The following is a 288358-nucleotide window of genomic DNA, read 5'->3' as shown; positions in this document are numbered from 1 at the left end:
TTTATGAAAAAAGAAAAGGAAAGAAGAATTGAAGGGAGAAAGACCGATCTAAAGCTCTTTAGTACGATGCCATGCAAATGATATACTTGTTATATGAACAATGCACAATATTGATATCATCAAATTGTAAACTCTAAGTGACAAAGGTAGGATAGGAAAAAAACATGTACCTGTTCACACGAATGATTTGCTTAGAAACGGTCACTTAATTGAATAAAGTTTGATCTGTTTTAGAAATTCAACATAATAATAAAACATTAATAAGTTTAGGCGTACAGACTGAAGGTGTAACAGCTTATCAAACATTTCACGTCTAATATTCATGTAATTGGACATTGGAAAAATAATGAAAAGATTTTTCGCATGGGTAACTACATGCACATGAAGATGATTTGACTAAATTCACTCGATACAGGTCATAATTAAAGCCACATACTCCCAAACAACTTAAAATTCTAGTTGCACACATGTATTAATGGCAATCCAAGATGCTCATTCATGCTCTCCTAACATTAAAATGACCACTGGCCTGGACGCTTGAACAGGGAAGTCCTTGAGACATCAGTGTATAACAAGAAATATTTCTTTAAAAAAGATAAACGACATACTTTTAATGCTGGTGGTTATAATTACACTGTATATAAACTGCTGGTGAAATAAATTAACGAACTACTGCGTTTTAGAACGAATAACAAAATTATATCAGTTTGAATCATTTTTGGTGATAATAAGTCTGCATTTGAATCAGGAATGTAATTGTATGAATTTGTCATTTGAAAAGATACATCCACTTATTAAGCTTGCATTCAATCTTAACTTTGTTTCGTTTTTAACTGCATATCTGATTGTGCATTTACCGCTACATTAACCAATCACATACTTCATCTTGACCAGTAACGCCACCTGTCGCGTCTTATCCAGGGCCAAAAGAATATTATACAGCTATGCCGAAAAATAACTCGCCGCATTTATATTTATCGCGAGATTTGTTACGGAGCCGAGAACGAGGCTATAACAACGTGCGCTGCACATAAACTACACACATGGCCGTTGCATACGTGAACTGTGCATAATAATGCTTTTATTTAAACATCTTAACAGAATATTCGCGTAATAACTGAACAAAATAAACAAAGTTTACATTAAGATACTTAATTTTGAAATGTAGCAATATGCATACATCAAAACATCGATAACATTTTAGATTGGTGAAGTTGACAATGTTCAAAAGCTAACCTGCAATCCAATAGGTGTCCGGTAAAATCGGAATTCGAGTCTGTTCCCTTTTCTTTTCTCGCTAACTTCCAACGAACCATTTCCTTTCCTAAGGAAATACTCGAGTTTAGCCGATGCCAATCATTTTTGCGTCTTTTTTGTTTTTTTGGCAGAATCTGTCTGCGTTTTCGCCATTTTGTATGGACTGTAAAACCTGCCGTTGCATTGTGAGACTAATTTTCAGATAAACTTGGTCCGGCAGCCACAGTTATTATTTTTGGGAATTACCGTATACTTTCATAAATACACATTTTCTTTCAGTTTCTGATTCACGATAATCTGTTAGGTATGTTTCAAGTCCGAAAACTGTAAAAAGCTCAAAATGTAAACATTGATATATGTTTCTTAGGACGTATGTGGCTTTAACTTGGCTTCAATTGTGTACAGGTTTTGTTTATAAAATATTCAGCCGACGAGGACCGTAACTAAGGAAACTCGGATGATTTCCCTCGCTTCTCAAATACAACAATGTTTAGATACACAAGGTTGGTAACAATAATCATTGTTCTGGATTTATAAAAAGAAAGGCATTTAAAAAAAAGAGATGTTCGCATTGACATTAATAGATTATTTTTAAATACGAAATTCAATAAGTTAAAACAATATTTATTTGAATCAATATTTAAATGAGATTTAACATTACAAATGAGATTTAACATTTTTAAATGATATTTAACATAACTAAATAAGACTTAATATTATTAAATGATATTTGATATTATCAAGTGATATTTAACATTATTAAGTGAGATTTCATATTATTAAGTCAGATTTAATATAATTAAGTGATATTTAACCTTATTAATATGATTTAATATTATTAAGTGAGATTTAGTATTATTAAGTTATATCAAATATTATTAACTGAGATTTAACATTATTAAATGTGATTTAGTATTATTCAGTTATATTAAATATTATTAAGTAAGATTTAACATTATTAAATGTTATTTAATATCATTAAGTGAGATCTAATATCATTAAGTTAGATATGATATTATTAAGTGAGGTTTAATATTATTAAGTGAGATTTAACATTTTTAATAACGCACCAAAAACAATTTTATAGCAATTCAGTTCTTTTATTTGGACGTTTGTAAGTACAAAGTAGTTCGAAGTAACATAACAAACAACACACATAAAGTGTTACAATGTTATATAAAGTTTGAAAATATATGATGGCATGATTTTATTAGACTACAATAATAACTAATATCACAATATTGTTTTACATTGAAATACAATGATATGGTTTATGCCATTGATATCAATTACGATTGGTTATTGACTACAAAATAACTAATATAAATACCCTTATAGTTAGCGGGAAAATTGTGGTCGTGTTACAGAACTTGTGTACTTTTATCTGATGTGATAAATGCTTTTAATTGATGTGTTTACATCATTAGATCTCTATCAACACCGTGGCATACAATTAAAGCGAGAAAATGAATTAGAATGATTTAATCTATTATAAAATTGAAATTAAAAAAAGTCTTCCGCTGATAACACTCCATATTTATCAATATTGCCTGGTAATTAACGCTAATCACCCTTATTAGATTACAAACCCCCATTTCCTTCGGAATAGTGAAAGTTTGATTACATCGCAACGTAATGGAAATGTACATTTATTAATCTTTTCCTTATTTTGTTTTATTTTTCCTTTCCGCACATCTTGATTAATTCTATATTTCAACCATGCAGGATTCGAACACACTTGGTTATCGACCGCTGTTGGTTCCGGCGTGGCCCCATACCCGACCACTGGACCGAATCTATACCCTAAATCTAGTAATAAATATGTCAAATATCGACCAGATCAAACAGACCGCCCTCAACGACAGGTCGCGCATATGACAGATTATAGGAATTGGGAAAAGTACACCCCACAGGTACCCGGAAGTGTCTGTAGAATTAGTCTAAGCCGCAAGCTGGTGACCGTAGTCAAAAGTGCATAGGGCATGGCAGGAATATGTGTGTTCAGTTGACGCGTCGACCGTCAATATTATACATGTTTGAATTATATTGATATCTCCTTTAACTATTTGTTACTTAAACGAAATTCTCTAGATATAAAACGAACCAAAGCTCTGTAAAAACCCAGAATCTGGAGAGTTTGTATAAAACATCGAACACGAGTGGTCCGGCAAAGCTGAATTGATGAATGTATTAAACAAGTTTAGTACATTATGATGATACAAACATTAGAAGTGATCGTTAGGGAGGAAGAGAACATTTTGATGCATAACTTAATCGCAATGATTGACAGGATGTCCTTTGAAGCCAATAACGAAGTGTCGCAATGAGGTCATCACGATGACGACATTTTGAGGGTTAATCAACAGGATGCTTAGCTAACGTACAAGGACCTGAAACTTCAATATGTCCAAAGATGTCACTTTTTTAATCAAGCCCCCAACAACCTCTAAAAATGTGCTTTACACACAAGGAAAGGTCCAAATACAAGTTGACTGTAACAAATTAGCTAAAGTGTACCCTGAATGTTTTTGTTATGGTTACTAATTGTTAGTTAAAGTTGTAAAAATAAAGTTCTATGAAGAACGCCACATTGTAAATAAACAAATGAGCCAGATGAAGCATAAGGTCAAATATCACCGTGTAATAGGGTGCTGTCTAATATCACAGTGTAATAGGGTGCTGTCTACTATCACCGTGTAATAGGGTGCTGTCTAACATCACAGTGTAATAGGGTGCTGTCTAACATCACAGTGTAATAGGGTGCTGTCTAATATCACAGTGTAATAGGGTGCTGTCTAACATCACAGTGTAATAGGGTGCTGTCTAATATCACAGTGTAATAGGGTGCTGTCTACTATCACAGTGTAATAGGGTGCTGTCTAATATCACCGTGTAATAGGGTGGTGTCTAATATCATAGTGTAATAGGGTGCTGTCTAATATCACAGTGTAATAGGGTGGTGTCTAATATCACCGTGTAATAGGGTGTTGTCTGATATCACCGTGTAATAGGGTGCTGTCTAATATCACAGTGTAATAGGGTGCTGTCTAATATCACAGTGTAATAGGGTGCTGTCTAATATCACAGTGTAATAGGGTGCTGTCTAATATCACAGTGTAATAGGGTGCTGTCTAATATCACAGTGTAATAGGGTGCTGTCTAATATCACAGTGTAATAGGGTGCTGTCTAATATCACAGTGTAATAGGGTGCTGTCTAATATCACAGTGTAATAGGGTGCTGTCTAATATCACCGTGTAATAGGGTGCTGTCTAATATCACAGTGTAATAGGGTGCTGTCTAATATCACAGTGTAATAGGGTGCTGTCTACTATCACCGTGTAATAGGGTGCTGTCTAATATCACCGTGTAATAGGGTGCTGTCTACTATCACAGTGTAATAGGGTGCTGTCTAATATCACAGTGTAATAGGGTGCTGTCTAATATCACCGTGTAATAGGGTGCTGTCTACTATCACAGTGTAATAGGGTGCTGTCTACTATCACAGTGTAATAGGGTGCTGTCTAATATCACCGTGTAATAGGGTGCTGTCTACTATCACAGTGTAATAGGGTGCTGTCTAATATCACAGTGTAATAGGGTGCTGTCTACTATCACAGTGTAATAGGGTGCTGTCTAATATCACAGTGTAATAGGGTGCTGTCTACTATCACCGTGTAATAGGGTGCTGTCTAACATCACAGTGTAATAGGGTGCTGTCTAATATCACAGTGTAATAGGGTGCTGTCTAATATCACAGTGTAATAGGGTGCTGTCTAATATCACAGTGTAATAGGGTGCTGTCTAATATCACCGTGTAATAGGGTGGTGTCTAATACCACAGTGTAATAGGGTGTTGTCTACTATCACAGTGTAATAGGGTGCTGTCTAATATCACAGTGTAATAGGGTGCTGTCTAATATCACAGTGTAATAGGGTGCTGTCTAATATCACCGTGTAATAGGGTGCTGTCTAATACCACAGTGTAATAGGGTGCTGTCTAATATCACAGTGTAATAGGGTGGTGTCTAATATCACAGTGTAATAGGATGCTGTCTAATATCACAGTGTAATAGGGTGGTGTCTAATATCACAGTGTAATAGGGTGGTGTCTAATATCACAGTGTAATAGGATGCTGTCTAATATCACAGTGTAATAGGGTGGTGTCTAATATCACAGTGTAATAGGGTGCTGTCTAATATCACAGTGTAATAGGGTGCTGTCTAATATCACCGTGTAATAGGGTGCTGTCTAATATCACAGTGTAATAGGGTGCTGTCTAATATCACCGTGTAATAGGGTGCTGTCTGATATCACCGTGTAATAGGATGCTGTCTAATATCACAGTGTAATAGGGTGCTGTCTAATATCACCGTGTAATAGGGTGCTGTCTAATATCACAGTGTAATAGGGTGCTGTCTAATATCACAGTGTAATAGGGTGTTGTCTAATATCACAGTGTAATAGGGTGCTGTCTAATACCACAGTGTAATAGGGTGCTGTCTAATACCACCGTGTAATAGGGTGCTGTCTAATATCACCGTGTAATAGGGTGCTGTCTAATATCACAGTGTAATAGGGTGGTGTCTAATATCACAGTGTAATAGGGTGCTGTCTAATATCACAGTGTAATAGGGTGGTGTCTAATATCACAGTGTAATAGGGTGCTGTCTAATATCACAGTGTAATAGGATGCTGTCTAATATCACAGTGTAATAGGGTGGTGTCTAATATCACAGTGTAATAGGGTGCTGTCTAATATCACCGTGTAATAGGGTGCTGACTAATATCACCGTGTAATAGGGTGGTGTCTAATATCACCGTGTAATAGGGTGTTGTCTAATATCACAGTGTAATAGGGTGTTGTCTACTATCACAGTGTAATAGGGTGTTGTCTAATATCATAGTGTAATAGGATGCTGTCTAATATCACAGTGTAATAGGGTGGTGTCTAATATCACAGTGTAATAGGGTGGTGTCTAATATCACAGTGTAATAGGGTGTTGTCTACTATCACAGTGTAATAGGGTGTTGTCTAATATCATAGTGTAATAGGATGCTGTCTACTATCACAGTGTAATAGGGTGCTGTCTAATATCACCGTGTAATAGGGTGGTGTCTAATATCACAGTGTAATAGGGTGCTGACTAATATCACCGTGTAATAGGGTGCTGTCTAATATCACAGTGTAATAGGGTGATGTCTAATATCACAGTGTAATAGGGTGGTGTCTAATATCACCGTGTAATAGGGTGCTGTCTAATATCACCGTGTAATAGGGTGCTGTCTAATATCACAGTGTAATAGGGTGATGTCTAATATCACAGTGTAATAGGGTGCTGACTAATATCACCGTGTAATAGGGTGCTGTCTAATATCATAGTGTAATAGGGTGCTGTCTAATATCACAGTGTAATAGGGTGTTGTCTACTATCACCGTGTAATAGGGTCATGTCTAATATCACAGTGTAATAGGGTGCTGTCTAATATCACAGTGTAATAGGATGCTGTCTACTATCACCGTGTAATAGGGTGGTGTCTAATATCACCGTGTAATAGGGTGCTGTCTAATATCACAGTGTAATAGGGTGCTGTCTAATATCACAGTGTAATAGGGTGCTGTCTAATATCACAGTGTAATAGGGTGCTGTCTAATATCACAGTGTAATAGGGTGCTGTCTAATATCACAGTGTAATAGGATGCTGTCTAATATCACAGTGTAATAGGGTGGTGTCTAATATCACAGTGTAATAGGATGCTGTCTAATATCACAGTGTAATAGGGTGCTGTCTAATATCACAGTGTAATAGGATGCTGTCTGATATCACAGTGTAATAGGGTGCTGTCTAATATCACAGTGTAATAGGATGCTGTCTAATATCACAGTGTAATAGGATGCTGTCTAATATCACAGTGTAATAGGGTGCTGTCTAATATCACAGTGTAATAGGGTGCTGTCTAATATCACAGTGTAATAGGGTGCTGTCTAATATCACAGTGTAATAGGGTGCTGTCTAATATCACAGTGTAATAGGGTGCTGTCTAATATCACCGTGTAATAGGGTGCTGTCTAATATCACAGTGTAATAGGATGCTGTCTAATATCACAGTGTAATAGGGTGCTGTCTAATATCACCGTGTAATAGGGTGCTGTCTAATATCACAGTGTAATAGGATGCTGTCTGATATCACAGTGTAATAGGGTGCTGTCTAATATCACAGTGTAATAGGGTGCTGTCTAATATCACAGTGTAATAGGGTGTTGTCTAATATCACCGTGTAATAGGGTGCTGTCTAATATCACAGTGTAATAGGGTGTTGTCTAATATCACAGTGTAATAGGGTGCTGTCTAATATCACAGTGTAATAGGGTGCTGTCTAATATCACAGTGTAATAGGATGGTGTCTAATATCATAGTGTAATAGGGTGCTGTCTAATATCACAGTGTAATAGGGTGCTGTCTAATATCACCGTGTAATAGGGTGCTGTCTGATATCATAGTGTAATAGGGTGCTGTCTAATATCACAGTGTAATAGGGTGCTGTCTAATATCACAGTGTAATAGGGTGCTGTCTAATATCACAGTGTAATAGGGTGGTGTCTAATATCACAGTGTAATAGGGTGTTGTCTACTATCACAGTGTAATAGGATGTTGTCTAATATCACAGTGTAATAGGGTGCTGACTAATATCACCGTGTAATAGGGTGCTGTCTAATATCACAGTGTAATAGGGTGCTGTCTAATATCACCGTGTAATAGGGTGCTGTCTAATATCACAGTGTAATAGGGTGCTGTCTACTATCACCGTGTAATAGGGTGCTGTCTAATATCACAGTGTAATAGGGTGCTGTCTAATATCACAGTGTAATAGGGTGCTGTCTAATATCACAGTGTAATAGGATGCTGTCTAATATCACCGTGTAATAGGATGCTGTCTAATATCATAGTGTAATAGGGTGCTGTCTAATATCACAGTGTAATAGGGTGCTGTCTAATATCACCGTGTAATAGGATGCTGTCTAATATCACAGTGTAATAGGGTGCTGTCTAATATCACAGTGTAATAGGGTGCTGTCTAATATCACCGTGTAATAGGGTGCTGTCTAATATCACAGTGTAATAGGGTGTTGTCTAATATCACAGTGTAATAGGGTGCTGTCTAATATCACAGTGTAATAGGGTGCTGTCTAATATCACCGTGTAATAGGGTGCTGTCTAATATCACCGTGTAATAGGGTGCTGTCTGATATCATAGTGTAATAGGGTGCCGTCTAATATCACAGTGTAATAGGGTGGTGTCTAATATCACAGTGTAATAGGGTGCTGTCTAATATCACCGTGTAATAGGGTGCTGTCTAATATCACCGCGTAATAGGGTGCTGTCTGATATCATAGTGTAATAGGGTGCCGTCTAATATCACAGTGTAATAGGGTGCTGTCTAATATCACAGTGTAATAGGGTGCTGTCTAATATCACAGTGTAATAGGGTGCTGTCTAATATCACAGTGTAATAGGGTGCTGTCTAATATCACAGTGTAATAGGGTGGTGTCTAATATCACCGTGTAATAGGGTGCTGACTAATATCACCGTGTAATAGGGTGCTGTCTAATATCACCGTGTAATAGGGTGCTGTCTAATATCACAGTGTAATAGGGTGCTGTCTAATATCACCTTGTAATAGGGTGCTGTCTAATATCACAGTGTAATAGGGTGCTGTCTAATATCACAGTGTAATAGGGTGCTGTCTAATATCACCGTGTAATAGGGTGCTGTCTAATATCACAGTGTAATAGGGTGCTGTCTAATATCACAGTGTAATAGGGTGCTGTCTAATATCACAGTGTAATAGGGTGCTGTCTACTATCACCGTGTATTAGGATGCTGTCTAATATCACAGTGTAATAGGGTGTTGTCTAACATCACAGTGTAATAGGGTGCTGTCTAATATCACAGTGTAATAGGGTGCTGTCTAATATCACCGTGTAATAGGATGTTGTCTAATATCACCGTGTAATAGGGTGCTGTCTAATATCACCGTGTAATAGGGTGATGTCTAATACCACCGTGTAATAGGGTGTTGTCTAATATCACCGTGTAATAGGGTGCTGTCTAATATCACAGTGTAATAGGGTGCTGTCTAATATCACAGTGTAATAGGGTGCTGTCTAATATCACCGTGTAATAGGGTGCTGTCTAATATCACCGTGTAATAGGGTGCTGTCTAATATCACCGTGTAATAGGATGCTGTCTAATATCACAGTGTAATAGGGTGTTGTCTAATATCACAGTGTAATAGGGTGCTGTCTAATATCACAGTGTAATAGGGTGCTGTCTAATATCACCGTGTAATAGGATGCTGTCTAATATCACAGTGTAATAGGGTGTTGTCTAATATCACAGTGTAATAGGGTGCTGTCTAATATCATAGTGTATTAGGGTGCTGTCTAATATCACAGTGTAATAGGGTGCTGTCTAATATCACCGTGTAATAGGGTGCTGTCTAATATCACCGTGTAATAGGGTGCTGTCTAATATCACCGTGTAATAGGGTGCTGTCTAATATCACCGTGTAATAGGGTGCTGTCTGATATCATAGTGTAATAGGGTGCCGTCTAATATCACAGTGTAATAGGGTGCTGTCTAATATCACAGTGTAATAGGGTGCTGTCTAATATCACAGTGTAATAGGGTGCTGTCTAATATCACAGTGTAATAGGGTGCTGTCTAATATCACAGTGTAATAGGGTGGTGTCTAATATCACCGTGTAATAGGGTGCTGACTAATATCACCGTGTAATAGGGTGCTGTCTACTATCACCGTGTAATAGGGTGCTGTCTAATATCACCGTGTAATAGGGTGCTGTCTAATATCACCGTGTAATAGGGTGCTGTCTAATATCACAGTGTAATAGGGTGCTGTCTAATATCACCGTGTAATAGGGTGCTGTCTAATATCACAGTGTAATAGGGTGCTGTCTAATATCACAGTGTAATAGGGTGCTGTCTAATATCACCGTGTAATAGGGTGCTGTCTAATATCACAGTGTAATAGGGTGCTGTCTAATATCACAGTGTAATAGGGTGCTGTCTAATATCACAGTGTAATAGGGTGCTGTCTACTATCACCGTGTATTAGGATGCTGTCTAATATCACAGTGTAATAGGGTGTTGTCTAACATCACAGTGTAATAGGGTGCTGTCTAATATCACAGTGTAATAGGGTGCTGTCTAATATCACAGTGTAATAGGGTGCTGTCTAATATCACCGTGTAATAGGGTGCTGTCTAATATCACAGTGTAATAGGGTGCTGTCTAATATCACAGTGTAATAGGGTGCTGTCTAATATCACCGTGTAATAGGGTGCTGTCTAATATCACCGTGTAATAGGGATGCTGTCTAATATCACAGTGTAATAGGGTGCTGTCTAATATCACCGTGTAATAGGGTGCTGTCTAATATCACAGTGTAATAGGGTGCTGTCTAATATCACAGTGTAATAGGGTGCTGTCTAATATCACAGTGTAATAGGATGCTGTCTAATATCACAGTGTAATAGGGTGCTGTCTAATATCACCGTGTAATAGGATGCTGTCTAATATCACAGTGTAATAGGGTGCTGTCTAATATCACCGTGTAATAGGGTGCTGTCTAATATCACAGTGTAATAGGATGCTGTCTAATATCACCGTGTAATAGGGTGCTGTCTAATATCACAGTGTAATAGGGTGCTGTCTAATATCACCGTGTAATAGGATGTTGTCTAATATCACCGTGTAATAGGGTGCTGTCTAATATCACCGTGTAATAGGGTGATGTCTAATACCACCGTGTAATAGGGTGTTGTCTAATATCACCGTGTAATAGGGTGCTGTCTAATATCACAGTGTAATAGGGTGCTGTCTAATATCACAGTGTAATAGGGTGCTGTCTAATATCACCGTGTAATAGGGTGCTGTCTAATATCACCGTGTAATAGGGTGCTGTCTAATATCACCGTGTAATAGGATGCTGTCTAATATCACAGTGTAATAGGGTGTTGTCTAATATCACAGTGTAATAGGGTGCTGTCTAATATCACAGTGTAATAGGGTGCTGTCTAATATCACCGTGTAATAGGATGCTGTCTAATATCACAGTGTAATAGGGTGTTGTCTAATATCACAGTGTAATAGGGTGCTGTCTAATATCATAGTGTATTAGGGTGCTGTCTAATATCACAGTGTAATAGGGTGCTGTCTAATATCACCGTGTAATAGGGTGCTGTCTAATATCACCGTGTAATAGGGTGCTGTCTAATATCACCGTGTAATAGGGTGCTGTCTAATATCACAGTGTAATAGGGTGCTGTCTAATATCATAGTGTATTAGGGTGCTGTCTAATATCACAGTGTAATATGGTGCTGTCTAATATCACCGTGTAATAGGGTGCTGTCTAATATCACCGTGTAATAGGGTGCTGTCTAATATCACCGTGTAATAGGGTGCTGTCTAATATCACAGTGTAATAGGGTGCTGTCTAATATCACAGTGTAATAGGGTGCTGTCTAATATCACAGTGTAATAGGGTGCTGTCTAATATCACCGTGTAATAGGGTGCTGTCTAATATCACAGTGTAATAGGGTGCTGTCTAATATCACCGTGTATTAGGATGCTGTCTAATATCACAGTGTAATAGGGTGCTGTCTAATATCACAGTGTAATAGGGTGTTGTCTACTATCACAGTGTAATAGGGTGCTGTCTAATACCACCGTGTAATAGGGTGCTGTCTAATATAACCGTGTAATAGGGTGCTGTCTAATATCACAGTGTAATAGGGTGCTGTCTAATATCACAGTGTAATAGGGTGCTGTCTAATACCACCGTGTAATAGGGTGCTGTCTAATATCACCGTGTAATAGGGTGCTGTCTAATATCACCGTGTAATAGGGTGCTGTCTAATATCACAGTGTAATAGGGTGCTGTCTACTATCACCGTGTAATAGGGTGCTGTCTAATATCACAGTGTAATAGGGTGCTGTCTAATATCACAGTGTAATAGGGTGCTGTCTAATATCACAGTGTAAAAGGATGCTGTCTAATATCACCGTGTATTAGGATGCTGTCTAATATCATAGTGTAATAGGGTGCTGTCTAATATCACAGTGTAATAGGGTGCTGTCTAATATCACCGTGTAATAGGATGCTGTCTAATATCACAGTGTAATAGGGTGCTGTCTAATATCACAGTGTAATAGGGTGCTGTCTAATATCACCGTGTAATAGGGTGCTGTCTAATATCACAGTGTAATAGGGTGTTGTCTAATATCACAGTGTAATAGGGTGCTGTCTAATATCACAGTGTAATAGGGTGCTGTCTAATATCACCGTGTAATAGGGTGCTGTCTAATATCACCGTGTAATAGGGTGCTGTCTGATATCATAGTGTAATAGGGTGCCGTCTAATATCACAGTGTAATAGGGTGGTGTCTAATATCACAGTGTAATAGGGTGCTGTCTAATATCACCGTGTAATAGGGTGCTGTCTAATATCACCGTGTAATAGGGTGCTGTCTGATATCATAGTGTAATAGGGTGCCGTCTAATATCACAGTGTAATAGGGTGCTGTCTAATATCACAGTGTAATAGGGTGCTGTCTAATATCACAGTGTAATAGGGTGGTGTCTAATATCACAGTGTAATAGGGTGGTGTCTAATATCACAGTGTAATAGGGTGGTGTCTAATATCACCGTGTAATAGGGTGCTGTCTAATATCACCGTGTAATAGGGTGCTGTCTACTATCACCGTGTAATAGGGTGCTGTCTAATATCACCGTGTAATAGGGTGCTGTCTAATATCACCGTGTAATAGGGTGCTGTCTAATATCACAGTGTAATAGGGTGCTGTCTAATATCACCGTGTAATAGGGTGCTGTCTAATATCACAGTGTAATAGGGTGCTGTCTAATATCACAGTGTAATAGGGTGCTGTCTAATATCACCGTGTAATAGGGTGCTGTCTAATATCACAGTGTAATAGGGTGCTGTCTAATATCACAGTGTAATAGGGTGCTGTCTAATATCACAGTGTAATAGGGTGCTGTCTACTATCACCGTGTAATAGGATGCTGTCTAATATCACAGTGTAATAGGGTGCTGTCTAATATCACAGTGTAATAGGGTGCTGTCTAATATCACAGTGTAATAGGGTGCTGTCTACTATCACCGTGTATTAGGATGCTGTCTAATATCACAGTGTAATAGGGTGTTGTCTAACATCACAGTGTAATAGGGTGCTGTCTAATATCACAGTGTAATAGGGTGCTGTCTAATATCACAGTGTAATAGGGTGCTGTCTAATATCACCGTGTAATAGGGTGCTGTCTAATATCACAGTGTAATAGGGTGCTGTCTAATATCACAGTGTAATAGGGTGCTGTCTAATATCACCGTGTAATAGGGTGCTGTCTAATATCACCGTGTAATAGGATGCTGTCTAATATCACAGTGTAATAGGGTGCTGTCTAATATCACCGTGTAATAGGGTGCTGTCTAATATCACAGTGTAATAGGGTGCTGTCTAATATCACAGTGTAATAGGGTGCTGTCTAATATCACAGTGTAATAGGATGCTGTCTAATATCACAGTGTAATAGGGTGCTGTCTGATATCACCGTGTAATAGGATGCTGTCTAATATCACAGTGTAATAGGGTGCTGTCTAATATCACCGTGTAATAGGGTGCTGTCTAATATCACAGTGTAATAGGATGCTGTCTAATATCACCGTGTAATAGGGTGCTGTCTAATATCACAGTGTAATAGGGTGCTGTCTAATATCACCGTGTAATAGGATGTTGTCTAATATCACCGTGTAATAGGGTGCTGTCTAATATCACAGTGTAATAGGGTGTTGTCTAATATCAACGTGTAATAGGGTGCTGTCTAATATCACAGTGTAATAGGATGCTGTCTAATATCACCGTGTAATAGGATGTTGTCTAATATCACAGTGTAATAGGATGCTGTCTAATATCACAGTGTAATAGGGTGCTGTCTAATATCACCGTGTAATAGGGTGCTGTCTAATATCACAGTGTAATAGGGTGTTGTCTAATATCACAGTGTAATAGGGTGCTGTCTAATATCACAGTGTAATAGGATGCTGTCTAATATCACAGTGTAATAGGGTGTTGTCTAATATCACCGTGTAATAGGGTGATGTCTAATACCACCGTGTAATAGGGTGTTGTCTAATATCACCGTGTAATAGGGTGCTGTCTAATATCACAGTGTAATAGGGTGCTGTCTAATATCACAGTGTAATAGGGTGCTGTCTAATATCACCGTGTAATAGGGTGCTGTCTAATATCACCGTGTAATAGGGTGCTGTCTAATATCACCGTGTAATAGGATGCTGTCTAATATCACAGTGTAATAGGGTGTTGTCTAATATCACAGTGTAATAGGGTGCTGTCTAATATCACAGTGTAATAGGGTGCTGTCTAATATCACCGTGTAATAGGATGCTGTCTAATATCACAGTGTAATAGGGTGTTGTCTAATATCACAGTGTAATAGGGTGCTGTCTAATATCATAGTGTATTAGGGTGCTGTCTAATATCACAGTGTAATAGGGTGCTGTCTAATATCACCGTGTAATAGGGTGCTGTCTAATATCACCGTGTAATAGGGTGCTGTCTAATATCACCGTGTAATAGGGTGCTGTCTAATATCACAGTGTAATAGGGTGCTGTCTAATATCATAGTGTATTAGGGTGCTGTCTAATATCACAGTGTAATATGGTGCTGTCTAATATCACCGTGTAATAGGGTGCTGTCTAATATCACCGTGTAATAGGGTGCTGTCTAATATCACCGTGTAATAGGGTGCTGTCTAATATCACAGTGTAATAGGGTGCTGTCTAATATCACAGTGTAATAGGGTGCTGTCTAATATCACCGTGTAATAGGATGCTGTCTAATATCACAGTGTAATAGGGTGTTGTCTAATATCACAGTGTAATAGGGTGCTGTCTAATATCATAGTGTATTAGGGTGCTGTCTAATATCACAGTGTAATAGGGTGCTGTCTAATATCACCGTGTAATAGGGTGCTGTCTAATATCACCGTGTAATAGGGTGCTGTCTAATATCACCGTGTAATAGGGTGCTGTCTAATATCACAGTGTAATAGGGTGCTGTCTAATATCATAGTGTATTAGGGTGCTGTCTAATATCACAGTGTAATATGGTGCTGTCTAATATCACCGTGTAATAGGGTGCTGTCTAATATCACCGTGTAATAGGGTGCTGTCTAATATCACCGTGTAATAGGGTGCTGTCTAATATCACAGTGTAATAGGGTGCTGTCTAATATCACAGTGTAATAGGGTGCTGTCTAATATCACAGTGTAATAGGGTGCTGTCTAATATCACCGTGTAATAGGGTGCTGTCTAATATCACAGTGTAATAGGGTGTTGTCTAATATCACAGTGTAATAGGGTGCTGTCTAATATCACCGTGTATTAGGATGCTGTCTAATATCACAGTGTAATAGGGTGCTGTCTAATATCACAGTGTAATAGGGTGTTGTCTACTATCACAGTGTAATAGGGTGCTGTCTAATACCACCGTGTAATAGGGTGCTGTCTAATATAACCGTGTAATAGGGTGCTGTCTAATATCACAGTGTAATAGGGTGCTGTCTAATATCACAGTGTAATAGGGTGCTGTCTAATACCACCGTGTAATAGGGTGCTGTCTAATATCACCGTGTAATAGGGTGCTGTCTAATATCACCGTGTAATAGGGTGCTGTCTAATATCACAGTGTAATAGGGTGCTGTCTACTATCACCGTGTAATAGGGTGCTGTCTAATATCACAGTGTAATAGGGTGCTGTCTAATATCACAGTGTAATAGGGTGCTGTCTAATATCACAGTGTAAAAGGATGCTGTCTAATATCACCGTGTATTAGGATGCTGTCTAATATCATAGTGTAATAGGGTGCTGTCTAATATCACAGTGTAATAGGGTGCTGTCTAATATCACCGTGTAATAGGATGCTGTCTAATATCACAGTGTAATAGGGTGCTGTCTAATATCACAGTGTAATAGGGTGCTGTCTAATATCACCGTGTAATAGGGTGCTGTCTAATATCACAGTGTAATAGGGTGTTGTCTAATATCACAGTGTAATAGGGTGCTGTCTAATATCACAGTGTAATAGGGTGCTGTCTAATATCACCGTGTAATAGGGTGCTGTCTAATATCACCGTGTAATAGGGTGCTGTCTGATATCATAGTGTAATAGGGTGCCGTCTAATATCACAGTGTAATAGGGTGGTGTCTAATATCACAGTGTAATAGGGTGCTGTCTAATATCACCGTGTAATAGGGTGCTGTCTAATATCACCGTGTAATAGGGTGCTGTCTGATATCATAGTGTAATAGGGTGCTGTCTAATATCACAGTGTAATAGGGTGCTGTCTAATATCACAGTGTAATAGGGTGCTGTCTAATATCACAGTGTAATAGGGTGGTGTCTAATATCACAGTGTAATAGGGTGGTGTCTAATATCACAGTGTAATAGGGTGGTGTCTAATATCACCGTGTAATAGGGTGCTGTCTAATATCACCGTGTAATAGGGTGCTGTCTACTATCACCGTGTAATAGGGTGCTGTCTAATATCACCGTGTAATAGGGTGCTGTCTAATATCACCGTGTAATAGGGTGCTGTCTAATATCACAGTGTAATAGGGTGCTGTCTAATATCACCGTGTAATAGGGTGCTGTCTAATATCACAGTGTAATAGGGTGCTGTCTAATATCACAGTGTAATAGGGTGCTGTCTAATATCACCGTGTAATAGGGTGCTGTCTAATATCACAGTGTAATAGGGTGCTGTCTAATATCACAGTGTAATAGGGTGCTGTCTAATATCACAGTGTAATAGGGTGCTGTCTACTATCACCGTGTAATAGGATGCTGTCTAATATCACAGTGTAATAGGGTGCTGTCTAATATCACAGTGTAATAGGGTGCTGTCTAATATCACAGTGTAATAGGGTGCTGTCTACTATCACCGTGTATTAGGATGCTGTCTAATATCACAGTGTAATAGGGTGTTGTCTAACATCACAGTGTAATAGGGTGCTGTCTAATATCACAGTGTAATAGGGTGCTGTCTAATATCACAGTGTAATAGGGTGCTGTCTAATATCACCGTGTAATAGGGTGCTGTCTAATATCACAGTGTAATAGGGTGCTGTCTAATATCACAGTGTAATAGGGTGCTGTCTAATATCACCGTGTAATAGGGTGCTGTCTAATATCACCGTGTAATAGGATGCTGTCTAATATCACAGTGTAATAGGGTGCTGTCTAATATCACCGTGTAATAGGGTGCTGTCTAATATCACAGTGTAATAGGGTGCTGTCTAATATCACAGTGTAATAGGGTGCTGTCTAATATCACAGTGTAATAGGATGCTGTCTAATATCACAGTGTAATAGGGTGCTGTCTAATATCACCGTGTAATAGGATGCTGTCTAATATCACAGTGTAATAGGGTGCTGTCTAATATCACCGTGTAATAGGGTGCTGTCTAATATCACAGTGTAATAGGATGCTGTCTAATATCACCGTGTAATAGGGTGCTGTCTAATATCACAGTGTAATAGGGTGCTGTCTAATATCACCGTGTAATAGGATGTTGTCTAATATCACCGTGTAATAGGGTGCTGTCTAATATCACAGTGTAATAGGGTGTTGTCTAATATCAACGTGTAATAGGGTGCTGTCTAATATCACAGTGTAATAGGATGCTGTCTAATATCACCGTGTAATAGGATGTTGTCTAATATCACAGTGTAATAGGATGCTGTCTAATATCACAGTGTAATAGGGTGCTGTCTAATATCACCGTGTAATAGGGTGCTGTCTAATATCACAGTGTAATAGGGTGTTGTCTAATATCACAGTGTAATAGGGTGCTGTCTAATATCACAGTGTAATAGGATGCTGTCTAATATCACAGTGTAATAGGGTGTTGTCTAATATCACCGTGTAATAGGGTGATGTCTAATACCACCGTGTAATAGGGTGTTGTCTAATATCACCGTGTAATAGGGTGCTGTCTAATATCACCGTGTAATAGGGTGCTGTCTAATATCACAGTGTAATAGGGTGCTGTCTAATATCACCGTGTATTAGGATGCTGTCTAATATCACAGTGTAATAGGGTGCTGTCTAATATCACAGTGTAATAGGGTGCTGTCTAATATCACAGTGTAATAGGGTGCTGTCTAATATCACAGTGTAATAGGGTGTTGTCTAATATCACAGTGTAATAGGGTGTTGTCTAATATCACAGTGTAATAGGGTGCTGTCTAATATCACCGTGTAATAGGGTGTTGTCTACTATCACAGTGTAATAGGGTGCTGTCTAATACCACCGTGTAATAGGGTGCTGTCTAATATCACCGTGTAATAGGGTGCTGTCTAATATCACCTTGTAATAGGGTGCTGTCTAATATCACAGTGTAATAGGGTGCTGTCTAATATCACCGTGTAATAGGGTGCTGTCTACTATCACAGTGTAATAGGGTGCTGTCTAATATCACCGTGTAATAGGGTGCTGTCTAATATCACAGTGTAATAGGGTGTTGTCTAATATCACAGTGTAATAGGGTGCTGTCTAATATCACCGTGTATTAGGATGCTGTCTAATATCACAGTGTAATAGGGTGCTGTCTAATATCACAGTGTAATAGGGTGTTGTCTAATATCACAGTGTAATAGGGTGCTGTCTAATATCACAGTGTAATAGGGTGCTGTCTAATATCACCGTGTAATAGGATGTTGTCTAATATCACAGTGTAATAGGGTGCTGTCTAATATCACAGTGTAATAGGGTGCTGTCTAATATCACAGTGTAATAGGGTGCTGTCTAATATCACCGTGTAATAGGGTGCTGTCTAATATCACCGTGTAATAGGGTGCTGTCTAATATCACAGTGTAATAGGGTGCTGTCTGATATCACAGTGTAATAGGGTGCTGTAGATTATGGACAAATTGGTGTAAACAAAGAGACGAATACATGTAGTAATTATTTATACAAATGGTATCACACATCGCAATTGTAATATAATAATATTGCTTTGTAATGTTTTCAGGGTTGATTGGCAGAACGACATCTTAAAGCTAAGCTAGATAGTTTAAGGGTTGTAGCTAAATGCTTTGCGGGTTGATCGGTAGGGTGGCATTGTGAAGCTGAGGTTGCGATATGCCACAATCAATGGTTAGTAATTTTACATGCAAGCTAGTGTGTAAAAAAGATTAAACGGTGTAGTGATGGCTGAAATAGAGCGTGTCATCAATGACAATACTAGCTCTATTAGTGTCACTGAATATACAGATAGTACTCTAAACTGTCGAGACAGTCTGACAACGCTATCGTGCATGTCCAGGACCCAATAAGCTGATGAAGATCTAACAGTAGAAATTGTACCAAAACTGAATCTTGCCTTCGTCCATTTCATAGGGTGATGAATAAACTGCGAACAAGTATGTTTTATAAGTCCGTTAGGCTATGTGTATATATACTCTGAAACGTATGCTAGTCTGTGTAAAATATAGTCCCTTGTGATATATATTGATTTCATTTTTATAGAACACGATACAAATATATTTCTTAATACAGCATATTGAAGGAACACCAAAGCATTCTAACTTCTGAGGCGGATTAATAATTGTTATTGGATGTGAAATTACTCAAATTAGGTATATATATACCTACGCGCAGTAAATGTGAATTTGGTCAAATTCACAGGAAAAAGAATAAGGAAGAGTTTTAAAATTTCACTAAAGTCCAGCTAGAGTATCAATTGAAAAATAATCGCTTAGAAATTGTGACGGAAAAATGTCGAAGTTTTCCAATAAAATAGGATTTCTTACCATTCTCCTCACAACATATATAATCTAGTAGTCCTATGGGATATAAGCTAGCAGTCCTGTAGGATGTAAGCTAGCAGTCCTGTAGGATGTAAGCTAGCAGTCCTGTGGGATGTAAGCTAGCAGTCCTGTAGGATGTAAGCTAGCAGTCCTGTAGGATGTAAGCTAGCAGTCCTGTAGGATGTAAGCTAACAGTCCTGTGGGATGTAAGCTATCAGTCCTGTTGGATGTAAGCTGGCAGTCCTGTGGGATGTAAGCTAGCAGTCCTGTATGATGTAAACTAGCAGTCCTGTAGGATGTAAGCTAGCAGTCCTGTGGGATGTGAGCTAGCAGTCCTGTGGGATGTAAGCTAGCAGTCCTGTGGGACGTAAGCTAGCAGTCCTGTGGGATGTAAGCTAGCAGTCCTGTAGGATGTGAGCTAGCAGTCCTGTAGGATGTAAGCCAGCACTCCTGTGGGATGTAAGCTGGCAGTCATGTGGGACGTAAGCTAGCAGTCCTGTAGGATGTAAGCTAGCAGTCCTGTAGGATGTAAGCTAGCAGTCCTGTAGGATGTAAGCCAGCACTCCTGTGGGATGTAAGCTAGCAGTCCTGGGGGATGTAAGCTAGCAGTCCCGTGGGATGTAAGCTAACAGTCCTGGGGGATGTAAGCTAGCAGTCCTGTGGGATGTAAGCTAGCAGTCCTGTAGGATGTAAGCTAACAGACCTGTTGGATGTAAGCTAACAGTCCTGGGGGATGTAAGCTAGCAGTCCTGTGGGATGTAAGCTAACAGTCCTGTAGGATGTAAGCTAGCAGTCCCGTGGGATGTAAGCTAGCAGTCCCGTGGGATGTAAGCTAGCAGTCCTGGGATGTAAGCTAGCAGTCCTGTGGGATGTAAGCTAGCAGTCCTGTGGGATGTAAGCTAGCAGTCCTGTAGGATGTAAGCTAGCAGTCCTGTTGGATGTAAGCTAGCAGTCCTGTGGGATGTAAGCTAGCAGTCCTGTGGGATGTAAGCTAGCAGTCCTGTAGGATGTAAGCTAGCAGTCCTGTGGGATGTAAGCTAGCAGTCCTGTGGGATGTAAGCTAGCAGTCCTGTAGGATGTAAGCTAGCAGTCCTGTGGGATGTAAGCTAGCAGTCCTGTGGGATGTAAGCTAGCAGTCCTGTGGGACGTAAGCTAGCAGTCCTGTAGGATGTAAGCTAACAGTCCTGTGGGATGTAAGCAAGCAGTCCTGGGGGATGTAAGCTAACAGTCCCGTGGTATGTAAGCTAACAGTCCCGTGGTATGTAAGCTAACAGTCCTGTAGGATGTAAGCTAGCAGTCCCGTGGGATGTAAGCTAGCAGTCCCCTGTAGGATGTAAGCTAGCAGTCCTGGGGGATGTAAGCTAGCAGTCATGTGGGATGTAAGCTAACAGTCCCGTGGTATGTAAGCTATAGCAGTCCTGTAGGATGTAAGCTATATCACTCCTGTAAGATGTGAGCTAGCAGTCATGTGGGATGTAAGCTAACAGTCCTGTAGGATGTAAGTAAGCAGTCCTGTAGGATGTAAGCTAGCAGTCCTGTAGGATGTAAGCTAGCACTCCTGTATGATGTAAGCTAGCACTCCTGTATGATGTAAGCTAGCACTCCTGTAGGACGTAAGCTAGCAGTCCTGTAAGATGTAAGCTAGCAGTCATGTTGGAACAAAAAGAAAAATTTTTAGATTATTTGAGATTACACTTGAGATAGATCTTGAAGATAAATCTTTAGACCAAAATTCAGTGTGTCGTAAACAAAGGCCAAAATGATCTAAACAGTGAATTGTAGAATTATGGCATAAACATGTTATTTAAATTTAAAAACAGGTTAATTAGTCTCTGACTAGATATCTTACATGTTAGCGCCAAAATCTAGAGGATGGTAAATGTGAGGATATAATAGGTATTTTATCCAAATCAGGAGCGGAATATCATTGATCGGCTGTTCATGGATTCTGAACACTCACTAACCATGTCAATCAGCGTCACCACGATTAATGATACACTTGTTACTTGCATGTCAAACATTTAAGCGATTATGAATATGTAAATTGATGTTTGAACTTTGACCCCAGCATTGATCTGATAAATGATGGGTAATTCGAGGGTAAACCGTTAATCCCTCCCCTGAACAATCTCCGTAATCATCTTTATATGTAAAAGTCAAGACGTCAAAATTTATATTAAAACAAGATTTGGTTTCGTGATCAATTCTTTAAACAAGCAGAAATGCAATGCATGCTTAATAGAGAAATTCTACATCACTGATGAAAATTTGGATAACATTGTCAATAGTTTGCCGACTTAATCGTTCATGTAAATTTCATTTTGCATTTGGATAAGTTAATGCGTAGGAAATTATGTTCTGCTTTCAAAATGATGCAGCAGTATTGGATGTGGGATGGGTTTTATACAGTTTGCTGGATTCGTGTCGGCTGTTGTCGTCCTCGGCAGTCGGATTGATGGAACAGAGAGAGCATCGACAGCGCTAGTGTTGACTATAACACATATTCCTCCTCGGACTTCCATGGAGCACTATCTAAATCTTACATGTTCATTATGTTGTCCATTGTACCGAATATATACTCTTTATTATTTCTACATGCTTGTTTAAGTATATACGGTAGATTAGAAAATAATGGGAAATGGGCGGTCAAAACAATAGAACATGACTTTTGTCTACTAAACAAACTGGATTTCGAATTACATTCAAAGCAGAGAAAATGATCTTATGAGATAAACTAAAAGCTTCCTTTTCATTCCATTTTTATTGTGCATAATTTACAGCCATAAAAAAAATAAAGATTTCAACCTGGATCCTTGTCTATTTCAGTCTTAAGAATTAATCAACACGAAAGTGTCGTTTATTATTTTGAATATATTTTTAAATGTGGAACTATATTTTGTAGCGTATTAATATTTTGAAATGCGCACTTATCCCGATCAGCTGACTCGATCGGTTGTCATTTCGACGGATTTGCCTAGCTACTTTCCAGTAGGCATGTAAAAAAGGCATTGAAAGTCCTCATGCGAAATGTTATCGAAAGAAAATTCAATGGTTTGCCGTTTAATATCAAATTCATTTCACGAGTATGGCAGACTGTTTTATATATTTTCGCGTGTGCTTATGGCAAACCGTTGAATATCCTCTAGATATTTATTCCACAGGAAAAAATAATAATCACAGTATCGATAAATTCCAAAAATATCATATAAATTTAATAATCCTAGCAAACATAAATTTGCATTCGGCATTGTTACAATGTGCAACACATCATCGCAGCTCCTGTAAAACAGTTACTGTACATGCATAATTGTCTCTGTTTTGCACATGTTGTTTTTCCTGTTGTTTTGGTATATCTCCTGTTCCCATTGCTTACTTTGTAATGCTGTTTATCCAGACTGTTATCTATATATTTTAACAGGGATTGTCTGTTTAAATTCAACAAACATTATGTGTGAGTTGCCCTGCAGGTAGGGCGTAAGAATTGTACCTGCTGCCCCTATTGCATGATCGTAAGAGGCGACTAAATTTGGGATCTTATCTTTTCTCTTCTTTCTGAACAACTCTCTTCTTCATAGTGTCTCCCTTAATTGGCGGTGCCTCACTTTTGGCCTTTAGTTGAGCGTTCGCCCCTGTGAGGAAGGCTCTGGGTTCTGTCCCCTGGCCGAGACATACCATAGTCTTTAAAAAGGGTAGTTTCTACTCCTGCTTAGCGCTCGGCATATTAGGAGTGGGACGACTGGTTCGCCCGTTGTCAGTATAATGTGACGGATGGGATGTCCTGCTGGGTGTCTTCGGCAGTATGCCTCAGTGAGGTAGCACTATAAATCGGCAAAAGTTCCGGCCTATCACAAAGAGACTTCATACAAACATACCGCAGCCTCCCAAAACACCATACGCAACCACCACACGCATGCATATTGCATATTGACGGTAGGTCGTCTTTGCATGACATTGGCTGTTGATAGGACATTAAACAAATAAAACCAAACCAAACCAAATTATTTGTTAGGAACACAAATATCCTTTTCAATGAAAGCCCTTATATACATGTACGGAACGTGAAACGAGTTGTCGAGTAAGTCGTAAATCAACCAGTGGTGACAAGTATATAGAGGACGTGTGCGGAAACGTGATGGTGACTAGTTTTGGTGTCAATGCCTATTGGTTTTAAAGCCTTTTTCCTGATACCGAGATCAACCTTTCCGTCATAAAAACGCAATGTAAAGTTATTCTGATAACGTAGCCGACAGTATAACACAATAAAAAGTTCTCAACAGTAAACAATCGGGAAATATGCTTTATCGCCATGTCAATATTTGCTCTGCCAATGAACCTAAATATCAAGTCGTGATCATATATAAAACTCACAAGGATCACCGAACATCGCTTCCGAGAACCCGTGTTCCATCCTTATCACATAATGCAAATATTATTTCATTTGATTTTTCCCCCTGTTTTAATAAACAGACTACTTATAACGATCAGAGGTTGGAAACCTCATTAGTATTTTTAAAAGAAAAAAAAACGTTGTCGATCTGTCTACCGAAAGAAACGACAAAAGAATCGTTTAAATTCTTTAAATGAAAAGGTAATGGCATTTAGTGCCAAGAAATACAGAAAAAAAACTAAAGTTTTACAGAAAGAATAATAAAGAAATGTTGAAACAACACAATTTGTCGGTGGTGTGTCCTTAATGTGGAGGTAATCAGTGCAGTGGCCTAGTTTTACACTTAGCAGATACAAGACGCACCTTATTGTCTTGCTTGATACCTTAACCAAACCGTTACATTGAGCTAAGGCGTAAATCTGTCGAGTTGTAAAGTCGGCTGGTGGATTGTGGGATTGCTCCAGAGGTCTACAGAAGCCCACGCCTGTGACGTTGAATTCATCATCTGAAATAGGGAACGATAACCTCACATTGATCATGAACCAACAGTACCGTCCCTTTAAGACAAAGATGATCTCGGAGATAGCAATTAAACAAAAATAAAAGGCCATCTGTAGGGTATTGGATATCTGCCCCTTCAGATTCAAATCCGTCGACAATGATACTTCACAAATTTATCAAATGTCTTTCCTTATTAAGTAAGACAAAAGAAAGTGTAACATTTTACAATATACATCCTATTTGCATTGTTTTAATTAGTTGATGGATAATATACGAGGACATTCCCCGTCAGATGCCCCAAAATTCATTTCTATTACGATATCTCATTCGTCGGCAGGCGTGAACGTTGCTTAAAATCGATATTGATTACGGCGATATATCATAGGCCGTCCCTTTCAAGACAGTTTAATTCAGCGACTAGAGTTATAGGGTGTTTTCTGTATGTTAAAGCTGACAATACAATTTATTATTATTGCCCAGCACCATCCTAATATCCACATTGTGTTTGTTGCAATTGCTCTTTTACGAGCTGGAAAATTGCAATACAATGAAATTGCCAAACAGAACATAATAATGTAAATGTTTTACGTTTAAATGCGTAATGACCAGAAATATCAATGTGTTTATAATAAAGAATTATGAAGAACACATGATCAACACTTTCTTTTCGCTGCCAAATTACGAGCATATAATGAAATTCAACAAACAAAATGTCCAACTGACATCAGAACGGAATATGGATAGCTAATGAAAAAGTGTCAAAATGTGTTTGTGATATAAAAAATGTATGTTTATGGAACATATTTGTGTTGAATGTTGGTAAATTGTAGTATATATAGATGAATTGACGCATTGTATCAAGGATGGATTTTTCTGGTTAAACAAGTATTGGTTTCATATGTAGAAACAAAATAAATATACGAAGGGCTTATTATCAAGTTATATCAATCACTCGTGTTGGCAAGCATGCGCAGAGGGTCTTATAGATGTTTCCATGCTCAACTAACATTGTTACTTTGTCGAATCGACTGACATTGTTACTTTGTACAGGTCGGCGGACATTGTCACTTTGTACAGGTTGGCGGACATTGTTACTTTGTACAGGTCGGCGGACATTGTCACTTTGTACAGGTCGATGGACATTGTCACTTTGTACAGGTCGATGGACATTGTTACTTTGTACAGGTCGGCGGACATTGTCACTTTGTACAGGTCGGCGGACATTGTTACTTTGTACAGGTCGGCGGACATTGTCACTTTGTACAGGTCGGCGGACATTGTCACTCTGTACAGGTCGGCGGACATTGTCACTTTGTACAGGTCGGCGGACATTGTCACTTTGTACAGGTCGGTCGACATTGTTACTTTGTACAGGTCGACTGATTGTTTTTTTTCTGTTATGCTATTCAAATCCGTTGATTTGTACTTTTCTCACTTTGCCGGGACCCGCTTTCAATTTCCCAAAGGTCACCAGAGGATTTCTATAACATTTTCTATCAGTCGATGTGCATTAAATTTGCATTTCTAGAGGTTAGCAAGCATTTTCGCCATATTTATTTCATTTCATTTGTCCAACCAGAACGCTGCCAAGACCACTGTTTACGTCTATCATCGTTCTTGTCGACATATTACAGTAACCATCTCCGTCACTCCACCGATTTGACGACGTAACTCGCTTGTGGTTCATCGGTGGCGCTGATAGGAGAGGTCGATTTGACTACGTTAGCGCGGAGTAATTTACCGACATTAATGGACGTGATTGGACGGCAGTGATCAGCTAACAGTAACATTTGGGTAATAATGTCGCTCTTATTGAAATCTGGGGAAATTATAAGACCATAAGCATACCAGTGCTAAAAGTGATTGTGCATTTTACGCGAAAATAATTATTAAATAATTATTTTCGCACGACAATTTTACAATTGCCGTAAAAGCTGCACGCGTCCTCACGTTGTGCACACGCCTGGCGCTTGTTAGAAGTATAAATGAAAAAAAGTAATCTCAATTACATTGTTCGTTAGAATGACACAAAATGTATCCAGCGTGAAGCGTAACGCGCTTTATGTGTGCTTAAGTGTATGAGCTTACAGGCAAACAGAGAGCAAAGATTAAACGAGACCCATTCAAATTCTCTACGGAAATTGCTCCTAAATTGCTGTCTTTTTCAGCTGATAGGAATTCCCTATGAGTCACGTGCAAAATGTCCGTTTCTAATAATCCGATAAAACATCAACGATAACCGAATTACACTTTTCCCATTAAAGTCAATCATCAAGTAATATATAACGACGTCATTGTCCAGGTTATATTTGCTGCAGAGTTAAGTCACGGTTGAATGGACTTCCGGCTTGTAAAACGAGGCCATTAACATTCATGGTACGTGAATTTGTGACATTCACCACCATTTACCCTATAATTTAAAACCTTCTGTGATACCAGGCGGACGATTTATGGATGAAAAAAATCAAGCAATCTATCGACAGACGATATGAGGATATTCATTGTTCGCCTGCTTCGATAGATTATGAATAAGATTTCATGGGCCATGAACGGTTTTTTTCTAATAAGGATGAAATATTGTGTTGGATATAAAACTATCTAGAGTCACTTCTAACTGAAAGAGATAAGAAAAAACCTAGTCGGCTTCTATTTGATCAAAAATATCGTTTAGACAACTCATTTGCCAATACGAATTTCTTCACTAAAACAAAATATTGCCAGTAAATATTTCCCAAATATTGTTAACAACCGTAAAATATCCCATTGTTTTCTTAACAAACATAGGACGTTATGTTAGGGTGTTAAGAATGTAGTGATTATCCAAGAACAATTATTTTCCTACGTTTTGTCTGACGAGTTGGTACAATAACCCTCCACATTCCTCTCGAGTCTTCTGTTCACTTTGGCTCGTTTAGTATCGGTAAACGACCAACTGCTCGTGTTGAGAAGGTGAAAGTGGGCCTCGTGCTTATCAAATAGCAGAACATTGTTAATATGAAAAGTCTGTATTAGAAAATTCTTAAACTTTGTAGAGCTGAATACCACTACAATTGTTTTATTAGCTTTGAAAAGATAGGTGCAGCATTTGGCTTTTTTTTTGACGTCCCATCGACACTTCACTCGTGAGAGGGACATCTGGTAGCATTTGTGTTATTAGCATCACACGATGTACTCACATTGCCCTCAAAAACATAGTTCGTTGGTATCAGAAATATATATAACAAATACATGTTTCTGTTGGTATTCACCTTCAGTAGCCAAACACCTATAACACCTTTCAGACACTTTTTTTCAGTGCAAGGGAGACAACTCGAGAAGTCGTATCCGTAATTATTATATTGACTTTACGGCCACGTGAGTGAGGTAAATACCTCTTTCGTTACAGGATGGAATATTTCAATACAAGTTACATTACAGTCATATAGAAGTTAGATAAATGATAGTGAATTTAGACACATGCATCACCATGTAATTTTAACTCGTAAAGTTGGACAAAGACGGGTCCTGCCCGGTGGTGATTTCAGCCAGGGACTATTTCAAATGTAAACCAGGTCCGGGACTCGGATGCGTCTCCTTGATCTATAACAAACTGTATAACACAGTCAGGTCTCAATATATACAGTCACAGGAACTTACACCGGGGTTGTCATTTTTACCGAATTTCAGTTAGTCCTCGAGTCCCAATGCTTAGGCCTATGTAGGCCTACGGTGTATTCGATCTAGAAGATTAGATCCTGAATGTAAGTCCCGGTTAAGGATTGTAGATTCTATCAACAGAACATTGTTTCCTGACCATTGATTACAAAGAATTTATATTATATATATATATATGGCACTAATATTTTCCTTTAAAATAAAAGCCCCGATCTAGAACTATTTCCCCTTGTTCTCGTCAGGACACGCGTGGCCATGTGTGATAAAGTCGTCGTCTCGTATCATTTCCTGTTGAAATGAGGTCAAATAACAATATTTTATTACGCTAAAATAGAGCAATTGATGCCGATATGATGGTTATAGTTTAATCTTATCTTACTTCGTCAATGTTAGCACCTAATATTATCCGGATATTGACGCTAAACGACACAAAAGCGACACAATTTTGAAATTTAAATTTGTTGACAATCGAGTTTAACGTTGGTATGAAGCCCGCGTAGCTCAGTCGGTAGAGCATCAGACTTTTAATCTGAGGGTCTAGGGTTCGAGTCCCTACGTGGGCGTGAAATTTTTTTTTTTTTTTTGGTCAAAATAGATAATATAAACATGGATACAATTTATTTACACTTGTTTAATAATTATACAATATTCGTTTTTCTAAATATATTTTCATTTTAACAGCATAAAATATGTAAAAAAAAATCGTTTCACTCTGGTGTATTTATTATGATAAAAGACATTAGTTGAAATATCAATCAATATCTTTAATTGATAGTTTGGTTAATTAGTATTTTGTATTTTTTTCCTAATCATCGTGGTGCCAATACTGTTTTAACATATTCTAGAACATATAGGTATTGTGTGTATAATATATACACAGTCACACAATAGATAACCCTAGTGTATATTTATGTACACCTATAGGGCGGTCTGTTACCGCTGATAAAACCACGTTCCTCAATACTCGGGTACAACAGGTTCTATGGTGTAATGGTTAGCACTCAGGACTCTGAATCCTGCGATCCGAGTTCAAATCTCGGTAGAACCTTAGACTGTATTTTTGAAAAAGAAACCATTTCCTACCTACTTTTTATAAATTATTGTCATTGGGAGTGTGCTTTCTTTACGTATTACATTTATTTTGTGTAACTTTTTGTTTGAAAGCAGTATACAATATTTCAAAATTACTGCAGTATGAATAATGCAAAGCATGCAAAGAGGAAAATATTTATTAATTAGTTATTGGTTTTATTTCTTTAATAAATTCTTCTTATTATTTTTATTTGTTTATTTTTTTAAGAAATGGCAGTAAATCCTCAGAGGAAACAGTTTGAAATTCAGTTAAATAACTATGTAATATGCATTGTACTTAACTATTCCACTGAATTACAACGTGCAACACATTAATCTTGTATAGTATGACGATTGTATCTTATAATATAGTTGTAATATATATGACATGATTTTGTTACATTTGTGAATTATTAATACCCAAAAATAGACCATCACGTCAGTGTATTATTAGGTGACAGGTTACCGTATGGAGTTGACATACAAAGCGTATACTATGGTTCTATGGTGTAATGGTTAGCACTCTGGACTTTGAATCCAGCGATCCGAGTTCAAATCTCGGTAGAACCTCATTTCTTTTAATCACGATCCTCATTTTTTTGTGATATGATATTTGATACAATTCTATAATATGCTTTAAATGAACTGTGAGGAGATTATTTTTAAGGATAAAAAAAACCCATCAGGACTCACATTGATATTTCATTATGTGATATTCAGCAAAACTGTGATATTGTTTGATTTAAATTGATTTAATATGTGATTTATATGCACTGTGAGGAGCCTTCTGGGCCCCAACCCCGGGGGTATTATTTGCTGGGAATATTAAAAGATTATTGTTAAAGATAAAAAAAAGCACTCTGGACTTTGAATCCAGCTATCCGAGTTCAAATCTCGATAGAACCCCATTTCTTTTAATCATGATCCTCATATTTTTTAGGTTAATTAATATGAAAAAACTTCAATTGTTTGATAAAGAATTTTCATACAGAAAGGCGAAAAAATATCCCTCACATTTCATAATTTTAATGGTATTCGGGCAAGCGGATTTCGGAGATCTACTTGCTCAGTTCTAAATCTAATTGGTTTTGATTTCTTTTATTCATTTTAATTTTGAATTTCATCGAATTTAAATAAATTGATATTGACAGGAAGGTACAGAATGGCAATTGAACATCGATATATTTAAGTACATACACGTACATGTAGCTTATAAATTAAATTCCAGCGCTTTGTTTGATTTCTTGAATGTCTGAAAATTATGGTGGCTCATTAGGGCCAAGTATCAAATCTCGCATTCTCGCACTCTCGACCTTGGCTTTGGTCGAAAACGCGAGAATGCGAAAACGCGACGGCGAGGGAGCGAAAACGCGAGAATGTGAAAGAGCGAAAACGCGAGAATGCGAAAACTCGTCTGAAAACAATATAAAATCACCAGGTCCGTCTTGATTTCATAAACGGACAACACCGGTCCAACTGGTCCGTAGAACGAAAACGGTCCACCACGTCACTATTAGGTGACTACTTCTCTCAGCGACCGGAAACTGGTACTACATTGTAAGTATATGTTTACGAAGTTTCAGTGGGTGTCGAAGGTTCCCTTTTGTGGAGAGTGGTAGCAATTACCGAATACAGGCGACATGTATTACCACTTAGCACTCAGGACTTATATATACAGCATATTGATGCATATTTAATATAGACGTGTAAAGTGAAATCTTAATAATGCGTTTCGTGAATAGGTAAATTAAATGAAATATTTATATGATAGTTAAATTTACAATTGATCACTTAACTGGTTTTATACTTCAAAATCCGTGAGATTTAGATGAGAGCGCACATTCGTCGAAACAATTACATGTAACACACTAGTACTACCAATACACCAGTAGTTCTTCTAGAGTAGATAAAGACCACATGCACAACCGGTTCTATGGTGTAATGGTTAGCACTCAGGACTCTGAATCCTGCGATCCGAGTTCAAATCTCGGTAGAACCTGATACCATACTTTTTACTGATCATTTTCTTTTTTTTTACTATTGAAATAATACACCATCTATTTACCAACATTATGATAAATAATGTATTTCTACACGTGTATCAACGTATAAAAATGATGTGATCAATTAAAGTGAACACGAGCGGTTTACGTGTATACTTACTATTAGATACATACTTTATATAAAAATGTATATACCCAGTGGACGAAGTGTTCATTTACGTCGTATAATACAACATAATACCAAGTAAAAACAGAGACATTTAACAAACATCAATCGTATCAATAAGGACCCTTCATTCTCATCAACGTTAGATGATAGAGTATTCCTTCAGGGCAAAGGACGCACGTAACATAAGTAAACGTTATCGATATACGTCACACAGGTAAATCGCATTAGATATATACAGTATACACGTAGATAAATCATACACTATCTCTCATATATAGGTTCTATGGTGTAATGGTTAGCACTCTGGACTTTGAATCCAGCGATCCGAGTTCAAATCTCGGTAGAACCTTCTTTTTCTGGAAAAATTGTCATTAGTTACAAAAATTTAACATTTGACAATTTGCTGTCGTTAGACCTACATTAGTGTCTCAGTATTAATGTTTATAACGATGTATATAGTATCTCAGTACTAATGTTTATAACGATATATATAGTATCTCAGTATTAATGTTTATAACGATATATATAGTATCTCAGTATTAATGTTTATAACGATATATATAGTATCTCAGTATTAATGTTTATAACGATATATATAGTATCTCAGTACTAATGTTTATAACGATATATATAGTATCTCAGTATTAATGTTTATAACGATATATATAGTATCTCAGTATTAATGTTTATAACGATATATATAGTATCTCAGTATTAATGTTTATAACGATATATATAGTATCTCAGTATTAATGTTTATAACGATATATATAGTATCTCAGTACTAATGTTTATAACGATATATATAGTATCTCAGTATTAATGTTTATAACGATATATATAGTATCTCAGTACTAATGTTTATAACGATATATATAGTATCTCAGTACTAATGTTTATAACGATATATATAGTATCTCAGTATTAATGTTTATAACGATATATATAGTATCTCAGTATTAATGTTTATAACGATATATATAGTATCTCAGTACTAATGTTTATAACGATATATATAGTATCTCAGTATTAATGTTTATAACGATATATATAGTATCTCAGTACTAATGTTTATAACGATATATATAGTATCTCAGTATTAATGTTTATAACGATATATATACGTTACTCTAAGTTTTCAGTAAAGTGGGGAAAAAAAGACGACGGTATATTATTTATTATCAATATTTTCATTTACTATAGATTACAAAAAGACTGATGGACTGTGGACTCCACACCATGGCATAAGTTACTAGTCATTCGGTCCAGGTAAACTAAATCGATTTATAGGGATCGGACCGCGTCTTTAGTATTCTAAATGTAGTGCTCTATGTCCATGTAGACGGTTATGTCTCTAGACAGAGTCCAGCGATCTGAGTTCGATTCTAAATAGGACTTGATAAATCAATTAAACAAAACAAGTCTAGTACTGAACTAGAATTGGGGCGAGGACATGCATACCTTTATATATACATTCGTATGGTTATGTAGGTACTAGCACGGACTTAGCCGCCAGTCGACGGTAGTAGAAACACAGGATAGACAAAGAATTTGTGTTCAACCGGTTCAATGGAGTAATGGTTAGCACTCGGGACTCTGAATAGGACCTGATACGTCGATACTGTTGACTGATCTTTTTTTCTTTTCTTTTTTTTTTGCCATTGAAATAATACACTTTTCCTTTTACCAACATTATAATAACACAATACCAAGCGAAAACAGAGACATTTAACAAACATCAATCGTATCAATAAGGACCCTTCATTCTCATCAACGTTAGATGATAGAGCATTTCTTCGGGGCAAAGGACGCACGTAACATAAGTAAACGATATCGATATACGTCACACAGGTAAATCGCATTAGATATATACAGTGTACACGTAGATAAATCATACACCACCTCTCATATATAGGTTCTATGGTGTAATGGTTAGCACTCTGGACTTTGAATCCAGCGATCCGAGTTCAAATCTCGGTAGAACCTTCTTTTTCTGGATGTTATTTACAAAAATTTAACATTAGGTAAATTGCTATCGTATAACCTATATGAAAAGTAATGTTTATAACGACACATTTTCTGTTTTTTTTTTTTTTTGTAAATTAGAAAAAAAGACGACGGTATTTTTTTTTTTTGTCATTTTTTTTGTCATTTGGTAGATAATAAAAGACTGACAGACAGTGGAAGCCACACCATAGAAACCTTTGCGTAAGATTACAAACCATTCGGACCAGATGAACTAAATCGATGTATTTAGGGACTGGACCGCGTTTTCTATTGTACTACATGTATATATATATGTATTTATTGTATTATACTGTAGTATCAATGTAGCTCTCCAAGTCTATGTAGATACAGGAGTCATTAATCTATCATAGACACAATATCTGCGTCCAACTGGTTCTATGGTGTAATGGTTAGCACTCAGGACTCTGAATCCTGCGATCCGAGTTCAAATCTCGGTAGAACCTGATATTATTTTTCTTTCTTAATATTAATACACATTTTTCTCTTTTTATTTTCTTTCATTATCTGCCCTTTGAAACAATTAATACGTACAAATTTTAAAATATATTATTAAATGTACCTTGACTTTAAAATGTAGTTGTCACTAACACTGCCCTACATTGCATGTATGAAGATGATGCAACTCATTGTAACGCCGTTAGCTGTATACGCATGCGCAAATATCTACTTCAGTATTCGACCTCGCCTAAATACTTGTTGTATACAATAATATAGCCAGAATTTCCTCTGCCTTGACACCATGTCTGGTGTAGGAGGTGTCAGGGCCAGAGGAATCTCGGGCTAACAATAATTGTACATAGGGTACTGTGATATGTATATTTTAAAAGGTATCAGTATAAGATATTTTACATAAGAACTACTTTTTCTATAGAAGAAACATACCCTTAATCACAGGGGCTTGATCCCCCCTCCAAAGACCCGGAATGAAAAAATATTACCCCAGTGTCCCGACCCTAGAGTAAAAAAGTAAGTGATCTAGAGGTCGGATCTTAGGTTTTTTTCATTATGGATCATAGGAACGTGTCAAGCCCCTGTGTCCTTAATATAAAACACAATGCCATGGTAAAATATCCGAGGGTAATAACTTATACAACATGTCAATCGTCATATCCAGATTACGGAGAATTCCTTCAGGGCAAAGGGCGCACGTGACATAAGTAAACGACTATCGGTATACGTCACACAGGTGAACAAATCGCATCAGCTAGTTGGATAAATTTTACAACCTACTTTACTTACATACAGGGTTCTATGGTGTAATGGTTAGCACTTTGGACTTTGAATCCAGCGATCCGAGTTCAAATCTCGGTAGAACCTTAGTTTTTCTGAAAAGTGTATGTAATTTATCAACTATTATCGTTTTAAACAACTCAACAGTAATTATAGAGAGTATGTCTAACAGTGTCTTCAGTAATACCAAATATATTTCACTCGTGGGGCTAATATTTTGATATTTTTCACGTCTGTGGGGCAACTGTAATTAAATAACAGAAATCAGGATTATTCTGTGCATTAAGTCCTGATTAACTATCAGATGCATTTATTTCTAGTATTTTGTTACATTATAACCAGTGACATATCGAAAACTATTATATTCAAGCTACAAAAAGTAATTTTCACGAGAACCACTTTTTCTGTTATTTTTCACTAGTGAAAAAAAAATCCTTTTTTCTTATTTGACCAATCAAGTGCTTACACACGACAATGGTGGAACTTTAAAGTTACCCAGGTAGATTTTGCTATAAAATGGCATAAACAGAATATCCAACAGTGTCTTCAGTAATACCAAATATATTTCGTGGGGCTAACATTTTGGTATTATTCACCCGTGCTACGCACTCATAGCAATATAGTTACGAATGCTGATTTTGTTTGTCGTTAGTTATTTAGTGAATACATAAATCGGTTGTACTAGGTGTAATTACGTATGTACGTATAGTTATGCCGTAATCAAGAGATAACTACAAAATGTAAGTCGTAACTGCGATCGAGATAGCTAAGTCGTTATTACGATCGAGATAGCTAAGTCGTAATTACGATCGAGATAGCTAAGTCGTAATTACGATCGAGATAGCTAATTCGTAATTACGATCGAGATAGCTAATTCGTAATTACGATCGAGATAGCTAAGTCGTAATTACGATCGAGATAGCTAAGTCGTAATTACGATCGAGATAGCTAAGTCGTAATTACGATCGAGATAGCTAAGTCGTAATTACGATCGAGATAGCTAAGTCGTAATTACGATCGAGATAGCTAAGTCGTAATTACGATCGAGATAGCTAAGTCGTAATTACGAAATAATTTATGTTTAGTTCGTAAGGCACTTATCCTCTTCAGACGATCAAGCGGGATGAAACAACGATGATTATCATGACGAAATATGTCAAAGACGTCTTTTATTAATGCGAAACACAGGGGCTTGGCACGATTTTTCAAATGATGGTCCATATATATATCACACTATAATACATATATATATATGGACCATCATTTGTAAAATCGTGCCAAGCCCCTGTGATGCGAAATAACTACATAACGACAAACAGGACTCATACCAACTGCCATGTGTACATAAATACATGAATTAAATCGAGGATGGAATATTCTGGAATATAATAATAAATGATATCACTAAAACAATAAACCTTAGTGAATTTATTTGATATAGTGGAAGCATCAACATTTTAATCGCTGCTCGGCCATTGCGGCGGAATTACTTATCTCTGAAAGAAAAGGGGTATTCAACTACGGACGTAGGCGTGATATTGGCAAAATATAACTACTAATTTTACAGTATTCAGATAATGAGTGATTCTCTAAAACATTTGTCTCGTTAAATACAATTCCACTGACAAATTGTTACAACAATACGCCGCTATAGACGGACCTATAAGCAGTATCTGTAACATTCTGATATATATATATTTGAACATTTTATTATCCATGCAAAGTAACGCAAACGAGATCAGATTCTGTTACTATGTTCACATATTGAAGCTTTGTCAATAAACCAAATTATTGTGGTTCAATAGCTACCTTCCCTACCGTTATCACTCCCATACACTAAACGGGTGTGCTGTTCAGCTTTCGGAGAAGCCTTAATAATCAGCTGCAATCCATGTCCTTGTAACTGGATTTTTAAAATGGGATGCATTATAATCATACATTGTGTTGAAACTACTTCCTTATCCAGGTGACAAGAATTACTTGTTTACGTAAAACAACATATTGTCTGAAGATTACTCTTTAGTATTGCTTTTTTTCTTTTCGTTTTTAATATATATTTATACATTCTTTCATCGTTTTTAATACAACACAATAAATATTTGGAATAATACTACAGTGTTCAGTGGAAACGCCTCCTACATTTGTACGTGCAGTTACCTGTATTTTTACGCTCAATATATTCCTGTGTAATCGGAAGTTTTCTGAAATGTCAAACAGTTAAAAGCTAAAAACCTAGCCATGGTACTGATTAATTACGTTACATTAAATTGGATACTTTAGACCAAACTTACTTCCGGTCATACAATACCAACTTCCGGTCGACAGAAACAGCTTATCTGAAATACTACACGAGTAACTGAAGATTTAAATCTACGTGTTAACAGCCTGAGATATAATATCTATCGCCAAGGTTTAGGTACGTAACCGTTTTCATATAGAGTGTTCACGTATCTCCATTTACCGTACAACTGATAACATAAAAAGTCTCGTACTGTATAACACCTCGTAGATCAGTCATGTTATATATACGGGGAATACGAGTTATTTTTGGCCCCGGATATGACGCGACAGGTGGCGTTACTGGTCAAGATGAAGTATGTGATTGGTCAATGTAGAGGTAGATGCAAAATGCAGATATGCAGTTAAAAACGAAACAAAGTTACGATTGAATGCAAGCTGAATAAGTGGATGTATCTTTTCAAATGACACATTAATAAAATTATATTCCTGATTCAAATGCAGTCTTATAATCACCAAAAATGATTCAAACTGATATAATTTTGTTATCCATGCTGAAACGCATTAGTTCGTTGATCTATTTCACCAGCAGTTTTACATTATAACTACCAGCATTAAATCTATGCCGTTTATCTTTTTTTAAAGATATTTCTTGTCTAAATATACTTTACTGAGTAAACTACTTTTGAAAAAAGGAAATGGCCATGCGCATGTTCTCGCCCTGTTATTGCGCCATTTTATTTATCAATTTACTAATATTTCTTTAAAAGAAAACTAAATTCAAATGGAATGCGTCTGTACTAGTAACCAGAATACACGCTGTATGTCCCTCTCTACTTTCAGGTGTCTGTGGATGGCGTGATTTAGGCAGTGTCCACACTAGACCAAATACGTGTTTGTAGTGCTACAAGGTATCGATCAGCTAGCGATAGATATCTAACAAAACTCCTCATTGCATCTCCTCAAAACGAGGCTGGAAGAATAAAATCAGAGTTTGTAATCTGATATAGGACGTGTGTTGTCAGTGTACATCGCGTGTGCTTTGATCCCGACCTCCCTATAACAGAAGATGTATGTGGAGAGGGGGAATTCTATCGATACTTTTATAGTCAAAACTCGAGCATTTCGTCTGGGCCAGGGTCATTAAGACAGTTTGCAGAGTTAAGTAAGACCCGTATGTTCTGATCTGTGACGTTGCCTTATGTTGTGTTTCATGATATATATGAGAGTTCCCATTACCTGCGCCGACACAGAGTGAGAATTCCCCGTAACAACTCCGGCGAGTTATCTCGTCCATCTATAGATATGAAATACATTTGTGCTTTAAAGCAGTGGTTTTTGACAAGCGTGCTGTTCAAACTCGGCAATAACGTATATAAATGGATAGGTTTGGCGTAAGCTTCGATACTTTATGTGCAACCACGTTAGAATATACGCCACATTAGTTCTTATCAAGTAATTTGTCCAAACGTCCCGAATACGGGGATCCGTCGGGATCGTCAGTGCGTTTGACGGTAATGAAAAATTATGTCATGCCAAACATCGAATTATTGTGATAAGAGTTGTAGGATCGATGAAGCTGATGAAATCATGGTTTCCAACGACCCCCGTAACAGTTTTGTGATTACTTCATCTCTTGAAGTAAATCATAAGTATTATGTAATCCATAGATACCCGTACTAAATCTTGTTTTAATCTACGAAGAATCACACAACCAGTATTTTCGTGGTTTGACCATGTGAAATTTTTTGTCAAGCACCAAATAGTAGAATTTCTGAAGAGCTTAAACAAACCAGATATACGATTACAGTAGGATCCTGTAGACCGGCCCTTGGGTAACAAGATCGGGGGAAATTACGGCGCGTGGGTAGGACTATAACATGCGAGGAAATCACGTTTGATATGAACGTCCGCTTGACAATAATTAGTATAAATAAATAAACCTGTTTTCCTTCAGTCTTAGTTGGATTTTAGATGCGCATACTCGCCTAGTATATATAGTTCGTGCGCAATGAAATTAATACAGATAACAAGCTGGGTACGCCACGATCTACAAGAGTGACGTCCCTTTGTTTCCCGGCCTCTGTTAAGGTATACACAGTATGCACTTTTAATGAACGGATTTGGTTATGAACTGGAGTAGAGAAAATGACAAACCAACGGTCAGTAATATCTTAATTGTTTAAGGTAGTTGTAAGGACAATGTGTAGTATGAGTAATTTGTGTACGTCATCATAAAAAAAAAAAAAAAAAAAAAACATTTTCTTTTCAGCCAACTAATAGAGCGTGTATGTTGGTTTGATTGATTATGATAGACATGCTGTCATTTCGACATTATTCGGGTTACCGTAACATTCGGACGAGGTCTCTCCCGAATCACATGATCATTCAATGCGAAAATGTTCTGATGTAAACAAAATGGTCGAACGAAAAACGTGCTCAAAAAAGTATCCTACTTGATACAGTCCCGGCTTTCTGTACCCCAGCAATATCCTATAGTGTTGTTTTTTTTTTATCTCAATCAGGGACGGCTTAATGAAAGAAATTTGCATTAGTCAAGGTACTGGAAACTAGCTCGGTATCGGGTGAGGCGTACATTTATTCACCCAAACTAATTGCAGATGTACAGCTCTGTGTCGATGTCGCCTCGCTTTCAATATACCTGTAGAAGGGGTTATTTTCCTGGTAGGGCACTAGACTGTCCACTGAAGTCATCGAGAGTCAATGACAATATGACAATATATATTTTATTCTCATAAACATATAAAGTGTAGAGAATTATATACATACAAAATTTGTACAGGACATATGATATAATACATCGATACATTTGTTAAGCAAGAGATTATCTTAAATATTGTTGAGTCGTATACTTATTTCTTTAATTAATTTCACAAGTGATTTCAATTCATCGTCTACTACACAATTAAAAAGTGTATTAAATTTGAATGTACTTGGTCTTTCATAATAGTATCTAGATATATATTTTTTTCTGTTTAATGCTATTTGATGATCGCTACAATTAAATAGATAATGGAATTCGTCTCCTATTTCATTCAGGTTACACAGACTACAGATTCTATTTTCTCTTGGGATGTTATTCCATCTTCCGTATTCGATTGGTAATTTAATGTTACAAGTTCGGAATTTACAATAGGAATTAGCTAGCTTAGGAGGGAGGTCAAGTAGATATTTTTCTAAACTTAAATCATGTTTATAAATTCTGTAATTGGTCCCTTTCGGAGAATTGAAAACGTCATTTTTCCAATTACATATGAACAAATTTCTTAGGGTATGAAAAACAGTATTTTTTAAGCAGCGTATACTAGTAAATTCATGGTTTTCAAAAACATCTAATAAATTACATTCTTCAAAAATATTTTTAATATAGTTAGACCATTGAGCATTATAATGTCTTAAAATTTGGAAAAATTTGTTGCTCAATTTATTATGAGTTGAGACCATCATTTTGGCCCAAAATCCAATCATACGAACTTTTATATTTATACTTAATGGAAACCTTCCCAATTCTCCATATATCATAAAGTTTGGTGTAGATGTTTTTAATCTAAGGATATGTTTACAGAATTTCAAATGTAGACGTTCTAAGAGTTTGGTGTCACAAAACCCCCAAACCTCACAGCCATATAGTATAATCGGTTTGATTGCTTTATCAAAAATATCCATTTTACAATCCATGGACAGATTATGATTTCTGCATTTTGAAATAGCGCCATACATGGCCCTAAGGCCTTTTTCATATAATTGTTTGATATTCAAATGTGTAAAACCATTTCTAGTGAAACAAACCCCGAGATATTTAAAATTTTTCACAATTTCTAAATTATTGCCATCATAGGTGAACTGTATATTTCGTGACACCGTTCCTCTCCCAAAAACCATTATCTTAGTCTTGTCAATGTTAACTTTAAGATGCCACAATTTTGAGTAGGTGTGAAATACGTTAAGTTGTGTTTGTAAATCTTCTACTGACTCTGCAAGTAGAATGGTATCATCGGCATACAACATTACATACAACTTGAGATAAACTTGTAGCTCTGTCTCTAGTTTTCCCGCCAAATTAGATAAACCTCTACAGTCATGTGATATTAAGAAATGTTCTAGATCATTTAAAAAGATTGAAAATAAAAATGGGGACAAATTTTCCCCTGGTCTTACACCGGAATTGCAATTAAAAATATTAGAGACAGAACCGCCTTTAATTACTTTGGCCTTAATTCCATTGTACATATTAATTATGACTTTAAAACATTTCCCTCCTATATTACTTGTAATTAATTTGTTCCACAGTCCTAATCTCCAGACACTGTCGAAGGCTTTCTCAAAATCTATAAATGCACAGTACATTTTACTTTTGAATTGTTTTGATAGTTCAATTAAAGAATAGAGTGAAAAAATATGATCAGTTGTGGAATGATGTTTTCTAAATCCCGCTTGGTTTTCTAGTATAAGTTCAATGCTATCTGCATAATTGGTGAGTAGAGATGGACATCTGGAGACAAAAACTATTCATGTGTGAAGTTTGATAGTTTTCTGATATCTTATTAGGTGATGACTACTTTAAACCGTGATTATATTAGGTGGGTGATGACTACTTTAAACCATGATTATATTAGGTGGGTGATGACTACTTTAAACCATGATTATATTAGGTGGGTGATGACTACTTTAATGATTATATTAGGTGGGTGATGACTACTTTAAACCGTGATTATATTAGGTGGGTGATGACTACTTTAAACCGTGATTATATTAGGTGGGTGATGACTACTTTAAACCATGATTATATTAGGTGGGTGATGACTACTTTAAACCATGATTATATTAGGTGGGTGATGACTACTTTAAACCATGATTATATTAGGTGGGTGATGACTACTTTAAACCATGATTATATTAGGTGGGTGATGACTACTTTAAACCATGATTATATTAGGTGGGTGATGACTACTTTAAACCATGATTATATTAGGTGGGTGATGACTACTTTAAACCATGATTATATTAGGTGGGTGATGACTACTTTAAACCGTGATTATATTAGGTGGGTGATGACTACTTTAAACCATGATTATATTAGGTGGGTGATGACTACTTTAAACCATGATTATATTAGGTGGGTGATGACTACTTTAAGGATTATATTAGGTGGGTGATGACTACTTTAAACCATGATTATATTAGGTGGGTGATGACTACTTTAATGATTATATTAGGTGGGTGATGACTACTTTAAACCGTGATTATATTAGGTGGGTGATGACTACTTTAAACCATGATTATATTAGGTGGGTGATGACTACTTTAAACCGTGATTATATTAGGTGGGTGATGACTACTTTAATGATTATATTAGGTGGGTGATGACTACTTTAAACCATGATTATATTAGGTGGGTGATGACTACTTTAAACCATGATTATATTAGGTGGGTGATGACTACTTTAAACCATGATTATATTAGGTGGGTGATGACTTCTTTAATGATTATATTAGGTGGGTGATGACTACTTTAATGATTATATTAGGTGGGTGATGACTTCTTTAATGATTATATTAGGTGGGTGATGACTTCTTTAATGATTATATTAGGTGGGTGATGACTACTTTAAACCATGATTATATTAGGTGGGTGATGACTACTTTAAACCATGATTATATTAGGTGGGTGATGACTACTTTAAACCATGATTATATTAGGTGGGTGATGACTACTTTAAACCATGATTATATTAGGTGGGTGATGACTACTTTAAACCATGATTATATTAGGTGGGTGATGACTACTTTAATGATTATATTAGGTGGGTGATGACTACTTTAAACCGTGATTATATTAGGTGGGTGATGACTACTTTAAACCGTGATTATATTAGGTGGGTGATGACTACTTTAAACCATGATTATATTAGGTGGGTGATGACTACTTTAAACCATGATTATATTAGGTGGGTGATGACTACTTTAAACCATGATTATATTAGGTGGGTGATGACTACTTTAAACCATGATTATATTAGGTGGGTGATGACTACTTTAAACCATGATTATATTAGGTGGGTGATGACTACTTTAAACCATGATTATATTAGGTGGGTGATGACTACTTTAAACCGTGATTATATTAGGTGGGTGATGACTACTTTAAACCATGATTATATTAGGTGGGTGATGACTACTTTAAACCATGATTATATTAGGTGGGTGATGACTACTTTAAGGATTATATTAGGTGGGTGATGACTACTTTAAACCATGATTATATTAGGTGGGTGATGACTACTTTAATGATTATATTAGGTGGGTGATGACTACTTTAAACCGTGATTATATTAGGTGGGTGATGACTACTTTAAACCATGATTATATTAGGTGGGTGATGACTACTTTAAACCATGATAATATTAGGTGGGTGATGACTACTTTAATGATTATATTAGGTGGGTGATGACTACTTTAAACCATGATTATATTAGGTGGGTGATGACTACTTTAAACCATGATTATATTAGGTGGGTGATGACTACTTTAAACCATGATTATATTAGGTGGGTGATGACTACTTTAATGATTATATTAGGTGGGTGATGACTACTTTAAACCATGATTATATTAGGTGGGTGATGACTACTTTAATGATTATATTAGGTGGGTGATGACTACTTTAAACCATGATTATATTAGGTGGGTGATGACTACTTTAATGATTATATTAGGTGGGTGATGACTACTTTAAACCATGATTATATTAGGTGAGTGATGACTACTTTAAGGATTATATTAGGTGGGTGATGACTACTTTAATGATTATATTAGGTGGGTGATGACTACTTTAAACCGTGATTATATTAGGTGGGTGATGACTACTTTAATGATTATATTAGGTGGGTGATGACTACTTTAAACCATGATTATATTAGGTGGGTGATGACTACTTTAAACCATGATTATATTAGGTGGGTGATGACTACTTTAATGATTATATTAGGTGGGTGATGACTACTTTAATGATTATATTAGGTGGGTGATGACTACTTTAAACCATGATTATATTAGGTGGGTGATGACTACTTTAAACCGTGATTATATTAGGTGGGTGATGACTACTTTAAGGATTATATTAGGTGGGTGATGACTACTTTAATGATTATATTAGGTGGGTGATGACTACTTTAAACCGTGATTATATTAGGTGGGTGATGACTACTTTAATGATTATATTAGGTGGGTGATGACTACTTTAATGATTATATTAGGTGGGTGATGACTACTTTAATGATTATATTAGGTGGGTGATGACTACTTTAAACCATGATTATATTAGGTGGGTGATGACTACTTTAAAACGTGATTATATTAGGTGGGTGATGACTACTTTAATGATTATATTAGGTGGGTGATGACTACTTTAAACCATGATTATATTAGGTGGGTGATGACTACTTTAAACCATGATTATATTAGGTGGGTGATGACTACTTTAATGATTATATTAGGTGGGTGATGACTACTTTAAACCATGATTATATTAGGTGGGTGATGACTACTTTAAACCATGATTATATTAGGTGGGTGATGACTACTTTAATGATTATATTAGGTGGGTGATGACTACTTTAAACCATGATTATATTAGGTGGGTGATGACTACTTTAAACCATGATTATATTAGGTGGGTGATGACTACTTTAAACCGTGATTATATTAGGTGGGTGATGACTACTTTAAGGATTATATTAGGTGGGTGATGACTACTTTAATGATTATATTAGGTGGGTGATGACTACTTTAAACCGTGATTATATTAGGTGGGTGATGACTACTTTAATGATTATATTAGGTGGGTGATGACTACTTTAATGATTATATTAGGTGGGTGATGACTACTTTAATGATTATATTAGGTGGGTGATGACTACTTTAAACCATGATTATATTAGGTGGGTGATGACTACTTTAAAACGTGATTATATTAGGTGGGTGATGACTACTTTAATGATTATATTAGGTGGGTGATGACTACTTTAAACCATGATTATATTAGGTGGGTGATGACTACTTTAAACCATGATTATATTAGGTGGGTGATGACTACTTTAATGATTATATTAGGTGGGTGATGACTACTTTAATGATTATATTAGGTGGGTGATGACTACTTTAAACCATGATTATATTAGGTGGGTGATGACTACTTTAATGATTATATTAGGTGGGTGATGACTACTTTAAACCATGATTATATTAGGTGGGTGATGACTACTTTAATGATTATATTAGGTGGGTGATGACTACTTTAAACCATGATTATATTAGGTGGGTGATGACTACTTTAAACCATGATTATATTAGGTGGGTGATGACTACTTTAAACCATGATTATATTAGGTGGGTGATGACTACTTTAAACCATGATTATATTAGGTGGGTGATGACTACTTTAAACCATGATTATATTAGGTGGGTGATGACTACTTTAAACCATGATTATATTAGGTGGGTGATGACTACTTTAAACCATGATTATATTAGGTGGGTGATGACTACTTTAAGGATTATATTAGGTGGGTGATGACTACTTTAAACCATGATTATATTAGGTGGGTGATGACTACTTTAAACCATGATTATATTAGGTGGGTGATGACTACTTTAAACCATGATTATATTAGGTGGGTGATGACCACTTTAAACCATGATTATATTAGGTGGGTGATGACTACTTTAATGCTTATATTAGGTGGGTGATGACTACTTTAATGATTATATTAGGTGGGTGATGACTACTTTAAGGATTATATTAGGTGGGTGATGACTACTTTAATGATTATATTAGGTGGGTGATGACTACTTTAAACCGTGATTATATTAGGTGGGTGATGACTACTTTAATGATTATATTAGGTGGGTGATGACTACTTTAAACCATGATTATATTAGGTGGGTGATGACTACTTTAAACCATGATTATATTAGGTGGGTGATGACTACTTTAAACCATGATTATATTAGGTGGGTGATGACTTCTTTAATGATTATATTAGGTGGGTGATGACTACTTTAATGATTATATTAGGTGGGTGATGACTTCTTTAATGATTATATTAGGTGGGTGATGACTTCTTTAATGATTATATTAGGTGGGTGATGACTACTTTAAACCATGATTATATTAGGTGGGTGATGACTACTTTAAACCATGATTATATTAGGTGGGTGATGACTACTTTAAACCATGATTATATTAGGTGGGTGATGACTACTTTAAACCGTGATTATATTAGGTGGGTGATGACTACTTTAATGATTATATTAGGTGGGTGATGACTACTTTAAACCGTGATTATATTAGGTGGGTGATGACTACTTTAATGATTATATTAGGTGGGTGATGACTACTTTAAACCATGATTATATTAGGTAGGTGATGACTACTTTAAACCATGATTATATTAGGTGGGTGATGACTGCTTTAAACCATGATTATATTAGGTGGGTGATGACTACTTTAAGGATTATGTTAGGTGGGTGATGACTACTTTAATGATTATATTAGGTGGGTGATGACTACTTTAAACCCTGATTATATTAGGTGGGTGATGACTACTTTAAACCCTGATTATATTAGGTGGGTGGTGACTACTTTAAACCATGATTATATTAGGTGGGTGATGACTACTTTAAACCGTGATTATATTAGGTGGGTGGTGACTACTTTAAACCATGATTATATTAGGTGGGTGATGACTACTTTAATGATTATATTAGGTGGGTGATGACTACTTTAAACCGTGATTATATTAGGTGGGTGATGACTACTTTAAGGATTATATTAGGTGGGTGATGACTACTTTAAGGATTATATTAGGTGGGTGATGACTACTTTAATGATTATATTAGGTGGGTGATGACTACTTTAAACCATGATTATATTAGGTGGGTGATGACTACTTTAAACCATGATTATATTAGGTGGGTGATGACTACTTTAATGATTATATTAGGTGGGTGATGACTACTTTAAACCGTGATTATATTAGGTGGGTGATGACTACTTTAAGGATTATATTAGGTGGGTGATGACTACTTTAAGGATTATATTAGGTGGGTGATGACTACTTTAATGATTATATTAGGTGGGTGATGACTGCTTTAAACCATGATTATATTAGGTGGGTGATGACTACTTTAAACCATGATTATATTAGGTGGGTGATGACTACTTTAATGATTATATTAGGTGGGTGATGACTACTTTAAACCATGATTATATTAGGTGGGTGATGACTACTTTAAACCATGATTATATTAGGTGGGTGATGACTACTTTAAACCATGATTATATTAGGTGGGCGATGACTACTTTAATGATTATATTAGGTGGGTGATGACTACTTTAAACCACGATTATATTAGGTGGGTGATGACTACTTTAAACCATGATTATATTAGGTGGGTGATGACTACTTTAAACCGTGATTATATTAGGTGGGTGATGACTACTTTAATGATTATATTAGGTGGGTGATGACTACTTTAAACCATGATTATATTAGGTGGGTGATGACTACTTTAAACCATGATTATATTAGGTGGGTGATGACTACTTTATTGATTATATTAGGTGGGTGATGACTACTTTAAACCATGATTATATTAGGTGGGTGATGACTACTTTAAACCGTGATTATATTAGGTGGGTGATGACTACTTTAAACCGTGATTATATTAGGTGGGTGATGACTACTTTAATGATTATATTAGGTGGGTGATGACTACTTTAAACCATGATTATATTAGGTGGGTGATGACTACTTTAAACCGTGATTATATTAGGTGGGTGATGCCTACTTTAAACCATGATTATATTAGGTGGGTGATGACTACTTTAAACCATGATTATATTAGGTGGGTGATGACTACTTTAAGGATTATATTAGGTGGGTGATGACTACTTTAAACCATGATTAAGAACAAAATCATAACAAAATAATGTCTTCACTAACTTTCTGATAAAAATTTCAAGATAATTGCTCTCTAAACTTTTCGATATAAAATCACAGCTTTTCTCTATACAATATACTATTGTACAGGATCACGTCTAATGTCTCAAAGTTAACTGATAAACTGTTCAGTTGACTTTTTCTGTAAGTGTGGGTCGGCGAGACAACACATTCATTTGTATGATCATCCCTACTCTCATGTGATACACCGGTAGATATTTACACGAGCTGGATTTTAAATTACCTCTCTTTACATTTACAAGCTATTTGTGTTACTCAGTAAATTGTTTTTGACACGAGTTTTGTAATTGTGACACCTTTTGTGCTACACAGGTGCGAACGTCGGCTATCATTTCGTACATCAATAACTGTATCTATCATTTATAAAACACCTGGGGATTGCATTGTTCGGCAAGATATGTACTCCTTACACTCTCAAATTGAAGTGAATTTTCACACCTGTTCCATTCTAAGCAGTATGCTGAAACACTGAAGTGTTTTGCCTAATATCGCCAAGGTTGGTGGACTATGTAAATCTTTGTGTACTTAGAACTCAGTAGATATATGAGATTTAATGGATCGAATCATAGATAGTTTTTTCTTTTTCTCTCTCTCTCTCTCTCTAGCAAAAAAAAACAACAACAACAACACACACTTCGAGACAAATTTGATATGAAATGAAAACAAATTTAAGATGCGTGTACTTTTGATCACATTACTGAGAAAACTTACATTTTGACAGATTTAAATGTCAAAATAAGGAGGACAAAATCAAACGGAGACAGCCATTTTGTTGCGCCATTTTCAATATTCCTTAAGTATCGCCATTGACCATTTCATGACGTCACAATCGATTTCTAGCTGGCGCAACCAATGCAAAATGCTCTGTAATTACACTAGTGACAAAAACTGGACAACAGACAAACCATGTATGTGATAAAGATAATATTAACATAAATTATACAAATCCAGTACTAAAATTCCAGGTGAGACATATGAACTGAATCAGACTGAACTCAATGCTCTGCCAATGTCATTGGAAAGAAAATGTCCTCTTTGTTGTGATGGTAAACCAAATCTCCGGCTTCACAACGAGTAATCTACAAGTATCGCACGCATATACAGAATGTATCTAAACAAGTTAGAGAGATCTCGCTTTAATAGGCATTATAGAATTGGAGATATCCCTAGTAATCGAATAGACATTTTAAAAAGCATACGAATCTTTGACTCCCTGCCTGATACTGAAGCATGACAGGCCTGATCAAGTTTTGTGATAGATGCATACCTTAAACATTTTAATGTTTATAACAATTTGAATTTAATAGAATTTGTATTATATAAAAATCCTCCATTAGTTAGATTTGTTTTTAGAAGTAGAAAGTCTAAGTAAACTGTGTCCTGCCACAGCCTTATCGGTGGCTGGTTGTATTTGGGATAACGCCCAGCATGGAGAGATACTTAAACTTAAATGCCTGCTGCAGTCTTTACTTATTATTCAAATATAGAAAATTTTCGCTGCACCAACTCTCGAAATGACACTCAAGGTGAAGATTCGCGACGTTTTCACAATATAAGGGCCATTTGAATACTGCTGCAAGTTTGAATGAGTTATCGTCGCTTTATTGTCGAAGTGGCTGAATTATGCAACAGCAAAACGCACTGCATTTAAATCGTTCCCATGGGTACGGTTAACTGTCTAGTGGAGGACAACACACATTATGCAAGCCGTAGATCCTCATTTCAGAATTTACCCCCAAACCTATCTGACTCAATCCTTTTAATCACTGGGCCGATGATTCCCGTTTACTTTTGTCCTGTTGATTATAAATTCCTTTAGAACAATCGATTTCACTCAGATGCTTGTAAACTACGAAAATGTCGTTTCTGAATATGCAGATATTCCTTCCAAACCGTTATTTACACAAAGATGGTCGACGTAAAATTTCTGAATAGAAAGTGACGGACATGAAATCGACAACTGAAATAGGGCAAGCTGGGTTCTCCGGATAAATCATGCCGGAATAAAATCACCATATCGCGTGCATCCGAAACATCTGATGAACGGTTTAAATTCTTTAAGATATTTGGTCACGTGAGATTTGTGTCATCATAATTCCTTTCTTTTCTTCCAAAATCGAACCAAGAAACAAATTTGTAATTATGCCAACATGATGACATTGCAAACCAAGTCTTTTAAAGCGCACGGCTGATTCAGAGTTTGGCAACCATGTACAATGACTGTCATTACATAAAACATTCTTATGTCCGAACCAGGCCTTTAATTAAGGGCCCGCTTAATACAGTTTACGTAAGATTTATGCCGAGTGTTTCCTTGTGAGTGTTTGAGAGCTAGCGATCCACCGCTGATTCATAGTGTACCATATCCGGGAGCTGTTCGCTGTGCCATCTGTCGGGCATACGCACGTGTTAAAGGGACGAATGATCAACGATTGCAAAGCTTACAGAGAGATATAATGTCAATGCAGTAATGATCAAATCGAAACTTCCCAATACATTCCACATCGGTATATGCTGTCTTCATTTCCTCTGTAAACAGATTAGGAGGCGGTAAATGTTCTAAAATATGAGTAGAGATCAAGTCGTAATATTATACAATACAGGGTCATGTATTTGACAACAGATATTCCTTTTGAGTAATACAGTGCATACTGATTTTGCTCTTCATCTGATAGATGTCAAAAAGACCTTGCCGGGCCCGTTTTTTTTCTTAGAAAGGTGATGCAATATAACTCCCTGTACTGTCGTGGTAGCGTCATTGGACAGGAATCGTCATATCAATTGCTCTTGATAGCATACAACCAGTCTCACGAATTTTTTTTGATGGGATAGTCACCAGCTACTACAAAGATGCCCTTTCCAAAACGACCGTAATTCTATTTTTAGCTTAGTTTGTTATGAACACTAGGATTTATGGATAATCACATACTTGTACATATAATTACACAAGAAGCCAATACTCAACTACATTTTGTACACAATTCTCACTTTTCACAAATTTCATGTTCTCGATGTTTACAGCAAACTCATAACTGAGACCGACGATTTTTTCATATGTAAAATATGCAGCAGGGAGGCAGTGTATTGGTGAACATTAAATGCCACAGACATAGTCTAAATCAATCTTATAGCACTACGTTGTAATATCTGATTGTCAACAAACAAACATCGATCCGATCTGGTTAAATCACGTTCCTGGAGAAGATATCATTTTCATTCCAAAAAAACAATCATCTTTGTTTGACAAACAATCCCAAATTGCAGCCAGATGCGATGACAGAAGTTTCCTCTGGCTTCATAAATTTTATCTCTTGTTCCGTAATATGATTATGACAAAATACAAATCGTCGGCCAAAATGGCCTTATCGTTCGGATTACCTCTTCTCGTATGACTCTCGGACTTAATCGTGTATTAGTTACATTCCCACTGGAGTTATTGCGTCAGAGCGATTGTCCCTTCAGAGAAAACGTTATAAAATAAATATGATTAGCTCTTCATCGTAACTTCAAAACAGTTTGATAAAGCAGAAACTATATTGAAACTTTTCGCTAAATTAATCGTTGCCTGTCAAGTTTCGATGACAAATGGGTACTATACCAGGGGTAATGGCTTCACCGAGGAGAATTAGAATTGAGTGTATCACCGAATACACGTCTTCAAACCCTAATCGGTGTCTACTTCAACTCCGGGTGATTTCACGATCACCCTAATTCGAAATTTAATTATTTTTCATTTTGTTGGTGCAGCGAAGCGTACAGGAGATGATATTTAGCGAGATTGTTATGTTATAGTAGTCAATTTTTATAATTGATGTGCAATTACTGCATGCACTGTTTGTAATGAATACTTAACTTGTGCTAATATATCTTCTGATTAAAACACAGGAGGATCTGAGGCAGAATACCATTATGTCTGGCAATGTCAGACGTGTACACGTACTACAATCTGTACAAATCAGACTTTTATATACCAGCATCATTAATACCTTTAGGAAACAAGCAGCGACCAACAATTCAATAATATACGTGTTTTTAAAACCGATGAACCCTTCTTTTCACTTACTGTCCGTACCGTAACAGAAATTTAGGATGGTGTACGATCGTGTCTGAACCCTATAGGATCATCATTTGTAGTTAAGGATGTAGGACTCTATGATCACCACACATATAGCATAAGTTCTAGGTCAGGACGCTAGGATCACCACATATACATCATAAGTTGAAAATGTAGGACTGTGAGATAATACATCGTAAGTTTAGGAATTCAAGATGTAGGACGCTAGGATTATCACCAATACATCATAAGGTTTAGGTCAGGACGCTAGAATCACAATTTCTAAGTTTAGATGTAGGACGCTAAGATCACCACCCATACATCATAAGGTTGAGGTCAGGACGCTAGAATCACCATTTCTAAGTTTAGATGTAGGACGTTAGGATCATCACCAATACATCATAAGTTTAGGTTGGGACGCTAGAATCACCATTTCTAAGTTTAGATGTAGGACGCTAGGATCACCACCAATACATCGTAAGGTTTAGGTCAGGACGCTAGAATCACCATTTCTAAGTTTAGATGAAGGACGCTAAGATCACCACCCATACATCGTAAGGTTTAGGTCAGGACGCTAGAATCACCATTTCTAAGTTGAGATGTAGGACGCTAGGATCACTTATACATCATAAGTTTTAGGTCAGGACGCTATAGAATCACCATTTCTAAGTTTAGATGTAGGGCGCTAGGATCACCAATACATCATAAGGTTTAGTTCAGGACGCTAGAATCACCATTTCTAAGTTTAGATGTAGGACGCTAGGATCATCACGAATACATCATAAGGTTTAGGTCAGGATGCTAGAATCACCATTTCTAAGTTTAGATGTAGGACGCTAGGATCATCACCAATACATCATAAGGTTTAGGTTGGGACGCTAGAATCACCATTTCTAAGTTAAGATGTAGGACGCTAAGATCATCACCAATACATCATAAGGTTTAGGCCAGGACGCTAGGATCACCACCCATACATCGTAAGGTTTAGGTCAGGACGCTAGAATCACCATTTCTAAGTTTAGAATAGGACGCTAGGATCATCACCAATACATCATAAGGTTAAGGTCAGGACGCTAGAAACACCATTTCTAAGTTTAGATGTAGGACGTTAGGATAATCACCAATACATCATAAGGTTTAGGTCAGGACGCTAGAATCACCATTTCTAAGTTTAGATGTAGGACGTTAGGATCATCACCCATACATCATAAGGTTTAGGTCAGGACGCTAGAATCACCATTTCTAAGTTTAGATGTAGGACGCTAAGATCATCACCAATACATCATAAGATTAAGGCCAGGACGCTAGGATCACCACCCATACATCGTAAGGTTTAGGTCAGGACGCTAGAATCACCATTTCTAAGTTTAGAATAGGACGCTAGGATCATCACCAATACATCATAAGGTTTAGGTCAGGACGCTAGAAACACCATTTCTAAGTTTAGATGTAGGACGTTAGGATAATCACCAATACATCATAAGGTTTAGGTCAGGACGCTAGAATCACCATTTCTAAGTTTAGAATAGGACGCTAGGATCATCACCAATACATCATAAGGTTTAGGTCAGGACGCTAGAAACACCATTTCTAAGTTTAGATGTAGGACGTTAGGATCATCACCAATACATCATAAGGTTTAGGTCAGGACGCTATAGAATCACCATTTCTAAGTTTAGATGTAGGACGCTAGGATCATCACCAATACATCATAAGGTTTAGGTCAGGACGCTATAGAATCACCATTTCTAAGTTTAGATGTAGGACGCTAGGATCATCACCAATACATCATAAGGTTTAGGTCAGGACGCTATAGAATCACCATTTCTAAGTTTAGATGTAGGACACTAGGATCATCACCCATACATCATAAGGTTTAGGTCAGGACGCTAGAATCACCATTTCAAAGTTTAGATGTAGGACGCTAGGATCACCACCCATACATCATAAGGTTTAGTTCAGGAAGCTAGAATCACCATTTCTAAGTTTAGATGTAGGACGCTAGGATCACCACCCATACATCATAAGGTTTAGGTTGGGACGCTAGAATCACCATTTCTAAGTTTAGATGTAGGACGCTAGGATCACCACCCATACATCATAAGGTTTAGGTCAGGACGCTAGAATCACCATTTCTAAGTTTAGATGTAGGACGCTAGGATCATCACCAATACATCATAAGTTTTAGGTCAGGACCCTAGGATCACCACCCATACATCGTAAGGTTTAGGTCAGGAAGCTAGAATCACCATTTCTAAGTTTAGATGTAGGACGCTAGGATCATCACCCATACATCATAAGGTTGAGGTCAGGACGCTAGAATCACCATTTCTAAGTTTAGATGTAGGACGCTAGGATCACCACCCATACATCATAAGGTTTAGGTCAGGACGCTATAGAATCACCATTTCTAAGTTTAGATGTAGGACGCTAGGATCATCACCAAAACATCATAAGGTTTAGGTCAGGACGCTATAGAATCACCATTTCTAAGTTTAGATGTAGGACGCTAGGATCATCACCAATACATCATAAGGTTTAGGTCAGGACGCTAGAATCACCATTTCTAAGTTTAGATGTAGGACGCTAAGATCATCACCAATACATCATAAGATTAAGGCCAGGACGCTAGGATCACCACCCATACATCGTAAGGTTTAGGTCAGGACGCTAGAATCACCATTTCTAAGTTTAGAATAGGACGCTAGGATCATCACCAATACATCATAAGGTTTAGGTCAGGACGCTAGAAACACCATTTCTAAGTTTAGATGTAGGACGTTAGGATAATCACCAATACATCATAAGGTTTAGGTCAGGACGCTAGAATCACCATTTCTAAGTTTAGAATAGGACGCTAGGATCATCACCAATACATCATAAGGTTTAGGTCAGGACGCTAGAAACACCATTTCTAAGTTTAGATGTAGGACGTTAGGATAATCACCAATACATCATAAGGTTTAGGTCAGGACGCTATAGAATCACCATTTCTAAGTTTAGATGTAGGACGCTAGGATCATCACCAATACATCATAAGGTTTAGGTCAGGACGCTATAGAATCACCATTTCTAAGTTTAGATGTAGGACGCTAAGATCATCACCAATACATCATAAGGTTTAGGTCAGGACGCTATAGAATCACCATTTCTAAGTTTAGATGTAGGACACTAGGATCATCACCCATACATCATAAGGTTTAGGTCAGGACGCTAGAATCACCATTTCAAAGTTTAGATGTAGGACGCTAGGATCACCACCCATACATCATAAGGTTTAGTTCAGGAAGCTAGAATCACCATTTCTAAGTTTAGATGTAGGACGCTAGGATCACCACCCATACATCATAAGGTTTAGGTTGGGACGCTAGAATCACCATTTCTAAGTTTAGATGTAGGACGATAGGATCACCACCCATACATCATAAGGTTTAGGTCAGGACGCTAGAATCACCATTCCTAAGTTTAGATGTAGGACGCTAGGATCATCACCAATACATCATAAGTTTTAGGTCAGGACCCTAGGATCACCACCCATACATCGTAAGGTTTAGGTCAGGAAGCTAGAATCACCATTTCTAAGTTTAGATGTAGGACGCTAGGATCATCACCCATACATCATAAGGTTGAGGTCAGGACGCTAGAATCACCATTTCTAAGTTTAGATGTAGGACGCTAGGATCACCACCCATACATCATAAGGTTTAGGTCAGGACGCTATAGAATCACCATTTCTAAGTTTAGATGTAGGACGCTAGGATCATCACCAAAACATCATAAGGTTTAGGTCAGGACGCTATAGAATCACCATTTCTAAGTTTAGATGTAGGACGCTAGGATCATCACCAATACATCATAAGGTTTAGGTCAGGACGCTAGAATCACCATTTCTAAGTTTAGATGTAGGACGCTAGGATCATCACCAATACATCATAATGTTTAGGTCAGGATGCTAGAATCATCATTTCTAAGTTTGGATGTAGGACGCTAGGATCACCACCCACTCATCATTAGTTTTAGTCAGGACGCTAGGATCATCACCAATACATCATAAGTTTTAGGTCAGGACGCTAGGATCACCACCCATACATCGTAAGGTTTAGGTCAGGAAGCTAGAATCACCATTTCTAAGTTTAGATGTAGGACGCTAAGATCACCACCCATACATCGTAAAGTTGAGGTCAGGACGCTAGAATCACCATTTCTAAGTTTAGATGTAGGACGCTAAGATCACCACCAATACATCATAAGTTTTAGGTCAGGACGCTAGGATCACCACCCATACATCATAAGGTTTAGGTCAGGACGCTAGAATCACCATTTCTAAGTTTAGATGTAGGACGCTAGGACCATCACCCACTCATCATTAGTTTTAGTCAGGACGCTAGAATTACCATTTCTAAGTTTAGATGTAGGACGCTAGGATCACCATCCATACATCATAAGGTTGAGGTCAGGACGCTAGAATCACCATTTCTAAGTTTAGATGTAGGACGCTAGGATCATCACCAATACATCATAAGGTTTAGGTCAGGACGCTAGAATCACCATTTCTAAGTTTAGATGTAGGACGCTAGGACCATCACCCACTCATCATTAGTTTTAGTCAGGACGCTAGAATCACCATTTCTAACTTTAGATGTAGGACGCTAGGTTCACCACCCATACATCATAAGTTTTAGGTCAGGACGCTAGAGTAAAGGGCGCTAGAATCACCACTCATATCACATAAATTAAGGATGTAGGACTCTAGGATCACATTTTCTAAACAAAAAATCTAAGACGTTAGGGTGACCATTTCTAAGGTAAGTATGTAAGACGTTAGGACCACCATTTATAAATAAAGGATGTAGGACGCTAGGATCGCCACCGATACACTGTTTCTTAGTCTTAAGATATTAGGACACTAGGGTCACAATTAATTATCTAAGTTAAGACTAATATAGGATCACCATCAATACACTATACGTTAAGAATGTATGACTAGGATGATCATCCGTACATCAACAGTTTATGACGTAGGGCGCCAGGTTAAGGATTCAAGACTCCAGGATCATCACCACTACATCATATAAATTAAGGATGTAAGCCTCTAGGATCATCACGAATATATCATATAAGTTAAGGATGTTTGACGCTAGGATCATCACCAATACATCATATAGGTTAAGGATGTAAGCCTCTAGGATCATCACCATACATCATATAAGATAAGGATGTTTGACTAGGATTATCACCCATACATCATACAAGTTAAGGATGTTTGACGCTAGGATCATCACCAATACATCATATAGGTTAAGGATGTAAGCCTCTAGGATCATCACCATACATCATATAAGTTAAGGATGTTTGACTCTAGGATCATCACCCATACATCATAAGTTAATGATGTAAGACTCTAGGATCCTCCCCAATACAGATAAATATCTAGGACGCTAGGATCACTATTTCTAAGTTAAAGATCTAGAACGCTAGGATCATTATTTCTAAGTTAAAGATCTATGACGCTAGGACCACCATTTCTCATTTAAAGATGTAGGACGCTAGGACCACCATTTCAAAGTTAATGATGTTCGACACGATGATGACACTTATACATTTTAACTTTGTGATGTAGGACGATAGGATCGACTCCCATACACCGTTCCTAAGTTTGAAACAGACATCGTTTCTAAATAGGCTGTATGGCGTTACGGTCTACGCCCATAAAGCATTCCTAAGTTAAAGGGACTAAATGATCAGATTTCATCAATTTTCTTCATGCATTTGATTTCCGGAAAGCGTTGTGATACTTGAAATGAGACTGTTTACACAATTAAGGCACTTTTTGTGAAATATTGGCATATATTTTTATCAACTTCAAAATATCGCTGAACAAAACTATAATGATATGAAAGAGTGACTAGGTCGTTTCTATTTTATTTCAATTTTTTATGATTTAAAAAAAATGTTACGGACACTTTAAAATTTCATAATTAAAACAAAGTGCATAACTGTTTACATACTTTTAATTATTATACAGTGTACGTTATTAAATAACGTTGGCCGAGTGGTTAAGGTGTCCCGACACTTCATCACTAGCCCTCCACCTCTGGGTTGCGAGTTCGAAACCTACGTGGGGCAGTTGCCAGGTACTGACCGTAGGCCGGTGGTTTTTCTCCGGGTACTCCGGCTTTCCTCCACCTCCAAACCTGGAACGTCCTTAAATGACCCTGGCTGTTAATAGGACGTTAAACTAAATAAACCAAATATTAAATAAAAGTCTAACCATTAAGTCCCTTTAAGAGACATGGCCGCTAAGAATAAGGATATATGGACTATATATGTCATAACAAATCAATCAAGAGTAGTTTATTCTCAAACCCAGTCCAAGTTAATGTTCCAAAGAGTTGAAAATTATTAGAGAAATGTTAAAATGCATATTCAAAATATACTACTACATCTTTATATCTCAAGTAGATTGAACAAAACATCTCAAGTTACATTTAAAGGTATCTTTACTTGTTAAAAATCATTTAAGATATCTTCAATTCTAACAGAGGTTCTCTATAAAGTGATCATTCCTTCTAAACATCCCCTACAGCATGAAAACCAGGCACATCCATCAGGTTTCATTTCGAACCATGTCGGACGTCGGTTAGGAAAGATCCGTCTTTCCTTTGACAATCAAAGATTGGAATGGCCTACTACCGAAATTATCTCCCCTGTCTCTTACTTTCCTTCAAATCAGTCATTTCTGTACATCAACATTAGTATATCATGTTCCACAGGGATTTGGCAGAAATTGGCATCCCACGGCTATATATGTATTATATTAGCAATTTGGACCTGACATTGTAGGGAATTCGTGCCAACTCCCTGGGTCATGTTCTCGTTCCTTCATAGTACACACTAATACCATACCGTCATATGCTGATCTTGGCCATTAACCAGTAGAAGTCTAACTATTTCTTAAGAGATATTTTTATTATATGTAAAATTAAGATTTCTTACTGTCAGCAATAGGTTACTGACTTTCCTATGAAACTGGTGAGTGACTTTCCACTTCCTTCCATTGATGACCTGCACCAACTCGCAGAAATGAACTACTCAGCGCTCCAATGGTACATGTACATATTCCAACAAAATGTTTAAGATGAAATTTCCATATATGGACATGCTAAATAAATGTTTTCATTGACATTAGGTTTTGCATGTCTTGGGACAATTTCCCGTCTCGAAATGCATTTTTAAAACAAGATTAACGGCATAAACGGGTCATTTGTTTGGAGTTGAGTGTTTCAACAATCTACAATTTTCCGGAACCGTCTGCTTGCTGTGGCGCCAATATCTCGATTCCGGCATTATACGGATGATTTCGTGCACATCCATTTGTTCGCCGACATTGACAACAGATTAAGTACCCATTCGTTCACATGGTAATGCTATTGTGCTCTTTTAAATCTAAACCCCAACAACCTTTTGTAGTTTCAGCAATTCATCTCATCCAATTCCCTGAAGCGCTTGAATCACTACAAATGACCAATCAGTCACGTTTAAATGTTTGTGACAAGCGTTTCGCTTCTATCTTGCCTTCGATTAAATAAAGAATAAGATGCAATTTCTTGTTCCATTGGATATTAATCAAATTGTACATTTTCTCGTAATCTCTCGCGTGATCAAGCGGGTTTCGTTCCCAATGGGCCCAGGTCTAGTTTCCAAAACGTAAAATGACACCCGCAGTTTTGCAAATTAGCTCGTCTTTGAAACAATGTACCATTGTTCTCCTCGATGCTTTCCTCACATGCCTCATCATCAGCCTGATGAGATATTGACCAATCAAGTACTAATAACTGTCCCCGAGTCGATCAGTCCATATGTTGACCCCTGTCCCCTAAGTTGATCAGTCCAAGTGTTGACCCTGTCCCCTTGGATCAATCAGTCCATGTGTTGACCCTGTCCCCTTGGATCAATCAGTCCATGTGTTGACCCCTGTCCCCTAAATTGATCAGTTCAGGTGTTAACCCTGTCCCCGGGGTCGATCAGTCCATGTGTTGACCCCTGTCCCCAAGGTCGATCAGTCCATGTGTTGACCCTGTCCCTGGGTCGATCAGTCTATGTGTTGACCCTCTCCCCTGGGTCGATCAGTGAATGGGTTAACCCTGTCCCCTAGGTCGATCAGTCCATGTGTTGACCCTGTCCCTGGGTCGATCAGTCTATGTGTTGACCCTCTCCCCTGGGTCGATCAGTGAATGGGTTAACCCTGTCCCCTAGGTCGATCAGTCCATGTGTTGACCCTGTCCCCTAGGTTGATCATTCCATGTGTTAACCCTGTCCCCTGGGTTGATCAGTCCATGTGTTGACCCTGTCCCCTAGGTTGATCATTCCATGTGTTAACCCTGTCCCCTAGGTCGATCAGTCCGTGTGTTGACCCTGTCCCTGGGTTGATCAGTCCATGTGTTAACCCTGTCCCTGGGTCGATCACTCTATGTGTTAACCCTGTCCCTGGGTCGATCACTCTATGTGTTAACCCTGTCCCCGGGTCGATCAGTCCGTGTGTTAACCCTGTCCCTGGGTCGATCACTCTATGTGTTAACCCTGTCCCATCGGTCGATCAGGAGGGGTGTGGTCCCTACCCCTCGGTCGATCAGGAGAGGTGTGGTCCCTACCCCTCGGTCGATCAGGAGGGGTGTGGTCCCTACCCCTCGGTCGATCAGGAGAGTTGTGGTCCCTACCCCTCGGTCGATCAGGATAGGTGTGGTCCCTACCCCTCGGTCGATCAGGAGAGGTGTGGTCCCTTACCCTCGGTCGATCAGGAGGGGTGTGGTCCCTACCCCTCGGACGATCAGGAGAGGTATGGTCCCTACCCCTCGGTCGATCAGGAGAGGTGTAGTCCCTACCCCTCGGTCGATCAGGAGAGGTGTGGTCCCTGCCACTCGGTCGACCAGAAGAGGTGTGGTCCCTGCCCCTCGGTCGATCAGGAGAGGTGTAGTCCCTACCCCTCTGTCGACCAGGAGAGGTGTGGTCCCTGCCCATCGGTCGTTCAGGAGAGGTGTAGTCCCTACCCCTTGGTCGATCAGGAGAGTTGTGGTCCCTACCCTCGGTCGATCAGAAGAGGTGTGGTCCATACCCCTCGGTCGATCAGGAGAGGTGTGGTCCCTGTCCCTCGGTCGATCAGGAGGGGTGTGGTCCCTACCCCTCGGTCGATCAGGAGAGGTGTGGTCCCTGTCCCCTTGGTGAATCAGTGAAGGGGTAATCCTGTACCCTTGGTCGACTGAACGTGGACACAATTTTTGGTGGAGACCCGAGTTGTGTGATAAGGGAGGTAATCCAAGCGATATATCACCCCGTACTGAAAGGGTGCATAGAAGTCTCTGTGTTTAAAAAACACATGGACGTTATAAAGAAGAAAAAACCCATATTTACAGTTTTCAATAATGCATATGAAGGACAAATTATGATACTTTTAATAAACTGTATCGGTTCAGTCCATTCTGATATCGTTACACACACAAAAAAAGGATCATACTATTTTAGTAAGTCACTCCCGCACTTCGTGATATTATGCAAATTGTGAAATCTAATATGATAAATGTGTAACACCATAACAAGCATAAAAACAGAAACTTTACTGATTTTACAACAATTGCGAAACAACATATATTGATTGTTTTACCCGAATAGAAGCGGGCGATAGGTCTAACTGTGTGAGGAAACCGGAACACCAGGGGAAAAAAACGTGATCGGGCAGGTGAACCTCGTACCTTGTCTCGTTCGATCGCGGAATATATTACCGTTTATCACTGGGCATGGCCTTAATTCCTTGTATTAACCAAAATCAGTCAATTGTATATATATGTACACATTGTAAGTGGGAGATTTCTCCAGAAGTACCGGGAACGTACATATAAATATAGATTAGACAGAAGTGCACTTATATAATAATTAACGCCCCAGTTTTACTCAGGAAGTAAAAAGAGTGAAAACCTATTGTTTCAGAAGGGTTTACCCGATACCACTCATGTCATCTCCTGTGAACCGAACGTTCGTGTGGGCGAATTCTCCGAATATATCTATGAAAAATTACTAATAGGGTTAACGTTACTGATATTTATATTCACAGGCATTTTTAGTTATAAATTGATCAATAATAAAATACTTTGTACCTAGTATGGCTTTTTATAGAATAAAAACAAGAGATCCTTGAGGGATCTTGGCGACCACGATTGAATAATCTTTATCAGTCCTATGAAAGACGTACTGATCTTTTCTCTGCGTTCCAAGATTCTCAAGATTCCTCTTAATCATTTGATAACAAAGTGAACTTACATATGAAGTATAAGAAAGATCTAAGAAGAACTTTCTAAAATGTATCAATAACAAATTTTCACCATAAAATTCTTGTTAGCGATTTTATTTTCTCAATCAGACCCAAAATTGAATGGGCTCAACTAGGGACCAATGGGAACCTACATGTGAAGGTTGGGAAATATCCCTCCTGTATTTAAGTAATATCGACCACAAACTTAACCTATTAAAATCCAAGATGGACACCTATCAGCCATTTTGTTTTCCCGATCATGCTCATAATTGATTGGGTACAAACACGGACCAACATCTGGAGTTTGAGGAATGTCCATATAACTAAGATTACCTTGCAACAGACAGGGCTTGACCTCAGCTTAGGACAATTAGATAATGATGATGTGGGCTAAAATTTGGTTTGTTTTTGTTTAACCTCATATTAACAGCCAGGATCATTTGAGGACGTTCCAGGTTTTGGAGGTGGATGAAAGCCAGAGTACTCCGAGAAAACCATCGGCCTACGGTCAATACCAGACAACTGCCCCACGTAGGTTTCCACTCGCCCACCGCGGCCCGCTAAAAGACTTATTCTATAAAGAGTCAAGACCCATACTAGGCATTTTATTATTGATATTCAATTTTTAACTACAAATGTCTGTGATCTATTTTTTCGTTTTAGCTGAATACCGGTACATTATCTTATTTAAAAAGATCCATCCATAAAATAATGGAGAAAATAACAACAGACTATGTATTTACATTCTTCATACCGACTTTTATTAATATTTATTTTTGTGAAAACAAAATGAAAATTGCCTTCTTTCCATTGTTGTATACACCAAAGTCTGTCAATAAAAGCAGTACATATCATCAAAGAAATGAGCCATGAATTTATAGTAGAAATGAACAATACATGTCATACACCTCCATAGTTCTTACAATGTACAAAATACTGTTGATGTACCACCAATAGCTGTGTATACTGACACAGGTCCATCAATTAAGGTCTCCCTACACTTTCCATACAACCTCGTACATTGAAGAGTTCTAATTTTCGAGGCTAGAGTTTCTTCCTTGTTTACCAAAGCAAAGAGTTATATGTTCACTAAATGTTTCCTTGTCCCCAAACAACAGAGCATCACAACCGGGATTCCATCACATGGTCTTCAGATGATAAAATGGAGCTCCTATCCATTAGGCTACAGATCATGATACTTTTTATTTCATTGTTGTTCCTTACTATTAGAATAATTTCAAGATGTCTAGCTCCCTAAAAGGACCCACAAACCTATGATAAGTCTTTTATGAACATAAAGAACCCAAAAAGGAGTTAAACACGAAAGTAACTTAGGAAAGAATTAAAGTTTAAATGGAAGGAAAGTGGTGGGACACCACTCTCAGAATTATAAGTTCAACATATACTCTTTACATTAATACAATACAGATCATGTTATAGAGATCCTCATAAACCACCAATCTTTCAATTAGCCACATAACACAGGCTTTTCATTGGAATGACTAAATAATTAATTGGACTAAGTTTGGGTTATCACCAAAATTTACAGACAATATGGAACTGGAAATAATCAAGTGACAATCAGATCTCCTAAGGACTTCCTTGTATCAAAGACTTAAATACTCACATCTTGAATTTACCTTCCTCATAGTTATAACATGATTTCAGATGAATATACTGGAACTAAACAACACGACTTAGCAGTATGTATATCTTCCAAGCAAGCACTAATGAATTCTAAAATATAAGGGATTGGATTATTGATTCAAATTATGTTGAAGGCTATTTAAGTAAAGAAAGTCAGGTTACAGAATAGAATACAGCTACATTCCAGGGTTGCATTAAAGAGACTTAAAATTTGAAGAAAAAAAACATTATTCAAAATGACCACTAGTTAGCTGTACATCCATCCATCTTTCAACTTAAAATTGCTGACCACCGGTCACTCCCCCACTTCATATTGCACTAGTTGCTGACTATACAGTTCAGATAATTAAATTAAATAGTCCAAGCCACTTTCGCGAATTAATGACTAAGTCAGTCACTTCCTTGAACTATTGGCCAGTCATTTCCTGGAAACAATGACTAGGTCAGTCACTTCCTGGGAACATTGACAAATCACTTCCTGGAAACATTGGCCAGTCACTTCCTGGAAACAATGGCCAGTCACTTTCTGGAAAGTTTTGCCATTTCTAATTTGGTCACAGTTTCATCCCATTGTACGAACTGCTTGGATACCATAGAAACCTGAAGGCTAGTTAAGGATAAACAGGTGTCCCATAGAGCCTGTTTCACTCTCATTTCAACCAACAGCTCTTCATGTTAAGATATATGTACTCTTACTTCAGACTTTATGGTCTGTTGCGTTTAGAAAAAAAAATCTTTAAGAATCTTTGATGATAAAGAAAATTAAAGTGTACATCAAAACACATCACCAATAGCATTGTTCTAGGAATTATGGTTTGGATTTAACATTCTAAACCTTTCAACAAGAGGGCCCATGGGCCTTAATGGTCATCTGACTCTAAAGACCCTTGTACTATTATAGTATACATACTCAGTAGCAAGTATAGTGGTACTGTGGGTCATGGCAGCCATCTTGGATTTTGCACTTACAAGAAAAATAACACTTCGTCAGGACCATCTCAAGATCATTGTAGCTAAGTTTGAGTTGAATGTCACTGGTGGAACTTAAGAAGAAGTTTAAAATATGTGTTGTTCTGGAAAACCATGATTGTGCAATCATGTTACAAAATGGTTGTAGTCACTGCCATGTTCTTACCAGGCTGAAAAATAACAACACTTTGTTGGCTCCCCTTCCTTAATATCCTCACCAATTTCCAGCTCTATGGCACAAGTGGAACTGGAGAAGAAGTTTAAAATATGTTTTGCCATGGTGGTCATCTTGGATTTCAGACTGACCCGAGAAATAACAACACTTGGTCAGGACCATCTCAGGATCATAACAGGCAAGATTCAGCTCATTCCCACCAGTGGAATTCGAGAAGTTTGAAAAGTGAAAAGTTTATGCAGGGTGCATGGCAACAGACGAAACTCGATCAGTATAGGTCATCCTGACCAAATTGTTTTTGATTGGGTCAAATTTTTTTTGATGACCTAACAAGAGATCCCAGGGGGATCTTGCTGCCCACTATTGAACAATCCACATCAGTCAAATGAAAGACTGATCTTTTTCTCTTCTTTTCCCATTCTTTCACTCTTCTTTCAAATCATTTAATAACTTTATATAACACGACATAGCAGGAACAACCAGCAATTTTCAAAATCCAAGATGGCAGCCTGTCAGCCATGTTGTTTTCTGATCAGTCCCAAAATGCAATAAGCACAACTAGGGACCAAGGGGAACCTACATATGAAATATGAGAAAGATCCCTTAAAAACATTCTGAGAAATAACGATAACAAACTTCAATTGTCAAAATCCAAGATGACCACCTGTCTGCCATGTTGTTGTCCAATCGGTCCCGAAATGCAATATGCATAACTAGGGACCAAGGGGAACTTGCATATAAATTTAAGAAAGATCCCTTCAGTTGTTTCTGAGAAATAGCGATAACAAACTTCAATTGTCAAAATCAAGAATGGCTGCCTGTCGGCCATGTTGTTTTTCGATTGGTCCCAAAATGCAATATGCATAGCTAAGGACCTAGGGGGAAACTTACACAAGTCCCCAAGGTAAATAATTTTTTTTTTTTTTGTGAAATTGTCGAAGCGACATTATTGCATTGTTGCCATGATGTCATTGAATTGTTGCCAACATCTGCTATCTGTCATACCCTTGGGAGAGACACAGAAATCCCACCCTAGGGGTTGACTGGTTAAAACGAGAGACAGATCTGTGAATGATGGGAGAAATACATGTCAAATTACATGTCTTCTCACTTAAGTAGCAGAAGCAGAATTGGTTAAGGATACAATATTGTTATATGCGGAGAGTATATTCCTCACATCATCCGTTATCTCGGCTGTCTTGTCCTGAGTTTAAAGAAATTGAGATGAAACATTAATAAGAAAATCTTAAAATTTTAATTGACATTGAAAACAGTTATCTTTAACATGTCTTAGTTATTTCTTAATCTATTAAAGATTGAATACTTAAATATTCATCAAAATACTGAAATATACATGTAGTTTGGTTTTAATAAACGGTAAGCTGACAGTAAAATATCAATCTAACACTATTCCTTTCACTAATTGCTTGAAGACCCAAATGTCTTTTTGTGTATCTTATGTTCTGCATTAAGACCAATGACTTGTTACCAAGCCACTCAGTCTAAGGTCAATAACTCTTACTCAACTATTGTCACAAGAGCACCCAAAAAACTAACATTGAATTTGACAATGTGTTACAAATCACATGGAATATACATAAATATCGCCAACCCCATTATAACACCTATATCTTCTGCTTAGTAAATAATAGCAGCATAAAATAGATTATGTTATTGTCAAAACTTCCTACCAGGCATTGCTAACATGGTCATTACCTGCTGGTTCAGCTGGGCCCGGCTAAGTTCCTGAAATTTACTTGTATTCTTTGGTAATGCTTCAAATAAAAGTAAAAGGAAGAACTTATAAAATGATGAAAATAGGAAAACAATTATACATGACAAATATTTTACTGTACTTTCTGAATCATTTCTTCGTGATGCATAATGAAAACAACTTTTTCCCTGAAATTCAATATGGACACCTGATTGCCATGTTTTTCTTTCTTTTCACTAAAAATTACCTTGCAAAATCAGGATATCAATAGAGAAAACTCTGTTGATGTATGACAAAACATTGTCAGAAATTTCTCAGAACTAGCGATTATGATAATTGTATATAGAACAAGAGATCCCAGAGGGATCTTGGCGCCCACCATTGAATGATCTTTATAGGTTCCATGTCAGATTGATCTTTTCTCTACTTTTCCCTTCCTCTAAGTCTTACTAATCTGTGTAAATTCAGAAACAGCCCTCTAGTGCTTTTCAAACAAGGGCAACCTATATATAAAATTTAAGATTTAGCAATAATGGCTGTCTGTCGGCCATGTTGTTTTCCGACTGGTCCCAAGATGCAATACCAGGGACCAAGGGGAACCTACATATGAAATTTGAGAAAAATCCCTCCAGTACCTTCTGTACAATAGCGATAACAAACTTCAATTTTCAAAATACAAGATGGCTGCCTGTCAGCCAGGTTGTTTTCTGACTGGTCTCAATATCCAATATGCATAACTAGACACAGAGGGCAACCTACAAATGAAATTCAGAAAGATCCTTTCAGCAATTTCTGATAAATAGCGATAACAATCTTCAATTGTCAAAATCCAAGATGGCTGCCTGTCGGCCATGTTGTTTTTCGATTGGTCTCAAAATGCAATATGCATAACTACGCACTGAGGGAAACCTACATATGAAATTTGAGAAAGATCCCTTCATAAGTTTCTGAGAAATAGCGATAACAAACTTCAATTGTCAAAATCCAAGATGACTGCCTGTCGGCCATGTTGTTGTTTTCCGAATAGTCTCAAAATGCAATATGCATAACTAGGCACCGAGGGAAACCTACAATTGAAATTTCAGAAAGATCCCTTCATAAGTTTCTGAGAAATAGCTATAACAAACTTCAATTGTCAAAATCCAAGATGGCTGCCTGTCGGCCATGTTGTTTTCAGATTAGTCTCAAAATGCAATATGCATAACTAGGTACCGAGGGAAACCTACATATGAAATTTCAGAAAGATCCTTTCATAAGTTTCTGAGAAATAGCTATAACAAACTTCAATTGTCAAAATCCAAGATGGCTGCCTGTCGGCCATGTTGTTTTCCAATTGGTCTCAAAATGCAATATGTATAACTAGGCACCAAGAGAAACCTTTATATGAAATTTCAGAAAGATCCCTTCATAAGTTTCTGAGAAATAGCGATAACAAACTTCAATTGTCAAAATCCAAGATGGCTGCCTGTCGGCCATGTTGTTTTCCGATTAGTCTCAAAATTCAAAGTGCATAACTAGTCACTGAGAGGAACCTACATATCAAATTTCAGAAAGATCCCTTCATTAGTTTCTGAGAAATAGCGATAACAAACTTCAATTGTCAAAATCCAAGATGGCTGCCTGTCGGCCATGTTGTTTTCCAATTGGTCTCAAAATGCAATATGCATAACTAGGCACCAAGAGGAACCTTTATATGAAATTTGAGAAAGATCCCTTCAGTGCTTTCTCAGAAATAGCGATAACAAACTTCAATTGTCAAAATCCAAGATGGCTGCCTGTCGGCCATGTTGTTTTCCGATTAGTCTCAAAATACAATATGCATAACTAGGCACTGAAGGGGACCTACATATGAAATTTCAGAAAGATCCCCTTATTAGTTTCTGAGAAATAGCGATAACAAACTTCAATTGTCAAAATCCAAGATGGCTGACTGTCGGCCATGTTGTTTTCAGATTGGTCTCAAAATGCAATATGCATAACTAGGCACCAAGGGGAACCTACATATGAAATTTCAGAAAGATCCCCTAATTAGTTTCTGAGAAATAGCGATAACAAACTTCAATTGTCAAAATCCAAGATGGCTGCCTGTCGGCCATGTTGTTTTCAGATTGGTCTCAAAATGCAATATGCATAACTAGGCACCAAGGGGAACCTAAATATGAAATTTGAGAAAGATCCCTTCAGTACTTTCTGAGAAATAGCGATAACAAGAATTGTTTACGGACGGAGGGACGGACGGACGGACGGACGGACGGACGGACGACGGACCACGGACGCAGGGCGATTTGAATAGCCCACCATCTGATGATGGTGGGCTAAAAATGGACAAAACAATTACAACTGAAAGGCAAAGATGATGGTGTAAATGTACAACAAAAATTGTTTTACATTGCAATTGTCATGTTTCATCAAAAAGAGGCCCAGAGGGCCCGAATCTTTCTCATGGCTTTAAGTAATTACAAGGAATAATGGCAATATATCTATTTCAACTTGACTGTGTTAGTGATGTTTCGGAAAAAATTATTGAAGTTTTTAACATATTTCACTACTGTGACCTTTATAATAGGTCAAGGTCACTGCATTGTATTCAGAAACTTTATAGCTAGCTCTCTAACCAAGGTACCTACTAGATAAATAACAGGCATCTTGGTCTTCTAGAACTTGTGAAAAAGATTCTCGGAGGACTATTCTCTACATGATTCTGGTGACCTTGAAAATAGGTCAAGGTAAATTAGACGAGGAAACTTTATAGCACTCCGTGTTTGAGACCCACTGACAATATACATGTATAGCTATAGGGCTCTCAATCTTCTGGAAAGCAAGATGATTCTTGATGACCACTCCTGGCCATATAGTTTCAGCTCAATGGCGCTCTAGATCTGTGCCATGTGAACTAAAAATGCTGGTTAATGGTGGAAGAAAATGGCCAACCATTATGTAGGCAAAAGGGAAATGGATACAGTCAATGTATATCCTCAGACATGGTAAAGAATTTGGTTTATAACCTCGGCAAGTCTAAAGAATAGTTGACTTGATTAACCTTCCAGTTTATATGTTTATACCTTTCAAATGTTCACTGTTTATACAATCCTTAAGTGTTTCCATTGTTTCCAGTCGAACAGTCTGCTGGCGGATAAAATCCTCATCTGAAAATGAAAACAAAATTAGCAAGTGGGGATTAATAGAATCTATCACCGGTCTGTTCCGTGGACAGGGATATCTCAACCCGAGTGTAAGAGTTTGGCCAGTCAGCACGAGGCTTGCCGAGTGCTGGCCAGCCAAACTCTTACATGATTTCCACTCCATCATCAATATATCTCTACTCCATCATCAATATATCTCTACTCCATCATCAATATATCTCTACTCCATCATCAATATATCCCTACTCCATCAATATATCTCTACTCCATCATCAATATATCTCTACTCCATCATCAATATATCTCTACTCCATCATCAATATATCTCTACTCCATCATCAATATATCTTTACTCCATCATCAATATACAAAATGTATCCCTATAGCTACTTCATCAGCAGCAGGTGGCCATGGTCTACTGGTATGTAATTATATAACTGCCTGAAATATTTCAAATGAGGGCAAGCGTGACCTTTAACCTTTCAACCATAAGTGATGACCATTAATATATCATCAGGTGTACAGAACTTGATGTCCTGTTACTTTGATTAGTATATAGTAGGAATATGAACTATATGTTTAAAGTTATACTAGGGCATGAATATTAACAACATGTGTTTAAGGTTTGATTAAGTTTGTACTTTTCAAATGCTTTTTATTTCAAAAGTTATAATACATAGCCTTCCACCCCATAACCTTACCTGAAAATTAATCAGGTGTAGGTTTCTGAAGTTGGTGTTATGGTACTGCATATGAATTACGAATACATTTTGTATGATGCTTTTCATTTCAAAAATTGTAATGGGTAACCTTTGACCTGGGCCCCTTAACCTTGACTGATAATCACCAAAATTTTATCTGGTGTTGAAGCTGATGCTTAATACTATGGTGTGTAAATTGGAGACTGAATCGAGATGCTGCTGAAGATAATAAATGCTATCCAAAGAGATAGGTCGAGACCTGAGCCAGAAGATTTTCAAGCAGTAAAGAACTTGACGACAACATGCATGTGTGATGAAGAGGTACTCTGATAAAATATTTTTGACAGGATACCGTGGTATACAGAAGTGGTTCTGTGGATACTAACCTGCAATAAGTGTATCGGCCTTGGCAGAGTCTGACACAGTCATCTCGTCGGTATAAGATGGGTCAAGGTACTGCTGAATGTCCATCACTGTACAACAACAAAAAACATGGAAACAAGGCCAAAGATTTCACACACAAGTCCATACTTCAAAAAATAAAAAAAATATCTATTATAAACATGGTAGATTTTGCCTGCTGTCCAGCAGATTTCTTCAACTCTACTAATAGGCGACAGGCTTAGTGGTATTCAGTCAAAATATCATTCAAAATATCCTTAACAACTGCACTTATATAGAACTCTAATGATAGTATGTCCTATGATTGTATAGGGTATATGCGAAATAGGACAGGTGTAGGTTACATATTTCTGGACTTACCTTTACCTACTAAGGTTACTGATATAACCAATAGGGCACCAGTTCATCTTTCAGCTGATCATGTGAAGTAAGTTAATGTGAATTCTTTTTTTATCTTTTTATATAATGATAGCGATTAATTACCTACCTCAATCAACACACTTTAAATTATATATATTTTAGTTGAACTATTACAGTAACTATATAGTCACACCCAAACTCATGTACATCTCCCTTTATGTACTCCATCACTACACTGTATAAGTCTTCAAAGTCAGCCTTCAATACATAAACATGTATACCATATCAGTTTAGGGATTGAACAGTGCTTTTGACATGGAAGAATTATGAAATTATGAAAGTCAAGATTTGTTTTTCTCTTTAACCTTAGTAAAAGCTATTTCGCAAATAAAAGATGGTCCTTCCCCATTTTTTGCCATGTCAGTGGAAACAGATTTCTTTTTTCAAATCCTCAGCAACCATCTTGTTGCTGCTGGAATGGAATTAAGAAGTACTAGTGGCTGTATTACAGAGCCAACACATTTTTTGTACTTACATTTACTGTAGGTCTGGGTTATCCGCTTTTTGCCCTGAACTGCACCATTGGTCTTTGCCTGGACATTTTGCAGGCTATCTATGCACTGGAAACCAATGTAAAATTGAAAATTAATGAAATAACTCAGGTAATCAAGGTGTGGAACTACACTAACTCAGGTAATCAAGGTGTGAAGTTACACTAACTCAGGTAATCAAGGTGTGGAACTACACTAACTCAGGTAATCAAGTTGTGGAACTACACTAACTCAGGTAATCAAGGTGTGAAACTACACTAGCTCAGGTAATCAAGGTGTGAAGCTACACTTACTCAGGTAATCAAGGTGTGAAGCTACACTAACTCAGGTAATCAAGGTGTGGAACTACACTAACTCAGTTAATTAAGGTGTGGAACTACATTAACTCAGGTAATCAAGGTGTGAAGCTACACTTACTCAGGTAATCAAGGTGTGAAGCTACACTAACTCAGGTAATCAAATAAACTGATCAAGTAATAATGAAATACACCTTCCCTTAAGACTAAGGATATAAAACAGGAGTTATAGAAATATAGTCCTGTTCATCATCATATGATAACTAATCTATAACTGATTTATATAAACCTGTATTACATGCAAAGTCATATGAAATCTGGCCAGGCATTTAACAAAACATCTGCTACGGTTTATAACTTTAATCATTTTCACAGAGTGAGTAGAGAATGAATATAACAATGTAGCAAAACATCTCACATATTGTCATTGTCATTAAGGCAAACTTTTAACTAGTCAAAAACATGTTTTTTTATTAGAGGGAGAACTTTAGAAGGTATTGTTATATTAACTGTACATATAATCGCATTGCCCTTCATAGAGGCACATTTTAATCATAACTCACATGCAGACTTGCAGATATAATTATCAGATATGTATGCAGTCCCTTGAGTTAGGCATGGTGAACAATACATCTATAAGCTATACATAGTGCTAATAAAAGTGTGTTAAGACTGATTTGATATCAGACATTCAACATCTGAAGAACAATTCACATTCTGACAAGAAAAACTTTTCGTATACCAGTATGTAAAGTGAAAGCAAATTCTGAGTAAACGAGAGGCACAGTCGACAAGGTGTCACATAAACTGACAGATTAAGTGCAAACTCTTTGGTAGTATATATATATATTGGTGAGGGAAAAATAAATAGCATCTGGCAGACAAAACTCTAATCAAGCATACAACTGAAAAAGCCAGTGTTAAATACACAGGATCCAACATTAACCAGCTAATGAAAATAACCAAGCTGTCTTATTAATTACTACAATATGCATCTCAGTTTCAATAGAATATGTATCATGCTAACAGAACAGGTATTCTGCTAAAATTTTATATAAGGTTTCATCACAATCCAAAGACTTCTCCGGATCCCCAAGGCTGTATATCGTACTCTACACAGAAGTGGAGTCCTCAGAATGGTACATTATAGCTTCAAGCTAAACACGTTGTCAGTCAACAGATTTGTGTGACTTGATATATCCTTCATATACATACACAAACCATCAGTACACTTTTACTTGCATCTTGATTAGGTCTGAATCACGGAATCAATTGACTGTATTAACACCAGTGACTTACAACACTGCACTATAGTAGCTGGGTCCAAACAGACAATACAACTTGTTAGCTAGCACAAACATATTAATGTACAATATATAATATATATATCAACATATACATACCAGTATTAATAACAAATACAATGTCATGTAAGAATATGAAATTTTAAATTATAAACACCAGATTTTATCAACACAATATTACAGTACTTACTTCTTAATTACTGGTACAAATTAACTTATACATAATTTGTTTATATATATATATAAAAAAAGTTTTTACATTATGTTAATTTCAGTTACTTCATACTTCTTTTCATTACAGACACATGTACAATTTTACTATCATCACGATCTGTGAAGAAAGGTTAAAACAATGTCCCAGTGTGGCCTAAACCAGTAAACAGCGACTGAGCAGAGGAATTTTATACATGTATATATATATATATTAGCAGCATTGTACATGTTGTTATACAGGTATTAGTATCTAAAAGCTAACTAAAGACCGGTCCCATGTTCTGTATAATTTGTTTTGGTTTAGTTTTATTTTGTTTAACGTCCATTGTATACAACCAAGGTCATTTAAGGACGTGCCAGGTTTTGGAGGTGGAGGAAAGCCAGAGTACCTGGAGAAAACCACCGGCCTATGGTCAGTATCTGGCATTCTAATCTGTATATATATATATACAAAGTTTGTTCTAAATGCTATCTATAAAATTAAAATATCAATTGAAAAAGAAAATAGTTGTAAAAGAGTATAATTTGTTCCTTCATTTCGTAAAGCTGTTCTACGATTTCATAAGCTTCAATTCAAAACGAAGACGTGTTTGAAGCTTAAGTTAATTACCAATCTTTATTTACATACACCACTTTATATACTTTACCAATAAAGTCCACAAGCTTTTGCACTGTGTGTAACTCCCCACCCCAACATCTATATAATTAAAGCTATATAACAACACATGTAATTCAATACCCACAATGACACATACTGATTGGGCATTTGTGCCAAGTTCCTGTACACCTTTCTTTATTGTCCAACTTAAAAAAATTATACAAAAATTTAAATTGTAATTCGAATTCCCAAATAACAGTTCAAATATTCAATTAAAGTAGGAAAAAGTTTTGAAATGAGTGATTCTTATTACTCAAGATTTCAATTAACACATATATGTATATAGATTGTATATCGAAACAGAATTTAAGACTATTTCTTGCTGAAAAATGTAGTAACTCATAATCAAATAGTGTTAATATAGATAAACAAACCAAATCACCATGAAATTACACCACCCTGATCTCTAAATCTAAAAGTTATCAAAAGTTATTTTTCAAAAGGAAGGGAAAAAGTCTAAACTAATATACAAAACTGATGTCCAGATGAGCAGTGAACTTTGATTTCACGCAAAGAAAGCATAGCAAAATCAACTCATATCTCTGAAGATGAAAAGACCTGTCAATTTGATACAATCAGTACTGAGCACTTGTCTGATGAAGTTGACAGAGTAAAATCATTGAAATATCACAATACAATTCAATACTGGCTGTGATGCATTAATGTCTATTCACAACTGATGTTTATTTTAACACATTTTAACACCATATTCTAACATAATCCACAAAGGACTTATACATTAATATAAGTACATTAAGTATTGTAGATGGAGTCTAGTTACATTGAGATACTTGTTACAGTTAATTGATTTAAATTGCTGTACTAGCATATCAGTACATCATATGCACAGTTAAGTGTAGCCTGTACCACGTCAAACAAAATTTCTTTTGTAACATGAACAGGAGAGGGAAAATGCAGCGACCAGGCTGGGATTCGAACCTTGGACCTCCAAACTCAAGACAGAGTCCCTCTAACCATTTCTGCTACCTGGCCACCAGCGTTAAACGTTCAGCCCAGTCCAGTTCTGCTGCACTTTTAAAGACCTATACCAAGGCAGGATTTCTATTGTTATCGACCTTTCAGATATGTTTGATTCAATATGTTAGACTTCAGCAGAGACACTAAGTTCATTTGTAAGATAAGAGCTAGATGTCAAATACCAATATTTGACTATAAACATGCAATAAAGTAAAATATCATCCATGCTTTCAAGATGACAAAAACACAGCATGAACAGAAATTTGTAGCGATATTTTTTTGTAATAAACCTGCAGGCTCAAAAACTAATTTTGAATAGTTATATGTAAACATTGAATATAAGAAAATACAAGAAAAAGGCAGAAATATGAGATTTCAAAAACATTGACTCGCTGACTTTGGACACTAAATAATATAAGAATCTCAGGACTCAGTGTCCGAGATCAGGGGTGCGGAGGGCGTACCTCGGTAGTTCAATTATATAGACTTTTGTGAGAAAATTTGAAACGCTTGAATTGGGACACTTTAGAATGGTCCAAATATTACATTGTTCTACAGGCTACACTACAGTAATAATGTATATATATAGCCTCTGTTTGGTTAGTTTGGTTAATGAATTAGTAAAGTAATTTAGCAGCTTCTATTAGATATAGGCCAAAACATCACGATAAAAAAAATCAATAAAATTCATTATCCAGATATAAAGTTCTCTGCAGTTTTCCAAAATAAAAGATTTGATGAATTTTAGACATATATCTCAATCATTAGCAGAGGTATCATCTGGATTATAAATTCAGTTTTGTACTAGTGTATAAGGTATTGCTGTTGTCACTATGTGTCTAAGTGCCCTCTGCACAGGATAAGTAGTAAGATTCAGTGTCCAGTATACATTAAAAATTGCAATTCATATTTTGTTTTTAAAATATCTGAAAGTGATTTGTAAAACTGCTAAAACAAGGCAATTACAGTCCCCTACCTGATGTAAGTCAAAGATCAAAAGTCAAAATGAAGGTCATGCATCATCAGTGACCTACTTTTTATACATGACACATCGCCTCATCACCTATAGGAGAGCATTATGTCCAGAGTATGAAGTTGCAGCGACAAGTGAGATATGTCACAAAGGAACATATATATGCCAAGAACAATCTGATCAACATACAGATCATCAAAAAGCGTCTCATATACACTGTATGTCTGTTTGTCAGTGGTATGTACAAATTGAGCAGACTACGTATATGGAAGCAGTTTAGCCTCTGATCTATCTGTTGTTTTGCTTTTTCTTTCAATGTATTGTTTCGTTACAACAATGGAAAATCCACAAACTATGCATAGTTTTTTCACCAAATACATTGTTTTGGATGACATTTGGTTGACATTCGGAACTCTCCGATATTATCTATTTAAAAAATATAAGGACCAACCATGAAGTTGCACAGGGGAAGCTTGTAGACTCTTGACAAAATTTTGCCATTTGAGTTATGATTGGTTGATTGAAAGATCATCTGTTAAGGACCCCTTAAGTACCAGCCAATGCCAACCAGATTTTCATAACATAGTGTTTAATATATTAATGATGATCTTTATTTTAATCAGATTGCCCAAGCACACCATGCCCGTGGGCATTAAATATGTATTGGTATTATATAATTACTCATGATCAAGTCTTTGATTTGTTGTGATTAATTTTGAATGTGAAGTACTGGACACTGAATTTGTTAGTGCTGTGCTGCTGTTTGTGTCTACACTTCGTGTAAGTGTCCTAAAATTATTGTTACCTCTTCTCTTTGCTTGCAACCCTGTTTTCAGAAACATCAAAAATACAAAACAACATATTAGTTTTTATGCAACAAAATCAACTTAAAGTATAATCAACACATGTAGATAAACAATGTACATGTACCTAGTAATTTGTAGGATATATTACACTTCAGGAAAACACACATATATATATCTAATGCTGTCAATCATATACATGCAATGCTCGATGCAGGGTCAAATAAATTCAAAATTTCACAAAATCAACACAATACCAAAAGCATTCGATACATTTTTTTTTTGTTTAAGCAATTAACAGCATTCAGATGGCAATTGTTGTAAGCATAAAATGTGAGGGAGAAATCCCTCTTAAACAGATCAAGCTATGTCTGCTCTACAGATAGATACAAAGCAGTTAACTGATGAAATTCAGCAGCTAAAATACCTGTTATCTACCTTTAATTTCTTCATTCATACCCATTTGTGATGAAGATTAAATAATCTCATTTTCATTGATAACAAATAATTCATCATGAATTGATACCAATTCAACAGCATAAATCTCATGAAAACAAACAGTCTATTTTATAACCATGCAGTTATTCCATAATTTATAATCACCATCTGAAAACAGTTTAATGCTTATACACATGTATTTATATTTTAAAAACAAAACTTGCAGTCATTAGGTGACCATAGTTTAACTTTTGTAGGGACAAATTTTAACTGAGTATGTCTACTTTAGTAAGTTGATGCATGCACATTGCCTTGTTGTCACTGGTTGGAAGAAAGGATATGTACTGCAATTTTCAAATATATAAAAATTAATTTCAGGAGGACTGATCATGAATGGTCAAAAATAATTTCAGAAGGATTGGATGGTCAAAAATTTCTGTCAAGCTAAATCTGTAGAGACCATATATGTCACTTGAATAAGTCTAATAAAAGTATGAGCATATATGGTACACATGTATACTGGTTCATGCTATATATGTTGGCCAAATCTTCAAGTTCAGTTAATATAAATGGTTAATTCCTAATGAGAATATAATTATGTTCCTGAAAAAGTAACCAATAAAACCATGTTTTTTTCAATTATTTTCTACAGGTTATAATCCTCCAAACCTAAACATTATCTACTTGTTTTGTGATGTTGAACCACATTAAAATTGAAGTTTGCATATATGCATTAATTCAGTCATATAATTAATGGTGACAAATATCCTAGGACTACATATATCCAGTCCAGTTTGAAGAGGGATGCATCAAAATTAAAAGGCATGTAAAAGCCACATTGGTTTTCCTGTATATATGTCTTAATTTTTTCCCTTGAATGATATATATATATATAGCATAAATATCCAACAGGAACTGCCTCCTTCTAAACATCTATAACTTGGCCAATATTTGCATGTTTCTACTCCGATTTTCCTATGGCCCTGCCACCATGCCTAGCTACATCAGACATTTAGCTGTCAGAATGTCCAAGTCTGGTGTCAGGGCCAAAGGAAACTCTAGCTACTTTTTGTCTAGATCTGCCTTCAAAAGAATACCACATTTAATAAATTTATAAAGATTTCGTGACTGCATGCAATATAAACTTCCGCTAGTTAAACTTTTTAATCAATAAGCAGTCATAGAAATTAATTTTAAGTATTATTTGGTTCCAGTCATGGACTATTTGGTGATTGAGGCAGGAAGGGGGTTTTCCCATATCAATAATCAGTAATATTTTTCAGTTATCCAATTATACCAACCAATGTCAACAAATGATCGTCATAATTTACACGAGTGCAAAAGGAAAAAAATATCTGTATGGAAACAATATTCTAGTGATGAATGTTATCTTTAAACACCTTCGGGTAAAGGGCATCTTTATCGGAACTCCCAAATACCAGACTTTCAAGTAAAGTTATGCGATTCTCAAGCTGGTCCAGTTGGTCGTCAGCCATATTGCTTACGTGATGTACTAGAGAAGAATTCCTATTTGTATCAGTTTAATACACTAGAATATATAGTAATTAAAAACAGTCTGAAATAGATATATTTTTTTCATAATAGCTGCAAGTAACAAAGAAATTTAGAAGATTACATAAATTATCAGAATAAATCCATAGCGTTTCATTTCTTAACATGGGAGGTAACTCCCTCGTTATTATATTAAATAAGGGAAGGTCTCAAAACCCCCCTTTTTTATGAAATCTCTATTCTACAGTGAAGTAACATACATAATTATGTGACATATTTTAACAAAATAATTTGAATATCTACGTTCGTGATCTCTGAATTAGTGACATTTGTATACTAAAACCACAGACTTACCTACAGCAGATGTTTTAACCGATTCCAACAATGCTAGTACATATTGTTTATAATCTGTATATAATTACAAATGTCAAAATACTAAACAATACCACATGTACATGCATATGAAAATAGGAAACATAACCAGATCATAGCTTCATGTGCAGTCTTATCATATACTTTCTCAAATAAGAACAGTTTATTTCAAAATCAATTTGAGGATTTTATAGAAGAACTCGTACAGATATGCCAACTTTTAACCTCTCGGGATAGTTATAGTTTTTTTTAGAAGTCATGTATATTGTTTTATAAGATTACATAGCCTATATAAAACTGTCTATCATGTCTTATATTTTTACCCGTGCTTTTATGGCAAATATAGGGAGCATCTTGTATAAAATAATAATGGATTTTACGAATTAACTATTATTTGAAAGTAATATACAAATTAGTACGAGAATGATTATCAAATGAAGTATTTCCAGTGATAGGTAAATGAAAAGCGAGAGTAAAGCATAATGAACATTTTTTTTAAAAACATAGTAATGAAAAAAAAATGAAATGAGAGAATGAGTGGTGACCGTGATTTCTGCAGATGTTACATTGATTCAGGATAATTTGGCTCCTCACATGGTGTGGAAATCGTTAATAAAATTTACCCAACACAGAGACTGCCATACAAAGTATATATGAAATTGAGCGTATCTCAAAGATACCCAGAAAAATGGAATTATGGCATAAGTGCGGGAAAATGTATGACGACGTATACCCATATAGTTTTACCATGTGGTTGTGCGAAGATATGCGGGAATAATTACGGTGTCAATACATGTGAAATTATGTTTAGTGTATATTGACACTCACAATTAAAATCATTCCACAGTTCAACTGATAGGTGACAAAAAATGAGCTGAATACATGACTAATTATTTTATTTTCAAACTTTAGCATGATAAACGTAAATGACAGATAAACATCTTTCAGACACTCACACATTCTCAATTAAATAGAAGGTACATTGATATTTGGTTGATATTAGCATCTTCAAAGATTTCATTAACATTATCAAGAATTTTCAATGCAGGAAAGAGATAAATAAAAAAAAAGGGGGGGGGGGGGGATATGCATGAGTAAGTAAAAAAGTAAGTAAGTACTAACAGTAAGTACATACATAAATAAATAAGTAGATAGATACACAAATATCTAAAGCAAAAAGAAAACAGATAAATGGTAATGAGCAAGTACCTATTAGCCAGACAAACATGCATACGAACACCGAGCTAACAAAATTTCGTCTGTTATCAGTCAATCGTATTTCAAAAATGCTAATGGTATACATGTACTTTGAATGGTTTAAATACGTGTACAACTGTGTATGATCTAGCGAGACACTCCCTTTCATTGTGAACATTATTAATCATGTTACCTTTGTGAACATTATTAATCATGTTACCTTTGTGAACATTATTAATCATGTTACCTGTATGAACATTATTAATCATGTTACCTTTGTGAACATTATTAATCATGTTACCTTTGTGAACATTATTAATCATGTTACTTTTGTGAACATTATTAATCATATTACCTGTATGAACATTATTAATCATATTACCTTTGTGAACATTATTAATCATATTACCATTGTAAACATTATTAATCATGTTACCTGTATGAACACTATCAATCATGTTACCTGTATGAACATTATTAATCATGTTACCTTTGTGAACATTATTAATCATATTACCTTTGTAAACATTACTAATCATGTTACCTTAGTGAACATTATTAATCATGTTACCTGTATGAACATTATTAATCATGTTACCTTTGTGAACATTATTAATCATGTTACCTTTGTGAACATTATTAATCATGTTACCTTTGTGAACATAATTAATCATATTACCCGTATGAACTGTTCCCACACTGATTACTTCCTACATGTCATTATCATATTGTTGTGCACCAGTTTGTTTTGCCATAACGCCTATTTCATTTTGAATTCATTATCATATTCATCATTGTAATGACTTTATTCGGTTGATAAAATCAAGACGTATATACAAGTCTCTGGTAAAATCTTAGAAAAGATATAAGTTAACAATAAATGATGGACGCGGAAAATACAGAGGTATGGCTATAAAATAGAGCATTACATATATATTAAAAGTGTCTTAACTTGTAATTGTGATTATAAGGTTATTCAATTATATTGTTTGTGAATTTTAAACAAAACAGATGAAATAATGTTAATTAAAGTTATTCGTTGGACGCATTAGAATGAAGTTATAATAACATTATTTACCATACGTATATCAAATATACAAACACAATTAACCATAGAATATCCCGGGGGGAGGAAAAAAACCCACCAAGAACAAACAATTAAACAATATGAAACAGCTGTTATCAACTGAACCTCTAGTACTGCTGGCTTTAGCTACATTTTCGCACATTAGTTTACAGAATATATTCTTTGTTACTTTCAATTTTGGTCCTATAAAAGCCAGATTCCGTATCTTAAATTTGAAAACCGGAATAATTCTTAAACGAAAAATTAAAAAAAAAAAAGGAATAAAAAATAAATTACCCATGCCCAGATTCTAATCTAGATTTACTGCTCTTAACCATTTTATCGAGTCTGTCCTAAATGTAACGCATGGAATTGCATGCAGTATTTGTACGCGCCAACTTGTTTTAATATAAATTATATGCATTTTAAACTTTGGCTACATCCCACTGTTTTTCAGTGATAACCGCACAGAATGAAGGGCGGTAACATCGAAGATTAAAGGTTGAGATGACCCCTTACAACATTCCGGAAACGGAAATTGAAATAAAACTTGACGTCATCACAAGGACGTACACACGGCAGCAAGTCAAGAAGGCACGCAGTTTTGTGGGGGATTCCTTACAATTTTACTGCCTTATAGACTGAAAGCTGTTTGTTTTGGACAAGTTACAGGTACAATAATTATACCTGGAGACAATGAGTGAGTCTGTTGTGAACGAAAACGTCCCTGTCATTCATGAAGTACCGGCTGACGACGGTAGTCCACCTGAACAGACGGTAGAAGAGGTAAACAACGTGGCCGCCTCTCCGTCCCTTGTGGCCCCGTTTCTTCGTGTAGAGCAAATCAAAGATGAAGACGGCACGAGCTCAGTGTACACGAGCGAAGAGGAGGGTGACGGTGACAGGGATAAGTCTCCCGAACCGGAGTTTCATCCTCCTACCGACGAATTGCGTGACAAGATAATCAAACAGGTTGAATTCTATTTCTCTGATGTCAACATATTGAAGGACGCGTTTTTGTTAAAACACGTTCGGAGAAATAGGCAGGGGTATGTAAGCATAAAACTTATTACTTCTTTTAAGAAAGTGAAGTCTTTAACAAAAGATTACAGAGCTGTAGCCTACAGTTTGAGAAATTCTGATCATCTTGAAGTGAATGAAGAAGGCAAGAAGGTGAGACGGACAGATCCACTGCCTGAATATGACGAAACAACACCATCACGTTCTGTTGTTGCGGTTAATCTCCCTATGGAGACACCGTCAATTGAAAATGTAGCTGAACTTTTTTCAAAGTGTGGTGAGGTTTCATTGATTCGTATCCTGCGTCCTGGCAAGAGTATACCACAGGATGTAAAAAAATATGCTGCTAAACACACTGAAATTGGTACCACTATCTGTTGTGTTGTAGAATTCGAAAAGCATGAGTCTGCTAAACTTGCCTGTGATACAATGACAGATACTGAGGATTGGAGAAAAGGTATGCGAGTCATGCTTCTTGCTCCTCAAAAAAGGAAAGAAAAAAAGAAGGATAAGGATGGAAATGAAGAAAACGATGGTGATGACGGAGAGGAAAATCATGAAAAGAAAAAGAAAAGGAGGGAAAGAAGGAAGAAAAACAGAGTTGATGAACTTGCACGTGAGAATGACTCGTCTTATGCCAGTAGTGGGTCTGAGGCTGATACTCCTACTCCTTCAAAGCATTCTATCGCTCACCATCAAAAATCGCTCAGTCCAAATCATTTGGACCCCAATAAACTAAGCCCATCAAACTCACCCCGTTCTAGTCCAAGATCTAGTCCATTGACCAGCCCTCGGTCCCGCCGCAGAAATCAGCATACTAAATCCCCACTGACACACGGAAGTCCTGGCAACAGTCCAAGGAATAGTCCAAGAAGCAGTCCAGAAATGAGTAGAAAGACTTATGATTACTCCTCTGGGGGAGATAGTACCCCTTCTAGTCCTTGGGTACAACGGAGGCTCAAGGCTGCTCAGGAAATCAGTCCACTAGCCAATCAAACAACTCCTGGACGCAGTCCAAATGGGAGACACCACATGCTGGATATGGAAGGTGTGATGCGACAACCCAAAGGTCCTGATGGGACCCTTGGATTTCATCTTGGGCGTGGAAAACCAAGGAGCAGTACATTTTCTTAAATATTGTGAAAATAGATTTAATTTGTATTTAATCTAAACTTAGGTACCTGTAAGGGAAGTAAAAACAGAAATCAATTTATCTCTTGCTTTTACTGTTGGAACTCTATATACATGTATATATATATTTGGCAATCTATAATTATATACCCTGGTATATCATTTTATCTTTAGTGTATCTGGTCTAATATAGCTGCCAAATTTTACACATATATTACCTCTTGGTTTAAGTAAATGTAGCATTTACCGAATTACTAATTACTACATTTTGGTCTGATACCCAACTCGATACAGAGTTAGCATTTGTCACTTTATCTGGACATCATTTTGTATCGTGTATATATAGCTGGTAATTGGAATAGTCCAATTTCAAGGATAGACCTAGGTCTTTATGTGTAATGATACTAAGAATTTACCCTATTTGGTCAAATAAACACATTGTTAACAGAAATAAACCCCAAAAGGCTTTGAGTAATTCCAACAATAAGACTTAAATACACTGATCACGGAAAATTTTCTTGTTCAATTAATGAGAGTGATGGTTATTAATATGATGGAGATTTGTAGTACAATGTATCTTGTCATGTTCATTTCATACAGAAAGATTTTATTGGCTGATTAGAGAGTTAAAGCATTTTATCTTTACGTTTAAATATTTTCATCTTTTTTTTACCAGAAGAAAAGGTATTGTGCCCTTGCAGGGCACAGAGCACTGATCATGATTTGGTAAAATATTGTATTGATTCTGAAATTGTTCCACTATACAGAGTTGTGGCCCTTTGTTGATATATGTTATACCAAAGTGTGGCTAGATGTCAACGGTTATGGACTGCTTACAATAGAAATAATCTGCCTTGTTGAATTAATATGCATTAATGGTTTATCTTTTTTGTCCTTTATATGTTACAATTACCAAATCATAATTGTTTAGTAGACCTTATTTTAAAAACAAAGTGGAATATATTAATACAATGTATTTTCATAAATATTAGAGAAATATTATTTGTGACTTTTTTCATATGGGAAAATAACACACTTAGTATGTGGCCATAGAGAAGATACAGACAGTCTATATCAGTTTCAACAATGACTGTATATATGTATGCAGATATTATATTATCTACATCATACATAGTTAGGTTTTACATTTTTTAGATGCTACCGACTGAATTTGAAATTTTATTTGGTCAAATAAGTCAAGTTAGATTAATTATGTTTAATGTAGCTATTTCTGTCATTGTTGTCAATTACCATTGAATTATATTCATTTGATTCATTACCTTTAATAAGCTATTTTTGGACTTGGCTTTTCACATGAAAAAAAAAATGTATTGTTAATCTAAATTTATATTTATGTAGATAAGGCACCTACTTGGTCAATCGTCATGCTTCATGAAGATTTGTAGCAAATTTAGATAGAGATTGATTGTTTCATATATATCTATCTATATACCACTGAATTGATTTGTCTCCATGAAGATTCACAACATTTTCAGTCATAGTAAGTGTTTACAGCTCGGTAGTGAATGACAAAATCTTGACCAACAATAATACATGCTTTCAAAATTTGTTAACAAAAACATGGTAATCATGTACCAAGCAAAAAACTCTGAAAAAATTTTATATGCCATAGCTATAGGCATAGATCAGATCACCTGTATTTTGACATGATTCTGATTCTAGAGCTCAAGTCTTGTGACCGATATAATAGATTTCTCTGTAAATTTGTAATGTTCTTTATATTTTGAAAAATGTTAACTGGTACCTTATAATAATGTTTATCCTGCAATAAGCCCTGGGGTCAGTCTTTTGAAATATTTGACTAAACACTTTCTAGTGGATTCCAGAGGCAAGCAATGAGAAAATCTTTCAACAATATACAACTGCAGTATATAGTTCATCAATCAATAAGCCTTACTTCAAACTGTGAACTAGTCAAGGAAGATTAAAAAGAAACCCTCTTTATAACATCAGCTATTTCGTACATTTGTGATTTTTAAAAATGATTTATATGTAGATGACAGATGCACAGAGCTTTTAGATAGGTGGTTTGTATTGCATCAGCCGACACCATCCAACTTGAACAAGAATTTTGATTTGAGACAAAATTCTGTTCTTTTTATTTATAGGATTTTTTTCTCCGCAGTTACAGGTCTGTACTACAGGATATTGTATCTAGGTTGATCAATGTAGAATATATATATGACCATTTCTAAATATTATCGGTGTATTTCACTTTGTTTTCTATTTATAGCTAGGCCAATTCCAGCAGGATACATGTACACTGTACAGTACTTGGGTATCAGTTGATTTATATTATACATTTTGTGATGCCCGTTACTATCAGTTAAGTATTATCACCCGAAAAGCAAGATCTGTACTTGGATATATTATATGGCATTGATGCCATTTGCTTTTTCCCGTTTTTGTTTATAGACATGTTGTTGAGTATCATATATTGATATCATAGTGATTGACACATTTATTGGCATCCTAACAGTTTTGAAAATATTGTTTTAGAAGTATTGCTCTCCTTCACATTGACATTTAATATAATCATTAACTAATTTAATCAAGTAGAGAAATAAAAAGTATTGATATGTTTATGAAATTTAAACACAATACAATGGTGTTTTCACCTCCTGTATATATAGCTATAGGATTCATACAGATTATAGCCTCAGACTTGGAGTTTACACAAATTAAAAAGTTAAGTAGAAAATCAGAATTGTATAACATTCCATTCAGAAATTTAAAGTAAATCTTTTCTAGTTTGTTGTATGTCAATTTATACAGATTTTGCCAGTGTAAAAAATAATGATTCACAACCCTATAACAAAACAATTAAGCTGTGTGCTAAGATATAAATTTAATACATGAATAGTATTTTGTTGGAATATAAGATTATTTTGACACTCCATTACATACAAAGTGTATAAATACTACCTCTCATGCCAATGATTACAAGATACAAAGTATGTGTGATTACTGATAGATATCACATGAAGATTAACCACATTGCTGTTTTGCATGTTACTTGCTCCCTCGACATCATACAAAATAACTGAAAATATCTATATCTGGACAATAAGTCTTTCATGTATATTCCGATCATATGTTTCTGATTTTTTTTTACTGAGTAAACTCTCACTTATCTCCCTTTATAGTTTAACTCTGTTTTACTGTCCACCAGCTCTCTATACCAATCACTTCTAAAGATAATTTTTCCAAAGTGTCATTATTTCTCCAAAGATATGGTAATTTCTCCAAAGTATGGTAATTTCTCCAAAGGTATGGTAATTTCTCCAAAGTATGGTAATTTCTCCAAAGGTTTAAATTATATGTTATCCAAACTAACTGTATATTTAGACACACTATGGGGATGTTATCCAAACTAACTGTATATTTAGACACACTATGGGGATGTTATCCAAACTAACTGTATATTTAGACACACTATGGGGATGCACATATTGTGCAGTCCATTACCCCATCATTGCTTATTTCTTGGAGTTCCGGCCCTTTTCAGCATTGACTGGGCCATTCTCAGTTTACTGTCTTAGGAACACTACTTTGGTATTTGTTACATGACGTGTATGTATGTTATGAATCAGGTTCCACACACAATATGAAGATGAACATATCGGTATACAATGTGCATGTAGCTATTAACATAATTTTATTTTCTTTGTTTACGCTTTTAAGTCACCAAATACCATATGTACATTCACATTTGGAACATTCAGCATTCATTCCTTTTCTCCTGCCTCAAGATTGAAAATCTCTTTGTAGCTATTTGTATTCATTCTTTCTTAAAAGTTCTCCATTACAAGAAATATTACACATTTGCTCTGAAGTTTTTGATTCTGTTATACAGGCTGCATGTTTCTGCTATCTCTAAAGTTTTGGATTCTTAGTGTCATACAGACTGAATGTTCCTGCTATCTCTGACGGTTGGATTTTATAATACAGGCAGCATGCATGTTCCTGCTAAGGCCTTGGTAGTTTCTTTCAAAGAGGATATTTATGGAAACTCATTTTGGTCCAGCATATCGGTGTTTATTCTTCTAAGAACATGTTTACACTGTATCATATCAGCATATACTACATAGTATCCAATTCATGTACATCTAAATTACATCAACTGATCCTTTACTAGCCAGGCTAACACAAATCATACCTTATTTGGCCTAATATAATTAAGTGTATTTGGTTTTGGTTTGGTTTTTTTTTCTCGAATTCATTTGCATATGTCATTAATTCTGTAACTCTTTTGATGTAGTAACATTTTTTCTTTTGTTGAAGCAAGTACATCATAATGTACATCATAATGGAATAAAAAGGAAACTTAATGGTTTGTCATTGAATTATCAATAAATATCTTTAACTTCTTTATATATCTCAGAATGAATATGTTGGTACTTTTCACAGTTGCCGAGATATTGATATTATGACATACTTTTGAATTGGTATTTATTTTTAATATTTGACGAGAAACCGTTAAATATTTTCTATAATGGTTGTACAATTTTGTTAAATGTTTTACGTACTTTAAAGTTTGTTATCGAAAATGCAGTTATCAGTGATAACTTATTGTTTCTTGTGCCTGTTCAATGCAGTGAATGATTGGTTGTAACTTACAATCTTTCTTTTTGTTCCCTACTTAAGGAAAAATTTTGAATGTTCCAAACATAATAATATATAAACCTTTTGACATGCAGTAGTGTAGAATTAGTGAATCAGTTTTAGTATTAGAAGTCATGTTAATATATACTTGTGTCAGTCGTGGATTTCTTCAATTTGGACTATTATACCCTAGTAGATAAAGTAGGGTTGATGCTGTTCATATTAACTAACAACTTAATTTATATCTTCTTTGAAAGTGAAAGCATAATATTGATAGTATTGATGCAGGATATTAAAGACCAAAGTTTCCCATATTTGCAATATTTTTTTTTTACTTCAGCATTTAGATTTTATACTATTTTTCTCAATACATGTAGATATACTAGAAAATCAACAAATGTCTGGCTTTTCATGCAAAAAGTTTAAAAGAATTGATACAGAAATCATTTGTCAATAGTTTACAATTTTACCATTTCAGTCTGTTATTGTTTTTATTTGTTTATAGATAAATTTTAGAGAAAATCACTGTTATTGTATGGCTTGTTTTTGTAAGATATATATTTTATAAACATTTTATATGCATATTTATAAACAAATGGTTATGATGATGTATTTGTTTGGAAAAACAACATTTTATCATATATTTAGGAGAAAAGGATTGCTAAGAGAAGAAAAAATTAAAGGGCCAAAATCTGTCACCTAAAAAATACATATAGTGTGATGGCACTATTAGAGGATCAGATAAGACCATAGGGACAATTCTTAACCCACACTCCATACATACTTGGTATGTACATGTAAGTGTATATAAAGATTAATGTATGGACTGTGGATTGGGAATTGTGGAAAGTCCCTGTGAATAAGTCGATTCTGTAGTATAGTGAATTTCTGGGTGTATTTAAATGGCACAGTTTTAATAAGATGTGTTGACTGTGTCAATATATTTGTGTACATATATGTATATTTTGTATATTTGATGGATGGACTGAGCTGTCTGCTATTACACTAGGTTCTTATATTTTAAAACTATTTTCTGATGGCGTTTCATAGTTCTTTAGTGCAAGTTCTGGCTCAGTTATTATAGATCTCTATATACTGGTTCATTGTGTTTGATAAATTTTAGATAGGGGCTGCGGTGGCTGTGTGGTTAAGGTGTCACGACACTTTATCACTAGCCCTCCACCTCTGGGTTGCGAGTTCGAAACCTACGTGGGGCAGTTGCCAGGTACTGACCATAGGCCGGTGGTTTTTCTCTGGGTACTCCGGCTCTCCTCCACCTTCAAAACCTGGCACGTCCTTAAATGACCCTGGCTGTTAATAGGACGTTAAAAACAAACCAAACCAAATGTTAAATTTTAGCAAACCTGGTATTATGTATCATTCAATAAACCCAGGGAGTAACACATTACATCTAAAGCATTATTTAGTTGATGCATTGGCTTATTATTGACCAATGAAAAAGCAGTTGGTTCAGTATTCTGTTTATTTAAAATTAGTATATTTATCTGCGAGCTTATTACCCATTAGGCATGGGTTTATTGTCGGATGAAAATTGCATTTATTGTAAAAACCAAAAGTACTGTTTACTGTGAGTTTTGACATGGAACAAAAAATGTCTTAGAAACATTTTGATTATGGATAGTATAAGCCTACAGAGCTATAGATTAAAACTTGCAGTTGCTGAATTGAGCAGAATATCATATTTTTTTATATGCCTGTCAGACATTGACGGAATTGACGATTGTATGATATTTATGGTATCAATATGTCATCAGGCTTGTAGTGATCATCATTCGGTGGCCGAGTGGTTAAGGTGTCCCGACACTTTACCACTAGCCCTCCACCTCTGGGTTGCGAGTTCGAAACCTACGTGGGGCAGTTGCCAGGTACTGACTGTAAGCCGGTGGTTTTTCTCCGGGTACTCCGGCTTTCCTCCACCTCCAAAACCTGGCACGTCCTTAAATGACCCTGGCTTTTAATAGGACGTTAAACAAAAACAAACCAAACCAAAGTGATCATCATTCATCAAGCTTGAATGTTTCATCACAAGTTTTTAAAGGCAAGGTTGGATAGGAATCCTTATTCAAGTCCTCTGTTCATTTGTGGTTTGATTTTCGTTGACCTTCATGCAGAGATGAAGTATACAACCAATGTGATTTGAACAATCTTGTGCTAAGTACATGTATTTGGTATCACGGGTCAAAGTTGCATATACTTTGACATTTCTAGTTATATTTTCATTAATTTTAAATGGCAGTGGGCTTGCTTCTTTGTCTTAGACATTCCCTTGTTATTTCTGCAGATTTGAAAATGTGTTTAAAAAAATCAAGTAGACAAATAAATTTCTATTGATGGAAGTTGTAATTTGATGTACATATAATAAACATTGATTTGATATGATCCTATTGGTTGTTGTGAAGACATGCAAAACTGCCATATACCTAGCTATATACATGTATATATATAGGCCTACAGGCGACAACCTAATGGTACAGCCAGTTCAGGTAAACATTCTGATTCAGTGATTGACTCAGATTTGCCAACTATTTGCTCACACCCTTCATACTTATAAAGTTCCATATTTATAAACCTATTTGGTCTGTACATAATCAGTAGAGAATCAAAAGTTTAGCAAAAAATCACCAGAAATTTTACAGGATAGTCCTGTTGTTACATTTTCTGGTGGATTACTGTATTTTGATATTCACCTATTTTTAAAACATTTGTTTTCATCAATGTATGAAATGGCATTAACTCATATTACCTGGTTGGTATGCATTTAGTTAATGATGTCATTGGTTTTGTATGGTTTTTATATTACATCCCATTGATAATTTGTCATTTAGAGTCACATTGTCAGTGATAAAGACTTAAGCTCATACAGCATGGAATGTTTGTGAGCAGATGTGATGACCTAGTGTCTGTTGTCATATTTTTTTTTAAGTTTTGTAAAAAGAAAAAAATCTGAGGTACATGTAGTTACACTGTACTTATTATAGGTATTGGTATTTTTATTTTTGGAGACCTTCAGTTGTATCTAGAGAGACAATATATATGATATACATTTGGCCTGTAGTTGGCTGGTGTGAAGATCTTAAGGTACATATATGACCTTGACCCATTTTGGAGGTCATACCGAGCAATATAGAAGAATATTTTCCAGCCAAGAAAATCGAAATGTCAACACAGTACTAATATTTGGTAGATGAACTTGATGGTAAAAACTTTGTTTAAATTATTTATCATTTGAAATAAGACAGAGCTCCAGGCGAGATATATTTCTGTTGTTTAATAATTGACGGTAGAAGTTGGTATTTTATGAAGCATTGCAACAATTAATATCAGACATAAGTGCTTAGCTATTAAATGGCTGTTATTTAATATATATAATTTTTCATTGATATACTAGATGTACATGTATGTTGATATCACTAGCCGTATGGGTATTTTGTGTTCATGTACAATAATTGTACCTATAATGAAATTCAATTTACATGCCTCAGATGATTAAGTAAAACATGTACAAGAGATATTTGACTGAAGAAAGTCTGTTTTACACTTAAGGATGTATACTACCTTTCTACAAAGTCATCTCCCCTCCAGAAGAGTTCTGCCCTGAAAAGAATATGTAAAGGACCTTGTTAATTCTAATACTGTTCAAGTGTTTGATTTATTTAGTACATATTTGATAGTGCCATACAAGAATGTACTTTGTGTAATTCAGAATTACAACTGAGAAGGCAGGAATGAAAGGGAGATTGTTTATTGGATAACTGGTATATATGTAGTATTACAACTTTATCTATAATGTTCGTTTAAATACACACACATTTAATTATATTTTGCAGTAAATATCTTGCAGTAATGTTACATTGTGAATATTTTGATAAATATTTCATTAATGATAAGTATTCTGATAAATATTTCATTGATTGTAAGCATTTTGGTAAATATTTCATGAATTCAACATGAATGGTAACAGGATTACTATGTAAGTACATGTTCTTTGTAATTTGTCTGCTTACAAACACTGTTATTATAGTAAAATTAAATAAAAACTACACAAAACTGTACAGTAGTATGCTAATGCGTTACTTCTTTGACTTTTTATTAGGTCACCTGAGCTTTGATGAAGTGACTATTCTAATCGCCTTTTGTCCGTCTGTCCATAAGCAATTACATTTTTGACTTCTCCAAAATCGCTGAAGCAAATTCAATGAAATTTGGCAGGAAGCTTCTATGCATGACTAAAGGTCAACCTAAATTGTGAATTATATGGTCCCCGACCCCAAAGGGCCTGAGGGGCAGGGCTAAAAAAGGGTCAAATTGACTAGAACTTCAAAATTCTCTCAGATATGGTGGAATCAAACACTTCATATATGGAAGGGTATTAAGGTGCTTTACCAAAATTGTGAATTTCATGACTAAAAATAAAAGTGACTGCAACAATTCCTGGTAGATTTATATAAAAAAAAAAAATTCAAATGTAAACAGAGCGGTCTTGATATAATTAATATATAACCGATCGTAACCAAATCGCTCAACCACTCTGGGCCTTTCCGTCATATCTGCGGGAAAAAACATGTTTTCTTTTCACTGAAAGAAATGATCATGACCTCGTTACTTGGACAATGTGACCGATTCGGCTTTCTTCGGCATGACCATGCTTACAAGTAACGGCCGAAGTGGAAGTTAACAATGTAGCAAAGTTCGTTTATCGCTTTATATATTATGGGCATATTTAATTATTTATATGCCGAACTCTCCGCTCGTTAACTGAAATTTAAGTCCGAGAGGCATGAGATTGGACCAATACCATGCCGAGATGAAAGGCTGTCAAATTTGTTCAAATGAATAAACTTGACCGTCTTAACGACACGGGTCAAATATGAAAAAAAAAGAAATGAAATGACTTGTCATTAACCCAAATGCCAAAAAGCCTGATATCGTGCATATAGCAAAATGGGAGTGGCATTGACCGTCTATAACCTACTGGGGTCAAATATGTTAAAATCTTTAAATGATTTATCACAGTTACCAAAAGACCCAGTGTTATTACAAAACACTACCAAATTTGTTAAAATAAACGACCTTGAACTACTGTCAAGGTCAAAGGTATCAAATGTGCAAACGACTTGTTATTGACTGATTGGTTATGGTTTAATGTCCTATCAACAGCTAAGGCCCAGATATTGTATCAGTAGCATACTGGGATGGAGTACTAGCAAGTTGGTTCAAGTGAATGACAATTACTTACTTTTAAGATCACAGTGGTCAAATATGTTAAAATCTGAAACGGCTCCTCACTAACCGAGAGGTCCAGAGGCATGATATGGGACTTATTGCATGATAAATTAAAGTAATACAAAGTGTGTTTAAATAAATGACATTGACATTCTTTCAATGTCACAGGAGTGAAATGTGTTGAATGCTTCAAACACAAAACAATTGCCATAACCTGAGAGGCCCTGTGTTATAAAATCTGGTCAGTTGTACCCGTATGCACGGATAAAGGACAACGGAGATTGTTCAAATGAATATTAGCCTACATTCTGGACAACAGACGATTATGTTACAATACCCAAAAGAGCCTGGGTCATGATATATATGGCCAGTAGAATGATAGAATGGACTACTACATATTTTGTCAAATAAGTAAACTTTGCTAATTCTTAACAAAAGCAGGTGATCAACACAGGCCCACTCCGTCTACTGTGTTTCTTTGTACGGCGCAACTTCCGAAAACCGATTACCTCTTGACACCGATCGAAATGGCGATCTACGGAATCGGCCCTTCTTTGTTATAGTGATAAAAAAACCTTTCCCATTACCGATTTTGTGTCCAGGGCACAGTTGTTTAATAGGTGATTAGCTTAATCATGCACTTAATTAGTGCAAATTTGATTTCTCATTTGTTGCAAAACCTGTGAGGATATCATCTTTAAATTATGCCAGTTGGAAGAGAATATAGAATTACAGAATTTCTTAAAGTTTTGTCAAGTTAGTTCTACCAGAAATTATTATATCATGATTTGAAAAATGTTGTTAAAATGTTATGAGCCTAATCACATTTTGAACAACTGGGCCCAGAACGGTTTATACCCAAAATTACTTCTGTAAATCGGCCTTACCTGTACATGTATAATTTAGTATAATGCCGTTACATCGTTGTAAATTACATATGTACTCCCCCACATGACGGGACATATAACGGTACAATATAAGACCGCACAGCTTGAGAGACCGTAATGTGGTACACGTGTTATATAATCCCCACATTGTATGTAATCCCCACATTGTATGTAAACCCCACATTGTATGTAAACCCCACATTCTATGTAATCCCCACATTGTATGTAAACACCACATTCTATAATCCCCACATTCTATGTAATCCCCACATTGTATATAATCCCCACATTGTGTGTAAACCCCACATTCTATATAAACCCCACATTGTATGTAAACCCCACATTGTATATAATCCCCACATTGTATGTAATCCCCACATTGTATGTAATCCTCACATTCTATATAATCCCCACATTGTATGTAATCCTCACATTCTATGTAATCCCCACATTCTATGTAATCCCCACATTCTATGTAATCCCCACATTGTATGTAATCCCCACATTCTATTTAATCCCCACATTCTATATAATCCCCACATTCTATGTAATCCCCACATTCTATTTAATCCCCACATTTTATGTAATCCTCACATTCTATGTAATCCCCACATTCTATGTAATTCCCACATTCTATATAATCCCCACATTGTATGTAATCCCCACATTCTATGTAATCCCCACATTCTATGTAATCCCCACATTGTATATAATCCCCACATTCTATGTATCCCCACATTGTATATAATCCCCACATTCTATGTATCCCCACATTGTATGTAATCCTCACATTGTATGTAATCCCCACATTCTATGTAATCCCCACATTCTATGTAATCCCCACATTCTATGTAATCCCCACATTCTATAATCCCCCCATTCTATGTAATCCCCACATTGTAGGTAATCCCCACATTGTATGTAATCCCCACATTGTATGTAATCCCCACATTGTATGTAAACCCCACATTCTATGTAATCCCCACATTGTAGGTAATCCCCACATTCTATGTAATCCCCACATTGTATGTAATCCCCACATTGTATGTAAACCCCACATTCTATAATCCCCACATTCTATGTAATCCCCACATTGTAGGTAATCCCCACATTCTATGTAATCCCCACATTGTATGTAATCCCCACATTGTATGTAAACCCCACATTCTATAATCCCCACATTCTATGTAATCCCCACATTCTATGTAATCCCCACATTGTATGTAATCCCCACATTGTATGTAAACCCCACATTCTATAATCCCCACATTCCATGTAATCCCCACATTGTATATAATCCCCACATTCTATGTAATCCCCACATTGTAGGTAATCCCCACATTCTATGTAATCCCCACATTCTATATAATCCCCACATTGTATATAATCCCCACATTCTATGTAATCCCCACATTGTATGTAATCCTCACATTCTATGTAATTCCCACATTCTATATAATCCCCACATTCTATGTAATCCCCTCATTCTATGTAATCCCCACATTGTATGTAATCCCCACATTGTATGTAAACCCCACATTCTATAATCCCCACATTCTATGTAATCCCCACATTGTAGGTAATCCCCACATTCTATGTAATCCCCACATTCTATAATCCCCACATTCTATGTAATTCCCACATTCTATGTAATTCCCACATTCTATGTAATCCTCACATTCTATGTAATCCCCACATTCTATATAATCCCCACATTGTATGTAAACCCCACATTCTATAATCCCCACATTCTATGTAATCCCCACATTGTATGTAATCCCCACATTCTATGTAATCCCCCCATTCTATGTAATCCTCACATTCTATGTAATCCCCACATTCTATGTAACCCCCACATTCTATGTAATCTCCACATTCTATGTAACCCCCACATTCTATGTAATCCCCACATTCTATGTAATCCTCACATTCTATTTAATCCCCACATTCTATGTAACCCCCACATTCTATGTAATCCCCACATTCTATGTAATCCCCACATTCTATGTAATCCCCACATTGTATGTAATCCCCACATTCTATGTAATCCCCACATTGTATGTAATCCCCACATTCTATGTAATCCCCACATTGTATGTAATCCCCACATTGTTTATAATCCCCACATTCTATGTAATCCCCACATTCTATATAATCCCCACATTCTATGTAATCCCCACATTCTATGTAATCCCCACATTCTATAATCCCCACATTCTATGTAATTCCCCACATTCTATGTAATCCCCACATTCTATGCAATCCCCACATTCTATAATCCCCACATTCTATTTAATCCCCACATTGTATGTAATCCCCACATTCTATGTAATCCCCACATTCTATGTAATCCCCACATTCTATGTAATCCCACATTCTATGTAATCCTCACATTCTATGTAATCCCACATTCTATGTAATCCCCACATTCTATGTAATCCCCACATTCTATGTAATCCCCACATTCTATGTAATCCCCACATTCTATGTAATCCCCACATTCTATGTAATCCCCACATTCTATGTAATCCCCACATTGTATGTAATCCCCACATTGTATGTAAACCCCACATTCTATGTAATCCCCACATTCTATGTAATCCCCACATTCTATGTAATCCCCACATTCTATGTAATCCCCACATTGTATGTAATCCCCACATTCTATGTAATTCCCACATTCTATGTAATCCCCACATTCTATGTAATCCCCACATTCTATGTAATCCCACATTCTATGTAATCCCCACATTCTATGTAATCCCCACATTCTATGTAATCCCCACATTCTATGTAATCCTCACATTCTATGTAATTCCCACATTCTATGTAATCCCACATCTATGTAATTCCACATTCTATGTACCAACCCCCACATTACTATGGTAATCCTCACATTCTATGTAATCCCCACATTCTATGTTAATCCCCACATTCTATTGTAACCCCCAGGCGATTCTGTATGTAACTCCCCACAAATTCTAGATAATTCCCCACATTCTATTGTAAGCCCACATTCGTATTAATCCCCACATTCTATGTAATCCCCCACATTCGAGGTAATCCCACATTCTATGTAATCCCCAACATGGTTAAATATTAATCCCGCACATTCACTATGTAATTGCCCCACATTCTATGTAATCCCCACCAGTCTATGTAATCCCCACAGTTCTATGTAATCCCCCATTGCTATATAATCCGCCACATTCTATGTAATCCAACATTGTAAGGTAATCCCCACATTCTATTTAATCCCACATTGTAAGGTAATTCCCACATTCTATGTAATGTCACAATTCTATTATCTATGTAATTCCCACATTCTATGTAACCCCCACATTCTATGTAATCCCCACTTTCTATGTAATCCCCACTTTCTATGTAATCCCCACATTCTATGTAATCCCCACATTGTAGGTAATCCCCACATTCTATTTAATCCCCACATTGTAGGTAATTCCCACATTCTATGTAATCTTCACATTCTATGTAATCCTCACATTCTATGTAATTCCCATATTCTATGTAACCCCACATTCTATGTAATCCCCACATTGTATGTAATCCCCACATTGTATATAATCCCCACATTGTATATAATCCCCACATTGTATATAATCCCCACATTCTATGTAATCCCCACATTCTATGTAATCCCCACATTGTATATAACCCCCACATTGTATATAATCCCCACATTCTATGTAATCCCCACATTGTATATAATCCCCACATTCTATGTAATCCCCACATTGTATGTAATCCCCACATTGTATATAATCCCCACATTCTATGTAATTCCCATATTCTATGTAATCCCCACATTCTATGTAATCCCCACATTGTATGTAATCCCCACATTGTATATAATCCCCACATTGTATATAATCCCCACATTGTATATAATCCCCACATTCTATGTAATCCCCACATTCTATGTAATCCCCACATTGTATATAACCCCCACATTGTATATAATCCCCACATTGTATATAATCCCCACATTCTATGTAATCCCCACATTCTATGTAATCCCCACATTCTATAATCCCAACATTCTATGTTATCGATCCAGATTGTACATTAATATTTTTATACAATACATAAAAACGTACATGAATCATTTTACCTTATTAGACGTGGTGATACATTTTATGTTTTGATTAATAACATCCGACATTGTGATACTGGCAACTGCTCATTTTGAATCAAAATCGACAAAATCCTTGATGATTGCATGTCTTCGTGCATTTTTGTCTGAGCTAGATCCAAATGAACAAGCTTAAATGGTGGAGTGTTCATGCAGACGGATTTGTACGACGTGAATTAGGTGGTGCGATATATGTTTATGCTATCGCAGATATGTCACCCATAAAACAATTATTCTGATTTCATAAAGTGAAGGTAGTGATCAAAGTGGACACAGAGATGGCAAAATAATGGGGAAACCGATATCACTTAATGTCTTTTAGCAAGTAGAAAATTCGAAAATATAATTATTTTTTTCTAGTATAGGTGTAAGACTCGTTTGTATACATTTAGTTTTATGCATTTTATTCAGACATAATGCGTCTCCTTCCAGGATTTGTACAATATAAATAGGGAAAATCATATGTAATGTAATTGTACATAATTAATATCGCTCGTGATTACGTCACGTGGGTGTCGGCGAGAGCCTCGTGTGACGTCAAGTGATGTCTCGGGCGTCGCATTGTGGTTTCACCTGTACCTGATTTTAAATTAAATTATTTGTCGATGTAAACACGATGGTAATATTTCTATACAACTGTTGATGAGTGTCGCCCTGGGCGATGTGAAATTTTCCGTGTGACTTTAATTTAATATGTAGCTACTATTATGAAAATTATGTAAAATATATTTTTTTAGGTTACCATTAAATGTCTTATTTCCGGATGGTTCCAAAAATTAGTTTGTCTTGGTGTTTTCCGGAATAAAAGAAAAACAGTTTCGCGCCAGGAAGCAAAAATGATGGTGTCGTGTTGTGATTTCTGTCTTATTCACCAACAAATCCCTCCAATAAAGTCGTCATGAAATACGATCCAGTGTAAAAGGACGCACCATCGTGTCCACAATGTACAGCATGCACATCGTGCGTCACTATCCGCACAAATGTGCGGTTTCGAAAGAATCAACTAGAATCTACTAGTATACGGAATGAGCCATATCAAATTTATATAGATTTCAATCGTAATATAAATTGTGTATTAAATTTTAACCCGTATGAAATAAACAAAAATGGAGCTTTCATTATATGCATCATATATAATTACATATATGTACATGACGTAGCCGTGTTTGGAAAATCGTGCCAAGCCCCTGTGGCCGTGGGAGTGTTTCCGCACCTTTAGGAGAACAAAGAAAGAAAGATTTTGCATGACCAATGCAAACCAATTATAGTCAGTTTCTTACTTTCCACAGGTAAAACATGTTAACATACAAGTAAATTCATTTGAGATAGAATAAAATCCAGCATCGCTCTACATGTTATGTTTACAGCCTACCGCGGGTTAGGGAATGATGCCGGAGTCAACGAATTCAATGTTGTTGTTTTTATCAACACTACATTTGTAACTGAACTTTACAAAGGGATTGGGCACAAGTTATACAACTTATATAAAGCCCTTTCCCGATATAATTATACATACTCATTACAACAAGATGGCATATTTACACATATTTACATATTTAAATTGAGAGAGAGAGAGAGAGAGAGAGAGAGAGAGAGAGAGAGAGAGAGTTACATATCTATATATATATCCACCCAAGCAATTTAGATAAGAGCTAATCTTCACCGATGCCGACAACAGAAGTATACACAAAGCACTTTTCAAAGCTTGATGCTGATACTAATGTTCATCACTTCCCATGCCAATGTTTCGTTCTCCTTTCACTCCTTACTGCCTTGAATATCCGTTTCTCTTTAAAGAGATATGCAGTTAAAAACGAAACAGTTAAGACTGAATGCAAGCTGAATAAGTGGCTGTATCTTTTCATAGACACATTCATAAAATCATATTCCTGATACAAATGCAGTCATATTATCATCAAAAATGATTCAAACTGATATAATTTTGGTATCCGTGCTGAAACGCATGAGTTCGTTAATTTATTTCACCAGCAGTTTTACATTATAACAATAAGCATTAAAACTATGCCGTTTATCTTTTTAAAGATATTTCTTGTTTTGTGTGTTCTTACGTTGATGACGTTAGCACTCGAAGCGTGTTCGCTTCATCGGAGACCCACGCTACACTTATCATCGGGTGATGTCTCCGATGATGCGGTGGCGAGTGATCCTGTCATAAAGAAGGTCACAGCTAGACAGGAGCCCTAGCTGATCACAAGTCACTGCATGCGGTCTATAGTTGAATTACGTTTGCACTGTGTTTACAGTGAGGGGCACCCGTGGGGTGACTATGGGGCATTGAGTGTATTGGGTAACGATGCACGTGCTTTACCTGTGGTACAGGTGAGTTCTACAGGTGTACTAGGTACGTGGGTCATTCGAGCTTTTGCAGCGCACCTCGACAGACGCTATAGTTTACCCCCACCCCCCCCCCCCCCCCCCTATCCCCCGCCTACCAAATATATCTTGGAAAGAGAAGTTGTTCTTGTTTTGTTTTCTTTGTTACAGGTCTGTAAGCCAGACAAGGATGTGGTAAAGAGGTCGAAGAGCAAGGACTATTATGGCGGTATCGCGTGTGATTATGGACATCGTCGTGATTTTTTTTTATGAAAATGAGTGCCCAGTAAATAGCGTCAGCTGCAGTAAGCGGTATTCTGAACACAGTGTGTTGAGTTTTATTTGATAAATAATTTATGTTCGTTTGAACTGGTGAATTAGAACATAACTGATAAAATTATGACAGAATTTAACTTCATTTTCTAATATAGACCCCAAGATCGAAAATCTGTATAATTATGTAATTTCAAGAAGGATGTCACAGAAACTATTTATTATTCTATAAATCTTTTTTTTATCAAAGCCGTTTCTGCACGATATAATCAAATTTTTATTATGTCGTGCGCATGTACACTGACTTGTACCCTAAAACACGAAAAAGTAAAAGTTGTCAGTCATCAGCCCTTTTACTCTAAATTACGACCCATGTAAACTTTATCCAAGGCATTCATGCAGCTTACAAACGGTGACCGCCTTATATATTCCGAATGCCCTATAGTCTGAAAGCCTTAAAGCCCGGGAGTGCGAAAATATGTAATATTGTAACGTAGTCGAGTGGTTATATACAGGTATGGTATGAAGGTTTCCCATGGAGTATATTAAACATATTTACATTATGTATACGGAAAAAAAAGGAAATTAAAAACCAAAAGAAAAAAAATCGTTGTGCCAAAAAGCCCCCCCCCCCCCCCCCCCCCCCCCCGCCCCCTATATTTACCTATATTCGGACTGTCGAGTCTTCGGACTGTCGGCTAAAGAGCATTCGGAATATAAGACCGACCTCCCATACACAACCACTATAGTGATACAAGATTCCGTACTATTCCGATTCTGTTGTCTCCTGATCCTGACCGATCCTGTTAAGTCGTCAGACCCCTTTTGACTCTCTAGTTCCGGAGGTAGAAAAGGCAATTGTAATTTCTGCCAGAAAGAACGAATTTGTTGAGGTAAACAACTATGGCCATCAGGTTAATTGCAAACATTTAAAACATAGAAGAAAGTTATTCAAAGCTAAAAAAAAGTCAACATCTGATTTGTTTTAAGGTCTGATGGGAAAATCTCCACACGCATACAGTATAGCAGAAACACCAGGTTTCTGTTTATTTGTGTCAGTCAGCTAGATTTTCTTAGTTCCTACACAATACCATGTTATGAACACTTCATATTTTCTGAGGTCAATTTTGAAACGTCTCCCGTCATGCCATTATTGGTACCTACGACGTAACTAATTTAATTTAAATATAAATTTAGTTCAGAGGTAAAATCAGAACAAGGGGGACAACCCTTACAATATAACATTCTGAAGTATAGTTATTATAATTTCTGTAACTCCACATTACCACACAAACATTGGTTGGTACGTAAGGCTGTCATTCAGTGACGAAAACAAAAATTGTAAATTGAAGGAATGTGCTAAATAAAAATAACTAATACTGTTTCTTTCCATTGATAATTTGCTTAGTGAAGCTAGAAGGCAACTGTATCATTTTGTAGTATCACATTTAAAATGAAAACCTGCCACCCTATATACTCCTAACTTTTCAAATGTGTTCGCCCCCGAACACATATCAAGTCGGTTCTATCTCCAACGAAACTGATCATTCTCCTATAGTACCTTGCACTTGGATTGGTCAATGGTACCAAATTTTTAGTAATAGGAAAGAGTAGAGTGCCTCTACCAGGGATTGAATAGCTGCGATGACGTAGCTCTGAACGACGGACGGAAGATTTCTGACAGATTGTCGTCGTCAGAACGGAGTGAAGGCAGGGTATGATTATTCGTTCTAGGGATTGAACTACTCCTATAACATAAGAGGCCGCTGGTCGGCTCTTTTTCTATCGGATATTATTTTGCAGATCTCGCCGTGTAAAACCTCTAACATTGTTGGAGTAGGATTGAACCTGCAATCCCCGCTACTGGCCATGACCTGCCATATGCATTCTACTGACTTAGCCTAGAGAAATCCCCCCTCCAAGACCAAAGCAAGAAGGTGACCATATAGTATGTACACTATTTAAAATCAAAACCTGCCACACTTGTAATGTGATGGTTCATTGATATGGGAATTTCAGCTACATAGTCCAATAGCTAGCTTTTGTGGCTGTGCGGTTGAGTGTCCTGTCTGTGTACCGAAGTTAAGCAACGTCGAGCTTGGTCAGCTCTTGGATGGGTGACCTCTCATTGTTCCCCCCGGTGCACGTTACATTTGGTGGCAGCAAGCAGGCCTGGTATCCTGTATGGTGCCTTTGGACAGCATGGGCAGCACTATGTTCCTGGAGACTTGTTGGTGCATGACTAGGGGGTCTGGTCATGAGGCAACAGTTGTGTTTGCTGAGGATGCCAGGGTTCATGGATATGGTCATTTCAGCTGCATAGTCCAATAGCTAGCTTTTTTGGTTGTGCGGTTGAGTGGCATGTCTGTACCGAAGTTAAGCAATGTTGAGGTTGGTCAGCTGTTGGATGGGTGAGAGTTGAGAAAGACATTGGCTGGGTGCTTAAGGCCCAATAGCCACTGATAGTAATTTGTGAATCGCTTCGAAACGTGGCTATGTTGCTTTGATATACAGCTGTATATAAAACTCCAATTCAAATTATCTATTTATCATAACAATTTTCAACAACCAAAATCAAAGATGGCTGCCTGTGACTGTGCATTTCCCCCATCAGACTCCATATGGAATGAATTTAAATAGGGACAAAGGGGAACCTACAAACCAAGTTTTAGAAATATACATAAAAAGGGCTAATTCAGCATTAATGTATGGATGAGTTGGGCTTTGCTGGAATGTGCCTAGAAGATTTTTTTCCTATTTGTTCAGAGAATAAGTTTTATGTTTTCTGCCCACATCAACTGTCAAGCTACTGCTATACCACTGACCGAGTGAGATAAAGGGCAGTGACTCTGATGGATCAGAAGGGTGTTTCAGTTCATAAAATGTTGCTTTTTTTCAGTGATTTTCCCCAAAAAATTAATAGAAAATTCTTTGTTGTTGTGGTACTATTGATTTTTAGTTCAGACAGTACATTTAATTTACTTTGCAATCACTGACTTTTTATCTTTGTTTCTAGATCTAATGAAGTGAAAGGTACACAGAAGGAATCCCAGATGTGAACCAGTCAAAAAATAATAATTTGGAGATTGTAAAATTCCTCTCTATCATACAATGGAGATAGATGTGAAACAAAGATCCAAAGAATGGTTTCAAGAGAGAAAAAAGGTGGCTCTGACAGCATCACGATTTGGGGAAGCCTTAGGGGTTGGCAGAGGACGACCATTTGATTTCCTCTGTTATCTTGTTAACTCAGAGTCAGAAGATGTCCAAGCTGACGAGGAGGAATCTGAAGAAATGGCTAATAAAAAGCATGGAATAGATACAGAGGCTGTTATATTTGAAGCTTACCAGTTGTTAATGGGAAATAATGAAGCACACCAAATTCGAGAATCTGGCTTCTGGGTTCCACGGGAAAGTGACATGTTGAAAGGATTGGTAGGTGCCACACCAGATGCAGTTGTGACAAACAAAATGGGCAAAACCATTGGTGTTTGTGAATTCAAAGCTCCAATACATAACTTGTTTGGCTATGGTGAAAAGTGGGGAAGAATTCCAAGGTATTACATGGCACAGATTCAGGGACAGATGTACATGGCAGGAGTACCATGGTGTGATTTCATGGCAGTGTGCACCAAAACTAAAGAGGTTCTCCTCAAACGTGTCTATTACCAGCCTTCATATTGGATGCATATCTCCTCATGTCTTAGTTCATTCTGCCATACACTTAAGGTAATTAGATTATACATGTATGGATATTATTATCATTATTATGTTCAGGGACAGCTTTCTGTTGATATAAACAAAAATTACAGAAAGGTTGATGACAGTAATTTTTCATATAATAGAAAAAGAAATATTAGCCCCTACTCCCATCATATCTTTAGTAGGAGTAGGAGCTAAAACCAGGTATGTATATATATCTATTTTTTTGCTATAATTTATAAATACAAACCAAAAGCATACATGTATATATACTTTTGATGCATGAAACATGAAAGTACCTATTAAAGGCACTACTCTAAGATTGACGATTGAGACACAAACTCGTACAAGAGATAAGCGGTCAAGTTTAATTACTGGTATGAAATTTCATGTCGCTCTACATTATAAAATGATAGATTGGTATTAAGCATTGAACAACTTCAAATACCAGAACATATACCACTCCTGATCCTACCATCAGTATCACTTGACTTACTTGAATGAAAATACTTTAAAATGTTGCCATATAATATGAGGTCATTGTAAAAGAAGCATATTTTTTTTAATTAATTATGATTTTTCTATAAAAATTTCAGGAGGCAAGAGAGAGGAAGAAGTTGAACAAGCCAGTGTATGACTTTGAAGCTGCCAGGAAGCTTCAAACAATTCCATTCCAAAATAATTTGTTTCCCAATGAAGGTCAGATTCGCATTGTGAACTTGTTACGGCGTAATCCAAAAGGAGAATATGGTGTGGCAGCAAATCCAAATTGTTGGCTTACATACAGTTTTCTAATGGGTGTTCCATATGTGGTCCCAGCCGTGCTGAAACGCTACAGTGAATCTCTTATCGAGGTGATAGACAGTGATATACAAAAGAAGAAATTGAGAATGTCCAAAGATAAAGCTGATGAATAGTGTGTGTCTTAACTGCAGCAAGGAAACATGTCTGATAAAGCATTAATCAATTTGTTACTGTAGATTTTCCCTGTAGAAAGGGAGATAATTGTGTGACAATATGCGAGTACATGCCTACTATATTATTTAAAACTTTTTGCCTCAACTATATGGGAGGGTAATGTAATTTAACAGCTTTTCGAAACATTTTTTTAGGAAAATTACAAATTTCAAAATGGGTTCAATCGTGTCCTTCAAAAAAAACCTAGGTAATTTGAAATATCTTATATCTAGCTGTTATTTGTTGGTTTTTTTAAAGCAATTTTGTAGCTTAATTAAATCATTGTGCTGATCAAAATAATGACATGATTACTGCGAGTAGTTCATTTTTTTTTTACAATCTATTAAGATATTTTGGTATGGTATTGGCTTACAGAAAGATGGTATTACAGTGTAACAATATTTTTCAAGGGCATAATTGCATTGCTATTTCATTTAACTTGTCACACTATGTATGATTGTGGAAGATGGATCGAGTGTCACATATGGAAATTCGCTGTCTATATTGGACTTTCCACTCTTTTCTTTCTTGTTCATACTATAATTTGGACAGTTTGATTCTTAATTTAGTGTACTTTGTACATATATATATACCTTTAGATGGGGGTAAACCATAAACTGCATTTCCTAAAAACTTGCATAGTTATTGCCCTTTTGTTTCCTCGCCTAGACTACTTGAACAATAAGTAATTTAATTACTATTTCACCTCAACACGAGTATGTACATACATGTATAAAAAGTATGATAATTATATATATCATCATGGGAAGCCTGGTGTTGCATAATATATAGAGATCTGCTATCATGCCCCTTTCTTTGAAGAGTCGCAGCATTTTTTCTCTTGTTAGTGTCATAATTAAACAAATGGGTAAGTTAACGTTGTACACAGGGAAACTTAGATTAGGGGACTACCTCATTCTGAAACTTGTCCCTTGCCTTTTACAGTTTAATTCCCTTTACCTTTTTATTTGTTTTAAGCTCATCTGGTCTGAAGTAACAAGGTGAGCTTATGCCATACCTAGTGTCCGATGTCTGACCTTCCATTAACAAAACCTTGTAAACATGAGAAACTTGAGTATATATCAACCAAGTTTGATGAAACTTTGTATGCAGCCATATATTCAACAATTTCTTACAGAGTTATTGTCCTTTGTATTAATATATGTGCATAAAACTGACCTATTGGTATTTTACTGACTAATGCAGTACTGTAGCAGCTGTATGTATTTTTTGTTGCATTTGATGCAAATGTTTCTGCTGCTGGTAGATTTTCTGTCAACTGATGACAACACCAGTTTACTGAGAGTGCAACTTGATCATGCTACTTTTTAAAAAACACAGATTTTGTATAAACATTGCAGACTAGATATGTTTACAATGATGCCTCATTACCAATGATTTGATACAAATTATTTTAATCTTTCTCAGGTTTGAAATATTTCCTGCCAGCATGAAATATGTATGTGATGTATGAAATTAAATGCTCATATTAATCTAACTCTTGTTTGTCATTTTATGGTGCATGAATCGAAAAAGGTTTTCTTTATATTTGTGGCACTATACCTCAACACATTTTCAATCCATCATTATCAGATGTTCAGAGCTTTCAAATTGCTTTTTGTCATTCTGATCAGGTAAACATTATTTTGTTAAAACTTCTATATTTCTAAGCTCTAATGAATGTCTTTTTTTCAAATGCGTTTATGTTGATCATGAGTGTGATCAGATATTCAAGATTGCCACTATGCAGCAACCATTTCACATTTGAAAATTGTTGCCTCAAATTGTCAAGAACTACTGCAGGTGTATTGTTGAAACTATAAGCACTGTAGTGTTTTGGACCAATTTTAGCTGTCAATCCTCATGCTTTCAGGAGCTACACATTTACTTGGATTTTGTGAGTTGAAGTTTGTTATCTCAATTTCTCTGAAAATCTTTGTCCTTCAGGGACTGTCTTTATATTTCATGTGCATATCTGACTTTAAGGCTAATCCAACAGTGAAAATGACTTACAGGTGGCCATCTTTGATTCTAATAGGTGAAGTTTATGGCTCTTTCTCAAAAGAGTATATCTAATGCAAACGTGTGAACTTTTATCGATATACAGACGAACACAGTGTACAATAGCATAATACACCCCTTCTACACACAGATGGGGAGTTCACAACAAAGGACTGGGCAGACATCAATATGCCCTTCATCATAGTAAGTCCCAAGGTCGCCATGACCTTAAATTATTAAATAATTAATGAAATCTTAACGAAACAACCAAGTTTACAGCTGTACTGTGATAAAATGACGATGACCTACAATGCATGTAAGAGTTAAATATGTCAAAGATCTGTATGTAGACCATGGTAATCATTAAAACACGTACAACCCAAGAAACATTCACTCAAATGTGCTGTGTATGAGGGGTAAAAATAAAGGAGAAAAGCAAGTAGTATATTAATACAAAATCAAAATAAGACAGATTCAGAAGACAGAAGTGCATTCCTGGATGTATTGCTGATGAATATCCTATGTCATTTGAAGGAATTTTAATTCCAAGAGTTCTGAATGAATTTGTCGTCACGAAAGTTGGTTACGATAGCTATGGGTGCTTGTTCTACAGCACCTCATGAAAATTGGTCTTATAATAAAGGTTACCTCAGAGACTGAAAAATGGAAGGTGACCAATTCGTAATTCCTCCCCCTTATGTAGAATGGGGAATAATAACCAATGCTTCAAAAATCTGTATGGGGCAACATATTCTGGTGGCACAAGAACATGTACTGTCCAAAACTTATGTAGGAAAAAACATTTTATAATTAATAGATAAGTCAAATCCAATTCTGATTTATGATTTTATTGGTTTTCATACAACACTTGTCTCTCGTGTCTTGACTGAGGGACAATCAAATAAAAAACATTTTATAATTAATAGATAAGTCAAATCCAATTCTGATTTATGATTTTATTGGTTTTCATACAACACTTGTCTCTCGTGTCTTGACTGAGGGACAATCAAATCAAATTCCATAATTTTATCACCTATCACATACAGAGGTGTCAACATTTTAGTTGACAAATGGAACAGAATAAAAACAAAAAACAGTGTTGAAATGGAACAAAAAGTAATAAACCTTAAACAGACTTCTTAAACAAGATTTCCAGAGTAAGTAACAAACGAAACACCTATTTGCAGTAGAACAGAAATGAAGAAACATGTGTATGATGGAACGAAACGCAACAATTCCACCAAAATGAAACAAAACAAAATGCAAAGATTGAAGACGAAATGATTTTCATACAATCTAATAGTGCAAAGCAACAATACATATAACAATGAAATTTTGAGATTGTTTCTCTTATTGTTCAGTTAAAATGTCATTATTGAATACATTTAAATGGCAATACTCCTTAGTTTGCTCAACAGCATTCTGAACCCCTTTTATGGAATGAAACGGAACAAAGTCGGAAGTGAATGATAGGACAAAGTGAAATAGAAAGAACATATATAGAGCGCACTTGATTTAGCTACTGGAGTACACAGCTGATCGCTGACATCTCAAATCAAGTGTCTGGATCACTGCTCCGATCACTGTTCAGTCTGCTCTTTCTCGCGAGGTGGTGCACATGGAGCAAACCACAATTCAAAATGGCGGATGATATTAACAGATGAACAATGTCCGCATTAAATTTGCTGTGATAGCTCCATTTTTATGAAAATTGTTTTTTCTAGAAAGACTCTTTGTCGTTATAGGAATTGAACAAATATTCATGAAATTTTTCTGAATAAATTTTTTCCTTCTTTGAGACTAGTAAGAAAAACGGCCGTAATGCGTAATGTCATTACGTTACTCTCCATAGTAAAATCTCAGCAGATTTTCGCTAGTCTTGAAGAAGGAATTTTTTTTCATTATCGGAATCAAGATAAATAAAAAGTTTAGAAATTTCAGTTACAACAAAGCAAGTGCTGTTCAAAAATACGAATTATGTTTCCGAGGGAGTTAAACAAATTTAACATCGATTTTTCGTCAAACAAAACTAAGTTCACAGACAGTAGTCTAGCATTTAAATATAAAACCACAGCGTAATAAGTAATAATGGCGTTAAACATAATCAGAGACTCACATTACAGCACCAATAGCTGGAATGAAGATGGCCATAAGCTCTGTTTCGTCTTTCCTCCTATCTCGTTGTTCATCTAAAATTTCATCAACAACGAGATAGGAGACCACTGCTTTCGTGTCTGCCATGTAACCTCCGGTTCTGTATTGTGTAACCTACTTGATTTAATTTTGATCGGAATAGGATCAGAGTGGTGATCCGAGCAGTAAATCAAGTGCGCCCTTACAAACGAAGGGAAACTGAACACATAGTAACAGAACAAAAAAGTCTATGTTAAAAAAAAGACCAAAACAAATAATTATACCCTAATTTAACATAAACAGAACAAAAATGAAACAAAACTAAGTGAAAATACTATATTTGTTTAATAAAATGTCGATACCCCTGTTATTATTTAATTTCATAATACACTCAATACAAGTGCAAAAATTATTCTAAAAATATAAAGAAAATCACAGAAACCCTTCTGTAATACTGGCTGGATTTCCATACATGTATTAGTGTGTTCATTCAATCACTCAAAACTCTCAAACTCGCCAAGCTCAATATCAACAACATCAGAATCATTTAAAGAAAATTCAGAATCGTCCATTTTCCGTGCCTCAACCTGCTGTTGTTTAGCTGCCTCAATTTCTTGAGCAATGTCCTGTTGACCATCCTCCTCATCACTGTCATCGTTACAGTCATCTACCTCTGGCATATTCTCATTACGCATCTCCACATCCTGTTTTCGACCTCCTTTGGACTTCTGGGATGCGTAGTTTGACTGTGGTAACATTTTTCTCAGCTGATTTTGTCTGTGATTGAAAAAAAAGATATTAAAAGATTTATGTTAGAATCATTAAAATCCCATATTTTAATTCAAGCTCTAAATATGTTACATACCAACACTACATTTCTTGTATATTTGTAAATATCTTCAAGGTGTCACTTTTATAAACCAAGAAGAAGGGCAACATATCAGACTTGTGTTGTAAACAAATTGTATTCCACTTAATGTTACTGTATCATATATACTTCAATAACATGCAAACATATATTGAGGACAATCTATTTTTCATACATTTCATCATGTTTATTAATTATTTATTACTTATATATCCCTCACTCACATTTCCCATATCCTGTTGGACCTACAGAAGTGTTATGTGCTTATAAAAAGACAAGAAGCTATAGGGCATGTTTATATATACTGTAACTATAAACAGGCTAGGGAATATGTTCAATTTGAAATCACACACTTACCAATACACCTTACTTTGGAGTGAGTCTTTGTATTGATGGCAATTTTTGACAAAACTTCTACCTTTATTTTAAATGTTTTGTTTAAGATCCATATTTTGACTCAAATTTAAACAAAAAAAGATTTAATAATACATGTATCAGTATATTAACATCATAAAAATTCAGACAGAAAGGATCAATATATGTGTACATTTTTTGGCATGATAGAGTATAATAAATCCCATCAAACACTGCTGTGTTGCTAGAACACTCATAATGCATGGTACAGAGTTAAAGGAATCTTTTCAAAATGGGTATAAGTTAAAATGCCTTTAAATTTCTGCACTTTATTTGGTAAATTTCAACAATTCACCTCTTTCTCTTTGCTCGTTTAATCTTTCGTTGTTCCCTTTTATATTTCAATTCTTCTTCTGCGAATATTTCCTTTGTCTGTTCCTTAGTGATATCCTTACTGTTCTTTAACAGCTGTAAATAAACACCACCTGGAGTCCGTCGCCGTGCACCATCCTACAACAGTACATGCCTTACTTATTAATACTCCTGACAATTGTCTCACCTTTTTCTGCATTCTTTACTACATATTATATAAATGTGTTTTTAATATCATTTTTATATACAGTATATGCACATAGCATGTGCTCCCATCACATTGCTTCAACTTGCTGTTACTTTTTAAATCTTTTTTTTTACTAGGTATTTATTTAAACATCTGTACTTTACCCAAGATTTATTCTAAATAATTACAATAGGCCTTCTGTGAATAAATTTATCAACTGAAGGGAGCATAAACACAAACATAACAATATTGTTTGTTTTTTATCTACTAAACTTTTATAATTGTTCTATGTTTTATGTCTGTATAAGATTATTTGTAATTTACTTGTCTAGATAAAGGGGCACATTCCCTCCAATATTTGACAAAATATATACATGTATATGTATATATGCGCGTGCGCTAATGCCTAATGAAGACTTTGTTTTGTCAATCTTTTTTTTATATGTATTTTAAACCGGACAATGTGAAAATTATAGATATAACAGGGCATCCAGTAGACCCTTGAGAGTATGTTTTTGACTCCCCAAATTGAGATCTGATTCTTGGGTTTGAAGGGATATGTCTATTTGACATATGTTTTGACCCTTCAGATTTCTCAGAAATAGTTATTTGACTTCAGAAATTGCTAAAAGTCAAGGGTCAATATATATACACCAGCACCAATACCAAATTGTTTGCATTCTTATGTACTATAACTCTATTTCAGCGTGTAAATTATGTACTTTAATATATATGCCTTGTTTGAATATTTTCATTAGTGAACACGATATGTGGTGAAATCCATAGGGGCTATTCTAGTAAAATATCTACCAAATGGGAGGAATCCAGCTTGTTTGCCAGACGGGAACCACCAAAAGAAATTATTTAATTCAAACTATACAACAGACATGTGCTTCTAATTAGTATTTATATATAAACACCCTATACTCCTAATATATTAACAAGGCGTAACACTTGAAAAGTATAGGAAGTGGGGGTGAGCTTCAGCTCACTTTGAAGTTAAGTTCAATCCAGATAAAATATCAAATGCAAATACATTTTTGTGATCTACCTTGGTTCATAATCTTTAAATATTAATGTGCGATATCCTTTTGTCATGTAACAATGATTTTAAGATGAGAAAATGGACGAAAAGCAGATGTGATAGCCCACGATGGACCAACAGTGTAATGGAAGAAGGCTATATGTTTAAGAGCGGTTTTGCAATGGCCTGGGCAATCTAGATTGCTGACCAGCTCTGTAAGCAATACTAACTATAATTGTTGACCGATTAGACTGTCCGTTATATATATACAGCTCTTGGATATATATAGAAAGCTGACTGACTTTCGTTCGACAGTCGATGCATAGTCCGATCTTTAATTGTTACACCTGATTGATATACATGTAGTAGGAGTAGGGGCTAATGTTTTTCTATGAAAACTGGTGCTAACCAAACGCAGATGCTTTCCTATAGCTATATATACTACATCATGGAATGAGCCAAATTTTCGCTCACTTCCACCATACACAGAATTTTATTTCTGGCATTGATTTCCTTCCTTGGGGTTATATCTATTTTACTTGAACAGCCCAAAGATATATCATTAAGATTGCACACAGCTCAAAAGATCATACATTCGTCAACAATCCACCAGCTGACTCCACATCCTCCGTCTGATGAGCAAATTTCAGGGCCAAAGTTCTCCCAATAACACTGACAATCCTTCCTACAATATCAATAATAAAAAGAAAATTCACAATCTTACTTTGTCATTTGTAAACTACTGATTAATTGCCTTTTCAGTTTAGCATATCCATTAATTGGTTCCCTATAGTTTTTCCACTAATTTTCAATTATCTTGATAATCAGCACATCAATATAATTCATAAAAATTTAATGCATAGATTTGTTGACCATGATTTTTTTTTTCTCACTTTTTCAGCTTATGAAGTAATTTCTTTTTCTTTTAAATTGTTTTCCTGTAATCATCATGCAGTAAATAACAAATCTAAGGCAAACAAAGGGTACACTGTAAACTATCATTAATAGAAAATCTACAACTTTCAAAACCAAAGACTTTAACTTGGCTGCACACATGTCCATTGTAAAACTTGTTAATACCACAATTTCAAACATTACTCACCAATTAAGTCTGTGTTGGGTTCATCCAACATATCCAATATGGCCTTGGTCACTTTTTCCTCTGGATCTCTTTCATTCACATCTTCGATTCTGCTTATGTTTGGATCTATCTGACCTAGCCTGTCCTTCACATTTTTTTCTTCATTTTTACCTAATCTTTCTTTAACACTTTGTCGTTCCTTCTCCCCTATTCTGTCTTTCATACTTTGATGTTCTTTTCTGCCTACTCGGTCTTTCACAGATCTTTTCCGCTTTCTACTTTCTACATCAGATTTTTTTGTCTCAACATCATATAATTCCTCAATTGAATCAATAACATTTTCAAATGGGTCATTGCTTTCTCGTGATTGAATTGTTCGCTGTTCTACAAGACATGGTCTATCGTCATCATAAGCCTTTGTGTAATCATATGACTCAACATCTCGTTCCTCCAAACAATCCTCATTTTTATCAACATTTGCACCTGTTTTGAATGAATGGGTAATGGTCTGTTCTGTAATGACTGTACCCCAAACATTGTTCACCTTCCGTTTCTTTTGTGGGCTCTCCAATGGATCTTCATCCTGTGTCATTCGAAGGTGGCTTCATTCCTCGAGGAGGGGAGGTAATTTCATGAGCAAGATCCATACTCTGAACCCTTGGTTTAGAAAAGTACTTGGCTTTTTTACACTGCCAGAGATCTGTGTCTTCATCACTAGTGCCTGAAGAATCATCCTCACTGTCCACTGGAGGATTTGAAGGTCTGCTGCGGTATGTATGGTTATTGTACGATAATGTGGTTTTAGTTGAAGGCTGTCTTACACTGAAGGAGGATGGAACATCACCACCTGCATGAGGATAGTTCATCGACACATCATCTGGCTTACTATTGGGTAAAGATGAAGGAACCTGAAAATTGAAAAAAGGACATCACTTTGATTCTTTAAAATCATTTTATTTAAATACATTAACATATTTCCACTATGACATGATGTAGCTGAAGGTGCATCATATTAATCTATGTATAGTAAGAGTGTATACTTCCAATGTAAAGCTTTCAAATGTCAAAAGTCAAAAATATGCTCTCAAGGATTTAATAAAAGACCTAGTGGTTTTTTTTCTTACGTTGTGTGACTTAATTTTCCAATTTTTTAATTTGTAAGCTCTCATTTGGATCAGGGAAGATTAAAACAGGAAACTATAGCTATTAAACTAAGTCTAACACTGATCATGCCACACATGTAACCAGAGTTGCATGCATGCATCCTGTTGGTGAAAATATTATCTCACCAGCACTCTATATTGCAGCGCACTACTATAAAGTAGGTCGAGATCATCATTTTCTATGTACTTACCAGATACAGGCCCCTGTACGTCATAGTGTAAAAACTAGGGGTTAGTAACTTGCAATTGTGAAAGTGCAGTATAGCTCATCTTGCAGTACTATCCCTAGTTTCCTCTGGCCCTGGCCTTGAGGGCAAGATGTCGATAGTTTGAGCTCCATCGTGGGCAATGGGCATGGTATCTTTCATTACTCCTTCCTATTACATATTTACCATGTATCCCACAGTATATTTTGTAAAATGTTGAATTAATGCTATAATTTAAAATGAAAGTGGAAATGATCTTGATAATTTCGGACCAGATTATGACTAGGAAAGGACTGGACAAAGGACCCAAACCTGATATATACACATTATACTATGGCATACAATTACAAATCATATTACCAAACCTGATAAAAGTGATTTTATGCTGTAATTTGGTTCCTTGTCTGGTCCATCCCCATTTAAAAATGTCATCATAATCATTGTACCATAAAACCAATGTTTCAGACGTTATCTTTTGATAAGATCATATGTCGTGTTTTGTGGAAGTATATGCAGGTGTGGTCCTAATCTTAAGGGCTCTGATGTCAATATCGCCTTTAACGCTGCCTTACGTAGTAAGATCGTTAGAAAATTCGGACTAGTGTACATGTGGTCCCTGCGGGGTATACGTACTGTACAGTGTCAGTGGTGTGACTGTGTGTGGTATTATGACTTCATGATATATCCATAGTAGGTCTATGTGTGGGACAATGTGGTGAAATTAAAAGGCCTATATAGATACTCCATACCATATTCGTACTTCAACATTTCAACAATGTTAGGGGGTCAACACGGCGAGAATATTTTGACAGTCGTATCTTTTATAAGAGACTCGCCAATAAGGCCTACAACCGGACGGACTAAGACCTCCGAAGTGAATACGAATAATATACGCACTTCAAAAATGCATTTGTAAATATAGGCACGAATGCGTTTATGTATGGTTGCTTTGAATGGGAAATTAATGTAACGAAAAATGGTTGTTTTTGATGGTCCATTGTTTTGCATGATAGGGTTGTGTTTTACATTACAAACCTCTTCATCCGAATCTGGTATTTCACCGTCTTCTAAATCCGCCATTTTTTTGCGCAAATAACAAATTTACCTCCAGATTGAAGAGTTACATGCATATGCCCGCAAGGCGACGAGGCTTTAGTCTACTAGGAATATTTGTATTATTGTAAATACATGGTATTATGATGCCTACATCTTAAATTTATATTTATTAAGATTCATAAAAGACAGCTATACAATTTATGCTATAATCAGGTTTCTATGAAAGTTTATTGCTTATTATCTTATATTTTATTAAAATGTAATTAGGAAAAAATTGTATTTCATTTTATTAAGGAATTGAAATTAAAATTGTTATTTCAATATTTATTTCTGTACATATAACATGACTTTAAAGAAAGTTTAGATAATGTATCTATATAATGTTATTAATTATTAATATTGAAAGTTTACAGTATTTAATGAATTGTGTGGTTTTTTTAATAAGACATTCTCTACATGAAAGGAAAATATAACTAAGCTTACATATAAATGTACTCAGTTAAGGCAAGTAATTATAAAATAAACATAATCAATTTAGTTTATATAGGTTTATATGTTTAAATGTATCATTAAAACAAATATACATGTCAATATTTGTCGTTGTATGGCTTCAAATGATGAAGCTGTGCAAAGCAGGGTGTGTAACCTGAGGCCATCAGAACAGTAAGATATTATCCCCTGACTAGGAGGAAAGGATTGTAGCTCTCCATCTGAGAGACCTAATCAGACCAAAATTATAAATGAAACGAGACCAAACGTATTGGCCAGTTTATGCAGGTGTCCGGTATGTAGAGGTACAATGTTGAATGATATAAGTTCAGAAAAAAAAATGATGCAAATCAAATTAAGAAATGATGCAGTTCTTATCTTGTTAGATTCAAAAATATAATGACATATCATACATTTTATGGAAAAACACATGTCATGAATGTACAATTATTGTTCAAGCCAATTATAAAATCATAAATTTAAATGTCCAAACTTTAAAAAAGATGACATAGGCTAGCTGAAGTTATAGAATTAGTGTATGGAACGTTTGATAAGTATTTACTTAACTCATACATGAACATTATATTAATCTATGGTGATTTTCATATTGACTTCTAATACTCTATACATACATATGTACATTTGTACTTCCATTATAATATCAGAGACATAAAGTAATAGTAATCATGATCTCATTAAGAATAGCTAACTCATAAAGGTAAATTTGAGTATCAATTAGTAATTTCAAATGTGAAGTTGACTAAAAGTTTTTTACTCCAAATATTAAATTTTCTTTTAAGAATATTATTTTGACCATTTACTGTATATTCTTGAGTGTTGTAACATGCTTTTATAGTATTTATCAAAGCACTGATACTAACATATTTATTAAAAGATCTGGTTCTATAAAGATACTGTTTAATCTTAAATAAGTTTGAGATAAAATATATTTTGTCAAATATCTTTCTTTATAATTATAACTTAAAACTGTTTTTGAAATGATACTGTAATAGGGCTGGATACTGTATATATTATATAGACAGTCACAAGTCTATATCCAATATATATATACTACATTGAACATTTATGTTGATAAATAAAGGTAAGATGTGATGACCAGTCCCATTTACAAATAAACTTGAAAAAGAACATGTTGTTTGATAAATCCACACATAGTTTTAATCCGAAGGGTTCTGATGTTAATATCGCCTTTCAAGCTGTATCTACGTAGTAAGATCGTCAGAAAATTCGGACTAACATAGTTTAAACCAGTTTGAAATGAAATATATTTTATCAATTTTTTTATAATAATGACTTATAACTGTTGTTGTAATGGTACTGTAATAGGAATGGACAATCATATCATTTCAAAAGTGTCAGATATAGACAGTCTCAAGTCTGTACCTATATGTATATTCTATATGACCTTTGTAAAGGTAAGGTGTGATGTCCAGTATCCATCCAACAATTAAGGGGGTCTTTATCTAGTTAGATGACCATGTACACCTGTCCCTATTTTCACACCTACAATGTAATACGGTAAACTTGGGGGAAGGGGTCATTAGTGGGTCAGTGTAAGTCTGTCTTTTCTCCACTTTCCACACCCTTGTAATCACGTTTGATAAACAGGTAAATATTGACCTGGAAGTAAGGGGTGGGAGGTTGTATCTTATATAACTGTTAAAAGAACTCCATATATGACCTTGATTTAATGAGGCATGTATAACATGAAAACAAAAAGTTGGTTTACCAAATAGATATGTAAGTCTGATATGTTAAACTGTAAATCAAAACTAGACATTTGATCCCGGAATATGCTATCAAGGTGACAATATGTTAACACACATATAACTGTTAAAGTATTTGAAATATTAAAAACAGTAGTACTTCGAGTATAAGATAGTCCCAGTATACATTCAGACTGTCACTCTACATTTTGAGAGACAACAAACAAATTGCCAAATACATTAGTGTTTATTCACAATTTCTATTTATTTATGTGGCTTGTTAAAACTCTTTAAATCAAAGGAATGCTATCATACATATTTCAATGAAATGCCAGATCTATTCAGTTATCTTATATAGGGTTTTCTAATAAAGAAAACATTAACCCTAATAAAAAAATCAATTATATTAGATGCATTGTTAGTTACCAACTAAAAATGAACCAACAAAATAATAAGATGATATATGCAAAGATAAAACAGTAACATATATCTTATTGTTACATGTTTTATGAGTCTAAATGTATATAAGTATACACCTATCTATAAATATTATGTATATATGTACTGTATATATGTCTCTGGTTACAGGTACATGTGATACATGTGGACCCAGGTAGAATTGGAGCCTGATAGGACTCCAGGTAAACTTGGAGTGCACTCGGAGTAACCTTTAGTCTACACCCAACTGTTGCAGTCACAGAAAATAACCAAGAAGACCTACAACAGAGAAAGTTAAATATCAATGAATATGATATGTTCTACGATAGGCTATATATAGACAAAGGAGTATTATAATTAAGCCATGCTAAGACAAAACTTAATTGTGAATTGGGAGAAGGTTAAAACAACGATGGCATTCTCTGAAATGATATGGATTTTTATCAAACTAAAAGAAGACGACAAATTGTTGATGGGAAATGTATACTATAAAGTCCAACACTTAAAAACTTCAACAATCTCAAAAATGTTATCGAGAGTACAACATAAAGTGATCGTCACGTCTTAATTATTGAATATGTTGACTTTAGAAACATTAACTGGGAAACCGAATCAGGCACGAACCCCTAGGATCTCGATCGTCCAAATTCTTGGAAATACTTAGTGACCACTTTTTGTTTCAACACGTTCAGAAGGCTGTACACGACACAGAAAAGGGAACATCATTACTAGATCTGGTAATAACAAATAAAGAGGTCATGATTCAGGAACACCATCGGGGGAAAGTGATGACTCCGCCATCAAATTCATTATCCTTTTACTCCCAGGACACCTAAAAGAAAAACAAACAAAAAACAATTAATAATATCATCTAATGACTGGGAAAACACCCCTAATGATTTAGTGGCTGATTATGACCATCTCGTGATGTCGTCTTATCGTCTTGTCGTTTTGTCGCGCTCAGAAACTGCGACAACACGACAAGTCGACAACACGTATGAGATGGCCGTAATCAGCCACCATAGGAGAGGACGTTTCATTACTTGTGATAACTTGTGGTCGAACCCTTTGTATCATTTCATTGTATGTAAGGAGAGGACGTTTCATTAGTTGTGATAACTTGTGGTCGAACCCTTTGTATCATTTTATTGTATGTCAGGAGAGGACGTTTCATTAGTTGTGATAATTTGAATTGTGGCCGAACCCTTTAAATCATTTCATTGTGTGCCGGAAGAGGACATTTCGTGAATTGTGCACTTAGGCAATACGATACGTTTCAAGTATACAGTCATGTATAACAGACTTTTTATCAATCACATGACATCCTGTTAAAAACGAGTGGCGATTCTCCGAAATACGTTGATACAGTGAGTACTTTTAACTTCTTGTTTTATTCCTAGAAATATATTCCATCATACGAAGATACTCGGGAACACAGACAAGTCCTAAGATGCTACGTCGCGGACAGCGTATGACGTATAAAATGACATCCACGGTATAAACATATATCAAATTAACACCAACAAATGTCTCCAACAACATAGAAACACACCAAATTAACACTAACATTTCTCCCACGATATAGAAACATATCAAATACATTTGTAACACCAACAGATGTCTCCCTCGATATAGAAACATATCAAATAACACCAACAAATGTCTCCAACAGCATAGAAACATATCAAATAACACCAACAAATGTCTCCAACAGCATAGAAAGATATCAAATAACACCAACAAATGTCTCCAACAACATAGAAACACACCAAATTAACACTAACATTTCTCCCACGATATAGAAACATATCAAATAACTCCAACACATGTCTCCCTCGATATAGAAACATTTCAAATAACACCAACAAATATCTCCCTCGATATAGAAACATATCTAATAACACCCAACAAATATCTCCCACGATATAGAAACATATCAAATAACACCAACAAATATCTCCCTCGATATAGAAACATATCCAATAACACCAACAAATATCTCCCTCGATATAGAAACATATCCAATAACACCAACAAATATCTCCCACGATATAGAAACATATCAAATAACACCAACAGATGTCTCCCTCGATATAGAAACATATCAAATAACACCAACACATGTCTCCCTCGATATAGACACATCAAATAACACCAACAAATGTCTCCCTCGATATAGAAATATATCAAATAACACCAACAAATGTCTCCCTCGATATAGAAACATATCAAATAACACCAACAAATGTCTCCCTCGATATAGAAACATATCAAATAACACCAACAAATGCCTCCCTCGATATAGAAACATATCCAATAACACCAACAAATGTCTCCCTCGATATAGACACATCAAATAACACCAACAAATGTCTCCCTCGATATAGAAATATATCAAATAACACCAACAAATATCTCCCACGATATAGAAACATATCAAATAACACCAACAAATATCTCCCTCGATATAGAAACATATCTCCCTCGATATAGAAACATATCAAATAACACCAACAAATATCTTCCTCGATATAGAAACATATCCAATAACACCAACAAATATCTCCCTTGATATAGAAACATATCAAATAACACCAACAAATATCTCCCACGATATAGAAACATATCAAATAACACCAACAAATATCTCCCTCGATATAGAAACATATCAAATAACACCAACAGATGTCTCCAACAGCATAGAAACATATCAAATAACACCAACAAATGTCTCCAGCAGCATAGAAACACACCAAATTAACACTAACATTTCTCCCACGATATAGAAACATATCAAATAACACCAACAGATATCTCCCTCGATATAGAAACATATCAAATAACACCAACAAATATCTCCCTCGATATAGAAACATATCAAATAACACCAACAAATGTCTCCCACGATATAGAAACATATCAAATAACACCAACACATGTCTCCCTCGATATAGAAACATTTCAAATAACACCAACAAATATCTCCCTCGATATAGAAACATATCAAATAACACCAACAAATGTCTCCCACGATATAAAAAAAATATATCAAATAACACCAACAAATGTCTCCCACGATATAGAAACATATCAAATAACACCAACACATGTCTCCCTCGATATAGAAACATTTCAAATAACACCAACAAATATCTCCCTCGATATAGAAACATATCAAATAACACCAACAAATGTCTCCCTCGATATAGAAACATATCAAATAACACCAACAGATGTCTCCCTCGATATAGAAACATATCAAATAACACCAACAAATATCTCCCTCGATATAGAAACATATCAAATAACACCAACAAATGTCTCCCTCGATATAGAAACATATCAAATAACACCAACAAATGTCTCCCATATGGAACGCCAAATTAACATATATTCCATTAATTGAACGTATCTTAAATTAATTGAAGATGGGTTTAATTTAATTAAAGATGGGTTTAATTCAATTAGAAATAGGTTCAATTCAAATAGAGATATGTTCAATTCAATTAAAGATAGGTTCAATTCAATTGAAGAGTTGTACAATTCTATTAAAGGTAGGTTTAAATAAGACTAATTGAACCTATCTTCAATTAATTGAACCTGTCTTCAAATAATTGAAAATAGGTTCAATTAATTGAAGTTTGTTAATTTGGCGTTCCATACACCCACGGTATTGAAATATGGCGGATAGGGGCAATTGCGTAAATTATGTAACTTTAGTACGTTACAAAAAATTTATTCATTTTTTCAATCGATAATAAATAATCTTTAAATTAGTTAGTTACAGTCTATCAAATAGCATGATGATGTCGATTTCATTATGTGTACAATACGACATCTAAACGAAAACGGAGATGATTTATTTGACGTTTAGAAGACGAGTAAGCTTTGTAGTTTCATAGTGCATATGACCTATTGAGTATCTGTCGATCAGTTCGATGTAATTTAGAGAAAACAAAACCACTAAATTATTTAAAAGAAAAATATGCAGTTTTAAGTTAGTCACCGACTTAAATTTAAGATTTAAAAATTTGTTTTACAATAACACATTATTCTAAAACCAGACACGTTTATCATTGAAGTTGTGTATCCCTGTGTATCAAGGCGTTCAGCAAACCTGTAACATATATCCGGTCATGTCCAATGTCTGACCCGGACGCTTTATCGGAACATGTACTTCCGTCATTCTGTCTGCAACGGCACAACTCGGGAATATGTTGTACAATTTAGTGCAGATGCAACGTGCTTTGATCGTATAGATAGGGTCATACACGACAAATGAAGGCAGATTTATAACTGCACGATCGGTTGTTCCTTTTTAAATTGATGGTGTCATTTCCATGTCCATTGATTTATCCCACTTGCATACATTTTATGAAGCAACATATTTGAAATATGTTTTCTACTTAAATTGCTTTATGTTTCTAGTTTCTCACTGTTTAAAGACCTTAATAATATCTCCCAAAGGTCCCCCAGTGCTGCAATTTAGAGGGAGGGGGAAATACAACAGGAAATTCACTGATCAGGGGGAATTGTTACGAGTTTCCCGTTGAGTTTGGATGGGAGCAGTTACAAGTCCTGATCAGGCACAGGTAACGTAAAGTCAGTACACAATGAACATCTTGATAATGTCCTATTGTTTTAGATCGATTGTTTCTGTTTCTCTTATACAGTAAATTTATATATTGAATAATCTTTTATTTGTTCCGCAACTGGTAATACCTTGTACAAAGTAATCAGACAAGTCTGTTTTAAAGTTTGAACGTAATTATACACTGTTCACAGAGATCAAGTATGTCTGTTTTAAAGTTTGAACGTAAATATACACTGTTCACAGAGATCAAGTATGTCTGTTTTAAAGTTTGAACGTAAATATACACTGTTCACAGAGATCAAGTATGTCTGTTTTAAAGTTGACCGTTGTACATTATTTACAGAGAGATCAAATATGTCTGTTTTAAATCATTATTTTAAATAAATTGTTCACAGACAGACCATCTCGTCGATATATCTAGCATATGAAATATTATGTTACATGACGGACTAGATTTTTGAGATACAAATGCTGCTCTTTTCGAGTAATGAATCACTGATCTCGCGTACCAAGCAAACAGCAGAGGGCAAATGATTGATTTTTAGCTATAATGGTAGGAAGAGACAAAACGCTTCTCCCGTCCCCTAGACTACCTTCGATAATAGTTCTATTTGGATGAACAAATACTTTACACTTCCAACATATCTTCAAATGCTGGACTGTCAAAACTGCTTAATGAAGGCAACAGCTGTCCTCGCAAGCTCCCAAACACTCATCGTTGTTTGTGTCAACAATAAATATCTTTTTTGTATAAAGTTCACTTTAAAGTGTCTGGGGAGATTTTTGGTTACGTAACAGGTATTTATGGTACATGTGATTACGTTTATTTGAATCTTCATAGGAATGGCTTTTTCTGCATGGATCCGGTATATTGCTGTCGTTATTTTGATTGGATGTTGTTCCTGCAAGTTTGTACTGATAACAGGTAAACACATTTCTTAATAACTACACCAAACCGTTTCGATTAACGGTAATTTCACATTATAATTATTTTTCTATGATAAACACGAGTGACAACCGGTTTACCTTGTCTGTATATATATTTCTAAGTATATTAGCTAGTCGGATAGTAAGTAGTTGACGCATTTCATTTGTTCAGGTTCAATTTCAAATGTATTTTTGTCTTACGGATTCCAAGATGACAGCCCTCTGTCTATGGCCGTTTTAGACTAAGAGATAACAAAGAGAAACATAGATTTGTATACCGGTACATTTTGGCTATCGTTCATCGACGATGAAGGTCAATGTAATAGATTTTAAACTTTCGTCTTCGGTAAGAAAGTAATACTACTCACAATGTAACATACTATGCTACCAATGGCAGTTTTCACATTACAATTATGTACTGAAACAATTGTACTGACATTATAATACTCTCTATTGTTCTCTCTAGATCATAGAAATGCGCCGAAAGAAAAAGGCGGACAAAAGGAACGCTCCTCAAAGCAACGCCCGTCTAAGGTTCGGATGTCTTCGAGTTCTCGCTCCCTTACTGATATGACAGAGCTGGGGCTGATAGGACAGGGCCAGAACGGCCAAATATTTGAAACCCTTCTGTCCGATAACAGCGATGGTGTATCTGCTCCACGACAGAGCATCGAGAATTTCATCGACAGCTTTAGCACCTTATTTCGTCCAATTTCTGTACCACAAACTATCATATCCAACACAGATGACAACGCCGTCCCTGGCGACGACGTGAACTTCATACAAGGCGTATCTACCTCACTGCGACGTGGCTCAGGTAACATTGTCCCGTCGGACAACGTGATTGGTAGGGCAAGAGTTTCTCCTGGCCAAAGACAGATTTCGATGCTTCCATCTGATATTAGTGACGACACACTAGTGCAGACTCTCGGGAGAATGACCTCACGTGGTATTGGTGGGATGGTGAGTAGAATGTCCGACGGAATTAGTTTCGACGATACCAGATCAGCAGAAAGTATCTTAGGACAAAGTAACGCTTTTAATGACGTCTTATTCGCTGATACAGACCAAAGTCGAAGAGAAGGTGGACCTGTCATGAGAGGAGGAAATGATGGCACATCCATTATCAATCAACGTGTAAGACTGGCCCCGGTATCTATCTCAGGGCAAAGTCGACCTTCAGTGCGAATCAGAGGAGACATGCGCTCTAGTCAGGTACAAGGCACAAGTTCTGATATACAAGGTAGCAACATAGTTGACCGCAACTCGTTATTCAACACTGGATTCGATGAATTAGGAGATGCAAGAGGCGCCAATATGTTAGTACCAACTGAAGAAAGACTTAACCAAGTCTCGACTCTCCGCACTGATGCAACCAATGCTGGAAGGGTGGGTGCTTCATCTCTTGGGAATAGCCTTATTTCTAATCTCTTGTCTAGAATTTTTAGTACGCCTTCTGGGGACAATGATGCTTCACTCACCGTCATTGATAATGCCCTTAGTGGTATAGATGCTTCTCAAAGTGAAAACGGCGGGGATCAACTTTTTACCCGCATGGCTACAGATAACAGAATCACAGGCGATGGTCAGGCTGCATCGGGAGGTCAAGAAAGAGAAGTAAGATTTAACGACGTTGGGGATTTCAATACTGGCGATATTGGTTCAACTGGTATGCAAGAATTATCCCGTGAAAGAGAATCAGGCTTTGATCAGAAAAATAGAAGACAGGACTGGAGCACAGAAGTCGAGAGGGGCCAGCGTATTAACGATGGTAATATCGGCTTCGGTTCAAAAGCAAGGAAAGACGAGCAATCCGAAAACCGTCTTCAAGGCAGTAAACGTCAGGGCAGCGCAGTTATTAAAGGAAGTAGAATGGATTCAAGGGAAGGCAGTAGAAGAATATCTCCGACGAAGACACGTCCATCTAAGAAGGGTACTGGCATGTCTGTAAATGTTAGAAATATGATTGGTAGACAGTTCAAAACCGATACGGACGATTCTAGGAAAGTTGACTCGACAAAAACAGATTTTGTATCTCGTGGTCCGTACATGGTATTTCAAACAAGCAAACCAACGAGAACCAAAACTGATGGTTCAAACAAGTTTGGTACATCCGGACTCCCATCTAGTGCATCTACAAAGGGAAGTGCAAGTAGCCCATTCAGCGGAGCAGGAAGTAGTGTTGCATCTGGAAAACAAATCGGACGACCTGCCAGTCAAACTCCAGTCAGTTCTTTCCAAACCCTTAATGATGGATCTGTCAATGGTGACAGTTTCCGAATGCAGTTCGGTGCTTCAGGGTCCATGCAGAGCACTTTGTCATCTGGATTTCCCAGAAACACTTTGTTGACGCAGGGAAATACAGCAATTTCTTCTCGTTCTTCAAGTGCTCGGGTTGGAAATGGTCAAAGCTCTACTAGAACAACAAGTCCCTTTTCTTCTGTGTTAGGGGGCGGCGGAAGACCAGGTGTCCCCGTTAGAGTATTTATGATTCTTCCTACTAGAGCGAGTGGATCGAGAACTGGAGTGACAGCTAGTCCCTCTGCAATAGAAACGTCTAGAACACGTGTAGGCCAAGTATCCGGATTTAATCCAAGTCGGGGCTCTCCTTTCGGTATGTCCGGTGTCTCAATGGGAAGTACTTCCAATCTTGGTGGCACAAGTTTACTTAACAGAGGCAACAACAGAGCGGGAGGTAGGCCAATATCAACTTTGTTTGGCAACAAAGGAACTGCTAGGGGCACGGGTTCGTTTTCTGGAAGAATTTCAGCAGGCAGGGATGGAAATGTCTGGACCAGCTCTGGTGCGACTCTGATTAAACCTGGACAAGGGACCTTTCAAGGCCGTATGAAGATGCCAACAGGTGTGTATTTTTAACAGTATTGTCATTTTTTTTAAAGAAAAGAATTGATAGTTTAGCAAGAAGAAAGAAATAATTTCAAACTGATCGGGAGTTCGTTAAACGTGAATTAATATGTGGTCTATTATTTTCCTAAAAATAGATAACAATGTATTGTCGAATAAAATTATATCTACATGTAATTAACAAATTCTCTTACGATACGAACACGATATAATAATCAAGTTTACAACATCTAGTGAATACCAATCACATATAAAATAAATTGTAAGCATACTTATTTCAGTGTTTGGTCACATAGTTACGTATAAACGCATTGTTGAATTATCCCATCCCGAAATTACATGCAATAAAACGCTAGGTAAGCATGCTTTCATTAACCGAATCATATCTTAGTCCAACATTTTAATAACTAAAACGGATAAAAAATCAACGCTTTATCACATACTCTAGTATATGATTTATCTATATGTAAACGTTATCAATATCATAATTAAATGCCAATTATTGTATAGGGATACTACCTTAGAAACAAGAAAATGACCAGATATTCCGAGAAAATAAGCACCCATTTTGTAAATTAGATAAAATCCAGGTTATATCACTTCTCAATATTAGAACTAGTGTAGTGACAACGGAAACACTAAACATAACAATGATCAGTGTACACGCCTGACTTCATATCTCACAAAGAGAATATATCCATATGACACTGTGTACACAGTGGTGATCGTAATATATACTACGGTCATCAAAGATGGATCAGACGAAATCGGTGAGTTTCGGTTTTTTACCGAATTTGCTAGTTTATGATAACATTGAAAGTTTCTGAGGCGAGCCGTAGGAAGATTGTAACATCATATAATATATTCCTGACAGTAAACCATTTTAACGTAAGAAGCATTGGAAACACATCTCCGAGATGACCGTAATATCAAACAATGATGACCGTAGTTTTTGAAAGGGATGACCGTAAGGATGACCGTAATATGCCAAATTTACGTAACATGAGAAGATACGATAAAGTACACTTGCGGTATATTCATTCAGTAAACAGTTTACACTCTAAAATTACAACAGAAAACAAATTCAATAATTTACTCATTTGTTTCAGGTAAGTAATTTCGTGAATAAACAAATCATAATACATATTTGTTATTGATTCACTGTTGCACAATCGAACATACACATTCCAAAACAATAAAAAGAAACAATGTTAAATAGTAACCAATTGATATGAGTGACGTCATCATGAGTTTTATCAACCAGACAATTATCTAAAAGAATGTTGAGGTTCGGTGTTCGGGTCAGAGGAAAATCGGATAACAGCAAAACATTTATATGTAAGAATGTCTTAGACTGTTGTAAGGGCCAGAAGAATTCGGGACTAGATTTATATGCACTATACACATAGAATCAAATTACAACTAATATGTCTGGTAAAATGTTGTCATTGTAATCTTTTCTTTATTATACATGCCTAATAGCATATATATTTATAGTGTATAGTATAATTTCACTACTGTGCATATATGAGAGGACATATATGTAGTGAGTATGAATGACTGACCACGATTTCATACTTCAGTAAAAAAAAACTCTTCCTCTGTATTACGGTCATCCACGAAACATATTACGTTCAGCCGTTTTCAAAAGACGTTGTATATTACGGTCATCTCGGAGATATTTTTCCAACGCTTCTTGCGTTAAAATGGGTTATTGTCAAGAATATATTATATGATATTTCGAAACAGCATGTTAAAATCTTCTTCAGAAACTTTCAATGTTATCATAAACTAGCAAATTCGGTAAAAAACAGAAACTCACCGATTTCGCCTGCATCCATCTTTGATGACCGTAGTATATATTACGGTCACCACTGTTTACATAGTGATATAAAAACAGTGAACACGTCTGGCTGCATATCTCACAAAGAGAATATATCTATATGACAGCATATGTGCAGCCACAATTTTTTCGGGTACCTGTAAAGCGCGAAACGAAAGCAAATCGAAACGGAACAAAACGAAACGAAATCAAACGAAACGAAAAATGAAGCATTGAAAAAAAAAATGGGGAATTTTTTATTAGACTGTACATAGGCCTATGTGTCCCATTCTCATCGGTGTAAAACAACACACAGGAAAGAATAAATTTATCGCAATATTCACTCAGTTCTTTAAATATATAACTCTATTTAGATAATATGCTTAGTCCACGATTTATAGGCATGCGAATCGCGTAGTGTATTTTTGTTGTGGTTGATTTCGTTTCGTTTCGTTTCGTTTTGCTTTCTATTCGCACTTTACAGGTACCCCTTTTTCTGGTCATCATCAGTCTGCATTTTTAGAAACACTGCGTCATAGCAATTGTCATATTGGGAATATCTATTTGGTGGCCGAGTTACGTTCATCGGTTGCTGTTTGATTGGAGTTTCCTTTGAATCGCCACCGTTTCTTGCTTTGATGCATCCAAATTTCATCCTTGTGTGTTTTTATTGTGTTCTAGCTTTTTGATATAGTGGCTTGAGCAAGACTAACACTGACATGTAAGCAAAAGGCATTGTTCTAAAAGTTTTGATTTGTTTACAGGTGGAACATACTAAGTGCCAACCAAACACATCGCAGGTGTTCTGATTAAATGTGGCGTGCATGGACGACATCCGTGACATCAATATAACATTGTCCATATATTTGATATAACAATAAACAACAAATCTCGGGTTCCTGTGTTTTTAAAGTTCCATCAACGCAACAATCTTTTCATTCAAAAAATAATTCATATTTGAATTTGGACAGATTTCATAAGAAATCGTACACAGGGTAACATTTTGGGGGAATGTGTAAATGTATAGCTGTTCTAGTTTAAATGGTTCAGTGTGTCATTGTTTATTCACTATTCTAAAATTTTGACGAACTATGAAGGGTTTTTTTACCATTGATAAATTACACTTATTTTTTATGTGAGATACAAATACAGTTATTGAAGAAATCTACGCTCGTCATTGTCCGGTGTTCAATCATCATCTTTTTAATGCCGATATAATCATCGTTCTGGTGATTCTCGTGGAGTAAAGAAAAGCATTTCAGAACAATTTCTTGTCGTTTTGTTATTTCACCAGTTTCTGTTTTAATATTTCAAATTGAGTATAGGCAGGTTTGTTAAAGATACGAGATCATTTCATGTTTTTTTTTCAAACAGAATGAAACCATGCAGTCATGAAGTTCACCTATATATAACAAAAATCTATAAAGACCACATGATGTGAATACCAGTGTAAATGTAAATGGAAACTTTATTTATTTCACAACAATTTCGAAACAAGTTAAACGGACTTATATTAATCACGCTTGCTAGATCGCATGGAAGCGCCCGAGGGAGGAAATTGGAGTACCCGGGAAAACCCACGTGGTTAATACATTTTCACGTCCGTTCTGAGAATCGAACCCCGGCCTCCTCGGTGAAAGGGCAGTGACGAATCTAATCTACCAATGTAGAACAATTCATTGTAAATATACAAGTACATGAAGAGAGGACATCTGTCTATAAAGGTAAATATCTCTGCTATCTTGAGTGACCTTTATAGACAGGTATGACTATACTCTTTAAAGTGTATGGTTATTTTTTCAACCACCTTGCTTCTATTTGTTATATCATCCAAACACCTACTTGAAAGGCTATTGCCTTTTCATTTATGATGCTATCTGAATTTCCTAATCCTCTGAACGTTCAAATCAATGTCGAAACATATGCACAAATAGAAAACACAAACAAGCATCGATTCAACACTGAAAGTGCAAACACACATTTACAGTGTTTTATATAGAATATCCTAATGACACTGATGGATGCTTACAACACACAATAATACTTCCTCATTGATGTTCGTCATTCAGTCCACGCAGTTTTACTATTAAATAATATCTCTAGATCAATGATTCAATGATTTTATTTCACGCTCGCGAGGGTGTTTATTCTGTCACGCGTTTTGATCACGATTTCCCTGTAAATCAGGGTTGTGCTTTCTACAAGAAACTGTATATCATAACACAAAAATAGAAGTCACTGGTATAGAAATAGTGTGTGATGTCATTATTATGCAGATGCATTGCGAATATTAAGTAACCGAGTATTGCGCTTTTAATGCATTCAGATTTTGAAGTAAAAAGTTTTTCTTGATAATCATATGATAAAATATGATAAATAATGTGATTAATAAAAGTTTCACTGTCGGAACATTTCAATCGGTATTGAATAAAATTATAGCACGAAAATTGCAAAACATAAAAACGGACATTCACATTGTGTTTACTACGTATAAATGTTCGAATGTCGTTAATATACAGCTAGAATTAATTGTCATTAGATTCGTCACTTCCTCCTTCCGAGACATCTGCCATGTTACGTGGCCCTGGATAGTCTTGGAAAATGTCTAGGCCGCCTTGACTCAGGAATGTGGCTACGGTAGAACCAGTGCTGTCGTGACGTAGACTTGATTGAACCACCTGCCGTCTCAGAGATCGTGGATGGACGCATCTGGTGGGTCTGAATCGGGCATCTGCAAAGTAAAAACATCTATTTACCCGAAGAAGATTTTGCTACCATTGTTGGAAAGGAATCAATGTGAAGACATCTATGTTATATTCGGTGTATGTAGAGTTACTTTTTTTGTACTATCGCATATACATCATGTATACTATGCTTCATTTCAGTGATGATGTATTTACATACGCTAAAATATCTATTTTTACTTGTTACGTGACATGGAGGTCTTTCCGTTGGGCTTGGGAGCCTCTGTGAGCTATTTGATTGGAGCTCAATGTTCAATCCCTTCCGTTGCTCACCGAGTTTAGATCTGAAGCAGTTTAATGGTTCAGCACAAAATGTGTTATTTGGTAAGGTATTCCAGCGACTGACAAATCTCTGTAAATAGCTGCATATCCTTGTCATAAGTATACAGTGCCTTTCTCAATTTTTCTCTGCTGCTGTTGTTATTTGACAGAAACAGTTAAACAAGTTACTGTGATGTGTATATTTGTGAAAAAGACGAACGATACTGACCTACTGATCGATTGTAACAGTTAGGTGCCGTGCATGTGTGGGTGTTTCGTCGTGACCTCCGACCTGTCCTATCACGACGATATGGCGGGATAACTTCTGCCACATTACAAACGGTACCGCATGGATAACAGGGCGAGGTTGTACTGTTCACCTGGCCGAATCCACTGTGATCAGATATGTAGAAAGTTTACTGCAGTCTAATATAGAACGTTTACAGCAATGTAATGTAGAAAGTTTACAGCAATTAGAACGTTTACAGCAATATAATGTAGAACGTTTACAGCAATATAATCTAGAACGTTTACAGCAATCTAATGTAGAAAGTTTACAGCAATCTAATGTAGAACGTTTACAGCAATATAATGTAGAACGTTTACAGCAATCTGATATAGAACGTTAACAGCAATATAATGTAGAACGTTTACAGCAATTATAATATAGAACGTTTACAGCAATTATTATATAGAACGTTTACAGCAATATAATGTCGAACGTTTACAGCAATTATTATATAGAACGTTTACAGCAATTATTATATAGATGTCTTAGAATACAAGGTTCAGTTGTTACTAGAATCCAATCCTATATCCTAACAATGACTTTGTCTAGCCACTCTGAACGTGTTTTACTGAAAATAATTAAAAGTCAATTACAACTATGGTTTTGGTATGATGATGGAGAGAAGGAGCTCTGTCATTTCTTACATGAATTAGAGTATATAGTAAAACTAACTTGAACATGTTTCCACAATTTTCACAATCAAATCTCGCCCATCCCCACTCTCGCTCCTTCGGGACAGCTTCATATCGCCTATGACACTTCTTACATTTGGATACCTATCGGAAGCAAAAATCAGAAATTATTTGTTTTGATACAAATAGGTAGCATAAATGATATTGTAATTAGTATTTTGAACATGACTGTACATTTGAAATATATTTAGCTCAAGTGAATAATGTGTAACGACGTTGTGAATGTATACCATTAGATACAAAGCAGTTCAATTACTAGCTAGATGCAATTAGAATTTGAAAGATATCTCCAGAAACGTGATTACTTAAATATAGGTATTTGGACATGATACTCCCTGGTGTACGAAAGCCTATTGATAATCCAAATACTTGGTTTTGTTTAGTATTGTTTAACGTCCTATCAACGGCTAAGGTCATTTAAGGACGGCCTCCCCGTTGTATTGTTTAACGTCCTATCAACAGCTAAGGTCATTTAAGGACGGCCTCCTCGGTGTATTGTTTAATGTCCTATCAACAGCTAAGGTCATTTAAGGACGGCCTAGCCTTTGTGAAGGATGCATGTGTGTGGGAAATGTGTCGGTGGTTTTGGAGTCTGCGGAAGCTTGTCTGTCTCTTTGTGATAGCGCGAAACTGATGCCAACTTTATAGTGCTATCTCACTGAAAATATTTCTAAAGACACCCAACATGACACCCCACCCTGTCACATTATACAAACAACGGGTAAACCTGTCTTCTCAGCCCTGAAGTACTGGAAATTAAGAAGTATGTCTCAGCCAGGGAAATAGAACCCAAAGCCTTATCACAATTGCGAAAGCTCAACTATAGGCAAAAATTCAGACAGTGTCAAGAGAGACACAAAGAAAAATAAAGTTGCTAGAAAGAGGAGGAAAGAAAATATCCTAAATTAAGTTGCTTTTACGAGCATGCAATATGGGGAGAGCTGGTACAATTCTTACGTCCTACCTGCAGGGCAGAAATCCAAACGAGAACATTGTTATCTCTTAAATGGCACATGAGCTGTGATCTGTCAAGGGAAGATCCGAAAATACATGTAAGTATACAGTAGTCCCCAAATTGGTGACAGTCATCTCCAAAATGGTACTGAAACTTTAAATGAAACGAAAAACCAAAACTTGAAATAGAAAATGCCAATGAAATCACATCAAACGAAAACTGCCGGGAATAAATAATGTAGTGTCCAGCGAGTTTCGAAAGTAGGATTATAATGCATGACAGTCTCTGGTGAGAAAGAAACCTATATAGTGATGTGAAGAAAATAGAGAGAGATGAACAATCAAAGAATGATCATGAAGCAACGATAGTCGTTAAGGTTACTTACATTGTGTATATAAGAGAAAATACGTGAAAAATGAGATGGATATAAAGGCCAAATTAGAGACAAAAATTAGAAATGGAAAAAGAAACATAATGAAAACTGATAACCGTGGAATTTCTTACCATTTTCCGAGTGGGCACTTTTCTCCACCATACATTGTCGTTTTCCTCACAAGCAAACTGTCGTACTTGGAAGGGAACATGATTTTGGTAGGCGAGGTTTCTAACATTCTGATCCACTCGGATTTCTGTCCACTTTGATCAACATATGAATACAATTTTTCTTTTGTTCTTGGCAGAAATCCATAATAGTATTAGATTGTGCTTGGTTAGTAAAGAGAGATGTCAAATATCTTCCAATTGACATACAAAGAGATACACGACATACATGTACTTGACTGGAGTTCATACCAAGAGCAAGGCGAAACAAATTACATCAATGATAAACACGTCTTTATTTATTTTTTAGAAAGAGGAAGCGTGAACTGCTTTCCTCAAGCGCTATTATTAAACAGATATATCATACCGACAGCGTACAGTAATCCAAACTAAAAATCTAGAAACAGGGGGAAAGATATGAACAATATTTTGATTAACACGGAGACTCTCGATAAAGTACAAAAAGAATAATACCAAATGTTTCGGAAGGGTACAAAATTATCTAGGATACTCTGCTGCTTGTTCATGAAATAATTTTGGAACATGGTTGTGTCGTGCTGCTGTACATTCTTGGATATGTTACAAAATACAACATCAAAAAACTGTTTGACTACATAATAGTGAGGTCTATTAACATTATAATGAGAATTTGACATAATAACATGACCTCTAATTCGTTTGAGGTTATATTGATTAACACTATAATACACAGAGACTTGACACGAATTACCCAACAATGGTCAATATGTATTATTAATAATCTGGACTATTGGTTGGTGTTTCGTGTCAAGTCCCTGTGGTATAATACTTACCCCTTCTCCTGCCCCTGATATCTGTCTCACTTGTCGTGGTTCGCCTGAAAAGCAAAACGAACACACACACAAAAAAACTATATCTGAAATCGTAATTTACCGCAGAAATACTCGAAAGCTCAACATCTAAAATATCCAAATTTCGAACTGTATATGAAATGAAAAAAATAAATTAACAGAAATATCCAAATACCGAATAATTTTTGTTCTTGTGGATTCTAGTAGTAGAATTAAGGAGATTTAAGGCTTTGTAAATTAAGCTCAAATGACGACGTTGTCCACAGGATGACTGGCGGTAAGGGCAGATGAAATGGCTAAATACTATATCTGCACACGTTGACCAATGTAAACATAAATATTACGTAAGCTTAAGGAGATATAGTACCATGTATAATTTACCATCGCTTTATGTCCTTAGGTTAAAAACAAACTGCAGTATTCTACTCACTTTCAAATACGAAACTGACAGCTGCCTGAAGGTCCCAGTCATGGTGTTCTAGTATTCGGAGAGATTCTTCTTCAGTAAAACGCCCAGTTAACAATTCCTGGAGACGCCTGGCCTACGACGTGAAAAAGAGCTCCATTACAGCTAAAACATACTAGAATCTTTAAGTTGTAAAGCTAGTTATGTATTCTGTATGTCGTGAATGGAGTAGCCTTGTTTAAGTCCGCTTGTCAGCACAATTCAATTCTGGCACTGGATAGAAGGCCAATATATCCAGTCTAGTCATGTGTGGAGCTACATTGAAGAAGGTATGATAAATAATCTAGTTATTGTTTTAATTTTTACAGGACACATAGTAATTCACAATATCGGTTAAACAATCATAATACACCACTCCTTCTCACCAAACGTATAATATTCCTAAATATCGATAAATAACATTAAACGTCCACGTGATTTAAAAAGTATTGAGCTACTGCTGTGCTAAAAATATATTTACTTATCTGTAGATTTCTCTCTCTTTCCCTAAAACCAATTTGTAAATAAGTAAATAAATATGCCATCTTGTTATAATGCTTATGTAAAATTGTATCGGGAAAGGGCGTTATATAAGTGGTATAACTTGTGACCAGTCCATTGTATATTTGAGTTACAAATAAAAAATCTATATAATATATATAATCAAATGTAGATTTCTCGAAATGCTCATCGGTTATGCCTGATTATACATATATATATATATTGTATTCAGTCGTCATTACTTAAATCAATTACAGGATCTCAAGTATTATGTTTTTAAAGATAAAAATATAAATGATATCTACCCTTCTATGCCAGGTCAGAACATACATTCTCCATGTATATATTATAAACCTACTGTTAAACCTCAAATATATATACAGATGAGCGGAACCCGGATGTTTGAAACACCTTTAGCGTAACCACACGTGAATTGAATTGTTTAATATATACAACTATTTTTTCCTTTTTAGACTCTTATAAAATGAAATGCAAACGTCATGAGTGATGATTTTACAGAGCATCAAAAGGAACATATAAGTAAAGCAGTAAAGGTTGGTATTTACAAATTTTACACTACAAGCAAAAATAACATACTACCTATACTACTGTCTGAATTGACCTGTACCTATTCAACCATGCGCCTAGTGTAATTAGATCAGGTAGCACTCACACAAGTTTTGCATTGCACTGTATTGTAACGACAAGACCAGTATATCTAAACGGGTAAGCATGTATAATGTGTATTAATACTTAATAAATGGTATTCCCCAGTCGCAGTTATTCTATGGGACCGTTGTGTAGGTAAAGGTGCAGTGTTGTTTATATGACATCTGACTAGGCCGCTGTGTTTAAAACAATGTGTATATCGACTGCATAGTTCAATGGCCGAATTGTTATGATATAAAGTGATCCTTTTTGGATTGATATAAGCTTTAAGCTTGTTTCCAGATCCTTTTGCAAATTATGAAACGATATTTTTTTTTTTGTATGCAATGTCTATGCATTAAATAAAATACTGTTTAAACTAATAACGGTCTTATGTGTGCTGTCATCAAGTAGAAAGGGATCCATTCGACAGACCGAACATTCATACCCTGAAGATATATTTTGGTTTAAATATTAAGATGTATAAATCAATCGATTATAGTATCAATAAGAATGGATTCCAGACAATAAATTGACTGACGAGGTTGCCTCGGTATTCCCTTTTAAAGTTTGTTCCAATGGAGAATCCAAACATCGCAAACAAGTCATATGCATGAAGTAGCATATACATATACATATATATATATATTTAAAATATGCGATTTGTAAAATTGTACCAATGCTTTGTAAAATGAGCCAATGTTTTTTTATTATATTGAATCAATGTTTTGTAATATTTTGTAATTTTTTATTCGCTTTGAATTCTTGAACTAATATTTTGTAATGTTGATCAATGTTTAGGGGATAGTATGTTGTTTTGAGTGGCTATACTGGCGATTAGAACATGAAATTTGGTTTGAACTCGAGACCGATAGGTCGAGAGTTTAAACCAAATTTCATGTTCTAATCGCCAGTATAGCCACTCAAAACAACGTACTATCCCCATTCTAACACGTTTACTATCGCATATATTTAGATACATTGTTTTACATCGCTACAAGTACGCTGTTAAGTATTCTGTGACCTCCGCTAGTTACGTGTCATACTGTGGCGGATTGACCAATCAGAGAGAAGCTTTCAAAGTCGGTCAATTGGCCACGCCCATACTGGCGAGAGCTCGGTATGTATGTTGACGAAGCGGTGTATTTGGATTGTTGTGAAAGTCCTGTTACAGAAGATTTAACGACATAATTGGATTTATGCAGTATGCATAACGACATGGGCGTTTTGACAAAGTCAGAGTTGATGTGTTTCTATAGGCGCAATCGTTATGTGAAAGTTATGTGCACTTGTTTCATTTCATTTCGGATTTTACTTGACCTTAGATGCTTACACACGGACGAAATGAACGTTTCAATCAATAAATGACGGTAAGAATGAAGTTAACGATTTTTGTTAAATTTATTAAGTTAATTCATTCTATTCGATTTCTTCACTTTCGATTCCAATATCACGGGTCATCAATCATAAATGGTGCAGAGTGTTGAATTGCGCTACGAGTCGAACTTGACGCCATATTGTTTTGATTAGAAACGGGGCGTGGCTTAACACGATATGTCATGGTTCTATCGCAGATTAGAAGTCGGTCCGCAACCAATCAAAACACGCGTTGCAAACGAATCGTGTTAGAATTTATAATAGTGAATGTTTTGTACTGGATAGATTATCTCTAAATTTGACATCCGTATCCATACCAACGCTATTAATTTCTACTGTCATATCGAATAAGAACGAACGCTATTTAATTAAGAACCATATTACACCGCATTATCGTTACTACCAACATCTATATTTAATAGGATAGACATTATGGTAGCCTCACATAGAAATCACCTCATTAAAACCCGCCGTTTAAACAAGGTAACGACCGATTCCATTGTAGTTATCAAAAGACTAGTTGATGTCTGGCCTGGCAGTTAACAGAATCTCTTTAAAAAAGGCAAAGAAACCCAGTGCATGTGTTATCTGTTAACACAAACACCGACTTTCTAGTAATCACAGTCACTCACCACCTCGTTATAACAGTCACCCTCTACCTCGTTATATCAGTCACTCACTACCTCGTTATAACAGTCAACCTCTACCTCGATAATAGTCACCCTCTACCTCGTTATAACAGTCACCCTCTACCTCGTTAACGTTAACAGTCACCCTCTACCTCGTTAACGTTAACAGTCACCCTCTACCTCGTTATAACAGTCACCCACTACCTCGTTATAACAATCACTCACTACCTCGTTATAACAGTCACCCTCTTCCTCGATAACAGTCACTCACTACATCGTTATAACAGTCACCCTCTTCCTCGATAACAGTCACTCACTACCTCGTTATAACAGTCACCCTCTACCTCGATAACAGACACTCACTACCTCGTTATAAAAGTCACCCTCTACCTCGTTATAACAGTCACCCTCTACCTCGTTATAACAGTCACCCTCTACCTCCTTAAAACAGTCACCCTCTTCCTCGTTATAACAATCACCCACTACCTACATGTAGTTATAACAATCACCTACTACCTCGTTAACGTTAAGTCACCCTCTACCTCGTTAACGTTAACAGTCAACCTATACCTCGTTAACGTTAACAGTCACCCTCTACCTCGTTAACGTTAACAGTCACCCACTACCTCGTTAACGTTAACAGTCACCCTCTACCTCGTTTTCAGTCTCTCACTACCTTGTTATCACCGACGACAATTGCCTCAATATCAGAGACACTCACTACCTCGTTAACGTAAACAGTCACCCTCTACCTCGTTATATCAGTCACCCACTACCTCGTTAACATTAACAATTACCCTCTACCTCGTTAACGTTAACAATCACCCACTACCTCGTTAAAGCTAACAGTCACCCACTACATCGTTAAAGCTAACAGTCACCCACTACCTCGTTAACGTTAACAGTCACCCTCTACCTCGTTAACGTTAACAGTTACCCTTTACCTCGTTAACGTTAACAGTCACCATCTACCTCGTTAACAGTCACCCTCTACCTCTTTAACAGTCACCCACTACCTCGTTACGATAACAGTCACCCTCTACCTCGTTAACAATCACCCACTACCTAGTTAACGTTGAATCCCCCTTTACCTCGTTAACGTTAACAGCCACCCACTACCTCGTTAACGTTGACAATCACCCTCTACCTCGTTAACGTAAAGAGTAACCCTCTACCTCGTTAACGTTAACAGTCACCCTCTACCTCGTTAAAGTTAACAGTCACCCTCTACCTCGTTAACGTTACCAATCACCCACTACCTAGTTAACGTTAAATCCCCCTTTACCTCGTTAACGTTAACAGTCACCCTCTACCTCGTTAATGTTAACAGTCACCCACTACCTCGTTAACGTTAACAGTCACCCTCTACCTCGTTAACGTTAACAATCACCCACTACCTCGTTAAAGTTAACAGTCACCCACTACCTCGTTAACGTTAACAGTCACCCACTACCTCGTTATATCAGTCACCCTCTACCTCGTTAACGTTAAGTCACCCTCTACCTCGTTAACGTTAACAATCACCCTCTACCTTTTTAACGTTAAGTCACCCTCTACCTCGTTTAATGTTAAGTCACCCACTACCTAGTTAACGTTAAGTCACCCTCTAACTCGTTATATCAGTCACCCTCTACCTCGTTAACGTTAAAAGTCACCCTTTACCTCGTTAACGTTAACAGTCATCCACTACCTCGTTAACGATAAGTCACCCTCTAACTCGTTAACGTTAACAATCACCCTCTAACTCGTTAACGTTAACAGTCACCCACTACATCGCTAACGTTAAGTCACCTTTTACCTCGTTAACGTTAACAGTCACCCTCTACCTCGTTAACGTTAACAATCACCATCTACCCCCTACCTTGTTAATGTTAACAGTCACCCTCTACCTCGTTAACAATCACCAACTACCCAGTTAACGTTGAATCCCCCTTTACCTCGTTAACGTTAACAGTCACCCTCTACCTCGTTAACGTTAACCGTCACCCTCTACCTCGTTAACGTTAACAGTCATCCACAACCTCGTTAACGTTAAGTCACCCTCTACCTCGTTAACGTTAAGTCACCCTCTACCTCGTTAACGTTAACAATCACCCTCTACCCTCTACCTTGTTAATGTTAACAGTCAACCTCTATCCGTTAACAATCACCAACTACCTAGTTAACGTTAAATCCCTCTTTACCTCGTTAACGTTAACAGTCACCCTCTACCTCGTTAACGTTAACAGTCACCCACTACCTCGTTAACGTTAACAGACACCCTCTACCTCGTTAACGTTAAGTCACCCTCTACCTCGTTAACGTTAAGTCACCCTCTACCTCGTTAACGTTAACAATCACCCACTACCTCGTTAAAGTTAACAGTCACCCACTACCTCGTTAACGTTAACAGTCACCCACTACCTCGTTATATCAGTCACCCTCTACCTCGTTAACGTTAAGTAACCCTCTACCTCGTTAACGTTAACAATCACCCACTACCTCGTTAACGTTAACAATCACCCACTACCTCGTTAACGTTAACAGTCACCCTCTACCTCGTTAACGTTAACAGTCACCCACTACCTCGTTAACGTTAACAGTCATCCCACAACCTCGTTAACGTTAAGTCACCCTCTACCTCGTTAACGTTAAGTCACCCTCTACCTCGTTAACGTTAACAATCACCCTCTACCCTCTACCTTGTTAATGTTAACAGTCAACCTCTATCCGTTAACAATCAACAACTACCTAGTTAACGTTAAATCCCCCTTTACCTCGTTAACGTTAACAGTCACCCTCTACCTCGTTAACGTTAACAGTCACCCACTACCTCGTTAACGTTAACAGTCACCCTCTACCTCGTTAACGTTAAGTCACCCTCTACCTCGTTAACGTTAAGTCACCCACTACCTCGTTAACGTTAACAATCACCCACTACCTCGTTAAAGCTAACAGTCACCCACTACCTCGTTAAAACTAACAGTCACCCACTACCTCGTTATATCAGTCACCCTCTACCTCGTTAACGTTAAGTAACCCTCTACCTCGTTAACGTTAACAATCACCCACTACCTCGTTAACGTTAACAATCACCCACTACCTCGTTAACGTTAACAGTCACCCTCTACCTCGTTAACGTTAACAGTCACCCACTACCTCGTTATATCAGTCACCCTCTACCTCGTTAAAGTTAAGTCACCCTCAACCTCGTTAACGTTAACAATCACCCACTACCTCGTTAACGTTAACAGTCACCCACTACATCGCTAACGTTAAGTCACCTTTTACCTCGTTAACGTTAACATTAACCTCTACCTCTTAAACGTTAACAATCACCCGCTACCTCGTTAATGTTAACAGTCACCCTCTACCTCGTTAACAATCACCCACTACCTAGTTAACGTTGAATCCCCATTTACCTCGTTAACGTTAACAGTCATCCACTACCTCGTTAACGTTAACAGTCACCCTCTACCTCGTTAACGTTAACAATCACCCACTACCTCGTTAACGTTAACAGTCACCCTCTACCTCGTTAATGTTAACAGTCACCCTCTACCTCGTTAACGTTAACAGTCACCCTCTATCTCGTTAACAATCACCCACTACCTAGTTAACGTTAAATCCCCCTTTACCTCGTTAACGTTAACAGTCACCCTCTACCTCGTTAACGTTAACAGTCACCCACTACCTCGTTAACGTTAACAGTCACCCTCTACCTCGTTAATGTTAACAGTCACCCTCTACCTCGTTAACGTTAACAGTCACCCTCTACCTCGTTAACAATCACCCACTACCTAGTTAACGTTAAATCCCCCTTTACCTCGTTAACGTTAACAGTCACCCTCGACCTCGTTAACGTTAACAGTCACCCACTACCTCGCTAACGTTAACAGTCACCCTCTAGATCGTTAACGTTAACAGTCACCCTCTACCTCGTTAACGTAAACAGTCACCCTCTACCTCGTTAACGTAAACAGTCACCCTCTACCTCGTTAACGTTAACAGTCACCCTCTACCTCGTTAACGTTAACAGTCACCCTCTACCTCGTTAACGTTAACAGTCACCCACTACCTCGTTAACGTTAACAGTCACCCTCTACCTCGTTAACGTTAACAGTCACCCTCTACCTCGTTAACGTTAACAGTCACCCTCTACCTCGTTAACGTTAACAGTCACCCACTACCTCGTTAACGTTAACAGTCACCCACTACCTCGTTAACGTTAACAGTCACCCTCTACCTCGTTAACGTTAACAGTCACCCTCTACCTCGTTAACGTTAACAGTCACCCACTACCTCGTTAACGTTAAGTCACCCCACTACCTCGTTAATGTTAACAGTCACCTCTAACTCGTTAACGTTAACAATCACCCACTACCTCGTTAACGTTAACACTCACCCTCTACCTCGTTAACGTTAACTGTCACCCTCTACCTCGTTAACGTTAACAGTCACCCTCTACCTCGTTAACGTTAACAGTCACCCTCTACCTCGTTAACGTTAACAGTCACCCACTACCTCGTTAACGTTAACAGTCACCCACTAACTCGTTAACGTTAACAGTCACCTTCTAACTCGTTAACGTTAACAGTCACCCACTACCTCGTTAATGTTAACAATCACCCTCTACCTCGTTAACGTTAACAGTCACCCACTACCTCGTTAACGTTAACAGTCACCCTCTACCTCGTTAACGTTAACAGTCACCCACTACCTCGTTAACGTTAACAGTCACCCACTACCTCGTTAACGTTAACAGTCACCCTCTACCTCGTTAACAATCACCCACTACCTAGTTAACGTTAAATCCCCCTTTACCTCGTTAACGTTAACAGTCACCCACTACCTCGTTAACGTTAACAGTCACCCTCTACCTCGTTAACAATCACCCACTACCTAGTTAACGTTAAATCCCCCTTTACCTCGTTAACGTTAACAGTCACCCACTACCTCGTTAACGTTAACAGTCACCCTCTACCTCGTTAACGTTAACAGTCACCCACTACCTCGTTATATATGTCACCCACTACCTCGTTAACGTTAAGTCACCCTCTCCCTCGTTAACGTTAACAGTCACCCTCTACCTCGTTAACGTTAACAGTCACCCTCTGCCTCGTTAACGTTAACAATCACCCACTACCTCGTTAACGTTAAGTCACCCACTACCTCGTTAATGTTAACAGTCACCCTCTACCTCGTTAACGTTAACAGTCACCCTCTACCTCGTTAACGTTAACAGTCACCATCTACCTCGTTTTCAGTCTCTGACTACCTTGTTATCACCGACGACAATTGCCTCATTATCAGAGACACTCACTACCTCGTTAACGTTAACAGTCACCCTCTACCTCGTTAACGTTAACAGTCACCCACTGCCTCGTTAACGTAAACAGTCACCCTCTACCTCGTTAACGTAAACAGTCACCCTCTACCTCGTTAACGTTAACAGTCACCCTCTACCTCGTTAACGTTAACAGTCACCCTCTACCTCGTTAACGTTAACAGTCACCCACTACCTCGTTAACGTTAACAGTCACCCTCTACCTCGTTAACGTTAACAGTCACCCTGTACCTCGTTAACGTTAACAGTCACCCACTACCTCGTTAACGTTAAGTCACCCACTACCTCGTTAATGTTAACAGTCACCCTCTAACTCGTTAACGTTAACAATCACCCACTACCTCGTTAACGTTAACAGTCACCCTGTACCTCGTTAACGTTAACAGTCACCCACTACCTCGTTATCGTTAAGTCACCCACTACCTCGTTAATGTTAACAGTCACCCTCTAACTCGTTAACGTTAACAATCACCCACTACCTCGTTAACGTTAACAGTCACCCTCTACCTCGTTAACGTTAATAGTCACCCTCTACCTCGTTAACGTTAACAGTCACCCTCTACCTCGTTAACGTTAACAGTCACCCACTACCTCGTTAACGTTAACAGTCACCCTCTACCTCGTTAACGTTAACAGTCACCCACTACCTCGTTAACGTAAACAGTCACCCACTACCTCGTTAACGTTAACAGTCACCCTCTACCTCGTTAACGTTAACAGTCACCCTCTACCTCGTTAACATTAACTGTCACCCTCTACCTCGTTAACGTTTACAGTCACCCACTACCTCGTTAACGTTAAGTCACCCACTACCTCGTTAATGTTAACAGTCACCCTCTAACTCGTTAACGTTAACAATCACCCACTACCTCGTTAACGTTAACAGTCACCCTCTACCTCGTTAACGTTAACAGTCACCCTCTACCTCGTTAACGTTAACAGTCACCCTCTACCTCATTAACGTTAACAGTCACCCACTACCTCGTTAACGTAAACAGTCACCCTCGAACTCGTTAACGTTAACAGTCACCCACTACCTCGTTAACGTTAACAGTCACCCTCTAGATCGTTAACGTTAACAGTCACCCTCTACCTCGTTAACGTAAACAGTCACCCTCTACCTCGTTAACGTAAACAGTCACCCTCTACCTCGTTAACGTTAACAGTCACCCACTACCTCGTTAACGTTAACAGTCACCCTCTACCTCGTTAACGTTAACAGTCACCCACTACCTCGTTAACGTTAACAGTCACCCTCTACCTCGTTAACGTTAACAGTCACCCACTACCTCGTTAACGTTAACAGTCACCCTCTACCTCGTTAACGTTAACAGTCACCCTCTACCTCGTTAACGTTAACAGTCACCCACTACCTCGTTAACGTAAACAGTCACCCTCGACCTCGTTAACGTTAACAGTCACCCACTACCTCGTTAACGTTAACAGTCACCCTCTACCTCGTTAACGTTAACAGTCACCCACTACCTCGTTAACGTTAACAGTCACCCACTACCTCGTTAACGTTAACAGTCACCCTCTACCTCGTTAACGTTAACAGTCACCCTCTACCTCGTTAACGTTAACAGTCACCCACTACCTCGTTAACGTTAAGTCACCCACTACCTCGTTAATGTTAACAGTCACCCTCTAACTCGTTAACGTTAACAATCACCCACTACCTCGTTAACGTTAACAGTCACCCTCTACCTCGTTAACGTTAAGTCACCCTCTACCCTCGTTAACGTTAACAGTCACCCTCTACCTCGTTAACGTTAACAGTCACCCTCTACCTCGTTAACGTTAACAGTCACCCACTACCTCGTTAACGTTAACAGTCACCCACTACCTCGTTAACGTTAACAGTCACCCTCTACCTCGTTAACGTTAACAGTCACCCACTACCTCGTTAACGTTAACAGTCACCCTCTACCTCGTTAACGTTAACAGTCACCCACTACCTCGTTAACGTTAACAGTCACCCTCTACCTCGTTAACGTTAACAGTCACCCACTACCTCGTTAACGTTAACAGTCACCCTCTACCTCGTTAAAGTTAACAGTCACCCACTACCCCTCGTTAACGTTAACAGTCACCCCTACCCCTCGTTAACAATCACCCACTACCTAGTTAACGTTAAAATCCCCCCTTTACCTCGTTAACGTTAACAGTCACCCATACCTCGTTAACGTTAAGTCACCCTCTACCTCGTTAACAATCACCCACTACCTAGTTAACGTTAAATCCCCCTTTACCTCGTTAACGTTAACAGTCACCCACTACCTCGTTAACGTTAACAGTCACCCTCTACCTCGTTAACGTTAACAGTCACCCACTACCTCGTTATATATGTCACCCACTACCTCGTTAACGTTAAGTCACCCTCTCCCTCGTTAACGTTAACAGTCACCCTCTACCTCGTTAACGTTAACAGTCACCCTCTGCCTCGTTAACGTTAACAGTCATCCTCTACCTCGATAACGTTTACAGTCACCCTCTACCTCGTTAACGTTAACAGTCACCATCTACCTCGTTAACGTTAACAGTCACCATCTACCTCGTTTTCAGTCTCTCACTACCTTGTTATCACCGACGACAATTGCCTCATTATCAGAGACACTCACTACCTCGTTATCCATTGATACAGATCTCCTTTACTGTTATAAAACAATTGTGACATCATATCTTGCAACAATAGCTACAAATAATTCCCATTAAGCGATATAAATAAACTTCCCTGTCGTAACCATATGCTATGAGATCAACCCTTGAATATAGAGACCAAGCAGCCAATTATTTTCCCATAGACTTTAGTGTTAACGTTTTGGAGTATTTCATTCAAATTCTTGAATTCAATATGACAATTATGGTTTATAACAAAAGTTTAGGGTCTGATTTAACACCTAATCAGAAACAAGAGCTGTTGGGGAACAGCATAGCTCGTCTCGCAAATGTTTGTCAATAAATAATTAAAATATATTAATTTGAATGGTTTCGCAAATTGCATTAATAATATTTATATTGTTTACTTGATCAGATTATGCTTTGTGAATTCATGCAATTTTCAAAACCATAACAAGTCCAAAAATTGGAAAATTCTGTTTTTTTCCCAAAAAAAAAATCTTTTAGTTTAACACCGGCAGAGGATAGTTTAACCTAAGAGGGACTCTATTGCCAAATATCAGCAACCTAGTACAATTATAAAGTGATGTATTAAAACCTCTTAACACTTGCACCAAAAACTTAACTTAACTTAACTTAATCGTTTAGTTTAACTTCGGCAGGGGATAGTTTGACTCCCACAGGGACCATATTACCATAAATTACTATGCCTTTCAACACTTGCACCAAAAATTTAACATTTGGAAAACCAACACCGACGCCGACGTCGACGCCGGAGTGACGACATAAGCTCTCACTCTTCTTCGAAGAGACGAGCTAAAAAAAGTTTTCTCCAGGGTAGCCATTTTGAAAATAGGTGAATTTCGCAGTAAAAATTCTCAAAAATCTTAAATGTTTACCTGTTTATTATCATTACCTGTACTTTTGGGGAAAAAATCAATCGGACTTACGAAATTTATATCAACATTTCTTATTGATAGTTACCTATCAGGCTACATATCTATTTTCTCACTTCATATCATACTGGCCAATCAGTGGCTGCCAGACATTTTATCCTTGGCTCAACTTTCTATACACAGGGGCTGTTTCAAAAATATATTTTTTCAATTGGTTGGTTGTTCCATGAACAATGACTTGGAGCTTTGATCCGTCTCCGATTACCGAGTATGACCGACCTTGACAACATAGACTAGATCGTCTCTGATAAGACGTCGGGACGTAAATAGTATGTGTAAATAAGTGCATATTATTTCAAGTGTACAAAATGTGCATTACCATATACATGTATATCTATTTAGTGAAGAAACAACCAATCCGAAGTCGCTAACCTCCTATTTGACAAACCTCATTCTGTAATGACAAGGCGATAATACATCACACAAGCCACATCGATTACTGTGATAAACGTTTTCGATGTATGTTTTAGTTTTTTATTATTAGCGAACGTTGGAGATATTGTTCATATTTAAATTTTGGCAACACCATGACCCTACCACAACAGTATACTCATACCCACCCCCCACCCCCAACCACAACCAAATCCGCCCTTGTCAACTGACTTAGTCTTTAATCATATCCTCAATTGTAGCTTTGGAGGCGTGTTGCATACGTGCATTGAGTATTGTATTATATTATATAAGTTAGTTAGTATAGTTAATGAGAGAACTTCCGACACAATAAACACGGGTCAGCATATAAGTATACAATGCTTTGTATTGGCCGAAGTTGTAGTATTAATATCTACAGCAGACGTAGATGGAGATAAGTATTCTACTCATTTATCGCCCCAATTCAATCTTCGTCTCATGTTCTCAGATAACATTACTTGGCTACTGACATATGAGCCACCATTTAGCCTCACCACACACCTAAACACACATATGTTGTGTTATTCATGTAAGCAATATATTGATTGTAAACCAGTTCGGACATGTCTCCAATATATGACAACATACCTGCTGCAACTGGTCATCTGATGCACCGAGATTTCCGCCTGCTTCAACTTCCATTGCAAGGCCCCACTAGGGACATTAGGGAGTTACGTGCCGGCCAGACGTGTGACGTTGGTCGGTTTTCTACCGCGTTTAAGTGTCGTTATCGCAGCGCGTACAGGTTGTGAGTTAAAACAGTTCGCTTTGTTAAAGTCGAAAACACTTCAGAATACACAGCTATCCATACGCTGTGTTAATACCACATCTACCCACGGTTGTTAAAGGGGGAGGCTATGCGTGTTAGCTTACGTAACACTATTTTTTACCTGTGCATTGATCATGTTCCGACAGCAATGGTCACGGCTCCTACACCCGGTCTCATTCTCTCATCCTAACTATTGAATAGTCGTCATGTAAATCTGTATTTTTGTGTTGTATGTTATGATCATTTTATCGAGTTTTGAGTTTTCTCAGTTGTTTCAGAATACATGTCTAATCAATATTTCCCACCCGGTTGCTAGACTTCTGTCCATGTAAGGTTTACAGGCCAATGACTGACAACTGATAATACTCAGTGGTAGTGCTATGCTCTGGGAATTCAAGAAATGTTCACTACGTAACAGACAAATAAACCGTGTCGTTTTTATAGTACATCCAGACAATGATTAACTCCTGTTAGGAAAATATTAAGGGATGGATTCCAAAAATCCTTACATGAAATCTGACGAATGATGTATTTTAATTGTGAATGTATCTTGATTGTGATGTATCTTGATAGTGACGCCTTGACTCACAATCAAGTGTCATCATTTTATGAATGGAAACTGCAAACCAATTAAGTTATATGAAGACTGAATCGGCGACTATATCCGCCTTTAACTGTTTCCGGTCCATAAAAAGTGTATAATGTGCTTGTAACATCCAATCGGTAACAAATTACAGACGAATGACTTTAAACGAATGAACAACAGCCAGATCTTATCTTTCCGTGTCAAATGGCTGCTACATTTTTTCAGGAACGTGTCTTACGACGCTCCCTGGCGACGCTCCCTGGCGACTGCCGCTCATGACTCAGTTATCTACTTTATGTAGGGAACAAGGAAGTTCTTGTTACCGAGGGTTAAACCAAGCAAACTTTAGATAAGTGCCAATGGTTAGAAACATGGCACAAGTGTTTCTTCAATCTAATACATAATGATTATGAATATTTAAACAAAACTCGCGGTTCACTATTAACACGCAATGTACTGCAGTTATAGTAGATAACATTGCAAAGCTATTAAAAGCAAAGTAGAAAGTTCGGTGAAGACGTGTACCTTTCTTTATTAACACATTAGCAGACATACATTGAAACATGCCGCATACACAATAAACGGTACATCAATGTAGCGAGCTCTCACGACTGATCATTTGATATTTCACTCTTCACAATATGATGAAAAAATGACATAACAAGATACCATTGTATAAGGCATTTAGTTGTCTTTTCATTTTTCTCCTTTTTTCAAAAATAACAATCAAGAGTGATCTAAATACTATATCCAATAGCCACGAATGATTCAGCTGGAATGTCACTTTGATTGTTTACAATATTTACATAATGCGTAGTGATGCGACCAGGTAAACTATCACTATTTGATATTAAAATACTAGTACTCTTTTATACAAAGTATAAAATCATTCATTCAGAAGCAAACAAATCACATACGTCAATAAGATGAAGTAATACGGTAAACCGTAAAATTCAAATTATCGTGGGTTATATTCATCCAATCACAACCCCGTCAGGTCATATACGTGTAGCAATGGTGATGCATAGGTGCTTAGCACGTTTATAAGTCCAAGGCCGATTATAGACTAATATATAGAGAAAGGTCTGGAACTCCTCCGTCCTGCAAAAATTGACCAATTTCATTCAAAGTGTCGTCAAAATTTTACCAGAAAAGATTTTTCCATGGCGATAGTCGAGTCGACGGTCATCTTGCCCGTGCCAATAGCCGGTCAATGAGATCACGGTTTACAAAACTTGAATGGCAAGTAGCAAGATGGCTGTCGACCTGACACCGATACCTGTCGATGCAGAAAACAACCGTGGGGAGCACGTGAGGAGAAATGGAATGAAGCGTTAGACAAGTAGATAAGTTTGTTTTGACCGCATATTTGTTAACATCAAACCCTGTAATTGTAGACCGTCACGTTTTCTGTGTAGCGAATACACATTTTCGTTTGGAAAAATGTTCTCGATCGTGTCCGACTAAAGAAAATTCATCATTTTTCCAGAGTTTCGAAGCTGCGTGTGAAAGAAATATACTATTTAGGTATGATTTCCTGGTGTCATGTTAAAGGTTACTATCTTAACTTTTGATTAAGACTTTCGGCATTGAAAAATCTTTTCTGGTAAAATTTTGACGACACTTTGAATGAAATATAATCGGTCTTATAAACGTGCTAAGCACCTATGGGTGATAAACTGATATGTTTATTGACCTCTCACCCAGTTAACACAATGGTTTGGAATTAGAGAAACATAAGCTACTACCGTAGATATTAATACTATATATTCTTTCCTTGTTCTCAAGTTGTAGTAATATATATAACCTATAATCTTACCCCTAAAGAGCATGTACACGTGTATCATACAATATACTATGTATATGATTAGTAACCATTTGTAATTACTTTTTTCAAAAGTCTGACTTTTTCACTGACTTTGAAAAAGATCAAATTAATATTTACCCTTCGCCAAAGTTCACCAAAATTGGGTAATGACCTTGATGGTGTGGTGTCGTGTTCTAGATGAGCTATCTTTTACTCAAGCTTTTTTGGCGCTGGTGAATGCACGGATGCAGAACAGACTCCATTTACTCATCGTCGGATACCCACGGTTGATTGAACTACACTGTACTACACTTCTTACCAATAGGTCAATTCAGTGAAAAATCCTTGTTTTAATGACGTCATTCTATAAATAGAAACCAATTAACATAACCATTTCAACATAAGAACTCTTTAGTTGAGAGGGGGAAATATAAAAAAGTATATGTTAATTAAATAAATGGCTGCGCCAAATGAAGTGATAGACAAATAGTGACCAAGAAGTCCTACAGGTCTTTAGTGTTTTAAACGAGTTTAGCCTTGTACGGCAATGTGTTTGGGATGATCGTACAGTAGCGTGTGCGTCAACAAGCTAAACAGAGTATCGAAATTGAACAACGATTCGGCAGTGTTCACATGAACAAAAAGAAGGGTGAAAATCGTGATAACCGGGTTTTCCATGACCTAGGTATGTTTTGATTGATTAATGATAAGTATACCTTAGTGCAGTGCAATCAACCCCGCGAGTATCCGACGATACCAATTACTAATAGAGTTTATAATGAAATGCGTGCTACATATTGTTATGTGAACACTATCAGGATATCACTGATCTAATGACGAAAGAATTTCGATGTGCTGAGAGTTCCAAAAAATAATGAAAGGAGAATAAAGTGAAAATATCTAAAGATAATTGTAACAAAACACATATTGTTTCTCATTAGTAATGCATGCTATAAATCATAACATCAGCAGTTAAAACATTCATGAAATAATTCCCTTGTTGAGTGATGATATTTTGATTTCGCCTGCTGTGCATGGTTTTCTATCATTAACAAAAATAATTGTCATTAACAAATGTAAATACTTTATGTAGATCATGATTAAACTTGATTGAGTGATACTGTATCGTTAGTAATATATATAAGAGCGGTATTAAATTAAGGTATCAGTATCATGATAATCGTATGGTTATACGATTATGATCCCCCTTACAATTAATTAAAAAACGCATGGAAAACTTCAGCTTGAATCAATATCTGGCTAAGGCTACTTCATAAGGAGTACAGAAGTACAATTTCATGAAATAATCAGTGAAATTACACAAAAGTACACAAACTTTCCTAAATTGTCCCTTTAATGTCACTATATAGCGCGAAAGTAAATACACTGCGAACAAGTCGGTGTTGCGCGAAATTCAATACCCACGAACTAGATCCGACTGAGACAACCGAGAAATATTAGCCTCGTGGAATTAAACAATTATAGCGTAATATTAAACTGTAACTGAATGACGAATAACTAGATATCTACACAGCCAGTGACGAGTGTATATTAATATAGGTAACATATTCACTAACAGGGGCAGTGATTGGAATGGGTAAACATTCTAACATTAAAGATAACAATAAAAACAGCAATAACAATAAAAAAAAAATCATCAACGTTATTTTACATATTCGGCTTTAAAATTGATTTTTTTTTATATCAAATCTATTCTGATAACTGAAAGGTCATCAATGCATAATATATTTAAATGTCGACACTGTCTGTCTAAATCGGCAAATAGTAATTGAGAACTACGAACAGTTGACAATAGCAGTATTCATTAAACGTATTGGTAAAGACAAATGGGTCATTAAAAATAAAGCGCAAGTCGCCTGATTCACATGTATAACAAGGTAAGTAAATAAAACATAGGAATAAAATATTAATGGATTCAGAAAATGCTCTGTCAAAAAATAAAATATTCAATCGATGGAAAATATATATTAAAATACATTATTACAATAGTCCACATTGTCGCTGAAGACCTTATTGTAAATAACTGCACTCGGCTGGTAGAGTGGTACCATACCCTCCTTTCACCTTGGTGGCCGGGGTTCGATTCAACGATCGGGCCTGAAAAGTTATGGAGTTTATATAACCTTCACAGCCACGTTGATTTTCTCCTGGTAATCCAGTGTCCTCCCACAGTAAGACCACTCGCATGTTTATGCAAATTGATACGATTTGTTTCGTATTTTTGTAACATAAGTTTATAGGTAATTAAATGACGACATTATTCCAAAATAACGGGCAATGACGTCACGTAGGAGTCTAGGGAACAGAGGTCACCCTGGTCGAGGAACGTGTCCACAGTAGAGCCGGAACTGACATGCTTCGAGCTGGCATATATGACCTTTGGCTTGCCCTGTCTCGACTCCGGACTGACACAAACATGCGAGATGACAGATCCTGTGTTAAGAATCAACAACAAAGAATACACACGTTATTTACATTTGATCAATACAAAACAATAAAAAGGAGAATACCGACATGAAAACGTAATCACAATTCTTACTCAAAATCAATAAAGGAAGAGCAAGAGCAAAATAAGACCAGGTGCTCCGGAAGAGTAAGCGCCTACTGCTTCATCGACGACGCATTCCGTGCAATTCTAGGTCATTTTCAATACTCACTGTAAAACATACCGAAACTGTTCAATTCAATCGATAAACCTATAAACCTTTGATAGCACTTGGGGAATAACTTGGAGTCTATAATATAGCGTTACGACTTCGAGATGCAATGCAGTTCCTACCTGCGTGTGAATGTCCTCCTTTATATCGTCCAGGCGCACCACCCTGATAACCACCTGCTACATAGTCATTAGTCGCTTGGTTCTGACTTGGTGAACTACGGTTATATACTATTTCCTGTCCTCCTGTGGCTCCTGTATCCCCACTCTCTGTGAGATCCTCCCTAGAGCCGTCACAATCGGGGGCGTTACAGCTATGCCTGTTCCGGGTTCGCTTAGTTCGACGACGAGATGGTGGGCGAATCTCTGGAATTACCAATAGTGTTTTCTTTTATTTTTCCTTTTGAAACGATATGTAAATATACCCAGTAAACAGAAATATAACGGTTTTCACCCACACGTAGAATATATTCTAAGTTAACCAAACCACACATAAAATAGTTTTAACGGGAACACCTGTTTCATTACAAGATAGTTTACTTGGTTTTGAGAGTATTTTGCATATGCTCAATTTGTTCTACAAAAGAAAAGGAAAAAAAGAGAGAGAGAAAAGAGGAAAATACGTTCATATACTTTGCTTATATCAAAATTTTTACTTCAATTTTACATATCCAAATTTTCAGTCAATAACTTACCTGAAGCAAAGGCGATATTTCCACATTGGTAACACTCGCTCCCCACATTCCTCTGCCCGTGTCCACTAGAACGGACGAACGAAGAATCGAATCTTATTATCTAAGCCAAACAATCAGTTCTTATCAACAAGCAATATTCTGATTTTACCGATAATGCAGATCCACCCTTTTGTCCAGCAACGGGCATAAACAAACCATGTAGTACATCACAAAAATCGAACACTGTTATACCAGCGTCAATTACATATAGATGCTGGCAAAAATAAGGATCATTTGTGATATCTGATTCCATATCGTGAACCACATGTTCCTGAAGTGCGCTGTGAGTTTGAATTAATAAGTTAGTAATGTAAATTACCTGAATTCATTTCCACATTCACAGTTAAAGATAGCCCATCCCCATTCATTCTCTGTAGGCACTGGGTCATATTTCACATGGCACCGGTGACATCTCGACACCTGTAACAGTAAAAATCTATTAACGACATTTTGTTTATCCTGCAAGAAAAAAGTGATGGTTGTCTTTGAATTATGATTATGTTCACTCCCCCTTCCCATATAGCGTTGAGATGACTTATTATAGAGACTTCATATTTTAGCATCTACTCGAATTGTTACGTATAAGTGTTTTGATAAAAGATCCACTCTCAAAATATCTGTATTACCGGACTCCAATAAAAAAAATCACAATATAAATTCTAAAATAGTAACACTGATGAATTTATTACGCCAACTGTGATAAGAATGAAAACGATTAGTTTCATATAAAGCTTTACATTACCCTGTGCCATTGGGATAACAAACCATTTTCCGTTTGACATCTCACACTCGAAAGCTACACTCAAAGAAGTTCTGATTGTAAACACCTTTCTAGCCCCTCCCAACCCAACCTGAATACTAATATGTGTATAGAATTTTTAACACTTCTGGCTGCAATTAAAGTGATATTGACAGTTGTTTCCCGCCGACTTTACTATTGTACCAATGTTAATTATCAACCGATTTTCAACATTTATCATGAAATATTCAATGTTTGTGCGAGGGAATATATATCATACTATGCCTTTAACGGGGTAAATTAGTAGTTCAATCCTCAAAGCACCAAGGTATGTCTTCCCAAAAGGTAGTGCCATAAGAAATGAACACTTACATAATTCAAATTAACTGCTATGCTACTGTTCTATGTTATGGAGGAATACTATGATTTCGTATATCGAGTTAATTTTAATGATATAAGAAATCAATTTTTCGACAGTGTTTGATTTCAATAGTATAATATACGAAAGATGTTTACTAAAATCATGTTTTTTATTAAAGGTATATACTCTGTCCAATGAGATGTACTATAAACATACCATAAACAGACGAAGCCAAGGACATATAAAATGATATAACCTCTTTTCTGCTGGGTACTCTCCGCCACCAGAAACGGTCACAATCTTTGCAAGAGAAGAGCCGTGTATGAGCAGATATTCCGTCGGCCAGATTCCGCGCTATATCTCGGTCGCTCTGGATACCCCTTATTTCATCCTTTAAAACATCGCACACAACAGATATGATATGGGGTATGTGCATAAAAATAAACACTTGTTTATTACCTTAAACAGCTTACCTAAACGGAACAATATTAATCGTGGAATAGTTTCAGCAATTTGGTACAATGAACTAAATATCAAATAAATATATCACAATGATTTTAAGATATACAACAAGCAAGATATAGTTATAAAAAAAAGAGTAATTTGTTATATGTTAAACTTTTTTACAGACAACCAGAAGAGACCAGTTTGACACCAGGATGTATAGTCTTGGTCAAAAAACAGAAAGACAGAAGAGGAAGGATTGCTCCATAGAAAAATGAATAAACGAACCAAAGACAAAATCAATAAAAACCGATCATCCTACCTCTGTTAGTCTTTGGATCACTTGTCGAACAGCACGTGGCTCATCTAGAAAATAAGAACTCTAATATATTAAGATATATCAATATTAATAGTATAAGGTATCGAAGATATTCAATACGGGCACTCCCAATTAATGTGTATTACGGACTTTTAGTACAATCAAATTTCGATGACATCAGATACACCAAATGGTCACAACAATCGTAACTATTACCGGTATACGTTCCCAATAGTGTTTATCACAAACATACAATAAACAGAATGAGTCAAGAGCTGATTAATTGAGATGTCTTGTTTATTGTTATTTAAATGTCAAATCTATAATTAAATAATGATTACTTCAGAAATACAAGTTATACCCCACTGGTAATAGGGAATTAGGTAATGCTACAACATTACAGACAAGCTGGATAAGGCTGAAAACCTGTATGTTATCATGCATATCTACTTTCCCCCGATAGAGATATAATGAAATATTACAATATATTCCCTAAATGGACCTGTTTCTATTTCCATGCAAACCGCATGCTTGTGTGAAGTACACGTGCGCTGATAAAGACTTAATTTTGAATTACTATACGATGTTTAACTGTACTTTACATATGCTTTTCGTAAGGGTTTTAATGTCTATAGCATATGACCATCAGGTCAAACATCCAGAAAAAAATAATAGTATTACTGACTTTGCTGTATAAATCTGAAGACCTCGCCTTCGTTCCAGTCGTGTTTCACAAGAAGGGCATTTATTTCCCCTTGAGTGAACCTCCCATGGTACAGTTCCCGTAAACTGAGTACCTTGAAAAAAAAAGAGAGAAATTTTTGTCCACAACAAAATGCAATAAGACAATTTAACTAGTTTTGGGTATTAATCACAAATAATAGGTAACTCGGGCATAGTCGGCGTTTTAATAATTCTTTCTTGTCTCGAGCTAAAGCGGTCAAAACTATGATACTCTACAGCATAGAGAATGTAACAACACATTGTGTTGACCTCTGGTTCACTGTACACACAGTTTGTTCAGTAGTCGTCCCTTTCAAAACGACCCAACCCGCATTCATTAAGATGTTTTTTTCCAAAATCTAGAAAACAAAAACATGAAATAGTCTGTTTTCCCTAATAATGCCCTAGACCAAAGTTTATCAAAATACATTCAGTCTTTCAGGACTTTTAGCGATTAAATGAAATATTGATGGGCGGCAGACACTGTGCTATGGCAAAAGCTCATGGGTCATTCAGACCAGGTGAGCTAAAAGAAATACTTAAGATACTTTAACGAATAACTGTAATAGCCGAAGAGAATATAAAACAAGTTGTTATATTATCGACATGTTCACCTGCTTTCCGGTTGGACTTTTTACCTCCTTATCAACTATTATCGCAGGTTCACGACACAGTGTTAGATAAAGGAAAGGAAATTCAAATATAGTTATTTGAGACGTAAACAAAGTGTTTTAAAGGGTATACATTCACGGCTAGTATAGGAAATTCTTGTTTGTACATTACATTTCTTATTGTGTGTATATAGAAATCAGTCAAGCATAACTAAACAGTATACGTAGTAACTTATGAGCAAGGGATCCATAATATGTCTTTTGATTTATATATACATATATTTTTTTTTATAATATAGATACAATTGGTCATGTAGTAATAACGTATAGACATTGAACATGTAAAAGTTACACCAGTTTATTAGTAGTTATACAACGAACGATATCGTTATGTTTGTGTTAATAGATAGTTAATTCGCCGAAGGTCTATTGTAATTAATTAGAAAACAAATAAATAGTCAAAATATAAGGTTTAACGAAATAACAGCGCAAGTTGAATCGATGTGATGACAGTGCTTGCTATGTAGCAAATGCTTTTCGAGCAGCGGGTATAGCAATGACATTTTCGGGCGGCAAATCCCATATTGCTGACTAAAAATACAATGTAGTTTGTTTTAATGTAAATTGAATAGATATCTAAATAATTCAAAGGTATTTATAAAGAAAGCGTAATTTGAACATTAAAAACCAAATGAGTGGGTGATCGAAAAATCTTATATACACATGTATATATATAACATAATAGTATCACAACTAATATACACATGTGTATATATATAACATAGTATCACAACTAATATATATTTATAACATAGTATCACAACTAATATATATATATATATATATATATATATAACATAGTATCACAACTAATATATATATATATAACATAGTATCACAACTAATATATATATATATATAACATAGTATCACAACTAATATATATATATATATATATATATAACATAGTATCACAACTAATATATATATATATAACATAGTATCACAACTAATATATATATATATAAAATAGTATCACAACTAATATATATATATATATAACATAGTATCAGAACTAATATATATATATATATAACATAGTATCACAACTAATATATATAACATAGTATCACAACTAATATATATATATATAACATAGTATCACAACTAATATATATATATAACGGCCAAAGCTTCAAAACTTACAATTGATCAGAAATGAAACAGACCAAAACCACCTAAGCTTATCATGACGTTCACATCTTTAATCCTCTGGGTTACACTTATTGTAATGCCAGAGTCAGTTTGCTTCTCCAGACTCAGGATTGAATGCAGTGATTCTAAAATCTGATTCCACCTCAAAAAATGGAAATAAAAGTCGACTGTATCTGGTTAATCGAGAAAGAAACAAAGGACCTTTTGTATTTAGGTTTATAATGCTGACTGGGAGACAAACTATCCCCAATTCAATCAGCAAAGCAATTAAGATTTTTTGTCTTGCATCCTATCTTTAAAGAAGGGGACCGTGATAGCTCAGAGGGTTAGAGCACAGGCCACGTAACCTATGGTGAAGGTTTGTGTTTTTAGTGAAAGGTCTGTGCTCTCGTGGTTGTATCCTAACTGGACAAGACACCTTTCTGGATGGCATGCGATGGGGCTCCCGTATATAGTGAGGTAGTCACCATTATTACAAGGCTACCCCGCCTCAACATGACCCTGGCAGTTCACGTGACGATAAACACCACAAACAAACAAACAAAAATTGAAGAAGTAAACCATTAGTGCTGTAGTACTACAGTACTTTTCTTGCAAATCAATACAACCTAGCTTAACTCCATTGATATGTCGTTATGTACTCCTCATTGTCACGTGATTGTGTTCATTTGGTGACTTTTACCTTATATGTCCATTTACATTTGTAAACATTTTTAAACATGAAATTTAGAATGGCATGTGAAAGACATGGTTAATTTCAAATTACCCTTACACCAGTTTCATCAACGCTCCTTCACTTAGGGAAATTCGTTAGTAAACCGTCAGATTAATCCATAGTTAAGGAACCTTCCTCAGTAAACTGTCAGATTAGTCCATAGTTAAGGAACCTTCCTCAGTAAACTGTCAGATTAGTCCTTAGTTAAGGAACTTTCCTCAGTAATCTGTCAGATTAGTCCATAGTTAAGGAACCTTCCTCAGTAAACTGTCAGATTAGTCCACAGTTAAGGAACCTTCCTCAGTAAACTGTCAGATTAGTCCATAGTTAAGGAACCTTCCTCAGTAAACTGTCAGATTAGTCCTTAGTTAAGGAACCTTCCTCAGTAAACTGTCAGATTAGTCCATAGTTAGGGAACTTAACTCAGTAAACCGTCAGATTAGTCTATAGTTAAGGAACCTTCCTCAGTAAACTGTCAGATTAGTCCTTAGTTAAGGTTCAGTTAACTGTCAGATTATTTCTTAGTTAATGAACCTTCTTCAGTAAACTGTCAGATTAGTCCTTAGATAAGGAACCTTCCTCAGTAAACTGTCAGATTAGTCCTTAGTTAAGGAACCTTCCCCAGTAAACTGTCAGATTAGTCCTTAGTTAAGGAACCTTCCTCAGTAAACCGTCAGATTAGTCCTTAGTTAAGGAACCTTCCTGAGTAAACTGTCAGATAAGTCATTAGTTAAGGAACCTTCCTCAATAAACTGTCAGATTAGTCCTTAGTTAAGGAACCTTCCTGAGTAAACTGTCAGATAAGTCATTAGTTAAGGAACCTTCCTCAGTAAACTGTCAGATTAGTCCTTAGTTAAGGAACCTTCCTCAGTAAACTGTCAGATTAGTCCTTAGTTAAGGAACCTTCTTCAGTAAACTGTCAGATTAGTCCTTAGTTAAGGAACCTTCTTCAGTAAACTGTCAGATTAGTCCTTAGTTAAGGAACCTTTCTCAGTAAACTGTCAGATTAGTCCTTAGTTAAGGAACCTTCCTCAGTAAACTGTCAGATTAGTCCTTAGTTAAGGAACCTTTCTCAGTAAACTGTCAGATTAGTCCATAGTTAAGGAACCTTCCTCAGTTAACTGTCAGATTAGTCCATAGTTAAGGAACCTTCCACTGTAAACTGTCAGATTAGTCCTTAGTTAAGGAACCTTCCTCAGTAAACTGTCAGATTAGTCCTTAGTTAAGGAACCTTCCTCAGTAAACTGTCAGATTAGTCCTTAGTTAAGGAACCTTCCTCAGTAACTGTCAGATTAGTCCTTAGTAAGGAACCTTCCTCAGTAAACTGTCAGATTAGTCCTTAGTTAAGGAACCTTCCTCAGTAAACTGTCAGATTAGTCCTTAGTTAAGGAACCTTCCTCAGTAAACTGTCAGATTAGTCCTTAGTTAAGGAACCTTCCTCAGTAAACTGTCAGATTAGTCCTTAGTTAAGGAACCTTCCTCAGTAAACTGTCAGATTAGTCCTTAGTTAAGGAACCTTCCTCAGTAAACTGTCAGATTAGTCCTTAGTTAAGGAACCTTCCAGTAAACTGTCAGATTAGTCCTTAGTTAAGGAACCTTCCTCAGTAAACTGTCAGATTAGTCCTTAGTTAAGGAACCTTCCTCAGTAAACTGTCAGATTAGTCCTTAGTTAAGGAACCTTCCTCAGTAAACTGTCAGATTAGTCCTTAGTTAAGGAACCTTCCTCAGTAAACCTGTCAGATTAGTCCTTAGTTAAGGAACCTTCCTCAGTAAACTGTCAGATTAGTCCTTAGTTAAGGAACCTTCCTCAGTAAACTGTCAGATTAGTCCTTAGTTAAGGAACCTTCCTCAGTAAACTGTCAGATTAGTCCTTAGTTAAGGAACCTTCCTCAGTAAACTGTCAGATTAGTCCTATAGTTAAGGAACCTTCCTCAGTAAACTGTCAGATTAGTCCTTAGTTAAGGAACCTTCCTCAGTAAACTGTCAGATTAGTCCTTAGTTAAGGAACCTTCCTCAGTAAACTGTCAGATTAGTCCTTAGTTAAGGAACCTTCCTCAGTAAACTGTCAGATTAGTCCTTAGTTAAGGAACCTTCCTCAGTAAACTGTCAGATTAGTCCTTAGTTAAGGAACCTTCCTCAGTAAACTGTCAGATTAGTCCTTAGTTAAGGAACCTTCCTCAGTAAACTGTCAGATTAGTCCTTAGTTAAGGAACCTTCCTCAGTAAACTGTCAGATTAGTCCTTAGTTAAGGAACCTTCCTCAGTAAACTGTCAGATTAGTCCTTAGTTAAGGAACCTTCCTCAGTAAACTGTCAGATTAGTCCTTAGTTAAGGAACCTTCCTCAGTAAACCGTCAGATTAGTCCTTAGTTAAGGAACCTTCCTCAGTAAACTGTCAGATTAGTCCTTAGATAAGGAACCTTCCTCAGTAAACTGTCAGATTAGTCCTTAGTTAAGGAACCTTCCTCAGTAAACTGTCAGATTAGTCCTTAGTTAAGGAACCTTCCTCAGTAAACTGTCAGATTAGTCCTTAGTTAAGGAACCTTCCTCAGTAAACTGTCAGATTAGTCCTTAGTTAAGGAACCTTCCATAAATTCTGTGCTTTCCGTTGGAAAATTTAAATTGAGGGAATGACCTTAAAGTAAGCAATATTGATGAAACCGACCCCTGTTTATCATATAAACATATGATTTCTTGGTGTTTGTCTATATGTTATATTAGTGTGTATCTGGATGTTTTATTAGTGTGTGTCCATATGTTTTATTAATGTGTGTCTATATGTTTTATAAATGTGTGTATATATGTTTTATTTTTGTGGTTCTATATATTTTCTTTTAAAAATAGATTTGGCATTAGTTAGCATTTTTCAAAGAAACCATGTTAATATTAGTTTTGTATTCAGCTTGTTTCTGATTTTTATTTATCTGGAAGTCCAGCTGTTTTTACTTTCGCTTTCGATATCACTATTCCCACAATCTAGACTGGTTGGTAAAACACAAAGCGTACTAATATATCAGATATAAACTACACCTGAGTTTTTACCTGTCTTAGTCGGTCCTGTCGTTCACTTTTGTTGTCTGCCATAATGATCTAAATCATCAGTAATCAGATCCCTGATCGTGCTAGGTTTGACATAGATCACAAGTACAAGGTGTACAACTGTTCTCTGATCCTGGTGTGAAGGATGTGTAAAACGTTTGAACGGATTTGTGCATTACGTCACTGTATTATGTACAGTTATTTTATCAACTCAATCTTTGACGCTAGATAGCAGTTGTAAATGTGTCATTATTTTTTTTTTTTTTTTTTTAGATATGTAAACATAACCTGTTTTCCCTTCATATTACCAATGCAAAAGTATAAATCTTTGTAATATACCTAGTACTAAAGGATCTTCAGACATGCGAAAACATGATTACCACATAAAAAAAACTGAAAAAAGCTAAATATCATGATTTTTGCCCCATAATGACCCCCACCTCCACATTTTTTCCTGCTTAGAATTAAAGCTCTTTATCCTGATGACAGATTAACCTTGTTTTGACATATGTTAAACATTAACTTTTTCTGCTATAATTTAATAACTTCATCTACTGGGAACCAAAACTTGCTTCTACTAAAGTTAGCTTTTCCTTCGGGTAATCCCAAAATGGTAATCATGTACACATTTTAAATTTGCTTTAAACAAATGAATGTGTCATTATTAAATAATTTTAGATGTTGGATGTATCAGTCAGGGGCTAAATGAAGAGGTTCACTTTTTGTCATTTGCTAGTTGCGAGTTGCAAAATGCGATTGCAAAATGCGAGTTGCAAAACGCGAGTTGCGAGTTTTAAAATGCGAGTTGCGAGCAACTGACAACTCGCATTTTGTAACTCGCAACTCGAAGAAAAGGAACCCTCCTAAATGAAGGTGCCAGCGATGTCTGTTTTTATTGAAATGATTTTATATTGAAATAATTTAATATAAATTATATATATACACTGCACACACACCACCGTATACGTAATCCACATGCCTAATATGTAAACCGGAAATGTAAGCATGGCGGGTAATACAACGATACGGTCGTCGGATAAGCGGATTTAAAAAAACAACACAAAAACCGTGTAATATATTTTTTCTTTTTATTTTTTTATGCCTAGTCAATAGATATATAAGGTACAGTACACAATATGGAAACTAGTAAATTAAATTAGTGTGTGAATGAAGTATGACGAGTGAGAGCCCTCTTGTGAAAGGACAAATATTGTAATGTGTATTGCTATAAATCTGAGTGAATAAAATGTTTGTTTGGAAAAAAAAAAACAAAAAAAAATATTTAAAAGATTGTAATTCAAATCACCTGTTATGCACGAACAAAATATCAACGAAAAACCCTCGATATACTGTAGATAGCAAATACCCCGGGTTACAGTAATGGCATATAAATATCCGTTAAATAAACTAACATTTATGTACATGTACGACTCTTAGTTTGTGACGTGTATGGAAACTAACTGATATTAATCCATACGGCTTATAGCGAGTGAAATGTATGGATACTAATATATTTTAATTTACTGATATTAAAACAACGGCTTATAGCGTGATATTCAAACTGACCATTTATATTTGCACTTCATTTAATTGTATATGATCCAGGTGGATATTCAAACCGATCATTTCTAGGTACCAATCTAGGGAACTAAAATTTACACGACATATTTGTGGCAAATCTTCGATAAAGTGATTCCAGAAATATTTCGTGAATAAGGTCGAATAATCAGTATCAATCCCCGAAATAAATCGATCCATATTCCACGGGCCACTATTTTATACCCAAAGATAGTCCTTATATGTAGAGATGTATAGTGTCATTTTGAAAGTTGGTTCGTTTTTGGCACAAAGCTTTACGAGGAGAAAGAAATTCTCACCTCACCGGAATAAACATTGATATTCATTCACATTCGTCATGTAGTATACGATCATATCACACAAGCCGGACACGAACATCGCATCATTCCAATACAGGTTAGTACTCACAAATGTATTCATCTCGCACACAGGGAAGGCCGTCCTTGACATTGACCATAGCTGATGATAGGACGTTAAACAATACACAGGGAAGGCCGTCCTTGACATTGACCATAGCTGATGATAGGACGTTAAACAATACACAGGGAAGGCCGTCCTTGACATTGACCATAGCTGATGATAGGACGTTAAACAATACACAGGGAATGCCGTCCTTGACATTGACCATAGCTGATGATAGGACGGTAAACAATACACAGGGAAGGCCGTCCTTGACATTGATCATAGCTGATGATAGGACGTTAAACAATACACAGGGAAGGCCGTCCTTGACATTGACCATAGCTGATGATAGGACGTTAAAAATACCTAACTAAACTAAAACCAATAATCTTAGAAGAAAAGTAGGGTCCTAAAAAAACACCAAACTCTGTTATCTTTTTTTTCTCATTATTACATGTATTATTTCTTTTAATTTGCAGTATTTTAGAGTATTCTAAAACATACCTGGATATGTCATTAATGTTCCAGTAAAAGGTCAACGGGGTCTGTAATTTACGTTTTAATACTACATATGATATATATTTTTCAATTCCACAAAGATACTTCTTTCTCTTGTTTACATTTTGGGACATATTTTTTCTCAGATTTGTTGAAGACACTTCATTTCCACATCAATATTATCATTTTGGAATAACTTTACTAATAATTAAGTCAACTTCAAGGGTGAAAATGAAGTATTTTTTCAAATTATCAATTTTGCTTTAGGCAACGAAGAATACCACCAGATTTTATTCATAATTTGTATAACTGCTTAATGTGTTTACATGTTACGTATCAATGATCAATGTATTTATCATTTTATCACCTATTTAACTACTATTGATAACACCTATGGATATTGACTTACAAAACAAAGAGACGTCACATTCACTAATTGAGTTTGATGCATATGTTTATAAAAGTACTGAATGTAGAGTACTTATAGTACTTCCCGATTACACTCTCAGATGATTTTGACACACGTGATATTGACACACGTGATATTGACACACGTGAGTTTGACACACGTGATATTGATACACGTGATATTGACACACGTGATATTGACACGTGATATTGACACACGTGATAATGACACACGTGATATTGACACACGCGATATTGACACACGCGATTTTGACACACGCGATATTGACACACGTGATATTTACACACGTGATATTGACACACGTGATATTTACACACGTGATATTGACACACGTGATTTTGACACACGTGATATAGACACACGTGATATTGACACACGTGTTTTGACACACGTGATATTGACACCGTTCAATACAAACCGAGAGTTAGCTTAGAGTCAAATTGAATTAAACTGCGTCATACAGCTTTTTGAGAGCTAATACAATGCTGAACTTGTTGATGTGACAAATTGATTTTTCTCATGCTGTATAAAAACAATCAAATATCATTTATTGGTATATCATCAACAAATATTCTTTAAATGAAAAAATACGACAAATATTAAGATTTGATAAAAATAAAATATAAACGGCTATATCTTCATTATATAATGACTTTGTATCCACCTTTTAATGATCAAATAATCATATAATTATGCTGTGCATTGTCCTTTTGCCTTGGTCATTAGCGCTTGAATAGTCCGAAAACTATTTTCCCAGATTCCAATTATTTTCATTTTTTTTAAATTTGGAATATTGGAGCTATAATTCTAAGTAAATAATCCTAATAGACAAAGCTTTCATGATACCAAGTTTTTATATAAATGTTCAAAATCCTTTATTTGTCATCTTAACATAACTGTATACATAATGTACCAATAAGCCAATAAAGATTCGATAAAAGATACTAAATGTTTCAGGAAGGTAACAAAATAAGAAAAACGTTGGTTTAGAAATATGGTCAGTTACTGAATATGTAGGTCCTTTAGACCTTTTTCCTGATTTGTTTTTCTTTTTTTTCAAGTGTATATTTTGTATTACCATTAAGATAACTTCAAACATACAAAGTCTGAAAGAAATCCGGGTCTGTGTGATTTCTGTGGGAAATTAACATCACCTTGGACTCACGCCACGTGTACGTGTGTGCTAAGAACGACAACTCTGGGTAAGATTGGCACCGTTACAACTATTTAATTGATGCCTGACGTAACTTATTAGTTTTGATGTGTATTGGTATCGGGCATTTCCGTTGCTCTATAAGTAGTTCGACAGATTGGAGTCCAGAGACAGGTAAGTACATTCGTACAAAACAGTCATTTATAGAATGAATAACTGTTCTTTCTTTTTTAGATATAGCATCCATATTACGCCATATTATGTAAATAACGAGTTGTCTACTCTAATCATTTACGTCTGGTTTGGTTTTCCTGTTTGGTTTTCCTGTTTGGTTTTCATGTGTAGATTCTAATATTTATTTCTCAATATTGTTTGTAAACATTGTGTCTCTTAATAATAATGTCTAAAATGTAATGTTCTACGAGCCTAAATTTGAGGAGAGGAATATGGTATATAATTGTAAATGTTCATATGACTTGATTGCTACTGTTGTCAGGAACCCACGGAGGTCATTCCGTCCGTACTGCTTCGTACTTCCTTCAATAATTTATTTTCAAAAACACCTCATATAAAGTAGAAACAGATATCTGATTTCTAAAACCAGGACTGAAATAGGAAGTAGTAAGATTCTCCGAAACGAAATCGAAACCAGTGAATAATGTGGCTGATCCATTGAAAACGAAAGTAGCAACGGTACTTTCTAGTACAACTGACCTGTACTAAGTGGATGCAAACACCACTGGTTAGATAACATACGTAATCACAGAGTTAGCAAACAACATATTGTTATCATTACAAACAAATATACACGTAACTATAATACATGCGCAATACTGAGGCGGTGCCCTAGTCGATACATACTGTATGTTCTGAGGCGGTGCCCTAGTCAATAGAATTTAGACGTGAGGCGCGGAGACAGATGAGACTCACCTTTATTTATGAAGTAAGTACGAGTATATCGGACAGATGGACATTGGGACCCGATGATTTGTAACAGTCTGTTTATTTCCCGAGGCACCGCTCCTAACTGAGGATTGGGTTAACATAGAAGACGCCTATAATTTCGTTATCGATACTTTAACACTATGGATGACACCGTACCCAAATCGAATCACCAAACAACCATTTTGTTCAATTGGTTAAAATTCAGATGAAGTAGATCTGTTCATGGCGATATCAAAAGAAAATTATCGAAGGGTGTTTCGAAAATCAAATGTGTCACCCGAGACTCACGTGAATTATTTTAGAGCGCTCTGACGTCACCAGTTAGTAAAAAAAAAAAACAGATAACGGACTGATTTTTTCAATATCGTACTCAAATGAATATCTTTTTGTAAGACCATTATCTAAGAAAGATCTTTTGAACTCGTAAATTGATAGTCTACAGACAAACACATTATACTGCATTCTAAGACAGTTTTGAATACTAGTATGTATGCAACCACAAGAGCCAGTTTAAAATTGATTTTTTTTTCGTGAAAAGTAATCCATTTTGAGTACTGATCCATTTTGAGTACACTAAGTAATAACACCTTTTATGTTTGGAAATAAGGTTATATTATCATAATATACAACTTGTGTGTGTTATATTGTGTTATAACGTTAGGAATCCACCGATTTGTCTCACATTTATAACTCAAAACGTATATACATGTACATACTTATTTAGGCAGTGATGTATGTGTATATATTTTTTATTTTACTTCAGTTTCCATGTTTTATATATCTTCCAGGAAAAACTAAATGATAAACTAACTAGCAACACATTTATGACGGTATGGCAGATGTCCAAAAACAAGATCAGGTAAGTATCCTTCTAGAAATTTGTCATGCAAATGTACTTTTTGTTAAAAACGAGACGGCGACTCTCATTTGCGATGATTAAAAAAAAGGTATTTAAATGTCTCACGGAACTATTTAGGTATTGATTTTACATATGTTAAGTTGTAAAAAAAGAAAAATAATCGGTTTTTATGTTTGAAGCGAGCGGTGGCCGCCATCTTGGGAACTCACTTGAGATTCATTCGAGTTCCATTAGGCCTGTGTTATACCGTACCTATTTGGTACATCTGGTACGAACCCGATAAAGGAACACACGGATAATCACAGGGACTTGGCACAGATTCCCCACCCCACGGGGTCGATATAAATTCCCCACCCTGCTGTCCGTATAAATCTCCTACCCCGAAAGTCCGTATAAATGCCCTACCCCGAAAGTCCGTATAAATCCCCTACCTCCAAGTCCGTATAAATCCCCTACCCCGAAAGTCCGTATAAATCCCCTACCCTCAAAGTCCGTATAAATCCCCTACCCCCAAAGTCCGTATAAATCCCCTACCCCGAAAGTCCGTATAAATCCCCTATCCCCAAAGTCCGTATTAATCCCCTACCCCCAAAGTCCGTATAAATCCCCTACCCCGAAAGTCCGTATAAATCCCCTATCCCCAAAGTCCGTATAAATCCCCTACCCCCAAAGTCCGTATAAATCCCCTACCCCGAAAGTCCGTATAAATCCCCTATCCCCAAAGTCCGTATAAATCCCCTACCCTCAAAGTCCGTATAAATCCCCTACGCCCAAAGTCCGTATTAATCCCCTACCCCCAAAGTCCGTATAAATCCCCTATCCCCAAAGTCCGTATAAATCCCCTAACCTGCTGTCCGTATAAATCCCCTTCCCCCAAAGTCCGTATAAATCCCCTACCCCTAAAGTCCGTATTAATCCCCTACCCCTAAAGTCCGTATTAATCCCCTACCCCTAAAGTCCGTATTAATCCCCTACCCCCCAAAGTCCGTATAAATCCCCTATCCCCAAAGTCCGTATTAATCCCCTACCCCTAAAGTCCGTATAAATCCCCTAACCTGCTGTCCGTATAAATCCCCTTCCCCAAAGTCCGTATAAATTCCATAACCCAATGTTCCGCATAAATTTTCTTCCCAATGTCCGTATAATTCCCTATCCTCATGGTCCTAATAAGTTCCTTACCCCACAGTCCGTATAAATACCCTACCCCTATAAATATATATATAAATCTCTACCCATTTGGTCCGTATAAATTACTTACCCCAAGGTCCATAAAATTCCCCTACCCCGAAAGTCCGGTCAGTATAAATACCTACCCGCATGGTCTCTATCGATACCTACCCGTAGAAATTCCTTGTCCATGTCCATTGAACTAACCTTTTGAGCAGTCACTTTGGTACTTATACCCAAAGTCCGTATACATTACTTACCATCCAGGTCCGTATAAATTCACTACCCCGTGGTCCAAATAAATTTCTTACTCTCTGGTCTACATAATTCCTACCAACATGGCCAGTATAAATTCCGCCACATTGACATTATTCGGAGTTCTTATTCCAGATTGTCACCTTTTTTATTTAGAAAATAATAGTAATAATATCAAAAACAAACAAACAAACAATAAACTGTTTTACGCTGTGTCCCGCTTTACATTAAAAGATCAAGCTCTACCAAGAGTTGTCGTTCTTACTCTGAGTTAAAGTCGAATAACAATGTACGTGTGAAATACACCAAGTTATATATTACCACCTTGTGTGTACTGACAGACGAGATGAGTACGTGTGGTGTGATGCACATACCTGTTTATAATCATATTTGTTCAGATTTCAACCCTGCACAAGTTGTATGGGGACAGATACAACCAGGCGGAGGCCAAATGTCTGCTGCAGCACCATGGCTGGGACGAAGGAAAGACAATCAACTTTATACAAGAAAGTTAGTACAAACACGTGCTGATGTATATGTATAGTAAAACCCAAATGTGTAATAACAACTCAACAGAGGATATCTTTTTCAGTTCCTCTTTATTGCTTGATTTGTCCATTACTTTTTGATATTATTAAAACGTCTTTAAGATTGGTGTATAAGGTACAATGTAAGTACATATTGTACATGCAGGAAAAAACCTAACGAGCCTCAATATTGTTAACTGATAATTTGGCAAGTCTCTCGAAACTTTAGACTTATATTTCCAGCCAGCACAATTTCCCCTAGACATTGGAAACTGTTACTACTCATCCATAACTGAAAAAAAAACAACATTTTATTCTAAAGCTGAGCAATCTGTGCTGTTTGTGTAAAAAGAGCTTTAAATTGGTTCCGAATGTCTAGCTTGGAGTTACTTCCCCTTTACTGTAACCTGTTACTTCTCTATATTTATCTTGTACTTATTTTGCTACTTTTCAGGTGAGGCGAGTGACGTGCGTAAATTGATCCATCGACTTTTGGGGGTAAAGATGATATATAATTAATAATTACTCCTTCATTACATTTTTATTTCAATGGTGGAGAACCCATATGAGGTTGACAATTAAAACCAGACTTTAACCGAAAACAGCAATCAATGGAAACTCTTCCTTCTGATAACATTACTTTTCAATTCAATTTAGAATGAGAATTCGGAGATAAAGAAAGACGATGAGATGATCAGGGCTGTTAGTAAAGGTTTGACGACAGCCATGAGGCAGTTCTCGTGTGCCCAGTGTGATCAGGTCTGGTGGAAGAAAGTACCCATCAACAAGGCGGTAATTATATTGACCTGAAGTTTATTTCTCAATTGTTAATGTTATTTTCGTTTGTATTACATTCTTTAAATTAATGCTCACTCTTTTAACTGGATCTACTGGAAATATATTTTACCATGGAGATGATAAATACAAATTATCTGTTGTTTTATTGTTTCTGATCATACATTACCTACTCCCCACGTCACGTATCTTCTTTAATACCTGTATTCTCAACAATGATTGTTTGAAATTGGTGCCGATTTTTCGTTGTTGATACGAGTTTTGCATGCCATGGAAAATATTTTGGAAAAGAAACAGGGGTGTAAAAGTTCACTAGCCCATCGTCCGGGGCTACCAAATTTTCAGAACGGGCTTGTGGAAATTACAGCCATACAAGTGACTTTTCCATACCATTTCAGCAGAGAGAGAAACATTTAAGATGCATTCTATTCACGAGAGTGACCAAAAAGCCTTAAAATTATTGGTAATAATCTTACGTTAGTGTAAATTTGTTTAACATAGAGTGATTTGTGCCAAATTAATCATAGAAGACCTCTCCGTTATCACTGAATCATTATCATAGCTCTTCACATGTATGCTAAAAGAGACTATCTTAATTTATTGTTTCTTACATCAATGTTTCCGATTTTTCCTATATTTGTAGAGTTGTAGTTTCGTAGTTTGGGCTAGTGGAGTTATGGTGTCTACTAGCCCTGGGCTAGTGATTAGGAGAACAAACTTTAAACTCCTGAGAAAAATAATGCAGTGACAGGCATACTGTTTTATACGGGTGAAATGTTGCGGACGTCGGGAATTGTTTTGATGATCTGCGTGTGCTTTATTAAAGTAATAGAACAATGTTCCCCTAGACATTGTTCATCTCCACTTGACACCATTTCCCCCCAGAAAATGGTTTGTATTAAATGTAATTAACTGTCTTCTGAATTGGCTACATATATTTTCTGTTTATCTATAACATCAGGTGTCTAGATGCAAAGTCTGTAAGTCCAAGTTTGACGCGATACCAAGCGACATGATGTGGGGCTGGGCGATATTCGAGTGTGAATGTGGCAACGAATTCAGGTGAGTCTGTCATAGAGGTTAACTAATTGACATGCCTTTTCACCTATTTAGAGTGTTTGATTTTCTACTATGATCGCTTTAGGTCATTCACAACTGTGACTATTGTTTCACAACTGTGACTATTGTTTCACGACTGTGACTACACAACTGTGACTATTGTTTCACGACTGTGACTACACAACTGTAGCTATTGTTTCACAACTGTGACTACACAACTGTGACTACTTCACAACTGTGACTATTTAACAACTGTGACTTCGCAACTGTGACTACTACACAACTGTGCCCACTTCATTACTGTGACTACTACACAACTGTGACTATTGTTTCACAACTGTGACTTTACAACTGACTACTTCACAACTGTGACTTCACAACTGTGACTACACAACTGTGCCCACTTCACAACTGTGACTACTTCACAACTGTGACTATTGTTTCACAACTGTGACTACATAAATGTGACTACTTCACATCTGTGACTACTTCACGACTGTGACTACACAACTGTGGCTACACAACTGTGACCACTTTACAACTGTGACTACACAACTGTGACTACTTTACAACTGTGACTACACAACTGTGCCCACTTCACAACTGTGCCCACTTCACAACTGTGCCCACTTCACAACTGTGACTACTTCACAACTGTGACTACTTCACGACTATGACTACACCATAACTGTGACTACTTCACAACTGTGACTACTACACAACTGTGACTACATAACTGTGACTGCTTCACAACTGTGACTACTTCACAACTGTGACTACATAACTGTGACTGCTTCACAACTGTGACTACTTCACAACTGTGAATATACGACTGTGACTGCTTCACAACTGTGATTTCATAACTGTGAGTACTACACAACTGTGACTACTACACAACTGTGACTACTTCACAACTGTGACTACTTCACAACTGTGACTACACAACTGTGGCTACACACTTAAAACTTGAGAAAATTTGAACCATGGAAAAAATTAACCTTTGTCACGATATTTTGTCACTGCATGATGTAAGGTGATATACTGGGTTATCTATACTGAAGAGTTGGACCTGTACAGGTTTTATCCTACATATTTTTCCATTGTTTTACCCCAGTGGTTTCGGACAGATGGGTGTGACTCGAAGTGAGTGTTACAGTTGTGGGGAGAAACCTTATCCGTCCACCATCCGTCCACCTACCCGACGACGTCCGCCTAAGTCTAGACAGAAACACAAGTGTGATGCCCAAGACTGTCCCGGATGTAGCTCTGGCGACAAAGGTAATACCCTTGTTCTTTTGTAATACCTGTGTCTGACCAGGCCTCCAACTTGCAATCTACTGTACCAAATGGCTAGATAATATCCGCGGCTACTTCCGCCGCCACAACTATATCAATATAACAATTGATATCAATATAACAATTGAATGGGGGATAATAAGGGAAAAAGTGAAATTTACGGAGTATCCCGAGACGTTTTTTTGTCTAACCGTCCACCATCCCTATGTCATTTGCATACGTGATCCGTATAAGTGGTCCGTATCCGTAGTCCGTATAAGTGGTCCGTATAAGTGGTCCGTATCCGTAGTCCGTATCCGTAGTCCGTGACCTTTGATCCGTTCTCTGTAGCATTATGCTCTTTGGTTTGTTTTGTTTTGGGAATGCAATGAAAACATAAAAAATCATAATTTATTTTACTTTAGTGTAATTAATCAGGTCTTTACCAAAAAGGAAATACAGATCTATTTGAATTTAAATGTGTTAGATTTATGTGTCATTAGATGTATACATATACAAAAGTGTAATAGATCATATGCATTATCTTAATTGATGTATCAGTTATTATCAGTTTATTGGTCTTTCGTCCGTCGGTTACTGTTTAGTGATCATTGAGGCGTCGGATTAAATAGAATATCTATTGTGTGGTTGAGGAAAATATGAATAATATGTGTTTTCTACACATAGATACAGGGGATATGGAGAAGAAATGCGTGCATCCCCGATCAAGAACAGGCAAGTCCAAAGTGATCGTGGCCAGCGCAGCTCACATCAGTACCGGCTCGACTATCTCGTCCATCAGGGACCAGGACGAACTTTGTTCAGCCATGTACAACACTTCTCTGTCGGCCATTAGGGAAAACCTGAAATAAAGGTCACGTGATAGTAGATATTGGATTGCATTACTTCCGGAATGTGTGATATCATTTACATTCAAAATGAAATACACACCAAAACAATCTTACAATCCTGCTCACAGAATGTTGCCAGTAATGGCCTGTGATTGTAACACTGTTGATCTATATTGCCACGGATAATCCTGGAACAAGAACAACGTAAATAATTCTTCCCTAGAGATGAAAACCCTATGTTGTACATACATTGTTACATGGAAATTGACAGTTTAAACTAACCCTATTGTTTTCGTTATGTTATTATTTTTTTTATTCTCATTCTTAATTCGACAGATCGTGTTCAAGTTCAAGTTCTTTATTGACTTTGAGTCTTCCGACTCATCAGTATCATATACATGTACATACATTGTAATATACAAATTTTACATAACATTGACAACATCAGACAAAACACACAAAAAAACATAAATTCGTGCCAGAGACAATATACTCGGAGAGCATAACTATGTTAAAGAAGCTCTTTTGACATTTGCCACTTTGATGTATTTGGCCAATTTTTCTAATTCTTTGGTATTTTGCCCGTTAAATAATTGTATCAATTTCAACATACTTGGTTTTTTAAAATAGTAACTTTTCAAATATTTCTTACGAATATCAGAATAACATGGGCATTTTAGAATAAAATGAAATTCATCCTCGACATCATTTAAATTACACACAGAACAAATTCTCAAATGTCGCTGGATATTTTGATAACGACCTTTTTCTACATTTAAATCATGAGCTGACAGTCGAATTTTAGTAATTTCGTTTAAGTACCCTTTCCCTAATGGTTTTCTCAAATAACCCTGAATACCAAATTCATTGTTAAGACATTTGTAAAAAAAAATCCCTTTGAAGATGTTCTAATTTGTTCTATGCAATCCTGTCTGTTAATATCTAAAAGTCTGTCTTTAATTACAATGTAAGAAATATTGTCAATATTTTCTGTTTGCCATATATAGCCTAGGCCTATTCTATATAATTCGTTCTTGATATTTAATACCCATTTATCATTATGCTCTAACATGTCTTTATAACATGATCTTAAAATACAATTATCAGTGTTTATTATTTTTATCCAATATTTAAAAATTCTTAATTTCCTTAATAATGTCAATGGATATCTACCTAGCTCTAAATAAACCATAGCATTACAAGTATTTTTCCGTACACCGAGTAATTGTTTACAGAATGAAGTATGTAATTTTTCAACATCAGGCGCTTTATGAAAGCCCCATATTTCTGAACCATAACTTAAAATACTGTTAACATATGTATCAAAAACTGATAGTTGAGTTTCAATATTAAAATAATTTTTACGACACACATTCAAAATTGAAAATAAAGCTTTTTTCCCTTGATCTGCTACTTTTTGCTGTGTTTTTCTAAAAGTCCCATTGTAATTTAGCAAAAAACCCAGATAATTGAATTCGTTTACAATTTCCAAATGACATCCGTTATATGTCCAATTTTCGTTGTTCCTCAAAATACCACCATTTCTAAATACAAGTACTTTTGTTTTATTTGTATTGACTGTTAGATCCCACTTTTTTGTATATACTTCTAATGAATTTAACATATCTTGTAAGCCTTCTGGTGTTTCTGAAAAAAATACCATGTCATCTGCGTACATCAGTAGAAACAGATTTAAAGTTTGAATTTCTATCGATGGACAGTTGTCAATTAAAAATTGCATCTCGCAGTCATTTACATATAATGAAAACAATAAAGGAGATAAAATTTCCCCTTGAAACAATCCGTTATTACAATTGAAATAATTAGATAGTGAGCCATTATGCTTAACACAACATTTTACATCATTATACAATGACCTAATTAACACTAACAACTTTCCGTCAATTCCTTCTCTAATTAATTTGAACCACATGTTTTGTCGATTAATAAAGTCAAATGCCTTTGTATAATCAATAAAACAACAATATAATCGTTTCTTAGTTTTTAGACTCCGATTAATTAAGGACTGCAATGCAAATATAGCGTCAATCGTTGTTGATAGGGTTTTTCTAAAGCCAAATTGAGCATCAGTTATTTTATTATATTTCTTATCAAATGACATTAGTCTATTGTTAATAATTGACGTAAAAAGTTTTCCCAGACAGCTTACTAAAGTAATACCTCTGTAATTATTGACATTATTAGTATCCCCCTTCTTAAAGACACCTTAGCTCAAAAAGGAATTGAGCTAAAACTTTCCCATTTTAAATTCATGCATATATATATATATAAATATTGCAAATTTGAAGAGGCCAAGCTAATTATTTTCATATTGCTTTAATAAAACCATTATTAATTATTTGTGTTATATCTTATTTTATATATTTGCAAATTGTGACTAAAATAGTTTCCTAACATGTAATTTGATATAGCTCGACCTGCTGTTAGATTATGACGACCAACATATTTAGATTTCAATTACATATACTACCATGTTGGCAAAGAGAAATTGTATAGTGTGATTAAAAGTGGGGTCAACATTTACTCTCCATGTCAATTTAAATGTATCTAAAAGAAATCTGAGTAGGGGCCGGTGCTGATGTTAAATTTCCATAGATATTCTAGATAGACAAAACCCGTGCGATATAGATATGGAGTGAAATATATAGTACAGTTATGTGATGGCACAACGTTCCAAAAACATCGTGCACACATCGTGCGCACAAATGTGCGATGTGCGATACAAACCGCACAACTGTGCGATACAAACCGCACAGCTAACGATAGGGTTATAAATATTACGGAATAACTAGTTATACGAAAAGATATACGAAAAAAATAAAATTATGATATAAGATGGTCGCTTTTATATATACGTGCTGCATAACAATTGTTTTCATTCATGGAACATGTATGACCTGTTAATTTTTGCCATTTAAGTACCGTCATTTTGTCTCGCAAGTATTCGTGATGTTTTCGACGGCCTGGTGATACATCTACATGTACATGTACTAGAATGGTAGACGGACATCACTACGATTATTTATCTTACTTAATACATAAATTACATATATTATGTATTTTTAAACACAACAGAAATGTTTCTATTCATAACAAGTTGTTTTATCTGTTGATTAGTTCTACATGTATTACATGTATTCAAATTTAAATGAAAATAAGTCTGAAGGCCCAGACAATATGAATCCAAGAGTGTTGAAGGAATTACGAAAAAATATAAGCGAACCCGTGGCCGATCTATTCAACAAATCTCTATCAGATGGAAAGCTACCGCAAGCATGGAAAGAAGCGAATATTACGGCAATCTTTAAAAAGGGAGCAAAGTCTGATCCTGGAAACTATAGACCAGTGAGTTTAACTAGTATAATTGTGAAGACACTCGAAAAGCTAGTAATGGATAGTGTTGTTAAACATATGGACAAAAATGATTTATTAAGCTCTAAACAGTTCGGCTTTATATCAGGCAGATCAACCCAACTCCAGCTACTTACAGTACTCGAGGAATGGACAGATATAATAGACAAAGGCGGTCAACTCGATGTTATATATATGGATTTCATGAAGGCCTTTGACAAAGTACCACATCAACGTTTATTAAAGAAATTAACAGGATACGGAATTAGTCAAAAGATTGTTAAATGGATTGAGGACTTCCTTAGTAATCGTTGCCAACGTGTAATTGTCAAAGGCAAATCATCGAAAACTTACCCAGTAATCAGCGGTATTCCCCAAGGAAGTGTACTAGGTCCAATACTGTTTGTAATATATATAAATGATCGTCCTGAAATAACAGCTTCCCAGTCGCCATTATTTGCAGATGACACTAAACTATACAGGCAGATAAACAGCAATGATGATGTTCAAATACTTCAAAATGATCTGGACAAACTTCAAATTTGGTCAAATACATGGCTACTGAAATTTCACCCAAAGAAGTGTAAAGTTCTCTCAATTAAATCTTCTGAGAAAAGACAATACTACATGTCAGGACCGGGTGAAGAAAAATTTCAACTAGAAAACATTACGTGTGAGAAGGATATTGGTGTCATGATCGACGAAGATCTGAACTTTAAAAAAAACACATACAATTAAGTGTCAACAAAGCAAATAGCATAGTTGGATTGATACGGAGATCATTTGTGTATTTAGATGAATCAATGTTTACATAACTATTTAAAGCACTAGTAAGGCCCCATCTTGAATATGCTGCGAGCGTCTGGAACCCTTTCAGAATTAACGATATTGATATGATTGAAAATGTGCAGAGGAGGGCAACTAAACTCATCCCAGGACTTAAAACGCTATCGTATTCGGAACGTTTGGAAAGATTAAATCTTCCAACACTTTCACATCGGAGAACTAGAGGAGATGTCATCAATGTTTTTAAAATAATGAACAATATATATGATAGTCGAGTAACGAAAAACGTTTTCCAAATGGACAATAACAACAGAACTAGAGGTCACTCCCAGAAAATTTTCAAAAAACGATGTCGACGGGATGCAAGGAAACACTTCTTTAGCTATCGAATTGTTGATCTCTGGAACAGTCTTCCCCAACATGTCATAAATGCAGAAACTGTTTATCAGTTTGAAATCCTGTTGGACAATTATTGGAAAAAATAACTGGTTTATATATAAAGAACAAAAATCTCCAAATGCTACATGTACATTGCACCGGACTGATATTATTTAATTATTATTTCTTTGTAATTTACTGGATATGGGTATAGAGGCTTTCAGCCTGCGTCCATAATGTTTCCTAATAAATCCTAATAAATTAAATAGCCTGTATATAATCTCGCTGAATACACATTTCTTCGACTCGCCAAGGCCTAGTGGTGTCCTCGACGACGTCCTAGCAAATTATATAAAGTTCTTTAATAATCATTTAGATAACTTATTTAACTATACATCGGTTTTTAGTTTCATTCCTAATAATTATTGCATATATTTCACCAAAAATATGGTAATTAGCTGCCTCATAAAATGTTAATCGTTGTATATCTTTTACAATCGTTCCACACGTTTGAATAATTAGATGAGGCGTTCCTCATTTTATATCGACCACGATACCAATCGCCCATCGTGCGCACATTTTCCTGCACGATCCGTATCGCACAGATCGCACATCGTGCGCACATCGCACAGCGAGGAACGTTGTGCGATCACATAACTGTAAATATACTGTTTATCTGAGTTAAAATGGGGAATGGTCAAATTAACATTTCTTGGCATATGATTTAGTGTCAACCTTCACAAAATTGTAGAAATCCATCATAAAAAGACATGAAAAAACACAGATGAAATAACGAAACCTTGATAACAACTCAAAATCGAATAGAGGAGGCCAAAAACGAACATAAATACAGATTGAAAAAGAAAATTCAAGGAGAATAATACCACGTGCTTCATCTACAGCAATCGCCATATCAATCTAGGTCAAATCTGCGTTACGTCATATAAAAAGAAATCAGAACTATTGTGGTGACAACGGAACCACTAAACGTATCATTAAGCGTAAAAACCTTCTGACCTATCGCATAAGGTAATTTCGAATATGATCACGATATTGACCAATTAACTATTGACTTCCCATGTTTATCATCAATCTGCATCTCTCGAAAACGTGTGTTAATTATCTATGCCTAAGTTCGTACATGCATAGGTGCTTAATTAGCACGTTTCTAAGTCCAAGACCGATTATAGACTAATATATAGAGAAAGGTCTGGAACTGTTCCATCCTGCAAAAATGGGTCAATTTCATTCAAAGTGTCGTCAAAATTTTACCAGAAAAGATTTTTCGATGGCGATAGTCATAATCAAACGTTAAGATAGTAACCTTTAACATAATACTAAGAAATCATACCTAAATGTTCTATTTCTTTTACGCGCAGCTTCGAAACTCTGAAAAGGAATTAATTTTCTTTAGTCGGACACGACCGAGAACATTTTTTCAAACAAAAATGTCTATTCGCTACACAAAAAACGTGACGGTCTACAATTATAGGGTTTGGTGTTAGCAAATATGAGGTCAAAACAAACTTATTTACTTGTCCAACACTTCATTCGATTTCTCCTCTCGTGCTCCCCATGGTTGTTTACTGCATCGACAGATATCAGTGTCAGGTCGACAGCCATCTTGCCACTGCCAATAGCCGACCAATGAAATCACGGTTTACAAATCTTGAATGGCAAGTGGCAAGATGGCCGTCGACTTGAAATTGACAATGTTTTGCAAGATGGAGGAGTTCCAGACCTTTCTCTATATAATAGTCTATAATCGGTCTTGGACTTATAAACGTGCTAAGCACCTATGGTACATGTAATAATGGGAACAAGTCCTTGAATATCCAATCAACTTGGATATGTAAACATCGTAGGTAGTAGAAGTGGATATTGCTATTTAGAAATGGTAAATTGACCATAGAGAAATTGAAATCAAGCTAATCAAATAGATTAATTGTAAGTACAGATCGAGGTAAGCGACTGATGTTGAAGAGTTCAAGGTTTATGCGTCTTATCTTATTTTGAGAAACTATATATATATAAATGTATCAGGTATCTTCAAAAGGATGTGTAGAGAACGTGTTCCTAATGACATTCAGAAGAGTTACAATGTTGTACTAAGAACCTCTAAGTGTAACTAACTTCAATTCAATTCAATTCCTTACGGTTTATCAGTATATATATACACAGTACATACATGACAGATGATTACATACAATATAGCCAAAAAGTAGCTAATAAACATCATCATCATCTGTCGATAAACAAATGTACATAATATACATCACTCGTGCCTCAAATATATATCTAGCGAGTTAACGAAGATCACAAATATTATCAACACTTAATATAAGTTTGTACACGGATTTCACCAGTAATATGGTTTTATGTATTTTACCATCAGATTATGATAATTCCTGCATCTCATAATAGAATGATATTCGTCTTCCACATCTAAATTACAGCTCATTCGGAGTCTTTGCTAAACACTTCTGTGACTAACTTACTAAGAACTTCTACGTGTTACTAACTTACTAAGAACTTCTAAGTGTTACTAACTTACTGGGAACTTCTAAGTGTTACTAACTTACTGGGAACTTCTAACAGTTACTAACTTACTAAGAACTTCTTCGTGTTACTAACTTACTAAGAACTTCTACGTGTTACTAACATGCTAAGAACTTCTAAGTGTTACTAACTTACTAAGAACTTCTAAGTGTTACTAACTTACTAAGAACTTCTAAGTATTACTAACATACTAAGACCTTCTAAGAGTTACTAACTTACTAAGAACTTCTTAGTGTTACTAACTTACTAAGAACTTCTAAGTGTTACTAACTTACTAAGAACTTCTACGTGTAACTAACTTACTAACTTCTACGTGTAACTAACTTACTAAGAACTTCTAAGTGTTACTAACTTACTAAGAACTTCTAAGTGTTACTAACTTACTAAGAACTTCTTCGTGTTATTAACTTACTAAGAACTTCTACGTGTTACTAACTTACTAAGAACTTCTAAGTGTTACTAACTTACTGAGAACTTCTAAGTGTTACTAGCTTACTAAGAACTTCTAAGTGTTACTAACTTACCAAGAACTTCTAAGCGTTACTAACTTACTAAGAACTTCTAAGTATTACTAACATACTAATACCTTCTAAGAGTTACTAACTTACTAAGAACTTCTAAGTGTCTAACTTACTAAGAACTTCTACGTGTTACTAACTTACTGGGAACTTCTAAGTATTACTAACATACTAAGAACTTCTAAGTGTTACTAACTTACTAAGAACTTCTTCGTGTTACTAACTTACAAAGAACTTCTACGTGTTACTAACATACTAAGAACTTCTAAGTGTTACTTACTTACCAAGAACTTCTACGTGTTACTAACTTACTAAGAACTTCTACGTGTTACTAACTTACTAAGAACTTCTAAGTATTACTAACTTACTAAGAACTTCTAAGTATTACTAACTTACTAAGAACTTCTACGTGTTAATAACTTACTAAGAACTTATACGCGTTACTAACATACTAAGAACTTATACGTGTTACTAACTTACTAAGAACTTCTACGTGTTACTAACTTACTAAGAACTTCTACGTGTTAATAACTTACTAAGAACTTATACGTGTTACTAACATACTAAGAACTTCTAAGTATTACTAACTTACTAAGAACTTTTACGTGTTACTAACTTACTAAGAACTTCTACGTGTAACTAACTTACTAAGAACTTCTACGTGTAACTAACTTACTAAGAACTTCTAAGTGTTACTAACTTTAATAGGAAGAACTTTTGCAAGTGGTATCATTTACATGAAATGTCGAACACGACCATTACTTGTTTGAATTCACCTTTCCAACCACGTTACACGACACGTGTTTAATTAATTTACCGAAGTATTAAAATAACTTGACTGTTAAGATATACATATCTCTATCTCATCAAGATGATGATGATAATATTGAAAAAAAAAAGGTTAACGTTTGGCAAGACAAATTTTGTGATACAGATGAACATCAGTCAGAGAAATGAGCCATACACAATATGTGGTTTCCGTTCTCTCTAACATTGAAGAAGAATAATATTGAAAAATGTTTCATGTTGTGGAGGAGAGCTCTATTCCCAAAAGCCAAACTCGAGCTTGGAGCGTTTGACATTTTCTCGGAATCAGATTGAAATATAGATAACTCTATTTCTAATATAAAATTTCACTAATAAATTATTCCAAATATATTGTTTATTTCATCACTTAAACAGATGATGGATATGTACCTGTCGCCATATGCCTCGCTGGAGGCCGTCCGGACAGGAACATAAATAGACAGGCGATAAGATCACGTGACCAATGACCCGGAAGAATAACCTCTGATTAATTGTGTTACCAGATTATGATATACGACTATAACAGGAGATACCCTTAGATAACATTTGAGCTAAGGTCTGAACAGTGTATGTAATTATAGTTAAATTGCCAAACAAGATATATATCGACTTTGCAATCTTGTTGGATCGAATGGAAGTGCACGAGAGGTCATTTTGTGGGAGTAAACTGGAGTACCTGTTCACGTCGGATCTGGTAATCGAACCCCATACATTAGTTGTGAACTGTTCAGTATTGTATTACTGTAATTATGACAACGATGGACTCTTCCCTGGCCTGACTCCTTAATTCCCAGTAAACAAATTGTAATCTTCAAATCTGTATTACAAAAAAATGCGTTTTATTTCAACATATATTTGTTATCAACAAAAATATATCGGACATAAATATCACAAACTCTTCTCGTCGTCACCCACATGATTCAATATACATTGACAGAAATAAACAATTTTACCAAAAATGAATATGAATCAAGAGTAAGCCACATCCCCAGGAAGACAGGAAGACAATTGTTTCTCTACTGAGACTCGTATAGATGATCTGTGGGTTAAGGGATACAGCAGAAATATCGTCCTCAGCTGGATAAGTTACCGGTTCTGGTACATTACATGTCACATAGTACCTAATATACAATATATCAGGGTTCGTCTATCGACAATATTGTAGACTTAAAGTGTTACAAACATGGAAAACGTTATTTTGGGGAGTATCAATACGGATAAGTAAATGAATATAAAAAAACTGAATAAAATAAATCAGTTTTTGTTACTTTAAATCGATCTATCTCTAACCGTGGAGGTTTGGGGATAACTGTTTTTACCTGTCAGTATGTAGTTAGCACTATGGACCTCGAGTTATCACTGATCATGGTCAGTTCGATTTCATGCCTAAATTAACAGCTGCCATTTACGCCTGTAGGCTTGACCTGATATTGGATTTATGATCGCCAGATGCCACAGTATGGGCTGAGGTCCGAGTCTTGATATTCATTCCAAAGATGATCAAATCCCGGACATGGAAACCGTGACATGGATGCTTCTTTTGACTCGGAGACAGGAAGTACAGATGGAACCGATTTCTTTTTCGGAGTTTGTGACGGCATGTTCGTCCAAGAGGAAACTGAATACTGTCAACAGGAACTAGAGGATACTTCAGTGATTCAAATCCAGGTAAACGAGAACAGAATAGGATTGGAGAAAAAATGAATGATGTCACCGCATAATGAATGCGATCTTTAAACATGATCTAACTGTTCAATATGTACAATGTAAATCTTGTTGTTTCTTCGATAAATCCTCACTTTCATCTGTCAGTATCTTTAAATAATCTCAAAATATATGATTATGACGTCATAATTTTATAATGACGTCAGGATCAGCATTCTAGGGATATGTTATAAATCATAACTGATTCTATCAGATAATCACACTAATTGACTCGGTATTTTCCTTTAAAAAAATCACACACAAAAAGTAACAATCTGTATATCTATATAATAACAGAATTTGCGTAGCGAATCTACCATGTATACAACAAACATGATAGTGCTGCTGCGGAAAATCGATAGTCTTGGTTGAATACATAATTACAACGAATCGGTAATGAGTTAAGACCTGCTACTCACTTAACACGAATTTATTTGAATCGATTTGTGTTCTGATTATCTCGGTTTATTTTGGGGTTTTTTTGTTTTTTTTTTGTTTTTTTTATTTGAGATGGGGCATGTTTTCTTCTAAGGGGGCATTTTAAAATTCATATTTTAGTTACAATTACTCGTAAATAGCATTGATATATATTCCCGCTTATACTTATTTATTAATATAACTAACAAAACTTGGTAATGGTGTGATGAAGAGTCGGTGAGATGTTGAGGTTCACGGATGACAATTTTTTCGGAAAGGACGATATCTCTCCCGCTAGGTGGCGTCATTTATTCAATGCATAAAGCGATTAAAAGCATTCAACTGTCTTTATATAGTATTTTTATAATGTCATGATACGGTAGTTCAATGTTTACATTTCCTCCATGATTTGCTGTTGAAGTTATTAATTACCAACAACGTGGTTTTAGGTAAAATAGTCATTTTGACGGTAAACTGTCAAAGTCCCAATGATAACAATTATTACGTCATAACACGCACATGATTGATGTAACTTAGCCTTTTACAGGCGCGGATCCAGGAATTTGAAAAGGGGAGGGGGGGGGGGGGGGTAATTTAGTGGTAATGCAAACCGTATGCGCGAGCCGAATTTTTTTTTGGAAGGGGGTCAAAAATTTCGGAAAATGAAATGATTATATCAAATTTTGAAATCTTTCGGGGATAAGATTTCCGATTTTCCTGACCCTAAATGCTGAGCGCCCAGCAAGTAGACTATCTCAGCCAGAGCACAAAGCCCAAAGTCTTCCTCACAGATGCGAAAGTCATGAAGGCAGCTTCAAGCGAGGCATTAGGGAGAGGAAAGCTGGTATGAAAGATGAGTCAAACAGATCTGCAAAATGTCTATATTTAGCGGGCATTTTTTACCTACATAGGAAAAAAATAAAACCCGTACAGTAACAGAACTGTGCCATCATGTTAATTATTAATAACTTACCTGTCAGCCTGTTCTTACAAATGACATATTTTATATCTACAATTCGTAAGAAATATTTTATTACATTCTGAGACGCGTGTCTATATATAGCATCCAAATCAGATGGAAAAGGGGCGTTAACTCCTAACAGATATCATTGATTGGATGGTGTCGTGTCTCAATCGGCGAGAATTAATGGTTGAGTCACAAAATACGGAGGCAAAAATGATGTCGGTAACACTAATGGCGTGGTCAGCAGAACAGCAGAAATGCGTTAGTGTCCGAATGGCCAGTGTATGTTAGCCTGACAGCTGACACAGAACAGAACTACCTGGACATGGCCGGACATGAGTTTTCTTATGTTGACCGCACAATTAATCAAACATAAAAAAGACGTCTATATGTTAGGGGACCTCGTGTTATCACATATAAAAGCATAAAACGACTTTAATACCCCTTTTTCTCCTTTCATTGCAAATTTTACAGATAAGACAATATCATTTTACTAATTCGCCATATTGTATTTAATGCGTGCCCACTTCAATTCACGTGCGGCACCAAAACGAATGATCACGTGACACAGTAATTGGACAGGGACTAGGAGCCTACTGAGTGATGTGTTTTGTCCACGCCAACGTTTTTTCCAATATATTTATAAATGACCGTGTCATTTAGCGCCACTTGACCAGAGAGGTCCCGGTCATTCGTCTTGATAAAAACATGCTAGCAGGCTCTAAACCAACTGACTATTCAGGCCTGGACAATGGCTCTCTCTAAAATCATGTGCATATCCTCAATATTTGAACATTAAGTTTGAATAATGGATTGGGTTGCAAAGTGTTCTGGAAATCAGGTATGTTAATTTACTTACAAAACATAACCCCGTGTCGGTGATTGACGTCACGCGACTTTTCTATTCCAGGAATTAAGTTTTGTATTGTATTTACATTTTTTGCATTGTCTTTTCCATTTAATTATAAAACATTGGAATATGAACTTACCTTTTTATTAACATTTTCCTTAATTGTGGCTCAATGTGTATGGCAGGGGTAATGCAGGGAACTGTCTCTGTTCCAGAACACCTTACCTATTGTCTCTATACCAGAACACCTTACCTATTGTCTCTATACCAGAACACCTTACCTATTGTCTCTGTTCCAGATTACCTTACCTATTGTCTCTGTTTCAGATTACCTTATACCTATTGTCTCTATTCCAGAACACCTTACCTATTGTCTCTATTCCAGAACACCTTACCTATTGTCTCTATTCCAGAACACCTTACCTATTGTCTCTGTTTCAGAACTCCTTACCTATTGTCTCTGTTCCAGAACACCTTACCTATTGTCTCTGTCTAGAACACCTTACCTATTGTCTCTATTCCAGAACACCTTACCTATTGTCTCTGTTCTAGAACACCTTACCTATTGTCTCTGTTTCAGATTACCTTACCTATCTTCTCTGTTTCAGAACTCCTTACCTATTGTCTCTATTCCAGAACACCTTACCTATTGTCTCTGTTTCAGAACTCCTTACCTATTGTCTCTGTTCCAGAACACCTTACCTATTGTCTCTGTCTAGAACACCTTACCTATTGTCTCTATTCCAGAACACCTTACCTATTGTCTCTGTTCTAGAACACCTTACCTATTGTCTCTGTTTCAGATTACCTTACCTATCTTCTCTGTTTCAGAACTCCTTACCTATTGTCTCTATTCCAGAACACCTTACCTATTGTCTCTATTCCAGAACACCTTACCTATTGTCTCTATACCAGAACACCTTACCTATTGTCTCTATTCCAGAACACCTTACCCATTGTCTCTATTCCAGAACACCTTACCTATTGTCTCTGTTCTAGAACACCTTACCTATTGTCTCTGTTCTAGAACACCTTACCTATTGTCTCTATTCCAGAACACCTTAGCTATTGTCTCTGTTCCAGAACACCTTACCTATTGTCTCTATACCAGAACACCTGACCTATTGTCTCTATACCAGAACACCTTACCTATTGTCTCTATACCAGAACACCTTACCTATTGTCTCTGTTCTAGAACACCTTACCTATTGTCTCTATACCAGAACACCTTACCTATTGTCTCTGTTCTAGAACACCTTACCTATTGTCTCTATTCTAGAACACCTTACCTATTTTCTCTATTCTAGAACACCTTACCTATTGTCTCTGTTCCAGAACACCTTACCTATTGTCTCTATTCTAGAACACCTTACCTATTGTCTCTATACCAGAACACCTAACCTATTGTCTCTGTTCCAGAACACCTTACCTATTGTCTCTATACCAGAACACCTTACCTATTGTCTCTATTCAAGAACACTTTACATATTGTCTCTATTCCCGAACACCTTACCTATTGTCTCTGTTCTAGAACACCTTACCTATTGTCTCTGTTCTAGAACACCTTACCTATTGTCTCTATACCAGAACACCTTACCTATTGTCTCTATTCTATTACACCTTACCTATTGTCTCTATTCTAGAACACCTTACCTATTGTCTCTGTTCCAGAACACCTTACCTATTGTCTCTATTCTAGAACACCTTACCTATTGTCTCTGTTCCAGAACACCTTACATATTGTCTCTGTTCCAGAACACCTTACCTATTGTCTCTATTCCAGAACACCTTACCTATTGTCTCTATTCTAGAACACCTTACCTATTGTCTCTATACCAGAACAACTTACCTATTGTCTCTGTTCCAGAACACATTACCTATTGTCTCTGTTCCAGAACACCTTACCTATTGTCTCTATTCTAGAATTTCGTCTGACAAGCCAAAGTCTATAGAAAATCGAACTTGCTGTTCTCTACTTGACGTTATGTATTTGAAAGATTACAGTAAAAACTGGTTCGCCCGTTGTCAGTATAACATCACTAATGACATTTCTGTGTGATAACACTATAAGAACACCCTTGATAAGAGATTCGTGGATACCGGCCTTAAACTATGTATTTGTCGTAAGTTTGGTATCTCTTGTGTGCCTATTGTTGCCGTTCCTTTTGGTGTCTCCTCGGTTTCTGTTATTGGTGGGTTACGGTTTTAGTCCCCGGAGTGAATTATAAACCGGGTCAAAAGTCTATATTTCTATAGTTAAAGTATTAAACAGCTGTAACAGCTAAAATGCATAGAATTATGATAATTCAAAATCCAAAGTGTATTTCTCTGAATGAATGTTACGTGAATTTGATATTATGTAATGTGATCAAAATACACGAATATCCCCCGTTCTAGTGTGAATACAATCACACATTTACAATCAGATACTCGTCCAATCCAACGGAAACAACTTTGCCTTCTATCTTTGGACCAATATTTCTTTTGTAAAGAAGTTTGACGTTATCGTTGAGAAATGGCAACAATTTGGTTACTATTTATATAGGTACAAGGTCATGTAAGTACACTATTCACTTAATGCCGACTGATAGCGACAGCACTGGACAGTTCTCAGACATTACAAACAATATACAGGACATCAAACATACGTAAATTATCAATGATATACACACACGTACATGGCTGTCAGTTACCAGCGGTGTACTATGTAGGGGGAGTACTCCCTAGTCCGAACGTGGCTGTCAGTTACCAGCGGTGTACTGTGAAGGGGGAGTACTCCCTAGTCCGAACGTGGCTGTCAGTTACCAGCGGTGTACTGTGTAGGGGCAGTACTCCCTAGTCCGAACGTGGCTGTCAGTTACCAGCGGTGTACTGTGAAGGGGGGAGTACTCCCTAGTCCGAACGTGGCTGTCAGTTACCAGCGGTGTACTATGTAGGGGGAGTACTCCCTAGTCCGAACGTGGCTGTCAGTTACCAGCGGTGTACTGTGAAGGGGGAGTACTCCCTAGTCCGAACGTGGCTGTCAGTTACCAGCGGTGTACTATGTAGGGGGAGTACTCCCTAGTCCGAACGTGGCTGTCAGTTACCAGCGGTGTGCTGTGAAGGGGGAGTACTCCCTAGTCCGAACGTGGCTGTCAGTTACCAGCGGTGTGCTGTGAAGGGGGAGTACTCCCTAGTCCGAACGTGGCTGTCAGTTACCAGCGGTGTACTGTGTAGGGGCAGTACTCCCTAGTCCGAAGTGGCTGTCAGTTACCAGCGGTGTACTGTGTAGGGGGAGTACTCTCTAGTCCGAACGTGGCTGTCAGTTACCAGCGGTGTACTGTGTAGAGGGAGTACTCCCTAGTCCGAACGTGGCTGTCAGTTACCAGCGGTGTACTGTGTAGAGGGAGTACTCCCTAGTCCGAACGTGGCTGTCAGTTACCAGCGGTGTACTGTGTAGGGGGAGTACTCCCTAGTCCGAACGTGGCTGTCAGTTACCAGCGGTGTACTGTGAAGGGGGAGTACTCCCTAGTCCGAACGTGGCTGTCAGTTACCAGCGGTGTACTGTGTAGAGGGAGTACTCCCTAGTCCGAACGTGGCTGTCAGTTACCAGCGGTGTACTGTGAAGGGGGAGTACTCCCTAGTCCGAACGTGGCTGTCAGTTACCAGCGGTGTACTGTGTAGGGGGAGTACTCTCTAGTCCGAACGTGGCTGTCAGTTACCAGCGGTGTACTGTGTAGGGGGAGTACTCTCTAGTTCGAACGTGGCTGTCAGTTACCAGCGGTGTACTGTGTAGAGGGAGTACTCTCTAGTCCGAACGTGGCTGTCGGTTACCAGCGGTGTACTGTGTAGAAGGAGTACTCTCTAGTCCGAACGTGGCTGTCAGTTACCAGCTGTGTACTGTATAGGGGCAGTACTCTCTAGTCCGAACGTGGCTGTCAGTTACCAGCGGTGTACTGTGTAGGGGGAGTACTCTCTAGTTCGAACGTGGCTGTCAGTTACCAGCGGTGTACTGTGCAGAGGAAGTACTCCCTAGTCCGAACGTGGCTGTCAGTTACCAGCGGTGTACTGTGAAGGGGGAGTACTCTTTAGTCCGAACGTGGCTGTCAGTTACCAGCGGTGTACTGTGTAGAGGGAGTACTCTCTAGTCCGAACGTGGCTGTCAGTTACCAGCGGTGTACTGTGCAGAGGAAGTACTCCCTAGTCCGAACGTGGCTGTCAGTTACCAGCGGTGTACTGTGAAGGGGGAGTACTCTTTAGTCCGAACGTGGCTGTCAGTTACCAGCGGTGTACTGTGTAGGGGCAGTACTCTCTAGTCCGAATTCACATTAAATCGAACATATAGTCAGAATCATTCGGACTAGCATTAGCTACCTACAGAATAATTTGGACTAGAGAGTAATTAACATTGTCTAAAACAGAATAAAAAAGAATGAATATAATCCTGAATATATACAGCTTGGATTTAGATTTCGTCCCTGTGAAGTTATTCAATGTACACGCTATAGATTTTTGGTTTACCTTTCCGCATCCGTTTTATTGGATAGTTGCGTTATTTATTTGATATCTTGTTCCGTTTCTTAACTTTTTTTTTTTTTTTTTTTTGAAAACTTGTTTGCTTTAAGAAAAATAAAAATCTTTAAGATCTTTTCTTAAATTTTTTAATGCTTTCCTGTGGACATTTAAATTAGGCAATATAGTTAAATAACACACGAGAGGCTGAGTAGCCCAGTGGAGATTACGCTCGCCTTTCGTGTGATTTTTAATAACAGGATCGGTTCTTTGTGTTGTCAATTAAAACAATGTTAAATTTTGATTTAATTTTAACAACACCAGAGTTGATCTAAAACTATATCTATATTGTTTATCATCATTAAATGTTTATTAAGGCTGGTCAGTTAAAGATGCCTATCGGTCTTTTTATAGAAAATAGATCTCCACAATTCATGCCCGTATGTATGGTTACTTTTATATAATAAATGAGTAATATAGGATTAGCTAATATACACAAGTTCGCAATGAACAGCTGTCTTATTCCGTTTACGGCTTTATGAACGCAATGCCATTCCCTGTTCTTTTTGTTATTTTTTTTATTCTAGTGCGTTATGTACATGTACATTAAAGAAATTGGCACGTGACATTTAAAGTCTTATAATAAAAAAAGAAAGTGTTTGATATAAGTTGATATATCAGCCCTCACCGAAGACCATCAAGATAATAAATTATCCAACCAGTCATGAGTGAATGTACTCATCGCATGTACTTCTACGGTTAGTGTCGTTCAACATAAAATAACACATCAATGACAGCGTAGAAGACATTTTACCACAAATATAAGTCTAATTATAGTATACCAAAGCGTCAACTCATGAGAAAATAACAATAGCAATTGAAAACCACGCCGAACTCAAATAAGAGTCATCGTAAAGTCAGACTTCCCTTTGTTAGAAATGTTTTATTACGAGATTAATTGGAAAGTAAGTAATATTAACGCTGGTCGTTACAGATCCTCCGCGCTGGACATAGCAGTAAGATTAGATAAAATCCAAAGAAAAACAATTGATCCAGAAAATTCAAATGAAGTGAGTCAAACTGGTTGTTGTGTCCTGTCTGGTTCCCTCCCTGGAAAAGGCGCGAACAGGAAAATAAAACTCAAGACTACAAAGGCGCGGTTCGTGTAATGATCCTCCAGCGCGATTGTCATTGATAGGAACCAAATATGAAAGCAGTTAAATGCTTCAAAATTGGTTCCCGCATATTTTCGGATTTTTTTTTTTATTATTATTTTTGATGAAGGCACATCTATAGTGGAATGTATAAATGAAAGGCCTATTTATTGAAATAAGTTGAAAATATCAACAAATCACTTCATACCACGAACTTAGACACGAACTTCAGCCTTGATAATCGTAGCTCGTCTGTATAGCGGAATGTTACGTCATCGTTTGGATCCGGTACTGTATACACTATTGATATTACACAGGTTATTGGAAGCTTATAACTTACAGAAGGCAATCCAGGAAAAATAGAAACTACGAAATATGTTCATGTGGTACGAGTATTGAGAGAAAATTCGCAGAACCTCTTTAGGTAAAGTTCATAAAATTTCGATAGTTGTATAAGGACCTGTTAATTAACTTATTATTGAAAAACAGTAATTGCTTCTTCTGAACAGGACGTGTTTCAACTACCAGCTTCTCGTGTATCAGATGAAAATGTCAGAGATATTGCTAACCATGACAACGCTTCGTCTACCATCAGCGAGGGCCCGGATGCTTGCCGGATGTCGGACATCGGAAGTACTTTCAGGTACAGGTTGTGTTTCGGTTTGTTGCTAAAAAAACCACATGGTCATTTCACAAATATTCCTAATCCCACGGTCCTTGTTAAAGGTATTGGTTTAGTATGGCATTCCGTTAGGGCAAAATCTAATATCGCTCTTTCGCTCCTTTGACATAAACGCGAAGGAGCGAAGGAGCGAAAACACCATGGCGAAGGAGCGAAGGAGCGAAAACACGATGGCGAAGGAGCGAAAACACGATGGCGAATGAGCGATGGAACTTCGTTTCTTCGCCGTCGTGTATTTGTTCCTTCGCCATCGTGTTTTCGCTCTTTCGCCATCGTATTTTCGCTTCTTCGCTCCTTCGTCATCGTGTTTTCGCTCCTTCGCCATCGTGTTTTCGCTCCTTCGCGTTAAGATCGAAAGATCGATATTGGAAATTTTGCCCTAACGAAACACCATATTTTAGTGTATCTTAGTAATAAAACTAGTACTTTCCCGGAAAGAAACTTTTTCGTATCTCTACAACAAATAGAAAACCCTTTCATATGTTTGAAGATGTGCCATATCTAATATGGAAATGAGCTTGAAAATATAATCTAATAAACACATTTACGACGACTCTATGTCAGAGTAGCGTGACCTTGTCATTTTCATTTAATGACAGAGAAGATTTTTAGACCTGAATCAAATTATTTCACTTGACTGCTCAGTAAAGGCTAAACGCTCATATTGTATCACATATGATCCATGTGGTATGGAACAACACGCCGAAATAGGTCTACGTCATCGTAAAGTTAAGTTACGAAACAAGTTCAATGTATTTTTCTTAATTACAAAATTTTGATTGCATGTGCTTTATTCAACTTAAGTTGATGCAGAAATAAAACACCTCTGATTTTGATTTTGATCATGTCATGTTCATGTGAGACAAACCTTTCTGTGATTTGTCTCCAAAAATAATTCAAGTTTCTGTAGCATTGTGACGTCTTTATCTCTCGTAGATCTGAGAACTTTGAAGAAATTCGTAAAAGTTTGGAGGAAATTTGTGCTAGCATAACAACCTCAGAAGATGAAATTAACGAAGAATTCGAAGAATCCTGTTCACCTAAGCATAACAACACGTAAGTTATACCGCTGTCTTCAAAAATGTTTTTAAAAATATATATATATAGCCGGGTTATGGGAAAATGGTATGTAGTATGTGTCATACATTCCGTCAAAATCAGACAAACGAATTCAGATCAAGCATTTATTGAAATTGAATTAAAATAAAATCCAATGTTGATGCTTTTTAATGTATGTGAGCATTGCGAAAATCGAGTATGAAATATAACCAATGATTCATGCGATTGTCATCAGTTTAGTGATAGAACAAGCTGACCAGCGGTCAGTATAGGTATCACGGTGGTATCAATACGTGATATCTGACCATGATAGCCCACACTAGCCATTAGGAGCAACATCATGTTTCGTTCACATCTAGTAACTGGACATGTGTCCGAGATGACAAAAATCGCCTGTCCTTGACAGGATGGGCATTAGTCGCCATTAGTCATGTGACCTGGGGCCTCTCAGACAGCACACAAACATATAGAATATGCAAAGTTTCCATTCATATTTTTACACAATTAATCATATATATCTTCTATTCTCTATTTTTGTGTGAAATGAATATATGTAAATATATATATAATATCAATTTTCTTTGCTTAATCGCCGAAGAAATTTAATATACAATAGAATTGTTTAACTTTCTGGAGACTGATATTTTAACCTTATGTTATAATTTTTTTTTATATCATTTTTTTCTTATTTTCAAATATCTATAGTCTCTCATAACTCTTTTAGAGTGGCTTTCGTGATAAAAAAATACATTGTATGTGATTTTCCATATGCCTGTATAACAATGTTTTAATGTTATTACGAAAGCTGAGACTTTAATGAAATATCTGTATCAGTTTCCCTACAAGCAATGACGCTAGTGATGAACCTCGGCCAGTAAGTGTCCAAAGTCAGCCAGATACTTCTTCTAAAACAGTAAGTGAGGCAAGACTTCCGGTCAATGTCCAAAGTAACCCGGATACCTCTTCTAAAACAGTAAGTGAGGCAAGACTTCCGGTCAATGTCCAAAGTAACCCGGATACCTCTTCTAAAACAGTAAGTGAGGCAAGACTTCCGGTCAATGTCCAAAGTCACCTGGTCACCGCTTCTAAAACCAGTAGCAAGGTAAGACTTTCTGTCAATGTCCAAAGATAACGGATACCGCTTCTTAATCGGTAGCAAGGTAAGACTTCCGGTCAATGTCCAAAGTCACTGTTCACCATTTCTTAAACCTTAAGTAACGCAAGACTTCCAGCCAGTGTCCAAAGACTTCCAGGCAATGGCAAAGTTAGCCGGATACCGCTTGTTATTGCAGTAGTAAGATCATCGTCGGTATCCAGTGTCGTTGCACTACGCTACGCTACAGTTAACACGTTATGTACTGCTGTGCAATCAACCGTGGGTATCCGACGATGTATATTTAGTAAGGTAAGGCAATGTCCAAAATCAGCTGGACATCGTTTCTAAAACCATTAGTAAGGTAAGACTTCCAGGTAATGTCAAAGTTATCCGGGGACCATTTACAAATCTAACATGGATTTTTTTAATCTTTATTTACAAGCTTTATAGACTAGCAACGGAATAGCGGTACATTGGAATCTATCTACAGTACATGTACATGTTAAAAAAGAGAAACAAAACTACATGACAAATGATGTAATTCATAAAAAAATGATAATAATGGTAAATAGATGAATACTGTGTCCCAAAGTAACTCCGAGTTAAAGGTAAACGTCTACAAGGAGAAGGCATGTTTAAGTAACTCTGAGTTAAAGGTAAACGTCTACAAGGAGAAGGCATGTCTAAGTAACTCTGAGTTAAAAGTAAACGTCTACAAGGAGAAGGCATGTTTAAGGTAACACACCTCAATGGAATTCCATAAAAATAATGTACAACAAATAAAAATTACAGTTTTTGTGGTTGTTTATTTCTTTATGGACAATAGACTTATTTTGATTAATTGTAATTGCCTTATTTTTTCTCATTAAAATCCTTAAAGTGTAGTTTGTAATCCATGAACCATGATATTACAATAAATCATTTGAAAAATCGTGATACTTTACGTTTTCAGAAGTCGCGTTATGGAATATTTCACAAAGTTTCCGACTCCAAGCAATGGATTTCCAGGTAACACATTATTATCGATTTCAATTAGCGCAGGTAATCCATATCAGATGATACAACAGGGCTGCAGGCTACCAGCCATCTGTACGGTCTGATAACGTCAATTCACATGCCCTTTGTCTTAAGGGTGTATGCTATATTACAATTGCATGCCAGCCATATCTAGCTTAGAGATGAAAAATATATACATGTATATATGTGTGTGTGTGTGTTTTGTTATTTGTTTTTGTTTTGTTTTGTTTTTGTTTTGTTTTGTTTTTGTTTTTGTTTTTGTTTTTTTTTTTTTTTTTTGATTTATTTATTTACTTTATTTATTTATTTATTTATTTATTTATTTATTGTTGTCCTTAACATTGTATATACATATACTACAATCAATATGGAGCCTCATTCTTATATTCGTTGAAATACAAAAACAAAATCTGTAACGTGATTGAAAATGAATAAATAAATTATTACCAGAGATATCAGTAGTGCAGATATTTTTTTACTGGAAATTGTGATTATTTCTTTTATCTATTTCATTACTAAGTTACTTACATACAAATATAATTAATGTATCTCTACTCTGGATTCCATTGCCCTTATGTTCATTTACTGTATGTAGTCTGTGTTTACTGTGCCAACTTGTCAACAACACAAATGCTACAGTACATATATCTGAAAGTTTGAAAACATAAATAGTGTATATAAGTCCTAACAAAGCAATGTCCATATCAACAATACCACTGTCAGTGGTCATCTCATACCGTACATCTTACCATCGTGTCCAAATAAAACTGACCATCGTCTGACCCCCGGGGCAGTTCGCACTCTAATACATAAGTGCAAAGGCTAAATACATTGTAGGCCAGTCGATTTCATTTTTATCTTGATAAGCCATAGTTTACTTCTTCATAATACGTGTATCTGTGTGAACTCAAGCATGTCTCTATGTATATCATGTGACTGATCTTCAGGTTATATTGGTAAGTCTTGTACATAAATGTATGACTTCCGGTCTTGGAATCATATTGTGCGCATGTGCCATACGGGCCAGGACTCCTTCGGAGGGCATTTTCTAAGGAAATATAATGTACAATAGTAATTTTATCTTCATATTTTGGAATACAGATCATTTGTAAAGTGAAGAAAATTCTTGAAATTCGATTTTAATGTTTTGTCTAAATGTTAACTTTATTAAAGATTGATGCGACCTGCCTCAGACAGAGGCAGTTACCATGGCGACGGGTCGGAAACTGGGACTTTGACATCTAGATCCAGTGAGCGCTTTGGTATCGATGTTAATCCCTTCCAAAGGAAAGAGTTTCCTATCCGCATGCATGTTGAGGAATTCGTCCAAAGGTACGCAATAATGAACTATTAATATGACAAACATGTCTATAAATACTAATATTAATGGACTTAAATGCTAATATATTTGTCGATTACCAGTCATCTCACTTACGTAACATACCGTAATTCCTTTCATCCTTAAGGGAACATTTATGCTAAACTCCCAGGTATGATGACGATGACACTTACGCTAACTTCCCTGATATTTATGTTGAAAACAATGCTAACCTCCATGTTATTGTCAGGTATTAAAGAGGAACTAATGCTAATACCCTGATATTGACGAGGAAACTAATGCTATCCTCCCTGATATTGATACAAACAAACGTTACTCTGGTACATACAAACGTTTTTCTGGTACATAACAATGTTACCCTGGTACACTGTCTCTTAAAGTGATATTAGACTTAGGTACAGCGAATATGACATTTTAACTAATTTCAATTGCTGAACAGTTACCGAACACAGACTTTTAAAAAGCAATATCCTAAGCCGAACTTTCACTATCGTCCGACATGAACATAGAGGCTAAAAGTTGAAAAATACCACCTCCCTAGTCTTACCTGATTGGCCCTGTCACGTGAAAAGATGGCGGGAGAATGATTGTAATGCAAGTTTGATCGGTTCATTATAATAGAGGAATATGTATGCAATTTCGGTCAGTATAATTTAATGTCGTATTGTTTTTCATTATATATAAGTATTGGTCCATGCGACAACGCGACAAACATCTATGCCAAAATAACGCCATGACGCGGGGTTTTTATCAATTTATCGCGTTCGCGTCCTCCGCAACACAACAACGCGGCACGAAACGAAGGTCAATGATAGTTATCGCGCCTGTCAAGTACAGTACATGTACGTATCTAGTGTATATACAAACTGTCACTTCAGTATCTCAGTACAGAACATGTACGTACCTAGTGTATATACAAACTGTCACTTCAGTAAGTATAGTACATGTACGTACCTAGTGTATACAAACTGTCACTACAGTACATGTACGTACCTAGTGTATACAAACTGTCACTACAGTACATGTACGTACCTAGTGTATACAAACTGTCACTACAGTACATGTACGTACCTAGTGTATACAAACTGTCACTACAGTACATGTACGTACCTAGTGTATACAAACTGTCACTACAGTACATGTACGTACCTAGTGTATACAAACTGTCACTACAGTACATGTACGTACCTAGTGTATACAAACTGTCACTACAGTACATGTACGTACCTAGTGTATACAAACTGTCACTACAGTACATGTACGTACCTAGTGTATACAAACTGTCACTACAGTACATGTACGTACCTAGTGTGTATACAAACTGTCACTTCGTACCTGGGTATATACAAAATGCACTGGTATCTAGTAATGTACGTACCTAGTGTTATACAACTGTCACTCAGTACTAAGTACATGTACTGACGTACCTCGGTGTATACAAACTGTCACTTCAGTCTATAGTACATAACATGTACGTACCTAGTGTATATACAAACTGTCACTTCAGTATTCTAAGTACAGTACTATGTACGTAACCTAGTGTATAATACACCTAGTTCACTTCAGTATCTTAGTACAGTACATGTACGTACCTAGTGTGTATACAAACTGTCACTGCAGTATCTAAGTACAGTACATGTACGTACCTAGTGTATATACAAACTGTCACTACAGTATCTTAGTACAGTACATGTACGTACCTAGTGTATATACAAACTGTCACTTCAGTATCTTAGTACAGTACATGTACGTACCTAGTGTATATACAAACTGTCACTACAGTACATGTACGTACCTAGTGTATATACAAACTGTCACTTCAGTAAGTACAGTACATGTACGTACCTAGTGTATATACAAACTGTCACTTCAGTATCTAAGTACAGTACATGTACGTACCTAGTGTATACAAACTGTCACTTCAGTAAGTACAGTACATGTACGTACCTAGTGTGTATACAAACTGTCACTTCAGTAAGTACAGTACATGTACGTACCTAGTGTATATACAAACTGTCACTTCAGTATCTTAGTACAGTACATGTACGTACCTAGTGTATATACAAACTGTCACTTCAGTAAGTACAGTACATGTACGTACCTAGTGTATATACAAACTGTCACTTCAGTAAGTACAGTACATGTACGTACCTAGTGTATATACAAACTGTCACTTCAGTATCTTAGTACAGTACATGTACGTACCTAGTGTATATACAAACTGTCACTTCAGTATCTTAGTACAGTACATGTACGTACCTAGTGTATATACAAACTGTCACTTCAGTAAGTACAGTACATGTACGTACCTAGTGTGTATACAAACTGTCACTTCAGTATCTTAGTACAGTACATGTACGTATCTAATGTGTATATAAACTGTCACTTCAGTATCTTAGTACAGTACATGTACGTACCTAGTGTGTATACAAACTGTCACTTCAGTATCTTAGTACAGTACATGTACAAAAGTACGTACTTATTGTGTATACAAACTGTCACTTCAGTAAGTACAGTACATGTACGTACCTAGTGTATATACAAACTGTCACTTCAGTATCTTAGTACAGTACATGTACGTACTTAGTGTATATACAAACTGTCACTTCAGTATGTTAGTACAGTACATGTACGTACCGAGTGTATATACAAACTGTCACTTCAGTATCTTAGTACAGTACATGTACGTACTTAGTGTATATACAAACTGTCACTTCAGTAAGTACAGTACATGTACGTACCTAGTGTACATGTATATACAAACTGTCACTTCAGTAAGTACAGTACATGTACGTACTTAGTGTGTATAAAACTGTCATTTCAGTATCTTTAGTGTGGAAAATCTTTTGTTAAATGATGAAAGGTCATGTCGTAAGTGCACTGACATCTGACAGGAGTGTTTACCTAACACAGATTATTCGAGAATGATATACTTTTATGAATTTCTTTTCTGACAAGCCATATTTTTATAAGCATCTGTGTCGACCTCAAGCACAGAAATACTCTTATATATAAATCAGCAGTTTGTGAGAACATCCCTACTTCTGCGGCGTGCGATATGATACTATTAATAGGTTCTAAAAAGAAGAATGGATTTACCTTGTATAATTACTATAAATTGTTTGCTATGTTAACATTCCTTCCACATGGGCGAACGTCCTTTTGTATCCGTCTGTGGTATCTAGATCGTACATATCACGTCCTTTTGTCTCCGTCTGTGGTATCTAGATCATACATATCACGTCCTTTTGTTTCCGTTTGTGGTATCTAGATCGTACATATCACGTCCTTTTGTTTCCGTCTGTGGTATCCAGATCGTACATATCACGTCCTTTTGTCTCCGTCTGTGGTATCTAGATCGTACATATCACGTCCTTTTGTTTCCGTTTGTGGTATCTAGATCGTACATATCACGTCCTTTTGTTTCCGTCTGTGGTATCCAGATCGTACATATCACGTCCTTTTGTTTCCGTCTGTGGTATCAAGATCGTACATATCACGTCCTTTTGTTTTCGTCTGTGGTATCTGGATCGTACATCTCACGTCCTTTTGTTTCCGTCTGTGGTATCTGGATCATACATATCACGTCCTTTTGTTTCCGTCTGTGGTACCTAGATCGTACATATCACGTCCTTTTGTTTCCGTCTGTGGTATCTAGATCGTACATATCACGTCCTTTTGTTTCCGTCTGTGGTACCTAGATCGTACATATCACGTCCTTTTGTTTTCGTCTGTGGTATCTGGTCATATATATCACCTCCTTTTGTATCCGTCTGTGGTATCTAGATCGTACATATCACGTCCTTTTGTTTCCGTCTGTGGTACCTAGATCGTACATATCACGTCCTTTTGTTTCCGTCTGTGGTATCTGGTCGTACATATCACGTCCTTTTGTTTCTGTCTGTGGTATCTGGTCGTACATATCACGTCCTTTTGTTTCCGTCTGTGGTATCTAGATCGTACATATCACGTCCTTTTGTCTCCGTCTGTGGTATCTAGATCGTATATATCACGTCCTTTTGTTTCCGTCTGTGGTATCTAGATCGTACATCTTACGTCATTTTTTCTCCGTCTGTGGTAAAGGCCATTTATTTGTCTCAAGTTTACGTTACGGTCGAAATTATTTACTGTCAATACGCGTATTTTAGCGATTGTCTTATTTTAGCGTGTTTCATACTGAAAATACTCATATTAGTTATGACTTTGCTAACTCTAGTTTCTGTATATTAAATATTCCCTTAGTTATGACTTAGCTAACTGCAGTTTCTATATATTAAATATTCCCTTAGTTATGACTTCGCTAACTGCAGTTTCTATATATTAAATGTTTTACCCACCGAAAGTATTCTACGATAGCAAAATTCATTATTGTGTATATTGATATTGAGAATTGTTTTTTTACGATTTCAAATTATCACATATCTACATACAAATAAACCTCCACAATTCGTATGTAAAGGGCTACCTAGCTAGATTTCACTTACATAGAGTGCATGCTCACTACATGGCGATGCAAAATCCTATGTTTGCATGTCGGGAAGCTAGTGGTATTTTTTTTTTAATTCTGTTAAATCTATTACTTTAAGTGAACATTTCCTCCAAATCTGTCCTGTTAGGTCACTTTAACAGCCCGCGTCTTAGTTACCTCGTTAAAACTTGATCTTAATATAGCCAGGTGAAGTTTTGAATTTATACACCAGAGTACGACCCCAGGTGTCTGCCACATCCAGACATTATTTAAATTCTGGCGAGAACTGATAAACACCCTTCATTATAAAATTATGCAGAAATCTTGAAGACAGGCAGATAATGTTCTTACGGACATTAGGAACAATTTTTTGTGTTGATATATTTTTATCTAAGTTGTGTAATAACACGCGGTTTTAAACTCTGATGATGTAGAGGGCTCCAGATGTCATTCGGAAGGGATCTGACTAGGCGTTCTGTGCCTTAATGTGTAATACATTCTATTGATACCTATGACTTGGGTGATGAGCTACTGGCTTTTTTAGAATTCAGTGTTAGGATTAATCTTTATGAGAAGGACTTTGGATATCTATTATTTGATGAAATGTGAGAAGGAATATACGTCATAATCTCAGGTATGATCGTCAAAGGTAATCTTCTGCTGGACTTAATGAAAGTATGGGCATTTTAAAGAGATCTATATTGAAATAATTTATTATCATAAATTGAAATGACTGAATGAATTCTTCCTTCAATTTTTGCAGATTTCGGGATATATCGTTTAGTCCAAACGTGTCAACCGGGCCGTCGGTTGACGCGTGTGAACGGATACTCTCTGACGCTGGTATCAATGGATATGCCATAGCACAGGGGAAGGTAAGTATTGTATTGTAGTGGTAAGCTACATATAGGTATCGTATTGTAGTGGGAAAGTTGGTATTGTATTGTCGTGAGAAGATAAGTATTGTATTGTCGTGGGAAGGTAAGTATTGTATTGTCGTGGGAAGGTAAGTATTGTATTGTCGTAGGAAGGTAAGTGTTGTATTGTTGTGGGAAGGTAAGTATTGTATTGTCGTGGGAAGGTAAGTATTGTATTGTTGTGGGAAGGTAAGTATTGTATTGTCGTGGGAAGGTAAGTATTGTATTGTCGTGGGAAGGTAAGTATTGTATTGTTGTGGGAAGGTAAGTATTGTATTGTCGTGGGAAGGTAAGTATTGTATTGTCGTGGGAAGGTAGGTATTGTATTGTTGTGGGAAGGTAAGTATTGTATTGTCGTGGGAAGGTAAGTGTTGTATTGTTGTGGGAAGGTAAGTATTGTATTGTCGTGGGAAGGTAAGTATTGTATTGTTGTGGGAAGGTAAGTATTGTATTGTCGTGGGAAGGTAAGTATTGTATTGTTGTGGGAAGGTAAGTATTGTATTGTCGTGGGAAGGTAAGTATTGTATTGTCGTGGGAAGGTAGGTATTGTATTGTAGTTGGAAGGTTGGTAGTGTATTGCCGTGACAGTTTTATTTTTTTGTTACAAAGGGGATCAGACACAAGTTAATATATTGAGGGTAGCAAACAGTGTCTTCAGTAATACCACATTTGTTTCACGAGTGGGGCTAATAATTTGATAATGTTTATAATAATTTCACAATTCGAAATGTTCTACATCAACTACTTCAAGTCAAATGATAAACGGGAATCAAGGTGTTTTTTTTTTTAATTATTGACAAATTGCTATGTACATACTGTCACTAATACTTTATCAATTGTTAGTCTTTTTAGCAATACGTGCAATCGGTTTGTACGGATACAAAGCCCATACTGGACCATGTTGTTCCTCTTCAAAAAAAAATAAATAAATAAATAAATTTTACTTAACGACCGAATTATTGCATTTGATATGCATAGCAGTCATCTTTTATATTATACACGAATAGCGGAGATATGTAGATTTGGCCATTTTAAGTCGAACTGGAAGCAAGCTTCTATTTACAGATGTTGTCTTTTCCCTTTCCAATGAATATGCACTGTTGGTAAAATAGATGCATTTTAAACTTGTAGGTACTTCTTCGACATTGGCATGGGCCAGTTCTACAGGAAATTGTGGCGGAAAGGAAGCAGATGATGGCGTCTGCGCATGGACCGTATGGGATGGAGGATGGCATCGTTGACCTTGACGATGCGACGCAAGTATCTATTAATAGCCAAAGAAGACCTATGTTGGAAGCAATGGCAGACGCTAGATCTGCTACGTCATCATCCTTCAAACACGAAAACACTATGACGTCATCAACAGCTTCACACAGTAGAGTGGCTGAATGGATGCAGCAGCAGGATCACGTGACTTCAGACGTCTCAATCCCCGCGCCTGTCTATAGTCTCACTCCGCCGCCATTGTTTTCGAAGGTAACAACAAACATAAAACATTCAAAATATTTTAAAAGAAATGCTGTCTTAATAAAATTGGTATTTTATATGAATTTTACTATTATCATAATATTATAGATACAATATATGAAGATCAATCATATTTCGATCCATCACGTGATTGAATATTTGTGGTGTGACGTAATGTATGAACAGCTATCACTTGGTTAATTGTAAGGTATGCTATCTTTGTATATGTTTTGCATTTATCCATTCTACAGAAAAATAGTCATGTCCGAATAAAACTGCCAGGGAAGGAAGACTCACTACTTGACATGTAAGTTTTACTCGAGATGGAAGGGAATGATGAACGCCATTCTTGTTCTGTAAACATTTTTGTTTCTCCTGTGACAATTTTTTTCCCCACATGGTATGACTCCATCTTTTTCGCTGCGTTTCGTTATCTATTTTACGGATCTTTCTTCCGTTCAGCCCATTATGTATATATTCTGTTTTCGAACATCCCAGTTTTAGTATGGGACCCGTCATACAAAAGTTGTATAAAGTTATATTCTATATACTGTGTGATACAACCCTTTTTTTCGTCATGTTATAAGGATGTTTTATTTTGACATTTTTACAGGCGATTATGGGATAGATTCCAGATGATCCCGCGAGAACGTGTTTCTACCAGCGACACCTTTCGGCCATTCCTGCGAGCATTTAAGATTTTCTGTTACGTGCTATTCTTCTGTGTTGTCATGGGGTCAGCGATCGTCAGTAAACTGTGTATTCTCCTCATGTCGTCCAGTATTCTCAAGGTACAACATTGTAATATTCAGATAGTATGTTTACGTTTTCGTTGTAGCTGTGATAGCAGAATAAGATACTGTACTTTAAAAAGTTCTAAACTGTATACAAAAATAAACACGTGACTGTAAAAAGTGGAGCAGTAATTCCGGTAACGGTAACGTCACAATAAGGGTGATGTCACTCTCATCGGATATAAAATTCGTTCGAATTCATCGTGTTATGAATGCAATAGGATATTTAGAAGCTTACAAGTACAATGTGGATGTTATGTAATTATATATATTTGAAAAAGTCTTAAATGCAACCGATCGTATATGCTTACGCACTTCTTTCGTTTCTGAGCTATTTAGTAGTGTGATTGACTCTGGATTCCCCAATACAGTTCTGTTTATCTTGTATCACTGGTAACATTTGTTATTTCAGGATAAGAAGGCACTGAGGGAGTCCGACAGTCCCACCAACACCATGCTTGTCATTGCTATTTGTTTCCCGTATATCGTATGGATGTTCAGTTTTTCAGCCAAGTCATTGTTTGGGAGTAACTCATGGCCTTCCTTCAAAACCGTAGTCATCGTAAGTTGTCATCGTAATTATCCTTCATATACAGCGTAGTCATCGTAAGTTGTCATTGTAATTATCCTTCATATACAGCGTAGTCCTCGTAAGTTGTCATTGTAATTATCCTTCATATACAGCGTAGTCATCGTAAATTTTCATTGTAAGTATCCTTCATATACAGCATAGTCCTCGTAAGTTGTCATTGTAATCATTCTTCATATACAGCATAGTCGTAAGTTGTCATTGTAATTATCCTTCATATACAGCGTAGTCATCGTAAATTGTCATTGTAATTATCCTTCAAATAAACCGTTGTCATCGTAAGATGTCGTTGTAATTATCTTATAATTTGTGGTCATCGTGAATGTCCTTCATAAACTTTGTTGTAATGATGAATATTAAATCCTATAATCTAAATAGTTATCATCGTAGGTATCCTTGTGTGTCATCGTCAATAACGCAATCATCACATATAATGTTTCATCGTCATTGTTAGCATAACTTCTCCGGGTACTCCGGCTTTCCTCCACCTCCAAACCTAGGCACGTCATTAAATGACCCTGGCTGTTAATAGGACGTTAAACAAAATAAACCAAATTATCAATTCAAAACGTGTCTTAGGTAATAAATATTGAACATGTTAGATGCTACTTTAAAACAATAAGCATCGCAAACAATTCTTTTTTCAAAATATATTATACATAAATGATACAACTAGCTGTCGTTTGTGTTATAAAAGTTTCAAATATTGATTTGTCTGATAAATATATCAGTTTGTTTGGTTTTGTTGACAGACGTTGTTTATGGAGCTTCTTCATTCCTTCGGACTATGTCTCATGGTATTTCACATTCTCCCCAGAATGGACATGGCTCGGGGACTGCTTCAATTCTGTGGAATTTGTACGATTCCTGCATTTTTGAAAACGATAACCATAGCAACCGACAAATCTAGGCCTACCATGAAGCGTTTTACACTGACATTTATCAACAGCCTCGCTTTCGTTATACAACTGTGCAATCTCGCAGCGTCTACTATGTTCAGTAACCCTCTAAATGAGACAGAAAGGAACCAACTCCAAAGGGACGTAATTTATGATCCGGATATTCTGCACACTATCGGACGGCCTGTACCTAAATTTGAAAACCGTTATATGTGGGAAATACCTGTTGCTTTATTTTTTATTTCTATCACGTACTGGGAAAATTTCGTTGAGAGTGATTTATCAATATGCACATTTAACATACCATTCCTTCAATGGAAACGACGACTGAATTCTGTCCGAGAAAGACTGTACATTTTTGTTGGGATATGGAAGACTGGCTGGACTCTGCTGTTTGCAGCCCTTTTGCTTCCAGGCTTTTCCTTCAACATCGAATTTTCTACATCAGGGTCACATCAGAATGGTGTTGACGTAGGACTCTCAGCGACAGCAGCAAAAGTCGTCCCTGGTATAGAAGTCACCTCTAGACCGCAGACAACAGCACCACTACCGGGAGGAAGTCATCAAAACCCTATTGTGAAAACGGGCAATATCTGATCAAATACACTTAAAAGGTGTAAGTGCAGTTCTTAATTTAACTGATGATAATCTGAAGGGGCGAACTCCGAAATTCAGACCACGACCTCGTCCCGTGCCATCAACTTCTCCACCTACCACAACAACTACTCCAGCCACAAACGGAAGTAGCCATGCCAGTTACAATTTACAACTTCCGGAATCCGTAAAGAGAAATTTCCAACGTTACGCGCCCCTTATATCTTCAGCTCCTGTGTAGCGCTGTGCTGTCATATTTTGGTAGTCTGGCCTGTAAATTGTGTATGCAGGTTATAGGTTTTACATTACCGTTGTTCATGGCCACACCCATAACGCTTGGTATCATTATAGTGCAATGTTATACCAAGTTTATCCCATCATATCTGTACATTTGGTTGTGTCCGGAAATGTCCGGAGAAATCCGAATGTTCCATCTCATATGGTTCGGTGTCCTTTGGGTATCACAAATCATTCTGACGTCACACATCTGGTTTCCACGAAACGGAAGGATGGCCAAGATAGACAGGTTTGTTATTTAATTACTTAGGAGCTAATGCTTATTTAGAATGATGGGTGCTTAATAAAAGTTACTTGTGAGAATGTTTTAGTTTTACCGTTGTGTTACATCTTGTATACTTAACACATATATAAAAATTGCTGACATTATTTGACAATAGTATAAGATAGTCCAAAATTCTATTTTGAAACAAATATTGATATGGCCAAATCATTCATGTGAAGTTATGGAATTCAGGACAATAATGTCAAGTGAAGAACTAAGCTAGCACATGACTTTAAACTTACGATCAATGATAATTGTTTTTTTAATTTCCAAACCCGGCCATCATGTTTTCGTCTGTCACTAAGGAATAAGTTGCGTATCATGTTGTCTTTAGTATCCCCTCCGTTACTACTGTAGTTTTTGTGTTATTGTGATTTTATGTAGTATACCCATAAGCTAGTATGTCACATAGGTTTGCAACCCTGTATGTGTGATGATATGATTTATTTCCCATTTTAAGCACTTCATTTATAGTATATTAATGCAAACAATAATTCACTAGCATCTTCTATGCGTGATTTGATAAATAAACATGTGATAGAGAAATAGCGAAAAAGAGTTTGAAACCAAAAAACAAAAACAAATAATTCACTATATTCTAATCGTAACCATTCAAATGTAGATTAAGGAATGACGTGGTGTTATTATCCTCAATACTATCTCGTTTTCCGTACAGGCTGTTTGTGATGCCTATCCGATGTGGGATTCTCACCGACCAGTCGCTAATGTTGCGTCGGAGAACCAACGATCGGGACTCCGCCCTTTTCAGTTCCGATGATGACGTATCCACACTATACGATGACGAAGAGATTCATAGGGCCGACGATGTCGTACCACAGATCTACGCATGCGCGACCATGTGGCATGAAACGAGATGCGAAATGACCCAGTTACTGAAATCCTTATTCAGGTTATTGTTTTGGTTTTTAATGGATCCGGGATAGAATTTTCTCATAAATTGGCTCTGTTCCACTTTGTGTTTTTTACAAGTGAGGTGATACACTTCATAGAAGCCCATGAAAACAGAAACCCAATAACTGCCCCTACAGTACCCTTTAAGCGACTTGGAAGAGAACCTTGAGGTCTGTCTTTCCAATGTGTTAACACCATGATGCATAGCACTTGTTACTTGTTTAAATAAATTTTGTGTTCCCATTAATCAGACATCTTTCGCATCTTTTTCAATCATTTTTTCCAGAATGGACATTGATCACAGTGCACGCTTTCTGGCTCAAAAGTTTTACGGCATACGAGACCCGGATTACTACGAATTTGAAGGTAAACTGCAAGCTGAAGACTAGACTATTTGTTTTTGTATACATATACAATGACGGAATGAGAGATTGTTTATCGACAGAAAGGTGCTTAATTAGGTTCATGTAAATAGTAAATCCAGTGATACCTTGAAATGAAAATGGCGGCTGTGAATAATATGAAAACAATTATGGCATATAGGGAGGCATTTCAATCATCAAAAACGTACTTATTAGAAATTATGAAAAACTCTTAACATAGCAAGAAGCCCCTCTTTAGCAAAATAGTTCAACCGCAGAGTTTGAGGTAAAATATGCAGGTTTCTGAAAATAGCCAGAAGTTCAACAGTTTTACTATTTGTCTCGAAAGCATTCCTCTTACTCAGCTATCTTCATAGTATCTAATTCATAGCCGCCATTTGCATTTCAGGGTCAAAAGAAAATCGATGTGTATGCTTTTATGAAGTCAAATCTGGTCTAACAAACGCTCGCACTACCTGCTATAGACACTTGTGAGCATACTGATATGGTAATTTTTGTGTAATATGTCTGATCCACATGAGCCTTCTGTGTTCTCCTGAAACTTGCATTTTTGCATGTTTTGCCGAAATTAACAGGTAGCTTAACAAACTAATTTTCAAAAGTAAGACCCATGGCTAGCCATCACACATAGTAACGATTGGTTTAGTTACTTTTGTTCCATTGCACCAGAACAGTGATTTATATACTTGTAATATATCATTGGGTTTGCTGTTATGTAAACCTTAATGTTTTACAATCATTTGTTAACACTATTCGTTGCATCTGTTTCATACAGTTATTATTTTTTTTGTTTTGTTTTTGCTATTACCATTATTATTACATCTGCTACACGTGTTACAGCGCACGTGTTTTTCGATGACGCTATGGAGCTATCCGATGACGACAAGCTCGTACCGAACAGCTTTGTAGCGGAGCTGATGGACTGTATAGATGACGCTATCAGGTCAGTCTGACTATTATCTCCGTCGATGTTTGTTGTTGACGAAAAACCATGTATCGACATTATCAAATTTCTATAATTGTATGTTACACGGACGGTGTCAGTATCTTGTCAGATAAATTATTTCGGTAAATTTTAATCGAATTTGTTTTAAGTTTTGCCATATTGATGGGTACTACAGGTAGGGAACTTTTCTTGCGTTTTTGCCTTTAGCCCCTAGGTGACGAAAATTGTTCTACTGTATATAGTATTAAAGAGAATTTAATATTCTCTTACCTCTAGCAACACGCTTTTTATGTCTAAGTGATACTTTGAAATCTTATTAGTCGTTGAATCAAACAAATTCCTCTGAAGTTGATCTACAACTGTATGAGATGTAATCATATGCTTCCACAGTTCTGTCCATGAGCGCCAGATGACCCTCGCCCCACCAGTGCGCACACCGACCCCTTACGGTGGCCGAATGGCATGGAAATTACCTGGAGGTACGCGGCTCGTCGTCCACCTGAAGGATAAACACAAAATAAGACATAAGAAGCGTTGGTCACAGGTACGAAACACGAGATATGAATAGGTCACATGTACGAAACTCGAGATATGAATAGGTCACATGTACGAAACTCTAGATATGAATAGGTCACATGTACGAAACTCGAGATGTGAATAGGTCACATGTACGAAACTCTAGATATGAATAGGTCACATGTACAACACACGAGATATAATTAGGACACAGGTACGAAACACGAGCTATGATTAGGTCACAGGTACGAAACACGAGCTACAATGTATGAATAGGTCACAGGTACGACACGCGAGATTTAGTAAGGTCACATGTACGAAACTCGAGATAATGATTTGGTCACAGTTAGGACACGCGAGATATGGTAATGTCATAACGTCTAAGAGTTTTATGCGTTGAAAAATGGTGTATGTTCTCTTTGTTTCCCCATTAGGTTATGTATATGTACTACCTTCTCGGCTACCGGATCCTTGCGCAACCTGAGAACCTCATCCATCGCGACGTTTCCGGGTCGACGAATACACAGGAGAATGACTCTGACACCCATCGCGTCAAACTCACCGAGACACAGCTTCGACATCGTCGTCAGTCGTCACACTTCACACGTAGTGTCATCTTCAACTACGTCAGCGATGAAGTCCACACACAGGTATATATCCTAAACCTTTTCGTCATTTGGATGAATTTCAAAGGTTATTTGATAGCTGTTAAATGTTTACGCCTTGGCGACTTGGCGACAACTATGGTCACATGTTGATGGTCTCCACGGATGTTCTGGTCACTAATTTATTTTCCGTTTTCTCTTTTTAAAAGTGTCATAACACTAAAAAGCTAACTTTGTATTTTTTTCATTAGACATCTCACATTGTATACTGCCTACAAGATTCTTTATTCCACACAAGTTTAACCTCAAGCAGACCCGATAAGGGGACATGACATTAGCATTCATCACATAGACTCACTACAACGACCAAAAGCGAGCAATGAGCAGAAAAGACATTTTGAAATGTAAAGTGGAGAAGATGTATCTGGGTTTTGTCAATAGTACGTCCAAACCTTTGATTTTCAACTTGACATATATGCTTTTGACGTTGTTTTTCTTTAGGCGGAGAACACTTTCATTCTGACCTTGGATGGTGATGTAGATTTCAAACCTGATGCGGTGCGCCTCCTTGTGGACAGACTAAAAAAAAATAAGAAAGTTGGTGCAGCTTGCGGACGTATCCATCCGGTTGGATCAGGTGCGCTTATATTTATTAAAACGGCCTTATTTAAGGTACCAATTTAGATTCAAGTGTCCGATATATGATATGTACATGTAGCTTTAATGATTTAATAATAATGAACAGTTTTTCCAACTCATTTTATAGTTGTCAATTGAAAAAAAAAAACAGGGGTCCATACCATGAGGCATCTTATGTTTACCATATGCCTTTATACACCTGTTTTCTACAGAATTGAGACAAGGCGGTTTTGCGTGAAATTTAGTGCCTGCAAACTAGTTCCGGCCAAAACAAATGAGAAATGTTAACACTACAAAAATAAATATTGAAGATGTCTTTAATTTTTTGTGTCGTCATTGCAGGTCCAATTATGTGGTATCAGGAATTCGAGTACGCTATAGGTCACTGGCTACAGAAGGCTACTGAACACGTGTTTGGGTGTGTTCTTTGTGCCCCCGGGTGCTTCAGTTTGTTCCGGGGGTCAGCCCTAATGGACGATAATGTGGCACGGACTTACGCCATCCGTACGACAGAGGCGGGGCAGTACGTGCAGTATGACCAAGGTAATTATTGTGACGTCTGAAAAAGTTTACTGCAATGGGGTATTATCCTATACCGATACTCAGTTTGGTGTATCTAGAGTTTATGGGAAAATATAGGAATTTCTAAAACTGCTAATGTCATGGAAAAGAGGGATCGTTGAGAAACGAAAATAGACACGTATTTCAAGATAGACGTCATTGAAATATTCAGAATGTTGTGTTCATTTCTTTCAGGAATTTTTAATATGTTTCGCTCTAATTTATCATGTTTCAGGCGAAGATCGCTGGCTGAGCACTCTACTACTCCAACAAGGCTATCGTATTGACTACTGCGCAGCTGCCGATGCATTGACGCATGCGCCTGAGACATTTTCGGAATTTTTTAATCAGCGACGACGATGGGGACCTTCAACTCTGGCAAATGTCATCGACCTTCTCGGAGACTGGAAGAACACAGTCAGGTTGAACGATAACATAAGTACACCGTATGTTTTGTACCAGTTCCTTCTCCTTGTCTCGACCTTGCTGGGGCCTGCAACTGTGCTTCTGATGATGGCTGGAGCGTTCTCTGTTGTCTTCAAAACAAGCGTCGTCCAATCTTATGCACTGTCTCTAATACCTCCAATCGCATTCATCGTGCTGTGCATATACGCAAAGCCGACCACACAAGTTACCATAGCAACAATCATGAGCGCATGCTATGCTATAATAATGACCATTGTGCTGATAGGAACTATTGGGACAGCAATTGATGGTTCACTGACCAGTCCGAACGTCGTCTTCCTTCTCATTCTCGTCATTATTTTCTTTGTTGCTGCCTTAATGCATCCAGAGGAGTTTGCCTGTGTTATACCTGGTGCGTTATATTTTATATGCATACCAACAGGATATTTAGTGCTTACCATTTACTATCTTTGTAATCTTCACATTGTCTCTTGGGGTACAAGGGAACTTCCCATGCGGAAATCTAAGGAAGAACTCCTTGAGGAGAAGAATGCGTTGGAGGAGAAACGTCTGAAGCGTCAAAGGAAAGGCATCTTAGGTTGGCTAGGTTTGGATAGTATTTTGAACGAAACAGCCGATATGTTCCGACAATTACGCCAGGCTACTCTAGTACCTAAGCCGGATAGTAAATCCAAAACGGATGAACTTCTAGAAGAGCTCGTATTCGAGTTGCGGCAGAGTCGCGACTTAAAGGCACCGCCGAGACACCGCTCCTACCCAACAATGACAACCACCGGTAATACAGACACTAAGCTACTAAAACAAGAAAGCTTCAACGAAGTGCAAGGTCCCAAGCTAGAAACCATGGATGCAAAATTGGATTCTACCGATAAAATCCCTTTGTGGATGAAAAATGAGGACCCTGAGAACCCTGGATGGCTGAAGGATTGTGTTTGTGGGGACGGACCGATAAAGAGGATGGACCATCGTGAGATGTTATTTTGGGATCAACTTCTGAAGAGGTATCTTCATCCGATAGTTGAGGACAAAATTCACCAGGAAAAGGTTGCAGCTGACTTAAAGAATCTCCGAAATAATGTTGTGTTTGGATTTTTCATGACGAGTGCTCTGTGGATTGCATTGACGATGCAATTACAGCTGCTGCAAGACGAGTTTAAAGATACTGCTCTATTCATTAAAATTCCACATTACAATCCTTTGAAAAAGGATCTAACATTTGAACCTCTCGGTATGTTCTTTCTCGGATTATTCGGCGCCATTTTGGTTTTTCAATTCATTGGCATGCTGTCCCACAGATGGGGTACAATTCTGCATGTTCTTTCGATCACTGACGTGTCATGCAGTAAAAAGTTCACAGAGAAATACAAGATCCAGGAAATCATAATGAAGACAATGGAACTTCAAAGGGTTATAAATATCGAAAATGAACCGGAGCCAGACTACGATGATCCCATCGCAGATTATGAGGAAGAGGATATGGACGAGGACGATGAAATGTCATCTAATATGTATACTGACACGTTATCTAGTGCCTCGAGCACGGCACACCCACCTTCTTATCACTCACAAGACTGCCAGAACAAGAAAGCTGCCCTTCGAAGACGGAATAGCGCTATCTTCAACAAACGAGGTTTCTCCACAGGCAGGACGTTGAGGAGGGCTTTTGAACGACGCTTTAGGAACCAGTTGAAACGCGAAAGAAGTGGTGAAACACAAGCAACAGCTGATTCTATGATCAACATTCACAGGACAGTAGAAATGTCAGAGAGTGTGTAAAACACTCGTTATTTTTGCTTCTCTTTCCTGCGAAGTAAACACTCTTCCGGAGTGATGAACTTATATTTAGAATTCTTAACGCTTGTTACTTGAAATATTATCTGGGCCCAGTTGTTCAAAAGGTGATTAGCTTAATCACTTCATTAGTGAAAATCTCATTTCTCCTTTAATTCAAAACCTATTCTTTAAAATAGACAAGGAGGGAGAAATTGGTGAGTGTTATCGTTTCATGAAATTACGTTAACTTTGTTTTACCAGAAATGATGTTACCAGTATTTTGAAATTGTTGTGAAACCGTGATTAGCCAAATTACCTTTCGAACAACTGAGCCCAGCTGATGTCATTAATTCATTCAATTTGCAATAACCTCGAATATAACATGACTGCAAAATAAGCGATAAATGATTTTATACATATTCCCTGTGAACAGTTGATGTTTTGCCTTTAGCAAGTATTCGTCTTTTATTGTCAACTAAGAGTATATGTCGATACCGTTATTATCTTACCGCACATTCGGTGCTACGACGATGATTATCATCCATATAAAACAGTAATGTCAAACTATCCTATGTGGACACTGGGGTCAGAACCAACTGAACTCGGTGATGTTTTCACTAAGTGCCTCTTACTTTTGTGACGTCACAATTTTTGTGATGATATGGTTCAGAGTGAAACCTATAGCATATCGCAGCAGCCTTAAGTATGATTAGATCTGTTCAGTATTATGGAACCAAAAAGAAGTTAGATTATTATCAACATGTATTTATACATTCTATGTAAAAGTTGTTACATGTGTATTATGCAGAGTGTGCTTATAAACGCAAATGCAATACATTTAGTTACATACGGATCTAGTTTAATTATATGAAGTGTTCATTGTTACTACAATCGATAAGTTAAGAACTGGTTACATCGTGTTTGAAGATTTAGATTTGTTTAACAACACGTACTAAAATATAATCAAAAATCATATATGATATATCGTTTATGATAATAGATGTTTGACCTATATCTACATTGCGTCATTGCATAAACATCTGCTGTACTGTAAATTTGGAGATCACGGTCTGTGTTGACCATTTACAGTATTCGATAAAATTCCCATTCTAACATTATCGTATTTTTACATACAATGTAATTATCTAAACATTCTCTTTTCGGACAACGTGGTTGCCTTAACATCATATTCCTTTCGGATTTTGTTTTTGTGATATAATTATTATTCACAATTCGAACTAATTGGTGCTATATATTATCTTTCATCAAAACGGCCCAGTTGGTGACAGGTGAATTATTCGTCATTTGTAACATTTATGTGTCATATAATGAAGATGTTAATGTTTGGATTGCATGTGAAGAAATATCCGAGTCTAGCTCGTCGGAAGCGATTTTTTAACGAGCTGATATGGATTTGTAACATTTACATAAGTAATAGTATGTTATAAATCTCCATGGAAACAGAGCAGACATAAAAAAGATCAATCCCCGGTATCACGAAAACGTATAATAAATCAACCATAATTATTCAATATTCGGCGTCTTTCTGGTGCTATTATCACTTAACGTCTTTTGAGTCTTATGTGTCCAAACTTATACTATTACCTGATATATAAATATTATAATTCGCCCTCATCTCTTACTTACATTATAACCACGCTGTTTAGGTGGTTATTATCATAGCAATCTGTATGTATCTACTAATCAGCAGTTTAATATCAAATGTTTTAACAATAGCCCGTTATAAGATAAACATATTTTTATTTAGTAGTTTTATAATTTATTATCTACATATATACAAAAGTGTACTTGTATTTGTTGATTACACAAACTCTTTATTCTACAAATTGAACTATTTTTGATTTATCGCATATTATATCGTTAACGAGATGTGATGATATTTCCATCTTGTAAATATATGCTATATCCTTTACTGACCCTCCATATCTTACATAGAGCCATAACGTTTAAGCAATATGTTTTCATTTAAAATACTAGTATGCTTGTACTACTGTTTTGTTGAACTTACATAATGCGAAACACCAAAAGAATGTATCAGAAATTCATTTTTTTTTTCGGTTTTATTTCTTTGTAATGGAATGTTTCTTTAACGTGATGAATTATTTACACATGCTTTGTCCGTTTCAAGATTATTCTATTTCAGGAATCTGTCAGATACGTATGATTGACTTTGAGGTATACGTATAGTCTACATATTGATCAATTGTTTCCTGTGTACATTAAGATGTCATAGTGAATAAATATATACCTGTACAATGTTGTTTTTTGTATCAACGATATTCGTATCTATGATTGTAAATAGAGGATATCTAATAGTGTCTTCAGTAATACCAAATATATTTCAGGAGTGGGGCAAATATTTTGATACTGATGTGTAGCAAGAGTAAAAAATATCAAAATATTAGCCATACGAGTGAAATATAACATATAACATGACGGAGAGCTTATGTTTTTTTTTTTTTTTTTTTTTCCCCATCGTTTGTAAACAGTGCTCTGATTGGTCAAATAAAAAGTGATATTCTTCAATAGTGAAAAATATCACAATTATAGAATGGATAATATAAAAAGTCTATAATAATATAAAAATAATATAAAAAATATTGAGATATTCAGTAAATCTTATTGTATTTACCCATTTATCTAACATACCTAAAATATCATCTCGGCGACATTTCACATTATCATTATAATCTCGGTGATAACTCTCTACCACCATAAAACCGATAAACGTTGTCAGACAAGAAACAGTATTTCTTTATCTGAAAAAAAAGTTTTACACTGTCCTACAGGCAATAATCACAACAACACATTTTCTTGTTTATTTTATTGGTTATACATAAACGATATGTAATTGATATATTCCTGAAGAACGATTCATTATTGTTTTGCATTCTAAACAATACATATGCAAACCGAAATAAGTGTTTCATGTATTCTTTGTAAGTCACGGAAAAGACAATTTAAAACTTAAAACACATAATTTTAATATCACATTATAATGTATCTTTATAACAAATAAACTGCGTTCTGAGTTCCTAGTTTGCTACAGGATACGAAATGGGAACGTCATCCCGTATTTGAAAACATCTGTGGCACTGAAGAAATGCTCTAAATCTGCATGTGATTCCACAGTTCAGATTTTATCCTAGAGTTCCCATTTACTAGGTCCAAAAAATTAGAGAATCGGTCAAAGCGTTGTTGGCATATTAATTTGAGAAAAGTTTTTAAGGCGTCATCAATCACAATGGTGACCTTATTTTGCGCTATTCATCCGTAAAAGAACATACGACATGTGTCTGATATTGTGTCACTGTTCCTACGACATGTGTCTGATATCGTGTCACTGTTCCTACGACATGTGTCTGATATTGTGTCACTGTTCCTACGACATGTGTCTGATATCGTGTCACTGTTCCTACTACATGTGTCTGATATCGTGTCACTGTTCCTACGACATGTGTCTGATATTGTGTCACTGTTCCTACGACATGTGTCTGATATTGTGCCACTGATCCTACGACATGTGTCTGATATCGTGTCACTGTTCCTACGACATGTGTCTGATATCGTGTCACTGTTCCTACGACATGTGTCTGACACTGTCACTGTTCCTACGACATGTGTCTGACACTGTCACTGATCCTACGACATGTGTCTGATATTGTGTCACTGTTCCTACGACATGTGTCTGATATTGTGTCACTGTTCCTACGACATGTGTCTGATATTGTGTCACTGTTCCTACGACATGTGTCTGACACTGTCACTGTTCCTACGACATGTGTCTGATATCGTGTCACTGTTCCTACGTCATGTGTCTGATATTGTGTCTCTGTTCCTACGACATGTGTCTGATATTGTGTCACTGTTCCTACGACATGTGTCTGATATTGTGTCACTGTTCCTACGACACTGTTCCTACGACATGTGTCTGATATTGTGTCACTGTTCCTACGACATGTGTCTGACATTGTGTCACTGTTCCTACGACATGTGTCTGATATTGTGTCACTGTTCCTACGACATTTGTCTGATATCGTGTCACTGTTCCTACGTCATGTGTCTGATATCGTGTCACTGTTCCTACGTCATGTGTCTGATATCGTGTCACTGTTCTTACGACATGTGTCTGATATCGTGTCACTGTTCTTACTACATGTGTCTGATAGTGTGTCAATGTTCCTACGACACGTGTCTGATATTGTGTCACTGTTCCTACGACATGTGTCTGACACTGTCACTGTTCCTACTACATGTGTCTGATATCGTGTCACTGTTCCTACTACATGTGTCTGATATCGTGTCACTGTTCCTACGACATGTGTCTGATATTGTGTCACTGTTCCTACGACATGTGTCTGATATTGTGCCACTGATCCTACGACATGTGTCTGATATTGTGTCACTGTTCCTACGACATGTATCTGATAGTGTGTCACTGTTCCTACGACATGTGTCTGATAGTGTGTCACTGTTCCTACAACATGTGTCTGACATCGTGTCACTGTTCTTACGACATGTGTCTGACATCGTGTCACTGTTCCTACGACATATGTCTGATATTGTGTCACTGTTCTTACGACATGTGTCTGACATCGTGTCACTGTTCCTACTACATGTGTCTGATATTGTGTCACTGTTCCTACGACATGTGTCTGATATTGTGTCACTGATCCTACGACATGTGTCTGACACTGTCACTGTTCCTACGACATGTGTCTGATATCGTGTCACTGTTCCTACGACATGTGTCTGATATTGTGTCACTGTTCCTACGACATGTGTCTGATATTGTGTCACTGTTCCTACGACATGTGTCTGATATTGTGTCACTGTTCCTACGACATGTGTCTGATATTGTGTCACTGTTCCTACGACATGTGTCGGACATTGTGTCACTGTTCCTACGACATTTGTCTGATAGTGTGTCAATGTTCCTACGACATGTGTCTGATATTGTGTCACTGTTCCTACGACATGTGTCTGATATTGTGTCACTGTTCCTACGACATGTGTCTGATATCGTGTCACTGTTCCTACGTCATGTGTCTGATATCGTGTCACTGTTCTTACGACATGTGTCTGATATCGTGTCACTGTTCTTACTACATGTGTCTGATAGTGTGTCAATGTTCCTACGACATGTGTCTGATATTGTGTCACTGTTCCTACGACATGTGTCTGATATTGTGTCACTGTTCCTACGACATGTGTCTGATATTGTGTCACTGTTCCTACGACATGTGTCTGATATTGTGTCACTGTTCCTACGACATGTGTCTGATATTGTGTCACTGTTCCTACGACATGTGTCTGATATTGTGTCACTGTTCCTACGACATGTGTCTGATATTGTGTCACTGTTCCTACGACATGTGTCTGATATTGTGTCACTGTTCCTACGACATGTGTCTGATATTGTGTCACTGTTCCTACGACATGTGTCTGATATTGTGTCACTGTTCCTACGACATGTGTCTGATATTGTGTCACTGTTCCTACGACATGTGTCTGATATCGTGTCACTGTTCCTACGACATGTGTCTGATATTGTGTCACTGTTCCTACGACATGTGTCTGATATTGTGTCACTGTTCCTACGACATGTGTCTGATACTGTGTCACTGTTCCTACGACATGTGTCTGATATCGTGTCACTGTTCCTACGACATGTGTCTGATATTGTGTCACTGTTCCTACGACATGTGTCTGATATTGTGTCACTGTTCCTACGACATGTGTCTGATATCGTGTCACTGTTCCTACGACATGTGTCTGATATTGTGTCACTGTTCCTACGACATGTGTCTGATAGTGTGTCACTGTTCCTACGACATGTGTCTGATAGTGTGTCACTGTTCCTACGACATGTGTCTGATAGTGTGTCACTGTTCCTACGACATGTGTCTGATAGTGTGTCACTGTTCCTACGACATGTGTCTGATAGTGTGTCACTGTTCCTACGACATGTGTCTGATAGTGTGTCACTGTTCCTACGACATGTGTCTGATAGTGTGTCACTGTTCCTACGACATGTATCTGATATTGTGTCACTGTTCCTACAACATGTGTCTGATAGTGTGTCACTGTTCCTACGACATGTGTCTGATAGTGTGTCACTGTTCCTACGACATGTGTCTGATAGTGTGTCACTGTTCCTACGACATGTGTCTGATATCGTGTCAATGTTCCTACGACATGTGTCTGATATTGTGTCACTGTTCCTACGACATGTGTCTGATATTGTGTCACTGTTCCTACGACATGTGTCGGACATTGTGTCACTGTTCCTACGACATTTGTCTGATAGTGTGTCAATGTTCCTACGACATGTGTCTGATATTGTGTCACTGATCCTACGACATGTGTCTGATATTATGTCAGTTCCTACGACATGTGTCTGAAATTGTGTCACTGTTCCTACGACATGTGTCTGATATTGTGTCACTGTTCCTACGACATGTGTCTGATATTATGTCACTGTTCCTACGTCATGTGTCTGATATTGTGTCACTGTTCTTACGACATGTGTCTGATATCGTGTCACTGTTCTTACTACATGTGTCTGATATTGGGTCACTGTTCCTACGACATGTGTCTGACACTGTCACTGTTCCTACGACATGTGTCTGATATTGTGTCACTGTTCCTACGTCATGTGTCTGATAGTGTGTCACTGTTCCTACGACATGTGTCTGATATTGTGTCACTGTTCTTACGACATGTGTCTGATATTGTGTCACTGTTCTTACGACATGTGTCTGATATCGTGTCACTGTTCTTACTACATGTGTCTGATATTGTGTCACTGTTCCTACGACATGTGTCTGACACTGTCACTGTTCCTACGACATGTGTCTGATATTGTGTCACTGTTCCTACGTCATGTGTCTGATAGTGTGTCACTGTTCCTACGACATGTGTCTGATATTGTGTCACTGTCACTACGTCATGTGTCTGATAGTGTGTCACTGTTCCTACGACATGTGTCTGATATTGTGTCACTGTTCCTACGTCATGTGTCTGATAGTGTGTCACTGTTCCTACGACATGTGTCTGATATTGTGCCACTGTTCCTACGACATGTGTCTGATGTTGTGTCACTGTTCCTACGACATGTGTCTGATATTGTGTCACTGTTCCTACGACATGCGTCTGATATTGTGTCACTGTTCCTACGACATTTGTCTGATGTTTAGTCACTGTTCCTACATAGGTTGATATAATTCATTGCATTAATCATTGTTTCTCTAAACGGACTCATCATTGGCAGCAAGGTAAAGTTCACCTTTGCACCACAAAATGTACACTAAATTACAAGTAATGTATCTTAATTCTAATGTTTTTAATTGTATAAAAGTATTCAGTGCTTGCATACAGGATCACAGTAATTAAATATACAATACAAATACACAATATCATATGCGACATAGTCTGGCTTCATTACAACATTAGAAAAACCAATATTTTTATAACCAATACAACAAAAGAAAGAACAATATGTTAGTACATATGTAATATGATTCTAACAATTGACATTTACAAAAAAAAAAATTAATAGAATCATTGATAAATTCAGATCATTCATTTTACAATCAATTAAGCAGTGACACAATTAAATCAATTATTTGATACCGATAGTTGTTATACATCTTTGCACCCACAGTTTTCTTTCAGTATTTTATACCGATAGTTTTTATACATCTTTGCACCCACAGTTTTCTTTCAGTGTTTGATACCGATAGTTTTTATACATCTTTGCACCCACAGTTTTCCTTCAGTATTTGATACCGATAGTTTTTATACATCTTTGCACCCAAAGTTTTCTTTCAGTAGTGTAGTTTTCTAAGAAGGGATAAAAAAGTTAAATTTTGCCACATTCTTTGTTGGATTGGAAAATACTATTTAGTTTTGAATTCCACTCTTCCTAAAATGGGAGTTAAATATTCTTAAGATATTTCAAGTTAATGATCTTCAATGGAATATCACAGCGAAATATATTAGTCTTGGGTTGAGATTCGGTTCATGAAAATAATCTACAAATGATCAACTTAATGACTTTGATGTTTAACGCAATTCGTGGCATGGCATATTCATGTCATATAACGGACACATAACATACTAGGATTAGTACATTGTACAACACCTACAGTTTCATGACAAACTACAGTGTAACACAATCTACAACTAAAGCATTATGAGAAGGTTTTTATAGATAAGTGACATTTTTAGTGTTTTAAGGTCAGATACATACATGTATACTTCATTTCAATTAAACGGTTTGTAGTATCACATAGCTGGGACTTCTTTTAGATACTATATATTAGATTTTAACAAAATATAAAAATACAACATTGTCACTAGCATCATAATATATGGCACATCATTGTTTTACTGCATATATATATTTATATATATATATTGTAAATTTCCTACCAATCACAATCGTGAAGGACTGAACAATGTAGCAAATAGCAGATAGAGCTATTTTTTGATAGTTTGGTTTGTAAGATATATATAGATGTAGTGAGTATTTTGTCTTTAAAAAGTATATATTTCATAGTAAAATGTAAAACTCCTGTTGGTTTTGCATAGCCATTACTTTGCTGGTGAAAAGTTGTCCAACGAAATGTCAGCATTTATTAAATATGTGCAAATATGTAAAACAGTAATACAGATATATGTTATGTAATGTTAAATGTAGTATATACTCTTTAATGTTATAACCTAATTACTAACTAAATTTTCATGAAAAAACCTATACCGATTGGATTCGTCCTCTATCAGTTAACTCATTATCCCATCGGTATTCTTTAGTTACTTTGCCGTGAAATTTCCCAATATGCTCGATCAAACATATAAAACTACTATATATTTTTAATTTATACAACATCATCAGAATAAAACAATGTTCGTCTATCTCGTGCACTTGGGAGGAGCCTTGTAGTGAATTATGACGTTGATTTGATTGTGTCGTTAAGTGCAAATGTATAAATATCCCGATATTGTTTGCATATATAGTCCCCGATGATTGGGTACATATAGTTCCTCTACATGGTGACATTCAAGGATTTGAGCACATTTAGAAATTCTCGAAATGATGACTATACGTTGGTAGGCGAATATTTTTATTCAGTTCTGTGCATGCTCGATCTACTTTAAGTGTCATCGGAGGCGGTCCACAACTAAACACACCCACTTGTTTTACCTGAAATATTAAATTCATAATATTGAGTGATGTGCGTTTACCTGAAAAATATCATTGTAACATAGAGGTTAACTTTTAATTCCTGCTCTTAAATGTAAGTATATGTAAGAAAGTTAACAAAGGGACAAAAAAATCCTTTCCTTTCCGACAGAGATCTCTTTACCGCTGACTCTGACAAAAAGGTGCGACTAAAGTATTAGCCGCTTTCTCAAAATATACTCGTCTCGTATTGAACTCTCTAGCTGCTTTTAATAAAAGTAACCCGTTCAATCCTCTTAATATCTTCTGGTGAACACAGCATGCATATAACGAGGTTGGAAAGCTATCGGATCACACTACTTACCGAGCGGTGTTCCACGCTGAGAGAAGTGAGGAAGTCCTGGAACTGAGGACGTCCGAAGTGCGTTGTGGCAGACAATCCGGTAAAGAGACTCTTTCCGGCGACCTTGTGGAAGTGGCGTTCACAGATATACTGTGGATAGAGACACAATGTAAACGGTGAGTCAAATTATCTTAATTGATAACATTAGATGAAAGCACCCCCATTTATCTTGGATTGAAGTTTGAAGAATGTAGGAGTGATTTTTTTATATCAAATCATGCAATACGTTTCAAAATAAAATGAAAATGTGTGTTTTCAATCATCTTTAACGTTTAAACGTTGGTATGTCATTTGTAGTCAACTTAACCTAGTATCTGTGACACGTTGCAGCATGTCTAGTAAATATACATGTCGTGTAATAATTCAAGTAAACTTTGTCTAACGTTGCTACTTGCTAACATATCAACAAGGAACATAAACACATGGGACTATTATTGCTACAAGTAAACCCTCTATGTATTGGACAAGAAAGATATAAAGACACGAGAGGACAAATTAATTAACGAATATGCAACATTACCAACGTCATGTTATTAACATACAGAAATAATTGCATTTTTTTGGGAAAAAAATATCTGGTCCTCCAGGAAACAAGCAAAACTTATGATATTTTATTTTATGTTAACGAATTATCGAGTAGAAAATCAAAGCACTGAAATATAAATTCCAGTAAATTGTTTAAGCTCCATTTAAAGTTAAGTTCAATCCGATTGAAATATCAAATACACACAAACCTTAGTAACGTAACTTGGTTTAGAATCCTAAAACATCAATGTATGTTATTTTTTGTCGTGTGACAATGATTTAGATATGATAAAATGGACAAAAAGCGGTTGTAATAGACGAAGATGCATCGACTATGGAACGGAAGTAGGCTATATATTTCAGAGCGGTTTAGCAGAGTGCAATCTGATTGGTCGACAGCTCTGTAAACAATACATGTACTAACATTAATTGTCTACCAATGAGACTGTCCATTTTAAAACAGCTTTAAGACAGATAGCTTATTTCCGTTTCACAGCCAATGCATAGTCCTATCTTCAAGTGTGACACCTTGTTGATATAGTAGGAGGAGGGCCTGATATAGTTCCTGTAAATACTAACAAGAAGCACACGCTTCATTTAACCTTTAACGTGACTATAGGAACTATATTAAACAAAGATGTCCACCAGGCAAAAACTTCCGGAGTTCTGGAGACATATGTACCTACCAGCATAGTGGTCCTCAGGTCGAACTTTTGCTGGAATTGTGTGATGAAGATGTGGACAGCAACCAGTTCCTGTCTGTCGGCGTTCTCCACGTCACGGATGATATCAGTTAACCATTCGAACTGTTTCTGCGTGCGCGTCACCCACAGGAAGTAGACCTTCCCAAGCAAAGAAACAAAGCATTGCCAGTCATCTCAATGTATACTTAAAAACAAAATCCATCTAACGCCTAATACTATGAAAAAACCCCAACATATTTACTGCTTACAGTTCCTCAATTTTTCCGTGCCTCAAATATAATTCTAGTTATCATTTCTGCACACAATTAGAAGTATTCCATACCTTTTGACATGCCATACGTTGGTTGTCGGTCTGAGAACGGTGGACAATGTCCTTTAGAATGGAGGCAAAGGGTGTGACCCCGATACCACCACCAACAAGTACGGATACAGGGTATTTGTACCAGTCCTGGTGTCCCTCTCCGAAAGGCCCATCTACGTACACCTGTTTAGCATTAGAATATAAATTTGTTCTAAATCTAAACAATGAAAACTTTGACTTACTTGATGTTAAAAAAAAATTATGTAAAGGAAATCAGGAGAAAAGCAATTTCTTTTGAAAATTTACTTTTCATAAATAAGGTAATTAGTTTCGCACTTCTTCATATTAAAAATTAACAGGCCTATACCGTGAATATTCTCTACTTTGTTAACCGGTGTTAATTTCTATTGACTAGTTGACGTTGAATAGTCATACCTTTGGTGGTATACGGTCGCCAAGATTATTTGGATCATACGTAGACCGGAGATTGATAGTCCAGGGACCTACGGCCCGGATGTGGAGACTAAGGAAATCCTCATGAGGTGCAGACGTCAGTGTAAACGGGTGATATTCATCCTCACCTATATCAAGGCATGCGATTCGAACCCACTGTCCAGATTTGTATTCAAAATCGAGAGGGCGTTTGAATTTCAATCCAGTCACATCTGCAAATTTGTTAATATGACAATGTTTAAGTGGATATGTCATATTAATTCACAATAGTACAATTTATACAATTGACAGTAAATTGAGAGTTCGATACAGTACAGCAAAAAAATGATAATCTGTTTCATCATCGCAGGACAAATTAGTGAAAATAATTCAAGAATTGTTTCTAGCGAGGAGGTAACTGATGAAACTAAAGTAGGTCGAAAGATATGTCAAAATTTAGATGGGGAGGGGCAACTTTGAAATATTGTATTTCAAAGGAAGGTCAACAAGTATATGTGTAATCTGAATCTTCTCAGTATAAATACATAATCAAAACGTGACATCGAAGTTACAGCAAACCTCAGGAACTAAACTCCCATAGCAGTGTCTCCTATCTGCAATCGCAAAAGATTGTACAAAAGACACAAATTCTGGTGTTTTAATGAGCCTATCCTCCATATTCTTTGCTCCATTGTGATCTACATCGCCAATACTTAGGTACATTTTCATCCACATCGTGCCGACATAGCGTCTTTATCACAAATTTATTTAGCGTGGTGATGAAATCAATCAGAGGACCTATGCACTGTATGAAATACACCACATGATCAACACAAAGGTAATGTACAACATCGTCATTTTTTACAATAGTATTTACAACATCATTCGTATCTGACACACATATTGTTACAACACAATGTCACCACATATATGTCGAGGTTAAATAATTTACCTGACGGAAGTAAATCGGCCTGTATAACGGAGATCTCCCGTTTTTTCCTGCTTACGCTAATGAGTTTATCAATGACGTATATGACCAGTGGACCGTAGAAAAAGTTCTGGAAAAGTGGACTCTGCACGAGCCTTCCACTTCCATGTAGGACGAGGAAGATGTAGAGAAGTATGTAGAAGTTATGGGTGAACCAGAAGGCGTTGAAGAGGTTCCGACGGGCGTATGGGATAGCAAATACGTACATAATGATGATAATAAGCGTCAGGATGACTCCAGTGAATCCTGGATATGACGGAAAACATAGATCATATCATCTATCATCAAAAATGGCATATGTTCATAAAAATATCACATAGAGAAAATATTTTCTTACATGATGGATTCTAAAGAAAACACAAGGAAGGAAAATACATTACGTTCATTTTACGCTTAGAAACACGTTTAACCTTAACTAATGATCACTGGTAGGTAAAACGCATAACTAAGGGCAAGAAGTTTATTTAGCTTAGCTATTTCATAAATAAATGAGTTTAAAGATTCTAAAACGAATTTCCTGCAAAACAAATGCGCAACTTACTCGGGGGGAGGGGGGGGGGGGGGTGGAAAATAACATAACAAGATGACAAGCTTTATGTTAAGTACCAGCTCCCTTAGATAATTTAGTACCAACATATTTTGGTATTTAAGTGTCACTCCCTTTAATATCTTAGTGATAATCCCCTTTAATATTTTAGTGTCAGCCCCCATACATATTTTAGCAACAGCCCCTAAAATATTTTAGTACCATCTCCCATTGATCATTTAATATCAGCCCCCTTTCATCTTCAAGTACCAGCCCCGTTTGATATTTCAGTGTCAGTGTCATTAAGAGTTAAGTACCAGCCCCCTAAAATATGTAGTACCAGCTCCATTAATCATTTCGTCCCAGCCCCTTAATTATTTTAGTATCAGTCCTTTTTTACAGAAGTTAAAAAGATTGAATCAGATATTTGAGCAAATAGTAAATCAATGTCGAAAAAGAAATCTTTGAAATTGATAAATAAGAAAACTTATTGTATGCAAACGAAAGACGTATGCTAGTTAACTGTCCTCTTATATATCATTATTTACTTCCTTTTTCTATTGTCTTATCCCCTAGGTATCATTATTTGTGTCGACACGTTTACTATTTTCCCTCCACGCCGCTTACGTGGTTTGTTTGTATGGATACACAATATAGCGAAAAGGGATTTTTATCAGTCTTGTGACAATTAACAGATATTCGACATCATTCAGAATAGTGCCACAGTTTTGTCTAGCGGTTTTGTACTTACCAGTGATGGTTTCGAAAGTCCAGTACTGAAACGAGGCCAGGATGTCAGTTCTGAAATTAAAAATTAAGGGATGAAATAATTATTTTGTGTTTGCTAACAGAGACATATATACAGAGAGATTAGTAACATCGCTATTTCCCCGTACACATAGTGGCTCCCTTTATTCGTGACCACTCAAGCATATCCCTTATCGAGAGCGTCCTGTCTCCTATCAAACACACGCGAGCGCAGGTAAATCGGGCTATGCGCATGTGTGTATCGTAGTATTGGAACTTATTCGACATGTTCTGGTTAATCCGCCATTACGTCGGACCAAAACATCGTCATTTTAAATACACACAGAAAGCACATCGTTTTATTTTGGCCACTACAAAAGTTACCACATTAACCAAAAACTATCAAACTTATGGGATATAGTCTTATTGATCATGCATATTGTTGTCATTTATCCGTATTTTCGAAAATCCATTGGGTCCTATTCGACATGTCCAAGTTTGTAATTAAGCAGCCATTACGTCCGACCAAAACATCGTCAATTTTAAACGCAAACAAAAAGCACATTGTTTTATCTAGGCCACTACAAAAGTAATCACATTAACCAAAAACTAGCATACTTATGGGATATAGTCTTATTGATCATGCACATTGTTGCCATTTATCCGTATTTTCTAAAATCCATTGGGTCCTATTCGACATGTCCAAGTTTTGTAATTAAGCAGCCATTACGTCCGACCAAAACATCGTCAATTTTAAACGCACACAAAAAGCACATTGTTTTATCTAGGCCACTACAAAAGTTACCACATTAACCAAAAACTATCATACTTATGGGATATAGTCTTATTGATCATGCACATTGTTGCCATTTATCCGTATTTTCTAAAATCCATTTGGTCCTATTCGACATGTCCAAGTTTTGTAATTAAGCAGCCATTACGTCCGACCAAAACATCGTCAATTTTAAACGCACACAAAAAGCACATTGTTTTATCTAGGCCACTACAAAAGTTACCACATTAACCAAAAACTATCATACTTATGGAATATGGTCTTGATTATCATGCACATTGTTGTCATTTATCCGTATTCTCGAAAACCCCATAGGGACTTTTCGAAAATTGGAGATTCCCGCCGATCTTTCCTGCGTTGTGCTTGACTTTCATACTCAAAATACAAACACTTGGACAGCAAATTGTGATATATTTCATATTGATGACACTTCTGCACTTTGATATTAATAAATTTAAAGCACATAATTGGATCTTGGTGATGATTTCAAATAGAAATTATCGATAATTATGTGTCTGGTTTTCAAGTTTTCTCCAATATGGCGTCTAGCGAAGACTGAACCGAGCGACCGCAAAGGATTGTGGGAAGGCCAGGGGCCACTATGTAAACACAAGGGCAAATAGAGAGCTGCCAATCTCTATGTATATATGTCTCTGTTGCTAACTAATACAAAAAACATCTTGAAAACAGATGTTTTTAGAAAACTTTCAGAACTCCAACAAAGAACATGAAAAGCATTACTACGTCTTAAAAGAAAATGTATTTCATCATCTTATTTCGTGTAATTGTAGATGGTGCGCATCATATTGTAGTTTAAAAGTTTATCAAAAGACCGACAATGCAAAAGAAAATGCCACTCATAGGAATATACTACCGTTAAAGCAATATAACTTAGCACTTTCAACTCTTTCCCACTATCTAGTCACATTCGTATACATTCATTCAATCAAAAATTAAATTGCAGAAATACATACAGACTAGTAAGTACGACATGTATGTGTAGTGTATGTGTAGTTGTACTCACGCCCGGAAGTACTCCCGGAAGACACAGTTGAGATCTGTTGACGCCTGCGTACTAATGTGATAAAGGTTTATACCGTGACCAACACAATGCATCACTGAAATAAACAGCATCACAACAACGGATAACATAGAACAACCTTCATTTGCATATATTCTCTATTTGGTTTTTTTAACCGTAGGGGTAATAGTATTCATATGTTGGTATAATGTTAACGGTTCCAGGTAAGTCATATTGATTTCGTGTGTAATTTGTTTATAAGCTGAAATAGAATTGTCGGTAACATGGACAGAGTGCTTCTTACGATATTGTGAAAACAACTGAACTTATATTTAAAAAGTGTATGAAACAGAAAACGGTCAATGTTATCTGGTTGATTTAACCAAACGACGCGTGAATATCATCAGGACATAATCATTAAGATAATAATGAATAATCGATTATATAAATGACATCTTATAGAAAATTGTATGCGTCCACAAAAAATAAATATTTCAACGGGAATAAAACAAATAATCTGAAAGGCCGAAACTCTTTTGTTTTGGTGAATCGATGTCGTTAATACATAAATCAGACGTCTAAAAAAATCTATGAAGTTAAAAGTAAAATAAACGATTTAACAGGCGGCCGTAAATAATAATGGTTTACAAACCTGTAAAGAATAGCGCATATGCTGCAATGAGTTTGTGGAAGGCTATTGCAGAGTCAAATGGTATGTATGTGTGAAGGAAGGTCTCTCTCAAAAACGTAATTACATTCCTGCTCATGGTCACCAATAGGCTTGAATATGTGAACATCATAGCACTAGCCGCACCACGTGTTATCGTGACGCCATATCCGGCGATTCGTCGGAGACCAGCATGTTCTCTTTCCACGGAATAATCTGGCAGGAAAAATATTACAGGAAATTAGCGATGACATATCTAAAGATAAGGGAAAATTTCCTTAGATGACAGTGAACAAGGGGGTGAATTGAACACATACACTACTCTATATTTATATTTATCACACGATTTAATGCTAAAACGTATGCTGCACAGGTTTTCACAAAAAAAAAAAAAAAATGTCATAGATACAATGCAATTAATATCCTTAAAAATGTCAAAAAAATTATAATAACTACAGCATCCTAGGATGATCACTTAATAGCGTAAACTTTGTACCTTTTGATAAAAGTTTCAAGTGATATTTGTAATAATTACTCTTGTCGGAGATGTAGCAACGTTAATTTAAACTTAACCAATTAAACACATGTTTATATATACAAATGTATACAGTATATTTACTTTTACCTTGCGAATTAAACACATGTCTATATTCACTTACAGTACGCTCTCTCACTAAAGACCCCAATCAGGACAAGCGTATACAGAGTCACCCAGAAAATGTGGCGCTTGTAGTTCTCAATGTAACGAATCACTTCGTTCATTTTCTGTTGCGTACGAGTCGGCGGTATTTCCTTTTCCACTGTTTTCACTCTAACCATAGTTTTCGATCGGGATAACCCTCCTCCGGTTCTGTATCAAAGGAAATGTAATTGTTTATTGTTTAGTGTTAAACAGATGTTTTGATTGACGTCATTCAATAATGTGTGTAAAATGTGATAAAATGATACGTAGCTTGATTGAATGATCACGTCACTAATCACTATAATTATATATATGTTCAGATGATATCTTTAATGGGGTTGTTATTCCACAATATTAACGGTATATGTAACTTTTAATACCAATAAATTATTGATACTTAACAAGTATGAAATGTCTCACTGAGTGATTTGACTATTAAACTATTACTAATCAACAAGTATGACAAGTTAAAATGTTTTCTATAATGTCCATCAAAATACTTTTTCCACAGGTGTGGTCATTTTATTAGTGTGAAAACAACACGACTAAGTGTTTTACTGTTAAACATTTGTTAGGAACTTTTCCAAGTAGTCATTGCTTTATCACAAAAATGCATTATCGAGGATAAATTGAATCTCCCACCCCTTGGGATAGAGACAGAGAGATCCCACTCGAGCTGGACAATTATTTAGATAACAAACACAAGGTGTCGCAGTTTAGGAATCTTACCCTGAGGGTATATAGCCCCCGTCTCAATCCAAAGAGGGTGGATGATTATTTTTCTCTTCTCCTGTTAATTCTCTTTTATCACATAACTGATATTGTCTATCATGGCACACGGCCATATCATAAAAGTCGTAATAACACTATTATGACGTCACAAATATTTAATTATGTTGTAATGAATCTTTGGCGTAGTACGAAAGTTTCTCAAGAGAAAAAAAACGTAGCCTATCATCGAAATTTGGCTGTCTTATATAGAAATGAATTTTGTACTGATAGTCTCATACATACACTGTATAAGTTATGTGATAAACAAAATCTTACACTCGAGGCTATGTAATGTCAAAATTATCAATCTCGTTAAATATTTGTATATGTCACGAGCCTATCAAATCGTTTAGCGTTAAGAAAATCTCACACCGATAAAATTGTAAATTTCACTGTTCTGGAAATAGAAATACTTATGCATGCTTAGTATTAGAATCACATCATGTAAAAATCCACACACCAATCAAATCAACCATAACAGAAGAAACTTTACCAGTTCATGAATCACCATACATGTCAATAATCTCATATATCAATTCATTCACGACAATTTTTTTAAAGAAAACAACAGAAATGAGAGAACTGATCTTCATTGGGTTATTAGCGCCCTCCATAAAGTCTTCGATGCGACCCTGTCAGAATGATTACTAGACATACGATAATTTCTCCTAACATCACATTTGGAGCCAAACTGTTCAAGATACAAGCATCCTTCATATATATGATTTTTTTTCCTTTTTTTTCTTTAAGGGTATAATTTCCGCACATTTTATAAAAAATATTACTTAAAATACTTATCTATAAATGAAGATAGTGAAAATCAAATAGATTATTAAAATATGTATGGAAATCAACCCAGCAATGAAACAAAACAGATATTAAAGAATATATAGATAACAGCGCGCAATATTGGCTAAGTACAGGAATAAAATTTAAATAATAACAAAAAGAGTTCACCGTATGCAACATATATAAATGTTAATTATTTTCCCAACCATTCAAAACAATGCCACAAAGGGCCACACTGCGACATGAATTAAGTAAACTGTAGATACCTCCAAACAGGACAAATGACAAATAACACAAACCGCAAGAGTTGTAAACGCATTATCAACGGTAATTAAGCCCACACATACAATGTACAAACTAACTAGCCAACCAGGTTCTTACCCTTCTCTCTTCATATTATTTCTGTTCATTCTGAAAATATCATGTTTATATCCAACGTACAATACATGTGTAACATCTCTATTTCTGAGAGTCATGTCATTTCACTTGCAAATTAGTAATTTACTGTGAACCATCGTACTATGAATCAAACGTTTATTTTCTTTCGGTGTTTATTGCAATGGTTTAGCTTCAAGCATCGTATGTGCGTGTATCGTTTTATTTGTTAAACTGAATGCATACATTTTAATGTCAGTATACAGATTCTAACCATTAATATCAATGTTAAGTCGATTCAAATACTCCATTCAAACTTAGCATTGTCCATTTTCGACGTTGATGTGTACGTAGGTTTTAATAAACAACTATCATGATATTTTAATGTAGAAATGATCGTTACATAATATCTATAGTAGACTTGAATAGATCATTGACAAACCACGTCATCAATTCAAATCCCGGGCATACATTTTTATCTCTATTTATGAAAATAACACACTCTGCAAGTTTATATTGAAACATAATTAAATACTAAAGTGAGCATACACGATATTGATTGGCCCCGAATGCTGTACACAATATTGATTGGCCCCGAATCCTGTACACGATATTGATTGGCCCCGAATGCTGTACAAGATATTGATTGGCCTCGAACGCTATACACGATATTGATTGGCCCCGAACGCTATACACGATATTGATTGGCCCCGAACGCTGTACACGATATTGATTGGCCCCGAACGCTGTACACGATATTGATTGGCCTCGAACTCTGTACACGATATTGATTGGCCCCGAATGCTGTACACGATATTGATTGGCCCCGAACGCTGTACACGATATTGATTGGCCTCGAACTCTGTACACGATATTGATTGGCCTCGAACTCTGTACACGATATTGATTGGTCCCGAACGCTGTACACGATATTGATTGGTCCCGAACGCTGTACACGATATTGATTGGTCCCGAACGCTGTACACGATATTGATTGGTCCCGAACGCTGTACACGATATTGATTGGCCCCGAACGCTGTACACGATATTGATTGGCCCCGAATCCTGTACACGATATTGATTGGCCCCGAATGCTGTACAAGATATTGATTGGCCTCGAACGCTATACACGATATTGATTGGCCCCGAACGCTATACACGATATTGATTGGCCCCGAACGCTGTACACGATATTGATTGGCCCCGAACGCTGTACACGATATTGATTGGCCTCGAACTCTGTACACGATATTGATTGGCCCCGAATGCTGTACACGATATTGATTGGCCCCGAACGCTGTACACGATATTGATTGGCCTCGAACTCTGTACACGATATTGATTGGCCTCGAACTCTGTACACGATATTGATCGGTCCCGAACGCTGTACACGATATTGATTGGTCCCGAACGCTGTACACGATATTGATTGGTCCCGAACGCTGTACACGATATTGATTGGTCCCGAACGCTGTACACGATATTGATTGGCCCCGAACGCTGTACACGATATTGATTGGTCCCGAACGCTGTACACGATATTGATTGGTCCCGAACGCTGTACACGATATTGATTAGCCTCGAACGCTGTACACGATATTGATTGGCCTCGAATGCTGTACACGATATTGATTGGCCCCGAACGCTGTACACGATATTGATTGGCCCCGAGCGCTGTGTAGATAGGGGTACATCTGAATCAACCTGAAATTTGTGGAGGGTATTAAACGCGCAGGCATAAGCTGTCCCCTATAAAAACACCCTTATAACATTCTATAACATCATTTTTATATTTTGCAGTAGTAAGCTGGGTAATTTCTTATTGCGTTTAATTTCCTTTCAGTTTATTCATTTTAAATCTGAGTACATCTTACGCTACTTCACGTTGATCTTTCCTGAAACAAGTTCATTTTCCAGCGTTATTACTATTTTCAAGGAAACATTTCTCTGGCTGTGGCATCCCACACCTTACAACATTGATTAGCAGAGAAAACTGTAATTGAAGCAGATCATTAAAGAAGCAGTTACACAATGGATATTATAATGAAACAAAAACTTTAAAACACATATATGGAAACCATAAAAAAACAAGTGAATTATATAGGAACATTATTAAATTCAACACAGTAAAGAAACAAACAGAAAACAAAAACGAAAGTAGATAACAGTTGAACTTAAGTCGAATTGACGAGGTATAGAGTACACTTTTGATCTACGGAGGTAAACAGGTAAGGACATGAATCAATTATTTGTGACAGGTACTTAGCAGGACAACCATCAAGGTCACGCTTTAGAGTACAACCACGGCTTTCACTCGGTCTGTAGCTGTTTATCAAAAGTTTTTGCCTGGCAGGTTATTTCTAAAAGGCACTTCTCCTTAATAGTAACCTTCATGATAAAGCAACAAAAGCCCTGTAAACAATGGGTGTGACGGATAGCAGAACTCGTGATACACAGTATAAACATTCTGTCGTTAACATATCGTAATTGTTGTAGAAAAACAACAGTTCAGAATATATATATATATATATATATATAACAAATAGTTGACGAAGAATTGAGACAACAGTATCTAAACGTAACATTGTAGGTCCTGATATAGACAGAATGTTGACGAAAAGACATAATGTCTACGCTGATACTGGCATATAGTGTATAGATAGCATCCCATACGAAGTACTCTTTTATATTAAGAGGCAGGCGGGTTTCACAAAATATCATGTAAAAAGATAGGTTTTATCACATTACTCATAAAGCTGGCAGGTTTAAGAGTCAAAGTAGAGAAGACAAAAACAAACGAAAGCAGCCATTTTCAATTGACAATAATGTCTCTTTTGCTGACAAATGACAACTGGAACTTCCCCCAGAATCAAGGCCAACTAAACTAATTACTATGGCTGAATGGTAATCTAGGAACACAGATGGCTGGACTATTGCACAGGAATAATTGTAGCTGAATAATAATCATGGAACACAGAGGTCTGGACTATCCAATAGGAATAATTTCGGCTGAATAATAATCAAGTAACACAGAGGGGCTGGACTAATTGTGGCTGAATAGCTATCAAGAAGCAAACCTGCCTGGACTATCTGCCAACAGAGTTGAATTGGCTGTCCACTTGAGGAACAACGGATATCTTCATAGCAATGTGTGATCAGCTATGTATTCTTGTTAAATAGTACTATATAAATCACTACTAATAAGTTTATTTAACGCGCATGCTTACTACGACACTCACAAGCAGAATTGCAATGACGTTTCCTATGTGTGGTTGTTATGCAGTTCATATGGTCATATGTTTCAAAGAAACGAAAAAAGCAAAAACAAACAAACAAACACATCCGCATTAGCTTCCACATAGAAAACCATTTTATTGATGTTGATAACAATTTCTTTTTATCATCGTCAATTCTTACCCATTGTTTTGTATGTTCTTTCCCATTCTGAAATTACCATAGCGTGCTCAATTACGCATACGGGGGAAACAATATATTATCAATATTATAATGAAAAGCCTATATTACCAAACATGGTAACCTAAATTACACGATTAGACATAATTCAGAAGACTCAGTTGTAAGTAGGTAACGCTGCATTTGTTATCAAAAAACAGATAAAATGATAAGGTAGTTATTCTAGAACAGTATTCACCTAGTAGAAGGACAGAGCAAGATTTACATTATATTAAAGGTACGTATTAATGGAAGGCGAGTAAGTATACAGAGACTAAGCTCGGTACGACACTACATTTGATCAATGTATTTAAAATACTCACATTGAATTAAACATCGCTTTATGTGAACTAAATATCGTTGAGTTTTGACCTAAATGTTTGGAGAAAATCATCGGTAGTGTTCAGAGATTAGGGAGAATTATCATTTTAAGTTGTTGATTAAAACTTCCTGCTTATCAAGTATACCAATACTGCAACGATTCTTTCCTTCAATTTTTTTGTCATTGATATCATCGTTATATTCAATTTCACAGAAAAAAGATGTTTCTAAAATGCATATTTAATTAAACTGTAATATAACAAATATCACCCAAAAACCTGAAAACAATAAAGACACTGCTTACCTTGTACTGACACCTTATCAGTATAAGCTCGCTGTTAAGATTATTAAGTGTAACAGAAACATAAAATATGCTTTTTCTGTAGTATAACCAGTGTGCTCAATCGAGAGTATATATAGTGTGCTCAATCGAGAGTATGATTATAAAGTGAGCTCAATCGAGGATATATATAGTCTGCTCAATCGAGAGTATATATAGTCTGCTCAATCGAGAGTATATATAGTGTGCTTAATCGAGAGTATATATAGTGTGCTCAATCTTGAGTATGATTATAAAGTGTGCTCAATCGAGAGTATATATAGTGTGCTCAATCTTGAGTATGGTTATAAAGTGAGCTCAATCGAGGATATACATGTATATAGTTTGCTCAATCGAGAGTATATATAGTCTGCTCAATCGAGAGTATATATAGTGTGCTTAATCGAGAGTATATATAGTGTGCTCAATCTTGAGTATGATTATAAAGTGTGCTCAATCGAGAGTATATATAGTGTGCTCAATCTTGAGTATGATTATAAAGTGAGCTCAATCGAAGATATATATAGTCTGCTCAATCGAGAGTATATATAGTCTGCTCAATCGAGAGTACATAAAGTGTGCTCAATCGAGAGTATATATAGTGTGCTCAATCGAGAGTATATATAGTGTGCTCAATCGAGAGTATATATAGTGTGCTTAATCGAGAGTATATATAGTGTGCTCAATCGAGAGTATATAAAGTGTGCTCAATCGAGAGTATATATAGTGTACTCAATCGAGAGTATATATAGTGTGCTCAATCGAGTGTGTATATAGTGTGCTTAATCGAGAGTATATATAGTGTACTCAATCGAGAGTACATAAAGTGTGCCCAATCGAGAGTATATAAAGTGTGCTTAATCGATAGCATATATAGTGTGCTCAATCGAGAGTATATAAAGTGTGCTCAATCGAGAGTATATATAGTGTGCTCAATCGAGAGTATATATAGTGTGCTCAATCGAGAGTACATAAAGTGTGCTCAATCGAGAGTATATATAGTGTGCTCAATCGAGAGTATATATAGTGTGCTCAATCGAGAGTACATAAAGTGTGCCCAATCGAGAGTATATATAGTGTGCCCAATCGAGAGTATATAAAGTGTGCTCAATCGAGAGTATATATAGTGTGCTCAATCGAGAGTACATAAAGTGTGCTCAATCGAGAGTATATATAGTGTGCTCAATCGAGAGTATATATAGTGTGCCCAATCGAGAGTATATATAGTGTGCTCAATCGAGAGTATATATAGTGTTCTCAATCGAGAGTATATATAGTGTGCTCAATCGAGAGTATATAAAGTGTGCTCAATCGAGAGTATATATAGTGTACTCAATCGAGAGTATATATAGTGTGCTCAATCGAGTGTGTATATAGTGTGCTCAATCGAGAGTATAAGATACCCATTTATTTAGTATACATATAGCACTCAATCGAGAGTATGAAATTAAAAAAAACTTTCGTAGTATACATAGTGCTGTTCAATAATTATTTTCAAACTTACTTATAGCTTTGTAAAAATGTCTTCCTGTGTTCGTTCCGTTTCCCTCCTTTGGCTTTGGCAGATGTTGGAGGTTTTTCGATAGCTAGGTAAAAACGAGGATATAAATTTGTAGTCAAAGGTTCGGCAGTGTAAACAGGGGTAATTATATTTGATTGAAGACAAGAATATGATGTAGTATATTTTTTATGAAATATAAAAAGTTTCACATTTTACACTATTATCACCCTCCAAATTCATTTTTTACACTATTGTTACCCTCCAAAAGTAGCATGATTCACACTTATTACCACCCTTCAAACGTTACACAACTTTACGCTATTACCACCTTCCAAAGTTACATACTTTACACTTGTACCATCCTCCAAAAGTTACATACTTTACGCTATTACCATCCTCAAAGATTCTTATTATTTTTTGCATGGGAATTACATTTGAATAAATACTTAATTGCAACCCGAAGAAACTCTATCATACTCCGGATGTTTATTTGTTGAGCAAAAAAATAATCATTACAATGTAATGCTCATCTCATATATTTTCCTGACTGAACGGAAAAGTCATTATTCAAAATATGTGAAAAAGTATCACCAGCAATTTCAACATGAAATTAGAGCACGGTTCACAAATGTGAATCAAAAGCAGAAAACCATGCTAAATCATGATTTCTTACACTTTGAAGCAGTTTAAATGAAAATGGATAATGGTTGCTTAAAAACAAACATTCCTTCATCTGCTATTTCCCCAATAAAATAACCACAAAATCAACTCCCTCTCTGAACTCCTTTTAATAAAATTGGCCCGGCAAACAAGTCATAAATTTTATTTAGTTGTCCCTTATTCGATCATCTAGGCGATCATATAAAGGACATTTTTTTAATTAACTTATAACACCCAAGGTGGCATTAATGCATTCTTATGACAACCAGTTTATATGATGTCGGAAACAACAATCCAAGGGAAGCAAATCTTACTATGAAAATAACATGAACTTCAATTGTAACTTCATACTCTCTGCAAAATTCACCATATTAAAAAAATTGCACCGATCAAAAAGCGTTTCATTATGGGTCATAGTTGGTGGAGAGGGAAAGGATTCTACTCGGGTTATAAGTGTCGTCTACAGACGGACTGTACATTCTCTGATCCTAGTTAACCCATCTTGACTTCTTTACAATGCATTACAAAGTAACAGTACATTACACAATCATACATTACAAAACAACAGTACATTACACAACCATACATTACAAAACAACAGTTCATTACACAACAACAGTGTATTACACAACAACAGTGTATTACACAACAAGAGTTCATTACACTCAACAGTACGTTATACAAAATACATTACCCAAAAGTTCACAATCACAATTTAAACAACAACGGTACATTATACAACAATACATTACACAACAACAGTACATTACACAACATGTTCTTACTTCCTATTCCAAGCGACGCGCTCTCTAAAGTTTGTTTATGTTCTTCAGAGGCAAAAATTCGTTTGAAGGCATCCAGGTCAATGTTTTGATTTGTGGAAAGGCCAGCCGTCATGAACATCGTATCAATCAAACTGTTGATCTCGTCATCATTGATGGACTGGTCGGAGAGGTCCAACAGAGATCTTTATGTAGAAAAAACAAAAACAAAAGCTAATCAACCTGACATCATATTACAAATAACAGATACCAAAGAGAGAGTACAACGTGATATATCAATACAGGAGCTGTCAAAGATCGCTATTTCTTAAACGTACAACTCTGGTAAATAAATTCAAACGGTGATGGTTTCCAAAACTCAACGAAGCAGACAATAGCTATAAAGCTGTTGAAATGAAAATCCAAATGACAACTTACTTGATCATCTTGACAAATTCCGACCGTGTCAGATATCCTCGCCTTCGGAGGTCGTACATGTTAAACATGAGCATGGCTTTATCGTCAGCGTCACCTGAACATGTAAGATGGTGGTAATTAGTGTCGATGTACATGATGAAACTAGAGAATGTTTCCAGTTTTCAGAAATATTTCATTAACAATACAAATATAAATAAATACAAAGTATTGTCAAAAGAATAAGACAACAGGCCCAATGCCTATATCAGTCTTCTTCTATTACTTCCGGTTAGGCTTGGTAGAAAGATGATATGTTTCACTTTATTATTTCTACAGAAATGATATATCATTACATGTATAGTATCTAATTCAAAAGGGATTAATGTAAGGAATTATATGTTCATCATGAAATTAAATAGAATAGGTGTTATAATTATAGAGATAACTACTATTCAATATTACTTAGTAAGAAAACAAAACTATTATTTGATAAAGTGAAGACACAAATAAAGAGAGATTTAGAGAACTAGAGAATGTTTATAAAGTAAGATTGATAGAGGATTTTGTGCAAGTTGGCGACGTTAATGGTATTACAAGAATGAAAAACAAATATATGGAAAAGGTAAAAAAAAAAAAAAAACGGTTAACTACTGTATGTGTGGATTTTTTCAGAATTGCTTCCCTTATTTCGATAATACGTATCTAGCTCTACATATATTACCTGATGAGATCATGGAAAAAACATGTATTGAAACCAATAAAGACAGTGGCTAGTTTGTCATTAAAGAAATCTGTAAATAGTTCTCCGTACATATCAAGTAATGAAAATTACAATGAAGCCGATTTTATTAAAGTCACAGGTTCTTCGATAATTATGTGAAAAAGATATGAGAAATTTTCAAGCAAACAACTCTCAAGTTGAATAAATGAAGTAAAATATGTCTTACATTATTTTGTTTTCACTCTCATAAACGTATTTAACGAGTCATTGATGATTGTTATCCACCAACTTATTATTACTATACTAATTTTCATTTTTCAACATGCCAAAAATCGAATTTCTCGGGTATCAGATAAGGTAACAGGAACCTCATACGTGTTTACATTACACACTATATTGTACATGAAATAAAATCGACGATATTTGTGTGAAGATATAACTTATATCCTGCGCGTTTAAAATTCATGTTTACCTTGCATCATCAGTTACTTCGAATGAATAAAATAGCTTCAATTTTGTAATTACTGTTCTTCAAATGAAAGACGGGAACAAAGTGCCTACCCGACGACATAACGATAAACATGTCGAGGAACTCCTGGAAACTGACTGTACCGCTATTATCAGCGTCCACCAGTAGAAACATGTTCCTTACAAACACTGAGGTGGGTTTCAAACCTAACGCCTCGGAAAATTCCGTCCTGGTCAACTGTATCTTTTGCACTTTGTTGATATCGTCTGCGCTTAAATTGTCAAGGTTCATCTGACCCGGTGTCCGGTCAAATGCCTTTAAAAAAAAGCAAACTTTATTTTCTTTTTTGTACATATTTTTTTTCTGAAACTTTAGAAATATATGATTAAATCAATAACGTCTCGCCAAAATGTGTGCTTACCATTTGAATTGTTAATCAAATAGGGTAACTAGTCAGAAGTAATTGTTCTGGCTTTTAATGGTAAATCAGTAAAATGTCATTTTACAATATTCATACTTTTATCAGTTTTCATTTGCAAATTCATACACAAAGCAAAAAGGTGCATTTCGCAGCCGTTCAGAAACACCTTCTTTAATTGGTTATCCAGATGTTGTGTATAAAAAAACACAAAAGGAATGTACCTGTACACATATTACACGGAAGAACGTATCCAGAATTTTCTGCCTTTCTTCTTTGGTCTCAGCTAAGTCAAAGACACTTTTCTCGTCAAACTCGTGCACTTCTCTATTGATACCCATCTCCTGGAGAAAGGCCTCTAATTGATGGGTGAATGCTTCGCGCTCTTCCTCGTCACCAAAGCGTAAAACCTGTTGAAAGTCATATTTAGATAAAATTCCTCATTTATGATATTGTGATTATTATATATTTAGATATAACGTTGTAGTATTTCACTGATTATTAAGTCGACTGTTCGATCAAGATATGCTATTCTGAGGGGTTGGATATTTCTTAACTTACAGATTAAGCTTACCGGAAGTCTGGAAAAATATATACACTGTATTCTACTTCCTTGCGCGATATTGAGACATGTTCTGTGTCCTTGTTTACGCATGGTGTTTCCATTGTCGCCGCAAGTGCTCCCAATTTAAGAACGTGATTTTATATAATGGGCGTCATCGATAAAACAGAAGACGCTTTCCCCTCCGAAACACCTGGTTTTGATTTCCTTTTGATTCCATTTTGATCATATGTTGGTCTCGTTTCACCTCTTTTGAGTTAGCTTACACGTGCGGATTCTATGTATTTTTCGAAGCAAAATTTCATTTAATTTAATGTTTTTCACATCTGTAGAATTTTAAATCTAATACCAGGTACTGTGTTTATTTTCACCTTCGTGGTAGTCAACATGCATAAATACATCAAAAAAGTTATAAGAATAAAAGTACACCCGATGTATATTTCATTAAAAAATATTGAGAAACAAATTTATAAACACAAACGTTTTTACGATACGTTAAAATAATTGGTTTATTATTCATTGGATATAAGACTGAAGATTGAAAGAAAAATGATTGTTTTTGAATAAAAATAAATATATGTACCAAATCAATTTCGTTTGGGAGCCGGATAGACATCATATTTCTTAATCTGTCCCTGGAAGTTCTGAAGTGGATCTTTGCGGTCAATTTACGTAGATCTAACATACGCAGCGGTTTCCTCCTGGTATCAGTAACATGTATTTTCTTCCGTTCCTTGTCGAATTTCACCTTCACTCGCCGTTCTCCCATCGTTGGTCCCATCCATTCAACAACTGTAATGTATTCACACGGGGAATAACACAAACATTTTAATGCTGTGAATAAAATTCATTCCAACAACAACGAAATAGATCTCATCGTGTACCCACTGAGGTGATATCATTTCAGTATCAAATGATATTCTGTTCGTAAAATATCTGTCAAGAAATGTATCATGTTTGCAATCTGTAATCATTCAGTAATTATAATCTGTAAATTTGAAAAAACGATTATAATATTATGATATAATGTAATGCATTAATAACACACGAAGTAATGAATGTATTCTGAATTCTAATTAATCCCCTTTAGAATCGTGAATATGTGACGATGCATCCTCCTTTGTACGACTTCCATGAACAACTTTACCTTAATTTTCCATTTACTGTATGTTAAGTAATATTGGCTTATAATATTACCATCGAATGAGTTTGGGTCGTTACTTTTCGCCCTCTGTTTCGGTGCCATTACCCTCCTGGCTTCTTGAATTCGTCGCTGGCGCATTTTTACCATTAACAACATAATCCCGACGACTCCTACAAACATACATTTTATCAATGCAATTGTCTCGGGAAACATAGTTAGAAATACAAAAGAAAACATCGATTCAATCTCATTCTTATCATCATTTGGAATAACATATTCTTAGAATTTAAGTAATTTTTCGGGGGAAATCATTATTTAGTTAAATGGGCTTTCCGTCGTTGAAATAGTTTATGTTATAAAAACAAAAGTAAACGGACGTCTTGTTTTTTCTCCACTAGTAAAAAAGTTATAAACTTTATCGTAATACACTCAAATCCCGAAGTTTTTAAAAATGATTTTTCTGAAATGTCACTACGACTCGAAGTGCGAAAATTAATCGACACCAACGACTATTAATACGAGCAAGCGCAAACAAGTTCACGAACAGAACGAAAATGGCGTGCATGGCTTCCAGAGTAAGCGAGTAGCTCATGGGTCAATCGGCGAGCAAATGAGGACACTACAAGATAGCTAACGTCATAAAAATCATTTAATATCAGCAGCTAGTTGTAAAGAGGAGGAAGAGCGAAGGAGGCCGCGTCAGTCGAGTCGAACGAGGAATTCGCATTGCTTCTGGTAAGTTCTGGTGGATATAATTTAGATTTTTTGATATTCCCAACTCATTTACTAGCAATGCATGTTACTAAAACAGAATTAAGTACTTCAGATAAAACGGGCTATAATTGGGTTGTATCATCAGAACAAAAACGGTACGATATACCGAAGTGGTGTTATTTTCAGCGAAAATGAGTCTGTGGTGCCACGTGATATCTGAATGAAGCGAAGGAGCCGTGACTGAATATTCCAGTGCGGATGCAGAGCGACAGAGTTTCGCGGGTTTTCTGTACATCCATCACAGTTGATCATAAATATGAATATAAGCTTCTTATATTCAAAAATCTTATAACTAACTATACAACACAAATCTGGCGTTCGAACGAAGGAATGCCCTTTAACCTTCCTTTTACGATTAATTATAAAAACAAACCTTTCCTTTCAGTATTTATTATAATAATTCTCCCCTCTATTAAGAGATACTTCAATATCGGTATTTTGTATGATTAAATATCAGAACAATCCTTTCCCTTACATCTATTACATAATAGTAATTTTCTCTTCTATGCTAAATTGCTTTATCTTTTTAGAGATTATTCGTGATAAATTGTTCCTCTTTATTATAAGTTATTAAAACATTTCTTCTATATAGCAATTCGAATATACTTAATGTCCTGTAAACTACTTCTCATGATAAAATTTCGGTCAACTCTTTCTCTTTCTTGTTTTTATTAAACATTTTCTTCCATTTAAACTCCATATAAAGTAGTGGTTATAATACTGTCACCAGTATCAGCTCCCTTAAACGATAAGAGGGCTACCAATATATAGTATTACTTATTAGTAAGCAGACATAGTTAAGTCTGAGATAACGAAAACTACATATCTAAGGTATTAGGTATGTAGAAACCGAAACAAATGAGGGTTTCTTATAATTGAAGTTGCTTTGCATGTACTGGGCAATATGCTCAGTCACAAAAATCTACAAATCTACCACAACCAACCGTAGTTGTTGCAACAGAATGAACAGAAAGTTTATATGCCTGCGTAGCTGTGCATATTTTCTAATATCAAGTAAATTTCTCAAAAAAAAATCGGTGTTCAATTTCATGTCGAAATTGGCCGAATCATGACTGTAGATCATGGTATCCATCTTGACTTCACCGGGAAATATTTCACAATTTTGCATCGCTGGCCGAGCTGCGCGATCTTTAACCTGTGTTGATGTTAGCTCAATGACACAAAATGTTGTAACATATCCCGTTACGTAAAAGTCACAGTCGGTCACATAAACATTAAGCTAAATCGACAGCCACATCTGTCTCCGATATTTACACGGCAGGATATTGCAAACACGCCTATGGATTAGGAATAACAAATCCCAAGTTCCTTTTGGTGCCACACCTGCCTCGTACACAATATATTGTCACAGATAATCTTCAGATAACTTAATTTATATCTAAATGTTGTATGCTAAATATATTTTGCTTATATTGCACCAGATAAAAGATTCGTACTATGAATTAAACGGATCCTTTTTAATGTTATTTCGCAGACACGTGTTGTTCATATAAACTTACCAGGGACACAAAGTCCCAGAAATAAAAAGGTCAAGGCAAAGGAGGCTTCGCTGCCGTAGAAGTAGTCATAGTGCTGAAGTGTGGTACAGTTTTCAACGACCACCATTCCATCCCTTACTTGATTAGTGTCAGCTTTCAGCTGTTCCGGCTGTGGACAAGGGTCTGTAAGGACAAACGTGTGTAAACATTACATTCTGCGCAATGAAAGTGAATGACGAATATAACTGAATCATTCCATTTTTCTAACTCCTCCAGGTCATAATCAATAATTTGAAAAGTTTGAGGCAAAGAAGTCAATAAAAGAAATAAGTGTGTGGATACAAAAAATCAACCAAAGCCGATGTTAACAGATAGTAATATCTCTAAAAAGTAACACAAATGTTATGTTCAGTCAAACTAGAAGTGAGAAATCTCCCAATTAGGAATGCTCGATGGAGTTTATAGTTAATTAAACATGTGGTCAAATGCGAATATACTTATTAGAAGATCGAGTACAGCTATTGCTATATCTGCATTTCGTTATCTTAGATCCCAGTAGTCAATGCATGCTCAATGTCCTTATAAGTGACAGAATTTGATATTGCAAGGTGATATTTCTTTAAAAACGAAACCCTTTCTACATTTCTACCATTTTGCCAAATGAGAACATATTTTCATGTCATATCTGTTAAGAAACTGAGCCAATAGACAGCAGCTATGTTTTCTCTTAAAAATTCACAAGTAATGGAGACCAATATGTGTTGTAAATGTCATTTATTCATGACTTATCAAATTTCAACTTGAATATCAATTACATAACAATGCTAATGGTATACTCCAAAAAATTTTAAGATTGAAGAAATCAACATTGTAATCTATCAGCGAAGATGGGGTAAAAAGAACTGGCATGCAAAGTTCTAGAATTGACAATAATAAGTACACATCAACTTCATTTGATCCTATAACGAACATACAAGTAAAATAGAAGCGAACAATTACTCAATACAGTACAATAATTGTGACATCACGTCTGCTTATTCAGGTTTTAAAGCATGAGGAGGGAAAATTATATTAAATGTTTCCAACAAACGTTTAGCGGTTTTTCTACACCCAACCTGGCTGGCCAAACGGCTTCTGATTACTTGACGAATCGATGGCCATGAACTTGTGTAACAGGCTCAACAGCAAACCTTCTTACTGACACCTAGCCCCTCCTCTTTCCACTTCCGCCTAATTATTGACACTCAGCCCCTCCTCTCTCCATATCCGTCCTCCTTACACCAAGCCCCTTTTCTCACTTCCGTCCTTTTTATAGACACCCAACCCATCCTCTCTCCACACCCGTCATTATTACACCTAGGTCGTTATCTCACTTCCGCCCTCTTACAGACACCCAGCCCCTCCTCTGTCCACTTCCCTCCTCCTTACCGATACCTAGCCCCTCCTCTCTCCACATCCGTCCTACTTACACCCAGTCCCTCCTCTCTCCACATCCGTCCTCCTTACATCCAGTCCCTCCTTTGTCCACTTCCCTCCTCCTTACCGATACCTAGCCCCTCCTCTCTCCACATCCGTCATTCTTACACCCAGCCCCTCCTCTGTCCACTCCCTTCCTCCTTACCGATACCCAGTACGTCCTCTCTCCACATCCGTCCTCCTTAAACCCAGCCCCTCTTCTGTCCTCTTCCCTCCCCCTTACCGATACCCAGTTCGTCCTCTCTCCACATCCGTCCTCCTTACACCCAGGTCGTTATCTCACTTCCGCCCTCATACAGACACCAAGCCCCTCCTCTCTCCACATCCGTCCTCCTTACACCCAGCCCCTCCTCTGTCCACTTCCCTCCCCCTTACCGACACCCAGCCCCTCCTCTCTCCACATCCGTCCTCCTTACACCCAGCCCCTCCTCTCTCCACATCCGTCCTCCTTACACCCAGCCCCTCCTCTCTCCACATCCGTCCTCCTTACACCCAGCCCCTCCTCTGTCCACTACCCTCCCCTTACACCCTGCCTCTCCTCTGTCCACTTCCCTCCTCCTTACCGATACTCAGTCCCTCCTCTCTCCACATCCGTCCTCCTTACAACTTACAACCAGCTCCTTCTCTCTCAAACTCCACGACCACCCCCACCCCCACCCCCTCCTTACTGACACCCTGCCTTCTTGTCTCTATATCGACCTTCCTTAGTGACACTCAGTGCCTCCTCTCTAAACATTTTACCTCCTTGCTTACCCTTAGCCACTCGCGACATAACACAAATCTTGTATCTTCTCTCCCTCCCGCCTCACTTTTGACATAAAATACCTGTTGGTTTGTGCAAGAAAACGTCAGCGGATATCTCCGTGTCCAGAACGTTTGTTACGTTGAGAATGATATCACGCAGTGTGATGCGTCTTATTTCAGCTATTTCGGCGTCAGAGAATCGTCGAAATCTGAACAAAAATAAATGGTGTTATATTTTTACTGTGAGTACTTGTACAATCGTCGTCAATGACATTAGTTTTGATTGCCAAGTATAAACTGTCCTATTTTTTTCACAAAGAGTTTTCAGAATTAGAGGTTGATGCTACAATGCGGTAGATTACACACGAGTTATTTAAGATATTTGTTATAGCGCCCTCTAGTTTGAACAAAGGAACGTATAACACATACATACGCCATATGTCAAATTAGCTTGATAATAACGAAAAACAAAATCGTAAAGTGTGAAAAAAAAAGTGAAGTAATCGTTAAATGATTTGCTTGGTATACATCAGAATCCACATCGTCATTCCTTTTGTAAAATATCATTGATCATATGGTGACTACTTACCTTGAGTCTGTGTTTTCAAACCAGAATCGGTCACCATGTCTGATTCTGAGAAACTGGTCTAGCATGATGGCTTTGAACAGCTCCCCCGGACCGTCTTCTGTAGTCTCCAAGAGTCCACCGGTGAAAATATCGAGCTCGTCCGGTGCCGTGGTGTTTCCATAAAGGCTTTGAAGTTTTGACAATACCTTTCAGGAAAACAATATGTTTTAGTGATATTTCCTAATGATCGTATTTCGTTATACTGATAATAATATATATTGCTGCCAATCTTAGTTATGACACTGAAGCATGGTTTCGTCACAAGCTCAAAATTTTTCATCATCAGCAATTATTTGTTATTTCTACTCCTTACTTCACCAAAACATTATCTTCGCCTGAAAACAATTTCATTTTTAATGCACAATGTCATGTTGATTTAAAATGTTCGAAAACTAAATATATAACCTCACCTCTTCCAGCTGGGGGTTGATTTCTATCCAAGTAGACTTCGCCTTGAGACCGTACGCAAGTCGAACAGCATTATATCCGGCGATCCCGTGATCCCGACCTCGCTGAATATTTATAGCACCAAGGTCACGACGCGAAAAGTCCAGGGGACCAAACACGTGATCTAAAACATAATCAAAAGTGTTCTACTAGTGTCATTGAGTCGTACAGATTGAGCGCTCTCTAACACCCATTTACTTCACAATCTTATGACTTCCAGCACAAAAAAAAATACTTCCTAATTTTAGTTTAAAGCATTTTAGCTTAAGAAAATCATTTCATTCACAATCTCATGACTTCTAGGACAAAACGTCTTTCTATTTTAGTGTAAAGAAACAAACTAAATGAGGAAACCTACCCCGTAGATCCGGAACCATTATATGGTCTTCTTTTTCAGCCAGTGTTGACGTCATACCTCGAATAAGGTCGTCTAACTGAGGTTCCACCGTATCCTAGATGGGTAAGAAAATTCACAACAAAATCAGCCGCATAGAATTCAGATATTAATATCGAACTTGTTGTGATCACGGAAGTAAATAACTTCCATAGACTATATTTCTAAATATTTGAACACATAACTACATAATACCCCCTATACGCGTACAGGGTGTACACTAGCAGCGCTTTTATTAAAACGTTCTTTACAGTGACAGACACCTATTACTGATCTGAGTGCATTCTATTTATGTTGCTAAATGAAGGCGATTGTCACACATCAAGATGCCATTAATATATATATCAGAGGTTTTTTTAGTCCTATTTCAGATCTTCTGTAAAAACTCATTTGAATACTAAACCAATGAACGTTGTTTTGTTTTGATTTGTTTTTAATGTGGCAATTACACATTTGGCAAACTAGCCATAAAATGAAAAACATGAAAACAAATTTGTCTGTCTGCTGATTTTTTATAAGCTGAAATACTATCGACATCATCACATATGTACGAATACAACAAAGTTATATTGGGATACTGTATCCAGGTCGGAACTAGTTAGCGGATATTACATTTCGCAAAGCACCGCCTTTATATTCGTAATTACACGATTGTAAAGTCTGAATCTGGTCTCCACTTGTATGTCAACATGACACAATGTTGGTAGATCATTCGTATAACGTTTTCGAACTTTTTAACTTAAATTTTTCTGTTTTATTCCGCCTCCTTGATATATATATGAGCATATTCATTATTTGACAAGGTCTGATGACCTATTGGAGATAACAAATAGTCAAAATGTCAGCAAGGAATATCTGATGTTATCCACACAGATGTGTTCATTAAATATAATCTATCATAGAGATGTCAGATGACAAAGAGGAATTAAATGTTACCAATCCTGTAATTTCTATCTTATAATCAAAAATACTTTTGTATGGAAACTGAAGAACGCATTACATTACATTTAAGTGTGTAACAATGGATGAATATTGTAGAATAGAAAACCAGGAAGAATAATCAAGGTTACATGAAACTTACCTGTGAATTCCAGTAAGAATTGCACAAACGAAGGGCATGAACTTCGCCAGGTTGTCCTTGAATGTTTACTTTGACTGGTTTATAATTACAGTCGGTGCCCTGTCGCGGCCCTCTGTGGAAACATCGCATGTTATCGTTAGAAGTAAGATGGACTTTCAGTACTGCTTAATTAACCTAAACAAAGTCATGATCGAGGAGGTAAAAAAAACAAAAGGCCAAGGGCTTCGCAGCTCTCTGGACGTGGTCAGCAGCTCTGATTACACACCCCAATTGAAAGTTCCTCATGTAAATTACTGTAATTAAATACTGTTTAACTCAGGTGCTTTATTTTATTCATGTGTATTACATACTCAAACTCACTAATACACAATTTGAAAAATTCTTCCTTAATTGAATCTGTAGTAGCAGGGCCGAAACTGTTCATCGGCATACAGTGTAACAAGATATATAAATGAAAATTCAGAATGTTTATGTCCTTATTATGGATATATTTTATACCGATATTGTGAACCATGTAATTTAAAAACTATTCACTAACGGAATCTATTCGTGACTAATTGTGGTGTGCGATTGAATCTATTTTAGGTATCGAATTTATTTCATATTTGCATTCATTACCAGAGTATGTATATTAGTTCCAATTTTACAGGGAGGCTCGATGGCCTTGAAATAAGAATCCTCTAACTGAACGATAACATCCCCCACCATCCACCTCACTAGGCAAATTAAATATGTCCATATCAACTTACCTTAACCAGAGTCCAGGGGTAACCAGGGTATGCCCAAATCTCATGGCGGCTGTTTGGAACTCCTGTGTAATGCCCGGATGTATCTCAGAACTATAACCGTTGTAACCACAACCCCCTTTGCATTCTTCAAAAGAAACATGCAATGTCGTAATTTCAAAATCTTTTTTTTTACTACCTGTTATCGGAATATTACACCTACCCCTCTCGATTTGGACATTCTGTTCAGTGATGATGATGATGATGATGATGATGATGTTTGTAGAGCAGTAAAATTAAGTGAAATTAGATAGATAGTCGGATGATGTATGTGATTGTGTGAATGTTCAAGTATGTTTTTTTTGTGTGTATATGTTAGATGTATGTAATGGTTTGATCAGTGTGGAGCGTGGTCAATCGTGTCAATGACTCAGTTGACGTGGCTAGAGTTGATATGACCAACACAGAAACTGAGTCCTTGACAGGATTGATCAGGCTACCAGGGAACTGAATATTTGTGTGTGTGGGTTTGGTTTGGGTGGGTGGGGGTGTCTGTGTGTGTGTGTGTGTGTGGGTGTGTGTGTGTGTGTGAAGATAAATGTTTTTATCAGGAATATACACATATAAGAGTATATGTATGATTGTCTATTGCTTACTGATGTAATATTTTTTTATGATGATGATGTGTCTGTAAAACAAGAGTGAAATGAGATACCGGTAGTAAGATGATGTTTGTGTGTTTTCTGTGTATATGCTAGATGATGTATGTTTATATGTCTATTCTTTTATATATATATATATATAATATAAATATCTTAAAAAATAAAAAAAAATATAAAAAAAATGGATATTAAAAAAAAAAGTTAAAACTATGTCATATCTTCAGGAATAGCATTAACGGATTTTCGTGAATCCCCATAATTAAGACTATAAGGGTGATATCTGGAATGTATTCTGCGATCAACTTGCCCGGTTTACATGTTCCTCTGGCGTGTCTGTCTGTTGTATATAGTGATACAGGAAAATAAAATAAAATAATTTGATAAATAGGATATGTTTTTATATTTGATTTCAGGAGAACGTCAAGATAAGAGGAACGCCAAATATGCAAGATAAGTCAACCTTGAAGATAGAACATGACTTTCTCGCCTGTGGTACCTCTTTAACGACACCGTCTAATCACCGTACTATCATACATACGTGAACTCGTCGGCCTGAAATAGGACGGGATCTCCATAGCTTGGCTGCTATTGTTGATCTCCAACCACAATGGCAACCACTGGTACATTACTATATTCTACAAAGATATCGGTAACATCGATATGAAAATGACGGTAAAAGTACATAATATATCTTATCATCTATTATCAGAGATGTTTTATTCTTTAACTATGTATACATAGTCAAACAATTATAAGACATCCGCTTTAGACGCCTATGGCAAATTACTGAGGGATACTTCATTTTTTATTTGAATTAGGGTGTTTTATGTTTTTAAGTACGGTTCTTGCTACACTGAAATAAATGCCCATTGCTGGTATTACATGTATCTCCAAAGCAGTGTTCCTCGTCTAATTTGGCTTTATTGTGTGCAATGACCAGTTCCCGGGCCGCCTTACCTGATGGTGTGCTATGACCAGTTTCCGGGCCTCTTCAAACAAGGCCTCGTCCCCCCATGTCGGGTGAGCAGTTTCCAGGTCCATGGCGATTTTGTTGTGCCAGCGAAAGAAGAGTATTGCAAAGGTCAGAAGCATTGGATTTTCGTTACCTCGGGGATTGCCAATAGCTGAAAGCAACAAATATGGTGAGTTGTTTCGTGAAAAATTCTTGCTTTAGATGAATTTAGATAAAATGTATCTGTTACATCTCACATCTGCTATTTATTTTGGATTTTAGACTGGAATCATACCATTATGGTTTATTTTGACCCTGGTTTAATCAATAATTATTAACTTGAAATTGTTCGTAGTATAGAGTAGTATAAAGTATAGTATTATAGAATCTGAAACAAAATATTAGCTAAGGAACCTTCCTTTAATTCTGTGATATTTTACTATGGAATAGTTTAAGTAAAGAGAGTCTTTAGCTTAAGACATACTGATGAAAGCGGGCCTGACCACAAGAATCGCAGTGTACGTACTTAGAAACCTGGATACGGGTCGCAGTTTGTGTTGTCGTGGTGCTGGAGGGTTGGCAAATGGCAGCCTGATGGTGTTCTCGGCGGGAAAACTGTCCTTGATTGAAGCGTTTGGGTCTCTCGCCTTCAGCCTACCGCCCTTAAACTCCCTGATAGCATCCGTCCATGCTCTGGCAGGCCCGTATATCAACGTACCGTCTATATAGGGGGTGATCTCATTCAACTATTTCAATGAAATAATAATTTACATTAGTATATTAGGATATATCTATTTCCTCATACTTGGCCCCTTCTGTGTAAACCAATATGCATCTTAATAGATACGTAGCACGTATTCATGAAACCCCACTCATGCACAATACGCATTTTGTATTCGGGCTCAAATGCTTTTGGTGATAAAATTTGACGACTTCAATGATTTGAAGGAGTTTCGTAAAGACTTCTAAGTGAGATATTATCTTCGATGTAGAAGTTTTTTCTTCTGTTGAAATTTTGAAAGTTGTTTGGTTGATACTTACAGATTTAATGTTGATCGTGGGTTCCATGACCATACGACCCTTATTTTAGTATCTTAGTATTTGTTTCAATGATTCAATGTGTTAATATTGTGTCCTCTTTTCATCGATCTGGAGTTAGAATTACGATTTCGTTTACGGATGTGTTTTAACCACACCAAAGTATTTTTTTTTTTTTTTTTTTTTTTTTTTTTTTCTTTCTTTTTTTTTTGAGAAAGGTCAATAAAAATAGGATAGGACCATAGGTTCAGTACAAAACATTTGCAAATACAGAAAATCGATATTATACTTTTCTTTTACTTTGTTAAAAGGATAGTTATACACAGGCCAGATAATAGTTCTAAAAATGATTTTATAGTGTGTGTGTCTAAACCATTATCTTGTCTAGACTATTCGATATGTTCACATTTTAGATAATTGGAAATAATTTCAAATATTTTGAAGAATGATCAATATATGAAAACGATCTAGACAGAATCAATAGTGTTACATTTAGTAGAAGCGTCCTTGACCCCTACCTGTTGCCGTGGGTTATTGGGGGAGTACCCGGTACTGGCGTCGTATCTGGTCCTAAGGAACGGCATGGCAAGGTCGTCTTTTCCTTCCGGGTTATACGGATGGTCTTTAGGAATAGGAACATTCTCAAACTCTCGAGGACATCCGGGTCTCTGAGAGTCCAGAACCTCTTCTACTACCTGTTGACCTGTTGGGCATTGTAGATTAAACAAAGGGGTTAAAAAGGTCGCCGATCTCAGTTGCTGATGGCATATATTAAGGTTGGAGCCTTGCTATCTATGCTGCATTTCTAACGAAGAATAGTTTCTATTTTTAGATTTTTTTAAATTCATTTTAGGTAGAGGGGGAGAGAATAGAGATAATGTTTCAAAATTACACAAGACATTTTGTCGTTCACACTACCTTGTACTTTATATAAACGGTCTTTTGCTAGGTGCTGCATTGATTTTAGTAGAGTAACAGTTCATTTACATTCATTGCTAAAATGCCAGCGTGAAATTTGGAAACTTTGTAAAAGAGAAAATTCCCAAGAGCCAACTAACCGACTGACTTACCAAAGTACACCAGCATGGCGTTTCTTCCTCTCGCCGATCCGAGACCCGGGGTACCGCTGTGGGCGATGCGACTGATTTCGAATGGATTCGGTCGGCTCTGTCCTGCCATGTGGTACACACCGTCCGCATAGACGGGGGAAGACCTTCGCAATAACTGTCCATCTGCGAAATAAAAAACAAAATGGCCATAGTGTCAAACGGCAACACAAAATAAAAACGAAAAAAAAAACCCATTTCCCTCGTAGATAGCAATGAACACCTAACGCCAGGTATACGGTTCTTGTTTCATACCACTCACAGAAGGCTGCCACAATACTTAGACACATTCAATCACTATGGATATTATAGAGTGAAGGTTAACACTGACAGATCAGAAAGCCTGCTGTTTAAAGCGTATAAGTAAATGCCTGTTGTAGAAAACCCTGAATACGTCATTTGTTTGCCCACCTGCTGCGTCTTTCCCTGATTCCTTTCTACTAACATCACCGGTAATGGTTGGTAACTGTGATGTGTAAAACATATCACATGCTATATATATCTTATTCAAATCCAAACTCAACATGGACAACTCCAACCATATCCAACCTCAGTACCCATTGACAACTCAAACAAAATCCAACCTCTGCATCCATGGACAAGTTCAACCAATGCGACCTCAACATCTATAAACAACTTCGACCAACGCGATCTCAGCGTCCATGGACAACTTCAACCAACGCGATCTCGGCAAACATGGACAACTTCAATCTACGCGATCTCAACATCCATGGACGACTTAAACCCATGCCGTCTCAACATCCATGGACGACTTAAACCCATGCCGTCTCAACATCCATGGACGACTTAAACCCATGCCGTCTCAACATCCATGGACGACTTAAACCCATGCCGTCTCAACATCCATGGACGACTTAAACCCATGCCGTCTCAGCATCCATGGACGACTACAACCAACGCGATCTCGGCATACATGGACAACTGCAACCAACGCGATCTCGGCATACATGGACGACTACAACCAACGCGATCTCGGCATACATGGACGACTACAACCAACGCGATCTCGGCATACATGGACAACTACAACCAACGCGATCTCGGCATACATGGACAACTACAACCAACGCGATCTCGGCATACATGGACGACTACAACCAACGCGATCTCGGCATACATGGACGACTGCAACCAACACGATCTCGGCATACATGGACGACTACAAACAACGCGATCTCGGCATACATGGACAACTGCAACCAACACGATCTCGGCATACAGTACGAGGAGGGTGATTTGGTACTCAAACGCTCACAGAGCGTTGACCCGCGCAGCCCTCCGCTCAGAATTTGCGCGGGTTTGCAGTGGGATTTGAGCGGGGTTTGAGCGGGCTTCGAGCGGGCTTGAGCGGGTTCGCAGCGGGCTTGAGCGGACTTGTATCGGACCCGCTCGCCGGGCGGGCTTGTAGCGGGCCCGCTCGAGCGGACTTGTATCGGACCCGCTCGCCGGGCGGGCTTGTAGCGGGCCCGCTCGAGCGGACTTGTAGCGGACCCGCTCGAGCGGAATTGTAGCGGACCCGCTCGAGCGGAATTGAATAGGACCCGCTCAATCAGTAATGACGGTAGACTTTCAACAGCCTGGTGTCGATTAATTATACTTTAATGACCATGTATATGCTTTCAGTTGTATCGTCCATCGTAAGTATTTATTGGATGATGTACCTCAACTATGAGATACAAATTCATACGTGTAATGTATTGCTCATGAAATCTATGTTATAAGTTGAATAATATCTGCAATGTTGTACAATATGACAGTGTACTTGATGTCGACCATTTTGATAAAAACTATTTGTAGGGAAATATTGTAGTTATTAAAGTTCAAATAGACTATTTTCATGCATGTGCAAGATCACTCACGAGTCATAAATCCAGTAATATTGGATATAGTCGTCATTTAGTGTTTAGGAGCTGAGTCAATACATTGTAAATGTATCCTGTGACTGCTAACTGGTGACCGTCTTCTTTGGGAAAACAAAAGGTAATTATTCCGGTTAATGATGGACAATGAACCAAGTGTCCGCAGTAGCATTATTTCATTCTTACGGAATGGGGACGGGTCAAAAGGCGGTTTTGTCATCATTTCTAGAGTACTTAGGACGGTCGGATCTTGGTCAGAATTTTTGTGCACCTCGAGTGGGATATGGGGAACACGGAAATGTGCTCAATCCGGTAACCATTTTAATAGTGGACAATGAGCCACGTGTCCACGGCAGCATTATTACAATTCTGATTTAGCTGACCTTTGTATAGATGTCGTTTTGTGCATGACCTCGGAGAGGCCACATAAGGGGCTCCTTATTTTGATCTCGACTTATTTTTACGTAGACATTTGAAGTATTTAGCTAGCAACATGTCCGTTTGAGAAAATTATCTTTGAATTTCTGTAGTAAGTTTCATAAACTTCACAATTATTTGAACATTTCGTAGTTTTAAATCCACGGCCTAAAGATATTGTGTTTTTATTACTATCATTATTTATGTGTCCATCGGGGTCATCTCTTGCATGGCTAATATCACGGACATACACTTACATGTATATTACCGGTAGATATCGAAATCAGTGCTAATAGTTTCCCAACTATAGTAGCTAATCATTTAATTACTTTCTTATCAGAAAAAAAATCGTCACAAGTGCATTGCTCTACTCGAGCTGACTTGAATTATATTTTTTGTAATCGTATGATGTTGATGAGATGTATACTCGCAAGACTAATAAAGAATTGAAAAAATTGTTACCATTTTAGCAGCCTGGTACAAAATTATTTTGTGAGATATCGAACACTTTTGTAAAGGATAATCGATTGCCTTCCCGATCTCTTTTTGCCAGCAAAGACATACATGTAGTACGGTCTTTGATTACAAGACCGAGCATAATAGTATATACGTATGTATGTATATCTTATGTTGTATATATGCTATTAAATGGAAATTGTCAAATAAAATACAGTTTAAACTATATAGAACACAGAATGATTGTGTGTGTAGTCCAATATTCGTGATAAAAACGTCAACAAAAACACATTTTAAACAAATTTTAATAAATTATAACGACAACATGGAAATATTTCGTGTCCTTTTTATTTCGGAAGTATAAAAAAAAATACGTACTGACTTTGCGAAAGTCACCATTATTATCAAGACCTAACACCCAAACAATGTGAAGTATTTCGTCCTTCACCGAGCTATTGACCAGTCCATTTTATGTCCGATGAAGCCTGAGATTAGATTAACTCTAATTGTATTAGATACACAGTGTACGTACATGTAATTGAAATTTTCCATTGAAACTGGTAGGTAACAAAGAGTTTCAGGAGAAGATATGAACCTTGTCTTCAGAGAATGTAGGAGATGAGTACTATTATCTGTTTTCCTGTAAAAACGCAATCATTGAAAATTGGCAAGAAATTACATATTCTAAATTATTACCGCTCAAATCCAAATAAAACTAAACCAAAGGTCTGTTTAAGGTCATAATTATAAACGGAAGTTCTAAATGGTTTGTCTTTTTTTTCTAAAAAAATCTCTTCTTTGATTACGTGTATGTAATATAATCCTATGAATATTATGTTTTTGTAACTGGATTGTTTATTCATATATATGTACGTGTGATACAATGTTAATGTTCCTCGTGTAACACATTTCCATGTGTTATAGTATCCAAATAAAACTGTGTGTATGGAGACCACGTGGTTAAAATCGCGTCATTTACAAATCATGATTGGAGTTAATCAATGTGATATAGATAAATCCTCTATACACAGGACAAATACCGGTCGTGTACAGTGTAGTTACCGTTATAGAAATGTTTTCACCTGCTGTTAACATCTGCCAATCACAGATTTTGATTACAATAGCGAGTATACCTGTATCGCAGTGACCCCATCGGACCCCTACAGCTTTTTTTTTACCTGCGGGCGGAATGTTGTTACATAAGGATTTAGCCTATGCTCCATGTTTACTAGTCTACCTGTATCTCACCTCTTACATTTAGGTCTTTTAGAATAAGGCACCTGCCGTTTTCCTTTTGAGGCCGTAATAGCGGAAGTAAAACCCGTTAAATCCGTATGCGATGATAATTGTATTAATCATTACTTTCACTATATCTTTATATATATACCCCCCCCGTCCTCTCTCTCTCTCCCGCTAAACCAATTTGTAAACATGTTAAAAAATAATATTATATTAAAATATTATATTATGCCATCTTGCTGTATTTTTTTCATGTATACTTGTGTCGGGAAAGGTGGTTTTTGCCCAATCTCTTATATACATATAAGTTACAATAAAAATATGTTTAAATAAAAAATCAAGGTAACTATTTATGTCAGGTTTCGTAAGAAAATAGAACACTCAGTATCCATATTTTTAATTTCAACACATCTTATTGACGAGATGTTAAGTCAATAGGATTGGACATCAGACATAGCCTATATAGATCGATATCGTGATACACTTATTTATTGATCTTCATATTACTTTAATAAGGACGAACTTGGATATTTTACCCAAACATGCAGATACAATTTACATATATATACACATAATACTAATCATAATAACAACATTATCCGTAATAAATCATGTACATGTATTTGTTTCAACAAGCACATACAAATGTACATGTACATGTATAATGTATATATGAGACATTCGTTATGGGTCCGGTTGTTCAAAACAAATGTGTTTTCATTTTATGAAAAATGTCAAGACTGGTTACCTATCAAACGGGTGATATACAGATTAATAAGTTTACAATACAGTACATTTTACCGTCTCAGCTTATGTAAATGATAAGGATGACCACAGTTCATTTCAAATATTTCATTCAGAGAATTACATAAATATTATATATATATGAATGGATTGAACAACAAACTAAGCCTACATGTATCAGTGTATACTGCCCATCGCCAGCCGTCGAAAAACTGTCTCGGTACCCTGTACATTGCGCGTGCATTGTGCATACTACGACGTTTACCGAGCATTGAATACATTTGTAGGTAACTCAGACGGGCATGGCTACATAACGGCTGGCGATCGTACAATTCGACCACATTTCAAATCCTGCCTATATCAAAGAAAATGTTTCACCGACAGAACGAATTGCCTTCTTTATTTTGATATATCATACATAACTACGATACTTTAAGTGGATATACCACGCACAAATGTATATAAGATAAATGATTGTTCGCGCACAGCGCTGGCGAGAGCTTAACTAGAGTACATGTGAAATATCACGTGACTTATTGCGAATCTACATCACCGTATACCAAAATAGATATAAACATATATATTGCACTCATATTTTGCTCAGTTGTCATCGCTGTGAGCTTCATAACTTGTAGATATGTACATATGTATGCAAAATAGATAAATGTTGGTGGTTTGATCTCTTAATCTTCCGTATGCTGCATAAACTGATGGTTTTGTTTTCTATTATTCATGTAGTTAGTATAATTGACATCCAAACTTAAATATTTCATCAACTACGTCTTCCCCCATGTTATTGACACCAGCGAATATCAAATCTGAGAACTACTTTTTATTTGAAAATGGTCACCTTTAGGTCGAAACAGGCCAAATTGCGTCATGTTCCTCTTTCATACGATCCAGCTAACATGTACATGTACTGTATGTACACCAAAAAGACAAAACAACTTAGAAATATATCAGAATACTTAATCTAATTAAAATCATATGTACATTTGCATTTTGCACTACGCTACTCTCCGTATGAACATTTTTAGATACAAGATGTTGTATAAAAAATAACTTTGTGTTTAACCTTTTTCTATGATTATACTTTAAGATCCATAAAATGTATTTTTGTTAAACTAAACTTCATTACTTACGCTACCAAATTACTCTTGATTTGATGCTTACACAAGCAGAGAACAACTCAAGCAAGTGAATACGAAACATATTTTGTAACCGTTACATTACATTCTGCGAACGTTTCTGATGAAATAAATATGAGTTCCTTCTTATTCATCGTTATATTTAAAAAAAAAAAAAGATTGCAGGATTTCTTGTGTCCATGTTACGGGAGCGGGATCGCTGGCTGAGCGGGTTTGCTGGCCCGCCGGAGTGGAATCGCTGGCTGAGCGGGTTTGCTGGCCCGCCGGAGCGGGATCGCTGGCTGAGCGGGTTTGCTGGCCAGCCGGAGCGGGATCGCTGGCTGAGCGGGTTTGTAGGCCTTCCGAAGCTGAATCGCTGGCTGAGCGGGGTTGCTGCCTTGTCAGAGCGGAATCGCTGCGTGAGCGGGATCGCAGCGACATCGCTTGCGCGGGATTACGGCGGGATTGCAGCGGGGTTTTAATCCCCATCGCTCGACGGGCGCAAACGCGCTGTGAGCGTTTGAGTACCAAATCACCCTCCTCGTACTGTACATGGACGACTACAACCAACGCGATCTCGGCATACATGGACAACTGCAACCAACGCGATCTCGGCATACATGGACGACTACAATCAACGCGATCTCGGCATACATGGACAACTACAACCAACGCGTTCTCAGTATCAATGGACAACTTCATTTATACTCACATATGACTAATACAAACTTCATATGTAATGATAATAGTGAATATATTGCCTTCAAATTAAGATAACTAAACCAACGTTAACGATTCATATTCATTTATCAGAATTAACCGACCGATTTCTTTTTACTTAATCTAAATACTCAACGGATATGCAATAACTTATACGTGTATTGCCATCGGGTACGTGATTTTTTAATAATAAATTGCACACGTTGAATAATTAATTGTGTAGTTTACCTATATAGCCAATTGATATGTGAATACTCTAAGTTACGTATATCTTAATATCATCATTTACTGCTTATAGCGGATTCGTTATTCGAATCCCCAATCTCGTTGATTGCATTAATTCTACACATGAAATGGCCACAGTTTCTTAAGTTTTTTAAAAAGACATAAATCAGATATCTTGAAATTTTAATTCGCTGATAGCAGCTGCTTCGTTATTGGAATCCTCCATCTCTAATAATAAATCTGCTGCTAACTTCAGGCCTCCGTCAAACGCCACAGTGTGGAAAAGATGCCACCTCGCCAGTTTTTGTTTCGGGGTAAGGCCTTAAGTAGGTCAACAGTCCAAGCTTTACAGACTATCGGGAATCTTTATCAGTCACAGTATTTTAGATATTGGTTACAATGACCTATTTCGTGTTGTGTTGAAAACTTAATTTCGACATTTCTTCCAATTTTAGATATTTCTGTCATGCTCTTCGCCTTCTAATTACATTTTATGTGCAGTTACCATCGACAATATACTAAGTTTTCTCTGTTAGACCTTACGTATACATCAATATAGTAATCTATATTGTTGTAGTTATGTGATTCGGTTGAGTAAGTTCTCTACGACAATAAACGTTACACTCGGGTTGTCGATGTGTACCTGTATTCGTACCGCCTACGTAGAATGCTTCCATATAGTTTTATTTCTGTAGTTTTCACTTCCATAACTACACCATTATCCACGACACCAATGCAACATATACATCGAAATAATAGGTTTACCGATACGTCAGCTGTAAAGGCATTCAGTGTTTTTCATGGGAGCTACGTTTTTGCTACGTAGTCCTAAGGTGTAATAAATGTTAAATCAAAAGGACTGAAAGTCAAAAAATATGTATCCGGTTGACGAACTAAGAGATAAAAACTGCACAACAAAGCAAAAACAAGTTAAAGGCAACAGTCACGGCTCAGCAAGTTTTACACCAATGTACATGTACTACAATAGGGCGCGCAGAGAAAGAATGCTAGGGTATTTTTGGCATGGCGTTAATTTATGACAGGTAAAAAGTTATGCCTGGTATGTCGTTCCTTACAGATATGTATCAAGTTATGACTGGGATGGCGTTTCTTTCTGACAGGTATAAAGATATACCTGGGATGGCGTTTCTAAATGACAGGTATAAAGTTATACCTGGGATGGCGTTTCTAAATGACAGGTATAAAGTTATGTCTGGGATGGCGTTTCTATATGACAGGTATAAAGTTATACCTGGGATGGTGTTCCTTTATGACAGGTATAAAGTTATACCTGTGATGGCGTTCCTTACAGATAGGTATAAAGTTATGCCTGGGATGGCGTTTCTATATGACAAGTATAAAGTTATGTCTGGGATGGCGTTTCTATATGACAGGTTTAAAGTTATACCTGGGATGGTGTTCCTTTATGACAGGTATAAAGTTATGTCTGGGATGACGTTTCTATCTAACAGGTATAAAGTTATGTATGGGATGGCGTTTCTAAATGACAGGTATAAAGTTATGCCTGGGATGGCGTTTCTTTATGACAGGTATAAAGTTATACCTGGGATGACGTTTCTAAATGACAGGTATAAAGTTATACCTGGGATGACGTTTCTATATGACAGGTATAAAGTTATACCTGGGATGACGTTTCTTTATGACAGGTATAAAGTTATGCCTGGAATGGCGTTCCTTACAGATAGGTATAACTCTTTAGTGTTTCATATTTCACACAAAACACTACCACATGTACGGATGCTTCCGTGAACACTTTTTAAGGGAATATGCGTCACCTATATTGACGGAATATCAGAATTCGTCACGCACACGAACACAGATGTTAATATCACGTATCTGAGAGTCTATAATAACAAAAAAACCCGTATCAAAAATCATATCTAGCTCGTAAATAGCAATTTGATAAGTCAAATTGATACGTTTATTCCAAGTAAAGACTTGTGATTATGGACGCCTGGCTCGTTAACATAGAAAGGGAAAGTTATGCCATTGCTCTCATTGTATATGTGTGATCATTGTAGAAATACACACAAGTTAAGCACCACTTAATGTGAATTTCTTAAAAGTTTATGGCGAATGATGAATGTAGAATTGTATCACTTTTTCCTTCCTCCATAATTCCCATCATTGACGATAGAGATCAAAACAGAAATTCAATATTCTGTATGTAGGTTCACAACATCTATGTATGTTTAATATCATTGTATGTGTTGTAGGTATTGAGAGTTTTGTAAATATATAATACTTATTGTGAAAGGTTAACTTAAAGCGTAAAGCTTCTTCCATAGTACTCGGAATTCGATCTTCTTCCACGGTACTCGGAACTCAATATTCCCAGTACTCGGAACTCCATGTTCCTTGTTATACATGTAAAAATGTATTCAAATATTTATTGTGATTTCGTGTATTTTGCTACATTGGGTGGATTTACCTGGTATACGCTGTGAAATGTAACCCGTCGTCACGTATGAGTAGGACAAGGGAATGTCACATTGTAGCCCTCAGTGACTTGGAGTGATTATGAGCCCAGATCTAGGTCGTATGATGGTCGTACATTGTGAGAAACCCAGATTTTGATACAAAAATTTATAAGTTTGAAAATGCTTCTTTAGAAAAGAATGGGTTTTTTTTCAAGTCTTGTTTAAAGCATACGATATTTTAAGAGGTTAATTTACACCAGGAATATTTTAAACATTAAAGGACTGATTTTGGAAATTGTGTGTTTTGTAAAACAATCTGACAGTCCCCTACGCGGGAATGCGAAATCAATAATGTAAAAAAGAAAAAGGAAATAAATAAAACAAAAAAACAAACAAAAAAAACATAGACCACACCAGAGAGGATATTTTTGAGAAAGCAGACATAGGCATATATTTGTGACGAAATTGTAATTAATAAATAAAAATATAATAGAATTCTATTCTATAACACTTCCATTGAAATTGAAATTGTATTTCTAAAGAAAAGCCTAAATATTAATATAATAAAATTCTATTCTATAACACTTCCATTGTATTGTCCAGATGAAGCTAACCAAACCCAATGCAAATACATATTGCTTGGTGTTAACGAGGACCAATGCGCACCAAACAAATGTACATACACTTCCATGCAGCCAAACAATTCTTTAACAGAATCTGATTAACATTTATAAGAAATCGCATTCTAAAACATAATCTGGCATACATTTATGATAGAAATTGTATTCTTAAACAGAATCTGATATATATGGATTTTGCTATTCATAACCATAATGAAAATGAAAATAAATCCTATCAATTCATATGTTTAGATTTGGGTGATTTGGAATAAAAACAAACAGAGAGTAATTTTCATTTATTTTTTCAACTTTTAATAGCTACATACAAAAAGATGCAAAATTAATAGAACAGGCGGTGATCCTACCAACGAACCATATAACCGTGTACCGTGTCCTTCCGCAGTTTCCAGTCGTTTTTGTTCTTTGTTTGTTTCTTATATTTTTTTTCTTTTTATTCAAAAAAAAAACAACCATCAAATACAATAATTCGTGTTAAATCAAATTTCTTTTTTGTGAATAGATTGCCAGAGTAAACACAATTTACTGAAGTGAAACGGGGACTATTTTTTGTCTATGAATATTTAACTGGTCTATTGTGTGGAAAATCACACAGGATCATAGTGTTTTCATGTTTAAATGTTTGTTGTTTTCACTTGGTATATTCATATAAAGATCAACACTCAGAATGTTAATATAAATGTATGATAGAAATTGTATTCTAAAACAGGATCTGACTTACATGTATGATAGAAATTTTATCAGAAATGGTATACATGTACATGTATGGTGAAACCGTATTCCAAGGTAGAAAATGATTGATGCCCGCAGGCAGGAATAAACTCACTAGGTCCATAATCACATCATAGACCTTTCTCGATTTTCTCGAGCAATTATTTCCGCATAATTACAAAGAAATGTACATCTATAGGTTAGAATACAGTACCATATTGTGTCACTCTCGATATAGCACATAGAGAACATTAAAAGCTCGTCAAACAGGAGAAACCACAATCTGATTTGACGATCTGAGTCTCCATATAGACTGTGTGAATCACGTACTATACATATATACTGTGTGAATTACGTACTATACATATATACTGAGTGAATTACGTATTATACATATATACTGAGTGAATTACGTATTATACATATATACTGAGTGAATTACGTACTATACATATAGACTGAGTGAATTACGTATTATACATATATACTGTGTGAATTACGTACTATACATATATACTGAGTGAATTACGTATTATACATATATACTGTGTGAATTACGTACTATACATATATACTGTGTGAATTACGTACTATACATATAGACTGAGTGAATTACGTATTATACATATAGACTGTGTGAATTACGTATTATACATATAGACTGTGTGAATTACGTATTATACATATATACTGAGTGAATTACGTACTATACATATAGACTGTGTGAATTACGTACTATACATATAGACTGAGCGAATTACTTCTATACATAAATACTGTGTGAATTACGTACTATACATATAGACTGAGTGAATTACGTACTATACATATAGACTGAGCGAATTACTTCTATACATAAAGACTGTGTGAATTACGTACTATACATATAGACTGAGTAATACATTTGTACCTACATATACACAAATGGACCGGTCGACACACATTTTTACCTACATATTCACATATGGACTGGTCGACATGCATTTTTACCTACACACGCACAACTGGACTAGTCGACATACATTTGTTCCTACATATTCACAAATGGACTGATCGATATACATTTGTACTTTCATATTCACATATGGACTGGTCGACATGCGACCTACATATTCACAAATGGACCGGTCGACATGCATTTTTACCTACATATTCACATATGGACCGGTCGACATACATTTATACCTACATATTCACAAATGGAATAGTCCACTTTGCATTACCAAGTAAAAATTCAACTCGACAGGTTGGTTAGACTACATCCAAACTCAAGAGGTGGAGCAGGATAGAATTTCTTCGGACAGCATTTAATTATATTTCACTTGAATTTAAAAGATACAATTAGAAAAGCAAGCCTTTGAAGGGAGATAATAGCAGAACGCTATTAAAGGCTTTTAAATTCACACAAGAAATCACAGAAACTATTTCAGTTATCTTTCTTTAATATCTGTTTTACACTGTATCTGTGGAGGGACTGATAATTCAGTAACAGGTCATCAGATATGAAATGATTTGGGACTGGCCATGTGCCAACGAAGCTTCCCCTATACTAACCATCATAATATATACCGGTATGTGCGCATGCGTGTTGTTTGTTTAAACAATGTTATCTTGTTTGATAAATGAAAAGCCAAGATTACCTTTCGGGTATTTTGACTCGGCGATAACGTGTATGACCTAAACCACAAACATTGCCTTTATCATAAAACTCTAATACGTCTTCATCTAACGTTATTCTCCCTTAACATAACAGAAAAAAGTATTTAATTAATCTCAAATAGTTTTATTTGTTTCTGTTTGTTCACGATTTCAGAGATTCGTCTTCCAATTGACACATCTACGGCACATTGAAAATGTCTTTGTGCTAAATTGTTTAATTTCCTACTTTGACCTCGATAGTAAAGTAGATATACGATTTGCATTGTTTGAATAATTGAAATAGTTGTAGTTTCAGTTCGTATACACTGATTCCATTATGTAGTATGAGTATTTAACACGACGCATCAATGTGGGAGGAGTATTTAGCACGACACATGTATGTGGTGTGAGTATTTAACACGACGCATTTATGTGGGAGGAATATTTAGCACGAAACATCAATGTGGGAGGAGTATTAAGCACGACACATCAATGTGGGAGGAGTATTTAGCACGACACATCAATGTGGGAGGAATATTAAGCACGACACATCAATGTGGGAGAAATATTTAGCACGACACATCAATGTGGGAGAAGTATTAAGCACGATACATCAATGTGGGAGGAGTATTTAGCACGACACATGTATGTGGTGTGAGTATTTAACACGACGCATTTATGTGGGAGGAATATTTAGCACGACACATCAATGTGGGAGGAGTATTTAGCACGACACATCAATGTGGGAGGAATATTTAGCACGACACATCAATGTGGGAGGATTATTGAGCACGACACATTAATGTGGGAGGAGTATTGAGCACGACACATCAATATGGGAGGAGTATTTAGCACGAAACATTTATGTGGGAGGAGTATTTAGCACGACACATCAATGTGGGAGGAGTATTTAGCACGACACATCAATGTGGGAGGAGTATTTAGCACGAAACATCAATGTGGGAGGAGTATTTAGCACGACACATCAATGTGGGAGGAGTATTTAGCACGACACATGTATGTGGGAGGAATATTTAGCACGAAACATTTATGTGGGAGGAGTATTTAGCACGACACATCAATATGGGAGGAGTATTTAGCATGACACATCAATGTGGGAGGAGTATTTAGCACGACACATCAATGTGGGAGGAGTATTGAGCAAGACACATCAATGTGGGAGGAGTATTAAGTACGACACATCAATGTCGGAGGAGTATTGAGCACGACACATCAATGTGGGAGGAGTATTGAGCACGACACATCAATGTGGGAGGAGTATTTAGTACGACGCATCAATGTGGGAGGAGTATTGAGCACGACACATCAATGTGGGAGGAGTATTGAGCACGACACATCAATGTGGGAGGAGTATTGAGCACGACACATCAATGTGGGAGGAGTATTAAGCACGACACATCAATGTGGTATGAGTATTTAGCACGACACATCAATGTGGGAGGAGTATTTAGCACGACACATCAATGTGGGAGGAGTATTTAGTACGACGCATCAATGTGGGAGGAGTATTTAGCACGACACATCAATGTAGGAGGAGTATTTAGTACGACACATCAATATGGGAGGAGTATTGAGCACGACACATCAATGTGGGAGGAGTATTGAGCACGACACATCAATGTGGGAGGAGTATTTAGCACGACACATCAATATGGGAGGAATATTTAGCACGACACGTCAATGTGGTATGAGTATTTAGCACGACACATCAATGTGGGAGGAGTATTTAGCACGACACATCAATGTAGGAGGAGTATTAAGCACGTCACATTCGAGTTCGGAGGGTTCTGATTATCTAAGATATGTTCCGTTAGTCCGTTTGAAAATGACCGCCATAACAAGATTTCTGGAGAGTTTCCTTTACTTCTGGCAAGATCTTAGAATGGTGACGATGTTTTGAAATGTGCAATATCTGAACATTGAAGAAAATTAAAGGCTATATTATCAAATAATTCATTAAGTAAATGAGTATGCTGCAGGAAGCAGATCAACAACAACAACTAGAACAAAATCATGAGAAAAAGAATGACTTACCGATAGCGCCCCAGTCTATATGTACAGGGTTATTGTACCAGCCATCTTGTGGGCTGTACTCGATCTCCTCGTGGTCAGATTGGCACCCTGTAAACACAAATTGATAGGTAGTTATAATATCGGGTATCGGTTTCATTTTCAACGGTAACTTAATTTCAAAAACAATCTTAATGTTTCCACTGACAAAGCAAACCTAGATAGATACTACAAGTAGTATACAATAAAAGCTTTTCTATTTCACTGAGATGACAGCTATGTGAATCTTTCTAAATGTCCTCTCCTTGTCGGCGTACTAGCATGCAGTTGTAATGTTATTAAACCAGACATTTGAAGATGACATCACAGGGCACCCAGTGAACCGGATACCTTACTCCACTGTGTTCCAGTTACTCCGCCTTAAATGAGGACGTGGTAGGGCAGTGTAAGAAATGTTGTGTGTAAGCTGTTGGCGCCGAAATGGCAGCTCCGGCTGTATGCTCTCCATGGAGTTGAGGAAAACAATGGCGGGTTGCTACAGCCCCAATAACTACAAATAGTGATTATAAACCGCTCGGAGACGGCTATGTTGCTGTGATTTAGCAGTATATAAAACTCTAAATAATAAGTTACCACAACTTCTGTTATATCACACTTCAGATTATAACACACTTCCGGTTAAATAGGAAGGGAAGTAGAGAGAGTACAGATTCTAAAGGAAGGGAGGTAGAGAGTACAGATTCCATAGGAAGTGAAGTAGAGAGAGTACAGATTCTATAGGAAGGGAAGTAGAGAGTACAGATTCTATAGGAAGGGAAGTAGAGAGAGAAAAGATTCCATAGGAAGGAAAGTAGAGAGAGTACAGATTCCATAGGAAGGGAGGTAGAGAGTACAGATTCTATATGAAGGGAAGTAGAGAGAGTACAGATTCTATAGGAAGGGAAGTAGAGAGAGTACAGATTCTATAGGAAGGGAAGTAGAGAGTACAGATTCTATAGGAAGGGAAGTAGAGAGAGTACAGATTCTATAGGAAGGGAAGTAGAGAGAGTACAGATTCCATAGGAAGTGAAGTAGAGAGAGTACAGATTCTATAGGAAGGGAAGTAGAGAGTACAGATTCTATATGAAGGGAAGTAGAGAGTACAGATTCTATAGGAAGGGAGGTAGAGAGTACAGATTCTATAGGAAGGGAAGTAGAGAGTACAGATTCTATATGAAGGGAAGTAGAGAGAGTACAGATTCTATAGGAAGGGAGGTAGAGAGTACAGATTCTATAGGAAAGGAAGTAGAGAGAGTACAGATTCCATAGGAAGGGAGGTAGAGAGTACAGATTCTATAGGAAGGAAAGTAGAGAGTACAGATTCTATAGGAAGGGAAGTAGAGAGAGTACAGATTCCATAGGAAGGGAAGTAGAGAGTACAGATTCTATAGGAAGGGAAGTAGAGAGTACAGATTCTATAGGAAGGGAAGTTGAGAGTACAGATTCTATAGGAAGGGAAGTAGAGGAGAGGTACAGATTCCATAGGAAGGGAAGTAGAGAGTACAGATTATATAGGAAGGGAAGTAGAGGTACAGATTCTATAGGAAGGGAAGTAGAGAGAGTACAGATTCCATAGGAAGGGAAGTAGAGAGTACAGATTCCATAGGAAGGGAAGTAGAGAGAGTACAGATTCTATAGGAAGAGGAAGTAGAGAGTACAGATTCTATAGGAAGGGAAGTAGAGAGTACAGATTCTATATGAAGGGAAGTAGAGAGTACAGATTCTATAGGAAGGGAGGTAGAGAGTACAGATTCTATAGGAAGGGGGTAGAGTAGAGAGTGAAGAGCAGAGAGAGTTACAGATTCTATATGAAGGGAAGTAGAGAGTACAGATTCCATAGGAAGTGAAAGTAGAGAGAGTACAGATTCTATAGGAAGGGAAAGTAAGAGAGTACAGATTCCATAGGAAGGGAGGTAGAGAGTACAGATTCTATAGGAAAGGAAGTAGAGAGAGTGCAGATTCTTTAGGAAGGGAAGTAGAGAGTACAGATTCTATAGGAAGGGAAGTAGAGAGAGTACAGATTCTATATGAAGGGAAGTAGAGAGAGTACAGATTCTATAGGAAGGGAAGTAGAGCGTACAGATTCCATAGGAAGGGAAGTAGAGAGAGTACAGATTCCATAGGAAGGGAAGTAGAGAGTACAGATTCCATAGGAAGGGAAGTAGAGAGAGTACAGATTCTATAGGAAGGGAAGTAGAGAGTACAGATTCTATAGGAAGGGAAGTAGAGAGAGTACAGATTCTATAGGAAGGGAGGTAGAGAGAGTACAGATTCTATAGGAAGGGAGTAGAGAGGTACAGATTCATAGGAAGGAAGGAGAGAGTGGTAGGAAGGGAAGTAGAGAGTACAGATTCTATAGGAAGGGAAGTAGAGAAAGTACAGATTCTATATGAAGGGAGGTAGAGAGAGTACAGATTCTATAGGAAGGGAGGTAGAGAGTACAGATTCTATAGGAAGTGAAGTAGAGAGTACAGATTCTATAGGAAGGGAAGTAGAGAGAGTACAGATTCCATAGGAAGGGTAGTAGAGAGAGTACAGATTCTATAGGAAGTGAAGTAGAGAGTACAGATTCTATAGGAAGGGAAGTAGAGAGAGTACAGATTCCATAGGAAGGGAAGTAGAGAGAGTACAGATTATATAGGAAGGGAAGTAGAGAGTACAGATTCTATAGGAAGGGAAGTAGAGAGAGTACAGATTCCATAGGAAGGGAAGTAGAGAGTACAGATTATATAGGAAGGGAAGTAGAGAGTACAGATTCTATAGGAAGGGAAGTTGAGAGTACAGATTCTATAGGAAGGGAAGTAGAGAGAGTACAGATTCCATAGGAAGGGAAGTAGAGAGTACAGATTCTATAGGAAGGGAAGTAGAGAGTACAGATTCTATAGGAAGGGAAGTAGAGAGAGTACAGATTCCATAGGAAGGGAAGTAGAGAGTACAGATTCTATAGGAAGGGAGTAGAGAGTACAGATTCTATAGGAAGGGAAGTAGAGAGAGTACAGATTCCATAGGAAGGGAAGTAGAGAGAGTACAGATTCTATAGGAAGGGAAGTAGAGAGTACAGATTCTATAGGAAGGGAAGTAGAGAGAGTACAGATTCTATAGGAAGGGAAGTAGAGAGAGTACACGATTCTATAGGAAGGGAAGTAGGAGAGAGTACAGATTCATAGGAAGGGGAAGTCGAGAGAGTACAGATTCTATAGGAAGGGAAGTAGAGAGAGTACAGATTCCATAGGAAGGGAAGTAGAGAGAGTACAGATTCTATAGGAAGGGAAGTAGAGAGAGTAAAGTTTCCATAGGAAGGGAAGTAGAGAGAGTACAGATTCCATAGGAAGGGAGGTAGAGAGTACAGATTCTATATGAAGGGAAGTAGAGAGAGTACAGATTCTATAGGAAGGGAAGTAGAGAGAGTACAGATTCTATAGGAAGGGAAGTAGAGAGAGTACAGATTCCATAGGAAGGGAGGTAGAGAGAGTAAAGTTTCCATAGGAAGGGAAGTAGAGAGAGTACAGATTCCATAGGAAGGGAGGTAGAGAGTACAGATTCTATAGGAAGGGAGGTAGAGAGAGTAAAGTTTCCATAGGAAGGGAAGTAGAGAGAGTACAGATTCCATAGGAAGGGAGGTAGAGAGTACAGATTAAATAGGAAGGGAGGTAGAGAGAGTAAAGATTCCATAGGAAGGGAAGTAGAGAGAGTACAGATTCCATAGGAAGGGAGGTAGAGAGAGTACAGATTCCATAGGAAGGGAAGTAGAGAGAGTACAGATTAAATAGGAAGGGAGGTAGAGAGAGTAAAGATTCCATAGGAAGGGAAGTAGAGAGAGTACAGATTCAATAGGAAGGGAGGTAGAGAGAGTGAAGTTTCCATAGGAAGTGAAGTAGAGAGAGTACAGATTCGGTGCCGATTGTTAATGTTCCGAGCGTTTGCACGAGACGCCATTGCCATATACAACGGATTGCTGTCTGTTATTTCAATAATTATTCTGAACCTTTAGCCCTTGTATCAATTCTTATACTTTGATTTTGTACAGTAATTTGTTCTAGCAATCGTCTTTTTGTTCTCATAGTAAAATTAACACGATTGCACGATTGTATCATGTGTATTGCACTGAAAAAATAAAAGGTAAAGAACAAAAAAAATGGAAAAGGAAAACAAGGAGTTGAGTTTTTTTGTTTTTGTTTTTTGTTAATCCGTCAAAATATTTATAATTTTCCAGTCCATTGTCAATTTCTGGCAGCTATTTCAAATAAGACATTTTAATGCATAAATATATGTAGAGGTATTATTGCATAAATGTGTTGACTGAAGTCAAATCGTGATGAGGTGATCAGCACGTTATCGTTATCGTTATTGATCTACCCCGAAAGAACCCGGATGTAAATTTACGATATCGATGCTAATATATCTAAAAATAATTATATGTCTGTGATAGAGAAAAACAATAAAATGTGTTTAATGAAAGTAAACATATTGTCTTTCATATTGCTTTAAATAATCGTTTATAGAAATAGTTTATAGACATGGATTGCGCCTCTAGACAACCCGTGTTATAAAAATATCACTGTGAGGTGTATAACAGGGAAGTGACGTCACCTTTTGGAAATGCGTGCTGCCATATTTTCAACCAGGAACGTATTGACAATAACCTGTACGTACAAACAATGGATGGCCGTGTATATCTACTGAAGCGAGTACAAAGAGTACAGCTACTTATCCATCAAAGCCGGTGCACCAAGAAAGAAATTGTCCTTTTAACAAAAGCAACACAAACATCACACTTTTCCCATGTTTTAAAAGTACTGTACTGTATACGAAACACAAATGATACATTGTAGTATCACATTTCATAACAAATTTAGAATAAGACCCATACAATAGTACAGAAAAGAATTGAACTGCACCATACAGCTGTTTCATCCTTCAAAAAATCGTCGGTGAAAAGGAGGCGATCAAATATCAAAATCTTTTTCGTAATCTGCACTATATAGTGTACCCCCAGTCAGTATATACCTGTATATCTATACACACTATATAGTGTACCACCAGACAGTATATACCTGTATATTTATACACACTATATAGTGTACCCCCAGTCAGTATAATACCTGTATATCTATACACATTATATAGTGTACCCCCAGACAGTATATACCTGTATATCTATACACACTATATAGTGTACCACCAGACAGTATATACCTGTATATTTATACACACTATATAGTGTACCCCCAGTCAGTATAATACCTGTATATCTATACACATTATATAGTGTACCACCAGTCAGTATATACCTGTATATTTATACACACTATATAGTGTACCACCAGACAGTATATACCTGTATATTTATACACACTATATAGTGTACCCCAGACAGTATATACCTGTATATTTATACACACTATATAGTGTACCCCAGTCAGTATATACCTGTATATTTATACACACTATATAGTGTACCCCCAGTCAGTATATACCTGTATATTTATACACACTATATAGTGTACCCCCAGTCAGTATATACCTGTATATTTATACACTATATAGTGTACCCCCAGTCAGTATATACCTGTATATTTATACACACTATATAGTGTACCCCCAGTCAGTATATACCTGTATATTTATACACACTATATAGTGTACCCCAGTCAGTATATACCTGTATATTTATACACACTATATAGTGTACCCCCAGACAGTATATACCTGTATATTTATACACACTATATAGTGTACCCCAGTCAGTATATACCTGTATATTTATACACACTATATAGTGTACCCCCAGTCAGTATATACCTGTATATTTATACACACTATATAGTGTACCCCAGACAGTATATACCTGTATATTTATACACACTATATAGTGTACCCCCAGTCAGTATATACCTGTATATTTATACACACTATATAGTGTACCCCAGTCAGTATATACCTGTATATTTATACACACTATATAGTGTACCCCCAGTCAGTATATACCTGTATATTTATACACACTATATAGTGTACCCCCAGTCAGTATATACCTGTATATTTATACACACTATATAGTGTACCCCAGTCAGTATATACCTGTATATTTATACACACTATATAGTGTACCCCAGTCAGTATATACCTGTATATTTATACACACTATATAGTGTACCCCCAGTCAGTATATACCTGTATATTTATACACACTATATAGTGTACCCCCAGTCAGTATATACCTGTATATTTATACACACTATATAGTGTACCCCCAGTCAGTATATACCTGTATATTTATACACACTATATAGTGTACCCCCAGTCAGTATATACCTGTATATTTATACACACTATATAGTGTACCCCCAGTACAGTATATACCTGTATATTTATACACACTATATAGTGTACCCCAGTCAGTATATACCTGTATATTTATACACACTATATAGTGTACCCCCAGTCAGTATATACCTGTATATTTATACACACTATATAGTGTACCCCCAGACAGTATATACCTGTATATCTATACACACTATATAGTGTACCCCAGTCAGTATATACCTGTATATTTATACACACTATATAGTGTACCCCAGTCAGTATATACCTGTATATTTATACACACTATATAGTGTACCCCAGTCAGTATATACCTGTATATTTATACACACTATATAGTGTACCCCAGTCAGTATATACCTGTATATTTATACACACTATATAGTGTACCCCCAGTCAGTATATACCTGTATATTTATACACACTATATAGTGTACCCCCAGTCAGTATATACCTGTATATTTATACACACTATATAGTGTACCCCCAGTCAGTATATACCTGTATATTTATACACACTATATAGTGTACCCCCAGTCAGTATATACCTGTATATTTATACACACTATATAGTGTACCCCCAGACAGTATAATACCTGTATATTTATACACACTATATAGTGTACCCCCAGTCAGTATATACCTGTATATTTATACACACTATATAGTGTACCCCCAGTCAGTATATACCTGTATATTTATACACACTATATAGTGTACCCCCAGTACAGTATATACCTGTATATTTATACACACTATATAGTGTACCCCCAGTCAGTATATACCTGTATATTTATACACACTATATAGTGTACCCCAGTCAGTATATACCTGTATATTTATACACACTATATAGTGTACCCCCAGTCAGTATATACCTGTATATTATACACACTATATAGTGTACCCCCAGTCAGTATATACCTGTATATTTATACACACTATATAGTGTACCCCCAGTCAGTATATACCTGTATATTTATACACACTATATAGTGTACCCCAGTCAGTATATACCTGTATATTTATACACACTATATAGTGTACCCCCAGACAGTATATACCTGTATATTTATACACACTATATAGTGTACCCCAGTCAGTATATACCTGTATATTTATACACACTATATAGTGTACCCCCAGTCAGTATATACCTGTATATTTATACACACTATATAGTGAGACCCCCAGGACAGTATATACCTGTATATCTATACACACTATATAGTGTACCCCCAGTCAGTATCATACCTGTAATATTTATACACCACTATATAGTGTACCCCAGTCAGTATATACCTGTATATTTTATACCACATCTATATAGTTACCCCAGTCCAGTTATTCAGTATATACCTGTATATTTATACACCATGTATATAGTGTACCCCCAGTCAGTAGAATACCTGTATATTTATACCACACATATAGTGTACCCCCAGATCAGTATAGACCTGTATATTTATACACCACTATATAGTGTACCCCCAGATCAGATATACCACCTGTATATATTTATAAACATACTACTATTAGATGTACCCCAGATCAGATATACCTGTATATTTTATACAACACTATTAGTGTACCCCAGTCAGTATATACCTGTATATATATTATACACACTATATCGTGTACCCCAGTCAGTATATACCTGTATATTTATACACACTATATAGTGTACCCCAGTCAGTATATACCTGTATATTTATACACACTATATAGTGTACCCCAGTCAGTATATACCTGTATATTTATACACACTATATAGTGTACCCCCAGTCAGTATATACCTGTATATTTATACACACTATATAGTGTACCCCCAGTCAGTATATACCTGTATATTTATACACACTTATAGTGTACCCCAGTCAGTATATACCTGTATATTTATACACACTATATAGTGTACCCCAGTCAGTATATACCTGTATATTTATACACACTATATAGTGTACCCCCAGTCAGTATATACCTGTATATTTATACACACTATATAGTGTACCCCCAGTCAGTATATACCTGTATATTTATACGCTATATAGTGTATCCCCAGTCAGTATATACCTGTATATTTATACACACTATATAGTGTACCCCCAGTCAGTATAATACCTGTATATCTATACACATTATATAGTGTACCCCCAGACAGTATATACCTGTATATTTATACACACTATATAGTGTACCCCCAGTCAGTATATACCTGTATATTTATACACACTATATAGTGTACCCCAGTCAGTATTATAAGACTCTATCATATGTGGTCATGTAGGATAGGGATATTCCACCCGAGGGGTCACAAAATGTGGTAAAACCCGAGGCTCCGCCGAGGGTTTTACCACATTTTGTGACCCAGAGGGTGGAATATCCCTATCCTACATGAACCACATATGATTGAGTATTTTTCTCTCATTCCCCAACCTAAAATATGCAAAAATAGGCACTATCTGTCGATAGCTTTCTCAGATAGACGCCATTTTTTCTCAACCCAAACTTTTTTTTCTATTGCATATAATAAAAAAAAGAACAGCGCCAATCGATTTACCATACCCCATATATGCAAACGACGTTTGCTGTTCTAAAAACGAAGGAAACCATTCATTTACACAGTCTAACGTTGTTTCAGCAGCCCTGTCATTGCAAGCGAAGCCAAATCACTTGATGTCGGCCAAGCTAGTGTGTCCTTTCGCGTGAAAATATAGTTCCATGTTTTATTAATAAAAAACAATAAAAGAACGTGTTTTTATACATAATTTATATCACAAATAAAAAAAATTATTATCTGATTACATATCTTAATTCAATGTATTGTTGAAATGTTTAATAGATCTACTTTCGGTTCGGCGACCTACTTTTGTATCATTGCGCGCGCGTGGCTATCCTACACCGGAAGCGAGGTAATACACACACAGCAAGCATGGGTGTATTTACCTGGACAGACCCGTATGATACCGGTAGGGATGAGAGAAATACCTGTATATTTATACACACTATAGATTGTACCCCAGTCAGTATATACCTGTATATTTATACACACTATATAGTGTACCCCAGACAGTATATACCTGTATATCTATACACATTATATAGTGTACCCCCAGTCAGTATATACCTGTATATTTATACACACTATATAGTTACCCCCAGTCAGCATATACCTGTATATTTATACACACTATATAGTGTACCCCAGTCAGTATATACCTGTATATTTATACACACTATATAGTGTACCCCATAAAGTATATACCTGTATATGTATACACACTATATAGTGTACCCCAGACAGTATATACCTGTATATTTATACACACTATATAGTGTACCCCCAGACAGTATATACCTGTATATTTATACACACTATATAGTGTACCCCAGTCAGTATATACCTGTATATTTATACACACTATATAGTGTACCCCATTCAGTATATACCTGTATATTTATACACACTATATAGTGTACCCCAGTCAGTATATACCTGTATATTTATACACACTATATAGTGTACTCCCAGTCAGTATATACCTGTATATTTATACACACTATATAGTGTACCCCCAGTCAGTATATACCTGTATATTTATACACACTATATAGTGTACTCCCAGTCAGTATATACCTGTATATTTATACACACTATATAGTGTACCCCCAGACAGTATATACCTGTATATTTATACACTCTATACAGTGTACCCCAGTCAGTATATACCTGTATATTTATACACACTATATAGTGTACCCCCAGTCAGTATATACCTGTATATTTATACACACTATATAGTGTACCCCAGTCAGTATATACCTGTATATTTATACACACTATATAGTGTACCACCAGACAGTATATACCTGTATATTTATACACACTATATAGTGTACCCCCAGTCAGTATATACCTGTATATTTATACACACTATATAGTGTACCCCCAGTCAGTATATACCTGTATATTTATACACACTATATAGTGTACCCCCAGACAGTATATTTAAGCATTGAACTGTTACCAAATGGTAGTATACAGTCGATATGAATACAATTTGGTTGACAGATAAATAGAATGTCGCCCGTTAGGGCGACATGAAATATTTATCTGTCACCCAATTGTATTCATATCGACTGTATACTACCATTTGGTAACCGTTAGGGCGACATGAAATATTTATCTGTCACCCAAATTGTATTCATATCGACTGTATACTACCATTTGGTAACAGTTCAATGCTTATATTTACATTCATAATTTTATTTACTGTAGCTTAAGACGCGTTTAAATTTGCCGCTTCTCCTATCACTGACGTCATCAAGTTCAAATACCGGAACAGTCGAAATTTCCAGAAGGAATAACATAGGCCTAGTCCCTCATGTCGTTAACAATAGCAATCACATGAAATGTTTTTTGCACAATTTGGCTTTATATTATATTTTATAAACGTTTGTAGATATCTTCAAATTGTTCACAATTGCATAATTTCTGATTGTTTAAAATTAAAGCCGTTTTTCGGCGCATGATTTCTGTACGGTTAACATTTAGAAGTGATGCGGCGTTGAATGGGTACTGCACAGGACAGGCTCGATTCCTCGGAAACACTTATGTTTCTATCGACTGGATTTACGTTATTTTCAGAGGAATATCATCTCTTAAATTCTAAATGAACGTCGTCTTGACAGTAGGTGAAAACGATTCCAAGGATATTTCATTAGAAACAGAATCCAGTCTAACCGGTCACATCAGTGTCGCTAACTTAGCAGACGATGTTCAACTTCACAGGGCTCGATTGTGGAGTAAGGTAGGCCTTTGACATCAGTGAATAACCACATAACTATAATTCAGTATGCATAAACACATGTCGATACTGCCGATTTTTCGCAAGATTTAAAAAAAAAAAAGGCTTGACTTTAAATGTTGTCGTGTCTAGCATTTCTGACAATTCGACAACGAGTCCCTGTGTGACGACAGTGACAATTTGATTACTTCCTATCAGAGACCTATATACTAGGTCTCTGTTCCTATATATCAGGAATAGAGCTTATAATATTGTGTCGAGTCGGTCGACTTCATTTTTTCTATTATCAAATTTTACTCTCATAACTTGCGTTGCTTTTTTGTGGTGGTTTACGTAGATAAATGCTAGCATTCGAAATCTCTCCTGGCCGAATGTAACTGGGGACCAATGTTTTGACCAGCAACACCTGGGGCTGTATCCCTACTCTGACAGAATCACTGTAAATTGTAGTATACACTCTGATGAATACAATTTGGTTAACTAACGACATATAGGCAAATGCAACACGGAATGTAAATATAATTCCATACTGAACTTGTTTTTGAAGGATATAAACTCTTACTGTTCTATGACCACATACAGCTCCTCACATATATCTGAACGATAAGGCATGCAAGCGTGAATATGTGAATAGAATTACCTAGGTGACGGTACGTATGAGGAAGTGATCACCGCCCTGATACAGAAGTAACATTGTATACGTGTACCGCTGATCGTTTGCTCGTAATTTTACGTGTCCAGTTAAATTCTGCACGAACGGTTTTTTTTTTTACACAAAATTAATAATGAAGATTTTATACTTGATGGCGATTAAAAAGTATGTGCATTGAAAATGGCTGTTTGTTTTGTTATTTTATCATGTCCTAGACGATAAAACTGGTGCCGGCAATTTCCGGTAGACCAACGTCTACATAGTGTTTTTCTCAAATTAGGCAAATATTCAGACATCTTCAATAATGTGGAAAACCTATCCAATTATGACGCGATTTTGAAATAATAAAAACAAAAACAAAAAAACAAATACACGCATCAATCCGATATACTAAAAAGCGATAATTAATCTTTAAAGCGACTATATCTGTAAAAATCATTTTTGGACCCACCACTATGTCATTCTGAAAATTATTTTCATAGTTTTTTTCCCTCCATGGTACGAGAGTTTAATGACCTTGATTTTGATACATTAAATGCACCAACCATTACAAAATTTCGAAACTTGATATCGGCGGGTAATGATATTAGAAATACTACTTCCTCAATCTTTAAATATAAAGGAAATAGAAATGAAAACATACTTTTGTGTCAATTGAGAAATGTAGCAAGCCAATTAAATTATGATCTTTATAAAGACCACCTGATAGAATCGCCTGTTTGTAGTTGTGGATTTGGACTTGAAACTTCATATCATTTTTTCTTTTTATGCCCTAACTATATTGTTCATAGAGATACTCTAATAAATTCTCTACATAAGCAGGAATATTTTCATATTGATATACTCCTAAATGGCTCTGACAGTTACAGTGATGATATAAACACTCATATCTTTGATAATGTAATTAGATATATTAAAAACACAAATAGACTATTACATTAGTCATTAAGTCAAAAGTCGGGGTCTGATTCAAGTCTTTAGTACTGGAAGTCTATTATATGTCTATTAGTTGGTCCTAAGAGTAAAGGTCAGCCTAAACCAGTGTAACTTAGGAATTAGTGGTTCATTAGTACATGTATATTTTTTTATCAAATTAAGATCTTAGTAAAAATTTATTTGTCATTTATCCTTGTATAGTTGATGAGATATTATGAACATCTTAAAACATTTTGTTCATGTCTGTGCAGTTTTGCGCAAGAATCTGTGTAGGTGACCCTGTTTTGGATGAGTAATACTAAACCATTTAATACTCTGAGTTTATAATTACCGTAATTATTCTAAACTGGAAAGAAAAAGTTAAAAACACATATATGTGCATAGTGTCTGCCTGGGTTGGGGGGCAGGTGTGTATTCAGCCATGAGTGGATGACTACTGGGTGTAAGCACCTCATGGACATTTTTGTCGGAAACTCTTGGTTTGACTAGGCACCTGCCTCCCATCCAGGCAGATAACATTGCAATATCAAACAAATCTATAAATTCTAATCATAATAGTAATGGAAAACCCACTGTTTATATACATAGAGTATTTGAATTTCTTTCCCTTGTACATATACATGTATAACATGTGCGAGTGTGTGTGTGTGTGTGTAATACTATATATTACTCTACATTGTATGCTATTAATACCGGATGTTTTTATTTTGTTAATATTATTATAATACGGAGAGAACTTAAAATAGGCTTAAGCCTGATGTTCAATCCAATTGTTTTTTTTTAAAACAATAAAATTTGTTGAAATGAAATGAAATCATTTTTGGACAATATTGTCATGCCTAATATCATATATATATATATAGTATATAAGAAATTGAAATCTGTCCTTGCGAAGGTGAATGTATAAAAAATAACAAAAAAACAGACTTTGCCGCAAGGCCTTTCTGCCCTCTCAGGCTTCTTCAGGCGGACTGAACTTTTGTTTATTTATATATATATATATGGGGGGGGGGGGTTAGGTATGCGGGGTTGGTAGGTGTGGGTGTGTTGGTAGATGTGGGTGTGTTGGTGGGTGCGGGTATTTTGGTGGGTGTGTTGGTGGGTGCGGTATTTTGTGTGTGTGTGTGTGTGTTGATGGGTGTGTGTGTGTGTGTTGGTAGGTGTGTGTGTGTTGGTGGGTGCGGATATGTCGACAGGTATGGATATGTTGACTGGTGTGTTGACATGTATGCATATGTTGGTTGGTGTGGTATGTTGGCTGATAATGCGGGTATTTTGATGAGTGCGGCTATTTTTTTGTTGCGGGTATGAAGATGTGTGCGATTATATTGATCGTAAGATGAAAGCAGGTATATCCATGGGTATGTTGGTGCATGAGGATATATTGATGTGTGTTGGTATAATATATTGATGTGTGTTAGAATATGTTGATGTGTGTTGGTATAATATGTTGATGTGTGTTGGTATAATATGTTGATGTGTGTTGGTATAATATGTTGATGTGTGTTGGTATAGTATGTTGATGTGTGTTGGTATAATATGTTGATGTGTGTTGGTATAATATGTTGATGTGGTTGGTATAGTATATGTTGATGTGTGTTGGTATAATATGTTGATGTGTGTTGGTATAATATGTTGATGTGTGTTGGTATAATATGTTGATGTGTGTTGGTATAATATGTTGATGTGTGTTGGTATAGTATATTGATGTGTGTTGGTATAATATGTTGATGTGTGTTGGTATAATATGTTGATGTGTGTTGGTATAATATGTTGATGTGTGTTGGTATAATATGTTGATGTGTGTTGGTATAATATGTTGATGTGTGTTGGTATAATATGTTGATGTGTGTTGGTATAATATGTTGATGTGTGTTGGTATAATATGTTGATGTGTGTGGTATAATATGTTGATGTGTGTTGGTATAATATGTTGATGTGTGTTGGTATAATATGTTGATGTGTGTTGGTATAGTATGTTGATGTGTGTTGGTATAATATGTTGATGTGTGTTGGTATAATATGTTGATGTGTGTTGGTATAATATGTTGATGTGTGTTGGTATAGTATGTTGATGTGTGTTGGTATAGTATGTTGATGTGTGTTGGTATAATATGTTGATGTGTGTTGGTATAATATGTTGATGTGTGTTGGTATAATATGTTGATGTGTGTTGGTATAGTATGTTGATGTGTGTTGGTATAGTATGTTGATGTATGTTGGTATAATATGTTGATGTGTGTTGGTATAATATGTTGATATGTGTTGGTATAATATGTTGATGTGTGTTGGTATAGTATGTTGATGTGTGTTGGTATAGTATGTTGATGTATGTTGGTATAATATGTTGATGTGTGTTGGTATAATATGTTGATGTGTATTGGTATAATATGTTGATGTGTGTTGGTATAGTATGTTGATGTGTGTTGGTATAATATGTTGATGTGTGTTGGTGTAATATGTTGATGTGTGTTGGTATAATATGTTGATGTGTGTTGGTATAATATGTTGATGTGTGTTGGTATAATATGTTGATGTGTGTTGGTATAATATGTTGATGTGTGTTGGTATAATATGTTGATGTGTGTTGGTATAATATGTTGATGTGTGTTGGTATAATATGTTGATGTGTGTTGGTATAATATGTTGATGTGTTGGTATAGTATGTTGATGTGTGTTGGTATAATATGTTGATATGTGTTGGTATAATATGTTGATGTGTGTTGGTATAATATATTGATGTGTGTTGGTATAGTATGTTGATGTGTGTTTGTATAGTATGTTGATGTGTGTTGGTATAATATGTTGATGTGTGTTGGTATGATATGTTGATGTGTGTTGGTATAATATGTTGATGTGTGTTGGTATAGTATATTGATGTGTGTTGGTATAATATGTTGATGTGTGTTGGTATAATATGTTGATGTGTGTTGGTGTAATATGTTGATGTGTGTTGGTATAATATGTTGATGTGTGCTTGCATGTTGACGGGTGCGGAAATGTTAGTGGGTGCGGGTATAATGATTGGTAAATTCATTTAACAGTAATGTATTTGATTGATGAACACGACATAATATCATTACACAGAAAATAAACATCTACATAATGTATATAAAGCCACACGGTAATTCCACAGTAGAGCCCCACTGTTTGTCAATCTACTAGCCAAGGCCAAGTGAGTAAGGAACCTGGCTACTGTTGTAGCGGAAACGAATTTGAGACTCCTTATTGTCAAAAGTGTAAATGTTTTCCCACTACAACGGTAACTACAAAATGTCTTGCTGTTGAATCAGGAAATACCTCAGTAAAACACTGGTGCGTGTTGACGTTCTAACAACATTCTATAGGCGTTTAATTCGGGATATATATGCCAGGCTTAACATACAATGGGGTTTACCTGCAGATCGACCGAGCGAAACCATTACACACGCGTGCACATATGCGACGGTGTTTAGAGGCATTATATACAATCCTGTGCGGATAAAAAAAACTATATTTGCAATATTAGTTTTTCCATTGTTTTCATCAAAATATCAGTAATCTTTTAAACCATGGACAGTTTAAACTCACCTTACCTTCTTCCTACTTGAGATTGCGAGCATAGATCGTACATTAAACGTACTTGTCCATTCAGAAACAAAACGAAACAAAATCTACAAATTATATTATCTATTTTTTAGACCATCTAACCTGTATCAAAATAAGTCAATCATACTTACATATAAAAGGCAGAAGTAGAACTAAAGCCCAGGTCAACATTGTTACCTTCCACAGAGATCAGTAATCCTGTGAATGTTGATGGGAACTGCGCACCGCTGGCTTTATACTACCTAACTAGGAAGTAAATTGAACCTGAGATTCGGGACAATTAACTGTAGGTGTATGATTATATATACACACACATCAATACACAAAGGGGCCTGGAAATTTAGGGTGGGCAGTTTTTATCCGTAGAGAACTCGGATAGATAATTTCCTTAGTAATATCACAGGGACAGAAAGGTCTGCTATGAGGTAAAATTTCAAAATGAATCTTGACACGATTTGAAAGTAGCGTGTTTAGTTTTGCTTGTCGAAGCGATTAACCAGGAAAGACCCACTTCTCAATATTATATATATATATATATATATAT

The 288358-nt window shown here is 36.5% G+C and overlaps 10 protein-coding genes and 8 non-coding genes across 23 annotated transcripts; 14 read left to right on the top strand and 4 right to left on the bottom strand.

Moving 5' to 3' along the window:
• Nucleotides 1-29238: 29238 nt before the first annotated feature.
• On the top strand, nucleotides 29239-29311 carry Trnak-uuu. The gene has a single exon. It is a non-coding gene; the product is annotated as a tRNA-Lys (tRNA).
• A 413-nt stretch (nucleotides 29312-29724) lies between these two features.
• Nucleotides 29725-29796, top strand: Trnaq-cug. Its single transcript has one exon. It is a non-coding gene; the product is annotated as a tRNA-Gln (tRNA).
• A 521-nt stretch (nucleotides 29797-30317) lies between these two features.
• Nucleotides 30318-30389, top strand: Trnaq-uug. Its single transcript has one exon. It is a non-coding gene; the product is annotated as a tRNA-Gln (tRNA).
• A 1357-nt stretch (nucleotides 30390-31746) lies between these two features.
• On the top strand, nucleotides 31747-31818 carry Trnaq-cug. Its single transcript has one exon. It is a non-coding gene; the product is annotated as a tRNA-Gln (tRNA).
• Nucleotides 31819-32268: 450 nt separating this feature from the next.
• Trnaq-uug lies at nucleotides 32269-32340 on the top strand. The gene has a single exon. It is a non-coding gene; the product is annotated as a tRNA-Gln (tRNA).
• Nucleotides 32341-33905: 1565 nt separating this feature from the next.
• On the top strand, nucleotides 33906-33977 carry Trnaq-uug. Its single transcript has one exon. It is a non-coding gene; the product is annotated as a tRNA-Gln (tRNA).
• Nucleotides 33978-34390: 413 nt separating this feature from the next.
• Nucleotides 34391-34462, top strand: Trnaq-cug. Its single transcript has one exon. It is a non-coding gene; the product is annotated as a tRNA-Gln (tRNA).
• An 802-nt stretch (nucleotides 34463-35264) lies between these two features.
• Nucleotides 35265-35336, top strand: Trnaq-uug. The gene has a single exon. It is a non-coding gene; the product is annotated as a tRNA-Gln (tRNA).
• A 28291-nt stretch (nucleotides 35337-63627) lies between these two features.
• LOC117334753 (dynactin subunit 3-like) lies at nucleotides 63628-79746 on the bottom strand. Of its 2 annotated transcripts, XM_033894549.1 has the most exons (8): nucleotides 79615-79746; nucleotides 77779-77799; nucleotides 72536-72620; nucleotides 71625-71711; nucleotides 70457-70540; nucleotides 67397-67455; nucleotides 66825-66884; nucleotides 63628-65136 (listed from the first exon to the last, which is right to left on the bottom strand). In XM_033894549.1, the coding sequence occupies exons 1-8, from the start codon at nucleotides 79708-79710 to the stop codon at nucleotides 65056-65058; spliced, it is 573 nt and encodes a 190-aa protein (XP_033750440.1). In that variant the 5' UTR covers nucleotides 79711-79746; the 3' UTR covers nucleotides 63628-65055. The 2 variants fall into 2 exon arrangements, with proteins under 2 accessions (XP_033750440.1, XP_033750441.1); XM_033894550.1 differs by lacking the exon at nucleotides 77779-77799 and having other exon boundaries at nucleotides 79615-79715.
• Nucleotides 79747-82907: 3161 nt separating this feature from the next.
• Nucleotides 82908-93225, top strand: LOC117334752 (la-related protein 6-like). The gene is made up of 2 exons (XM_033894548.1): nucleotides 82908-87803; nucleotides 87843-93225. The coding sequence occupies exon 1, from the start codon at nucleotides 83058-83060 to the stop codon at nucleotides 84513-84515; it is 1458 nt and encodes a 485-aa protein (XP_033750439.1). The 5' UTR covers nucleotides 82908-83057; the 3' UTR covers nucleotides 84516-87803; nucleotides 87843-93225.
• A 9582-nt stretch (nucleotides 93226-102807) lies between these two features.
• Nucleotides 102808-108186, top strand: LOC117334751. 2 transcript variants are annotated; one of them, XM_033894545.1, is made up of 3 exons: nucleotides 102808-102922; nucleotides 105046-105758; nucleotides 106328-108186. In XM_033894545.1, exons 2-3 carry the CDS (start codon nucleotides 105141-105143, stop codon nucleotides 106646-106648), a joined length of 939 nt encoding a protein of 312 aa, XP_033750436.1. In that variant the 5' UTR covers nucleotides 102808-102922; nucleotides 105046-105140; the 3' UTR covers nucleotides 106649-108186. The 2 variants fall into 2 exon arrangements, with proteins under 2 accessions (XP_033750436.1, XP_033750437.1); XM_033894546.1 differs by lacking the exon at nucleotides 102808-102922 and adding an exon at nucleotides 102937-103744.
• Nucleotides 108187-109630: 1444 nt separating this feature from the next.
• LOC117334750 (phosphorylated adapter RNA export protein-like) lies at nucleotides 109631-117176 on the bottom strand. Its single transcript, XM_033894544.1, is given in 6 exon segments — nucleotides 109631-111599; nucleotides 112400-112554; nucleotides 114221-114312; nucleotides 114730-115299; nucleotides 115301-115616; nucleotides 117113-117176. Coding segments are annotated over 6 exon segments (1461 nt in total). The 5' UTR covers nucleotides 117158-117176; the 3' UTR covers nucleotides 109631-111316.
• A 7051-nt stretch (nucleotides 117177-124227) lies between these two features.
• Nucleotides 124228-131256, top strand: LOC117334748. Of its 2 annotated transcripts, none has more exons than XM_033894543.1 (4): nucleotides 124228-124379; nucleotides 125223-125306; nucleotides 125775-128171; nucleotides 130760-131256. In XM_033894543.1, exons 2-4 carry the CDS (start codon nucleotides 125225-125227, stop codon nucleotides 130771-130773), a joined length of 2493 nt encoding a protein of 830 aa, XP_033750434.1. In that variant the 5' UTR covers nucleotides 124228-124379; nucleotides 125223-125224; the 3' UTR covers nucleotides 130774-131256. The 2 variants fall into 2 exon arrangements, with proteins under 2 accessions (XP_033750434.1, XP_033750433.1); XM_033894542.1 differs by having other exon boundaries at nucleotides 124228-124389.
• A 189-nt stretch (nucleotides 131257-131445) lies between these two features.
• LOC117333970 lies at nucleotides 131446-164091 on the bottom strand. Its single transcript, XM_033893391.1, has 15 exons — nucleotides 163959-164091; nucleotides 158340-158451; nucleotides 157658-157701; nucleotides 157148-157282; nucleotides 156111-156211; nucleotides 155753-155817; nucleotides 155181-155423; nucleotides 154662-154834; nucleotides 149807-149872; nucleotides 136737-136848; nucleotides 136289-136332; nucleotides 135441-135572; nucleotides 133962-134065; nucleotides 133230-133393; nucleotides 131446-132726 (listed from the first exon to the last, which is right to left on the bottom strand). Exons 1-15 carry the CDS (start codon nucleotides 163998-164000, stop codon nucleotides 132521-132523), a joined length of 1743 nt encoding a protein of 580 aa, XP_033749282.1. The 5' UTR covers nucleotides 164001-164091; the 3' UTR covers nucleotides 131446-132520.
• An 8046-nt stretch (nucleotides 164092-172137) lies between these two features.
• Nucleotides 172138-178108, top strand: LOC117334747 (shiftless antiviral inhibitor of ribosomal frameshifting protein homolog). Its single transcript, XM_033894541.1, has 5 exons — nucleotides 172138-172267; nucleotides 172427-172561; nucleotides 173526-173626; nucleotides 174738-174901; nucleotides 175586-178108. The coding sequence occupies exons 2-5, from the start codon at nucleotides 172460-172462 to the stop codon at nucleotides 175768-175770; spliced, it is 552 nt and encodes a 183-aa protein (XP_033750432.1). The 5' UTR covers nucleotides 172138-172267; nucleotides 172427-172459; the 3' UTR covers nucleotides 175771-178108.
• A 7532-nt stretch (nucleotides 178109-185640) lies between these two features.
• Nucleotides 185641-196825, top strand: LOC117334746. Of its 2 annotated transcripts, none has more exons than XM_033894539.1 (4): nucleotides 185641-185837; nucleotides 194259-194392; nucleotides 195368-195487; nucleotides 196325-196825. In XM_033894539.1, the coding sequence occupies exons 1-4, from the start codon at nucleotides 185697-185699 to the stop codon at nucleotides 196620-196622; spliced, it is 693 nt and encodes a 230-aa protein (XP_033750430.1). In that variant the 5' UTR covers nucleotides 185641-185696; the 3' UTR covers nucleotides 196623-196825. The 2 variants fall into 2 exon arrangements, with proteins under 2 accessions (XP_033750430.1, XP_033750431.1); XM_033894540.1 differs by lacking the exon at nucleotides 185641-185837 and adding an exon at nucleotides 187817-188095.
• Nucleotides 196826-197357: 532 nt separating this feature from the next.
• LOC117334745 (chitin synthase chs-2-like) lies at nucleotides 197358-218270 on the top strand. Its single transcript, XM_033894538.1, is given in 18 exon segments — nucleotides 197358-197594; nucleotides 198777-198935; nucleotides 204174-204285; nucleotides 205459-205803; nucleotides 206046-206101; nucleotides 206408-206585; nucleotides 207001-207150; nucleotides 207930-208657; nucleotides 208659-208884; nucleotides 208886-209196; nucleotides 209909-210142; nucleotides 210431-210510; nucleotides 211368-211470; nucleotides 211864-212017; nucleotides 212424-212639; nucleotides 213096-213231; nucleotides 213576-213776; nucleotides 214030-218270. Coding segments are annotated over 18 exon segments (5469 nt in total). The 5' UTR covers nucleotides 197358-197481; the 3' UTR covers nucleotides 215997-218270.
• A 5068-nt stretch (nucleotides 218271-223338) lies between these two features.
• LOC117334744 (dual oxidase 2-like) lies at nucleotides 223339-288062 on the bottom strand. Of its 2 annotated transcripts, XM_033894535.1 has the most exons (32): nucleotides 287946-288062; nucleotides 271489-271575; nucleotides 257162-257323; nucleotides 256610-256794; nucleotides 255580-255799; nucleotides 255059-255225; nucleotides 254640-254736; nucleotides 253464-253587; nucleotides 252715-252826; nucleotides 251598-251691; nucleotides 251203-251363; nucleotides 250754-250938; nucleotides 250246-250373; nucleotides 247966-248127; nucleotides 245725-245841; nucleotides 245111-245319; nucleotides 244190-244375; nucleotides 243640-243862; nucleotides 242379-242472; nucleotides 241965-242146; nucleotides 240523-240604; nucleotides 234932-234961; nucleotides 232968-233158; nucleotides 232294-232524; nucleotides 231645-231738; nucleotides 229832-229881; nucleotides 228519-228800; nucleotides 227570-227799; nucleotides 227156-227317; nucleotides 226816-226971; nucleotides 225566-225694; nucleotides 223339-225222 (listed from the first exon to the last, which is right to left on the bottom strand). In XM_033894535.1, exons 1-32 carry the CDS (start codon nucleotides 287983-287985, stop codon nucleotides 225097-225099), a joined length of 4698 nt encoding a protein of 1565 aa, XP_033750426.1. In that variant the 5' UTR covers nucleotides 287986-288062; the 3' UTR covers nucleotides 223339-225096. The 2 variants fall into 2 exon arrangements, with proteins under 2 accessions (XP_033750426.1, XP_033750428.1); XM_033894537.1 differs by lacking the exon at nucleotides 234932-234961.
• Between the last annotated feature and the right edge of the window lie 296 nt (nucleotides 288063-288358).

The sequence above is a fragment of the Pecten maximus genome, chromosome 9 (genome assembly GCF_902652985.1).
Source record: "Pecten maximus chromosome 9, xPecMax1.1, whole genome shotgun sequence".
In the NCBI taxonomy this organism is placed as follows: domain Eukaryota; kingdom Metazoa; phylum Mollusca; class Bivalvia; order Pectinida; family Pectinidae; genus Pecten; species Pecten maximus.
Note: the sequence above shows the minus strand (reverse complement) of the source record. Positions and strands in the feature narration are given on the sequence as shown.

Coding starts and splice junctions, on each gene's coding strand:
- LOC117334753 (XM_033894549.1), bottom strand. CDS start 79,710: ATGGCTGACGACCAACTGGACCAGCTTGAGAATCGCATAACTTTACTT. Junction 71,712..72,535: donor AACCCAGACCTACAGTAAAT/GTAAGTACAAAA, acceptor GTTGTTGTACAG/TGATGGACATTCAGCAGTAC. Junction 70,541..71,624: donor GGCCGATACACTTATTGCAG/GTTAGTATCCAC, acceptor TTTCATTTTCAG/ATGAGGATTTTATCCGCCAG.
- LOC117334752 (XM_033894548.1), top strand. CDS start 83,058: ATGAGTGAGTCTGTTGTGAACGAAAACGTCCCTGTCATTCATGAAGTA.
- LOC117334751 (XM_033894545.1), top strand. CDS start 105,141: ATGGAGATAGATGTGAAACAAAGATCCAAAGAATGGTTTCAAGAGAGA. Junction 105,759..106,327: donor CATTCTGCCATACACTTAAG/GTAATTAGATTA, acceptor TAAAAATTTCAG/GAGGCAAGAGAGAGGAAGAA.
- LOC117334748 (XM_033894543.1), top strand. CDS start 125,225: ATGGCTTTTTCTGCATGGATCCGGTATATTGCTGTCGTTATTTTGATT. Junction 125,307..125,774: donor CAAGTTTGTACTGATAACAG/GTAAACACATTT, acceptor TGTTCTCTCTAG/ATCATAGAAATGCGCCGAAA.
- LOC117333970 (XM_033893391.1), bottom strand. CDS start 164,000: ATGGCAGACAACAAAAGTGAACGACAGGACCGACTAAGACAG. Junction 154,835..155,180: donor AGGAGGACATTCACACGCAG/GTAGGAACTGCA, acceptor TTCTTAACACAG/GATCTGTCATCTCGCATGTT. Junction 133,394..133,961: donor AATTGTGGAAACATGTTCAA/GTTAGTTTTACT, acceptor ATCTGATCACAG/TGGATTCGGCCAGGTGAACA.
- LOC117334747 (XM_033894541.1), top strand. CDS start 172,460: ATGATCAGGGCTGTTAGTAAAGGTTTGACGACAGCCATGAGGCAGTTC. Junction 172,562..173,525: donor AAGTACCCATCAACAAGGCG/GTAATTATATTG, acceptor CTATAACATCAG/GTGTCTAGATGCAAAGTCTG. Junction 174,902..175,585: donor ATGTAGCTCTGGCGACAAAG/GTAATACCCTTG, acceptor TTCTACACATAG/ATACAGGGGATATGGAGAAG.
- LOC117334746 (XM_033894539.1), top strand. CDS start 185,697: ATGGATGCTTCTTTTGACTCGGAGACAGGAAGTACAGATGGAACCGAT. Junction 194,393..195,367: donor GACATCGGAAGTACTTTCAG/GTACAGGTTGTG, acceptor TATCTCTCGTAG/ATCTGAGAACTTTGAAGAAA. Junction 195,488..196,324: donor TCACCTAAGCATAACAACAC/GTAAGTTATACC, acceptor TATCTGTATCAG/TTTCCCTACAAGCAATGACG.
- LOC117334744 (XM_033894535.1), bottom strand. CDS start 287,985: ATGTTGACCTGGGCTTTAGTTCTACTTCTGCCTTTTATAT. Junction 251,364..251,597: donor AATGGTTCCGGATCTACGGG/GTAGGTTTCCTC, acceptor ATTATGTTTTAG/ATCACGTGTTTGGTCCCCTG. Junction 226,972..227,155: donor AACGTATGGCATGTCAAAAG/GTATGGAATACT, acceptor TTGCTTGGGAAG/GTCTACTTCCTGTGGGTGAC.